General features: G+C 37.7%; 5 protein-coding genes and 1 long non-coding RNA gene across 12 annotated transcripts in view; 2 read left to right on the top strand and 4 right to left on the bottom strand.

The window, feature by feature from the left end:
- LOC129370880 (DNA-binding protein SATB1) overlaps nt 1-70,142 on the bottom strand; it is a 79,736-nt gene extending 9,594 nt beyond the window's left edge. Inside the window, exons 1-11 of one of the 4 annotated variants that reach the window (XM_055047131.1) lie at nt 69,809-70,142; nt 52,713-52,954; nt 47,343-47,519; nt 45,625-45,751; nt 39,867-39,990; nt 30,514-30,625; nt 28,044-28,121; nt 23,527-24,020; nt 22,077-22,289; nt 17,557-17,679; nt 16,506-16,661 (exon numbers count right to left, since the gene is read on the bottom strand). In XM_055047131.1, coding sequence (XP_054903106.1) covers nt 16,506-16,661; nt 17,557-17,679; nt 22,077-22,289; nt 23,527-24,020; nt 28,044-28,121; nt 30,514-30,625; nt 39,867-39,990; nt 45,625-45,751; nt 47,343-47,519; nt 52,713-52,929 — 1,821 coding nt within the window. In that variant the 5' untranslated portion in view covers nt 52,930-52,954; nt 69,809-70,142. Of the gene's footprint in view, nt 1-16,505; nt 16,662-17,556; nt 17,680-22,076; nt 22,290-23,526; nt 24,021-28,043; nt 28,122-30,513; nt 30,626-39,866; nt 39,991-45,624; nt 45,752-47,342; nt 47,520-52,712; nt 52,955-54,334; nt 55,277-69,808 lie in introns of those variants that run through there. The other 3 variants (XM_055047133.1, XM_055047135.1, XM_055047132.1) reach the window with 3 other exon arrangements.
- Nucleotides 70,143-106,521: 36,379 nt separating this feature from the next.
- si:dkey-82o10.4 (uncharacterized protein LOC797793 homolog) lies at nt 106,522-112,869 on the top strand. Its single transcript, XM_055047346.1, has 5 exons — nt 106,522-106,994; nt 108,128-108,199; nt 108,323-108,449; nt 109,341-109,485; nt 111,155-112,869. The coding sequence occupies exons 1-5, from the start codon at nt 106,608-106,610 to the stop codon at nt 111,237-111,239; spliced, it is 816 nt and encodes a 271-aa protein (XP_054903321.1). The 5' UTR covers nt 106,522-106,607; the 3' UTR covers nt 111,240-112,869.
- A 3,019-nt stretch (nt 112,870-115,888) lies between these two features.
- efhb (EF-hand domain family, member B) lies at nt 115,889-125,586 on the bottom strand. The gene is made up of 13 exons (XM_055047345.1): nt 125,424-125,586; nt 124,402-124,467; nt 122,814-122,957; nt 121,770-121,947; nt 120,714-120,773; nt 120,476-120,602; nt 120,309-120,389; nt 120,153-120,229; nt 119,910-120,064; nt 118,902-119,082; nt 118,571-118,777; nt 117,652-117,833; nt 115,889-117,523 (listed from the first exon to the last, which is right to left on the bottom strand). Exons 1-13 carry the CDS (start codon nt 125,490-125,492, stop codon nt 117,377-117,379), a joined length of 1,674 nt encoding a protein of 557 aa, XP_054903320.1. The 5' UTR covers nt 125,493-125,586; the 3' UTR covers nt 115,889-117,376.
- Nucleotides 125,587-125,672: 86 nt separating this feature from the next.
- Nucleotides 125,673-138,040, top strand: rab5ab (RAB5A, member RAS oncogene family, b). 2 transcript variants are annotated; one of them, XM_055047339.1, is made up of 6 exons: nt 125,673-126,074; nt 129,184-129,410; nt 131,464-131,615; nt 132,759-132,881; nt 133,032-133,125; nt 136,549-138,040. In XM_055047339.1, exons 2-6 carry the CDS (start codon nt 129,245-129,247, stop codon nt 136,662-136,664), a joined length of 651 nt encoding a protein of 216 aa, XP_054903314.1. In that variant the 5' UTR covers nt 125,673-126,074; nt 129,184-129,244; the 3' UTR covers nt 136,665-138,040. The 2 variants fall into 2 exon arrangements, with proteins under 2 accessions (XP_054903314.1, XP_054903315.1); XM_055047340.1 differs by lacking the exon at nt 125,673-126,074 and adding an exon at nt 126,120-126,394.
- A 5,433-nt stretch (nt 138,041-143,473) lies between these two features.
- On the bottom strand, nt 143,474-243,571 carry znf385d (zinc finger protein 385D). 3 transcript variants are annotated; one of them, XM_055047310.1, is made up of 9 exons: nt 243,369-243,571; nt 227,053-227,195; nt 196,368-196,475; nt 186,229-186,415; nt 170,260-170,580; nt 167,414-167,595; nt 163,895-163,996; nt 145,431-145,493; nt 143,474-143,776 (listed from the first exon to the last, which is right to left on the bottom strand). In XM_055047310.1, the coding sequence occupies exons 1-8, from the start codon at nt 243,388-243,390 to the stop codon at nt 145,440-145,442; spliced, it is 1,119 nt and encodes a 372-aa protein (XP_054903285.1). In that variant the 5' UTR covers nt 243,391-243,571; the 3' UTR covers nt 143,474-143,776; nt 145,431-145,439. The 3 variants fall into 3 exon arrangements, with proteins under 3 accessions (XP_054903285.1, XP_054903283.1, XP_054903284.1); XM_055047308.1 differs by lacking the exons at nt 143,474-143,776; nt 145,431-145,493 and adding an exon at nt 159,818-161,601; XM_055047309.1 differs by lacking the exons at nt 143,474-143,776; nt 145,431-145,493; nt 227,053-227,195; nt 243,369-243,571 and adding exons at nt 159,818-161,601; nt 218,666-218,938.
- A 42,719-nt stretch (nt 243,572-286,290) lies between these two features.
- On the bottom strand, nt 286,291-287,178 carry LOC129371001 (uncharacterized). Its single transcript, XR_008607116.1, has 3 exons — nt 287,091-287,178; nt 286,572-286,947; nt 286,291-286,372 (listed from the first exon to the last, which is right to left on the bottom strand). It is a non-coding gene; the product is annotated as an uncharacterized LOC129371001 (long non-coding RNA).
- Between the last annotated feature and the right edge of the window lie 1,180 nt (nt 287,179-288,358).

Genomic DNA, 288,358 nt, shown 5'->3' with positions numbered 1-288,358 from the left:
TGATCGCATTTGGTCGTTTCTCCTTTTGAACTAGAAAAAGTCTAAAGACTCCCTAAAAGTCTAAAAAGTTTGTTTCCATGGAAAAGTTTTATGGAGTCATTTTTTAAAAAACTCTGCATCTAAATATTATTTTGGTTATCATGTAATCTCTCCTTTATTCTGACGACTAATCATTTAATCAGATAAGAAAAAAAATTGGCCCCTTCTGCCTGAACAATAAAATGAACATTTTATTTAGCTTATTTAATGAACACTTGATCACTTGCAGCAAAAGATGCATCTGCATTGAAAAAACTATGTCTAACATGTGAAAAGCTCAGCCTTTTCTGCTTGACTTAACATTAATACGGCATGGAGCGATTTTGTTGATTATTTTTTGGATTAACAGATTAATAACTGTACAGCGAAAGGGGCTTAATAAAAGACATTTTTATAGATTTTGAACCAGATGAAGCTAAAACTAGGCCACTTTAGGAGTTCTGGGTGAAACATTTTTAAAAAGAGTTTGTTTTTTTATATGTTAAATGCAAACAGCTTAAATTCTTTGTATGGGTTTGGCTTCGTTACTGAAATTGCTGGGTTTTTTTTTTGTCAATATACTCCATGATTAATCCATTTATCATTTATCATTCAATTTATCATTTTCGCCTTAGCCAATACCTTTCCAAGGTCAGAAAAAAAAACAAAACACCCAAACTGCCTCGTTCATATGAAAGAAAACTGGTCAGGAGCAAACCATGACTCAAATCTGCAGGACCTGGAAAAAGACGGTCCTGACCCAGAAAGAAGGCCCTGTTTGCATAAATTGGATGAAATAATAAAAAAGAGGACATCTTCCAATTCTTCAACTTTACCTCAAATCAAAAGCTAGATGGTTAAAACTTGGACACAAATGGGGTGGGATGTTCCCAAAGATGCAATGAAATTGGATTTAAAGAGGAAAAAGCAGCAGACCCACGCTGAGAATTATCCAAAGCCTCATTATCAAACTTAATGAAAATATGTGGATAATGCCTAAAGACCCAACAAATTCCAGGAAATCAACTAATTAAATTAACTCTACAAATTCTGGCGAAAGGAGAGAAACCAAGCATCCAACCAGAATTACTCATCTACAGATCAGTGCTATAATCAACAGAAGGTGTTCCTTATTGATAACATTATTTGAGTTTTATCATTTTTAATCAGCCCGTCATAAAAAGCACGAGGGTCATGCTCATTGTAAGTGAATGGAAACCACTGGAATATATGTATATTTTAATAAACTTCAAAGCATCAACATGATTCTATACTTAACATTCCTGCACTCTTGTGATATTACCGCCCTGTTGCAAATCTGTTTTCCCCCCTTATTGTTTAATGTAATTTGCCGAGCCTCTCCACTGCAGCTGACAAGCACCGACTGCTCTTGATTGGATCACAGAACTTGCTGCCCCTGCCGCTAAAGTGTTGCAATATGTTCCAGAAAACAAAAATCTAGGGCTCTTCAATGCAGTGTACTCTGGGTTTTGTTGTAGATCATTAAGGGCTCTCTATAAATAAATAGAACAAGTAGTTCAGAACAGGCTCGGTTGTCGACTAACAGGGACATTTATGCATCACTCAGATTTTCCCATGTTACAGTTTAACCATTCTGGTTGAAAGAACAGCACAGAGACAGGAACTAGAAGACTTGGGGAACTTGCTGTGACTGATGAGAAGAAATACTTTCATTTACCTGCATTTGTATGAGAAGCAGAAGTAAGATGGTTACTTTTAGTAAGCAGGCTGTGAAGCTTCATACCGCACATCAAGCCACGCTATAGTAAACCACACACTTGTGTGACTGAATTCAGAGAACAATGTCTGAGAGGAAGCAAAAACCAAGAGCTAAATTATTAGTGAGGTCAAAATGTCAAAGGTGTCTAACGTCCAATTTTTCTTTAATATGCATAAGGTTCATTTCATCCACCGTTTGCAGCTGTTTGTGTAAAATGCGACGCGGTATTGTACTGGGATCAGTCGGACGTGTTCGTCTTGAGAGCTCCAGGAATGTGCTGCGTAATCAGATGTTTAGTAAAATACTCTGTAGGTGAGCGCAGCTACGCCACACCCAGCCGGGCATTCGCAAGGAGGAAAGGGCGTGGCCGGCGAACCTCCCATCAAACTCTGATGACCTCATCACTGGGAGCGCAGCTTCTGGCAGGTGGCTCCACTGCTTCTGGGCAAGTCAAGTAATCAAGTCGAAATTTAAAAGTGGCCTGTATTTGAAACTGATTTGGTGCTCATGCAAACCTCTGATAAGTACGACAATAATTTGACTGACGAGAAGTGGGCGTGTTACGTAAAGAGCAATGCATTGGGTTCAATGGGGGACGCATTTTAGGTTTGGATAAGTTTGAGACGTGACTCAAGAAATCACCTTGCCACAACATGACCAGGAGCCATTGAGTACATGGTACCTTAAAAACACGCCTCATCCTCTTGGACATGCCCATGCCAGAGAAATGAAAGATGCAAACCCACAATACAACTCCTACCAAACTCTGCTAAGCAGTGCTGACACCATCCAAAGCGTCAGTTAAACATCCTTTGAGAATCCAGCTCTTCAATTACCAACGGTTTAGACTGTTGGTTGCGATGGTAACGACAGGTAAACACAATTCAGACCGTCGTGATTGCCCCAATGTGGCCTTGAACTGCCTGTTGTAGGTCTGTCAGCTCCTCTGTAATTTACTTATTTATACTCATCACTGATCTACACTTAGACCAAATTATGTTCGTCAGGTCAGACTTCTCTCTGCTTAACACTTTCAAAGGGTAATTAAAAATATTAATAGCACTTAAGTGCAACCTAAGTCTTTTTCTAGGAAAATTTGAGCTCTTAAAGCCACAATATTTAAACCAATGTCATGCTCCAATTCCTCAAGTTTCAAAAAGTCGGCCTGTCGTTTCTGGTCTTAGTCTTACAGGTGGTGACATGGAAGACAAAGAAAAATTTGGTGTTATTGTTTTATAAGGACTTTCAGACAGTATCTGTGTCAGTTTCTGTGTCTAAATCATTGATTATCCATTTGTGGACAATAAGAGCTACAATTTCTGTCAAAGTTTGGCTTGTGACCTTTGCAGTCCATTACAATTCAATCATTAACTACTTTTAAGACCTCTTGAGAAAAATGTGATACTCTGAACCATGACATTGCACTATCACGATCCAGTACTCTTCTTTTTTCTCCCGTACCAAAAGGAGAAGCCGGTAACCAACATCATCCAGTTTTCTTATTTAAAAAACACCAAGGTTTTCTTGGATATTTTACTTATTGTTTCTGTTTTGAATATGTCTGCTTCTGTTTTGTTTTTTTAAGCACTTTTACATTTAAAGAGAGGAAAGTTCTGAATATCATTCAGGGGAAAATCCATTTACTTTTTGAAAAACTGACTGATTTTAAATTATTTAAATCCACTAACCAAGTAGTGTGATGTAAACTTAGAAGCTGCAACAGATGAAGATTCAATGAACTAAAGAAGAAAATCTTTTAGTCCGAACAGAGATAGCAACCGTCGTGTTCGGGTGAAAACATTTTCCTAGGTACACAATAGCTGAATTCATCCACAAGATTTCCCCCAACGATGCAATGAAGTGCATCGTGTAAGTGAGTGCAGGAGTCACAAGCTGCCAATGAGAGCTCTGTCAGAAAAACCCACCCACCGAGCCATTCACCACAAAACCTCTGCTGCAAAAATCCCCAACATAAAAAAAAAACCTTCTAAAAAAAGCAGGCTTTGCTGTCAAAAAACAGGGATGCTACAGAAAAGGACAGACAGAGTGGTCTGTCACACTGCCTGCACCAACACCTTCCCCTTAATCTCATTTGCTCCTTATCAGCCCCATCAAGCTGACCTCGGCCACAGCGAAAATAACTAAAATAAGCCAACAGATGTCCATCAATTTGCCATTGGAGGCTTATCCCCCTCCCTGTCGTCGTAACAACTGAAGCCTCATTTTTAACCTCATGGAGACAGCAAAGGCTGAATTTGGAAGCAAAAAAGGCCAAGATGATGCATCAGAAATTAAAACAGAGGAGAAAAAGAAGAGAAGTAATGATTGTGGCCATTGTTGTCACTGGCTGGTTGGAGGAGAGGATGGTTACCGGGGCAGCCAGACAAATCTCTCCTGTATCTCAAGCTGGGGGTGACTTAAAGTACGGGAGGAAGACAATGCATTACTGTCTTTTTTCCTCCTCCTTGAACTTGGCAAAAGTCCAGCGCTGGCAGACAACACAGTGCAGATAAATGCAGCCGATAACACGGTGTGTTCAAACCTGTTTGTCCTCTCTGTGTGTGCCAAACCAGTAACTGCACATGCACATTCGACCTACAAAGCTGGGGTGTGCTGTGCTGTAAATGCATTACGCCACGGTGGACGCCCATCTGCTGACGACAGCACACTACTGAGATATTCCTGATGCTCAGGCATATGTGAATCTAACGCAACAATAAGCAGTAACCAGCAGCTCGTCTCAAGACCAGAGAAAGGCTTTGTGTGCAAACAGAAAATGATCATATGAAACGTGTTTGGTTTACTATAGGGCAGGAACGGAAAGGAAAACAGGAGAACTAGTGTTTTTATTGTGCTTTGCAAGAAAAAGGAAAGTTACTTCAAGGATAGGTGAAGAATCGATGAGTATTCCACATATGGATAGAGCAAAAGAAATCTCAAAGCTTTTGCACGTTTTAAAAGTGGCACTTCTAATGTGCAACGACAAATTGTTGCACAGGGGTTTATTCACATTAAGGAGATTTACACCTGAAATAGCTGATAATTTAATGCAGACTTATTTTTCTAACATTTTAGTTGAAATGAAGGAAATTGTGAAAATGTGGCGACATGTTTTTAAGTAGGTTAGAGGGATAATTGCAGTGGGTTTTAGTGCACAAACATGCAAACAAAGATATAGGTCAAATATGGATAAAAAAATGAAGTCCTGATTACTTTATATTCAGGTCTTAATTGATTTACTGGAACTATATTTGGGGTTCAATGCTCAGTTTTCTTTTTTCTCTGGATTTGAACATTTTCCTTGTGAAAATGTTTTTTCTTCTAGGTTCTCTGGTTTCCTCCCGTAATCTAAGCATGAATCAAAGAATAATGGGAGATTTTAAACTGTGCGCTTGGCTGTCTGGTTTTGCTTTAGTACTACAAGGGAGTGAGTGAAAGACAAAAATAGGATTGAAAATGATAAAATAATAATTACAATTACCAATACCTATAATTGATTGCATAAAATACTCTAATAATAATCACAATAGTGCTTTCAGCATTTACGCATTTTTAGTGAATGCAAACTTTAGCTTTTTTGTGTGTTTTTGAAAAGCTGGAACTCATTTAAATAAACATTGTTTTTGCTGAACTGACAAATCTGTTAACAATACTGGACCCTCTTTCAACATGTTACTGAAGCTTCAACAGATGCCACAAGTTTTGTTTTTTTTATTTTTTGAAGAGGCTTTTGCGACGAAGTCTTTGTTAAAGGTCACCACAGGAGCTTCAACTTTTGCTCAAAAGAATTGACACTGAATATGTTTGGTTGTCATGGAGGCAAAGAAAAAAAAGTCAAAATGGAGTTAAAAAAATATGCCATTTTCTAAAGCAGACTGAGTAATCAAAGAGTTTTATTATTCGCTGCATAATTTCTCATAACCATCATCTGATTACAGTTCTGTTCAGCAAACTTGAGAACAAACTAATAAAGCTGACAAATAATAACCTTGCTAAATGATGGCTTGGCCTTCAGGAGGGATGGATTTACAGCTATCCGAATCATTCCAATTTCTCCCCTTTGAAAATATTTCCCATCATAAAATGACCTAAACATAACTGATATCTGTTTCCAGAGCTGGCGTTCCAGATTGCGGTTGCCAGATTGTGCCACCATCCTTTTCTGTTCTTTCTGTGAATGTCGGTCTGAATCCTTCATGCCAAACACTAAATCTCTGTTGGTGCTGCGACACGGAGAGGTCTTAGCCAGACAGTGAGCGTTTTCTGAAAGAGGTCGCAACCTCCGAGGATACAATAAGGCGACTTGTCAGCGTTAACAGATTGACGGCTAACGCGACGCGCATTGTGCGGAGGGGAGCGAGACGTGACCGTGCAGGAAACCGGGCCCCCTCTGTGTCAGAGCTAGCACCCAGAAACAATGTAGACCGGCTCTGTGTGGCCGTTTACGTCATAGCTGCCGACTCAGTTGGGTGTTTGGGGAATTTTTGAGCAGGCAAATAGAGGCAGATGGAGCAAAGAAAGTATAACCAAAGGCAAATGACCATTCCATCTAAAACGGAGCGCATTAAACATCTGTGTGGTATGCAAACAGATTTATTTATTTATTTCTTCCTCCACAGCTGCACATCATGCTGTAACAATACCAAAACTTGGGAGTTCCCCAGAGTGTATTTGTGTTACAGGACTAATATGAAACTAAACACTAGTGGCTAGCAGAAAAAATACATCCACTGGAGGATTTTTTTTCAAAGTTCAGGTCTGGGGAGGAACATTTTTAAAAAGTTTTACCTTTAATATCAGTCTGTATAAAATCAGTGAAGGTTTTTCTGTCCCAACGCAGCACTCCAGATGGATCATGTACACAAAATGGCTGAAAAATGAGTCACGAATAGAGCTTCAGCACACGTGCCTCTTTGTTTCAGATACTAATATTGTTGAAATTGCACCATAATCCAGTTTAGCCTGGTGGTGGGCTGATATTTGGGTACGAGCACTGCCTGCGCAGCCAGTGTTTGAGTGTTCAAACACGGCTCTCCCACTGCAAATTTACCTCTTGTTTATCATCTTTTCTATTCAATACTGATGAGGCAGATGGAGGCTGAACGCGCACGCACCAGATAACAAACAAGGCGAGGATGAACAGCAGACAAACAGAAACCACAGCTCCCATCCCAAACACACACACACACATGCAATCACGTAGAGCACCTATGTAGAGTCTGATTCCATCAATTATAAGAGCTTGATTGAGATTTAATTCAAAGCTGGGGTTTAATTGCTAATATCAAAGGATAATTAAGCTGATAAATCATGACTGATCTTATTGAATTAGAGATTGAAATAGCAGAGAACTTGCAAATTGTCTCTGTCAGTTGAATAAGTCATTTAATTGGTCTACAAGTTTGCCTCTGATACTAAATATTCAGCCTAAAAAAAGAGTTAAAATAAGTTTGTCAGTTCGATGCAATTACTAACCATCATTGAAGTAATTTACCTTGTGTTTAGAATATGTTCTTTTCACTATGATTCAATAATATTCAGATTTTGCGGAATATTTTACACTCCAATGTGTTTATTAAGATTCTTATGCTGCAAAATTGTAAGTAGGAAAGAAAAACATATTAGTAAATGGAGTCCACCTGTTTGTATTTCAATCTCAGTTGTGTGAATGAAAACCAAGGAACAGAGCAGAAATGTCTGAGTTGAAGATATGGAGAAGTTTAAAGTAGGATTTGTTTCTAGAACAACAGGCTAAGCTTTGGATGTCTCACAGAAATCCTATTCATCCATAAACATAAAATACAAAGACACAAATGCTCATGGTAACTCTGGAGGAGCTGCAGAGATCAACAGCTCAGGAGGGAGACTGTTCACTCCACAAATCAGGCTTTTGTGGAGAGACAAGAAACATAATGTTGAAAGAAGTGAATGCAAGATACAAGGAGTGGCAGAAAATGAACCCTGGTGATGCAATCTCCATGGTATAACATGGTGGTGGACGCATCACGCTGCGCTCAGAAGAAACAGGGGAAAGATTGAGAAAAAAAATACTGAAAATGAGGCTGCAAATGTTTTACACTGCAAAAAAAAAAAAAACACAAAATATTAAGAATTATTTTTGACTAGTTTCCAGTGCAGATATCTTAGTACACTTGAAATCAGGAAAAAAATAACTTAAGTAACTTTTCAGCTACATATAAAAGATTGTTTTAGGTCAATAATTTTTTAATATTGATTTTTAAACTGGCATAACACTGGCAAATTATTTCACTTCTAACAATATTGTTAGAATTTCTTGCTGAAAAGTTACTCATAAGATAGTTTTGCCTTAAGTGAAATAAGATATTTGAACTAGAAACTAGATTGGTAAGGCGTTTGTCAGTTTGATGTCCATTTTGCAGTGTAGAGAATATCCTAGTGAGTGTTGGATTATGACGAAAAGTCCCGACATAATACAGGTAAAGTAGAGATGAGTGCAAAGCAGAAACAGTGATGTGGAGATCATGAAATACATCAGGAGAAAAAATAATGCGAGTGAACCAAGTGCACATAAGCAGGATGAGGACTTGGATAGATCCTAATATCTCCCCATGCGATTTCACTGCACTCTATCTCACACACACACACACGCATACACACACACACACACACACACACACACACACTCTCTCTCTCTCTCGCTCAGACTGCATCTGCCGGAGCTGGTGGCTGTAGTTAAATTGAAATATTTCCCGGCGTGTGTCAGAAGCATGCAGAATGGTAATTATGACAGATCTGATTAGGCGGGCCGAGTCGGGCGGCTCCGGGCTGCAGGTGCGACCTTGTGCATTCCTGCGTGTGTAAATAAAATTAATTACAAGCGTAGGGGGCGCGCGGCGCGTGACATCGGCGCGCACAGGGGGGACTCCCACGGGGGGCACCCTAATGGAATATTTTCCCCGAGTCTAATAATACAGTTGGTATTGACTTGAGGTAATTAGGGGGATCATTAAAGCGCTTTTCCCGGCGTATTTGCCTGCCTGATCAGATTAGTGAGAATGGGCCTCAGAACAAGCCCTGTGTGGTCTGTCAGGAGAAAGAAGTGGAGACAGTGGGAGTGGGTTAGATAGCTCGCATTTGCAGGGAAGACAAAACGAGAAAAACGCCACACCTGGCACAGGAGCGGGAGCAGATTCGGTCAGAACCAGTCACGGCTCGAGGAATTAGTCCTGAACTAAAGCGGTTAAAAGCTGGAGAACGTTCATTAAAGACGTAAAAGGTGATGACGAAGCGTCCCGACAGATTCCCGGCTTAGACTGGAGGGTAGGAGGTAAGCGAGGAACCGTGAGGGAGCTGTAGCGGTTGGGAGACAGATGGGGTGAGAGGTGGCATGTAAGGCGTAAGTGAGAGAGATGGAAAGAGAGACACAAAGTGCTCTGAGCATGCTCAGTGCGGCCCGGTGCTAAACAGTCAGATAAAGGCTGCTGGGAATTCCTCTGTCCATTAAACAATAAGAGAAAGACTCATTTCAGGGGGGCGACTCACCGTTTGTGAGATAACTCATGAGCTAAATTAATTATTCAGACAGCTGGGTCTCCAGATCAAGAAATTTGTGTCCTTAATAATAGAGGCGATCTGGCCTTGCCTGTTTCCCATGGCAACCTAATAACCAAGCAGGCACGGGAGATAAATAAATAAATCAATTAATAAACAGTCACGGGCCTTTTCGACCCCTGGGGCTCCGGAGCGCCGGCTCTGATCTGCCTAATTTGAGAGACGTGCGATGTGCGGAGGAGCCACACAGGCGGGGAAGCTAAACGCATCTTTTCAGGCAACTTTAAAGCTTGTTTGCTCTCGTTTTACACAGAAAGCTTCAAACAAGGCTAAAAATTTATCGTAGGGCTGCACAAAATCTGAACAATATACATCTGAGATATTATTGTTCAATATGGCAATGAAGATATTTATTGCATTTCGCCAGTTTTTCTTTTCCATTTCCCCCAAAAAGTTTGCATCCTGGTCACTAGATCAGCAGAGAAAATCCTTGCAACTGGACAAATATAACATACTAACATTTAGAGATGTGATAAAATTAAAACTCTATGTACAAACACATCTTCTTAAGATGATCCGGATAAGAATTCAGAAAAAATGAGATTTTTCTCAAAAAACTAATGTGAAAGATGGCCGACGGATGCACAATATATCGGCACTGACCCTGGTATCAGACATTTTTATACATATCGTGTCGGTCTGGTAAATAAAACAAGACTTCTCATAACAACCAATATTTGTTTTCATCTTGTTGTCTTTTTCTGAACATGTTTAATTTTATTCAAAGCTGTTGAAACAGTCAAGAAATATATATAATATCCAATATTGACAATATTTGATATCAGATTAATATTGGGTCTCAACTTTTGACCCAAATTTCATTTTGGTGCATCTCTACTCCACATACATCAGAGAAGAATTGGGTTGCGAGATAAATCACAAACGTTTCCTTGCAACATCCTTATGTGGAATATTTATTTTCTAAAGAACTGCCTGTGTTGCCTTAGATAATTATATAAACACCATGCTACTCAGTAACAGGGGTATATAATTGCGAAAAAAACAAACACAAACAGACATTAACTGCAGACTTAAGCATTTCTTTATTTATTGCGAACCATCACAAACAATAGCGCATGTTTTTCGGATTTCGTGCATCTCCGATGGTGGTAGCAAGGAAAGCCCAGACAAACCTGCTTCACGCACGCGACCTCTGCATGACTGAAACATTATGGCAAATTTCCTGGACCACTGATTGTACGGGATTCCAGCGACGCTAAAATTTTTGTTGTTGTGCAACAAAATGCCCTTGAATGTAGAGCACCTCATGATGTCTTCTCTTAACTAACCATTAGTGGCTTCACCTTCAAGAAAAACTGACAAGCTCTTCCCAAACCCCATCTCTGCATCTTGAAAGCATGCTCACTGTCTTCATCATTTGCTTTTTCATTAATATTTGGGTGAATTGCTATACTAAGCTGTAAATCATTGTGACGTGCCGTGAGTGTTTAGGGTTAAGGCTGATGAATTGTTTTAATTTCTTTCATCTTCAATAAAGTTTTCAGCTGTCTCTTTAGATGAAATAAATGTAAATTCAGACTTTCTACTTCCCCGTATATTTTGATTTTGCATTGATGATTGCATTTCAGTGTATTTTCCATGATTTAAAGTGGCTTCTCAGTAACAGACTAACATCTGAGCAGCCAGTCTAGAAACAGACACTGAGAAAGGTCAGCCATCTGCCTCGCTTGTTAAGCCGGCACTGAATGCAGCGGAGTGATGCATGCAATGTGTGCATGCATGTGTGTGTCCATGCATAGGTTGTGCTGTGGTTAAAAAAAAAAAAAAAATTAAAATGAGGAACATCGTTTAGGGAAAAATTCCAAAACGATGACGACAACGCCGCAGACTCTTCCCGTAACTTCTGACAAGCCTTCACAGTTTTTCTGTCCAATTCTCTTCCTCCTCTTATCAGTGTCACCACCTGCCCCCCCCTCCACCCTCTGCCACCCACCCACCTCCGCGTCTCAAGACCAAGATGGCACTCACTCACCCCCTCTGCCATCACCCAAACCCCCCTCCGTCGTCCACGACTCCAGGGACTGCCGTGCCAGGCGGGTGCAGGGTGACAGATGGCACACACCAACCTCCCTCCCCTCGCGCTCTTCTCTCTCTCTCCTCTCGCCCACCACCCCGCCCCCCCACTGCATCAGCCCCCCTGCTCGGCCCACCTCCCTCCTCCGGTGGCGCAGCGGCGGACCAGATCAGTGCCATTCTGTCTCATTAGAGCCTGGCTAATTAGCGTAGCCTCTTCCAGGGGAGAGTGAGTGAGGGAGAGAGACGGCGAGAGGATGATGATGATGGGAAAAGGAGGGCGTTGGTGGCGTTGACGACGATCTGGGCTCTTCTGGTCATTGAGTCGGCGGAGGGCTTTGAGCCCTGTGGTGCGCCGGGCTCCCAGGATGCTTGTTTTGTGACAGCGGGGATTCTGATTCCACCCACCGCATGATTCCTCTCAGGAAGTGTTGGGAATGTTTCGACACGAAAGTCAAGTCAAAGGAATGCCACCCCTTCATCCCCACCCCCATCTGCTCCACACCGCCCTGCAGCTAACCTCCCATCGCTTAGCTAAACATTAGCTGCCAGGCTAACCGGTTCCCTGTTAGCATACTGAAACGCTCTTTCAGCTTTTCTGCATTTAAAATAAACAAAAAACAGTTCAGAGACCAAATTACAGCTAGCATCCTTACAGGCTTACTATGCTTCCCTGAACAGGTTAAAATCCTTTAAGTCCAAATAACTCGCTGCTGGCCACGCCCCCCAACTCAATGTTTACAATGGCATGTGAAAATGGCTGAAAACAGATGCTCAAATATGCAACTATACATTTTTGAAAAGCAGAAGTAGAGCTTCCTGCACAACCAACAGGAAGGCGTTAAGTGGTTTCTAGATAGTAAATTGACCATAAAACACTTGTCTTTTCCAACAGCCATTGTACAACGACTAAACATGCACAACTCAGATGGGGTTGCTAGTTAGTGGTCAGAGCTTCACTGGGGTTGCTAGGTAATGTTACATTCCGAAGGTTTTTGAAATGGTTCATTTTCCAGACACCAAAACCCATTAGCTTGTTACCAAAAAACGACTGGATGTTCTTTTAAACGGTTGGGTTGTTTTTAGAAGCAGGACAAACCAAAATGGAAGCACAAATACATGGAAAATGTAAATTTTGCATAACGTCTTTTTTTAAGTGAAATGTGCCGTTGTGGGATTTCTGTGTATGTCATCACTGGATCGTTTTCTCCGATTCGGACGACTCGCGGAGCTCAACAAAAATGGATTAATTCAGATTCTGATTTTCTATCAACTATGTCTCTCCTCGTTTTCCCAGATTGACTAGATGCAAGTCGCAACCTTTAATCAGATAAAGTAACACGGCTCAGGTTAGATTCACAGCTCTATAGTTGCGTCTGAATATGTGGCAGTAAAAGAGTGATTGAAATGCAACACTGAATACGTGAGAGAGGAGGAGGAGGAGGGTCTGGCAGAGGCCTGCTGTGGTTACGAGCCCTAAGAGAGAACAGAATGGCTGTGTTCCAGATACCTCCCAAACACACTCATACAACACACACATTCAATCTGCCTGCACAGAAACCTATATCTGATGCAGGAGAAGCACACACAGATCTATGCACACACTCAGTGGAGCAGAGCGTGCACCAATCAGGTAAATGTTTACTACTCCTCCAGCTTCAGAGCCACAGGATGAAAAAACGGACCGTGTTTCGTTCTGGTTTCTATCAAATACTTGTCTGTGAATAAATCAAGCGTTTCTTCGAAACGTCCCGCTGCTGGGAAACGCCCACCCAGCACACATGGGACTGACGTGCTGGTCAGCTGATTTTCTGTTCTGAAACACCCCCACCCTCCCAAAGCTGAGCCTGAACTGACAGGACGGTGCCAGCTTCGGTGATGAGGCCTCTCCGTCACCCTCCCCCAACGATTATTTCCCTGGACCCCATATGGGCACCCTGCCAGTCGAGCCCATCCTCCATCTTCATCACCAACCCCGATGCTCGCTGCTAGCAGGAGCCTTTCATTCGGGTTATATTTTCCCTGCAAACATCTCTTGACCTCAGCTAAATGTAAATGAAGACAACTTGCTTCTTATGAATCAAAAAAAGGCAATGAAGATGGCGTCGTTGATATCGCACATAATGGGGGGAGAAACAAAATCCTCCAATCAGAAGGAGCGATGATTTCACCACTAACACCTCTTTTCAAGTGAGCAAGGAGAGATGAGTTGGCAGCAGTGTGTAGCAGGGTTAAACAGACACGGAGTCGGTGCTAATTACTTACTTGTTTTGCCTTCCCTGATATGAGTTCTTGAGAAAATCATGTTTTTTGTGCATGAATGGAAGGTGGATTCTGTTCTACCTCTTGTATAACGAAACATTTTTATTTCAGACACCGTTAACTCTGCAGCACACTGTAAAAACACAAGCAAGCATTTTTAGATCTAGTTTCTAGTGCGAGCATCTTAGAAGACTTGAAATAAGACAAAACTAACTTACAGCTAACTTTTCAGCACAGTGTAAGAGCTTGTTTAAAGTCAATAATTCTTCACAATGAATGAAAAAGTAGTGGTTCCACTGGAAAATTATTTCACTTATAACAAGCCATTTTTCCTATGTTATAAGTGAAATAATTAAATTTGTTTAATCAATATGTAGTAATTACTTAAAACAAGCTCCCATATCTCAGAAATTTTACTTGTAAGTTTCATCTTATTTCAAGTGTGCTAAGAGATTGTCACTAAAAAAATGTTATCAAAAATCCTTAGTTAAATGTTACAATAATAATTTAACCAATAACTGAAAATTATGTACGACCTAATGGTGTTAAGACCATTATTATTATTATTATTATTATTATTATTATTATTATTATTATTATTATTATTATTATTATTATTATTATTATTATTATTATTATTATTATTATTATATATGTATATTTTATTTATTGTTGTTGTTTCTGGGGATTTTTTATTTCTTTTTCTGCAGGTTTGGAGGCAGACTTGTGTTCTCTCTATGACTCTTTCTTTCCTCTACTCCTCTCTCATTTCCTTTAAGAAGTTTTTCCAACCTTTTTCCTTCTCTTTTCACCTTTCTTTTTCATCTCTGTGTCCATTATATTTGAAATAAATCAGGAGAAATTCCTAATAAAGTTTTAAATACGTATGAAGTGTGGCATCGTGGTGAAAGCAGTAATCCTCTGCTTGTGAAAGTAAATCTGTTGGGCCTCACTTTGACACTCAGACAATAATTCTCAGTGCCACACTGCCAGACAGGAAACGTTTAAAAAAAAAAAAGAGTTGAAAATTAAATAACATTCGAAATAAAAATCTATGGAAATAAATTAACCAATCGTAAATAGAAGTTCCAGCATAAAAATTTTCCTTGAGTGTTTTATTTTTTGACATTTAAAATCTGAATCGGCAAGTCAGGACTTTAAAAAATTAGAAATCTGGATCGACGAGGAAAATCTTGATCAGTGCATCTCCAACATAACAAGACATGGCTTGAGGTGGATTAAAACAACTAAAAAATGTGGGGTCTATTAGGAATTTGCACTGGAAACTCTGCTTAAGCTTTGGGAGCAGGTTTGTGGTTGGAGCAGCGACTGGTCTGAAGGTTGCTGGGAGCTGTGGTGGCTGCTGAGGTAAGGGGGGAGACCAGCTGCCCGGGAAGCGCCCATTACGAGATGGAGCCAGAGATAAGTGCTCTCACAGGCCCTTTTCAGAGGCATAATTAGCACACTTCTTATCTGCAGCTCAATTCACATTCACACCCGCCTGCCATGAATGGAACGTGAAAAAGAGGCAGAAATCGGAGGGAACGGCGGAGGCAGAGGGGCAAAACGGAGAGACGGGAGGGGAGACGGGGAGGGCACGGTGGAAATCGGTTCCCAGACAAGCCGTCAATTTGGGGAGAAGGAGACAGGAGCGAGTTAATACTGCGACTGCCTTTTCTCTTTCTCCATCCTTCCAAGGAGTCTTTGAACTCTTTAACAAAAACAGTGGTTTGTGCATCAAACTGCAATTTGGTAAAACAAAGCTATCTGGGGCTATAATCATCCTAATCAGCAAGAAAAAAAAAATAAAGCCTTTGCAGATATTCTGAGATTATTCCGCCCTTGGTGATCTATTTCCCCACCCGTCCTCCTCATCAGGCACAATTGTGGAAATCTCTCCAGCTCTGCCTGCGACACACACATTACCGCTAAGTCCTGGGTGCCGCAGCTTTAATTGCTTTTAATAAAGAGTTAAACTACTGGTGTGTTTTCTCCTCGTCTGTTTCTCTGTTTCCAGCACACACAGGCTCGTATTGTTCGAGCTTTGTGAGAAGCTGACAGGGGCCCCTCATCATCATCTTACTGCGCCGAGCTAATATAAACAGGTTTGTTTGGTGTTGAAACAACGTCAACCGCTGAACTCCAAACCCACAATAAAGAAGACATGATGATGATGATATCTCACTGCTGCTGTGTTCTGGAGTCAAACACATTTCACCTAAAACGTTTAGCCAACTTCATGTGGCACATTTCAATACCCGAACAAGTTTTTATCATGGTTGTTTTATAAAGAAATGTTTGCAGATAGATAAATTGCTACTTGTTCTGATACATAAAGGTTATTCAGTTTGAAACTCATCTGCTGTGTGCCAGGTTGCGACCTCGTTAACACACTTTGGCGAAAAAGTTAAATAAGTGTCTGTGTTTCCGTTGCCCATATATTACCGCAAATTGGAGTTATGAAAATAAATTCACTTAATGTAAGCACGCCCATTCTTTAGGCTTTTTCGGCTGTATCAAAATGTGTGTATTTGGCAAAAGTGCAACAGAAACACTTTTTTCAAGTGCTCAACAAACTAAAGCTATTTCTGGTGAAAATGGCAAAGCAAATGCCAGGAAGTAGGGTGACTTACGTGAAAAAATGTATTCACGTATCTTATTTAATGGAAACACAAGAACTGCAAAACTGTTTTTTTTTTCAGCATTAGGGGAATATCAACAAAGTTCTGCACACATCTGTAATAGAATGGCAGCTACTGAAACATAACAAAACAAAACGTTATGCTATAACTGCTTTGAACATGATTAACACCTATAATAAAACGGTGAACACGACAGTTCCCGTGTGTTTGGGTACCTGGCTCTTGGACGCAGCCACCTTGGCGAACAGGGCCTGGGACACTTTGGCCCGCTTCATCTCCTGCTGGATCTCGTCGTAGATGGTGGAGGTGATGTTCAAGATGCAGTTCTCAGTCTTGCCGTTCCACTCGCTCGGCAGAGGCGATGGTTTTACCTGAACAAGAAATGTAAAACAAACCTGTTGTTTTAAAAATATTTAAATGGAAACTTTAATTTGTTGTGATAAATATAAATATATGGGGCTAAAAGCTCTATTTGACAAGACTGAGAGCTCTTTCCAATCCAATATGCTGACCAATAATATCTTACAAGTAGCGCCTCTTGAACTTAGATTTTATGTTATAAACCAACACAAAGCAGTGGTGATGTTGCTTATTTTCCTCCAGCATCATCACTTTGCATATGGTCCAAAAAGTGACATCTTTATCAGATCTTCTTCTACTGCATGTTTGCTGGTTAGGAATTACAGCAAACCTTATGCTTTATTTTTCCTGGTTTTATCTTAACAATGCATCTCACCATATCACTGCTCCATACATACAATGACCTTTTCAGTATAGTCTAACTTTTTTCAGGATTTAAATACTTCTAAATATTAACATTAAAGTAATTTGGTCCTAAACACTTTGATAAAATAATACATGAACACAGTGTAATCATAAAGTTCATTAAGTCTAGAGGGCCACAGAAATGGTTATGATGGGCTGGATTTGGCCTGCTAGCCTAGAGTTTGAACTGTGCGCTTACTCTATCACATAAAATCCCAATAAAATACAAAAAAGTTTATATTTGGAGCATGAAAAAATGCAAAGCAAAAGTTTAAGGGACAGGAAACTGTATTCGATTTGATTTTACATGTGTAGAGCAGCGCATGACGTCCAGCAGATGCTCTCTAGTGAGGGATGCACTGCAAAAACAAAAACTTAACAGTGTCTTTAGTCCAGCTTCTAATGCAAATATCTTTCTAAATAACTTTGCTCAGAAACTGTTGTGTGAGTGCATGTGTGTGTGTGTGTGTGCTTTGACCGTGGGTGTAATTGCGTGTTCACATTTTGCAGTGTTGCAGTTGTCAGGCTGAGTGGGTGAAGCTGTGTGCTCACAGGTGAAATTCCCACTGGGATCCGGGGATTCCAGTCCTCCGGCCTCACGCTGTTGCAGTCTTCTCTCCGAGGCTGAAAACGTCGAGAGCAAAACAAGAAAGACACGGCCATGTTTGTTCAGGCTCACATGTGGAATAATAAAAAGAAATCTGTCTGCACCAACTCACACACACACACACACACACACACACACACACACACACACACACACACACACACACACACACACACACACACACACACATTGGAGTGTAGATTACACCCACTAAGAGCTGGATTGTTGCTTTGCTTAAAACCACTCTGATGTGTTGTATGAAATGTTAGTATTCTTATGTGGAGCTGGTGATTAAAAAGCAAATGCAAGTCAAGTGAAATCAAATCATTTTTAATCAGCGGCTTGTTGCATCTTGACAAAAATCCTTTGACAAGGTAACAAGCATCCTAATAAAAGCATTACCCAAGAATCATTAGCATATGAATCATTCCATACGAGGCTTTTGAAAGGAGACATGCACAGGGCTGGGTATGAGTGCAAGTGAATGGCATTCAAATAAATTATAATAACACCAACAGCGAACAACTCCTACCAAATAAGAGGCTGGGATCAAAAACATATATATTCAAGTATTTGTCTAGCTGCCTAATACGAGCCTGATGTGTTAACAACAATACCAGAATCCTGAAATTTGTGGTTGAGATGGAATGTCTGGGCATCCCTGCATCTTTCATCTTCTTTTACGACAGCTCGACGCGGAGCTCGTCAGTCTGAGCGGGACGATACCGTGTCAAACAAATTGTCGAGGCCTGGACGTGCAGCGACTGGCTGTGGGGGAGCCGAGCCGAGGCGTCAGCACACATGAGAGAAACATACCTCTGCATCTGTTTTTATGAGGCCAATAAAAAGCCTCCTCTGTCTCTGGCTCAATTGCCACCTTGGCTGATTTATGTGCGTGAATTCACACCGCATTGCTCCACCGGAGAGAGGCTGGCAGATGGCCAGGGTGCGCGGAGCGAGCGAACCTGCGTCTGCGGCCATGCGTGAGAACTGCCTCGCGCAGGAGCGGCTCTGTATGATGAATGTCTGCGCGCTGAAGTCACGTGGGGGAAGTATACAACCCCTGGAGCGATCGGGCTGATGTGTCAACAGTATTCTGAGAGCTGTTTGAATAAGAATCGCAAACCAGATGCTTTGAACTTTTTTTTTTTATTATTATTTTTAATTCATTGTCCTGACTGTTAACACTGCAGATTTACAGCCAAGTAGCTGTTTGAGAGTTAATTGTTGCACTGGTCGTGTTTTCGTTGAGTTTCTGGTTGGATGCGAATTGGTTTGGTTTGAACTCTGAACTTGTTTTGGTCTTTGTCTTTTCTCTTACTGCAGATCTACCTTTGCTTTTGCAAACTATGCCTGGGAGATACGGCTTAAAATTAAAATCTCCAATTTCTTCACACCAGATTCAATTTTGTTCTTTTTTTTCTCAACTTGCTTTCATCTTTGCTTTGAACAGCACTTTTTCCCATTGTTTAATTAGTTAAAAAATAGTCATAATATTAGCAGCATAAAAACTCAATTTTACCCAAAGCACATCTTAAAATAAAAAAAGTCACTTTAATGAGGCAAAAAGCTTTTATAGTTCATGCATTTAGTGTTCACAGGATCATTTTAAAGTCCTGCTACTGATAACAATTTGATGCAGTTGTGTTAAAATTTGAATTATTTCCTTATTTACAGATTATTTATAGACTTAAATCAAAGTATAGGTTCTCAATTTTTTTTGTTATTTTTTGTGTTGAAGTTACTGCTTCATTTTCCTAACATTGCCACTTTATTATTGTAATTTTACTACTTTTTTCTTAAACTTTAAAAAATAAAAAATTGTCCTGTTTGTAAATGTAACTTGAAGTCAGTGTGCATTGGCGAACAAAAAAAGCTGGATTTTTCAAAAACCAAAAATTTGATTAATCAATAAAATCGATTTATCGACCAACCAGTTGCAACTGAACTGATATGTGCAGAAAAGGCTTTCAAACGAGTCACGCTAACAGGAAATTAGAATCTGAAGTTATGAATGATCAGACCTAAATGTTGCTTCGCCTGAGTCATTCAAATACCTTTTTTTGTAGGTTCTGAGTTGATTTCGACCTAATTAGCTGGACCGAATTAGTTCAAAGTTTCAAAGTGTCTGTCTCAACTGTTAAGTCTGCAGAGCTACTTCTGGGTTTTAGAAACTGGTTTCAATTGCTTAGATCTGTATCAGATGTGAATAGTCGCAGTTTCAAATCTCAACCTGCGCTTCAGGTGCAATCATATGAACACTTTACAGCAGACTTTGTTTTTTCCATTTTCACTTCAATAAACTGTGCAAAGATTCATTATTTGGCTCTGATGCACTGCTCTGAATTCAGACAGCTGCTCAGTGTATTAATGTGAACTGCTTGAGTGCTTTTGCTCTAAAGTCCTACTAGCAGGCAGAGCACTTAAAAGGAGAGGGGGCTTGATTTTGGAGATGGAAGGGCCTTTGTCCTTCTTACTTTCCCCCCCTTTCACCTGAATAAAAGCCAAATATTCTTTGCAGACAGGACAGAGGACGCCTTTGTCTGCCCCCGCCACCTCCCAGATGCAGCTGACCGCGCATCAAATGCTCTTAAGTGGTAGAAAGTTGCCTCATACGTCTCTCATAAAGGACACTGAGTCTAAGAGAGGGTACAGAGTTGTGCTGTGGTATGCAGGGATTTGGAGAAAGGCACCGACTAAACGATGTTTGATCTTTCATGGAGCTTGTCATCACTGAGGAAAACCAATTTTTTTTTCTTAGCAAGCACTGTCTAATGCACGGTAAAAGGTCAAAATTAGCACAGATTTTTTTTTTTTACTTCCTCCATCATTTGTGCATGATTTTCACCTGAGTGGTGAGGGCGGGGATGGTGCGGAGCTGATTTGCATGCAGAAAGAAGGTAAAGAAAAGTGAATCATCTGAAGTTTCAGTCAAGTACTCGATGTTAGGGGTTTAAAAAAACATCTCTTGGTGGAAACTGGATGCGTACTTGCAAGAAAAACTGAGAGTGCTAATAAGCACAAGAGTAGTCCGTGTTTGTACAATAAAAATGTGCAGCCTAATGGATAACCACTTAATGCACCAGTATTTATGGGGAACGTTCATCGTACATGTCTGGATTTGGTTTATGATAATAAAGCAAGCGGCCCCCCCACAACGCCGCATAACTTTCCTCATCACTGACTGCAAGAAGACGCCTACATTAAACAGTAATAATATATCAAAACAGACAGCTTAAAGGTTTAAATAATGGGTGGAGCGTGGGGGAGGGGGTGGAAGCAGTGGTAGACCATCTACTCTGAACCTGGACTAAAACGTCTGCAGTTTTACAGCCAGGTTGGCTCAACTTAAACCAACACTGTCATCAACTATCAGTTAAAGTTAGATTTAAAAAAATAGGACAGATAATAGATTCTTAATGCTTTTCATATCATTGTATGAAGTGACTAACAAAACAAAAAAAAAAAGAAAACATTCCACACATTGGAAGAAATACAAAAATTCTCAACTTAATGTTACTACTATTATACTTGTTGCTCCACAGCTTTATCAATCACAGTAATTTTCTTATATTCTGAGATAAAATAACTCCTCCCTGACTTGGATTTGGCTGAAGGAGGTTTTACTGCTCATCCGAGCGCTGATAGTTGATGTGATAGTTACTGCTTCCCTCCAGGCCAACATCTGGCCTTTGTTTTACATGCTGGCCTTTTTCTGGCAGCTTCCTCTGCTCACATCTCCACAGCTAAAAACATCGGCTGACAAAGCCGCTGAAGCATTGATAAAAAAGGATTCCCAAGGATTTTTCATGTCAATTCGTTTCTTTTTCTACCACCTTTTAATGTGTAATTAGAAAAAACACTGTGAATGTATGGTTGGACATTATGGGTGGGCATTGATCGTATTGTTTATTGTGATAAATTCCTGAATTCCTAATTTCCAGACTCTGAAGGAACCCTATGTTTACAACTTCCTGTCCAGACACAACAGTCACCGGCAAAGTTTCTGTATTTGGTAAAAAAGTCGACTCAAGTACTGAGGAAATGATAAAATAATCAATCATTAATCTTTCTAAATTACATCATCAGATAGATTAAAGTATCAATTTAGGTGAAAATTCTGGTATTGTAAGGACGAAAATGAAAATAAATCATTTAAGTGACAAAAAAATAACAAAATCAGGCTAAATAAAATATTTCCAAATCAGTTTCTTTCAATAAAGAACTTATGAAACTTTAACAAAAACAGCAGGTATGTGTCGTGTCTGGTGGATTTAACTCGAGTAAAAGTATTTGAGTAAATGTAACTAGTTACTATTCAACTCTGGTCGTGATTTTTATTAGAAAACACAAGTGTGATGATTCAAGAAGCACTGAGTGACAGCGGGGAAGCCAGCAGGAAAGAGTTCGGTACCTGAACGGGCCGACTGGTCGGCGTGCTGATGAGGGGAGTGGAGCCCATCGCGGACGCTGCGGTGAGGCTCCGCTCCCTCTCCTCCTGATAGATGCGGTCGCGCTCGGCCTCCGGAAGCTGCAGGAAGTTCTGCATGGCGCGCAGGTTGACCAGCAGCGACTGGGACGCCGTCTTGGGGTCTTCTTCCTTACGCAGAATTTCAGACAGCAAGCCCTGAAAAAAGAAACCAAAGTCGGTTGAAAATGTATGATTTTTATTCTTAAGAGAAACAGCTTTTTTTCTGAAGACACCAGTTTTTATTCATATCAAAGAAAACCTCAATTCCTTTTCAGCTTCCTCTGTCCACAAAAACACTTCACTGGAACTCGTGTGCATAATACGTGTAATTTTGCACGTTTTTTTTTCCAGGTTGCCTTTGATAAGAGCTCAGCTATTCGCCTTGTTCAGCGGGCAATCAGTGTATCCTCTGTTTACTTTTCAATAGTGCTCAATTTCATCATTATGAGACAGCGATGACTCCATTATCGGTGATGTGTGATTGGGCCTTTTCATCAGCTCCTGGCCACACACTGTGCAAACCGGCGCTGTGCTTCTCTCACCATCAATAGGTGTGATTTGGTAATAAAACAAGGTGATGGGGAAACATACTCGTTTTTTTTTTAGCATTTAAGTCCTTTTGGATTAACCAGAGATGTCTAACAGCTAAATAAATAAATTAAAAAAACAGACGAGACACGCCTCAAGTTTTCAATATGTCAGTGTGAATGCATTGATCCAGACTAGCCAATCGGTTTCCTTTCTATTACAAAACCCTCTGTAGTCTGATGCAACACAACGTACAACCTCCCCCTATCTGGCTAATTCCTCATATCAGAGACAGATAAGACTGAGAGGAAGCTTCCTGAACTGTACAAAAACACCACTGTCTTACTCTCCCATGTGACTTTTTAAAGAGAGCACCGTACGTTCAGCTTGATCTTTATCAGCCGACTTAATGCTCCCTATTATATGCAACACCTTCAAAGCAAAGACAAATTGAAGGAATCGTTTGGATGATGTATTATCAACACCAGATTATTGCCAAGAGGAGAAACTGAGCACAAGTCAAGGCAAGATGGATGATCATTTTCTAAAGTTATCATTAAATTTAGTCACAAATGTCAGGAGACTGAAGTTGTTGAACTGTGTTTATGAAGTTGAAATCATTTGATGGTTCTGCTTCTGTGTTTTAGAGATTTTACTCCAAATAACAATTGAGTACTAAATTAGTTGATGGTTATTTCGATAACTGATCAAACACGATTAATCAAATTAATCATTTCAACCCTAATGGAAACAAAAGCAAAACTGTAAAGTTTAACCTAAATTCCTCACAAAAGTAACTTACAGGATGCCGAGAAAACAGACTAACTCACGTGATAATTGAATAAATTCTGTGTTTTGGCCTCACCTGGGTTCTGTTGAAGGCCACCCGGGCAAAGACGGCCTGCGAGATGCCGGCCCGCTTCAGCTCATCCCTCACCCACTGGTAGATCTCAGAGGAAACCTCCGTGTTGGAGCCCACCTGAGGCTCCAGCGGCTTGGTGTGGGAGTTGCGGTTCACAGGTGGGTGGTTGAGGTACTGCTGCGACAAGGACTGTTGCGCCAGCAGCCGGTTCACCGCGTACTGCTGGTTGAGGATCTGCGCCATCACGAGCTGCTGGTTCACCAGCTGGGGGCTGATGGGCGTGGACACCAACCCCGGATGGTGCAGGCCGGGGAGCTGCGGCTGCCGGCCGCCCGTTTGGCCGCCGTGCGGCGGAGCGTGCGGCAGTGGCGGCACTGGTGAAGATGGAGTCTGCTCTGCGGTGCTGCCAGGGATGGGTTGCTGCTGGGAGAAACCCAGGTGGTTGTGGTTGTGGTTGGAGCCAGGAGGGGAGAGATCCGACAGGCTGTCAATCTCAGCTGGAGGTAGAAGGGAAATAGAAAACACAAGCCAAACTAAGGATTATTTTAGTTATTAATTGATTATTCTGATGATTAGTCGATTATTCTGGCGACTGATTGATTAATCGGATAAAAACCCAGAACACCATACATAAATATGAACTATGTTCATATTTATATTTCAAGCTTACAAAGTTATGCATAGTGATTAATCATGATTAATCATAGCGCCAGTGTGTGATTGATTTTATTAAATCTCTTGATCAATTAACAGCACTACTTATAGCTAGCATAACTTTTTAATGTTTTTTTTCAATATTAATAAATTACGGACTGAAAACAAGCACCTATATTTTGCAGAAAAGTTAACTTGTCAGTTTTGTCTTATTCTATGTAGGGTTGCAACAAACTATTAGATCAGTATATGATTATTTTATCAAACTGGCACATTCTGTTGATTTTGCATTTAATCATTAAGTCTTTCTTTTATATTAGAAATACATTGAAAATATGCAAATAAACAAATTAATTCCTTTCTCAAGTAAGAATTTAAATATTTTATTGCCTGACATTCAGCAATATTTCATTCCTGTAGTGAAGGTTTGATCATTTGGTGCAAAAGAGCGAAAATAATTATCTTAATATCAACACGTAAGAAGCTCAGCCCTGATAAATTTGATTTATCAATGCAGTGTAGATGTAGTTTGTTGATTATTCTTTAGATTAACCAATTAATAACTGGATGTGCAAAGGGGAACATCCAGTTAATGGGAGATTTTTTTTGTTTTTACAGAATTTGAAGTTTTGGTTAGAACATATTTACAAAAGTTTTGGGTTTTTTTGTCATAATTGCAAAACGTATAGAGTTTTGCTTTGAACCAGCTGTTCTTTCAGCAAAAGCCCTTTTTTAGAGTGCATATCCCATTTAACAAATAATCAATTATTAAATTAGTGGACGATTATTTAAAAAATAAATTCAAATCGATTCATCTAATTATTTGATTTATGTGGTTTAATTGGTTCATTTGTGTTCATTATTTGTAGGCATGACAGAAAAAAAAAAGCTGAAACCAAACTAGTTTTATGTTTTTTAAGATAATTGTTTTTGTTTAAAAAAAAAAAAAAGCAAAAATCTGTATCAGTCTGTAAAATCCGGATTATTACATCTCTAACCATAACCTCAGATTCTAATCCGGGGAAACAAACCAGACCTGGTCTGCACCGGATCAAATTATTGCCTGGGTCGAAGCTTGCCTGATCGTTAACATTCTTGTTTTTGCTCATTATGGGGAGGCAATACAGTCAGGTGCTTTGAAAAGGACATTTTTTAAAACCAAAATACCAACAAAAAGATACTGTCTGTGTTTTCAGGTTTTTTTTCTTCAAAGGGCTCTTCATCGACGAGTGGATATGCCACAGCTGGTTATCTGGCTTATAAAGAAAAAGATGTAACCGCTGATAAAAGAGCCTCATTGTGTTTGACCTGTGTGTCTCATGCCTTCAGAATTAAGTTCAGAATGTGTTTGGCCTCGTGGAAAAAAAAAAAAAGAGAGAGAGAGGTCGCACACAGACAGTGGTGCATGTGTGTGTCTGGCTGAGATTTATGTTGGTGTGTAAATGCATGCTTAATTCTAAAATAAGGAACACACGCTGGCCAATGTGACAATTTTAGGGATGGATGGTGTAAATATAAATGTGAAAAACACAGACAGAATAAACATCAGTGCATGTAGAAACCACCTCGTTTTAATGTTTTTCACCTTCCAGAGTTTAAGTGAACCGAAATTAAATGTTTTCGTTGTCATTTGAAGGCATTTTCAGAGATTTCTGTGGTGTCTCTTCTTTCGGGAATCTTTAAGTCCATAATGGCTGCTGGGGAATATTTTAAGACTTGTTTAAATGATGTGCTAAGCGGATGAAAACAATGATTTAACATTCAAAGTGCTACCCACAGAGAAGTGAATAAGCAGCTGGAATAGTTTTTAGGTTGCAGAGGATTTTTTTCTCATCTTCTGTGCTGAACGATGAGGGGGAAGCATTCAAGGATTCATCCGCGTGGCGATGCTAACTCCTCGGAAGTGGGCTGCGGCCTCCACATCGTATGGGATTAATGCTAAAGATTTGGATTTTTTCCCCCCCCATTTGATAGAGCAAAATGCTTCAGCCGATGGAAGATTATCTGAATGGATGTTTTCCAAAATAATATTGATAATCATGTCTATGAGGTGCTCGCTCTATAATTGTCAGGATGCAGAAAACCACCATCCAAGACAGGTCTATTGAGCATTTTTTTAACGAATGACGTGGAGTGGAGGGTTGACGAGGATAAAACACGAACAAAACGACAAAAAAATGTTGGTAATAATCACATATTTTCTCATAATCCCTGGCATTCCTTGGCTCTGATGGTATAACATGCCTATTCACTCCTATATGAATGTGTGTGTGTGCATATGCTTGCACATGCAGACTGCTGGGGGGCATGCTCACAACACACAAACACAGAGGCACATGGAGGTATTTCCATGCAAATTGAAAAGAGAAGGGGTGACAGAAGAGCATGGCAGGCCCTGGGAGAAAAAAAAAAAAAAACGGCTGCCACAGAAGCGGGAGTCCTCATGTGGAATCCTGCCACAAAAGAGCCCCGGATTAAACACACAATGGGAATGGGATGTGAGCTGAGGGAGAGAGCAAGCGTGTGCGTGTGTGTGTGTTTGACAGAGTGAATGAAAAAGGGATTGACCCAACTCTCACTTTTACGTTGGCTTCCCTATGGATCGGGAACTTTATTCAATAACCAAAGTATAGATAAATAACTTTATTTCTCAATTTAGCTGCGTTTTTCCAGGAGATTTCTCTCCCCGTGTTGCTATATACCAACCCAATTAGATGGACTCTGCCACAACCCTGAGGTGGACAACTAACATATATGTGCTGGGTTTTTAATCTGAAGTTTGGTTAACATGACATGTTAGTGCTAAAGTTTGTGTTTGGCTGCACGTCTGGGGATGTTATCACTGCAAATGTGCACCAGTGTGGTTGGTTTTCTTATCACAACGTGAAGTTCCAGACTGAATGATTTTATACATGACCGTTTTTATGAGTTGTCACGACTACACAGAGTTTAGATGACTATCTGAGTGGAAAAGTTACTTTATGTTAAGGGTTTGCCCTAAAAATCATGTAGCTTGTGAGTTTTTTATGAGAAGATTTGAGTTTTCTGCTTCAAAGGTTTGGGCTTTTTAAGAAACAATAAATTCATATAGAAACAAACACACTCCATTAATAACTGGAACAGCTGATTCTTTTAAGCTTTTTCTTTCCCTGTGGCAAATCTACATGACATCTTTGAGATCGAAGCTTTAGCAAACAAATCTTCTAAAACAAGCAGTACACTGTACTTTTCAGTTTCCTTGAAAAAACATTGAAATCAATTCTGTTTTCTTTCACATCACAAATTGTTTGTCGTTTTTACCAACTTGTCAAATAATTCCAGAGGCGCAAATACTTTTGTGTGTCGACAATAACATTTGTTGAGCTGTGATCTATGATGGCCTCCAGATCAAATTCCCAAAAATATCACTGTCTCTCTGAACTCAACTCAAAATAAAATCAAGCATTTGAAATAGTACATTGTGAAATTTCTTTTCTAAGTTGAGCTAGAATGTTTAAGTCTCAGCTTTCAGGGAGAGAATGAGTTCTCAAAGTGAATCACTTTAAATTTTTGCATGACTTTAAATTAGCATGAATTGCTTTTTAGAATCAGAAATAAGATTTTAATTAAAATTCTAGTTAGGAAAGTCAGAAGGTAACTATTTTAGTTTATGCATTTAGGAATAAAATGCTGCTTCTCAAATATTGAGTGGGTGACTGCATCTTCTATTAAAGTTTGAAATGGAGATTTACAGTTAACGTTGGGAAAACAAGAGTTAACCTTGAAGGTATTGTGGTTGGGTTAAAGTAAAGCTGCTGGTTAATGTGTGTGTTTCAAGAGTGCTTGTGTGTGTGCGTGTGTGTGTGTGTGCCCATGCTGTAACCTACCAAGCGCATTGGCACGCGGGCTCTCACGGAGGACACACGTCCCCAGGTATCCCTCCAGCTGGGAGGGTTGGCGCATGCCTGCACATGCGAATACACACAGACACACACACACACACCACGCCATGCAGGCGTGAGGAGAGAAACACAGGGGTTAAGGCTTTCTACAGATTGTCTCTCCCACTTCCAGCTACGCAGGAATAAAAAGCATCAGCATCACTACAAAAAGGCCAGACTGGCAGCTGCAGCAGCTCCCCGTCTGAGGAACATAAAACCGGATAGAAAACAAGTGTGACAGAAAACGTGTGGGAGTGAAGCAAGAGAATACACAAGAACAGCAGCTCTGAAGTAAATAATGTACCCAGTGTACGTTGTCACTTTAAAAGGATCAGATAAAATATGATCGCAGCACACCGTTTGCATACAGGATGTGAAAACATTTTTGATAAAGAATCTCGCCTGTCATCAGTGTGAGGAATAGCGTCCTGGTACAAAAAATAAATAAATAAATAAAAGATTCAGCTCAACAGATTACTAAAACTAATATCTCACCATTGCCTGCTGCCCTACAGGTTCCCCAGCACAGAGTTGCTCCGCTTAATAAAACTACAGAAACATATATTTGATAACTATCTCCATCTTTGGTGGAACTGGCATTATATGACCCCCATTTCTTGGGAGGTCAAAGGGTATTTTTTAGATTACTTAAAGTAATGCAGTGGAAGGAAGGTAGATAAGAAATCTAATTTAATTCTGGATGAGGTAGTGGACAGTTAAAGTCATTGCTGCCTTTTATTCACAGAGTTATACAAAACATAAAAAGAAAATATTCAGAAATGTTTGTTGGTTGTGGTAATAATAGCTCATTTTGAGATGCAGTAATTGAGAAAATCATAACATATCAATATGAATTAATATGTAATGCATCAGTCCAAAAATAAAAACATGTATAAGTCGCAGAACCAGCCAAATTATGAATATAAGTGTGACTTTTATTCCAGAAAATATGGTAATTAAAAATGCAATCGACATAAAGTTTACAAAATGCTGTTATTAACTTCACAAAATACGAGGAGCAAAATGGAAAAGCTGATTGTGGAAAAAATCTAGTAGTTACCTGTGTGCCGTTAACAAGCTCACTCCTCCACATTTCACTTAGTTAAGGTTAGCAAAATTTAGTTAAGGTCATTTTGATCAACATGACGGTTCTGCATTACATTGGTTCAACAGATGGCTTCTCATTTGAATATAAAATATTTTGGTATATTGTGGTTCATGGCCAACTCCATCATTTCAAGATGTCTAAGGTTCGAATGCTGTGCAGATGTAAGCGAACTTGAGATGGCAGGGCATTCTGGGTAAATACAATCAAAGAAACTTGCAAGTTTAGTGCTAATGGGAAAAATAGCTCTTGATCTTTTACCAAAGACGAAAGAGAAATCCGATAACCGCTACATTTACATTTTGTGAAGAAGCAAGTTGTGCTCTGTGTTTTCTTCAGAGGTTTTCATGTCGTTTCCCTCAGTAGTTCTTGGTCCAGCGCCCCCATAGGCGAGGGGGTGAGCAGGTTTTTCAATTAGATTAAATCATTTTACACAAAGCAGTGTGAAAGTGAATTGCATCAGCTGAAAATGTAATAAATGTTGCAACTTTGGTCCTCAATCGAACCGAGTCTATCGGACTATCGGTGTGAAAACAGAACCTGAAGCAGCTTATAAATGCAGATGTATTGTTGTATTAATGTAACTGTCCTGACATGAACATTAACATTCACCATGCTAACTGAGGCCTGAAGAGTTTGGGATGAAGCTGTTGGTATTTTTTATTTTTTTAGCATTTTTCAGAAGGTGAGGTTGAGTTTTTCTGGGAAAAGCTTTCCCATGAAGATTAGCAAACGTCTTAAACGTTTTGCACTAATGGATGTAGAATCATAGACTTGGAATTGTTTATGAACAGTTTCATAAGCCTTCCAGGATTGATGGGAAGCTTCTCTAAAGCTATTCTTCCTAACTTGGCGTTGTGGTAACACACATCCAGACCAGCAAACAATAAACACTCCTGCTTTTATAGAGGTCACGGTCCAAAAGGGTACACTTAGATTTTCCACAAACAAATTTTCCATTTCTTGCTTAATAATACCAACAACAAAGGTTATATTTACATGCTTTTTGACCTTGCAGAGGCCCGATCATTTTTACTATCCTAATAAACAAAACCATGGAGCTGAGAAAAGATGTACTTTCTTATTCCAATGGTTGAAAGTCAATTTGACCTTGAAATATTAGATAACAAGATAAAATGTATCTGTGCAGCGTTCAACAGCAGGAAGACAAAGAGCCGTGTGGATAGGGGACATATTGTGATGATGACTGGTGCGAGTGTGTGTTAAAGACTGCGTGTGTGCGTGCATGTGTGTGTGTGCAAAGAGACAAAAGTGTGAGCGCCATACTTTGCGCCCCTCCGTTTTGCTTACCCATCATATCTTTTGTCTTCTTGAAATGTTTATACCAGCGCCCAAATTCCTGACACTTTGCCGCCGACACATTTGCATAGTAAGTGCTGTTCACAATGGAGGAAATCATACTCTGAAAGAGAGAGATTGATTGAGAGAGCGGGAGAGACTTTTAGATTCTCACTGTGGAAAATACAGACATAATATTGGAGCTGGTGGAACATGCAGCAACACTGTCGCTTGTCAAAGCAAATAAAATACAGGGGAGGATAAAAGTGTAAGACATGCAGATGTGTAAGATTCTTTCCTTCCAAACGAATAAGAAATTACATCAAACAAGGTTTAATCTGTTGCTTTTAATTTTTTTTATCAAATGCCACAGAGTTTGTCTTTTGCAGTTCGGGTATTACTCATCAAGAACAAGAAAATATTTACTTTCAAAAGGAACATAGTAACGTATTAAGCATCAACAGCTGTGGAGGTGTTTCATGTAAGCGAATACAAATCTTTTTAATTTTATTTGTGCAATCTGTTGGAGACAAAAAACTTCAAGAGCGTTGGGGTCCGCAGTGAGCATGTCGCTCTGTGACGTTGACTCTCCCTATACAGTTGACTCTCTGCTCTTTCAACATTTACCTCCAACCTGAGACAAACAAAAAAAAACAACATTTATTAAATCCCCATGCAGTTTCATTAAAGCGAGCGTTTTAACACCTCGCCAGCCTCCGGGTGAATGCAGAAAAAAATGTTTTTGATTGTTATAAATATTCAAAAGAACCGAACCATCTGTTTTCAAATTATAGGTATGCCATCTTTATCGTTTTCTATAATATATGCGCTCGGAGGTTTTGTGCGGGGAACCTTCTGGCAGAACGAGCACAAATGAACTGTTTCAGCATAATTCTGCTTTTCTGGCTTCAGCTTCTCTGCGCAGAACGGGGAGGAAAAAGCCAACAGCTGTGCCATCAAAAAGGTCAGAGCAGCTCTGAACTCCTGACCTTTTGTATTAAAGGGATACTTCAGATTATTTCATGTAAGGTTCTGTTAAGAGGTTTGGACTGGTAAGTCTCTGCAGAAACAGTTAGAGCAAAGTGAAGACAAAAGCTTTCTATCATGTTAATAGACCTTCAGATCTAATTATATTTTATAAACTATCTGAACAAGTATTTATGACTTTTTATATCCAGCTGGAAAAACAAACTGTATTTTCTTGCTACAAAAGTAAATAAAGCACAATATGCTTAATTTGTCTGACACGTTTCACATGGGAAAAAGCCCACAGCAGCTCAGATCCACCACCATACTTAACAGTGTGGATGAGGTTGAGGTTTTGTTTCAAGTCAGACTCAGCTGGACTGTTTGTTGCTCAGGGAAAAATGTAAAGTCTGACCAAAACACATGATTTAGTTGAGGTTTTCTGCTGCATTTTAACTCAAACTTCTGCCAGACCGTGGTTCATGCCTTCAAAACAACTTGCTTATAGTGTGTGAATAAGAAGCAACTGAGATAAGAACCAGTTCTTGTGACCACTTTCGGCACCTTCCTTAACCAGCAGGTTCTCCATTCTTTCCCCTTTTGAAGGCTTGTTTGGAAGGTCAGTGTTAATTGTGGAGAAACGCCAAATTTGGCATAAATCACCATGAACGTCTACATAAATCACGAGGACTTTTTAAAGGTATAAACTTTATTTTGCAGTTGATATTTCATTTTGTCCCATCTACTGCAGGTAAAATATTAATCAGCCTACATCTCAACAGAACTCGACTTTAAAAGGATCTGAGCTCTCCCATTAAGTTATAGATAAAACAATAATGGTTTCTTAAATGATATAAACTTTGCCCCTAACTTCAAATTAATACAAACAGTCTGCCAAAGGTCTTTAATAACATGCTTTAGTTTTATCTTGCTCATGGTTAATCTAGTTTGTCAGGAAATTGTTGTTGAACTATGTAAGACATAAGATGGTATCAAAAATGCAGTCTGAAACTTAAAATTGTCTCAAGGAAAACGTAAGACAGCAGAAAAAGCGCCAGTTGTTCTCTCCATCATCTCCTTCACTGTAAAGACACTGCTAGCTTCTTTCTCCCAAAAGGTTGTTCTGTTACAGTTTTCACATTCCAGAGACATTCTCTGCAACTTCCCACAATGAATCACAAGGATCTAACCATGAATACTGAGAACTGCAACACTTAATTTCCTTTGAATTCAATTCAGTTTATGTACAAGGAACCAATACACCACAAATATTAACTCAAGTCACTTTTCAGGACAAACAATTCAAATTTATATCCAGAAATATATATTTAAACCAGTTTAAAACAGATTCCTGTTTGATCTTACTTATGCAATGCAATTAAAGTGTCATTACTGTCAATACTATCTGACTGCTGAATTTTATGCTGCATTCCAGTTTTACCTAGAACTGGGAAATTCTGACTTCCCGGACATAAAAATCTATCCAAAGTCAGATTTCTTTTTGGAAACTGTGAAAAACTCCAACTACCCTCTGTAAAGCCAACATCGCATTTCTAAATGGCCGCTTCTCACGCTCAACAGTAGTAAGCTGAGGTCGAAATAGGTTTACTTATTATACTTATTCTAATGTTCAAATTAAATAGGATATCTCTGTTGCAGGTAGGATATTGATTACTGATGGTGTTTTAATAGAAGCCCACTTGAAAGTTAATTAATTTTATAAAGCTGGAACGACACAACAAAAACTTCAGAAGAAGCTCAGAAAGTCACCAGAGGAAATAATTGAAATGCTGAGAAAATGGTTGACAATACAGTGAAAATAAAAACATAACTAATCTATAGTTCAAAATGCCTGTGTACAACGGATGGTGCGCACACTTTCAGAAGCTGATTTTATCTTAATATTTTTTGGGAAAAATGAAGACAGCTGAGCAGAGTCACATTGGCGACTGCAGCTGGGTGTGAATCTGTGCCAAGCATGTTGTGGTGCATCATCCCGCCATGATGAAAAACAAGAGGGGAGGAGGCGGGGGGGGCCAAAGAGGTCTGCAGTCGGACTTCAACAGTATAACAAAGCGGTCCTTTATAGATTTATTGAAAAGGCTTCATTCAATAAAACAACCCTGATGGAGTTCAGGTTGGGGTTAGGAAGTCAGAATTAGCTTTTTAATGGGTCATACATTTATGTATGAAGCACTTCCTTCTTTAGAGTTTATGTAATATTGTTATTAGCAAAGAATAAATAGTAGTTCAACGTTTTGTGGTCGATTCCTTCGGATGCGGTGAAGCCGGCCTGGTTTCCTGCCGTGTGTTTTAGCTCGAGGGGGTAGAAATGGGAATATTCTGGATGATAAATGGCGTACCTGGCAGTGAACCATACAATCCAGTTTAACCTGGTTCTAGCAGCCCAAAGATCCACCTGAAAAGGCTAAATTTAAAGTGAATACAGTTCTCCTTTTAGTTCGGGGGGGGATTGGGATAATGAACTCCTCTCCTCTAGCCTGCCATATTTTATTTACAGTATATCTGGGCTAAGGCGGCTCCAGGCAACAAATAAGAGGCCTGCAGATCTCTCTCTCTCTTTCTCTTGCTCCCTTTTCCTCCGCCATCTTTGACACAGATGTTCTAATAAACGCTCCTCATTAATCAGCCCTCTCCCTCAATACATCACTCTACCTCTCACAGGGGGCCCAGCCTGTATGTGAGGAGAAACAACACACACATACACATACACACATACCTATTCTGCGTCCCCCCACTGCTCTGTCACACACACATGCAGACGCACTAAGTGAAATCAAGCAGATAACCAGCGCCTCTGCTTCCACTGTGGAGCCAGCGGGAGGGCTGAGCTTCGGTGTGTCAACAGGTAGTAACTCTGCCTCTGTGCCTGCATGTGTGTGTGTGGACCCTTTAAATGATAGCCATCTGCAGCACAGAGCGCTTATCGGCAAGACCAGGAAGTGGCACTGGGCTACTATCGGTCCCCAACATCTACTCCACTCCACGACATAGGAGACAGGAAGAGAGAGAGAAGTGTGTGTGTGTAAGGGGATCGCAGTGCAGCAACCAAGTACTGTACACAAACACACACACACACGACTGCGCAGGTTGCCTGAATTGGTTGGGAAAAAACGAATCCTTTTTGTGACACTGCGCCTCGCCGCTCGCCAACATCTAACAGAGCTCAATTATGGCACATAGTCATCTCAACTGGGATGACTCCTCCCCTCAGCCACCGCCACAGACACACAGAGACGCCACGCACTGGCAGCCAGGTTGCGCCTGTGGCAGCCGAGGTGGCGAAGGCCTCGCAAAGATGGCATTTTGATGACTTCGCTGCTACACGACGCAGCAGCTGGTGCATCAGGGGCAGCTTAGTGAGAGGGTGGATGGGGGGAAATTCTCTTTGTTGCCATAGTTTCTGCAAACCAAGAGAGGGTATGGGGTTTCTAAGCTTGGAGCATCTAGGGCTGAAACGATTAGTCAGATTAATCATGAGTTTTTAAATAATTGTCAACCAATTTGGTAATCAATTAATCGTTAACTGTAGCATAGTCTCAAAAAGTAGCAAGTAAGCCATGAACTGTACATGTATATTCTGCATTTAAGATGAGAAATGAATGGTAGTTCTTGAAGACCAGATTTTGCCAAATCTGCTTTAAAACATCAGTTTGTCATTAATGAAGAGTACGACTGAAACGATTAATTGTTTTGAATCAAATATTGAAATAATCGTCAACTAATTTTGTAATTGATTTATTGTAAACTGGAGTATACAAAGTCAAAAAACAACACACTCAAAGCATGAATTGAGCCAAAAATGTAGTAAAAAAATATAACAATTATTTGCCTGTTCTACCCAAAATCCTTCACGCGGTATAGTTTTAACATCACCTGATTCAAATTCTGTTAAAAAATCTCTTATTAAGCAACTTTTACGGCCCAGTTATTAATCAGTTAGTCCAAAAAATAATCAATATATGGGTCCTATACTGTACTGGTGTTAAGTCAGGCGTTTTTCACGTTTTATTGTTATTTTAGCTGCAGATGCGTCCTTTGCTACAAATGATCACTAAAGAGATTAAATGTTTGAAATGCTTGATTTAATATTTAACAAAGGAATTGAATTGTTTGGTTTTAACATGACTTTAATATTTCACAAAAAAGGCTTGAATTAAAAAATCTGTAGAGTGTCAATTATTGTTATCCGATTAATCGATTAATTGTCGGAATTAACTAAAATAATAATTAATTGCCGTCCTAAATGCTGATTAGTCAATGAGAAGTTTAATTTTGCAGAAGCTTCATCGAGTCATTACCCGTTAATGTTTAAGAGCCGCTGTGGGTCGGAGTCAGTGAAAGTCACATCCAAACACACAAAGAGTGAAATTAAAGATTTGACATCGAAGAACACGAAAGAAGAATTTCACGCAACAACAACAATAATAAAGCGTTTTCTTCTCCTCCGTCTCCTCTGAGAGCTGTTCAGAGGTGGCCTTGCTCACTCACTCGCAGCCATCCTGTCATCTGTTAACCTCGCCTTTTGCCTTGGGATTACACAGCAGAATATCAGGGAAACACTAATCCTAAAAAAGGTCCCGGTCTTCCGTTCACTCCCACTACGCCCCTTTCTCCTCCCACAGCTTTCGCTCGCTTTGGTTGAAACCTTGCAGGGAGGGGCTTGGGAGCCGGGGAGAGTGTTTATCGTGGAGCAAACGGCTGGGTGGGGGTTGCAGGACACATGCGGCCCCCACAGAGTAACAGATGTCAAACGCCGTCATAGCAGCCGTCTCTTAGATACAATTGGATCATCAGGATATGTTCTAACAAACTGAAGCCAGAAATTTCAAATTGATAGAGTGGTTTGCAAAATAAATTTCCAGAAAGTATTGTTGCCTCAATAAAATCAACCAACTTCCATCAAACGCCACTGAATTAGCAAACAGAATCCAAACATATTATAAATACAACCAATCAAAGGTCTAAGGCAGGGCTGTGAAACTCCAGTCCTCGAGGGCCACTGTCCTGCAGTTTTTCGATGTGCCCAGGTACAAAACACAGGAATGAAATGGCTTAATTACCTCCTCCTTGTGTAGATCAGTTCTCCAGAGCCTTGCTAATGACCTAATCATTCTATTCAGGTGAGGTGCAGCAGAGGCACATCTAAAAGTTGCAGGACAACGGCCCTCGAGGACTGGATGTTGACATCCCGGTCTAAAGGGTTTCTTGGACACCATTAGTTGATGTCTTTTGAGGTGGTTTTTGACTCTGCGGTGGCATCAGCCATCTTCTGTGGTCTGGTATGTTGGCGCTGCAGCTTATCTACAGCTAAGAGGAAGCAGTTAGATAAGCTCCACATTAAACGAAGGGTATCATGTATTTTCCATTTTATTGCACAACTGAGAAACTTGCTATAAAAACACTGTATGTTTCAAAAACAACTTAATAGATATTTTACTGTGCATATAGCCCAATCTGATGCCTTGAAATAGCCCTCTGTCTCTTTAAGAAGCTCCTACCTTTTCTCGCACTCCCCCTTCAGCACATAGTAAAAACAATCCTTCTCCTTTATGCTGTTCTTAGCAGCATTGGACTGAGAAATAATTCCTATCATGAGCTTAGCAGACGCACAGTTCTACCAGGTGTTTTCTAATTACTGCTGCTGCTGCCACTAGTCTGGAGGAGCGAAGGGGGAGAGGAGAAGGGTAGAGGTGCTCCAAGGTGGAGTTTTGAGCAAATGTTAAGACACCCAAATGGCTACAAAGAGAGATTCAAGGACTTCGCAAACATGCATGAATTTCAGAGGAGGGAATGGCATCATAACAGGATATAAAGCCCCAAAAAGTCCATGTTTCATCATAACACCACCTATGTTGTAGGATGCCCTCTCAGCCCAGTGCAGCTGACAATGTCTCCCATCCCATGCATGAAGCTGCTGCTGAACCGGAAACTTCTACAGTGACATATTGCTGCATCCTCGATGTACAAAGGTGCATAACAGAACATCCTTAACCATCAATGCTCCCAAAAAACTGAATATGTGTTTCAATCTTTGCTGGTATTTGCACAGTTTTCTATTTGCTGTAAATACTTAGTTTTTTTGTGCACAAATATGCATGAATGTTTTGCACATTTTTTAAAAAAAAATTCTACTTAGTTGTACATTTTTTAAAATCTGAATATACTTCAAATCTGCCTGTCACTTTGCTGATGGTAAACTTGAATTTACCTTATTTTATTCTATTCTATTCTATCAGCATCATGATGACTGACGGACACAGGGTGTGTTATTAAACAATAATCTAAACTTTGAACATCTCCCATGGCTTTGCTCAACACATCATCTGAAAATGGAAAGAACTAAGCCTCCAACCTACCCAAAACTTTGCTGTCTAAGTGAAAAACAGGATAAGGAAGGCAATTAATAGAAGAAGAGGTTAAGAAACCCATGGCAAGAAACTGGAGAGCCACAAATATGAATCTGTTGACGGGATAACTTTTTGTCAAAGACGTCCTGTTTGAAGTTTGTGAAAAGTCATGAGCCAGAGGAACAGCAAACAAAAGGAAAAGAGAGAAAAATTTAAATGATCGGCTTCTTTACAAGATGCTATGTTTGGTAAAGTTGGCCTTTACATTAGTATAAACACATATTTCCACCATAAGGCTCAGTATTATGTGGTAAAGATGCTTTCTTTCAGTTGGGAAAGGTCAAATTTGAAGGGGAATTTGAACAAAAGAGGCAGCAAATGCAGGCTCACCTTCCAAAGGACGGTTTGGGCAGAGCTATGTCTGAGTTAAAAAGAGGCCAGTCAAAATCCAGACCTAAATCTAATTGACAATGACTGTGTCAAGATTTGTAAATTGCTGTTTACAGACGCTTGAGGTATCTGGCGAAGTAGAACGAATGTAAATTTAAGCTTCTAGATGGACAGAGCTGGCAGAGAAATGGAGGAAAAAACCTGCAGCTCAAGAGAGTCCAGAAATAAATCATGTTCCTTCACTAGGATGCTCTTCTGTCACATTAAAATCCCAATAAAACTCCTAGAATTGTGTTTCTGTAGCAAAATGTAGAAAAATCTACAGGATAAGCTTGTGTAAGCTCATTGCTGTTGTGTATATATATCTGATGGCTTCGGTTTTACATAACAGAGCATTTAGGGCTGATTTATAGCATTTAAACTGGTAAGTGGGAAAGAAAGACATTGGCTTGAAAGAAGAAAAAAAAAAGCGATCTGATAATTTAATCTGAAACTTGTGTGTGTGTCAGTCTTGCAAATTTGTGTCTGAGACAGACTGCATGTGCTTTGTGTGTTAAATCCTCGGAGCTAGTGTGCGCTCTCCTCTGAGCCGTCTTCACATATGGACCGTAAACAGGGTGATTACCAGACCGGGCTGGGCTCCGCCTGAACGCCACCCAGGGACTCTTTACATCATCATGCCCAGCTAAACACACACACACACCCACGCACACGCACACATCCACCGAAAGCAGCTTCTTGCGCATAAGCATGGCACAAACACGGGTCTCCAGGTGACCATCCGGTGGACTGGGAGGAGAGCTGACTGCTCGCTAAAAACCTCAAAGAACGCAGATATAGTCTGAATATTTCACCAACAAATCCAGGAAAACACACACAAGCCCAGCTGAACAGTAGCTAACACACACACACACACACACACACACACACACGCAGACTCTGAGATATGCAGCCTTTTCTTTCCATTCACTGCCTCCATGATATACCGACTGTATTGCCTTTTAATACAATATCAGTGCAAGCGGCTGTATTGAACCTCTCGGCACGCAGCGTAACACCTAACATGTGAATGTGTAATTCTCCAGCCAGTGCAGCGATACGAAATGAACTAAAAAGACTAAATTAAAAAAAGAGCAAAAACGAAAAAAAAAACAATCCGAATCGTTCTGGGATTGGTCCAGTGTTTATCTAACAATAACCATATGTTCAATAACACCTCTGGTTTTTTGGCTGCCGCTGCACGCACGTCTCTTTGTGTGTGTGTGTGTGTGTGTGTGTGTGTGTGTGTGTGTGTGTGTGTGTGTGTGTGTGTGTGTGTGTGTGTGTGTGTGTGTGTGTGTGTGTGTGTGTGTGTGTGTGTTTAGTAGGCGGCAAAAATGGGAGAAAAAATATTCAGACGACAATGGCCATTGATTTGGATTTTCTATGCCAATTCTCTTTCCCAGTGGATCAAACTCAGGGCATTTGATAAGTGAAAGATAAGAGACGGAGGTGATGGAGATAGGGGTGTTTGTTTTGTTGTGTGGTATGGTAGCGGAAGGAGGGGAGGTGGGTGAGGCTGAGATATTTTTCTGCTTTCTTTTGCTCTTTTTTTGGAGGGTGGGGGGAATTTTGAATAAGCGGATTGGGCTTCAGCACCTGTGATAAAGGGCATTCTTTAGCCAGAGAGCTCTGATTCATGTCTTTGAGTAACTCCTTGAGGGCGTTTCTTACTGTAGAGTGGCTCCATTGCTCGGGCGGCAGGTCCTCCAGCTTAGGACAACTGTTAAGAAACAAAAAACACACAGGAGACGGAGGGTGTAGGGAGAGGAGAGGGGAGGAGAAAGGGATGGAGAAGGACAAGGGGTAGAGAAAGAGGATAATGAAAAAAAGCTTTAAAAAATCCCTGAAAAATATTAATTTATTTGCAGATTTAGTCCCTGAGAAGCTCAAATCAGTTGAAAAAAGCTGAATTTACTTAGTTTGCACTTTAAATCGCTTAAATTTTCCAAAATTTTGATTATTAGGGAAACAAAACTGTAGTACAAGTTTAAAATGTCAAATAAATAATAATTTTGACTTGGTTTTACAATAGTAAAACAAAGAATGCAGATAATGCTTTAAAGTGACTGCTCAGTCATACACACAGTGTGATGCCAGTTCTCTTTCTAATATTAACAACTATTGGTGCTTAGGATGGAAAAAGTAGAAAACAATATGTTGAATTTTGATTATTAATACTGACTATTAGGAAAACACAATTGTAGACTTTGAGCAGAGCACCAAGGTGGGAGACATCATCAACAAAAGAGCCCCTGATGAAAAAAAAATTATAAAACCTAAACTGTGATTTCATAAAAATGCTCGTTTAGTTTTTGAATGGACTTTGTAGCGGAAGGTAAGAAGAAGCAGTTTACTTTTTAAGATCAAAGTTTTCAAAGATTTTTACATTAAAAAAACAAACAAACTATTTTTCAGTTGTATTATGGTTTTTATATTTAAATAATTGTTGTTGCACTGCAGGTCAAAAATCAGACTAATTAATTAATTGAGACTGCATTCTTTTCAGAAGCAAAATACGGGACTATTTGGGTTTTAATAGAAATGTGAAATCAGTGAGAAAAAATTTCAGAATAAACATCTGAGGTATTAAACATCTGAGGTTTCTAGATTATAAACCAGATCAATACTGGATAACATGAAAGAAAAGAAACATAATTTATAATACACTGTCAAACAATTATTAAAGATCTGCTCAATTATTTCCATTATACAACAGACTGCTTGAAATGCAAGACTTGATCGATTATTACGATCCTGAAAGATGCTGCTTGCTGTTCTGACATCAACTGATCTACGTCCTGTAAAGATGTGAGTTTCCATTAGTAAAGTAAAGCAACTGGATAGGAATGATGCAGGCCTGACACGTCGTATTGCTGAATTTGGTTGGAAAGAATTTAGGTGTTTAATTGTTAAATATGGATCTAACAATTGGATCATTACTATAACTAGACGATTGATCAGCTGCTCCAAAATGTTCAAATCCAATATTATTCAGATCAGTAAGTACATCTTAAAGCACAGAATAACCCTCTGCAGTGTGGACACTGTTACTGACGGAAGAAGAGTGAATTAACTACTTTCAGTATTAGTAAAATGCTTAAAAATGAAATCTGATGTACCAAAGAAATGCAAGTGGCTTCATTGAGTCTACAAAAGAGCAGAAAAAATTGAGACTTAAAACAGATAACAGGAAGGTTTAACATAACACATTGTTCTTCTCAGCTTTTGCTCATAATCTGTCATAAAATGTACTGGATTTGGAAATGTTTGCAGTCTGTTCTCAGAATTAAGAATATTCTCTAGGGAATACAAACACAGCTGTTCTGGTAACTCTAACCTCAGTAAGGCTAAACACAGTTTAAAATGTTAAACCAATAATAATTTTTGAAATAGTAAAACTCTGTGTTAAAGCAGCTGCTCCTTCATACACACAGTGTGACATCACCTCTGCTCGTAATATGAATGAATAATGGTGCTTAGGACAAGAAGACGAGAAAAATATACGTTTAATTCTTACAATTGGATAAGGAGAAATCAAATTTGGTATCTGTAGTACAAATTCTAGGACTGAAAAATCCAGTCACAAACATTAAATAATTTCCCCAGAAAACAAATACGTGAAATCTGTTTCAGTTAGTCCAATCCCGTTTGAAGTCCATGTGCTGTTCAACTGAAGACACATCAGAAAGGCAGAGCTGAGAGGAAACCAGAGAGAAGAGAGAGCCGAACACACGGGCCTCTGCTCGTTTTTCCTGCTGCAAGCGTCCCTCCAAGACAGACAGATTTCATTTGGCGCATCAAGCAGATGCATCTGGAGATTGCTCTGTCTCTTTCTCTCTCTCTTTCTCTCTGCCTTTCTCCTCTCTCTTTCATATTCTCCCTCTCTCCCTCTTTCTCTCTCTCCTGATTGTTCTGATTAGTTAATTACTTTATACAACACATCTGCTGGATTGATGCATGAATTATACATCAGCTGCATGTGGCGACTATTATTCTGTGTTACTCGTACCTTCCTGGCTTGTTGTATTCACAGAGACAATTTAAGGTCTAACTGGGTAGATTTCTGCAGTCTGAACGCAATATTACTGAAAATATTCAGCACAACAATATGGTTATAGGAATAACAGACTGATGTTGAATTTAGTTGGAAGAGTCATCAGCTGCAGACATTCATCTCTACCTGGAAAAACACTGCTGGGTTTTAAAGATGAGAAACATATTTAGATGGAGGGTGTGGGCAACTGATCTGGGCTCCAGTGGTTTCACCAAGTCTGGATGTGCAAGATGTATGTTTGACACTAAAATTAGCAAAAAAAAAAAAAAAAAGATGTGATAAATCCACAAAAATAGGAGAGAATATTTGGAGGAAACTCAGTCATTTAGACTGTTGGAAATGTTCTGGAGAATGAAAAAGACAAGGATGCGTGCAGCAGCCGAGGCCAACATCTGCTGGAGAGAAAACACAGTGTTGCACGTGCACGCACTCCATCAAGCCGACAATGGATTTTCCAGAACACCTTAGACTGCTCTAGCAGCTAGAGAGCCTCTGGGGAGATGGAAGTGAACAAGAGGAGGGAAAGAGTGAGCAAAGCGGGAGGTGGGAGCAGGGAAAGACAGCTATCCATGCATTCAGAGGCTGGCAGGCCGGAAATAAACACAACCTTCTGTATTCTGGCTGGTGGACGTGCTCGCATCAGTCAGTGCATGTGTGAGTGCTCGGCTGGAGAAGGTGGGAGGCGGCGGAGGGCGGGTGAGGCGGGGGAGACAGAAGGGGAAGAGGCAGAGCAGGAACAGCTCTCCAGAGAGTTGCAGAACACTAGGTTAGCGTGCAGCTGGCACGAGCCTCCACATCAGCGCCAGCTGACTGTTTGCGCGCGCACACCATTGTGTCCACGAGCACAAGCGAGCCCGTTTAGGTCCAAAAATATAAACGTGTGTGTGCTTGCTGTGTAATAATACAACAAAGGCTCTCACACCTACAGAGGAGAATTTAGCATCCAATCTGATGAGAAGACAGTTAACAGCGTTCAAGCTAAGGCTTGAGCTGATTGTTTTTTCTTCTTCTCTACAGCATTGTTTAGGTTTCAGGTTTTATGTTCTGGTTCTAACTGGTCCCTCAAGTTGGCTGGACTACAACCTCAGATGTATAAAACTTAATTTTGTTCAACCGATATTTGAAAAAGTTTGTAGAATAACCACATGGTGCAAAAATGTTCAGTAATTATCTTCTGGATATTTGTATCTCTGCTTTACATTACTGTTTATGAAATCTGCAACATCTCCGTATGACCTTATTTTAGGGTGTATTCACACCAGCTCTGTTAATCCACTTTAATCAAACTTTAGTTCATTTGCCTAGAAAGTCCAGTTTGTTTGGGGAAATGTGAGCGCGCAATCGAACTCTGAAACGGACCAAAAAGGTGAACCAAGACTTCATAACCGAAGCCTTGGTTCGATTACAGTGACGAATACGAATGAAAATGGATCAGGAATCGATCTAAAAGAAGGAAGTGAACTATAATGCAGAATTCTGGGTAAATACAATCTAATCAAATCTGAGAGCCTAACGCTAGTGGAGGAAATGGCTTATGATCTTTTGCCAAAGACAAAACATAAATCATACAACTGTTAAAATCTGACTCCAATTCATTTTTGTTTACATTTTGAGAAGAAGGAAGTTGCGCTCAGTGTCTTTTTCTGAGGTTTTTGTGTTCTCGGTATAGCGCCACCACAGGCGAGGAGGGGAGCAGGTTTTTCAAAAGTTTTGGATCGTTTGACAGTGCACAGTGAAAGTAAACCAAACCAACCGAAAATGCAAAAAATGCTGTAATTTTGGTCCCTAATCGAACCAAGTCTATCTGGTGTAAAAACACCCTCAATTTATTCATTTAATTGGTTCTCGCAAACCACAGAATTTCAGTCATGATGTCTAAACTTTGACTGGGCCAATACAACTGGATCACTATCCTGTTGACGTCCCAGTTTGGACCGTCTGGCAGACAGATGGCTTCACATTTGACACAGAATAATTTGGTACACCAAGAAGTTCATGGTCAACTTAAAGAGTGCAAAGTGACCAGATATCCATTTTTAGGCTTTCCAGATTAATTTTGTTTAGTTTTCTCCAGAAATTGTGCTGTGCCTTAAGAGGAAACATCTCTACATTTTTGCAATTTTCTATTTATTTTTTTTTTTCAGGATTTCAGGATCTGACCTTGGGATGCTTTTCTTGTCCACTCTCCCCAATGTTTTCCTATCTTTTATTTCTATAAAATGACCCAGTAAAACTTTTCAGATTGATGAGAAAGAGGAATTGGTTCTGTGAGGTTCTTGCTGTTGTTTTTCTTTCTTGGCACTGTTAACACATGCTGTATGTAAACTGCCAAAATTCCTGATTGCACATAAACAATGCATTTGATTGGCAGAACCTGGATGTCACTATTAAGGAAGTAGCATAAAATAACTTATTCTATGAATATTTTCTTATTTTTTAATAAATACTTCCTTATCTTAAGTATTTTTTGGATGCATACTTTTTCATACTTTACAGGTGTGTGAATGTTTGAGCATTTGTCAGTGTGAACGGAAGATTGTAACCAAAAGCAACAATAGGGAGTTAAAAGTGTTATATTCCCGATCTAGGGTTGAAATTTCAATCTTCAAAGTACATAATAGATGACTTCATGCATAAAACCTTAAAATCAAATAAATGTTTGTGGTCTGAATTCAAAAGAAACATTTAACATTTGGGGATTTTTGTAGCTATTTCTGGTTCAAAAAAGAAACAAACATAAAAACGTTTGGATTAATCTGCTGGAATCTCCTTTTATTTGAAGCGCTTGATTCAATACTTGCAGCTTTATCATTATATTATATTTTATCTTCCTTCACCCATTTACAAAACGCTAATCAGTTAACAGCACGTATCAGTTAAATTTAGATCAGCCAGTGGCGCTCAATCCACTCGATCGCTTTAAGCTAAACTGTGAACAGAGTCTTGGATGATGCATTCGCTCTCTTGTGTTTCCGTCTCTTACCAGAGACTAAGTGACTAACTATAAAAAAGTGTGTGTTTTTGGCACCCACAAGGTGTGGAGGTTTTCCTCTGATATCTGTTCCTGTTTCCTGGGAGAGGTCAGGCGGCTGTTCCTGTGACTAATAATGCTATTCTGGGTAAGAAACCAACAGATTGGCACCTGCCAAGGAGAAAATGCTACGTGCTCATTGTGTTAACGCTGCAATCAGGGATTAATGCGACTCTACGATAAACCCTCACATGAGATTAATGTATTCTGCAGGTGTCGGTGAGGATGTGTGAAGATAATAATAATAATAAGCAGAGCCAGGATCTTACCTGTGCAGCTGGATCTTAAGCGTGACCACGTGGTAGACGTCCTGCAGCATGTCGGCCACTGTGGCGTCCGGCGCGTCTGTCACGTACGACAGCGGGACGGGGTTCCACTTCCCCACCTGAATCATACCTGAGTGGATCACAGACACACCAACGTGGGTGAACAACAGATGTGGACAAGAGAGCGAGCGCATCTAAGCATCTGAGCTAATTTAAAAAACAGTAACACGTGTGAAAAGTGCGAATAGCACCATGTGTAGGAACCCAAGAAGCAGCTTGGTGCCATAATCACTCTCAACTCCTCTTTTTTTATGAGTGAAATCACAACAAGCATGTGCGAATTTCTCTTGACGCCGTCTTCAAACCTGCAGCAGCCCACACAGCAGGACGCGAAGAGGAGGAAGGCGCGCGGGAGAGCTGGATAAGGATGTGTGTGAGTGTGTGTGTGAGATGGACAGGCTATAATAAAAGAGCATGCAAAGAGGCACCTTGAAGCAGCCAGCCTCGGCCTGCATGTGCTCCAGTGCAATTAGTGGACCCTTTCCTCCACCTGCCTTCACCACCTACACTCGCTGTTTGTGTGTATAAATATACGCACTGCATGCAGAGCAAGCATGTATGTAAAAACAGGTAGTGCGCCTGACCCATGCAGACTTTAGCATCTCCTATCTGGAATCAAGATGAGCAAAACCGCAAAAACACAAAATCTCCCCAAATGCTTATGTCTAGTTCCTAGTGCCAATATATTAATACATTTGAAACGGGACAAATCTAACTTACAAGTAACTTAGAAGATTGTTTTAAGTCATTAATTCCTAAATATTCATGAAAAAGTATAAGTTCCACTGATGGATAATTTTACTTATAACTAATATTTTCATCAATATTAAAAGAAACGCATGTATCTTGATTAAAAGTCACTTGTAAGTTAGTGTTGTTTTATTACAGGTAAGGCTCCTACTAACAATTACATTAGAAATTGAGTCTTATATCAATTATTTGACAATTAATAGCTTAATCAGATAAAAATGGGAAATTTTGCTAACTTTTTATTTAACCACTTAAGCCTTTTTTACACAATATTTGAAAAACATTAAAAACAACTAATTCAATTACTTTTTTCAATAAGAAAACAAACTTTTTATTATCTAAAATGCAGAAAAATAGCATTAAATAATGAATTTGACCATTTGTAGCCAAGGATGCATCTACGGCAAAATAAATATTTCTCATATCAACATGTGGACAGCCCTTTTTGTTTGACTTTACATCAATACAGATAATCTCTTGTTTATTTTTCAGATTCGTAAATGTACAGCAAAAGGCGCTTTATAGGTTTCTTACAGAATTTGTAGCAGGTGAAGCTAAAATTGCCACTTGAGTTCTGGGTAGAACATATTTACAGACAAGGTTGATTTTTAATCTTAAATGCAAAGTATGTGTATTTGTACAGTTTTGTCTTAATTACTGCCCTCAATAGGTTGTTCTTTCAGCAAATAGCCATTTTTAATGATTAATAAATTACTAAATCAGTTGACGATTATTTCATTAATCAATTAGTCACGATTAAGTGTTTGCACTAGAAACCAGATTTTGTGAGATTTAGCATTTTTTGCAGCATTTCAGCTTCACATTTGCTGCAGCTAGGTTGTAATGGCCACACAGTGTGTGTGAGCGTACAGTAGAGCATGTCAGGGTGACGGAGTGACCTCGGCGGTTACCTTTGGCCTGAGCTGCGGAGCTGTGAGAGTAGCCCAGCGACAGCAGGGCCATCTCGATGAGCTGGTTGAAGAGCATGTCCTTGCGCACCAGGACGAACTCGGCATGTTCCTCCTTGCTGTCGAAGTCCATGGGGTTCTCGTAGTGCTCGACCACGCAGAACACGGGCAGCATGTTGCCTGTTGACACACAGGCACAGGCGAGAAACTGAGTGGGTTCCACGTTTCTCCACATGCAAACGCTGACCTTCAGCGTTCCGTCGGCAGGCTGAAATTCAGCGCCGATGATTAAGTTACAGTAAGTGTCGAGGGACTCGGCGGGAATGACTCGGCTGCCGCAGAACAGAAACGAACATAAAGATGAAGGAATCGCTCATGTTTGAGGGAACAGCTTCTAATCAGAGGCACACACTTTTACCCTTTATTTCCTTCTGGTAATATAGATATTGTTAACCTTTACAAGTGCATGAGTTGTAAATGTAAATCTGGAACCGTTTCAAGTAGCTGCCATCATCTGTACTTCTGCAGCCTCTCCTGTTATTTTTAAAATCTCCCCTCTAGGGTGGGGTGTTGTTTTTGTGCGTTTTTGTGGTTTTCACAAACAGTTGCTCTCAAAAGTGTACACTCCCCTATAAAATACCAGGGATTGTGTTTTAAAAAGCTCTGACCAAGATAAGTCTCTTAGTTTTTCCACACAGTAAGGTGTATGCTACATAATTCAACCAAAAATACTTATTATAGTTAGAAAGAATTAAAAAAAAACATTTTTAAACTAATACTTTAGATTTATTCAGTCTACAATTAATATCACTTACAGTGAATCCGATTATAGTTTAGTTAAAGCTATATATTACTCATATGCAAAGGTATCAATCAGGAGAAGGTTACAGAGAAATTTCACAGCTTTATAAGGACACCATGGCACAGTCAAGGCTGACATCAACAATTATGGAACAAGACAGAAGTCACAAAAGGGAAATGTTGCCTCAAAATAAAAATAAAAAATGACAAAAACACCAAATATTTCAAGGCAACAATGACTTCACCTTAAGAAAATTTAAGATTAGTTTGTTTTTCAATTGAAATTCTCAGAAAAATGTAAAATCTTATAAAATGATCCATGCTATTTTATCGCTTTCTTCTGTTCCATATCAAACCAAAATAACTCTGAAAATAACTTTCTGACGGCGCATATTATTTAGAGAAGTCATACTGGTTGTCAGAGTGCACAAAATGACTGTATGGAGACCATGAATTCATCCACAGACAGTTTAGAAATGGATGAAACTGAACAGAAAAAGAGCACAATGTTTGTTGATGCATTTAGAAACAAGAAACAGTTTGATCTTTTCAGTTTTGTCAAGTTGATGAGTTGGCAATCTAGAGGAGAATCACCAGTTCTGAGACTTTTATTTCCTTCTGGATTAACCCTCTCCAGGCAGGTGTTGCAGATTTGCAATAACTTAGCCAGTCTTTTCAAGTAATTTGAGCCTGAGGGTTAAATCTATCAAATAACTTGCAACATTCTCTTCGAGAGAGGCGGAACAGAAATCATCTTCTAAACAGAATTGGTTGATTTACAGCTTAGCTAGCTAAAATTATCTGAGCTGTTTCCAAGGGAACGCAACTCAAAAGTTAGCGATTTGAGATATTTGAAAAATAAATGGTAGGAAGCACAACATTTGTATGAATTTAATAAGAAATTCTGAACATATGTTGTTATTCAAAAAGTATCTTGAATGAAAGCAACTTTTGCTCTTAAAATTGGCACAAAAGATTAGTGCCTCTCTTTTTTATTAAAGCCAACGTTTATATATTTCACCAATGAACTACAGCAAATTTTAAACAGATGAATTTATATATATTATGGCCTGTAAAAATGAAATCAGAACCAGCAGGTTGGACCTCAGAGTAAACCAGAAATCTGGATTGGCCATTAAAGCCCAAACTGTGCATCACAACATAAAACATCCGTTAAAAATCGTCCTTTCCTCTCTCTCCTTTTAGGCACAATATCCTCCTTTTTCACTGTCAAGGTACTGTGATTACATTTGCCTTTCTACTCTTTTGCTTGCCAACCCAAAATCATCTTCCCATGATGCAGCGCTTCAAATCCCGAGCTACCTCCGCGCCCCGAGGTTCACTCTTCTGTGTCAACAGTGGCTCTGCTGTTTTAAGCAATGAGCAATTCTTGTCCAAAGACTGAATTCTCAAATGTGCAAATATCACCTGATGTGGCGTTTCTGTTAAAATAACATCCCCCTTAAATTGAAGAGCTGGAAAAGGGTAAATTTGGCCTTTTAAAATTGAAGAAGAGGAGGAAAAACAGAACATGTCGAAGCATTCTTGAAGCAGAGCATGTTTATGAGCCGCTCCGTTGCTCCACTCAGCTGTCGTGCAGAAACATTTCTGTATGTTTATTGTCACTGCAGACAAAAATGATTCAGTTTCTAATATTTTCCAATCCCAGGCATTCCAGAAGATGTGCACAGCTCTGGCAAAACAATCAATAAGCCGACAAAATGCAACGGAATGTGCTGAAAGAGCTGCTTTTCTCCTCCCCTGATTTTAATAGATAAAGATCTAACAATAAAGACTGCTGTGTAGGTTCATTTGGGGGATCAATACTGGCTTTGTTTCCAGGGAGCCCAGAGAGGGCGGCGGTAAATATTGTTTCGGGCTCGGACACAATGCCCACTGTGGGCTCTCTGCGAAGCCTCGGAGAATCATCCGCCTCCACTGGCCACTTCACCCAACCAAAAAGAAAAAAAAAAGAAAAAGAGGAAGAACTGATGAGTGGGAAGAGGAGGAGGAGCGGAGAGGAGGCTCGGAGGAGCAAGGAGCGGCGATGATGAAGGTGACAAATTAAACTCTCTCTCAGCCGGAGCGCAAACACGTACATAAAAAGCAGCGAATGAGAGCAAACGGCCCATACGAGGACGCTCGCACGGCCGCTTTCCAATTCTTCCTGCATCCCTGTTGGCTGGCGAAAAACTAAAGCAGCCAAACAAACAGTTTGGGAGCCAAGAGCAATCACGGCCGAGACACTGCAAGTTTTTTAAATAAAAAAAATAAATAAATAAATTATGACACTGCTTTGCAAAAGCATCCTTAAAATTCTGCCATAAACATATTGTAGTGAGGGTTTTTCAATAAGTGAAGAAATACCAATGGATAATAACGAAAGAAATGGAATATTATGCACGTTTTATTCTTTTGTTTCACGAATAAAAATATGAAAAGTCCTTCTTAAGTCTTTTACCCTCAAAAAAAGCGCAATAACCAATTGGAAATAGCAGATAGAGTGATTTAATATCAATATAAATCTGTTAGAAAACGCAAAAAAAAAACATAATCCCCACTAAGAAACAAAGTAGTGGTACCATCATGCTGTGGAGATGCTTTTCTTCAAGATGGTAAGAGATGACGGAAAGATGGATGGCTTTAAAAACAGAGCAACCAGAAAACATGAGACTTACCCTAAAAATACCAGCTCCAACAGAATGACTTGGATTAAATTAATCTATCAGAATATTCCAGTTAAATCTAGACCTAAATCTGAAGTTTTGAGGGTGATGAGGCACAACTCATCCATCCACGCCATCCTTGAGCTGTTCCATAAAGATTGAGCCCAAATTTCAGTCTGTAAGCTGGCAGAGATGCCCCACAAGGTTTACAGTCATGAAATCCATACCACTGTTTCCCATTATTATTATTATTTCTCAAACTTTTAAAAATCATGAATTATTTCACGTCCTTGCTACTTTGTGTTGGTGTACTGCATAATAAATACCAACAAAATACATTCGAATCTTTGGGTGTAATTTGACAAAATGTGAATAAAGTTCTCACTACTTTTCAAAGTCGGATAGCTTTTTCAATTATTTTCTTCTGAAAACATAAAAATCTATATTTAAGAATCTGAATTTTCAAACTGAAACTTCTCAGTAAATAAATCTAAGAGTCACAGTTGTAGTGCTGTGCAGAAATATTTCTCACACTGCTCCACCAGTGGCTTTTGTTTGAGCAAATAGTTGATGTGTGACATATGAATGAGTGAGTGTGGAATCCTAACAGAAGAGTGTTTTGTTTTCTTTATTCTAAAATAAAGTTTAGCACAAGTGAGTGGAAGAGTATATCCACTCAAGTGAGTATTAAGATTGAGTTTAACTTCATTAATATAAATTTTAATAATTCCTAAAAAATCTAATTTTGACTGTATCTCTAAGTTTAGGCATTTATTGTATCATTTGTCTCTTATCAAGGTAAGACTTTGATTTATCGTTGTCACAATAAATGTCAATGAATGTTGTTTAAAAACCCCTAAAACTTTTATTTGTACTATTTTTTTATCGCTGTTTCTTCAACAAAGGTGTAAAATGTTTATTTTGATTGCATTGCTTTCCAGCCGTGGGCATTTATTGTATCGTTTATCATTTTTCATGATAAATTTCTTAACCCGATAAGATTTTCATTTATCATTGTAATGATAAATTCCAATTAATGTTGTTCAAAAATCCCTAAAACAGTCCCTATTGTCAGGATTGTAATTTGTAACCACTGTTTGTCCAATAAAAGTGTGTCAATAAATATCAACAAATGTGAAAATAGGACTAAATGCAGTTAGTGTTTGTGTTTTAGTGCTACAGATTGCATGTCTTTATGTGATTTTTGTCCAAAAGAAGCATATCACAAATTGTTTTACAAGATAAATATCTGTGCTTGTTGGAGCATATTTACAAAAATTCTTCTTATTGTCACTTTTATCGCCATCAAAATAATACCGCAAAGTAATGTGATTAAACTTTACACTTATATAACAACATCTGACATATTTTTTATAATAACAAATAAATTGTCCCAGAAATTACTATGAGAAATGATAATATTGTCATTTTGAGACCATTTTCAACTAATGTATGAATAATAATGACATAATAATGAAAGCAGATCATCTCTAATATTAAAAAAACTTTCATTTCTAAACATTTCACACTGTAACTGGAAAACATTTAGTTATACAAAATAAGTAAACAAATCAACAATAATTAAAGTAGATTATGAAGTCTTTGTAACTAAAATTGTTTAAAAAATATCAATCTTTCATATTTGACAGGGAAAACAAGCAAAAATGTAGTGCAAAATGACTACTTTGTATTAGGTGTCAAATGTTTGCAATATTTTTCAAAATGTCAACTTCTCCACAATATTAACGATTATTATTCATCTCATATCAATTTATCAAGGGATTGATTGTTGCATTGCTTATTGTGACAGGTTTAGTCACAATAATTTGTTGACTGATTTTAAAAATGACCGAGGAAAACTTGAATAAAAAGTTAACCGTTTGGCTGCAGCTGCATGCTCTCCTACCTCTCTTGTGGCAGGCTTTCAGCAGGTGGCCAGCGGGTTTGTACGGGACCCCGGCGAGCTTGGCCCCGGCGCTGCCTAGCCGGGCCCGGCCCAGGGGGCTGCCGTTCTGCTCCAGCCGGGGCAGCTTGGCCGGCGGGGCCTTGGCTTCGGCCAGGCCGCCTACCACCAGCTCCGAGTTCTCCTTGCCCAGACACGACTCGCTGAGATGGTCCATCATCCTCAGCACCTCAGCTCACTATCACCTGGGGAGGGATAAGCAGAAGAGAAAAAAAAATACATCAGCGGCTAATTTTTTGGGTCATTTATGAAGATAATCTAATAAAGCTGCTGGAATGTTCATATTTTTTAATGATGTGACGTTTACGGCTGTCCCGCCGGACAGTCATGAGGGGAAAAAAAGGGCTAACGAAGGTAGAATTTCTTGTGCAAACACTTGACATTGTTCTTAGTTGCATGCAGTGAAAACACACAAGGTTCTGCAGAGCGTTGCAGGAAACTAACTCAATTCGGTGTGAGTCACTGCTTCTTGTGGCTTCATGCTGCAGCTCGGAGAGCGAAGGGACGCGAGAGGCCGCAGCGTCGCTCTGGTGCGACTGACATGTCGGCTGCTCAACAGGTGTGAACTTCATTTCTTGGTTTTGCAACAAAAGCATTATTTTTTTTAAAAACAACAGTAACATTTACGAGCCCGGGACAGAGGGGGGGGAAAACCAAAAAAACATTTTTTTAAAACGTGGCTCAAGGAAAGTTCAGAACAGGCAACCGCTGACTCATAATCAGTCATCAAAATTTTGAACGTGGGGACGCCGCATCACCCACAGGTGCTTCAAGAGCTCGGATGCAACTCAGCGGAATTGCGGTGAAAATTCAATCAGCCGTTTGTTGAGGTGGAAACGTAATGGTGCGTACAGGTTAACGGGAGCTGATGGACGTGAGATGGAATGCTCAAAGAGTGAAAAGGGCAAAATCATCCACCCCCATGCAAAAAAAGATCATGAACTCCCCCATTCATAGCATGCAATGAGGCAAACTAATTTGAGGAGGAAGGGGAGGAGGGCAGAGTGGAATCCGAACCCGGATGCCGTCCAGATCCAGGTCAGGATTTTTAAATGACCTTAAAACACAAAACAGGAGCAAAAGTTCAAATTACATTCTAAGAAAGTGGATTTATACAGAAATGGAGTGGAGTGCATTGGAAACTGCATGCTGAGTAAAAAGAAATACAACAATAAATAAAATAGTGCAATAACTCAATCCTGACTTATGCAGCTCAGGTTTTCAGGGAGTTGGTTGAAACTGCCCTTTTTCACCTGACAAGTGACTAATAAGCACTATGACAGGTTAAAACATTTTAAAACATTTTTCCACAGTGTGATTCACTTTTCTGGTCTACAAGCAGCAGCATTTTTTTGGAGAAGCTGCGACTGGCTCATTGACTTTTATTGACACCTGTAAGGACAGGAAAATAAAAGGCATAGGACAGCTGATTCTTCCTCTCTCTTTTGCCAATGTTTGGACACAAATCTGTTTTATTTTGTTGGGGTTTTTCAAACATAAATAAAGAGATAATTCACCTCTCTATCAGTGCCCTATGCTGGGTCATATTGAGATAACACACCAACCTGAATCTTAGAACTTCAGCACTGGAGAGCATAAAAAACCACCTCCTTCAAGTTTAGCCAGGGTAGAAAAATATTTCTTTTTCAAAACAAGAAAAATTAAAAGCAAACGCAACAACTCCCGGGTCGCCCTCCTCCTCAGTTGGACCCGCTCTCCGTGTGACTGACAGCGGGGAGCTTGTGCTCGACGAGAATCAGTGTCGAACCAGCCGCCTTCTCCGGCTCTTCGGCAACAAACAGCCCGGCGTCTGCGAGCCACTGCGAGGGACGGCGAGGTCGAGCCGGACCGCGGCGGGCGAACATCGGTGAGCGGTTCTGTCTTCTGGGTGAGAGCCGGAGCCCCTGAAACGTTAGCTAATCCCGTCCAGCTGGAGGAAACAAACGGCGAAAAACGCGGAGAGCGGCGAAACCGGCGACATTTAGCTTCGCGAAGTGGAGCGGGTTCAGCCGCCTCCAACCGCCGCAACGGTTACAAGTCAAGTTCGGCTCCAGTTCCGCTCCGCGACGTCCAACGCCGCCGCCGAGCAGTCCGGATAGCAGCCGATAACAAACCCGGGAGGAGGACGGATAGGAGAGCAAACCCCGGCGGTGGTAGGAGGCGTCCTGTCTGCTGGATGGGGGATCCGGACGGAGCTCCTCTTCTGTTTCTCTTTCTTTCTTTCTTTCTGTCTCTGCCCCTCTCACTCCGTCTCTCCCTCTCTGTCCCCATTAAATTATTAGTTGTATTGACTCATCACTCCCCCCCCTCGCTGCTCTCCTCGCTGCTGCGCTTTCCTCTTTCTCCTCCTCGCTTCCAGCAGCGTGGCGGAGGAGGGGGACATTTATGTCTATATCTTTATTTGGGGGGGTGAGAAACATTATTAAAGCATCAAGCAGAGCCGGGTATTAGCGAACTACGCGACCGCTTCGTGACCCTCAGAGGCCAGAGGGGGGCGCCCAAGAGCACTTCCAAATTCTTCCAAAAATATATTTTATTACACACCGTATTTTCCGGACTATAAGTCGCAGTTATTTTCATAGTTTGGCGACTTATTCTCCGGGGGGACTTATGTGTGGAAATTAACACATTATTATGTCATATCACATGTTATGTTCACACTAAACCGCAAGAGGGCGCTCTAGGAATGTGTCATTCTACCTTCGGAGTTAGCAGAGTTGTTTAAAAGCGATATTGAGGATGAAGATTTGATTGCGTTTAATGATTAACATGCTAAACTTGTTAGCATGTTATTTATGCTGTAGTTATCTGAATAACTCTTAATATGTCATGTTAACATACCAGGTACGTTCTCAGTTTGTTGTTTGTCATGTAACGTTAGCATACCATACAATTATTCAATCTATTGTTGCCTCTATTCTATTTTTATTGCCTTTCAAGATGACATGTCTGTTCTTGGTGTTGAATTTCATCAAATAAAATTCCCTCAAAAATGCGACTTATACTCCGGTGCAACCTATATAGGCCTATTTTTCTTCTTTATTATGCGTTTTATGGCTGGTGCGACTTATACTCCGGAGAGACTTATAGTCCGGAAAACACGGTATTTGTTGAAACTGTCACTCTGTTGTGACCGTATGGTATGAGACTTAGCTCCTCTGTCTTCAGTGCTATTGATAAATAACCAATCAGAGCCAGGAGGAGGGTCTTAGTGTTGTCAATCACCCTTAATGCTGAGCCTCAGGCTAATTAGCATGGCCAGCTATGAGAGTGGTAAGTTGTTTCTCCGCCATTAGCACATTGAGCAGTAAGTAAATGAGATTGATTGACAGCACAGGCCAGATTTTCATTTAGGGCTCCACAAACCAACATGTCAACACCAGATGCTTTATCATTGCTAAACTATTCAATGTGTGTAGCATGCCTACAGTCATGAGCATCATTAATATTTACCCTACATCACCAGTGTTATTATGACTGTTGATCTTAACCTTACATGAGTAACAAACTAAAAAATATTTGTATTTTGAAATGGAGTGTGGTGTTTAAGTGTGTCGAATTATTTTAACAATTAAACAGTAATGTCACCTGATACAAGCTAAATTTACAGTGAAGGAGTTAAGCTAAGTCATTCATAAGTCTGTTAAACAGCAAGATTATGAAACCAAAAAAAAGAAAGTCCACTGCCAGAGAAGTAAGCTAGCAATATTTGAAAAAAAATGGAGATTGAGAGACATTAATTTAGAGTAATAAATTAGTGTTTCTTATGAAAACATGGGATATAGTCTTGTACAATACAACATTTAATCAATCGAATAAAAGATGTTACTGTTCTTAAAATAAACGTTTTTTTTTATTCATGATCAGTCCACAAGGGGGCGCATTGACGCAAATCCATAAATCCTTTCTACTGAAACATAATCTTCAAACTAAACTATTATTCGGTAAGAAAATTATAACGTTCTCTTATTGTGTTCTCTTCTAGTGTTTTAAATAATATAGATAAATATGATACACTTTGTTGATGTGAATTTTAAGAATGATCCAGAAATATAACTTTTAGCGCTTTCTGGACGGAAATATTTGTTTGCCGCCATTTTTGCATGAACTCATAAATGCAGCATAGTGTGGATGCGATCAGCACGTAGCAAAGCTAAGGTCTTAAAGAATCCCGCCCAGGTCGAGTTAATGGCGCCCTTCACCTCTTCTGCATTGTTAGGTCTGCAATCTCTCATTTTTCTCTTTATGATACTCCATAGTTTCTCTCTGAGGTTTATGAGGTCAGTGAGCTGGCCAGTTAATGCGACGGTCATTAAAGCAGCTAGTGGTGCTTTTGGCAGTCCTGCTGGAAAATAAAATCAGCATCTCCATAAAGTCAGTGGAGGGAAAGTACGAAATGCAATACATAATTCCAGAGACTCCTCTGAACTGAAGATACGATGAAAACACAATGGAGGAACACCAGTGTGTTGCTCCACCAATCAACACTGAAACTGGAAAATTTCACACTGGATCTAAGCAACTTGGGTCCGGTGACTCGCCACTATTTCTCCAGTCTCTGGGAACTCAAAATGAAATGCAGCGTTTTACTTTCAGTTCAGTCCTTTTTCCTAAATACATCAGAGTGGTTTGGCGCACCAAGCATTGAAGCTGCAGTCCACAATTTGTGAATCTCAAATTCTTTAATGGCCAGTGCTTCATAATCCTCTACCACAGTTTTTTCTTCCAGTGAACTTTCCACCACTGTGCTTGTATGACTTTTTGTGGTTTACCATTATGCCAGATGATGTTTTTTCTGTAAGCCACAATGTAACAGAGTTCAGTTTTTTATTGGTACTATGCTATATTTAATTTCTGAATTTAGGGTTGTCTTTAACTCTAAGCTATAATCTTTAAAATTAAACAAAATAAATAGCTAAAATCACACTGTATGAGTTTACATAATTTACTTTATGAATTCAGGCTGACACAAATTAAAGTTATTTTTCTGATATGCTAATTTACACACCTTTATATATTATAGTAATTTTCTCACAAGATTCTGTTAAAAGTTTATGAGCTGTTATTATCTTACCTGCAGTAGATAATTCTCTTTTTTTCTTTTCTTTTTTTGAGTATATATCTGGCCTATATTTAGATTCATCTACCTGACCGAAAGACAAAGTGTGCATTCTACATTCTGGAAACAACTAAAATCACAAAAATTTCCTTTTTCATTAATCTTTCAACTGTTGTCACATTCCCAAAGTAACTGATGATAATTTAGACATGAATTTTAGCGAGGAGGCAGCCTGTCTGGAATAATCTTCCTATTTGAAACAAATACTCAGAATGTGAGACTTTCCAGTTAAAGTCTGATATGAAAGTAAACAGAGAAAATGTTTTTACTAAAAGCTAATTTATTAATTTTCAAACTGCCTTACTTTTCTTTAGGTATGTTTTTTCTGATTGGTGATTATTTGTTCCGTTCTCAGTTCATGTTTTACACAAGACGAATATTGGCGGTGCACCACCTCCAACCTCCATTTCCTGTATTCATAGTTACTGGTTTCGCACACTTGACATAGTTTAATGGTTATTGACATAGTTTTCAAATAAACTACTGACACATTTTTGAGATTAAAAGTTGTTTGTCACAGTAAAAGTTACCTTTGGTTTATGCACTTTCCAGATTAGCACTTTATTCTTTATTTATCTAAATAATTAGGCATAGGAAGCTATACACTGCAGATAACATATTCACTGCTTTTATGAGAACCCCACTGAAAAATATTGAACTATATTTGGATTTTATAATTTAATAATAACCCTGTCTTTTGATTAGCTCATAATTTTGAGTTAAATATATTTAACATTTTAAACAGTTTTAAAATGTTAAATATTTTTTAAAGCATGATGACCTAAAATTACTAAGGTTTTATATTTGCTCAAGTATTGAAACTGAAATGTAGTCTATAATCTAACTGATTTTATTTAAATCAAGCAATATTTATTCGTACTGTTGCTAAAGTAATGAAACATCGATTAATGCAGCTTTAACAATGTTATCATTCACATTTCTACACAGTATTATACAAAAATATAGAACAAACAGCCACCAAATTTAGTAAACAATTTAAAGTTTTTAATGTGGAAACTTAAAGTTTCTAATAAGCTAGTATTCTCTGTTTACTTAATCAGGCTATCTGCAGAGGTAGCCAGGTCAGTGCTTATCTGGCATGTTGCTACTAAAAGGAGTAATGTTGATATTTTCTGACTGGACAACATTACACACATTTGTTTTCCTGCACAAGACAAAACTTTCTTTTAATAAATTGCTGAGATGCAGTGTGCAGCTAGCAGAGGCAGGCAATATGACAAAAACATTTTGCAACATTTTTACAGTATAATTTATGTCTACGTGTTTTTTGTTTGTTTGTTTGTTTTTCAGAAAAGGAATCTGACAGTGATAATTGTGAACAACTTCAATGCAAATACATTTACATTACACCAAAAGGCTAGTTTTAATTTTTTTAAAAGCTGAATTAATTTAGTTTAATGTGATATACAGACGATATTACGATCTTTGCTTTGGAAGATTATCAACTTTTACAAAAGCAACACAATCAGATATCGACTCCCAGTGGTAAATATTAAATAAAAGTGAGTATAGCCTCACTAAGCTCTGACGTTTTGCAACATGTGAACCATCGCTGAAGGAATTTTAATTATGGCGGCTACTTATAGCCTGCTATAACTCAACATCCTGATCACACATTCTCCACAATTGTTATTATGATGACTTTTTATGACTTATTACCTTATTATGACTTTTCTGCGATGTCAGTGCCAGAGGAAAAAAATCAAAATAACGCTAAAAACATAAACTGCCTTATTTCAAATGCCACTCTGCTAAGGTTGGCTAGCCTGCGTTGGTATTGCATGGACATCAGCTGGATGGACAATTTTAGTTGTTAATGTGTTTCCCTCTTTTCGCAATAGAGATTTTAATAATATTTTATGAAGTTCTTCACTTCTGAACAAAGAAAGCGCTATTATATTCCTTACTTTGCTTTAATTATGTAAAATTTCAGTTACATTAAGCTGCCTTAACAATCAACCATCACAAGGTGGATTCTTACACAAATTATACAATAAACACTCTCCATAGTTTTGCAATTATGTTTACATAACCGTACTAATCTAATAGTTTATATTAAAAAAAATCTTAATTAGTAATTTATTTGTTACTTGTAGCTGAAAACTTCAAGTTAAAGCTGGAATTCACTGCTAGCTAACAAATTAACTATGAAACAATTAGTATGGAAACAATTCATGACATAAAAGTTGCTTGACTTTGTATTTTTGTGATGTAAAACACTTTGAAATGCCTTGTTGCTAAAATGTGCTATACAAATACAATTTTATTGATCTGATTGAAAAGAACAATTCACAACCAGTTAAGGTGGCACTATGGTGGCCGATTCAATGGTTCCCTCGCCCCCCATATAACCTTTGTCCGCCCCTGGAAGAAAGTGAACGTGTATGTGAGGGAAAGAGACCAACAAACTGCCATTTGTTTGGACATATTTCTCAAAAAGTCGAGTTAGAAAGACAACACATTTCACTCACACATACATAAACAACTATAAAACCCTACACACACGCACACACACCTTCGGTGTGATTTCAGACTGTGCACACAGGAATTTTTAATCAGCTTGATTAGAGTGAGGCGGTCCTGCATTTATTAGTGGGCAGCAGCACACAGATGCTCTTACACACACACAGAATCCAAATACCTCAATCTGTTAAGCCTGTGTGTTATTTTCATGCTTATGTTTCATTCAAACTTTTTTCTATTTCTATTTCATCTGCATTTATTGTGCAAAAGTGGCCCAAGAATAGATTAATGTGAGCCAAACATCGAGAAAAATGAACCATCTTAAGGCTACGATACATTCTTTATATTTTGCATGTATGCGACCTTATGCTTGCGCGTTATCGCATTAAAAGTAAGTAAGTTAAACTTCCTTTCATGCAAAAATAACACCTTATAAACTTTAACCTGCGCTCTCCATTATGTCAAAGTAGATTATCCCAAAATATAAGGCAGGATAATCTCTGTTGATGTTGTCAACAAAAGTCTGAACTGTCAAACAGAAGGACAAAATGTTCAGAGAGCAGCTGGACGTCGATGTTGTTACTCGTGTAATTATTTCAGAAGCCTCAAAAAAGTTAATCTGTTGAAACAGACAACAGAAGCACTGATATGCTGTTTGTATATTAAACGATGGGTTTATAATAACAGTTTACTGTGGGATTATTAATGCTGAAGATGTGCATGCACAGGTGAGAAAAATAATCTAAAATGTTTATGTGTTCTTATGATGTCATGCAAATCTGTAACCCATGTAAGACGAGTGCGCTTTCCTCCCTTAATTGCTGCAACAACTCAGAGGTGAGAAGCCGCGTCTGTCCAGGTCGCGTAAGAACAAAAACAGGAAACCAGCAGAACAGGAAGCCTGCGCACCTATCACCGCGTCAGAACCAGAGGCTCTGAGGCGACCTCGCAGGTCAGGCAGCTACGAGCCGCTTCACACATGTCAATAAATCTTTGCAGGGCACAAAACGAGACCTGGGGGCGGGGGGCGTATAAATCAACTCAGAACGAGGAGGAAGCGCTTGAGTCAGCGAAGAAAGAAATGCGACATGACGACTTTTGAGAAAGGCGGTCAGTTCTGGAGTTGAGACGCAATTAAACTAAATTTGAAAGAGGAACAGGTACAGCAACAAGATGCAGATAAAGTAATACTGAGCTATATCATCAGCCACATGTGAAACCAAATCGTTGTTCCAGCCACCTCTACTGTGAGGTCAAAAGTTTGTTCATCTGCAAATACGTTTGTAAAAGGCAGAAAAAGGCCGGGACCTTTAAACGGAAAAACTACAATGTGAAACTCACCTTTCGGACCCGCGATGGAACAATGGCGTGGTTGACACCTGGTTCAGTGTGAAGTTTTGAGGGGGCGTCCAAATTTAAAACATACGATTGTGGCTTTCTTTGAAAGGAAATGGAAGGAAGACTTTTTTTAGACCCCCTCCCGACCAAAATGTCTACAGTGAGGAACTGAGGCCGCCACACAAATTCACCTATCAATTCTTATCTCAACCATGCTCAGGGTTTCAGAAAACTGCCAACACTGTCAGCTCAGCACAGCTGTGGTGTGCAGTGTGGTTACAGGGCTTTGCTGTGTGCCGTCGCAGACCAGAATCGGCTCGTTTTCAGCATCAGCCGAGGCAATTCAATCAGAAAAACTAGCTATTTCAAACCTAAAATCTAAACAAGGTTGAAGTTCTTTCAGGATAAAACATCTACATATAGCTCTGAAAAAATACAGAATAACAGCAAATGTTTAGTTTCTCTGATTTGTTGCATTTTTAGGCATTTAAGTAACAAAAACAGGCAACAATTCTTCCAAATTTCACATAAATGTGTTGATATTTTTTGCAGATTGTGACAAATAGACACTCGACTGAACTAAGTGGTGGACTTAAAGGTTCATCACGATATTTTGTGGCAATTTCTTACTCCTTTTTTGAGTCTGACTGCATCTCAGCATTCAAAACTCCACAAACACAAATTCTGCTCTTGAAAAAAATTGTAATGTGCTTCTTTGTGTCACTAAACTGCTCACAATTATTAATATTGAATAAAGAAATAAATAGTGGAGAAAATAGTCCAACCAAAACCACAGATACTTTTGGGGGTTCTTGAATATTCGCTGGAAAGTTTTGTCACAATGATAACTCAAAATTCTCATCATAATAAGAAATTGATCATGATAAATGACAAACGAAACGATAAATTCCCACTTCTTTCTCAAACAAAAAACAAACATCACAACAACAGTTACTTAACTTTGCTTTAAAGCAGCTTTTATTGCATATCTGCTCCTGTTCACCTTGACATGCTGCGCCGTCACGCTCTCTGCAACTCCTGCTTTGCGGCACCTCGACTTTCACAGCACTGCTGCAAAAAACATTGTGCATCTTCACATGTTTTCCCACGTTTGACGTCTTCTGCAGGTTTTTCTCCCCCCATCTGTCTCCCTTCCCTCCCGGCCACTCTCGGTAACCGAGCGATGGTGAAAAGCGACCCATTGTCGACAAATGCTCTTTTTCTCTCTGGCATGATGCAAACCGCCGCAGTCATTTTCCACAGCGATTGTCGGGCGCCATCAGAGAGAGCGCCGATAACCCCTGCCAGGCCTTGGCACCAGCCAACAGGTGCCGCCACTGCCAGGCGAGGCTTTGGCACCGAGCGCGGCTCGCGGAAACCCTCTGACATCCAGAAGGGCACAGATTTGCACTGAATGCACCACTGAATCAACACTGCTGATTATCAATTAACATATAGCGGTTTTTGTGTCTCGCAGAAAAGAGGAGCAAAAAAATGGGCTTTGAAGCAGAGAAAGCTGGTTTTAAAACATACTAGTGTTGTTTTAATCATGCTCTGAATGCAGATTTAGCTCTGTTCAGGGAGGCTTTCTGCAGGCCTCTGGACTGCGTGGCGGGATCTTTTTTTTTCCCTTTTTTTTATGCCTGATGGCCATATTTGTAAAGACATCATGAGAAATGACAGAATATCTGCACCACCTGCAGAGTGTGCATTATCAAAGGTAACGCTTATCTGTGTATCACATTTGGCCTGCTGGGTAAAAGCCTCACGTTTACGTCTCATTAAGCCCATTTCTTTAAAGAAGAAACCAACAATCAGAACACAAAGGGGGGAGAACATGACTAAGAAAACACATCACAGTTGGCTCGGCGTCGAGGAGCATCTTTATTTAGCGCGTCACGCGAAGCCGCGCCGCCGCTCGCAGCACGTAGGTGTCTGTGATGTCTTCATGCTCGCCACTTGTGATGCCTCTAATGGGCATTAATACGATTATTTGCCTCCTAATACAAATTAGTCTGAGCGGCAAACACAAACAGCATGGGGGCTAAGCTCCGCCACCGGTTTCGACTCTGAAGCGTCTCCCACAATAACGCAAACATAATGGTGTTATTTATTAGAGGCTGCGGAGGATTTTAATAAATCTGTCGAGGAATGCGTCAAGAAGACGCCTCTGAGTGGGTGCGCAGACGAGCCTCAGACAGACTCTGAAAGTGGAAATAATGTCAAATAAAACTGAACAAATTGGGGGTTTTTTTGTCTTTTTGAGAAAATTTGATCTAGAAAAGTAAAAGAGATCCCATAAAATTCAGAATTATGAAAACAGTAATCCAGTTTGTTCTTGTTGAGATAGTGGCATGCACTGCACTGCAAAATCACAAAGTCTTACAAAGTATTTTTCCTACTTTCTACTGCAAATATATTGTTTACTTGAAGAAAGACAAAACTGACTTAAAAGTAACTTTTCAGTAAGGTATATGAGTTTGAATTAAGCAAATAATTCCTTACAATTGATGAAAAAATACAAGTTTCATTGGCAGATTATTTCACTTATAACCTGGGAAAAATACTGTGAAATAATCTGCCAGTGAAACCATCATTATTAAGGAATTGTTGACTTTAAAAAGCTCCAATATGTTGCAGAAAAGTGACTTTTAAGTTAGTTTTGCCTTATTTCAAGTGTACTAAGATATTTGCAGTGGAAATTAGACCAAGAATACTTGGTAAGATTTAGTGTTTTAGCAGTGTGTCTTCTCAGAGAGGTCTATAAAACTCCCCCAAAATTATAAAACACATTTATCACAACTTCCTTAATAAAACTCTACATATTGTGGATGCAGATAAGCAACTACAACCATCTGAAAAGACGGTGATTTTGATAATCTATGTCCATGTTGTGGTGTTGGAGGATGCATAAAAGAGGAAAGGGGGGCATGTTGAACTGAGAGTCGTCTCCTGAGTCTTTAATTGTTTTATAATCACATGAAGAAGACAGAAATAGCAGCGGAGCAAGTGGTCTCCTCCTCGGGTCAGCTGACATCAAGGCCTGACGCCGCTCGGCCTCCTCCTGCCGCGCCGCGCCGACAAAACACCAAAACCGTTGGCGCTGGAAGACGAATAGACAACAACATCGTTCTCACACCGCAAACACTGCTTCTCAACAGTCACCCCCATTTAAAGTGCGCGGCGTGCACTGTACACGCTGCAACTCCCACGCATGTGCACGAACATCCGCTCGGCTCCGGCTTGCAGGCTGCGCCTCGCCTCGTCTCTCCGAATGTCTCAAAACTCCCCACGACTCCTCTGAGATCAACCTGTGTCCGAACCGGCCCGCTCTCGGCTCTCGCTTTATTAGATTACAGAACCAATTAGCCGCCAGACAATCAACAGGCATCAGAGGCGGAGCAGTTTCTTTAACAGAAAATGACTTTTCTGCCACTGCAGCCCGGACTGGTCGGCCTTTCACATGACCGAATAATCAAACTCTAATTTTTGCCTCGTGGATCGCAACAAATAAACAATTAATACAGCCAGACAGGCGGTGAAGGGAGGGGAGTGTTTGTGTGCGTGAGACGGAGGATGAGGAGCTGGCTTTGTGAGCGAGGGGTGAGAAAGGTCAACATGTCCTGCTGGGGTTTTATTTTAACAGAGCAATCCCAGGGGAAAGAGCTGCAGGTGAACCAGGAAGTGACGGTAGATAGAAACCGAGGCAAACTGCTCCTAATAAGAGCCGCTTTCTGAAAGATGCGCCTCTTTATCTGTGTTTTTTTCTGTGCAGATTTAATCCCTCGTCACAGGATAAATCATCCATCCCCTGACGAACAAAACAGTTGTTAAGGCAAAGTGTGTGTGTCAGGCGGAGAGAATACAGTGTGTTGAAATTGTTTCATTGGGATACGTGGGTGGGTATTAACAACCTGATCTTAGCGGGATGCGCTTTCCTCCAAATCGCTCCTTTTTTTTTTCTTCCCCCAAACAAAGGATTCTGGAAAAAACCTACACAGATTGGATAAAGACAAGCAGCACAACAAAAGACAATGTGGTTTAAAAAAAAAAAAAAAAAGAAGGGAAAATATATACGGTGGGACGTGTAATGTGATTTGAATCGTGAAAAACTTGCATGCACACATCCTTTAATTGTAGAAAATAAGAAGCTGAGAGAAAAGAAGGCGAGCAGGAGGAATGTCACTTTGGAGGAGCGTGACGAAACCGAGATGACGGACTCAGAGCGCGACTCGCCGAGCCCATTCTGAGGACGCCGAGACAATGCGAGGCTTTTATCAGCAAGCCAAGGAATCTGGATCAACAGTATGCAAAACATACACCAAAATAAATGCAACCAAACATGTTGCAACAGCATAACCTCGCTCGTTTTTTATGCTCCCTATAAAAAAAAGTTTCACATAATGACAAAATGAGCTGCAGCTCCTGATGCAGTCAGGGTGGCATGTCTGTATCTGACAGCAGAGCTGCTGCTGGTGTTGGGGGGGGCTGTTGGTATCTTTCATTATTTCCAGTCCAGGAATGTAGCAATCACTATTAACTCGCCGAGCGCCAAGCTTTTTTTTTCCTTCTCCACAAACTAGCTGCAACATGCCGTAGATGAGGTCTGTGTGAAGAAAATCATTGTTATCTTTCTCCTCTATTAGCAGTCTGACAGAGTGGTTTTACACTGAGGAGCATGCACGCACCGAATCCCCGAAGAGCCACGCATTTAACACAGAAAAAAAAAAAAGAAGAAGAAGAAGCGAGACAGGCCTCTTATTTACTGGCGACAGTCTAATAAATACACTTGCTGGCGGCTAAAACAGGTATTTACTCCACTCCCTACCGCAGGTATAATTTCACTGTTTGCTGAGCTGTTATTTTGCCACAGCGATAATTATCGAGGTGACAGAGAAGGACGATTAATGGTTTTAGACGAGATATCAGCCTCAGCTCTAAAATCTCTGCAAACACCAGAGAGATGAAGGGGAACATGGAAGAATTTCAGGAGACGTCTCAACTCAGAGAGGAAGATGGAGGCGGAAATTTAACATTTTTTGTTGAAGCTTTTTCTTCTTTTTTTTTTTTAGCTTGATTGAGATGCACCAACCATTTGAAGTGGGATCAGAATCAGCTTTTAAAATACTGAACAATCAGTTTTTAAAAAAGGAGCAAATCACAACCAGCAGCATGAATGCTGACGCAGGTTTTTACTTGTAGAAAAATCAAATATGATTTGCTGCATAAATCTAGATGATCTATTATCTTCATTACTTCTAATAAACAGCATGCAGCTAATTTTTTTTCTCCCTTTAACCCGTCAAAATCCTTAGAGGAGAAAAAACCCTGATCCACAAGTCAAATACATATTTTTAAAAATCTTATTTTCCTTTTGTTTATCCTTTAATTGCATAAGAAATCTAAGTTTTCTGTCTGTGAGCGCATCAACTGACAGCATGCACTTCAAGTTAGACTAAAACCACGTGAAACTATGAAATGTAAGACAAGTTTTAATTATTTAATTGAGAAATTGTTTCATTTTTCTGATGGATTCTGAACTCTGGCATCTATTAGTAAACCTGCAGCACATTGTCTGACTTTTATATGTCAGAAAACTCAGAAAAAAATAGGACTTAGAAGAAAATTGGAAATTTTACACCTAATTTTTAGGAACTGCAACACATCAAGCATAAAAGGAAAACATATACTACAGTTTATTTTTTTAAAATAAATGAAAGGATTACACTTGTGATAGATCGATTACAGTTTCCCTCATTCAAAACCAGAATAGCAAATGAAAACAGGAGTCAGTTTTGGCCTGGAAAACCCAGATTGGTGCATCTCTACTTCAAGGTGTGAGTTTGGGAACAAACAAAATAGAATAGAAAACAACCAAATGCTGGGTTTTAAATTTTTTGTTTTGCTTTGCGTTCACTAATTGGTCCCTCGTGATCACGGGGACAGGCTTCACCGTCTCCTCTGGAGCTCAGCAACCATCAGATGATCCCCAAAGAACGCGGTCCGAACCGATCCCAAACACTGGCTGGGATCACGGCTGCACAAACGCCTCTGCGCACATCACGAGCCGACTTCCTGCTCGTACACTACTACGCTACAGTAAATGCAACCTGCTCTGGTTTCGATTAGTCGTAATGAAAACAAAACCAAGCCGGTGAAGAACAAAGGTTGTACCTGCAAGTTAAAAGAAGAAAGAAAGAAAGGTGGAAACCCCGCAATTGTTTTCTGAGATCAGTCCACTGACTGTAAATCACAGAGGGGTTATTGTAAGAAGAGAAACGGGATTTCATCACACGGTTAATAAGTTGTGACAGATGTTTTACTCGCCGCACCGTTGTGACCTGGCAGTCATGTTCAGCCATCCTCAAGTTGTGATTCTTATCATTCCTGCCAAGCAAGTTTACAGATTTCGCCAAGCATGTTGACGTGTCCGCCTAGGGACACGTCTATCCGTGTGTGTGTGTGTGTGAGAAAGACATGCATCTTTGTGCCACTTTCCCGACCACAAACTGATAAAAAGTGGTTGAAGAGGAGCTCTCTCTCAACGCCGAGGAGTAATACTGAGAAGTTGTTCTTCTCTAGGTTTTTCGCCTTTTCAGAAGACTATGTTACAAGAAGTGACACATGGCAAGCCTGAGACAGGAAAGGGGCTGTTTACGTTGCTGTGTGTGTGTGTGTGTTTGAATCGCTGTTCTCAACGGTACTGACCAGATAAGCCGCAGCACCTTGAGCTGCCAGAGAACTGCAAAGATAAAAGGTGAAAAATCACCAGTTCTTCGCCACGATCCGTTTTCTCACATGCAAAAGAAAGATCTCACGCTTTATCTCACCGGTGCACGTTCGCTCGCACAATTATTCATGAAAATCCCCGACTAATAACCCAATCTGACACATCTGCTCGGGCCTCTGAGTCATCGGGTCAAACCTGCATTTCTGCTGACGTCTATTTATGAGCGATCTTGATTAAGCCAGTGGCCAAGCCGCTGCCTGTGTGAAATGTCAGCTCTTTTTTTTTTCTTTTCTCTAAAGGAGCGGAGAGTGAAACCTTTAAAAGGCTGCAGACCACAGAGCAGCGATGCCCACGCACAACATAAGACGGCAACACACAATCCTATCTGTCTGTCAAATAAACACACACAACCTGCACAGCGTTCTGGTTGTTAATTCATCCGCACAGCCAGGAAGAAGCAGCATCTCTGCATCTGACTGGACTCACTGACACAAAGTCAGACTGGAAAACTTTTACTGCTGTGACATTGAATTAAAAAAAGTTTGACTCAGGCAGCGAAGAGAAAGCGTGAGCAGAGGAGAGGCGATGAGGTGAGTCCAGGATGCATAAAACTTAGGTTGTAAATACAAACATTCACTATCTTTCCACATAGACACTGGTGTCAGTTTTCTCTTTGCATATGCAAAGACAAAAATATCAAAATATCCTTCACTTGTTTGATCTTTTTCCCCCAAAAAAACTCCATATTAGTTTTACAACTGACCTGATTCAATAAAGTCTCTTTTGAAAATGTAAACATCAAAATCCCTCCTCTCTTTTTTACAAACAGCAGCATCACTTCTTCATCATAAAACTCAAAATTTGACTCATTTTTTCGCCGAACAGACTATTGAGATCAAACAGCGTCTGAAAGATTTCACGGTTTTTCAGTGGGAAGGAAATCAAAATATGAAGAGAAATTATTTTAGGTTTGTTTTAAAGCGAGGCGGAAACATGAGGTGGCAGGTGTGCAACATTCACCTGACTTTACTCAACTTTTACCAAGTTTTCTGGCTTTTACAACTTTTTGAAACAGAAATGCAATCATCTTATCTAGTTTTTATTTTATTCTTTATATTGAACATAATTTCATGAATGTGCAGATATGTCGTTTCAAAACATTCACCTGCCTAAATAAGTGAATTTCAGTGAATACATTTTAGATTTTGTACAAAAATGCGCAAAGGTTGATGATCATCCTCATTTAAAGGAGACGCACCGTATATGTTTTGTTTGGGGTTTTTCTTTTTTTTTTTTTTCCTGATCATGAGACTTTAAATGACCCCCAATCAGCTGAGGGCGGCCATGCGCGGCTGAGTGGCTCCATACCTTTAAAGTCAGCAGCCGCTCGACCTCCTGTTTTCCATCAAAAGTTGAACAGCCTCCCCGTTTCAGCGCTCCACCGGCGAGAGATCCAAAAATAGGCGACTGCTCTGTGGGAGGAAAAGCTGCTCTGAAAAGTCAAAAGTCCGACGGATGAGGAGGAGAAAAGGGAGGAGGAGGAGGAGGAGGAGGAAGAGGTGGAGGAGGGGGGTGGTCTTGTGGAGACCGCACAGGCGGGGAGAGGTTGAAGTTGAAGGAGCGCACACGGAGCGCAGAAAACGCGAACAACCGTGCGCTGCGGGCAGCGTGGGTGAAGTGGAGGAGAGGAGAGGAGAGGAGAGAAGAGTGGCGGCATGTGAGGAAGGAGGGCTGCTTTGAGATGAAGGGGTGGCAGGTAAACGGAGCGCCCCTCCCCGTTCGCATGATGCTCAAATCGATGATTTGCCAGCTGCGGCGCGGCTCGTCTCATTGCCCCACTTTGGTATCCGGGGACGCGCTGAGGGGAGAGAGAGCGGCGCACTCACTCACTCACTCACTCACTCACTCACTCACTCACTCACTCATTCACGTTCATTCTCACATTTACACACCACATGTCTGCATGTCAAGGAGAGGAGGAAGGTTGAATCAACAACAACAACAAAAAGAGAATAAAAATAAATCCTGATAAGCAGCGGATTACGCGCAGATTTTGCGCACACCTGAGCGGAACCTTCACCCCTCTCCGGTGCAAGAAAGAGCGCAAAAGTGCGTGGAAATAACTTTTTAGTTATAAGTAATAATAATATTAATATATATTTTTTAAAAAGCACAAATGTTTGCGGCTGCGTGTTTTTATCTCATTAATTTCGCCAGTTTGAACAAAGCTTTTAGTGGGGAAAATATCCCGATTAATATTCTGTTTATTCTGCAGGAAACATTTCAGATGCGTCGTTCCTGAATTCATCAGCTGTTGCCTTTTTCCCCTCAAACCTGCGGGGCCGAGCAGCAGAAAATAAAACATCTAAAACATTATTACAGACATGCTTTCAATGTATATATTTGTATGTTTATTTGTATTAAATTTTTTAAGAACTGTTTTTAACAAAACGGGTCAGAGAACAGGTGAGATAAATATGTTTGTTATTATTATTTGAACAGATTCCCAGAACTATAAATGGACCGATTTCGGGAAGTAAAAGAAATTCAAAGAGTTGAGCTCCTGTAATTAGTGGGGAAATTCTCAACTTTCAGAGATGTAAATTAAATTGTCTCCATCGGGAACATTTTAACTTCATTAAGATTAATCTAATTTTTCTTTTCCTAATTTTCATTTGTATTTTTTCCACAGTAATCCTCTTTACATAAGACTTTTTTTGTTTCGGTAAAATCCTGAATGAATTTCTTCATTACATATTATTTAGTTTTATTTGTTAAATTTGTGCCACGCTTTGGAACTTTTGCGCGTATTTCCGCGCGTGTCTGCGTGCGCGTGGATTCTTTTTCTTTTCTTTTTTTTTTGCGTGGAAATGATTGACAGTTTGCATCTGTGCACAGGCCAACTGCTCCGCAGTAGCAGGTGTGCAGGAGCCCACAGGTAACGCAGCTGTTTACCTCCAATACAAGCGCGTTTTTTTTTTTTTTTTTTTTTTTTTTAGCACAAAACACACGGATCCGTTTCTGCATTTACACTTAATTTACACTTGGCGTTAAATATAGAATTGGGGTTTTGGTTTGGACAATATTTAGATTTATTTCATTTATTTATGCTGAGATTATTTATCAGAGGAGACTCTGGAGTCCTTATCGTAACTGGTGTGTGCAAATAGTTCTCAGAAAAGTTCATTTGTTGTGGTTTTGGGACTCCACAAAAGTTTCACTATGAAGTATGTGAGATCTGCATTAAAAGAGGCGAAAACAAGAAAAAAAAGAGAGTCTTATCTCCCTCACACACACTGGATCTCTGTGAATGATTCACACCAGCTTCCCTCTCCTGGGAGAGTCGAAATGGGAATTGAAAAGTTCCAGTAAAGAGATTCAGATTTGCTTTCTCCGTAATTATAAATTCATGGTAAGTTGGGGATGTTTTCATCACGGATGACAACAGCTGGTGATTTTCAATGCAGCCTCTGATTAATGCAACAATTCAATGTGGGTGTGAGACCGAATGTCACCACCAGGGGGCCCAGTGAGCCTCATTTCAGCAGCGTGAAAAGCGGAGGGCAGCTAATGGTGACCCCTCTAGAGTCTCTTTTAGACTCTATTGAGACTCCAGTTTTGCGTTCAGGTTTACTGCGCCAACACTTTTCACTTAAACCCAACAAACCCTGACCTCTGCCCTCCAAACACAGTCGGCTTTATTAGACGAGTGAGAGCTTTCCAAATTCAGATTGTTAATGCACATTTATGTTTCTGAAGCATAAAGACGGCTCGATAAAGCACTAAAACAAACATGTGTGCAGTGTAAACAAATCAAAGCAGACCTTGAGCTGAGATTTTTAGTCATCTGCACTTTTTTTTTGTTCCCACTGTGAAAACAATAAACAGCACTTGGAAAATTGCAAGGGTTATACACCCCAGAATTAATCTTTCCAACCCATAACTAAATAGAAAGACACGGCTCTCTCTCTCCTTCAAGTGGGTATATTTTAATTACAGGCTATTGACTACAGAAAGTAATTTGTCTCAGAAAGATGCCCAAGAGCTACAAGACAGACGTCTCGTCTAAATGTGGAATGCTCCGTCGCTGTTTAGTTGATCTGGTTTTGTGGTTTGCCTCTGCAACTTTCTTCTACAGCTCTTTTGTAATTATTTTGCCTTTAAAGCTCAGCGAGGATTCCTGGGAAGACTGGGACTTGTCTGCAGGTTTTAATCTGGATCAGCACCAGATTTCCACCTGCCTTTTTCTTCTTCCAGGACTTGTTGAAATTTTGGGATTTGTCAATTACAGGAGCGACTCTTCAAATTGGAATATCATGGAGAAATATGTTTAATTTGAAAAGTGAAATTCAAAAAGTGGAAATCAGATGTCGTACAGATTTATTACACATTCATCTGCAGCTAACAAAAGCCCAAAAGTTCATTTCTTAGACTTTTCAGATGGCAAAAGATGAATGAAAAATGTTTTATAAATGTAGAAATTCACACCCAAGGAAAAGTATTTTCATAAACTGTAACTTTGCACTAGATTTTAATTAATAACTCAACTAAATTTAGTACTTTTTTTAACCAAACTGAAGAAACCTCTCTGCCTCGTCACTCTTGTTTCAGATTTTGGGACTTTAATTTCCAAATTAAATGCAAAATGTACTTTTATCTGAAAACTTTGGACCGATGAATCACAGCCCAACTCATATTGTCTCAAGTAGAGCTTGTCACTTATTGCATTATCATTTTTTGAGATAAATTCCTATCATGATAAGAATTTTGATTTATTTTTGACATAAATTTCATTTAAGAATATTTTAGAAACACAAAACTGTCCATATCTCAAGTGTTTTTGATGAGAGAATTAATAAATGTTAAAATATTATTAAATGCAGTTATTGTACAGTTTAGTGATAAAAGTCATACTTTTTTATGCGCCTGGTGTCCAAATAGGAATGCTTTTCTGCAGCAGTATTTGTGTTTTTGGGTCATTTGTTACTAGTTTGTTCAACTTAATTTAGTTACGACTTAATAAACTTAATATATTTATTTGGGTAAACTTAATTTGATTACATGTAAATCAGTTTTTTTAAGTTGGATCAACAGTTTTCTTTTTTCAGTGTTAATAAGACACTTTGTAGATACAAATTGATATTAAAATCTTAGTTTTTCTGTATTATTGTGTTATATCTAGGAATGAAAGGGAAAGTATGCAATTTAATTTGAATTTCTCTGTTACAGGTGTCAAACTCGAGGGCCGTGGGCCAAATCTGGCCCGCTATGACTACTTATGTGGCCCTCTACACCCCAGAGACAAAGAAAAATATAAACACAGAAATCACAACAATAATAATGGCAGGTTAGTTGTCCTGTTGGTCACTTTCCACTGTCGCCACATACTTGCTCAGAATGATGGATTTTAGCAAAGTTAACGACTTTTTCTTACAAATTGGCATTAAAAGCTGAGTTTGGCAGAATTATTTCATGATAAGTAGAAATGAAAGGGAAAGTAAAGGATTTCATTTGAATCTGTCTTCATCACGGGTGTGAAACTCAAGGTCCGTGGGCCAAATCCGGCCTGCTATAACTATTCAAGGTCACCTGAATTCAGCTTTAAGATAAGTTATTATCTTAAAGTTATAAACCAATAAATCACATTGGTTTTCATTTGTATAGGAAAAAATTACTTCAATGTGAAAAGACACTTAAAAAAACAAACTGATTATCATGAAATGTTAAACGTTTTATCAAAACATTTTGATTTATATGAATGGAGTGATCAGAGTTTATGTTTTGAACCAATCCTGGATAAATAAAGTGAACTGAACCCGAATTAAAACGTTTGAGTTTTCAAAGTTACCTCTCAGTGAATCAGCCGTTGTGTTTATCCCAGCATGTCTGCACTAAGGTTCCTCAATGCCACTACTGTCGCCACATCCAGCCAAGCGCTGTGATTTGCTGCCACCGCTTCATTAAAGCACCAACACCTGGCTGGATGTGGAAATCCTCAAAAAGCTTCATATAATGTCGAGCCGCCGGGAAGACGTTGCCAATATGCTGCTCAGACTTTCCTGTTCTGGCTGATAATCTAAACCTTAGTGGAGTCTTAATCCTGTTTTGATTCATCATAAAAAGATATTAGCTACTATAATAAACCACAACTTACACAACCTGAATATGTTCCCGCTCTTCGCAGGCTGCGTCTTTTAAGTGTGAATTTACAACATTTTATACATCCTGAACATATTAGATGACTTTAATCTGCCTGTCAGGGGAGCAACTAGACAGCAGGTGTAAAAACTTCTGTGAAAGGTTCATTAAGCTTAATGAACCTAAATGTGGATATATGTGTGTGTTAATACCACCACACTGCAAAACCGCAAAATCTCACTGAGTGTTTTTAGTTTATTTCTAGTGCAATTATCTTTTTTCAGTCCAAATATCTTAGTGTTTGACATAAAACTGAACTAGATTTTTCAGTGAGATATAAAAGCATGTTTTGAGTCAAGAATTTCTTAATTTCTGGAGGATTATTTCACTTATAAAAAGACTATTTTTCCATGCCATAAATCAAATAATCTGCCAGGGGAACTAGATATGAATGTTGGATTAATTTGGAGTTGATTATGATTTCATGTCTGTTTTTCAGGGTGAAATAATTACACTACAAACAACTTTGAAAAACAAACTGGGGAAAAAATTATGAGCCATAATCAAACTTTGGGAATCACTGAAAATATCTGACCACTGTTCTCTGAAGAATCAGTAAAAGCTCATTTAATTGAATAATTTCCTGAAACAGATCTGATCTTTAAGTAAACTCCAGAAATCGATTGGGCTCCAGATTTGTCTTTTCCAATCATAAAACTTTTCTCCAGAAGGTTTTTGGCTTGTGCACAGCTGCAAGTTTCAGTCGAGCTTGAACGTTTTGGAGCAGAACAGCGTCTCAGTCGATATTGATGAAAACTGGGCTCACTCTGGATTGGAGCTTAAATGAGTAATCGTGATTATTTGTGATTAATCGTTTACAGAAATAACCGTCAACTAATTTAAAATGCCATCTGCATTGCTCAGACTGTCATAAAAAGAAGAGACACAGGACGAATAAAGCCCCAAACAATTGTTACAAATCTGATTTGGGTCACTTCAGGCAGCAGTGTGAACGTAGTTTTGTGTTTTTGCGTCTGCTTTCTGTCAGGAGAAAAGTTAAATCCACTCCACTGACGTCCTTCCCTTCAGGATGTCGCCTGTAGCTTGTCAATATGGCCGTATGTTCAGTTTCGTCCTGCAACGCGGCGCAACTGGAGCCTGTGTTTGACATGCATCTCAACGCAGCGGCGCCGTCGCAGCAAGACGCTCCGACTCCTGGAGAGTCTATTAGCTGTGCTTAATTAAACAAACGTGATTAGACTGATCCAAACTCACACAACTGAGTCCTCAGTACGGAGAAGCAGGCAGGAACTGCAGTCACGCATGGCTCAGCTTCATTATTAGCTCTTGTTACGCGTAACACCACTGCGAGCTGCAGAGTCGACGCCGCAGTAATGCAGACGTTTCAAATCCACTTCGGAAATTTGCCAATCACAGTTTATCGCCGACTGCTGACAAGAGACAGAACTCGGAGAGTCGGGATAACTAATAACAGATTGATTGCTGGTAATTTGGTGCAAACATGTGGGTGGGATTTAGCAACGGCTGTCTGCTGCAACCAGGTGGAAGGCAACAGGGAAATTTTCACTCACTTGTAAAACATGAATCACTGACAGACACGAAGAGATGAGAGAGAAACCAAAGCGTCTGCATGTGCTGATATTTCAGGGGGAATTTAACTGTGAGTCATTTCAATTCACCATCAAGTGTAAATTGTTTCTGTCAGGAAATATTATTCAACTTATAGCAGCAGTTCTATAAGTTGGGAAAGAGGGACGCAGACTTTGAAAAACTCAGTTAAAGTTTGAACTCTCCCTGCCCTCTGCGTCTCCTGAGTTAGATTGTGCGCTCATTATTCAGTCACACACAACCCAGACATCCAGAGCGGTTACGTCTGTCCAAGGCTCACTGATGGGTTCTGATGAGCGGCTTCAAGTAATATGTTATTAGTTCAGAGCAGATTCAGACTAACAGGGTCGCCATCGTTATCCCAACTTTGGTAACTTTGATTCAAACCAAAGAAAACAGCCTGGCCTGATTCTGTTTAAAGGTACATATTTTTCCAGACACACACACAATCATGTCACTGTGTTACCTCCAATTGTTATAAACATGCAGAATGTACCAAACATGACTTATAAGAAACTTTTCGCAGTTTAACGCCTTCAAATTGGGCCTCTGTCTCTTTGAGAAGCTCCTGCTTTTTCCGACGCTCCGCCTTCAGTACGTCATCACATTTCTCCGCTAAGTCGTTTATATTTTACTAAATAGTAGTTTGTATAACAAATGTTCAGTTCTACCAGGTGTTTTCTATTGCTGCTGCCACTAGTCTGAAGGAGCTGCATAGAAAAGGCATTGCTTTCTCAAACATACATGACAGAATCAAAGCAACACTCCAGGAATATTTTTGATGAGGGAACATCATAATACCCAAAAAGTCAATTTTACACAATATAGTCCCTTCAAGTCTTTCAAAACTTTTTTGTGCATTAATTAAAGCTAGAGTGTTTTTGTGCCATGAAAAAGGACAGATAAAAATGGAATGGATTTTTAAAAGTGTCCTATTATGCTTCCTTGAACAGATTAGGATAAATTTATGAACTAAGCAAAACATGTTTGTTGTTGTTTTTTTTACACAAAATCATTTTTGGATGATGAGATTTTATTTTGGTCACTTCAAATTACTTTGAGCTTCATTCAGAATGATCTGTTTCAGGTCCTCTTGTGACTTTAAATGAAAAAAGCTGCTGCTGGCCACGCCGCCAAGTCAACATTTACCGGTGCACAAAAAATGGCTGCGAACAGATGCATAATTATACAACCATACATCTTAGAAAAGCAGCAGTGGAGCCTCCTGCACAACCAACAACTTTTTGCAAGAAGAATGCAAAAAGTGGGAAGCGGATGGTAAGTCAACAACAAAACACTTTTCTTTTCCAGCAGCCATTGTACAGCATACAGTGGTAAAACCAGCTGACTAAAGCGCTGTAGCTCCCCTTTGGGCCCCTTGTGATTTAACAATCGAGATGTTTTTGAAACAACTCATTTTCCAGACACCAAAAACATGAACTTGTTGCCAAAATAAAAGTCTGGGTGTTTTTTTTTTTTTTTTTTTTTCAGAAGCAGCTGAGACCCACATGGAAGTACAGAAACATGCAAATTTTGAATTTTGCATAATAGATCCCCTCTCAAGGTCTTCATTCCCCTAACTCATCATCATAGTGATACCACTGCTTATACGCTTTGATGCGGTTCTACTTGCAACAGCTCATTAGAAATCCAATTCTTCACGTTCTTTAACAGTTTGGTTAAACTCCACCACCAAGCCATCTTTTGTTCTCGTTGCAAAAGCCCCTGCTGGGAGTCTTTGACGTAAACGGTGTCAAGTTTTAATGGACCGGGCTCCTGCCACAAAACAACATCACACACGAGGTCAACTGGGGATTTCAGATTAACTCAGGGTTAATCTGAAAGTCCAATAAATGAGTGACGAATGAGCAGAAGGAAAAGGTCAACTGGGAGATTCTGAATTGATCAAATCAAACTATTTTCTATCCAACAAATGCTTAAGTACTGACATTTTAACTTTGTGTGAAAAACTATTAGCTGCTCCTACGCCTTACATTTCTTTATTAGGGAGGAAATAAATCACCAACATGGCTAAAAAACTTAAACACCAAGGCATGTTTTTTTTAAAAAAAAAACAATCTCTTATTTGAAAGTTGTTGCTCTGCTGCTGAAAATGTCATTTCCCAGTAAAGTAGATCAGAATGCGATGCAGGAAGGAGACAAAAGTGGTGTTTCAATAGTCTTTGTGCAAAAACCACGTCATGGAATCTCATAATTATATAGGGCAAGTAGGCATGATGTAGCTATGGTAACATACGTGTCGATGCTAAACGGAGATATAAATATGAGAGTGTCTGTCTGCGTGTGCTTGCAGGAGTGCGAGGCCTCAGCCACTCTGCAAGTACAGCTGAAGTTTAAGCATTAATGGAGACAATTAATTAACCTTTTGTCCTTGTTATTCTAACGCGTTGATCTACATGGTGAAGAATCTCTTATGGCTGATGGTTGTTTACAAGTACTTATTTAAATCATAAACAATTAAAGCAGAATGAATAAATAATTATGGAGACTACTTAGCTTTAGCTGCATAACAATATTTATAAAGAAAGTGACTATTACAGAAAGTGTTTAATGTACTTCTGTGGGGTTTTTTCTTCTGATTTTATATGCATCTATTGGATTATTCTCAAACTTTTCTTTAATTTAGTCTGAACACAGAGGCAGATTTTGTCTGTACAGGTTCATTAATCCAAATTTGGCAAACATTTCTGAGCTACATTCGTCACAACTGAACACCAAACTCTTCGTGATACACTACAAACAAGAAAGCACAGATTCTCTACCTTGATTGGATGGTTCGGGCCAAATGTTGCACCTTCGTGCTTCTTACCTGCAGCCAACACGTTCTTCATGTCCAGAAATATCTAAATAGCTGCAAAATTTTGTTTTAAGGCAAAACAAATTTTCTTAAATCGTTGAGAAGTTCCTGTATATAGTTGCATCTGTGCAGGAGTGGGAAACCCTTTATAACACATTGTTATGAAACTGCTCAATTTCAGTTTCATCAGGCAGAAAGAAAGAAACTCGATGATACAGAGTTTCACTCAATGTTATCGGAAAATATGAGACAAATCCTAAAAGTGAGCATAGCCCCGGTTTCTACTGCAGGGAGAGGAACTTTGAGCACAACACACGTTTCTGCATCCCTGGTAAAGGGCTTTAATTTGAATAAATTCACTCAGATTGGAAAATGAATAGAAATAATGTATTTGTTTTAATAAATCACGAGTTCAATAAATACTGCACATTAAAAATGTCCTGATTTGAGTAGGACTACCGTAATCATACTACTGGGTATAAATGGAACATGACACAAAGTCCAGCTTGCAAAATGGAAAAGTAAAACTGAAGTTTATCTTCTTTTCAGATGCTTCAGTCTGAATTTTTTTTAACTGCATAATCCAAACGTCGAGTCCACTCAGATTTCTACGTATTGAGCGTTTGCAATGGTTGAACAGAGTGGCAATTTGACCTTGCCTCTCTAACCAGGTGGCCTGTCTGATCTCACATCAAACAGGCATTTTTATCCACACACCTGTTGCACAAAGTCTATTTTCTCCTTTTGGACCATTTTTGTAAACCTGAGAGATCCCACTAGACCAGCAGTTTATTAAATAATCAGAAACTGCTGAAACGGTTATTCAATGGTACAACAACCATTAAAAATGTCCCTTGTTTTACTCGTGACGCATCGTGATGCATCGTTTGAATATCAGCAAATCTTACTACATCTTGCAGCCTAAATGCACCAAAAAAGTTGCCATTTGAGCAGCTTATTTACTATTTACGTTAACAAGCAACTGAAAGCCTGTAAATTCACAGGTTTTCAGTTTTAACCAAATAAGATACGTTCATCTTTTTCTCTCTACAACAGGTCACTGAAGGAAGTATGGTACATATAAAAACCTAGATAATTGTGACAAATTGCGCCACTCATGAATATTTTTTCTAATTTTAGATAACATGACCGTGACCTCGTTATCAGGTGTAAATTTGCACACCCATTATTCCAGTTTCTAGCTGTGTTTCCATTACAGATGTGCACGAATTTTGTCTATATTCTGCTAACGTTGAAAAAAACAGAATTTTGCAATTACAGTGTTTCCATTAAATAAGAAATTAAATTAAAATGACACATGAATAAACTTGTCTACACAACAGGTAATTGTGTGGACAAACAGCAGTGACAGATGGTAACAGCTACATGAGATTATATTCATAATTCAGCTGGCATCACGGGAGACGTCGACGTTTTATTCAGGCCTTGCGTAGTCACTCGTAACCAAGTGGAGCGCCTATGTATGCAGGGTTTTGATTAAGGCGTAGTCTGTAATTTTTACAGAAGAGATTAAACACTTGAATTACACACATTTTATGAACTATGCAACACTGTAAGACTTATGGTGGAGCCAGTTGCACCTTGTTAAAAAAAAAATAAACTATTATCCTCAACTATCTTCGCCTGCAGCGACAGCTGGCTACTGGTCACATGACTCGTGTGATGTGAAAAAAGTGTTTTTATACAGCTGGAAAACAGCCTGCAAAAAAAAGTTTTAGTGAGTTTTTCCAAAATTGACGTGTTTTCATTAATCAAATTTATTTGTGTAATTTCACTTTGTGCAATTATACAGTTCATAGAAAAGCAGCTATTGAAGACACAGTGAAAGAAAGATAAGTGGTGCATTTCATTGTAATGTATTTAAAATGTTTTATTCATTTTAGTTTAATTTTGACAGTAAAGTGCAGCAAGTTGATGGCTTCACTGTTTTTAAACAAGCAGCTTTGGTCAAATTTCACACGAGAAAAACATTTAAAAGTTTCTCCGGAATCCTGAAAATTTTTTCTTTAAAATAAAAATTTTTAAAATAACTACTAAAGCAGTGGGGGATATTTTTTTCTGACTGCACATGGAAGCGATACTCCATTTTGAAGTGAATGCGAAAGTGTCACCGGATCATCCATCAATCCACAGACGTCTCCATACGCCGCAATGCTTCACTTCACTTCCAACAATCACTCACACAGTAAACCTCTAATCCAGCTCGCTCTCTCCAGTTGACTCTGACAGCAGCTTAGCCACCCCGCCATCCAGCGTAACGCAGCGGGAGCACAGAAACCCTCAGGGGTGAGATATCCTACGCCACCCCCTCCGCCTTGGTGGTTGCCCCCAGTGACAGTGACAGAAGTCTGTAATTGCCACCTCGTCAGACGGCTTCATTAAGCTTTGTCTGCGCAGCTGAATGGCAACGGATGGGGAAGAGAAGAGCTGGAGCCGAGGAGAGGGGAGAGCCCACAATGCAATTACTGCGTGGCTGTGACAGGTGGGGCGTCCAATCCTCGGCATCAATGGGGCCCTGATGCATGTTGGGGAGCCACTGCATCATTTTTCACCCCCTTCTGTCATTAGTTGGTAATGATTGGATTATTTTGCAGATGAATCGCTGTATATGTCTTGCTCACAAACATTTCCTGGCCATATTAATCATAACCATCAAAGGCTGGGGAGTCAGAGCGAATTAAAAAAACAACATGTCTGCATTAAAAATTACTGCAATCCTTCATCAGGGTGCTTTTACCCCATTGATTAGAGGACTGTCATCTTTAATGAATGTCTGACATGGTGACAAAAAAAATACTAATCATGTTTAATATTCTAATAACACTGTAGGAGTAGAAGTATTAATATAACAAAAAGGCTAAAACAGCATTTTTTAAGCTCTGTATTGTTTTAGCATTTATTAATATTGACTGCTCTATCTAGTACCAAAGTAAAGAAGAATGTTTAGTGCTGTCATATTTTCAAGTACAATACTTTGGAAAGTATTAACAAGCACTGAATATTTCCATAGTTTATCAGCCACTAATTTAAAGGATTTTATTTGTATTTTACATGATAAACCAGCACAAAAAAGGAGCATTTTGATGGATACATATCAATCATTAAATACAATCTCTAGTGTTTGTATTTAGCCCCTAAATAAAGTCAAAGTCTTCTTTGTGTTAATAGGTAACTTCACATCGGAGTTGACAAAGATCACAAATGGGGGTTTCCCAAGGTTCCATTTTCGTCCCTCTCTAATTTAATATTTACATCCTCCTGCTCAGGTTATGATCAGTAACAACAAAAGCAGCCATAATTATGTAGAAGATACACACCAGGTGACAACAAACCCATTCAACCCCAGAGGGAAACAATCAATGTGTGGAGATGTGCCATAACTTCCTCCGGTTGAATAAAAACAAAAGTAATGTCATTATTTTCTGACATAAAGAGAAACAATCAAGTGTCAGCACACAGATTCAGTTATTAGAGCAATGTCGCTGCAAAGTGCCGCTTCATCATCCTGTAAACCTACATTGCCTGTTCTGTATCAAAACACTTGTCTTGATAAGATAAGCTTACATCACACAGCAATGGTAAAGATATTCTCTTTGATTTTAATCAAAGTTGAGTTATTATCTACACTCTGACATCGTGGTAAAGCATGAAAACAGCAGCTGCATTTACTCCCATCCAACCCACCTCCAGAAAAGCACATTCCTTTCATCCATCGAAATTTCACATGACTGGGATTGCCCTTGGTGGAAACATATCTTAGCCATCCACAGCTCTTGGAAGGCTCCCGTTGGGTGGTTCCACCCATGCCAAGCGCCTGGGTTGGCCGAGAGCCTCCAGGGAGGCCGGGGCCTGCGTCTCCATGGCCCAGTAAGCCTAGAGGCCTCTTAGCCCAGAGAAATGTAGCGAATCAGAGAAACGGTGCCCCACCTCCCCTTAGCCTTAGGACAGTCAAAGCTAAAAGAAGGCTAATGGTGGCCAACTGTGCAGCGAGTGGGTCTGGGGTGTTGAGGAACCGTGTCTGTAGGTTTCATCTGCATTGGCGTCGATAAGGATGTGTACAGTTCGTCCTTTGCCTATCACTTCCCTGCACAGGGTGGGAGCTGAGTGTGATGTGTGTGTGTGTGTGTGTGTAGCTGTGGCACAATGATGAGGGACTGGCAGGCCATCTCCAGAATGCCAGCAGTGACTGATGCCACACCAGACATTCCTTTTAGAGACAGTGGCAGCGTGGTCAGCTCTCTGCCAGCTTTCACGGACCCCCAGGACTCCAAGCCTCCCCCCAACATCCTCAAAGCAAAGACCATGGCCGAGATGGCACGACTTTCCAGCAAATTAAAGACAAACAAACCGAGAAAAAGATGTGCCCGTTTTCAACTTTTTGTTTTCCTTTTGTTTATCATGTCGTCGGGGCCGGATTTAGGAAGATGTGAGCCTCTGGGCTCGACCCAGTTTTGGTGCTGTACCCACACGTTTCTTTTAAGCATACAAATGAAATGCATTGATAGTGAAGAGAGCATCAACTTCAAAGTCTGTCTACATAAAAACAACATTTAAGAAACAACTTCACATTTGTCTTTTGTCCGTCATTGTTGCAAATACTCTCATTCCTGCAAAAATATCTAAAATATGAATGTAAGTCTGTATTAAAGTCACGAGTTGGACTCAAGTCATTAATATTATGATTTTAGACTTGATTTGTACAAATGTTCAAAGTCGTACTCAGAAAAACAAAATGCAACAGGCAACACATGCATGAAGAGAAAGACAACAGATGGAGATGGATCAACTTCCAACCTTACTTTGATTCATCGGTAAGTTTTGTTTTGCTACGATGAGATAGATGATGAAATATCAACTCCAGTTGACGGAAGTCTGTCTTTGCTTGAGACTTGAGGTTGAAAACATTGACTTCTAGCATGTGGTGACGTAGCTTTCATTACAATACACCAAGCTCTTGATGTTATGCCCAGTGTGGTTGGAAAGTAGAGGTTGGCTGATGGCACCATCGTAGTTTGAAAAACGAAGCCTGAACTGGTTCACCAGTAAACCAATCTATTCAATAATCTAGTCATTCTTTGACCCTGACATTCATAATTTAATCTGTCCACTGATGCATCTATCTATCCTTTATCATCTTATCTATGAATCAGTCCATCCAACCGTACACCAGTTCATCCATCCATCCATTTATTCATTCACCTTTCACTCCATGCACTCCTGATTCATTCTTCTGTCCATCCCTTAAGCAATTGATCCTCCCAACTGATCCATTTCTGCATTCATTACTTCCATCAGTCAATACGTCCATCTGCTCATCCTCAACACAGTAATGCCAATCAATAGAAAATGTATCTTTATTTGTTTCATAAATGTGAAAATGGGAGTCTGGAAAAGTTTTACATTTAAAAACAAAAAAATATATATAAACTGTGTTATTGGGGGTCATCGATTAAAAAGTGATATTTACTTCACAAATGCAAAAAAAGAAAAAAAAAATTCAGAGTTGTTTTTACTGCACGACTAATTTTAGATCGCTCCAGTGTGGAAAATGTGTCTTTTACATTTTTTTTCTCCCTCCAGAAACTAAAAAGATCCAAACTGAAACCCAGAGAGCCAAAGCCATTCATAGCCACCTTGCTCTCTTTCTGTCAGACAAGCCTCTCCATCTCGTCTCAGAAATTACTGCAGAGGTTAGAGGGGTATTCAATAGCCGTAGCCCCTCATGCTCCTCCAGGGCTTAAGTGATGACACAGAATGATTATAGCACCGTTAAATACCCGGTTTAATGAGCCAATTAGCCCTATTGACACCCATAGCCGTCTCGGAGGTGGGGAAAGTATCAGGTACATGCTCCTTAATCAGAACCAATAACACCATTTAGCCTTCAAACACTAATCCTGACTCGCAGGCTCTCTCTGGAATCCACTGTGATTTGTCTGTACTCACGCTGAGAAACTTCACGCCTGATTCATTTTCAGTTCCACTCCTCCTGCACAGTTGTAAGTTCTCTGTGGTTTTGCTACCATTATGACTGATGAGTTTTGGTATGATTTTAATGCTCGCTCAGGATGTTTTCTTATTCAGTATATATTTTTAAGTAGTTACAGCAGAGCTCAAACCATGCCTAACACATGATCAACCTCTTTTTTTACTATTAGAAATTAAGAAAGGCGTGCAAGCAGACAGTGGAAAACCCTTCTTTCCTCTTTGAGGATTTTCGTTTGATGGCCTACAAAAAACGAAACTGAGAAAGTGTTACAAAGTGCTTCAGGTAAATTTGGAGCATTTCATTAAAATACTTACCACAACAAAGACAGTGAGACTTGTAGCCTTAGGCCTGGGCACTTGTTGAGTCATAATAGAGCGAATGTTTTGCTATTATTCAAGTTACTGTAAATTTTATCCATCAGCCTCACCAAACCGTGAGAATATCTCAGAATGCACATATGAAACTGTTTTCTGTTCTCAGTGTCGCAATGTTGCCCAAAAGGGAAGGAAAAAAGTGTGAAATGAAAATCCGTTTGACCATAGACTAAAAGACAAAAATCCTGCACCGCATTCCAGGTACTCAGATGTTACCTACACAGATTTAAATGTCATATTCGAGGAAACTGCTTCGACATCGAGCGCATACAGGATGCAAAACTGTAGTTTGATATGGCATAAAGAGCCGTTTCTACTGCGTCTTTTTGTGGTTTCGCTGAAGTATGAACAGAGCTGAAAGCGTGGCATGTCTGTTGTTTTTTTTTATTTTTTTTTATTTCTGCGTAACAAACATCAAGGTCAACAACTCTAACAAAAGCAATGTACCAACATACACACAAATATACAGTCCACAGCTGAAACTGGTGCACTTCCTTTGCTACATGTGGTGCATACTTGCACTACAACACCAAGTCCACAAATGGTGCCGCAACTTTGTCGCACAAACCTACAAGCTCTTCACACCTTCATGGGCGCGAGCCAGGTTTACAACACAAACAACCTTTAAATCATCCCACTCGTTTCTCTTTTACAGTCATACTTTTACGGTCCGCCGTGCCTCAATGTATGTAGGCATCAGTACATTAGAATATCATCTGAAAATGTATTTCAGCAATTCAATTTACGATGCAAGACCTCGAATGACATACTAGAAAGCTACGTACTGTAGTTGGTTGGGGCTCCTTTTGCATTACTTACTACCTCAATGCAACGTAACGTGAATGCCTTCAATCAATTTAATATCATTTGCATTTAATTTGACATTATTTAGACCGAAGGCTGATGTGGTCAAGTTTTCTTTCTAATAATTATGATTTTCCATTAAAAGTTGATAAAAAATGACATTTAAGGTTGGAATATGGCATTATATTAATAAATTAAAAACATGTTTCATATAGAAATGCAGACCATCAGCAGGTTTGTACTTCAAAATAAAATCTTATAGTTAGTGTTGGGGTATCCTAATCTTACAAAGTATTTTTGTTGTAGTTTCTATGGCAAATATGTTAGTACACTTTAAATAAGACGAAACTAACTTACAAGTTTTCAGCAAGATATAGAAGCTTGATTTGAGGAAATAATTCCTTAATTTTGATGAAAAAGTATTAGTTCCACTGGAAGATTATTTCACGTGTTAGATGGGAAAATGCTTTGTTTTAAGTGAAATAAGTACTTTTTCATCAATGTGAAGGAATTATTAATTTGAAGCTCCTGCATTGAAAAGTATCTAATGAGTCAGTTTTGCATTATTTCAATTGTACTGAGATATTTGCATAAGAAATAATTAAGAGTGATCTTAAATACATTTTAAGAGACAATCTCGTGATGGATTTGCAGATGCTGAAATTAATTTTGCAGTCCATGTTCTGGAGAAATCCGTGTCTTCTTTAGGCTGCAGTTAGCCCTATCCCTTGCACACTTTTCTATGTTTTTTCCTTCCACTCAACTTTCTATTTGCATTCTTGTATGCAGAACTCAGAACAACAAGCTTCTTTAGCAGAGAGTTTGTGTTTTCCATCCTATTGTAACATTTTTTACTTTAATGATTTGTAGTTATGCTGTAAGTTTTACTTTAGAAAATAAAACGCTCCTTTCTTTTCCAATCATTAAAGATTCCTGCAAAAAATATTTTCAGTATGGGAAGATGTTGATTTAAGTTCAATAATCTCCCAGTGGAAGTGTCACTTTTCGTTAGGGATGGACCGATATTGAAAACCAATGTTAATATTATCAATATTTTCTGATATTGTATATATTTCACCACCGTTTCGACACCTTTGGAGAAAAAAAATACAGAAACAGAATAAAAAACAAGATAAAACATAAATATTGGCCTGGTTTTATTTATTGGACCAATATGTTAAAAAAATGACAATTATCAGCTGATACTGATGTCAGTGGCGATATATCATGCGTCTCTACTTTTCATCAATATTAAGGAACTATTATTAATTTATCATGCGATTAATTAATTGCTTTTTGTGACTAGCTTAGTTATGATTGAATGCATGATTTTACCCAAAAAGGACTTGCAGATGCTCTGAATAGTGAACGGATTTACAGGTTAACTTTTATCTTTTTGCTGCAAAAGATTTTGATTGAAATTCAAATTAAACATCTGCACTTTTTATAATATTTTGAAATTCTCAAGCAGCCAAACCTCCGGTTCAGAACTGGATCCTTGCAACTGCAGGGGGAAAAAAATAACTTTCTCGAAAGTGTGTTGTTAGCGTCTCCTTGGTCTTGATCTGTTTTGGGGTAAATCTGGACTCCAGATGGCGAAGCAGGGAAACATAAGACTGACTTCCCTGAAGAAGCGATCCAGAGCCACGCGGTAGTGGTGAATCTCTTATCTGGTGTTGTCCCTGTGGACCAGCAAACGTGTCTACTGTGCCACGTCTGTCTGCTTTCCCAAGTGGCCACAGGGGAGGCCCAATTAGCTATTCCCATGGAGAGGCACTGAGGCCCTAATAAGAGACGGAAGGAGAAGGAGAATCAATTAAACCTGCGCTGACCCCTGGAAACAACATGGAGGAATTTGTCTTTGAATAACCTTAAAAATGAAACAGCAAGATAACGGTGGGAATCGTTTTTCATTTCACTGCAGTGGCCTGAATCCAGCATGAATATGTGAAACTAGACCTGAAGTAGGTCAAAAAGAGACCATAGATGCTTATTTTTGTTTTATGTTTCTAATACAACTACCTAATATGACACTTAAGTGTTGTAATTATGCATTTATAAATTAATATGCTTTTTTTCTAATATTAAGTGTGTGTAAAAGTTTTTGTAATAAATGTTTTGTGCTATGAAGTCAATCAATGGCCTCTAGGGATCCACTTAACAAACTAACTTTTTTAATTGTTTAGGAAACTGTCTTGAGTGAGACCCTTTCAACCTGAAGGCAGGAGCGCAAGATCCCACCCCCATCTCCCTGCTGGAGGCCAAAAAGCTGCCTGCTAACAACGATTAGCATTGGTTTTAGCTATCAACTTATCAATATAACGCACTAAGTCTTAAATGTACGCCTGATATATGAAAGAAAAAGGGAGGCAGTGCTTTGTTAACACTATGACAACTAGATAATAAGGTCAGGAAACTTTTAATTAAGAAAAAAATGGAGAGGGAATTAGTTCAGTTATGCTAGCTTGACTTTGACAAACTTAACATGTAGACATGCTGTGGAATTTGGTGTGTTTTGATTCAGCTAAAAAATAAAAAAAGGCAACTCACACAACTCTGACAGATCATCACTAGAGCAGGTGTTTAAATTAGCTAATCAACCACACCTTGGTAGGTCAGCTAATAGCAGCGGTAGCTAATCTACCGCAGCTAAACATCAAGACTAAAGACATTAAACTGTAATGGACTGAATGTTCTGTTCTTTGTGTGGGAAATATTTGCGTGTTTTTTGGTGTTGAATCCTGAAACATAAAGTGGCATTGTTGTCAGTTCCTACGGCAACAAGTCTGCATGTAATGTAGCCCGTCTGTATCTTATTTTGAAGGGATATGTAAATGTTACCGCAGCGACCAGAGTCATAGAGCGTTAGGGCAATGGTCCAGACGAGATGAGAGGAGTGGAGCTTGTGAGTTTTAGGTTTTAGGTTTTAGGTTTGGTTCACACAACACGATTTAAGAGTTGTCTGACGTGACCACAGAGCCGATAAAAGGTTCGATCGGTTCGTTCGATCGGTTTGATTGGTTCGATCGGTCCGTGTGTCCAGACAGACGGCAGGAGCAACACCACAAGAGCTGATTCCAGTCAGGAACATCTCGATTCCAGAAGAAAATCCAGGAAAACCCCAACATACCATACGTAATTTAAAATAATCAAACACAGATAACGATGTAAACAGTAGTGATAGTTTGTGGATCATTTTAAGTGACAACTTTGTAAAAGAAGTCAAATTGTGAGACTAAAAATAATTATGGTGTCTGTGTATAAAAGAGTTGGTTTAGATGTCGCGTCTCGCTGTTAGCTTGACTCACCTGATGATCTAATTTGACTTCACATTGACTGTAGATGTAGACTGTAGACTATTCATAGTAACATGACACATTTCATCATTTAGTAGTCAGCAGTTTTTGTCTTTTCAAGTCTAACACTTTGGAAAGTTGCCACTTTCCAAAGTCAGGATTCAAAGTAAATTCTCTACTAATTTACTTATGTTCTCTCTGTCTTTATGTCCTTTTTTATGCTTCCCCTGAATAAATTTAAATATCGAACATTAACATGCTTTATGTAAGAGGTCATCAGGTTACCAGGGTCACTGATTGTTCCCAAAAAGAGGGATTATTTCCACTATTTTAGAGATATTATAGCTACTTATCCTGTATCTATTTTCTTCTTTTTATTTGCAATCTGTTAATTTAGTAATTATAAGTTCATTTAATTTTAAACTAATGATGTCAGTCGATTAAAAAAATATATCAAATTAATCACACCAGCGCTGTGATTAATCACAATTAATCACTGAGCCTAACTTTATAAGCTTGAAATATAAATTTGCATGCAGTGGTGATTCTTGAAGGAATGTGGCCCATTAAGAGATGTTATTTTTGGGAGCAGAAAGCAGGTAATGTATTCTCCCCGTACTAAACAGCAACTAAGGGAAACTTACTCCATCACACATGCATTCAAACAGAATCAAACTTGTTCAGGACCCAACTGACAGATTAAATGCATTTTATTTTCTGGTTCTTGTGCGTCCCTCCCGTTTACTGATACCATCCTGGGCAAGTGCCCACATCAAAAATCGTCTCTGTCTGGACGATTTCATAAAATGTTTAAAAAAATGTTTTATTGTCTCAAACCAAACATGTCTGAGAAGTCTGAGGTTTTTATATTTAGGAATATTAGAAGGAAATAAAGACGTTAAAGCTATCAGATTAGTCGCATGCATTGACAACACTATTTTAAACATATTTTATCACTTCAGTCAAATAAATACATGCTGAATTGGACCCATTACTTAGTCTAAAACCCAGTCAACTGAGGCAAATTGAAACGAGTAAAAATGAAAAATAACTATGCCGTAAATTATAAGTATTGTTGCTAATTTGTGTTACCAGCAAACGGTGTGTAGCAAAATCATGGAGAGACCTCAGGAGGCAGAACATGATAATGAAAAGTTTGATTATGCAAGTTGCACTCTGTTTTCAACAGAAATTAAATTCTGCATACAGTTCTCCTAATTTGACTTTAATTAAACAATACTCTATCAATGGTACTTTCAATGACCAAATGTTCCCTGGTAGTCCAGCGAAGGTTCCCAGGCGTCAAGCCTGATATGAAGTTGGTCTCCGGGGAGCTCAAGCAGAGTCTGACGAGCAGAAATGACAGCTGATGCCTTCAAGAAGTTAATTAACTTTTCAATTAGGATGAGTCTGACGTTGCTCTTGTGTCTGCTTTGAAACAACAACACTGCTGTTCGGTGAGCAAAACACACTTGTGGAGAAAGTGAAGCATTTCAGAGGCTTCAAACACTTGAGTTAAGGATTGTAACGTGAGCCTGTGCAACCGAAATACTGTGTTTTTATTGTTACACATTTTGTACTATTAATTTTTTTAAGATGAGATTTTTCTCTGCTGAAATCTGAAAATGAATCTAAAATGAAGACAATAATCTGGGAAACTCCTGCCTCTTTAGACAGAAAAACAGCAGGTCAATGCGACCCAAAACCAGATTTTATTTTTCATCTGAACTGCCCCATTCCCCCAAAAAAAATTATTTTGGGGGGAATACATATTTTTGTTTTATGCATTAGAAACATAAAACAAAAATAAGCATCTATGGTCTCTTTTTGACCTACGATTTCGGTAATAATATGGATACGTATCAGATCGTTTTGAGTCTGAACAATCTCATTTTATCTGACTTTTACGTCATTAATGCTAGATATTCATCATTTCTGCTGCAGAAGAAGCCATACATGGTAAATCAAAACGTAAATAATTACTTAAAATTATCATAAACTTATAAAATAACTCACACTGACTACGCATTCAAACAGACTTATGTACAGAAGTTGCAGTCAATGCTCCACAAAAAGACACTGCTACTAGCTAAGCTTTCTTTCTTCTTTTTTTACGCTTTCGTCATCATGATGCATGCGGGTCGCTTTGGGGACATGAACCGTTCGTGCCAAAGTGTTATCGTGGTATGAACAACCACGTAAAAAAAACGCAAAAGTCTAAGAATCTAAATTTAGCTGTATTTACTGATACCCAGAAAAGACAAACTAACAAAAAAAAACCCCAGCATAAGTATGAAACAGATACCAACTGTGCAGCTGAAGATAGATAGATTAAAAAATAATAATAAAAATCAGTTTGCAAATAATCATACCTTCCTATATTTGTTCAAGGTGAGAGGATGTTTTGATGCATTCAGTGACGTATAGCGAAGCCTTCTGAGATTTTAAATATCAAATTTATGAACTACATGTACAGGGTGGTCTGCTGGGGTTGCTGGGTGACGGGGTGGAATTCCGGGGTTGCTAGGTAACGTGCTGAGCTTCACTGGGGTTGCTAGGTGACAGGGTGGAATTCTGGGGTTGCTAGGCAACGTGCCAGGTTCACTGGAGGGCCAATGCATGCCGAGGCTCGACGTTTCATTTCCCGAAGTTTTTGAAACATTTCATCTTCCAGGCACCAAAATAAAAAAATAAAATAAAATTTAAAAAAAGCATTCACTCATTGCCAAAAACAATCTGGCTGGTGTTTTTGAGCTCAAACCAGCCTAGTAATGGAAGAATAAGAATGTACAAAAAGGGAATTTTGCACAATAGGTGAAACTTCAAGAAGGTGTTAAAAGTTGTTCATGTTCTTCCAAACAAATGTTTCACTTTTTGTTGTCTTTTGAAATCAATTTAGGAAAGCAAGTTAACCTAACAGTTGTGTTTTTGGCTTTCCTCTCATTATGTGTATAAGAGGAAACCAGAGTACCCAGAGAGAACTGGAACCAACTTTACAGGAAAACAATCCAAGAAAATCTCATGCTCATCTCCTTACAGCCGTAACTTTGTTCAACGCTACACTTTTCATTAATGCGTTTTCCCTCCATTTTCAGGTTAATATCAGGGTGCGCGGCAGAAGTGCTCATGTTCACTGATGTGAAGACAATGTGCCGTCGCGGAGCCACTCATTAGCCCGAGTCTGCCTTACACCTGGGGTTCATCCAGAGCACAGGTCAGGGGGCTCGGGATTTGTGCGATAATTATCGACAAGCAGATGTTATAAAATCATTTATGATAATGCAATCATAATAAATGGGCTTTGTGCAGCCGGCCAGATGAGTGGAGGAGAAGGAGGAGGAGGAAGTTTACACGAGAGAGAGAAAGGGAGAGAAATTTTACACCACGCTGCTTTGAGTGCATAAAAAAATAAAAACGTATGGATGAAGAGCAGCTGCTTGCAGCATAAGCACAGATAAAAATATCTTCATATCAGTGAGGATAAAGCTGCTTTAATTTGCTTTGTTTTCTGTAAGTTCATCAAAATCACTGCACATTCAGCACAGATATTTGGATCTAAATTAGGCAGTGAGCGTGATGTTTTCTCAGCAGCGTTTTCCCAAAGTCCCACATTAGTTGTGCTTTTTTAGGTATTTCCATGTGTTGCTGCTTTTGATCACAATGCTGCCATTTAAATATAAAAATAACCTTCATCTCCGATGCAATGAGGCTCCTCACAAATAAAATATTAGGAACTAAAAGAGGAGGATGGGGGGAGTTAGGTGTCTTTACATATATTGTCATTTGCTATAAGACACCCTATCTGTCTCTCGAAATGTGTCAGGAATTACCACCAATTCCAAAAACATGCATTAGCCCCCACCTTAGGTGCAATACTTCCTTTTACAGCGGGCAAATATCGCAGCGAAACACGGCTGTGCGCGGCAGCTAACCTGGCAGCTGGCGGAGAATAACCCTGCGCAGGAAGAAAGCAACCATGTTATCATGCACACACATGTGGTCTGGGTAAAGATTAAGCCGTATTCATCCCTGGCTGCTTCGCTCTCTCCTGCCTCAGTCCATCACAAGATATGGCAGCCGTTCAGCCAGGAAGCCAGGAGAGGTGCCACGGATTTCACGGCGTTCCCAAATCAGGCCGTCTGGAGACTCGGGCGAGGTGCTCTGCATTCGCGCTTTGGCTTTCCCACAGATCACACAGCTCTGGGTTTGGGATTTTTTGCTGCTAGAAGCTCCCCTTCACCCACTCCAACACACACACACACACATACACACACATTTAGCCTGAATACAATCCCCTGTTGTGTGTATGGAATTGGGAATCATCTGCTGATTCATCCTTTCTGAGGACTATTGTCTAACAGCATGTTAATATTTTCAGGGAGTTTTTGTTGTGCTTTCATTTTTTTCAGGGAAGTGGATTTACGTGAATGAAAACCAGAATGCAAGAATGAAAATGATTATTTAGCATGGAGAAGTGAGGGATCACAGCATGTCCCTGCTGAGGTGTACATTATGTTTGAAAAGGAGGTTGGGAGTGATGTTGGCCTTGACTTGGGAGGGAGGCTTACACCCCGAGAGCTACTTAGAGGCCTCTCGATGCTAAGCTGCTAATAATTCCTGCGGTTTCCTTAAAAAACACGGAACAAAAAGGGGAAACAAAGTGATGAATGTACTGGGAAGGCCGTCATATTTCTTGCAAATGGGTGGGAAAAGAGGAGGATGAAAGGTCAAGCGCAGGGGAATATTGCGTCAGTATTCTTATTATCCGATTCTGCAGCTGCGGAGGGTTAGAAAATACTCAACTGTGATCATTTCTGACAGATATAAATTCACCCAAGAAGTGAAATATTCCACTTTCAGAAGAATAAAAGCTGAAACTTCCCTAAAATGAAAACAGGAATTAATTTAATCTTCTTATTTAATGTGTGATAAAAGACAGGAAACAAAAAGTACTGAGCCTCCCCAAAGTGCCAACAGTGGTGTAAATGTGGCTGAAAATTTGATCATTTGCACCAGCTGTTGCGTGGTAAAAATCACCTTCTCCTCGTTGTCGGTGTTTGTCAGAAAAACTGCAGACTGGTTTGCACTTTGCACGCGAACCGCAGGTTGTTGGAGCAGAAGAAATAACATTTATTGGGATGGTTAAGTCTCGTTGTGCGCTCTGAAACTTTTTAATGGAGGTGAATAAAGACAAAAGGTAATCTGCGTCGCCTTCAGGGAGCTCAGAAGTGAAGCCAGGTAATGACAACAGCGTATCCAGGCAGAAACAATTAGCTTACGCATCTGAATATTCAAGGTGATGCCCGCGCCATTTGTGTTGGGGTTCCTACATCCTCGCTTCAGCAAACACAGACGAAGGAGGGGGCGCAAATCCAAAGTGCTTACCCTATGTCAGTGTTTTTTTTTTCTCCTTCTCAAAAAGCCACTGGTGCAGTATATTAGTCATAATTTATGTTTATCATCTCTTGTACCCTGACTGACTTCAACAAACCGTTTAACGCTCAGAGTGTACGTGCATATGGCTGCTTTAATAGTTATTCTGCATGGAGGAGCACTTTAAAGACTCTAAATCACTTCTTTGTACAAACACTAATGAATTATGTCACCACAAGTGCAACTCAAAAGTGCAGGCAAACCGCCGGTAATCATTGGGAGTCTCTGGGATTTTAATTATCAGGAGTGGGCTCCTTCAAAGTGTAACTAAGAGGCTTCAGAGGGAAGGCAGCAGCGGCAGGAAGAATCGGCTCTTCTGGAGATAAAGGACTCTGGACCTGCTTTAAATGGACATAAACCTCAACACCCCTTATGGATGAGTCACTATGTGTCTAAAAACTAATAAACAGTAAATTATCAAAAGATGTGTTTTTATATTACAATTCTAAAGAGGTGTGAATAAGACTGGGATGATATTGTCATAAACATTAAAGAGTTTTTAATGTCATGAAGTGTGATTTGGTAAAAAAATGACGTTTTTAATGCAAAGTTACTTTAAAACAGTCAACTTTGCATGTAAAGTGCGCTGATTTCATTTTGTATGCTGTAAAATGTGTGCAACAAACGACTTGATTGAGCATTTAAAACAAGAAAAGGGTGCGCAAACTTAAATGACCATTGGATTTTGCTTTACACCAACCAAGATTAAGTGTTCAAACTCTAACATATAAACACACACCCACAGTAATGAGTGGGTTTATGATTTTCACCTCTAACACGTCTTTTTGTAGTCAAACAGAAACTTTCGGTGTATTGCCGGTTAGATCTTTATTCTCAGAAAAGGTCTTGATGCCCATTTCAATTCATTTGTTTCCTGAAACTGGGCCATTTTAAACCAACTTAGTCTTAATCAGCAGAACTGCAGTAAATGTTAGCTGAAGTTTTTAGTCCTGATGAACATTTTGAATCGTTGCATTGTGAAAAACAGCCAGTTACCACCAGGTTTCAGACATCAACTTTCTTTGACTTGCATGCACACTCATCTTGCCAGATAACTTAATCATTGTCTTCTCCATGCATCTGTTATCGTCCACTTATGGTGCATTCACACCAGTTTAGTCTGCTTAAATCGAATTTGCCTAGAAAGTCAGATTTGTTTTTGTGCAGATGTGAACCAAAGAAGTAAACTCTGGTTCACCTACAAACCTCGGTCTCAGGTCGATTCAGGTGAACTCTGGTGCATATGTGAACGACAGAAGCAGGAAGTGGACCAAAGCGCAGGGCATTCTGGGTAAAAACTAAGCAAACACAAGAGTTCAATACTAGCAGGAGAAATGGCTCGTAGTCTTTTACCGAAGACAAAAGAGAAATCCTACAACCACTAAAATCTGACGCCGCTCCAGTTTTTGCTTGCAGGTTGTGAAGGAGGAAGTTGCGCTCATGTCTTCTTCTGAGGTTTGTCAGTAATTTCCATCAGTAGTTCCTGGTGCAGCGCCACCCCAAGTGAGGATGGGAACAGATTTTTCAAAGAGTTGGTTTATTTGACAGTGCGGTGTGAACGCAAACCACAGCAGCTGAAAATGTAACAGATGTTGCAATTTCCGTCCCCCAATCAAATCCCAAACGCCCTGCAGCCCCTCCACTAGTGGCAGGACCTCGACTGTTGTCTTTTCTGACTGTAAAACTTTGGTTTGTCCTCATAAACATTTTAGTCAGGTTTTATGAAGTTGGGTTTGTTTTGTCCTTGGTGATGTAAAACTGACAGAGAAACTGGTGATCTCCAAAAGTTAATAGTTTCTGGTTTGTTTTTTTAATTTGCAGGTGTTGCTTCAAGTCAGATGGTTAAATATTGAACAACTGGACATTGAGCTCAAATATACATAAAAATAGGTTTTATATGCAAAACAATTTGTTAGTGGAATTAGTACTTTTATTTTAATCAAAATGAAGGAATTGTTCACTTAAAACAAGATTGTATATCATGCTGAAAAATTACTTGTAAGTTAGTTTTGTCTTATTTCAAGTGCAACAAAATATTTGTACTGGAACAAAACCAAAAAAGAAGGTAATATTTTGTGTTTTTGCAGTATTGATCGATCTTCTGGTTATTATCTGACTCGGCAGCTGCAGAAATTGTAAGTTAGTTTTGTCTTATTTAAAGTTGATTAAGATATTTGGACTATAAACTAAACAAAAATACTTGGTAAGATATTTAGTCTTTACATAAAAGCTTAAAATTACACTCGTTCATGCTTATGAGTGTAAACTTCTTAACACATCTTCACTTTCTGTACATTTTTGTTTATGAATTGTGAGAAGTTTCTGGTTTTAAAGGTGAGAAAAATTAAGGTTTCCGCAGATGTTTTGCTGGGAGCAGGTTTTTTTAAACACATTAAAGCTGATTTTAAACGCCTTCTCTTTGTTGTCTTGAAACGGTAACTTGTCTGTCAAAAGCAGCTTAATGCATTCGATTCTGGCATCGTTTTATATGCCAAAATTTTTGGAATATTTACTGACATTTTATGGAGTTTCTGCTTGAAGCCAGAGGGGGGATCTTAAAGCCCCTCTCAAGAGTATTTACGTCTGAATAGGCAAGAAGGGCCATTTTCAAGTCTCCTAGAATCAGATTTATTTCTGTGACACACAAAAAAAATCATTTTCAAATCATTAAAATGTCAAAACGCTCCATATTTCCTCTTAGACACACATTAGAAAATAGCTGAAATATTTCTTGTGAGGAATGTGCAAGGTGGCCATCTTACAGAAGGTGTAGAGGTGGGATAAATTTAATTACGGCTTCAAATATTCATTTGGCAAATGTATCAAGGTTGGAAACACGGGCCCAGAAATGCCAAGCCAGCCTGGCAGGCGCTTACAATAGTGGATGGCAAATGACGGTAATCCATGAAAAGAGACCAGACATTTATAGAATTTATAGCGAAGGACTCGCCATTCCACACCTCTGATGTTTGAGGGAATTGGCAAGATAAATTTGGGGAAAATACATAAAATAACCCAAAGCGGTTTTCTTTCCTTCACTTTGGTGGCTAAATGTCCAAATTCATTTGGGTTTAGAGACATGTGTGAACAAAATTCAAACAAATCTCTTTTTTTAGGGAATCAAATGTGGGTTATTTGGATTAACGAGATGCATGAAGAGCATTTTTTTTTTTCTCTGTTTCTGCTCGTCTTTTGTTCTCAGGCCTCAGACGGTCGGTCACTCAACTCGCCGACAGACGCAGGAAGACGCGCGTACGTCTGCTCTGTGATCTAACGCGCCCGCCGTCTCGTCTCCAGCTGTGCAACGTGTTGTAGCAGCGTTGCCAGCGAGGCACCGAGCACAGGTGAAGGCACACCAGGGCACTTCCTCTTCCTGTGACAGCGAGCGAAAGCGGCCTACTTTGTCTGCGCTATCTCGCTTTTGCCCCGTGTAGGTTTGATTTAATCAGCAGGTTAGGGGAAGAGAAGGATGGGAGGGGGGCGAGCTTGCTTTACTTTCCCAAAGAACGGAGCCGAAGGAGAAGACGAGGGCGGAGAGAGGAATCCACATTCACATGAACCCCCCGCAAGCAGCAACGGGGTCGACCTTTGACCTCCATCTTTACCGATCCGCTGGGCAAACATCGGGGATGAGTTTTGCTGGAGCTGCACAGAAAATAAACGAGTGCTCAACAGTTTAAACTATCATGGAAACTTGTTGGTGACCTACATTAGCGAAGCCACAAGCCATCTTCAGTTCACTTATACACCACATGCGATGAAGTATAATCAAATTAAAGCCGCAAGGAGTTTGCAAATGCAAGATTAGCGTTGTGAGGTCAGACAAAAATTAACTGATAAGTGGTTCCAGAGTTTGCTGCTTTGTCGCCCCGTGCAAAGAGTCGGAGCAGCACCTTGCATATTTAAGTTCACACTGAAAAAAAAAACTCCTCTAGTGGCTAAACAGGATCAAACGAGGAAGTTGGGTGATTTTCAGAGTAATAACATCACTCGCTGACATGTTTCGAACCAACAGCTCGGGGTTCCTGTAAACCTTTCCGGCTTTCTTGTAAAACCAGAAGCTAATAGGATGGCGCCGATGAGCCTAATCTGCTTTGATTAGTCAGCTCTGATGGCCTGAGTGTCTGCAAGCCTGCTACTCTGCATCAGCTCTGCACCATTCAGGATGTGCCTTAACGTGCGACACCACAAAAGGTTGCTGAGCGTCGCCTCAAAAACAGCATAAAATACAAAGTCAGCATACTTTTTCACCCATTGTTGCTTTGACAAACAATAAAATTACAGCTATTACACTTCAGAGCACTCGCCTGTCTAAATATGACAGCTTATGGCTTCAAATCGATTAAAGTTGATCAGATTACTCAGCTGAGGTTTTACACAAAAAAGAAAAAAACGGGGATATCCCAAAAGGTACATCGGTCGATAAATACAAAGAAAACATTTTACAGGGTAAGAAAGCTTAAAAAAAAACAGTTTCAACCCAAAAGGTGGAAATCCCAACCTCTCTTTGATGATTAAAAATGTCTGAATAGCGATTCTTTAATTTTTGTTAAACTCTAAAACAAAGTTTTGATTCCGTCGGGCAGAATATATATCTTATTTATCTTAGCTGATAACTTTTGAGATGTAGAAGAGAAACATGTCGAACTCCAAGAAGAAAAAATTAATAAGCCTTTTATTTTGGGGCACAATTTTTAAATAGCTATTTTCCAACTAACCAACAATTTGAGATACACTAAACACTTTACAAAACAACTTACCAAACTGTAGTCATTTCCTCTTGGATTTTAACTTCCACAGTTCATAAAACCAGTTCAACTTTTACTTTCATAAATACATAAATACATTAAAAAAAAAGAAACTTAACATCTTAAAATTAATTATTGTTCAACTTAAAGAAATCAGGTTTCAAAGTTTTGGATAAAATGTAGAAGGACCAGAAATATGAAATCTTTATAGGCATTTTTTTTAAAGCTCAACAGATTAAAGTATAGTGAAGAACCTTTCCAACAGCAAACATCCATCAGAGTAAAGTCAGATTTTAATATTTAATATTTACTAAACTGAACAAAGTTTGTATTGCCACATGATCTACTAATATATTTTCTTGCTGAAGAAATATTCTTTGACAAAAAGTCATATAATTGTACTGTATGAGTTTTACTGTGACTTTTGGTGAAGACCAGGAAAGGACAAATCAAGTCAGGACAGCTAACGAGGAAAAAGTTGCAAACTTTAGCCCGATCTTTAAAGATAATTAAACAGGCGGTATTTTGTATTTTCAAGGCACATAGTGCAAATAAGTAACTACTACATTCAGTTTTTTACAAAAATGTTGCACATATCAAGCATAACTTCAAAGTAATTTGACTTTGCAATTTTATGTCTTGAAATTGGTTCTCTGTCTCTTTAAGAAGCTCCTACTCTTGGCAAGCTTCACATTATGCCATTTACAACCATTTTATCAGGTGTTTGCTAACTGCTGCTGCCACTAGTCTGTAGGAGCTGCTAAAAGATGAACACTGAAATTTGTTTCAGGTGAAAACTGAAAGTAAAGAACATTATCAGAACACCCAGTGTAAACAAGAGCAGATTTTATTGTCCTCTGAATTTGAAAAATTAACTTCACCAAAAAAAAAAAAAAATCAACAAGCTCCAAACAAGCAAACCAAAATGTTAAAATTATCCATCCATTCGTCTGCATCTGTCCTTATAGTTTCGATGGGAGGATGATGTGTGATGAAGACTCTGGACAGGCTCTCTGCTTTCTAAATGAACATATTCACTTTTAGAAATTATACATTTTTACGTGTGAAAGTTTGCACTCAGTTTAATTAGATACAAACTGTCAGACGGGCAAATAAACTGTTAATTTTCGGAAAGTAAAAATAGAAAACAGCATCTTTCAACTCAAAGTGCTGGAAAAGAACATTTATTTTCTCTGTTTTGTCTTCATGAAGAAAACACAACAACATCCCTCCTGTTACTTACTGCTTCACCTTTTTTCTGGGAGACTTCAGCTCATGTCACATCTGCCTCTTGATTTGTGTCTGACAATATCGGTGGAAATATTCCTCTTGCGTTACTTCTGATTTGAAATTATTCACAATTTGAGACAAAATTGGAAAAGCTTCCCCATCAACACTGCAAGTTCCACGAATCAGTGACCCAATTTGGCTTAATTGACTCACCTCAGGATGACAGATGCTTGAAATTGAAAGTAAATTTACTATTTGTGGGCATTTAAAGAGAGTGCATTGCCAGGCTCTAAGAAAAATAAATAATACAAGGGAAAACTAATGATGGAGTGATCCCAAAACATATTTTTGATATGGGTAGTCGCCCAGAGCGGCACTGCTACAGGCTGATGAGAGGAATTGCACCAGATTAAAAAGAAGTCAATTTATCTGAGTTGGATTTTGAAAGAAAACTTTGTTTGGTGTAGGTGACACGGACTTACTAATTGTGATATTTTGTGGTGGTATTGTGGTAATCATAATAAAGATTATGATAAAAATGTATATATGTTGCTTCTTTTTTAGGTAACTGTATCTGACTTTGCCAAAAACACGTATATTGTTCTTAAAATCCACTTCCACAGGATGACACTGACTTAATGAAATGTGGTTCATGTCACTAATCTGCACACAGTAACTGCATTTAATAACATTTTTGAGTTTATTGATATTTATTGATGCTCTTGTGGAAAAAACAATTTTAAAAATAGCAAAAATATCATTTTTGATCACACTTGTTTTTATTTTAAATTTATCAAGAAAGCAATAAATCAGAATTATCATAAGAAATTTTTCACAATAAAAGAAACTATAAACAATATTGAGTTTAGTGTTATGACTTTTATGACAAGTCAAAGAAGCACTGCCCTGCATCATGCATTTACAGCATTAATTTAATTAAAATAAAACATTTTGTCTTCAATTTTGAAGTATTACTGGGAAAAAATAAAATTACAAGATTAAAGTCTGAATGTTACAAGAAGTCCCAATAAAATGAGAATAGTTATAATATTTTGAGATTAAAGCAATAATTTTATGACGATAAAGTCGTAGTATTGCGACTTTATCCTCATAATTTTACCACTTTGTTCTTGTACAGCTTTATTTATAATAGTATGACTTTATCCATGTGTTATTTTGATTTTATTCTGATGCACTTTATCCTCATATTACTTCAACTTTAATTTCTTACAATTATATTCACAATAGTATAATTTTATTCTTGTAAGAGTTTAGTATAATCTCATTCTGGAAATATGCCTATTCTCACAATATTTGGACTTCATTTTTGTATTACTTGACATTATTCAAATGCAACTTTATTCTCATAGTACGAATTTATTCTTTATACTACCATTGTAGTAACAGTGTGACGTTATTCTCATATTATTTTGATTATATTCTCGTAACCCTACTATTATTTTCATAACATTATGACTTTATTCTCTTATTTTGTTCATTTTACTTTATTGTGGCTTTAATTCTCCTCCATATTAAAGTATTTAGACTCACGTTTAACTCAGCGACGATGACTTTTTGTTTCTAAACAAGAGACTCTCATCACTCTTAGTCACTGTGTGGAGGAATGAGAGACGATGGGACGTTTACAGCAGAGGCAGGAGGAGAGTCTGAACCAGGATGGACGGACGGACGGATGGATCCTGATACAGCCTGATCTGAGCCTTGGGGCATTTATGGCTGTTGGGGAGGCAGTTTGAGGCGGGGGGACGGGTGGGAGGAGGCATTGTGTGCTGTGTCCGTGCGTTTATAGGATTGAGCTCAAGTTTCCTTTGTGTTTCCATTTTGTTGAGGGATTATGTTCTTTGAGAGAGTTGTGCATGCAGGCAGACACAGAGTGGAGGCGGAGAGGACGGGTGAGGCGGCTGGCGGGGGGCGAGGAGGGAGACGAGGAGGGAGGGAGGATGTCTTTGTTCAGAGCATTGATCATAACAAGACAGATAGCAGAGTGTGTGTGTGTGTGTGTGTGTGTGTGTGTGTGTGTGTGTGTGTGTGTGTGTGTGTGTGTGTGTGTGGGTGTGTGTGTGTGTGTGTGTGTGTGTGTGTGTGTGTGTGGTGGAGAGAAAAGCAAGATGTCAGGACATGTAAACCAGCCCTGTAACAATTTAAAATCAATTTGCCTCCCAAGTAGGATTTTTTTTTGTTGTTTTTCCTCTGAGCGTTTTCCCAGGACTTCGTCCGATCTGAACAGATATCAGTTACATAATCAGGTTTCGTCTCTCTGCCCCTGGAAAGTTTGTCACGGCGTAATTACCCGACACGTTTTCCTGCTCGCCGCTGACATTTGCAGCATCACTGATCAAACACTCATAATGAAGACACAGCAGAAGAGCCGAGGTTGAGGCAGCGCAGTGAACTGAAGCAACAGTTTAACTCCGAGTCTCCTCCAACCCTCCCAAAAAACACAAACCAAGCCCAGCTTCCTCTCACTAATCGATTGGGGATAGATGAAAGTCTGCGTCGTGGTGATAATCCGGGCACTTCAAAGTTTTCCACCGTGTCTCATTTAAAATATACATCCTGGTGTGTTTGCCTGGCTCCAAACCCGCTGGGTAGCCATTGTGCTTTCCTCAACTTGTTAAAACACCACATGGTGCATTTGCATAGGATAACCAACATATAGCAAATCATTTGCATGCCTGAAAGTGCACTTGAGTAACCGTAATTACACGTGACACCAATTACTCTGTTACTTTGTATTAAATTATAATGGAAAATTCCACCAGAGAATTGGAGCCTAATTGCATCTTAATTTGCATAATTTTGCATATTAATCACATCTCAGATGAATAATAATTTTTTTTTTTTATGCATGGTTTAGAAAAATTAAAAAACAGGTTATAAGATAATTTGTAGGCAGAAACTATTACTAAGAACATTTTGGAGTTAATTTCCTCTTGTTAATCATTGCTTAAGTTTAACTATTAACACTCACTTTGAGTGAAAAAAAACCAAAGAAAATATGATTTTCCTCCAAACTTGGTGATTCAATTTAAATATAGAAATGCCAGTTTCATTCAAAAACCACAATTTAAATCTTATTTGTCTCTTTCTTTCTTTCTTTTTATCCTGATCAACACCTGTGCCTGCTATTTGGTGAGGCTCCCTGCCAGCTCCCACAAAAACCAATACCTGTAGCCCAGAATAAATTTGAATTTACAAAAACAACATATTTTCAGATTAAAAAATGCAATCCTCACCGGCACAAAGTTCTTCTAAAAACCCCTCACACTGACAACTTAAATGTACTTTTTAAGGTCTTCCATGAAAGAGGTAAGAAACATTTTAAATCAGCACTTGTTGTCAGAAATAGAGGTTTGGATCTTAATATTTTTGTGAAAGCAAAGCTGCACCGATTTACTTTTTGTTGGAATTTTAATCCCTAGTAACAAAAAGGCATATTTTAAACGGAGCGACAATTTTATAAGTCTCTTTTTAGTGTGTTCTCCGTCTAGACTTTTTAAATTATTCAACCAATTTGATATGATGTAAAACAAGTCGGTGCGGATGTGTGGGAGCCTTCAGACAAATCCCACTGCGACCAAAAATATACAAATAAATTCAGGCGTGTTTAAATTTGCGACTGCTTGCACAGGATTACTGAACAAACCCCAGGCCCCGTGTTCAAACGGACCTGCATCGCACACACTGGAGGTTTTCCTCTCAATATCTTCAACCCTGTTGTCACCCAGAGGCTCTTAATGTGGACAACAGCGCCACTCAGCGGCAGTGGAAAGGAAAAACATGCAGACACAGAACGTCCTGCAGGAAAAGATCACAGCGTAAAATAAGTGGGAGAATATTAAGTTATTGTTTTACACAAAACAAATTTTAGAAACAAACACGGTTGGAGGATTTTTATTTGTTTATTTATTTATTTTTTTAAACTTCTAATAGGTACTTAATGCATGATGGGACACATAGAGCTTTTCCCTTGGCTACTCTTCAAAATGGGAAAGACTACATTTGTATTTCAGGAAGAGCAATAATGACAGAGTTTAACACTGAAACTCTGCCATAAGGATCATTCGATCAATCACACATTTCAGCAACAAGGCGGTTTCAAATTGTGTTACATCATAAAAAAAACAAGAATAACAACCCTTAAAAACAACACAAAGTCAACATTTCAGAAACCAGATGATATTTTGAGGAGTGCCATTATCAAAATTATCGAATCTGTGGGTCGATGTTGAATTTATTGTGGTTCAGAAGCAGTTCTAAGCATTTAAAGGAACTCAGTGCTTCAGCTGTTTTGCAGTTTTCTGAAGGTTTGCTCCAGATGTGTGCTGCATCTGAACACTGCTTCTCCATGTTTGGATTAAAGTTTGGATGGGGTAATAAAATGTGGAAAGCTCATTTTTAGAAACTTGCTGCAAATCTTTAGCAGACGTGCTAACAAAAATGGAGAACATGGCTTTAAGAACTTCGCAATCAGCTTAAATTAAGTTGATGATTTTTAGAAAACTGTCATGAATCTATAATGGATTAGTAAATTAAAGCACTAGAGAGTCAAAGAAATATGACGTGAATCTTATATACTTACTCTAATACTGCAGTCTGAACCGCAGACATCATCAATTCATTGATCAGTTGATCAATCGTGTGTTTTGGCATGTGAGTCAGATTGTGCGCGCGCACAGATGACACGACGTCACTCTGATCAGGTTTTATATTTAAATGACCTCCGACAGCCTTTAAGAAAACAAAACCAAGAGGCCAGAAACGGCTGGTGCAACTGGTCGTTTTCTACTGGTTTTATTGGATGTGACCGACATAAAAAATGAGTTCGCTGCTTTTCACAAACTTTCAAAATGCAGATCCAGTGAAGCCCAATAAATTAGTATTTGTCTCCCCCTGCTGGACACTTTTGGTGAAACACTCTTGCTGCCTTCAATTTGAACAAATTATTTATTTCAAATGCTTCAACTACAAAGTTAAAGATTTTAACATATTTGTGTCGTTCCAAAGTTGTAAAGGACATGTTCATTTACTTAACAAAATAAATATAATTTTACTGAGCAGGAGTTTAAAGTTTGATAACAAATTCGTGAGCTCGTTATAGTAAAAACAAAAAGTCTAAAAAGATTTAGAAGCACGATAGCGCTGCAAATAAATAGGCTAAATTATTACCCAAATTAATAATGTTTGGGATTATAAAGTCTGGGTTTCTTTTCCATAGAAATATAGAAACTCTAAAGGGTTTTATTTTGTCAACAAGATCATTCCTCTAGATTCATGAGATAAAAGTGAAAAGCACCAGACTTTACTATAGAAAGCAAGTAGAAAACATTGAATATTTAATCTAAAATATTTAATCTAATCAAAGAAAAAATGCATTTTGTGCTTCAGCTTTAATTTGTTTACATGCAGACTGAAGTGCATTGATGTTTTCTTATATAACTTGAATTTCTCCGTATTGTTCAAAGTTATCTTTTCTAAAAGTTCCCATGTGGTTGCAGTGGTAGAGTTTCCTACAGCCCCTGAATGCAGCAGCAGTGACAGTCCGCGTCATGTTGACTGAAGCATTGTGGGTAAACCATGGGGTGAATTGCGTAAGGTTACCATCGGCCGGAGAACCAGCGGATGCGGGGAACGGTGAGCCGATTCTTGGCCCAGTCGCCACCGCGATGCAGCGGATCGCCGGCCTCGCTGCACGCCGGGACCTCCGCAGCCTCGCAGCCGGGGCGCAGGCCTGGAGCAGCGGCTCCATCTGCAGCAGGGAGCCGGCGTTCCGGTGCCAACAGCGGGGGAGATTGTGTTCGGGTCCTGGGCGTCCTTTAGGCTCCGGACCCGGGCAGAGATGCTTTGTGTTTGCCGGGGGTGGATGCAGACTGTTCAGCTCCCGGCCAGGAGCCGAGGAGCCGCCGGGGAGCCCCGAATCCCGGCCCCACATCTCTGTGGTGGGCATCCCGGACCCGCTCACCTGGATCCGCTGTAGGATCATTACGCTCCTGATTGAGCTTTACTTTGAGGTGGACATCAACTCTGCAGAGTTTCACAGAGGAGTGAAGCAGGTAAACTACAAGAAATACCTAAAAAAAAAAAAAAAAACTTAAGTTAAACTGCAACAAACTGCATGAAAACTTAAGTTTAACTGCAACAAACTGCATGAAAACTTAAGTTTAACTGCATAAAAGTCTTACTAAGGTCGATGTAGAGTTACATAAATGTGTTTACAATTTGACAATTCATTTCTAAACTCCGGTATAAGAATTTTTTCCAGATCAGTTTCTTTCAATAAAAACCTTGTGAATCTTTTAAGAAAAACTGCCGGTGTGTCTGTGTCTGATGCATTTTGGTGAAAACATGTTTGTTTTTCATTCACTGGATAGAGAATCAAGAAATTTTAGTCAAGTAAAAGTGAAAAGTACAGTGTAGTAAAAATACTCCTAAAAGTCATTTTTTTACTCAAGTAAATGCAATTGAGTAAATGTAAGTAGTTACTATCCAACTCTGACCAAAATAAATTTAGCTAGACGATAAATTGTCCCAGTAATCATTGCAATAAACAATAATATTATTGTTTTGTTTTTTAATACAGTTTTGAAGTAATGTATTGGTAATGGCATAGCGTTCCAAGTTCAGTTTCTCGAAGACGGTAAATGCCACAGATAATGTTTTTTTCACACAAGAGTGGACAAAGGAAGACAAATTTGTTTTTATTTCAACCAGAATCCTAATATTGAGCAATAATGTTGCTACATAAGATTTTTGTAAAATCTCTTATGCAGAGATTCTTCAGCAAGATTTTATTGTGGCTTGTGGAGACATTAGTAAAATAAATGTACTTTTGAATATTTTATTTTATTCAATGTGTTTTCTTTAGGATTTAGATAAGTCGGTGTCGATAACTATTGGTTATCTACTGATATTAATTATGTGTCGATTGTGATATATATTGTTATTGATTAGGCAATAGGTTTCTTTTTTCTCAATAGGTTTCTTTTTTCTGGCTTTGTTTTGGAAAATTCTCCAAAACAAAGCCAGAAATCCGTTAAAATCTTTGGTTTTATTGCCACGAATCTATCTGTGATACAATTCAAATAAAATCATAAGCATTATGAAAAAGATTAGCAAAAAAATTATTATGCCAAAGTCTGATTAAAAAACAAAATTTTAAAAAGTATTTTCTCGTTTTCCATCCCAGGCTTTGGTGCATGTTTCCAGCAAGATGTCCAGAGGGAGATACCACGAGCTGAAAGGGGTCGTGACCGACGAGGTACCACATCTAAGTGACCCAAAATTTACCCACAAAACATTTCCTGATTAGTGGGTTCTAGTCAACAATTTGCAGTAACATCTTATTAAAAACAAAACCTAGAAATCCATTTTGTTTCTGAAGATGAGGGAATATCTGGAGGAGAAGTGCAAACCTCTCACGAAGGTGCAGAGGAGGCAGATCGCCGTCAAAATGGAGGACATCATATTTGTGCTACCGGAGGACATCTCGGTTGTCTTCGATGAATACGGTGAGTTCTCCTGATGTGAAACACTGAATTTTAAAAATTCACTCTAATTCTAAGGCATTCATTTTTGAAAATGTATTTTTTTTTCAATTCACTCTGTATTTCAGAGTGATTTCATTACGCCCAAGGCTGCCATCTTGTTTTAAAACTTCTGTTTATTTGGACTATGGATTCAGGTCAACTCTACAACAAAATATGTAGTGCAGGCTACAATTTATTTTCTTTTAATTATGAGAATAAAGTTCTAATGTTACAAGAATACTCTTCAATGACATTATGATTAAAACAAAACATATATACAAACATTAAGACACAAGAACATGGGCTCATAATACTTTATTTTTGTTTCTTTAACGTAGAAAACAAACATTTAAATCCTGTCTGGAAAACAAACATTTTTTTGGTTTTTCCAGTTCAGGTTAAAGGTCACACTTTCTTCTCTATGGCATCCTATAAGGTCCAAAAATAAACAAAACAAAAAAGAGTAATTGAAGACTACAGATACTATTAAATCAAAACTAAAACATTTATAAACAACCCTTATAGTGCACATCTAAACAAACAGACATCTATGAACAATCCACAGGTGAAAATGTAATTTGAAATAATTTATGGTCCAGTTCAACAAAAATAAAGAGATTATATTAGGAGAATAAAGTTTTATGAGCACTCCATCATAAAAAAAATTCAAATGAGGAATGTTGACGTTATATTTTGCTATGATAGAAATAGTTGCTATTTTTGTTAAGTACAGAAATAGAAAGTTTCTATCATTTCTATATGCACATATGAAAATATTTTCCGTTATTTGTAGTTTCTTTTTTAGGGAAAACTAAAAGGAAAACTGGTCTGAAAAAAATGAGAACATACATTTTAAAACCACTCTCCCTGCAGGTAGGAAGTTCTGCTTCGTTGTCATGAGGCTTTGGTTCCTGTCGTCACACGAGGGTCCAGATGACCCAGAGGGCACCAAAATCTTCAAGGTGGCCTCTGGAGAAGACGGGAGCCCTCAGAAGAAACTGGCAACCGCAGTTTATGAGTGAGTTCACAACTCAAACTGTGAAAAATGTGGAGCAACGCTTAGGAAATATTAGACCTGCGCAACAAGTTTTGCACTCAAAGACCAATGAACTTTAAGTTTGCAAAGAACACTTAACACTAGAACTGAAAATGAAACTCAACAACCAATAAAATTACCCTTCAAACCAGAATTGAAATTATCAAACTGATTTTAATTGATGATGTGTTTAATTGATTAACTGCTTATTGCAACAGGCTTAAATGTAAGTTAGATTAATGACAAATACATACATTCTTCTGCAGAAACAGAAAAATTTTATTAAATTCTCCTAGAGAGTAAAAAAGCCTCTTCACTTCCTCCATGTCCAGGCTCTAATACAGGCGTTCAGAAAGAGCAGAATTCGGTTCAGTTTATGTGAAACTGCTGCTTAAACAAAACGGAGGAAATCGGTTCTCAGACAAAGCCTCTTTCTACTCTTCCCCAGTAATCCAGTTAGTTGTTGGGCCGCGGTGTGTGGCGGTTCTGTCTAATACCGCCGATCTGGTTGGGCAGATTGTTGTCCCTGAGGGTTCAGGTCTGAGAAAGCCTGTTACCTTCTGGCATTATCCTAAAGGCGAGCCGACCGACTGCTAAGCTGGATAAGAAACCTTCTTTCACAATCTTACTGCAGAGAATCGCAGATATATTCACACTCTGAAACTTTTTCACAGTTTACTGTTACAACCAATGACTTCAGGGATTCTGTTGTTGAGTTTTACGTGATAAACCAACACAGTAATTGTGGAAATAAATCAGTTTTTTTATAAGTATAAATCTGAAAAGAATAGGAAGGATTTGTATTCAGCAGGGTTGCTATTAACGATTATTTTAATAATCAAATATTCTGATAATTAATCGATTAATCATAAAAAAATTAGCATATTCTGCAGATTTTTTATTTAACCACATGAGTGGTTAAATAAGGCTTTTTATATAACATTTTTCAGACAATTTCAAATTGAAAATGAATCAGCCTGGATTTTGAAGTCCCTTAGATTTATGTTTTTATGTAGATCTGTTTGCTTTAATGTGTATAGAAATATCTATGAGTAACAATTGTTGTAATGAATAAGATTATTCAAAGCTGGAAATAAATTTACATAGTAAATAATGTATGGATGAAATCAGTGTTTATATACAGTGGCATATCCTTTAATTTATACTCAAATATATCACAACATATATTTATACAGTCTAAATTTCTTGCTATTATTTTGTGTAACTTCTAGGTATGTTAATATTTTTTCATTTTGATATCTAATAATGAAGGTCCATCTGAAAATATAGTACGAATTTATGCAGATCATAGGTTTTTCTTCCTATTTCTCTTTGAACATGTTAAGATTGGTTACAAACGTTATGTGTCTCTCATATTTCCTGCTATGTATGTTTGTTACTTTATACTGCGAACAGTTTTGAAGTAAATAGTAGATTCACATTAAAAGGTGCAAATACATTTACTTCACAATATTTTTTTTTCTTTTTTTTTACAGAATTTGAATCAGGTGAAGCTAAAGTTTTGTTAGGTTCTGAACTGTAACTGAAAAAATAACTTTTTTCCTGTTTTTTCTGGAATTTCAATAAACAAATGAATATAAATCAGTTTTTGCTCCTTTTTAAAAAAACATGTCTGTCTCTATCTCCACAGATTCCACGGAGAGCTAAAACGAGGGACTTCTCCTGATTGGATGGTGACAACCGTCTGGCACTGGCACTGGAAAATGGACGAGTAAATTCACTTTGCAACAACGTCAGGATCAAACCGGAGAACTGACTGCTGAATTGAAATCGTTTGAAACAACGCACATGAAGCAGATTTCACTCATGGGAGAAAAGACTCGGCAGTTGTGGAAAAATATGTCAGGTTTTACATATCAGGACATAAAAACATCTTCAAATTGTTTTAAAATTTGGGTAAATACAACCTCAGGTGAACAATTTTAGGTGTATTGCATCATTTTTACTAAATGTTGGAAAAACATAATTAATCACAGATAATAGAATGGAAAATCATTTACTGTTAAAAAGTGTTGGAAAATTCAGGTGTAACAACAAATATGCTTGTAAATGGAAGCATTAATATTGAAACTACGCGAAGAAATATAAAACCTGAACATATAGATATTAGAAATAAAACTGGAAAAGGTTCTAAAAGGTCTCAAATCACTTAATTGATTTTAGTTTTCAACAAAAGAATTTAAAAAATCTTTAAATGAGTGCTATTATGTACTTTTGTAAAGCTTTATGTCATGTTATAATGTTACTGAGTGCAACTCTGACTCATTCATTGCACAGTTGAGAAATCCTTGAATTTTAAGGTATGACTATGATGCAAAGTCAAATTTCCTTTGAGTTGTTTTTGAAACATAAAGCATCTTCATAGAACTGGAAAAAACATACAGTAGTTACTTGACTGTGCTGTAAAATGGCACAATATGAGTTTCTCTTTTGGTATTTAGCCAAGTTTATTAAATTAATTAAAAGCAGATTTGGGTGAAGCAAAGTTCACTTTTGAGTAAAAGTCTGGTTCTTGAAAAGAATGCAGAAAGCGAATCCTTTGTACTGTATCCAATATTTTACTTGTTTGTGATGATTTTATCCTAATTAACGAAAGAAAGTCTCCATTTATATCAAATACCGTATTTATGTGACTTATACTCTGGTGCGACTTAGATATGTCTTTTTTTGCTTTATTCTGCATCTCATGGCTGGTATGACTTGAACTCCGGAGCGACTTAAAGTCTGGAAAATACAGTACTTGCACTGGGGGCCAAATATGTGTGTTTCAGGAGGCCACAAATGGCCCGGGGCCGCACTTTGGACACCCCTGATTTAGCTGGTCTAAGGGTAAAAATGACTCAAAGGAAACAACCTGCTGGTGTGACGGGACAGACACTGCATCTGCAAAAATTGATCTGAAAATGAAAATTTTGTTCATCTGTTGTTGCTTTTACCTTATTTTAAAAAAGACTGCGTACTTTTACGTTCTCATATGCAAAGCTAAGCATTGGACATGGGTGAGCCTGCTGTAAGCAAACCCATATCCCACTTGAATTATTCCCTTGATGCCTTCAACGCTCCAGAACTAAATGTTGCCACAAACAGCTTTACCTCCACTCTTTTTAGTTAGTTGTTCTTTTTTTATGACTTTACCAACAGAAACCCATTTGACATTTCATCAGATAATTAAGTATGTAATCCCCAAAACAACCTGTAGAGCCATAAACTGAAAAAAAATCAACTGTCTCTTTTTTACTCCATTCTGAATGATTTGGTTCAAACTATTTCACAAAGTCTAGAATGTGACTCAGGACAACTGAGTTTTATTATTTTGAATAAATAAAATGCTTGATCTAAACTGAATATACCACTCCTGTGCTTTATTTTTACACTTCTACTACAAAACATCTTAGTATGCTTGAAAAAGACAAACCAAGTACAAGTTCCATTGGTAGATTATTTAACTCATAATTTGCATTTTTCCATTAAAGCTGCTTGTAAGGTAGTTTTTTTCTTATTTCAAGTATACTAAAATATTTGCACTAGAAATTACACCAAAAATACTTAGCAAAATAAATGTCCAGTGTCCCTTTGATGCGTTCCCCTTTTGAACAGTTTGATATATCTGAATTCAAATGAGGGAAATTTACAATGTCCTGCTGCGTTATGACCAGGTACCTTAACTTCCTGATTTATTTATTTTTTCTTAAATAATTATGATCAGCTGACCATGTGGGAAGCAAATTTAAACTACAAGTGTGCAACTAATTATTAGTTAAAGTAATCAGATAGAGAATGTTAGTTTAAGCTAACATTAAAAATCACAAATTTCATCCAAATGTAACATTACATTTGGATGAAATTTGTGATTTTATTTAAAATGGGAGGTTTTTTTTCCCTCTGAAGGAATTTACCATAAATCTTATAACACATGTAGCAGAATGTTTCTGCCATTTAAAATATATAAAGCATATTTTGAGGCAGAATTTGCACTTTCCTCGATTAGACAGTTGGATTAATTTGTAACACATCTTAATTGTTGTCTTTCAAGGAAGAGAAGTTGGTGTTGTTGATTTTCGGACCAGATTTATGTTTAAGAACACTTCTGTTGAATGGTGTTAGAATGTGTGTTCTTTCCCAAAATGTTAGCTAAAAAGTGTCAAAATAAGAGGATTTAGCATTTATTGGTGTTGCTGGTTGCCCACTTGGGGGCACTGGAGACCTGCAAACATCATCTGCACAGTTTTTCCTCTCATGAAGTGAAAGCTTGAACTTTCAGCATCTCTTTTCCCATTCATTTTTTCCTTTCCTTTTGTCTACAGGTTTTTAAACTCCCTCCTTGTGACACAGACCTCAATATAACTACTACTATAACTCAATATAACAAAACTGGAACTTCAGCTATATATCAGGAAAAATAATTTCAGTCATTTAATCTAAAAGTGAGTGATGTAATTAAAGTTTTTAGAGGGAAAAGTTTGACTTTCTTATCTTTACATTATATTTTAATGTTATTCCGTCATCAAAAACAAAGTATTGCTTTGATTCGTTCAATTTCTGCTGGGAAATTAAATCTGCATACTTTTTAGTCTCAACTTCCTCCAGATTTTCAAAAATAAAAAACTAAATTTCTTCTGCTCTGATCTTCAAAATGTTCATAACTAGCTTCTTTCAAAAGGTCAGTCTTTTAAAAATACGGCATCTTTTCCTGGGTTTCTGGAAATGGATGTTTGATCAATTATTTAAATTGATTGATTTCTCTGATTCATATTTGTGGGTTAGCCATTAAATACCTTACCACCCAATAAATGCATCTTTTTTAACATCTATAATGTTTTTTTATGATGCTACTGTGCTGTAAAATGTAAAAATTTTCTTCTTTTTTTTTTTTGCAAGAGAGAAAATTTGGGCTTAAGAAAATATTCCCATCACTATTTCACCTGATGGTTGATGAACAACAAATTCTCCTCATTGGCTGTTAAATTATATTAGAAATGTGTCACCTGTTTCTGAATACTGTGTCTCATTGCATTCTTCAAACTGGCTCCTGCATTGTTGATAAAAACAAAAACCTGCTGTCATTAACAGCTCCTTCATTCATTTGTAGCGGCAGACATGGAGGATTAGTCTAATTTTTCTGTGTCTGGAAGTTTGCGTGGGTTTTTTATTTTTTTGGTTCCAGCTGAATCTCTCGTGGAGTCGTAACAAGATTAAATGAGTGTTGCTGGCCTGGCTCACGTCAAGACTCGGAAAAAATTTAGCACGCCTGTGAGTCAGTGAAGCACACAAAAGCTGACGTTTTCTCGTAGTTTCTAACTGTTAAATGTTTATTTTGTTTAGATTAGTCGCTGCTGGGTGCCAGCCAGCGTCATTAATTTAATTAATCCAACCCTTCTAATGGGATTAATCTGTCTCACTCAGTTCAATGTTGGTTAATATAATGTCAAAATGTGTTCTCCATAAATCTTTAAGGAATAACATACAAAATATTTAATACAAAATTCTATTTTTGTTGGTCTATATTATACACTGAAAAAAAACGAGTGATCCAACTTTGAAAAAAATTATACACGTGATCAAGTTGTCATCTTAAACAAACGTAAATAGATCTGATCCGACTGCATGCAACAAATTAAATTATCTTTTTGTTTAAGTTGGGGCTACGTTCTCTTTTTTCAGTGTACTTTTATGAGAACTTTACTTTGGGGTTCTCAGAACCTGTGTCATAATCATCAAAAATACAAACACAAAACACATCACTGTGTGTAATGAGATGAGTTGCACTTTTAGTTTAAAATTTCTGAAATGCAGTTATTTAAAAATAAGTAAAAGACAACAAAAGGTGACAGTTTCAATCCTAAAAACATAATATCATTTGTCAAGCAAAGTGGTGCATCATGTTTAGATGTTTTTTCTTTTTTCGGCACAAATTAATGTTATATTTTTCTTATCTCAACAGTTAATAGAAATTGTATTGTATCATTTTCAAAACAGAATAAACGCAAAATATTGGGAGTGCTACACATTCAGATAAAATAATCTTAAATTATCACTTTAGTTTTAATTTTTTTATGCATAATTTTTTACTTGTATTGAAATGCTTACTGATTGTTTAAAATCGGAAGTGATATTTGAGGACCTGAGTGAATGAAAATAGGATTTATCTGGAGATCTGATTTTCTGAAATGGATGTAAAATCATATTATAGTAAATGAAATAACCTTTTGTCACTTTTCAAGGTTTTTTCCTACAAATCAAATTACTCAGTTTTATTAGTTCAGATACTATAATGTGGCTCCGATTGAAGAAAACATTTAAATTCAGGAATTATTTGTGTTCTTTTCTTTTTATTTAAAAAATAGCAACATGTAATTAAAGCCGCAAGCGGCGTTGAGCGGCCCTCGCAGCTCAGCGCTGCTCCAGCCTCCTGCCGACCGTGGGAGCTCTGACGCCGCCGCCCTCCATCCACCGCAGCTGCTCTCGCACAGCTCCTACATCCGTTCACCAGGTGATACGCATTGATGCGATCAGCAGCGCTCCCTGACGACGCACAAAAAATCTGGTGCAGATCGGCCGATGCGGTGAGGAGATATAGCTGATGGATTAACCAAGGGGGCGCAATGGAGTCAAATCACAATGTGATGTTATTGGGCTCTGTAGAGATTCACAAAAGTCAATCATAATGCTGTATGATTCAGAGATGATCGTACGCAAACGGTGAGGTATTTGGCCATGGTTCAGCCAGCAATCAGCATTGACAGAATTCATCATCATGTCATTGTATGTGACAGATTTAAAGCTAAATGAATCAACGAGTAAAAGTAAGGCATCCAGTAGAAAAAAAAGGCGACTTCCTGTTGGAAATGGGGCAGGGCTCATGTCATCAGTTGATCATGTGAATGTGATCAGGGATGGCTTATAATGAGACATAGAAAGTGTGATGCAGCTGTGACCTTATGTGTGGAAGTTATTGCACCTTGATATTTCATGGCGAATAGTCAAAGTTTGACACTTACCCACGCCCACATGCTTTGATGTACAATCCTGTGATAACTTTCAACTTTCAATGTCTCAAGACTCTCCTGAGTGATTTTGAAGTCTGTTTCTCAAAAACTGTCCGACAAATTTGATCAGATACATCTATAAAAAAGAAGAATTAGCAGCTTTGACCCAAAATGGCCGACTTCCTGTTGGGTTTGGACCATGGCTCTAAGAGACCTTTTTGTAGGTCCTGACAAGAAATACATGTGTACCATGTTTCAAAATTCTGGATTAAAGCATTGCTTGAGGCTGTCACGTAAAAACTTCTAGGGAGTGCTGTTGAGAAATTAGGCCACGCCCACTAACGAATGTTATGGATTCCTGTTGGGGTGTGGATAAGGATCAATCCTAGTGAGTGTGGTGCAGTTCGGCTTGGAACTGTGGAATTTAGAGCCAAAAGTATGGCAACGACGTTACAGACATGACACTTCCTGTTCTCAGGGGGTGTGGCATTGTAGGCACCCGATGATGGTCAAACGCTGAAAGAATGGTGCCTGTGTGAGTTTTTTGTGTTGGAGATATAAGTTTTGTGTTTCGTGGCGAGCAGGCTCTACAAGTGTACCAAAATTCATGTCTCTATGATGAAGCAAGGTCATTCTGAAGGGTGTTTTGAAAGTTGCTAGGTGGCGCTGTAGAGCCGTTTCTTATGCAATTTTTGCAGCGATCTTAAAATACGTACATTTTTTGCAGACGACGCATATTCCAAGTTTGGTGAGTTTTTGAATATAATAAAGCCTCCAGAAACCCACCACTTTAGAGTGACAGAATCATAAAAATAAACAGTCCTTTGCAGCACTTTGCTGCTTGGGCCTAATTATGAATAATTTTTTTAAATAGCATTTAGTTCCTTTAGTGTCTGACGGAAAAGCTCGACAGAAACTTCTCCGTTGGGTTTCTTCATGGACGCCAGCTTCCACGCCTCCTCAAACATCTCGTCAGAAATGCTCACACCGATATTTCTGAAAATCTCCTCAATCTGTGATGGAGAGATTAAAAAGAGTTAAAAAGTACAGCAAGATGGAGTAAGTGTAATTGAGCAAATGTAAATAGTTATACCCGACTCTGAATATAAAAGCAAAAAACGACTTTATGTTTGCGACTCACCTCCTGTTTGGTTCGAGGACTGAAGAAATGCTTTGCGTCAACTCCATAGAGATCATGCATTGATGGCTGCAGGAGCTCTGGAAGTGTGGCTAAATCCCCGTAGTCCGTTCTGTCGTTGATTCGTCTCATGAGTGGAGGTAGAAGGTCATAGCGTATGGATGGGATCCCGTAGGTGCGACCACCTGAAAAGGAAATAGTTCAAATAAGGAAACTGATCAGTTATGGTAGCCGTAAATAGAATTGAAATTAGGTCAACATAAACTTGGTTTGATTAATTTAACCTTTGTCTCATTCAGTGATAAACAAATAGTGTGATGGCTGTTTTTTGTGTTAGTTGGGAGTGTAAAATACAATTAATTCTCTCTTACTTCATTTTAGGGTTTCATGATATTATTGATGATTAATCATTTTTTTTGTTTTAAATATCTGAAATGCTGACAAACTGGCAATGTGGCCTCCACAGTTTTCACTCCGCTGTTTCTTATTTTTAAGCAGTTTGGAGGCATGGTGGTGGAACCTGAAACTGCTGCTGCGCAAGTTAACTCAACAGGTTGTTGCTAGGCAACCAAAGAGTGAGTAAGTGGTTGCTAGGTAACCAAAGAGTGAGTGGAGTTTCTTGCTTGTCAGCTAACTGTGAGAGGTTGAGCGGCTGAGGCCTTTTCCTCTGCCTACGTCCCCCAGAATGCTGTGCGGTTCTGAATAAATTCAGTGATATTCTAGAAAATTCTGTCAAACTTTATTATCCATTTGTATTATGTCTCTATAGCAAGATATATTCTTATTGATTTATTGCTTAGCCCTATCTACTACTATTAAAGCTTTGGTTAAATCAATGACTAATGATTATATTAGCACTTTGTAGATAATTTATGGTAAATACACAGTATCAGTCAAACCAAAAGCCCTGCTCTGGACTTACTAAGTGTGGGCAGCTCATCACTGGTGGAGGATACAAAGTCTAAATCTGGTCTGGGTCTCCTGATGGTCCTGATAACATTCTTTGAGCTGCCTGGCTCCAATGGCACCAAGTCGTCAGGCCCGTACAAGGACAGTGAGGGAACAAATTTCGATAAATCCGATGATATCTTCTCGTTCATACTGATTGGAGGTAATCCGTAATGAGTCTCTGCAGGAGAAAAGAAACAACACCAGAAACTTAAAACTGAATCAGAGATGAAAAAAATAATTTTTAACTCTGTGTAAGGGACATTATGTGGTGTAAAGCTGAGCTTAAGTCTTCTTTCACTGACCACGGAGGGGCATCATGTCCTTAAATGTTAGAAAATTAGCAAATTCTATGAAGTTGAGGAATCCATCTTTGTCTACATCGCAAAACTCCATCACGCCATCCAGAAGTTTGCCATTCAGGGTCAGGTTGAACTCACGACAAACTACCCACAGATCTTCTTTATCGATCAGGCCCCTTCCTTTCTGAAAAGCAAAGAGAAATACCACAAACTTTTTCTACTAAGATATTTTTACCTAACAATAACCAATAACTCTACAATGCTTCCAAATGTGTGGACTAAATGTGTTATAGCAGGTTGGAATAAAGTCAATATGATGGCTTTCATATTTGGGTTTAATAGTGATACATACATATTGCAGCACATTTTAAAGCAAACAACACTTTATGTGACTTTCTTGAATCCTGAAATTATTGTTTAAAAGTTTGTGGAATAATGGAGCCAAAATTACAGCAGAAAACAATTGGATATTGTCCACCATGAGCAGAACTGCATCGTAACTTTACTGTTAGCTTCTTTCAACATAAAACTTATGAAATTTTAACAAAAACTGCAGGTTTTGTGTCTGTTTCAGGTGAATTTTTGGTGAAAATAAGCAAAATCTTCAGAAAGTGAAATTACGGTGGGTTGAGTAACCAGAAATTTTACTCCAGTAAGAGTAACAAAACTTCATAATAAGATTACCCAAGTAAAAGTAAAAATTACACCATAAGAATACTCCTGAAAGTTTTTTTTTTTTCAAAAAAGTTACTCAAGTAAATGTAGTGTAATAAATATAATTAGTTACTACCCCCAAAGAATCAAAACCAACAATGTATCTTTGTCTACAACAAAGATGGCTGATATAAAAACACATTAAAGAGGGTAAATCACCGATTAAGAAATCTATAGTTTATATTGACTAAAGCTGTGATAGTGAGATTATTTTGGACCACCTTTCCTCTACTGTATATGTGAGATGAAAATAAGACAGAAAACTTAAATACTTGCCTGTATTAGTCTCATCCATACCTTGTCATAATATTGGAAAGCCTTCAGCAGACTGGGAAAGTTGTTATAGTTGACCCTCTTGAGGAATTGTCTTGCTACACCAATCGCGGTTCGCTGCCAATCTGGACCTCGAACAAACGTCCCCGGCTCAGCGTTGTGGAGAAGATCTCCAGCTCCTGCAGAGGAAAGAAAAGAGCCAATCTCTGCTTCCCACTCAGAAGTTTTTCAGTTTGTGTTTTTACACTTGGAAAGGCTTTTTTTTACCCCATGGATCCACTGGAGGGGTATATCCAAATGTGTGGTCAGGTGGAACGGGAAGAGGAATTTTCCTCCTACCACGACTGGTGGATGGATAAAGTCAAACACCAGGTACTTTTGTTGAACATGAGGGAAATTAACCAAAGAACAACAAAAGCCTACATGCAGCTGGGGTTGCCAGTTTCCAATGCCAACTTTTCCTTGTTTCCAGATCTCTTCCAAGGAGGATGTGGATTGTGAAACCTGAAACAATATATTAATGGAGAAAAACATTTGAAGCTAAAAAGTTACTTGTCACACTTGTGGCTAAGGTTTGGTACAGAACTTACTTGTGTGATTCTCCTAACCAGTGCATAGTTTTGGCAGTATAACTGCCATTGTTGCAGTGGGGTGTGGGATCCCCAAACGTCTTGCCTTTATGGACGTCACTAAAATCAAACCCTCCAATGTTCATGGCTGAGAGTAAGCCAAATAGACATTATTTAAAAGTTTCACTTTGGAATATGCACAATTTTTCAACAAAATCAGAATAGTGACTCAAGATTGGAGCTTTCTGTCCCTCTTCACCTTGTAACTCCAACTCCTCTGCTGTTTTTGGAGGGAACAAGACTTCACCCATCTCATATTCTGGATGAAAGAGATGAGGGGCAAAATTAGAAACTTCACCAATAGCTATGATTCTTGCTATTAAGAGAGCTAACGCAACATTTTGGAGAGACTAAATACATAGAATACCTCTGTGGTTTGGCATTTTAAATTTTCTACATTTAAGGAGACAGATTGAGAATGAAAGGTTTCTTTCACACATATAAATTAGAAATAGACTGAAAATTAATTCAATTTTGCTTACATGAAAACATTTTTTTAATCAATCTTTGTAATTATGCTTTTTTTAAACACTTCTTTGAAACACAACATCCTTTATACGTTTGCATTTGTAGGCTTTAGCTAACGAACCACCCAATTGGAGAAACTTAGCTAAATTTTAAGTTAATGGAGTGTTTTCTAGACATGTTGTGCCATTTTATAGAACAATCAAGTAACTGAGTTAACTATAATTGTTACAAAAACGCAAGACCAAATATGATTTTACAGAAATTTGGCCTTCATTTGGGGCTTCTTCTCTTTTAGAAGAGCCTATTAGCCCTTTAATTTTATTTTATTTTTTAACCACCATTTCACTGAAAAGTAATTCCTATTTGTTTGCTAATTACTGCTGGCTAATCTGAAGGAACTGAGAGGGAGATTCTTTGAGATTTTGTGAGGTGGAAGCTGGGAAACTGCAGCTATAAGGAGGAGCTGCATCTTGGAGGCGGAGCTAAGTCCACCCAGTGTTTTGTACAGCAACAACGGTTGCCATGGAGATTAAAGGATTTCCACGAAAGAATCAACGCAACCCTTTAGGTATGTTTTTCATGAGGGAACAGAATTACAACATAATGTAGAGCTCAAACAAATTGATTTTACATGATCCTGCCCCTTTAATCGGACTCATTTAATTGATGTTAGGTGTGAACGGAAAAGGTCTAAGCAGTGAAACTGAACCAGAATATGCTTTGTCAAGTGTTACTACCCGCTCTCTGGTATTTGGAGCAAAAAGTATCATTAGGGAACATCAATTACCTCTAACTACTTTATCTCCAAATGTAGTTCCTTCGTTGACCCAGTCAGGAAACTCAGAAAACGGGGCCGGTGTTCGGCCCAGCAGAACTTTACTCGAAGCATAAACAGACTCTTTAAGTTCATTTATCTTGTGCTGGAAGATTGACTTGTCGGGAGGAAACAGCAAGTCGTTGCCCAGCTGGAAAAATCACACAAACATCCTGATCGCAACGCAGCTCAGAAAGACCAAGTTTTATTGTATTAATTATTTTTGCAGTGCCAGTTAGAAGCATCTTACTAAATTTCTCTGTGCTACTATCATGTAACAGACGCTAACAAACCTTACTATCAGTAAATGAAAGACATTCAGTGTGATCTCAAACTGGCAGCATATTTTTCGGAAAAGCAAAGGGATTAAATATAAATAAAGTCATAAAGTAACCAGTTTTCACAGATTAATATGATCTGAAAGAGGCCTAATCAAAAGAAATTTAGAAATCCCCCAAGAAAATGATTCCTGCACATTTTTCTTGACCTAAAATTTTGTTTCCATGCTTTTCTAAACTGTGAAGGAGTCCTGTGAGGAATTGTACCTAATAATTGTGTAAATTATGATGTACACATGGTGCAAATTAACCCAGGAAACCACCACTACACTGCAAAAACACACAATCTTACCAAGTAATTTTTGTCTTCTTTACAGTGAAAATATCTTAGAACACTTCAAATAAAATAAAACTGACTTGCAAGTAACTTTTCAGCAAGAAATATGAGTTTGTTTTAAGTCAATAATTCCTTAACATTGATGAAAAAGTACTAGAATATTTAACTTATAACAAGACATTCTCCCCTTGTTATAAGAGAAATAATCTACCAGGAACTAGTACTTTTTCATCAATGTTAAGGAATTAATGACTTAAAACAAACTCATGTTTCTCTTGTAAAAGTTATATATACACTATTCAAGTGGGCTAAGATATATGAAGAAGAAACTACACAAGAAAAAAATACTTGGTAAGATTTTGTGTTTTTCCAGTGGAAGGTTTTGTGATGTGCTTTTCTCACAGAGTCGGTTGCGTTGGTTCTGATGCCATGAACCATGGAGTTGATAAGCTCTGGGTCTACCACCCTCCATAAAGGCCGTTTGACGGGTCTTGGTCCTGCCCGTAAGGTGCTGCGGAAGTGCTTCACAAGTGGCGGCGTCGGGGGCTGATTGTTGAAAAAGTATAATGTGAGACATAAAAAAAAAACATGAATAAGTGTGTCTCAGATTATGAACCTCTGTCTTAGTATATTGTATGTAAACTTGGTGCAAACGTCTGCACAGTTTTGGTAAGTTATGCAGTTAATAATGACAAAAGAACAAATAAGATAACGACACGCAACACAGAAGGAGACAGGCAGGAGCGTAGCAGACAAGCTAAGGATTTTAAAGGGCCAAATGTGCCAGAATGTTTTGTATTGTATTAAACTATTAATAGTGTTTGTGACACTAATTTGCTGTGGTTTTTTTTAGAACTTTTTATTACTCGCTGTACAGATCATGGACTATCATCAGGCATCAACTAAAGCTGAGGCCGCTGTTTAGTGCAAGTAAGAACGTTTTTGACAATTTTTGAGAAAAATCTGCTATAAACTCCCAATTATGTACTCGTGCAGAAAGTGCAAGGATTTGTTGATTTTCAGTGAATTTTTATGATAATTTGCAAGAAACTGGAGGGACTGATTGATATAGTTTGGCAGTAGTCAGATAAAAACTGCATTGATTTGATTGATAACATAACATTTGGTGTTTAGTTGAGAATCTAGAGGGCCGCATAAAAACCTATGGCAGGCCGGATTTGGCCTTGAGTTTGACACGTGATCTAAAGCTATTTCAATGTTTCAGCAGTTTTGCAGCTTTCTGGAAGTTTATTCCAGATTAGAGAAGCATAAAAACTGCATGTTGTTTCTCCATGTTCGGTTCTGACTCTGAGTGATCTGAAAAGTTGATACGTCAACAGCAGATCTTTCATGTATTTTGGTGCTAAGCCGTTCAGTGACTTATAAACAAGCGAATGTATTTTACAATCTATTCTCTGACACAGAGTAAGTTCTTTCCCTACTTTCTGAGTTTTAGTGAGCGTTCTGGATAAGTTGCAGTTGTCTTACTGAATTTTTAGGTTGGGACATTGGTCCTTTAATTAATGTTCTTCAGGTGACAGAAGGCTGACTTTACAACCGTCTTTTTTTTAAGGTTCAGGTCTGAGTCCATCACTACACCCAGATGTTGGCACTGATCAGTAGTTTCTAGCTAAATATAAAATTGGAGCTAAATACGTGCAATGACTTTTGACTCTTTAGGTCCAAAGATAATTACTTTAGTTTGGTTTCTGTTCAGCTGAAGAAAGTTATGACACATTAATTTGTTGAATATTTGAATGGGTTCAGACTCACTTGGCGGCATTACAATGTCGAGTTGCATATCATCTGCATAGTTATGGCAGATAATGTCATTATTTGTTAAAATTTGAACTTGTGGGAGCCTGTAGATAAAATTGCAGGAAATTGAAGTTAAATTAAGCTGAAATTAAACTAAAGAAACACACACACACAGGCACACAAACTGACTCACACTGCTTGATCTCAGTATTAAAAAAATATCCAAACTTACATATGAAATCTCTTGTAGACAGCCCTTTACGGTGTGTTCAATGGGTCTTAGTTTCCTAGGTGGATACTAAAACAAATGAAATAAAGAAATACAAGTGCATCTCAGTAAATTAGAATCTTATCACTTAATTTATTTCAGTAATTCAGTTTAAAAAATTAAACACATAATACGATATGAATTTCTTACACACAGAGTCCTATATTTAAAAGGTTTCTTGCTGTTCATTATAAATAGTTGGCTTAAAACCCAAACTGTAGTTTGTCTGAAAATTTGAATATTCTATAAAGTAAACAAAAATGTATTTTAAATACAGATAATTTACGTCATGAGAATGTTATGTTCAGCAAATTGTTCTCAGAACTTATAAAGAGAATCAATAGAGTACAGACAAAAATAAGCCAAGAAATACAACAGCCCACAACATAAACAAATAAATGAAATGATAAAGTGTCCCCTTTTCAACAATAGAGGCTTCAGCAGATGTCCTGTAATACTGACTGCTACTGGAGATCCCTCCTGTCCACAGCCTTCAGCTTGTACAACAACTCTTGGAAGAAACTTGGGTAATATGAGTTAGTCGGCCATTCATGATAGCAAATTTTGCTGGACAATAAGTCATTTAAAGATGTTATTGTGATAAATGATAATATTGTGGGTTCTGATATTGTTTTCAAGTAAAATGGCATAATAATGCAAGACCACATTCTCAGAGATAAATAAACATTAAATTCTAATAAAAATTTAACATGATACTGCTTCCCCAAAAAAGAAAGCAACAGAAAAAACAAATAAAATGAATAATAGAGAATCTATAAACAAATGGAAATTATTGAGTTTGTTTTTAGTTTATCATTCGATTAATTGATTTATTTGTAATTGCCTCGTGACAATAATTAATTTCCCTTTGGGATAAATAAAGATTTGTTTAAAAAATGTAATTAAATAAACCCCAACAGTGCCACAGATTAGTATGACCATCCTGTAGGAAAGCTCATTTAAATAATTCATCAAGTTTGGCTTACCCTTGATGTGTTTTGGTGGATCAAATCTTGCATTAGCTGGTCTGAGGTTTTTTCTTCCGCTACATCCATCTTGCATTAGGAAAGCAACCCGGTTTGTTAATAGTCGCGTCTCCGGTTCAGCTAAAGCGAAACGTTTTGAATCGAGAATTTATCCGCCAACGGTTTTAAGTTCTGTTGCCTAGCAACGTCAGTTTCCATGTAAACTGAAGTCGCCACAAAATGTTTCCCCCTCCAAAAAAAAATGTTCCACTTGAACTACCTGTAGTTGTTATTTGTTTTTATTAACTCTCTCATTTTTTTATTTTTATTTTTTTATTTATTTATTTTTTTATTTTTTGTGGTTGTTGTTGCTGGAATGAATCTTTTTATTTAAAATGTGGATAAATGTGAACACTTGATTGGTCCGGGCCGCTGACACGCAGGCGGATTGTCAGTTGTAGTCATACGATCTGTCATCATCCTTCGTACAATGCGAAAAGGGAAGTTGAAAGAAGTGGGAGAGGGACGCCGCGGAGCCATACGAAATCTACCGATTCAGTACTCGTCCGGATCGTCGGCCCACTGTGAAGAGACTCTGAAGCGCTGCGTATAAATCGGCCCGGAGACAACACCCCCCTCCCCATTATCCAGGCTGTCCTTCTTTTCTTTTTGGTGAGTGGCTAATATTAGCGACCTAAATGCTAACACTGGAGGGCTCCTCCCGAAGCGGACGCAGCTAAACAACATTCACCCAGCTAGCCAACACTTGGTAGGGCCGTGCTGGTTAGCAGTGTAAATAAAGCTGCTCACTCGGGTGGATCAACACTAGCATCGTTGTTCACTTTTAATACAACAGAAATGCAGATTGAAATCACTGACTGATGAAGACGTTTGGCTACTTTTACCCTTTTTCGGACAACGTTAGCCAGCTTCCATTAGCTGTACACACCCAAACCTGCATCATCATCTGAGTTCTGACATTCAAACGTTACGTAAGTGTGTAAACCTGTAATACGCAACACTAACTGCGATTTAATATGTTTTTCACTGACTCAATCAGGTGTCACTGCTAGTTGATCGGGAGCTTGACAGAATCAACATATGAGTTAGCTGTGTTGCTAACGCTAGCTGTTTGCTAATTGAAGCTAATAACAGGTTATATGTGGTTATCCCCGATGTCGTAACGCGATTTCGGAGAAGTTGTTGGTAATTAGAGAGGGAAGGAGAGCTCTGTGATTGTCAAGAGGTAGTTTGTTGTTGTTACATTTTAGAGGGGTTAAAAATGTTAGCCTCAGCCATAACAACTTTTCCTAACTATGTTAGCATATTTGTCAAATATTTAAAAGGCCAATAGCTTTGAGAACTTGAGTCAATAATCAAGAAAGAGAAAGTAAACATTTAATTAAAATTGAAAACTCTAGACATTTGTTTTTAATCATTTAACCACTGTGGGTAACAGCAAATACAATAAAAATCAGTAATACACAACAAACATTGAATAAATCCTTGAAACAGAAAAATGTCTACTGAAAGAATATGATCAGTATATGCGTTGAAGACTTGCCCAGGGCTCCTTTTGCATGAATTACTGCATTAATGCCAGTAATTCATTAATGCTTTCTTATCTTTTTCTTGATCAGGGAGTTTGCTAACCAACCAAACAGGTATTGGAACATTTAGCAGTGTGAACAGGTGCCAAGTCCTCATGGAAAATGAAATTCAGCAAAATAAAACAGGATGTGCTCTAAAGTTCCTTGGTGTACTGATGTGCTGACTTTGATTTTGATAAAAACGTGTTGGACTAACATTAGCGCATTATACTGCTTCCCAAATGATTACAGATTGTGAAAACTTTTTACATTTAGTGTCTCCCCACTCTTCCTCCAGGCTCTGGCTCTTTTTGTTTCCATATAAAATGCTACATCTTTTTTCATCTGAAAAGTGACTGAGATTGAGCAACATTTTATGTATTCTCCTTCTTAACCCAGCTTAGGTGATTTTGAAAGTTGAGGAATCGCTATAAGCATCAAATCTGACAGTTGTATGAATTGTTCTGGATTCGTAGAACAACTTCCACAGAACTTTCCACGGAGTAGCCAGGTTTTTCAACAATTACCTTTTCATGAATTTCACTTGTGCAACTATCCAGCCAGGAGTCTTTCTAATGATAACATTTAATGTCTGTATCCAGAAATTTATTTTTGATATTAAGTAAGATTTTAATTTTCCCAGAATCAGAAGCTATTTTTGTATTCTGTTTTATCATCAACATCTTTCCAGTAAGACTTCATTTGTTTGGTACGATTATGATTTCTGTCCAGAGCATAGACTGGAAATACAATAAATATTTCACCCTCACAAGTCTTTGCTGTAATAATATTGCAGTTATTTTTATTTAATTTGGTCCTACTTTAATTTAATTGCTGAATCTCATTTAAATTGGTCATCTTCTTTACAAAAAGATACCTGGTTAAGATAGCACTGCTACTGTATGAATACATGTAATACACAATAAAACAGAATATTATTGTCATGATAGCTGTAATTCCATGTGCTGTGGTTTTGGTCCAGAATTTATTTAACTGAGAAAATGTCCCTGCCAGGTTGCAAAATCACAAACCCACTGAAAAAAGCCATGACTGCAGCCCATAGTATCAAACCTTGTCTTACCTAACCTAAGGAGGTTTTTCCTAATGTGTTGTCCAAACTTGTCCGATAATCTCCTTTACTCATAACTTAAATCCTGTCACAGGCATTGCTGGAGTTTTCACAGCTGCAGGATTTGGGGCCAACATAATGTTGCTGTTGGTGTTGTTGCTTCTGCAGAAATTCAATCAGTGCTGTTTGTATGTCACTGAAATACAGAAAAATTCAGTTCATTCATTTAACGACAGCTCACAATGAACACATTGTGGCAAAAAACAAAAGGACAAAAAGAAGTTTGGTTTTAATGAAAAAGACTAAATGAATTTTAAGCAGGTTTTGAAAGTATCAAATGTTGGTAATATAATATCAAAGGGAACAAGCATCTACAGTGAAATACAGGTGCAACTGCAGGAACAACAATGCCTCTTTTATTTAACTAAGAGTGAGTTCCTTTTATGTTATGGACAGGTATAAAAATGTTTAATTAAAAAATAAACAACAGGAATCCAGTGAATGGACCATTGAGGCACTGTGTTGCAATTTTAGAAGTGAAGCTGCCTGGCCTGTCGTAATAAGTCAATAAATCACATGGTAAATTAAAATTATTTGTCGTTTTTCTCTTTTCTCTCTTTCTGCCAAAAACTGCATGAAAAGTCTTCAGTCTAGTTAAGTGGTATCGACAAAAAATTTTTTAAGGAGCAATTTTGTGTACAGACTTCATAATTCATTTTATTTGTTGTTTCTGTTGTTTTGTTTGTTTATTTTTGATAATTAAACTGTCTTCTAGTGTTAAATGTTCTTTAGATTTTAAAGTTTATTGATTTTTGAGAATGTGTTCTTGCATTAGTATGCAATTTTTACCATTACGCTTCTTGAAAATGGTCTCAAAACAACAATAGTATCATTTATCACACTAACTTGTGGGACAATTTATCGTCTAGCAAAATTTGTGATTGTGACAAGGCTGAAAGCTGCTGCAGTTTTCAAGTTGAAAACAAGAAAACAGAGACTGAGATATTCTAAATCCGAACATTTGAGAAACAATGTGACATCATGAAGGAGCCGAGGTAGAAGAAAATGTTTTTTACAACTTGATTTATCAGTTTTTGTCTTTCTTCCTCTCTCTGTTTTGTAGGTGTTATTAAAGGTTTTTACCACCACATCAGCGCTCAGAACAAGAGACCACACAGAGTGACATGGCAAGTAGAGGTGGAGCCACGCGACCCAATGGACCTAACGCCGGCAACAAGATCTGCCAGTTCAAACTCGTGCTTCTAGGGGAGTCAGCGGTGGGAAAGTCAAGTCTCGTACTTCGATTTGTCAAGGGTCAGTTTCACGAATTCCAAGAGAGCACAATTGGAGGTACGTATGATGACGACTTCACTGCTTTTCACATGGGAATCAGTGATGTGGTGGATATTAAATAAGATTAATAACAAACAGCTGTCACAAGAGGCTCAGTTCCCAGTTATAAATCACAATCTGACCATTTATCTGACATTTATTGAGGAACAATATTACACGTTAAAGGAGTAGAAATATCTTTTTATTAAACCTTCTAAATATAGCTTACACACATAAATATTCACAGCATAATTCTTCATTTTTCCAAGTTTTTCTTTTCGGTTTTATTCACATTTGTTGCTCATGATAGTTAGATTCATCTATGTAAAAGCGAGCATAAGGCAGTAAAACTTGGGTGAAAAAAAGGTGATGTTACATTTGAAACATTCAAATTGAACATTATTGAACAACACAATGTGCATTCAAGTCAAAAGTTAAGATGGCAAAGTCTCCAAAAAGAAAGGAAGAAGCCAAGAAGAGGACAGTAGCTTGAAAACCAAACAAACCAGCACCTGGTGGAGAGATTTAAAAGTGCATGGTTGCTGCATATAATTTACCACAATGGAAAATGTGATACTAAAATTCTGGTAACATTCATGTATATTGTTGATGTATTTTCTTCTTTCACTCTTACTGGAACCGTTACTCTGATCAGCACAGATAGAAGGAGGTGACAGAAACTTGCTCACATAGAGTCACATTGCAGCTGTACTCAGACACTGGTCCAGACGCTCAAGCTAATTATCAGTTATCAAGTTTTCTTTTTAATTTATAAAAAAATGTTCTGACAGAGGATACATGAAAAGTAAAAAGGAAACAATTTCTTACCCACTACATTTTATGCTCACAAACAACATCCCCAGTTTCCTTCAGCTTACATGACTTGCTGTGTCATAAAGTGTTTCTAATCATAAAAGCCAACGTTTTTATGGTTCGCCTAACTGGCTTTACTTCTAAGAAGCTAACAAACATTTCTTACATTGATGATCTTTGTTGTAAAATGATTTGCTCATTCCTTGATTTGTCACTAATAAACATTTTCACATCCATTAAAAAGTATTTTATGAAGAAAATTATGTGATCTTCTGAAGAAATGGTAGCAGCTTTATTCTCAAATGTTCTCAAATGATTTATCCCTTCTCAAAATGGAAATACCAAAAATGATAGAGGTACACTTTGAATATTTTTAGATTTCCTGGTTCTGAAACATAAAGATGTTTGTTCTTAAAGTTTGACTCGTGTTTAGAAATCTGTGAGGAACCAAGAACCACAGAAATGCTGAGGTGAATTCTTAGACGTTTGCTCATAGTTTCAGGTATCGTTTTGTCAGGTGAAAGCTGTGTGTTGTCTATTGAAACGTAAACTTCAACCTCTTCCTGGAATTTGTGGGATGCAATTGAAAATTCTTCTTGAGTCCAGGTATAAAGGGTTTCAGGAGTAAATAGCTCCGAATCTCACTGCATCAAAATACAAAACAAGCCGACTGATTTATCTGAGCTGCTTTTCTTAATTTGGGGAAATCAGTGATCAGCCAAATCAGCACTGCAAAACACAAAATCTTACCAAGTAATTTTAATTTTTTCACTTATAACGTGAGAATATGTCTTGTTATACGTGGAATAATCTGCAAGTTAGTTTTCAAGTTTACAAAGCAAGAAACGGGACCAAAATTACTTGGAAGGTTTTGTTTTTGCAGTGTGTCCTCTTCTGCTCTGCAGAGGTTTGACTGGCAGACCTGCCCTTCAAGTCATATCTGCATGTTTGGCGTCAACAATAGTCACCCCACTGCTACAAACACACTATCTTGCTATAGTTAGCGACATTTCAGGCTAAAATAATTGACATCATCCAAAATGAGAATCAGCAATCGGTCAGAAAAATGCAATTGTTGCATCCCTAAAAAGCCACAACCTTAGTGTCAGGAAATCCTTTCACAGAAGTTAGTTTATCAAATCCTGGAGCTTCCATCTGGGTGTAAACACGGGGAGGCAAACAGCGCTGGCTCGCGTTACTTTGGCTCGCGTTACCTCTCTGCGACTCAGGGTGCCTTATCTGCTTTGTTTTTCTGCAGCTGCCTTCCTGACTCAGACAGTATGTTTGGACGACACAACAGTCAAATTTGAAATCTGGGACACAGCTGGTCAGGAGCGCTACCACAGTCTGGCTCCTATGTACTACAGAGGCGCCCAGGCAGCCATTGTGGTTTATGATATCACAAATGAGGTAAACCAGGCTTTTCTCTGTCGTCGTTTTGGTGTTGCTGCTGCTGCTACCTGTTGCTAATCTTTGCTTGCTTGCAAAGAAATGTTGTGGCATATGAGGAAATAGGCCTGGTGGGGTTTTTTTTTTCATTATCTATGTTTTTTTTAGCAGCATTCAGAAACTTATTTTTAAGCACTGAGAGATGAGTCACCATTGAGCATCACAGTGTTTATAGACTTTGTACACTTGACTTATTGATATCTGAAAGACTCATGTCTGGATGTTCAATAGCGTGACTTTCTTCACTGAAGGAGACTTTGAAAACACTCCATGTAGTTTAATCATTCAAAGTGAACACCTCACTCTCAGTGTGATTTGTTTTACACTGCAAAAACACAAACTATTTTTGGTCTGGTTTGTAGTGAAAATATCTTAGTAAACTTGACATAAGATGAAAATAACTTACAAGAAATAGACACATATCATATAGGACATTGGAGCTTGTTTTATCTGTTTTATTATTATTGCTTTATCAATAATAATACCTTATTATTGATGAAAAAGTAGTTGTTCAAGTGGCAGATAATTTCATTTATAACACGGGAAAATGTTTTGTTATAAGTGAAATAACCTACAAGTAGAACTAGTATTATTTTATCAATATTAAATAATTATTTACATAAAACAAGCTCATATCTTGCTGAAAAGTTACTTATAAGTTAGTGTTTATTCTTATTTCAGAGTAGTAAGATATTTGCAATAGAAACTAGACTAAAAATAGTTGGTTAGATTTTATGTTTTTGATAAGTCTTGTTTGTTTGCATAGCACATTTCAGCATCAAGCGTTCAAATGATAAAAACAAAACACAATAAAAAAAGAAGCATTGTATTACAGCAGCAGAATAAAGAGAAGTAATGAAATCCAGATCAGTTTTTTTAAACTCAGTGTTTCAGCATTTTTGCTGTTTTCTGGAAGTTTGCTCCAGATTTGAGAACTGAATTCTGCCTCTCCATCTTTCACCAAAACTTTCTGTCTCTTGAGATGTTTCTGTTTGTAGGATCAGTTTAATGAATTGTTCTTCTGGCCCTGTTTGCCATCATTTGGGCTTGCTTGTTATTTTTCTAAGTGAGGCGACCCTTACCCCTCTGTGCTCTGTTTTTCAGGAGTCATTTGTACGAGCGAAGAACTGGGTCAAAGAGCTCCAGAGACAAGCCAGTCCAAACATTGTAATAGCCCTGGCTGGGAACAAGGCCGACCTTGCTAGCAAGAGAGCTCTGGACTACCAGGTTGGTCCTCTTCCAACTTTAATTACTTCATTTGTGCTTTCTAGAAGATAAAACCATCAGTGGCACAGCTTCCTGCCATTTTAACATGTCTTTTTAAACAGTTTATTTAGAGTATTGTGGTTTTCTGTAATTGGTCATGATCTTTGGCAGGATGCACAGTCATACGCAGATGACAACAGTTTGCTCTTCATGGAAACTTCAGCAAAAACCTCCATGAACGTGAACGAGATTTTTATGGCCATCGGTAAGAAACTCCTCCTCACTTTCTTGTCATGTTGTGGCAAAGATTTTTAATGTATCGCATTTATGTTGAAGAAAACTGATTCAAATGTTATTTTTACTATTTTCTCCACTGTTTTTTTTTTTCTCACAAGGGAGTCAATAAATATCAGTGAATTTGAAAATATGATTAAATGAAGTCTCTCTGTGAAGTTTAGTTAAATAAATCAAACTTCTCTCAGTATATGACGTCTTAAGTTCAGACAGGAACTTTTATTTTTATGTGTTGTACAATTATCCAAAAAAGTAGTAACATATATTTTTCATCATCATTTTTATTATCATCACAATGATACTACAAAATATTGTGATAAATTGCATCATAACTGGATATTTTAGATCCTCAAGTCTTTAAATTAACACACTCTTCAAACTAAAAAGAAATTGTCAAGGGAGGATTCTTCACTATGATTCTCGAGGCCACAACATAACATTTCAAAAATAAATGTTTATTGAACTTTTGTAGTCTTGAGTCTAAAAGAACATTTTTCCCACATTGGGTTTTAATCCGCTGCAAGCCATGATCATAAAAAAATAAATAAATGCACTTAGTGTAATAAATCTGTATAATAAATTACATTTGGTTTTGTTTTGTTTTCTGTCAGACTTGTTAGTGTTTTTGCATTTAATGCTTTGTGGATTTCTGCTGCGATATAAGTCTTAAATTTCATTCATGAATGTCTTAAAAAGTCTTAGAGTTGATAAAACCGTGTTTGTAAAATAATGAATTCAGGACATTCCTGTAAATTAATCAATATAGTTTTTGTATTTATTATTAATCAAAACGTAAGCTTTGGGTCATTTTTGGGCAACGATTTGTTGATATCATTCGTGTAGAAACAGCTAAAGCCTAATCTTTATTTTTCTGAACTTGAGGGATTTTTTTTAATTCATACAATTTGAACGATTGTAATAAAAGAAAAATCTGATTCAGAGGAAAAGAGTAAATGCTCCCAACTTTGCTAATTATTTAAAGCTATTCAAGAGTTTATTCTTTGACGGGTTTCAGTGATTTATTATTTGATCCTTTTTTTTTTATTTCAATTCCCTGTGAACACATGTTAATTGTCAAGAGAAAATATCTGAGATGTTGGGAAGTGAATCCCAGGAAAAGCTACAATTTATTCCTTAAACTGTAGACAGTGAGTTTAATTTACGTTGTGGCCACGAGATGACGCTGTTGAGCTTGTAATGTCTTTTTTTTGTCTGCAATGTCACAAATGATGAAAAAAATGAATCTGAAACGAGTTCAGTATCTTCATATTCATTTATTTATCAAAATTATCAACATTTATAAAGCTGTTTCACCAGTTTTGCTTGTTTTTTTCCAATCTTATATAGTTTTATTGTTGTTTGAGCAAGAAAAGCGACTATTTTAACTGATCAAGGAGAATATTTACCAGAATATTTTTATTATGTCATAATATAAATGTAGGATTTGGAATTAAATTTTGGTTTTAGATTTGTTCTACCCTTTATGCTGCAATTCTGATAATGTTTTTTATGTTTTCGTGTATTTTTGACATGTGGAATAATCTGAATAATATTCTGATAAAAGCAGTTCAGAGTTCATTCAACTTTAAATAATATTTAAACTGGTTAAATTTTTTCCTCTGTGGATTATTTTAGCTCTATTGAAAGCAATCAATCAATGAATCAAGTTTATTTGTATATCACAAAGTGCTTGACAGTATAAAACTCAAAACTACACAGTCATAAAATACACCATACACCACTGCAAGTGTTTATCAAGAAAAATAGTTTGCTGTTTTATTGTCTTTGCTTGTCATTCAAGCTGGACTTTGACTAGGCCACTGCAATTTTAATTATCAGCCATTCTGCTGTTAATTACCACCATAATCCCCACTTTATGAACTTTAACACTTAATAAAGGACTCTTTATTTCTTTAAGTTAAGTGGGAATTTTGGTATTTTAGGGACCAAAATGACAACAAAAAAATCAATCGAGCAAAATAATTTTTTTTCATATCAGTTTCTTTCAATTAAAAAGAAAGAAACCTGCAGATTTCGTGAAACTTTAACAAAATCTGCAGGTGTGTGTCTGTTTCCAGTGAATTTTTAGTTAAAATTCAATCTGTGCGTAAAAAATCCACAAGTAAGAGTAGAAATGCTTCATAATAAAATTACTCAAGTGAAAATAAAAAGTACAAAGTAGTAAAAATACGCTGAAAATTTCAAAAAAGTTACTCAAGTAAAAGTAATTGAATAAATGTAAGTAGTTTATATCCAAATCTGCCATTGTTCTAAATGTTCAAACATCTTTTTGTTAAGATCCACTTGTTTTTTTAAATTAACAACTCTTGGGGGGGTTTTTAATAGAATTGCGCAGAATGATGATGATCAATCAATCATGTGCAACTGATGATTGATCGATCATTGACGCAGCAAAGGGTGTACTTACTTTATCCTCATGGCTGTGCTCAGCTTTCTCACAGATTTTAAACACATCCCTTTAAAAGCAAACCGAGTAACTTTTGTTTGTCCAGCTTTACGGACTTGGCCGAGGCTCGGCGTCATAAAGCCGCTTTACAAGCTCAGTTATAAAAACTGTGAAATCGCTCCGGAGCGAATGTCGTCTCACACTGTGGCGTTTTATGGCAGCGCTCAGCTTCTATGCACCACAAATCTGGAACAACCTTCCAGAAAACAGCTGAAATGCTGAGCTCCTTGAAATCTAGACTAGAAACCCACCTGGTAGAGTTGAAACATAATCAATGAAACTTTTTGATGTGTAACGCCACTTGACAAAATCTGTCCTCTGTGTGTGACTTTATACTGGTAACATGTACAAAATAAAATTAATTATTTTTATTGCTTTCTTCATAACTGATAACTTTGAGATGTAAAACACTTCAGAGTGTCTTTGTTTTTTGCTCAGATGTGCATTACAAATAAAAAAGGCAACAACAATTTTTGTCCTTACAATATAAACAATTTCCACTTACCTTTATATCTGTCAAAAGTATAGATTGACAAAAAAGAAATAGAGTCGCGTGTTAAAGTTTATAACAGGACATTTAAAAAAAATAGACAAATGTAAGCTTGACGTAAAAATTACAGCTGATGATGAATAAAACTGAAGTGTATTACAGTGGCCTAGTCAAAGTTTAATGTGTGATGTTTTAGTGCTTTTTTAAATTTTGTAGTTTTTATTACTTATTAATTTTTTTATTTTATTATTTATTTTGTGATTTAATTTTTACTTTATATTAATTACAATATTTTCATTTATTTTTATTTTTGATGTGTGTGTTTTTTACTTTGTATTTTTGTGTTGTATGACGTAAAGCACTTTAAACTGCCTTGTTTATTTGTATTTGTGCCTTTCAGAAAAACTTGATTTATTCATTTGTTTATTTCTCCACAGCCAAGAAACTTCCGAAGAACGAGCCGCAGGCCGCCGGAACCAGCAGCGGACGGAACCGGGGCGTGGACCTGACGGAGTCGGCTCAGCCCAGCAGCCGCCCCTGCTGCAGTAACTAACCCGGGTCCTCCTCTTCGTCCTTCTCCTCCTCCTCCTCTTCCTCCCGGCTCCACCCAACAGCATCTGGAACGTCCGACCCGTTTGGTTTCCAGATGTGCGACCCGCTCTTCACCCTCACCTTCCTGAATTAGCTAAAAGACTCTGTATAGCTGCATTTCTAATACCTTTTGTTTTGTTTTTTGTTGATGTTCTTTTTTTTTTTGTTTGTTTTTTAACTTTTTTTAAGAAGTGTATATCAGTATAACGGATGCATGTATCACTACAACTCCTAAAGAAAAAAACAAAACACATTTTTATCTTTTATTCAGTTTAAAGACTAACTTCCCTTTTCAGAAAGACGAGAAAGCGAGATACCTGTGAATGTGTGTGAGAGGGTTAGTTTCACTATAGTAGTCTGTTTTTTTTTTTTGTTTTTTTTTGTTTTGTTTTTTTTTTTTTTTTGAATATCCTAGAAAAATCAAATTGTTCCCATGTTGCTCCACTCCACTGACTGTTTGTTTGGAGCAGCAGTTGAGTTGCCAGGAAAGGATCCAGCAGCTCTTCCCAGGAACAAATCTTCATCCGAGATCCAAGTCTTCTTCTGGGAGATCCGGGGTAAAGCGCTGTCCAACTTTAACACAAAGTTTAAAAGAATAAAAAACATAAATCGGGAAACTTCACTTTGTTGCTCATATTAATGACAGAAAAAAAATTTAAGTGTTAAATCTACTCTGAGGCCAGTAGTCAACCTCCATCAATCTAAGTCTGTGTTAAAAATAAATAAAAAAATGGAAAAAAACAAAAGAAAACTGATATACTCTAATGTTTCATAGGGTGCAATGTCGTCTTCTTCCTTTATTTCAGCTCGTCTGGAAGTTTATTTAGAGACTCCGAACAATTGTACAGTTGAATATTTTGCCAATCCCTCTCTTATGTTTCCTCTTCAAGCTCCATGTTTTTACAGAAGCTGGTCAGATGTTAGGCAGTGATGGTCTCTTTAGATATATGTAGTGTTATTAACAAAATCTCTCTGGTGTCTTGTCACTTTCTCTTTTTTTTTTCCTATTATTATTATTATTTTAAATAATTTTTTTTTCTTTCTTTTCCAAAAAAGAAAAACAAAGAGAGAAAAGGTCCATGGTGGTGTTTGAAAGGAACTTCTTTTATTGCATTGCACAGTGTTGATCATGTTTTAATTATTGATAACTGCCCTTGGGTTTTTATATGATGGACTGTATTGGATTTGCTAACCTTTCGACTGCGGGCGGGGAGCGTATTTAATCTTAACTGGTGGTCTCTCTTGCAGCTCAATGAATTTAATGATGTAAAAACAGCATTACTAGTGATGGGCTGATCCGTTTTGAGTGTCTGAATCTTAATAAATCCAATAAAATGGTCTCTTGTATGATTCTTTGTCTGGAGATCAGTGGCTCTACTGGAGATTCTTTTGCTGTTTTTGTTCCAATTAAATTATTTTTGATATCGAAAAACAATTAAATATAGAGCAAAGCAATCTGAATACGTAAAAGTATTTTTTTCTAGAAAATAAATATAAATCACATACACCAGTTTTACTCCATGTGGAAATGTAATCATATCTCAGATCCCCACACCACCAGGGGGCCCCCAAGAGCAAAACACAGTTATATGTATTGCTGAAATAACACTTAAACACTACTCTGCATTTCAAAATATATTTTTTTAGTTTGCTACTCCTGTAAAGTTAAAAATTAAGAGCCATAATAACACTGGTGTGATGTAAGCTAAATATTAATCGTGCTAATAATTAGTCCTGTCATGATAACAGATTTTGGTGGACAACAAATTGTCCCTGAAGTTAATATTGTTGTTTTGACATAATTTTCAACTAATATAGTGGTAATATGGCATAATAATGTGAGAATAAGATGTAAGTTCTAATAAACATTTAACACAGGAACTGGAAGACATTTTAAATATCCCAAATAAATAAACAAAACAACAACAAAAAAGAATTATAAAAATAAATCTGTAAAAAAAAAAATGGCTATAGTTTAAACCAAAACACCAGACTGAAGATTTTTATTATCCAGTTTTTGGTAGAAAGAGAGAAAATGGAAATTACTAATACATTTTAATTTATTACTCACTGCAACAGGCGTACTAATGTCATTCCTAGTCTAGAGTAGCCTAGGAATAATAAAGCGTCTCGTGTTGACATTTTGGGATGAGAAGGCCCCAAATGAAAATCATTTTAGGGCCCCAAAAAGGTTTGGACTGGCCCTGGACAACAGCCAAACAAACAGAACGGAAGAGAGAAACTACTAAATGAGCCTCCAAGTCAAAAATATAAGCAAAATAAAAGTGAGTCAATACTTTTTCAGCACTGTAAAACATAATTTAACTCTAATTTGCACACACAAAAAATTTTTTTATTTAAACATCACATTTTGTAGTTCAAAGAGCTTCTTTCAAATGAAAATTACATTGAAAATAAACCTGAGCACTATTTATTGCCACCACTGGTAAAGTTTTGTATATATATAAAAAATTAAACTAATTAAATCTTTTAGTCAAATTAGCTCTAATGTAGAAAAATATAACTTTTAATTTGAGTTCTTTAAGTGGATCATAGTGTTTTCTTTATTTAATAATCAGTGACTTTCTGTTTTGTTGTGGATTAATATTGATGTCAGGAATATTTTCTCTTTGCTGATCTTCAAAATGGAAAAGACATGAAAACATACCTTGAAAGAAGCATGTAGATAACAAACTACTTTTCTGCCCTGCCATTACAAACATAAACATGCAAATTTTGTTAAGCTGTACTGGTATTTTAGCTAAAAACCATGTGTTTTGGTCACATGTTGGATATGTTGAAAACATAGAAAACTCAATTATGGTGAAGAATATGTAATAAAACAGGCCTGTTTCTTTTCTGAAAGTTTCAGGGAATCTTGTTGGAGTCCATAACAAACTCTGAAATATTACATTTGACATAGAAATTTGGTCGACTGGTACGATATGCCAAGGACAGAATTACATTACAACATTTAAAGCTTACTTCAAAGCAGTTGGAAATCCAATCATTTCACCCAGAGACGGATAATTCAGAGCTGGAAAACACTAAAGATAACTATCAACCCTCCCACGAGTTTATTGCATTTAATTGGAATAACTATCTGTAAGAAAAACACACTTAAAAACCTCTTTTGACGTCAGTGTGTCAGTCCTTATGCACACATTTTCCAGCGTCTTGCTGGTTCTCGTTTCTCTCCACTGCTTGTTTCCATCTTCTTGCCTCTTGACACATTTCCCATCCTCAGAGGCCACATCAGACGAATCATCTTCTCAGCTCCGAATCAGCCAAATCGCATGATAGCCAAGAGTCAAAACACTCTTTCCACAGCGTAGTAAACAGACCACACACATACACACACAACACCGAGCTCTTTACAGCACAGCTCATCTCTAATGTGGATAAAACCTCTTATAGCTTTGATTATGTTCAACTAGACAGAGCAGCGATGCACGGCTGATTGAATAACATTACCCCACAGTCGCTGCATTACGTTATTTGCGGGTTTGCCATCTCATTAGGTGGAGTTATTACTTTGGGGGATTGCAGATTGAGCAGCTGATGCCGTTTATTTCTACAAACTTACACAGTGAAGTTGGATTTGATTTGTTTTTTAAGCCTGGACTGCAAAACACAAAATCTTACCAAGTATTTTTGGTCTAATTTCTAGTGTAAATGTATTTGAAACTTGAAATTAGACAAAATTAAATTACAAGTAACTTTTCGGCTTATTTTAAGTACATAATTCCTTCATTTTGATGAAAAAGTGCTTGTTTCATTGGTCATGTCTTTACTCTCTTGCATTAACTTTTCACTTATTCTTGTGTTCTAAATTTTTGTTTATTTTCTGGAGTTAGTTTTGTTCTCTGTGTTTTCTGGATTAATTAGTCTCCTCTACTTTGCACAAAATTATTCTTATGTATTGAGATTTGTACTCTGTCCAGTTCTACCTATTTAGTGTTGCTTTAAATCCAAATAATCTGTTGCTGGCCACGCCCCCCAACACAACGTTTACACTTGCATGTGAAAATAGCTGCGGCAGATGCTCAATTATACAACTGTAATCGTTTCTTTTAAACTGTCTTTTAAAAGCATTAGTGGAGCCTCCTGCACAACCAACAAGAACGCAGGATGATAAGTTTATTTATCACACAAATGTAAAATGTGGAAAACAAGAAACACTTCGGTTTTATTAAAACTGAAGTGTTTCAGTTCAGTTTGGTGTCAGACTCACTTGGTGCTAGAAGAAGTTTTTTTTTGTTGTTTTTTTCTGCCAGCTGACCAACCTTTTCTTGAGCGGACTGCACTCCTCTTATAGATTGGCTTTTGATCGGCAGATAGCCACATGCCTGGCTGTGCAGCGGTCTGTAATTTTATCTCTAGAGGAGAAAAATCAGAGTGCATCTCCTCTGAAGATATCGCAGCCTGTAAAAGTGAGTTTAGCCGTTGACCTTTCCCTGGTTTCTGTGGTAACGGAACCGTTTTCCCGTTTCTTTCATCTGCACAGGATGCGCCATTCCTCTGACCTCTGCAAACTGTTAAAATTAGAGGTAAATATTGTGAGAATAAATACAAGTTTTGATAGAGAATTGCAAATCTATGGGTCGCTGAAGAGCTTTTTCTGTTTTTTTTATTTTTTCTTCATTGCCAGAAACTTTCAAACTATCAGTTCAGTTCATTCCTGTAGCTTCAAATTATTCACGTCATCTCAATGCACTTCACACAAAAAATTGTTCACTTAGCTTTAATTCAGTTTTTAATTAATCTAATGAGTAGCACGTAATTGTAAAATTGACTAAATAAATTGTGATTTTTTAACCATTCTGTAACAATATATTTCTATTATTGTAATTGAGTGATAAAATCCAACAGTTTGATAAACAGCCCACTTTTGTGACTTCAATCTGTTTGGGAACATTAATGAACAAACAGTATGGTGAAAACAGTGAGAGTTAAGTCTTAAATTTGTACATTAGTAGTTGTGATGAGACAAAATGTGACTTTAAGTGGTATTAATGTTTTTGTTGAACTGTGCCTGTGTCTGTCACAGCCAGAACTACAGAATACTGGCTCCTTTAAGAAGCTTTTGTCTGAATTCCTGAGGTGGAAACTATTTACGATTCATTCAAATGTAGAAATTTGACCAAATGTAAGACATAGTGAATACATTTCATTGTGGGAGTAAGCCTTTCCTTCAGCAGAGCAATAAATTATGTCAGCACTGAGTCTTAGAAACATCAAACAGCGCATTTCTGGTTTTAATTTGTCATCTTGCCTTTCAAATGGAAAGCAGCAAGTGGGATTTTCTGTATGGAGTCTTATGCAAATTTATGCAGTGCATTAAAAACAAGGTTTTATATTTCCAAAACTGTGCTTGGCTTTGGATTTAATTTATTTTACTTTTGTTTCAGAACCTCTGACAGTAAATATATCACATATACTTTGATCGAAATTTCACCAGTTCAATTTATCATTCACCAGGAACAGTATTTGTTAAACATGTTTTCAGAACATGTCAAATATTCCACAGTTTATGTTTCTGGCTCATTCTGTTATTTTTTCCACCTAATACATCCATTTAACATGAACCTCTGTGCCAAAGTTCAACTCGGGTGTTTATAAATGTATTAAGACTGAAAAATAAATGTTATATAAATATTCAAATCCTTCACTCATTACTTTTCTTAATTATTGCAAGCTTGAAAGGACCTTTTCTTTTGACGTTTTGTTATTCTTCTTGGCAGAAAACTAAACCAAGTTGGTTTGGGAACGTCGTGGCTCCAGCTGTGACTCATTCAAGTCAGTCCATGAGTTTTTTCCTGATGTTGACACTGAGATGAACGAAGTACATGCTGGCATATAAACAAAGGCAATGTTTTTCAAAGTGAGGGCCGCAAGGGGGCGCTACGGGGCAGTGAGACAGAAGATGAGAAGAAGAAAATGCGAAAATAAGGAAATAAAATTAATAAATGGTTAAATTATGTTTTTTTTTAAATCACATTTGTTTTTAATTGGTTAAAATTAGTTATGAAAATATTATTTACCACGCTAATCTCTCTGATTGGCTGCCGGTTAAATTTATCCAGATGCTTTGCTCCTTCGGCTAGCTAGCATAGCTAGCACGCGTTAACATAGCTAGCAACGGCTTGGCCGGTTCTTAGAAAGCTTTCAGAGGAAAATTCTTTCGAAATAGTTTTTATTATGTGGCAGAAAAGCACAAAACGTTTAATAAAATGCCGTATTATTGTGTATTTATTTTGAAATCTCTAGAATCTGTCGAACGTGACATCATCAGTGATTAGCCATTGGTTAGCCAAGTGTCACTATGACGTCATGTGAAACAGGAAAAAAGGACAGAAGCAAGGAGAAGCACTGAATCTAAGAACTTTAGAGAAAATAATATGTAATTTGACAAATATAAAATATTTGGTTTTCCTACAGTAAAAAAGGTATTTTGGTGGACAACTTTTTTATATTTTACTCCACTAAGGTTGCCCTTTTTTCATTGATTCAATATCTTTGAGTGACTTGTGAAGTGCTTTATTAATGTTTTTTTTTTGTTTTGTTTTTTAATCTGGTAGTGTTTTATGACAAACATCAGAATAATAATAATTTCCTAATAATAAAATTGTCAACTCATGGCCAGGTAAATAGGAAGCATTGTTTATGATAAACAAATGTGATAACTATTGAATAGTGAATAAAAGTGAGACATGGTAATGTTGATATTTCTTTACGTATTTTGTAACATCAATCCCAGCCAGAAGCCAATGAGTTTTGGGGGTCCATGTCATGGTCAAGATTTATTGAAAGAGACAGATTCCAAACAATGTTTATGTGCCGAGACACGGTCAGGAATCGGTTTCCTCGGTCCAGGCTGAGGGGAGCGTAAAGACGTCGTCTTCAGCATATGAAGGCAAGTCAGGTTTAGCAAAGAACACCTGGAAGTCTTCGAGGTTTAAGCAATTCTGTCAGGGTGGATTAAGCTGCAAGATGGTAGAAAGTAGATGCAGGAGGTCTTTGTTTTTAGGACGATGAGTGGCCAGAAACAACCTCCTTTAATCAAGCAGAGAACTGGGAACAGATGGAAAGAGAAAGAAATGACCCCAGTCACATCACAATTCATAACTGTGAATTGTTTAAATCAAACACCTGATTAACTATAACCATTCCTGTTGATTCAAATAAGATGTTTTATATGTCTACAGTGTAGAACAGATTCTTAATTTCATTAAATGAGTTTTAACCCACATTCCAGGTGAGGGCAGCAGTGGACCATAAATAAACCATTATTTCTTGTGGTATATAAGCCCCTGTTTCTAAATGACACATCTTTAGTTTAAGTCATTTTGGAAATATTAAGTCAAATACCTATGGACCATCATTTAGTTTTGAAATTTTACTGTGGTGCTGTGAAAAAAGACTTTATCCAAGGCTGTAACAATTAATCAGCTTAATTGTGATTAAGCGATTACTAAAATAATAATTTAATTTTGTAATTTATTAGTCAATAACTGGAAACTACAGATTCAAAAAAGGCAATTTATTGAAAGAACACCACACTTACAGTAGAGAAGCCAAAAATAAACATTTTATATTCAATTTTAGATAAAAGTATCTTTGCATGTAAATATATTTGACCTAAAAATCATCTAGTGGTAATTTTAGCTGCACCTTATTCAAATTCACTAAATTAATGCAACATTAATGGTTTTTAGGTATAAAAATGTTTATTTTCTTATCTAAAAATGGAACTGAATTGCTTATTTTCATTGCTTATTTTTTTACTATTGCATATAAAAGGCTTAAATTATTAAATGAAAAATCTGTACAATCCAGCAAATTCTTTTGTCAGATTAATCTATTAGTAACCAGAATAATAACAAAATAATTCCATTACATAATTAAAAATGAAATATTTCCAGTCATTAAATTAATATCAGATAAAGATAACCTGACCAAATATAATAAAGTGGGTTTAAAGTTATCATCCAAACCACCTTAAAAAAATAAATCATTACACTCCACAAATCACGGATTAAAGTTGCAGTGTGTAACTTTTATAAAAAATATTTTTTACATATTTGTTGAAACTGTCTCTATATTGTTATTGTATGGTGTGAGACAGAGAATCTGTTTAGAAAAAAGTTTAGCTCATCCCCTTTTCACCTTCCGCTCTTATGATATAGAAGGTGTCATGAATTCTCAGGCTAATTAGCACAAATTCTGATGACAGATAAACAGTTTTCATGACACGATATGTTTTTTCTCCACGATTAGAATATTTAGCAGCAAGTACGTGAGCTTGATTGACAGCGCAAACAGCCTCCTCCTGGCTCAGATTGGTTGTTATTGTTCAGGAGCGGTGAATTTGTTCATACAGCGATAGTGGCTCAGACAGGAGGTGGAGGAAATTGATCTTTTCACAGATTATCTGTCTCATATTATACTGTCACAACATGGAAACATATTTTAAAAAATATGTAGAAAACATTTTTTTAAATAAAAGTTGCATACTGCACCTATAAATGTTTAAATTAAACAATTCTATTAGTCATTTATATTTTCTGCTTGACCTGCTAAAAATCTTGCATTCTGAAATGTACAGTAAAATATATGAGAACCTTCAGCGTCGACTCTCCTGGAAATATAACAGCTGTACAACCTGAGTGGGCAACATAGAGGAGCTCTGTGGATTTCAATAGGCATCACACACACTCAGACAAACCTTATGAACTCATGAAGTGATGCGGCTGCGGTTCGTCGCTGTGGCAACTGCTTCCTCTTTAGCCTGCAGGAAGATGTGGATGAAGCAAAAAAGGAAAAAAAAAATCATCCAGCCTGAAGATGAGGAGTTGAAGCGCTGCTGCAGGTTGCCCCGGTCATCACCGGAACGCTGCACATCATAACACCATGGCGGACGCAACGGATATATTCTCAGTTATCTGTGATGAGGCTGTCATCACAGCAAGGTCCCAGGGTTACCTGTGACAGCCACGACAGGTGACGCACGCCACCGGCTGCGGAGATTAGAGCGGCCGTGACTTTCAGGAGGTCCAACCTTGTGCTCTACGTCAACACATCAAACGCAGGCAGCAGGACGTGGCTTTGATATGACCCGTCTTATGACATTTCTGTCTATTAATGGATAACTGTGACGAGGCCGACTGCTTTTCTCCTTTCTGTCATGGCTGCTGTGAGGAACAATGAGTCAGAGCAGGACTTTCACATGGGTGCAGTGGTGCACAGCTGTAATTAAAGTCCTGGCAGCATCATTAGCATCGTGTTTGAGCTAAGTGATACCTGATAACCACAGTGTTAACACACCACAGCAATGACTACATTAAATCAAAGCTTTATGAAAACACGGGAAGTTACTGCTTACAGAAGTTACTGCTTACAGAAACTTGCAATGTTGGGAATGTTACAAATATGTATGACTGCTCTGTGGTTTTCTGTATTATAATGGGAACATAGTCTAATGATGTTTTATCAGAGGATTCAACACATGTTGATGCACAATGGGGCCACAGAAACTGAATCTATTGTTTGATTCTCGATCTGTTTACACTTTCCCTCTATCTATGGGACAGTGGAGTAAATCTAAATAATTTATTTAGCTTAGTCATATTGTGAGTCATTCGAAGGTGAACTAGCTGGTCTGCTGATGGTTAACTTTAAACACCTAAAGGAACTGAACTGGTGCCGCCCATCCTTATAATGTTGCTCCTAGTTTCTACAACAGTGTATATATTCAATTTATAATAAAATCATTCTCAAGGCTCAGATCCAAAAGACAGAGATCCAATTTATTGTAATAAAATATTATCGACAGATTAAAATTTGGTTATTCTAGTCATTAAAACAGTGCTGTCAAAATGTACTTATAACACTCAGTGGCAAGAAATACATAAAATTATACAAATAGATACAATAAATGAAAACAAAAAAATTCAAACTGTGGAATGCTGGGCTTTTTTTAAAGTGCTTGGGCTTTTTTTTAGAAGCAGTTGAAACTGGCATAAAATGCACTTTTGTACATTATCACCAAAAAATGGGTTTATTTTTTGTCAATGTTGAACCATATCTTTGGGTGTACCATAAATACCTTGATATTTATTCTTAAAATATTATTCTTTGTTGTTGACTTGAGGTTGAAAATCTCCAAAATGGAGGAAAGCAGAAGAAACAAACCAGGAGCCACCGAGATCATGATCAATACAGACTATTTCGCTTGACTTGGAGCTGCGTGTTTTTATTACCAAACACACGGCTTCATATCAATCAGTGTTGCATAGTGGCCACAGACTTGTTTTAGGTGCTGTGACAATAAATAATTGCACCATTTACTGGAATGGATTCTTAAAACCAGAATACTGAGATACAACTTCTGGCTTTCTAAGAGGAAAAAAGGTTTTCGCTCTCATCTCAAGTGTGGATATAAACTGTTTTGATAAGCTGAAGTTCCCAGGAGATAAATGGTGGCAGGAAGAAGTATTTTAAAACCAAGGTCTTATCTTTGTCCAAACATTTTCCTATGATTGCTTTTTACAGACGGACCTGCTTAATAAATGGAGTGGTGTGAAAAGGATTGCTCTGGTGTTGTCGTTTAAATCGCTGATAAAAGCTTTCTTGACTCGATGGTGAACTTAATGGGTCAATGTCAGACTTGATTTTGACATTTCTGGTCTGGTAATTGGAGGTGAAATGATAAAAAATGAAATATAAAAATGAAAGCTCAGTGTAGTTTTACATGTTGACACATCTGCACTGCAAAAACACAAGACCTTACAAAGTTTCTAGTGCAAATACGTTAATGCGTTGGAAATAAGGCAAAACTAACTTACAAGTTAATTTTCAGCAAGATGTATGAGCCTGTTTGAAGTCAATAATTCCTTAATATCAATGACAAAAATCCTAGTTTTATTGGCAGATTATTTAACGAGATTGTTCCCATGTTATAAATGAAATAATCTGCCACTAAAACTTGTACTTTTCCATAAATATTAGTGGATTATTTGTGCAGCAAAAATTTTCATTTGCGCTGTTTTGGCTTTGAAGATATTAATGAAAGGTTGAAGGTCAAAAGGTCAACCAGCCCCCCCACTTTTATGAAACCAGACAAACTCGGTGTCAAACGTTTTCATCTCAGCTCATAGTAATTGGCTCCTATAGTTCAGCACATTAATGTGAGCATCATACAGAATTACAGAAAAAAAAAATTACATGACGTTTAACTGACCTGCAGCTAATATACCAAACAGATAAGCTGCGTTTGCACATGTAACACTAATACTGAACAACGATTGGTTCAGTAATCTCACGAGAATCGCTGACATAATCTTAAAACCATCGCAAGATTTGAGATATTTGGGGGAAAAACCGGAGAATGAGGGAATGGAAGTTAAAATTTACACCCAGGTTACGTACACAAAAGTGTTTCACTGTAAATGGTTGTAGTGTGTTTATAGTGTGTTTTGTTGCAACTTGAAGTGTGAAATAAACTTCAGTGGAGTTTGAAACAATACATTTATAGGTTTATGTCTGGTTGAACGATGTGTGGGCTCAGTGGTTCTTGACTTTTTTGGGGCGGATTTCATTGTTATCGACAGGGGGCCCAGAAGAAAAACTCTGGGAACCATTGGTCAATATGTTGTGACAGTATAACAATAGAGATAATCTGCCTTTTCCCAGTCCAAACTAAAAACAACCAATCAGAGCCAAGAGGCGGGGCTTAGCACTGTCAATCATGCTTTTCAGTTCTGTTCGAGGGATATCGTAATGAGGCTGATGAACTTAAAGTTTTCAGATCTTTTTCACTCATGAAAAGGTTTTTTTATATATATATTTAATCAAATTATACAATCTAATGAAATCAGCATTTTGTGTTTGTTCAAAATCTTTTTGACGTTCATCTTTAAGGGAAAAATTATTTCTTCACAACACTGTATATCAAAAGGAAAAAATACTGAAGCTTCTTTCTGTCTCAGACTATAGATTATATTTTCTGTCCACCTTACGTAACAGTTGGACACTTGATAGCCGCAGAGCAAATAAAACCCAGAACTTTAGGAACGGCTCTCTGCAAGTCGAAGAGCATGAAATAATGTTTAATAAACCTGATCCGAAACTTTTCGCTCTGCAGGGCTCCACAAAGGTTATAATAAAAAATTGCGACGTAGCAGTAGTCATTCAGTCACTTCTCCCGGCTCCTTTACTCACATCTTCCCACCATATGGCCCAAATTAAAAGTGCTAATGTCTCCTAGCGGGGTGCTTTGTGCTTTCTTGAGCTGAATTGCAGCAGGATGAGTGCGTATACTATCTGAAATATGTAGCAGTCATTGTCAGGGAAGCTCTGCTTCTACCTGGCTTCCCTGTCCTCAAAATTTATAACCTCCTCTTGCGTTCAGACACAAGCGCCCATGGCCAGACTCAATCTGCGTGTGTTTATAGCTTTGTGTTTTCCATCAGGGTCAAAGTGTCCGTCTCACTTGACTGACATCTGTTCCGGCGGATAATTAATGGCTCAATAATTGATGTGCTTGTCATAAAGGTGATTGCAGGGGACAGGAGAGGATCGAGCGCTGCATGCTAATAAGAGGTGACCTAGCGAGTCCCTGCAGCACTGCAAAAACACAAAAGTGTTTTTATTCTATTCTGGTGGAAATATTTGAAATAAAACATAAGTAACATTTCAGCAAGATATATGAGCTTGTTCTAAGTCAGTAATTTCTTAAGATTAATAAAATAGTACTATTTCAAGAATATTTCATTTTTAACAAGATTATTTTCCAGCATTTCAAGTGAAATAATCTGCCACTTAAACTAAAACGTTTTCATCAATATTAAGGTCTATTGACTTAATACAAGCTCCTATGGAGTGCTGAAAAATTTACTTGGGAGTTAGTTCTTTCTTATTTCAAGTGAACAAAGATATTTGCATAAACTCAGTCATCACAGCAAAAACACAAAATCTTACCAAGTATTTCAGGTCTATTTTTTAATGCAAATATCTTATTACACTTGAAATAAAACAAAACTAACTTGAAGTAATTTTAGGTGCATTGTATTGTTATTATGTGTAATGAATACCAAGCAGAAGATATATGTTGTAGCTATAATTTTGCACAATATAGTTCTAGTTAGTTCATTTTTTTTTCTGGATTACCATTTTTATTAATTTTAGTTAACATAAATGTTTTCTCAATTTTAGTTCTTATTGCTCACGTCACAAAGAAAGAAAAGATTTTTCATACATTTCTAACACAATGGATAGAACAGAAAGCGTTTGAATTATTTAAAAGTCTTTTTGTTTTCCAGGTGGAGAGAAAGGTTTCAGTGAGACAAAGGTGCATTTTTATGATCTGATTTTTTCTTCTTTGTTTTGAGAATAATACATTTTTCATGAAAGTGTCCTTCTATCACTTTGACTTATGAGCCTCATTTTATTCGGAAGAGTTTATTCAGTAAAGGAGCCAATAGCATCAATTGTGCAGCCAGATGGAGCAAAACAACAACTGTAATCTGATCAATTCAATAGTTAAAACCTAAACATATTATATATGTATTTAGAGACCTAAGCCTTTATGTTTCTTCACTGTCTGACATCAAATCGCTAAAACTTTTCAGGATTATTAAAATAATCCTGTTTCTATCTTTAGATTTCTTTGGTACACTAGTGCATATCCACGGTTCCACATTCCTCTTAATTGATTTGTTTTTCGTTTTAATCCTTCATCTTGTTACCACTATTATTATTCTCTTTACTTAATTACAATTAATTATGCCTAATTATTATTACATAAATTAAAATATGCTGCTGCTGGCCACACCCCCAACTCAACGTTTATAATTACACAACCATAGATCACTGAAAAGCAGAAGTAGAGCCTCCTGCACAAACAACAAGAATCCAGTGGTTTCTGGATTCAACAACAAAACTCTTGTCTTTTCCAGCAGCCATTGTACAGCAAATAAAGCAGTAAAAGCAGCTGACCAACAAGACCTCGTTCACACGACAACAATTTCTGGTGAAAATGGAAGAGTTTTGTTGTGTTGTACTGTACATTTTATTCAACACATGCACACTTAGTTTCAAAGAACATAACACCAACTAGTGGCGTAGCGAGGGCATTGCAACTTTTAGATGTGTACTAAAATGCTGCGTAAACGGAGATTGCAATTAGAACGTTTTCATGTAAATTTGTTAATAGAAATGGGGGGAAAAAGTTGCATTTTTGTTGGACTTTTGTCATGTAAACAAGGCCCAAATGTGCTGAAACTCTGCTGGAGTTGCTTGGTAATGAGCTGGGCTTGGCTGGGGTTTGTTGACAAAGTGGAGACTCAAAAGGAAGTCCAGAAACGTGCAAAATGTGAATTTCATCACTATTGTTACACATAGAAGAGAATCTTGGACAGGAACAACCAAACGATTAATGAAATCATAATAATAGTTTGGTCAGGAGTTCATCTTGTTGGAACAGTAATCCATCAGTGATCCAGAGTTAATTTATTTTCTTTTTAGCTTTTTTTAATTGCTAATGATCTCGGCTGCTGATCAGAACGTGTTTTCACTTCTCTGATTGTGTTCAGTAAGCCACCCTGAACCTCACCTCCTCGTTTTCGTGTCTCACTTCATCATTGGTCCTACAGTCAAACAGATAAATGTTCTCAATTAGATAATATCATGACTGTATTTTTGTTGGACTTTAACTAAGCGGCTTAAATTACTTTTAACTTCATTTTGACCATTTTTTAAATGGTGCTAATTTACAATGATTTTCATCTCCAGGCGATTTTCAAATTTAATGTATATTTAATCAGGAAAACATTTGCCTGTTTTCCCTGACTCTATTCAGAAAAATTACATTAATTTTTTCCATACTTGTTTGGGGTTTGGACCTCCGTTCACACCTAAGGGCAGATTGGAGTTTCCGATTGGCCAATTAATCTCACTTACGTGCTTTATGGACCGGAGAGAAGCCGCAAATGTTCAGGAAGAACATAAAAACTTCACATTGTATATCATGTGTTTCAGAAATATTTGACACTGAAGCTTTTTGCTCGGATTCAGTATTGATAAGCTACTCACTAAACATTATTTTAGATTGTTTTCCTGTTTCAGCAAATCTGAATGTTTTTGATCTTTAAAAGTGAAATTTTGTTCAAAAAAATCAGAAATTTTGAGAATGATCTCAGAAAATTTCTAGAAAACCTTCAAAATATTTGGAAAAACTGAATATTTGCTCAAATAAACTCAGAAATTATAAGATTGTCAAAACTTTAAAAACTTTGAAAATAATCTCAGAAATATTGTAGAAACTTCTAGAACACAAACATCTTTTAGTTTGATAAGTTAAAATTGCTTTTCGTAAATTTTTAGATCAATCTCATAAATTTTCTTAATAAAAGTTTCAAAAGTCAAAAATGTTGAACTTTCGTAAACGTATGTGATTTTTTTCAGCTCCTGTGATCAATCTGGCCTCTGATTGATGCTCATTCACAAAGAGAACAACAGAGTGTGACTCGAATGTGACTGAATAACAAGCAGCTCTGACTGCCTGACCAATAAAAATAATAATACTAGAAAGTTTTTATGAGCGTTGATCCCAGTTACAACCACACAGTAACATTTACGAGCATTTTGTTGCCTGTTTTTGAGGCATTAGGCAGCAGATAGTTTCTACATGACCTGGGGGGATGCTGAACTTTTGCACAGAGAGACACGTTAAACAGATCTACAGCGATGGGATAAATGGATGTGAACTTTAAAAAAAAAAAACATTCAGTGTTACTGGAATCAATAAATAGATGATTTCATCTTTCGAACTTCATGTGGTCTTCATTTCTCCAAGCTCTGAGTTCATTTGAGTCTGCAATGCCTTGATTTATGACCTGGCTACCTGCTTGGCACAGCTGGATGTCGATCCCTGGCCAAATTCCTCTGTCAAATCCATCACTTTGTGTTTTTCTGTCACTGTAACAGGAAAGACGTGCATTACTTTCCATTAGTTATCTCGAGTTGCTTTTCGTCTGTCATTTAAATCCAAAGGCCGCTGCTTTCAGGCTGGATGTTGAAACTCTTTGCTGCACCGACCGACCAGCATAGCTGCAGGGAGTCCTGGCAGCGCCGGGCGGGTCGGGGCAGCCGGCTTCACGCGCATGGAAAGGCTTTGATTCAACACCATGACAAATGCCTCAATTAACATTCCAGCCCATTAAGCCGGTGACATACAGTGTTTCCTTCATCTGGACGCGTGTAGATTTAACAACGCTGCAAGCCAGAGAGCTGTCCAGGAGTCTGATGGACCGCCAGCATTCAAAGAGCTTTTATCAAGTCCTGTATGTTTTCAGCAGAGCAACAAAACCAAGATTTAAGCTGAGTGGAGCTACAAAGTCGTGTCTCTAAAAGATTTGAAAGTACTTAATGCAGTCCAAAATGTTTTTAGAATATGCAAACAATACGATGGCGTTTTAGGAAGTAAAAAATTCGAGATTTTAGACTTTTGAAAGTCTAATTGAATTAGACAATTAGACTTTCCAAAGTCCAAGTTTTTTCTGGAAAGTTCTTGAGAATAATGTAAGAATTTCAGTGCTTTTTCTAGCAACTCTTCAACTTAAAAAAAAAAAAAATTCTAACAGTTTTTCTACTTTTAAAACTCAGAAAATGTCCAAAATAAGTAACATAATTTCAGTTTTTTTTTTCAACAAATTTTCCACTTTTAAAAATCTGAAATTTCCAAATGTTTTCTGGAAAGTATCTGAGATTAATCCAGAAATTTCTGAATTTTTTCTAGCAAATACTCCACTTTTCAAAGTCAGAAAATTCTAAAATTATTCCCAAAAATATCTAAGATTAATCAAAAACTTTTTGAGGATTTTGTAGCAAAATTTGGACTTTGAAAACTTCAAATGTCCACAGTTTTTCCAGAGCATTTCTGAGATTAATTTATACATTTATAGGATTTTCAAGCACATTTTAAACTTTTCAAATTTAAAAATGTCCAAGTTTTTTAACATTTTTGAGATTAATTAAAAAATCTCTGAGTTCTTAGCAGCAATTTCCTGCTCTGCTTCTTCCTACAATGGCCCTAATACGCCTATCTGTTGCCTACAAAATGCTGACAAAATGCTCGTAAATTTTATGATGTGGTTTTAACTGGGATTAACGCTCATGAAAACTTTCTCCTATTATTATTTTATGAGTTCGGCAGGCAGAGTCGGTTGTTATTCAGTCTCAGTCGAGCAGATATGTCACGCTTTGGCTCTATTGTTCTCTTTGTGAATGAGGAAATGCCATGAGCATCAAACAGAGGCCTGTTTTGATCACAGGAGCTGAAAATGTCACATCATTATGACTTGATATCTGTGACTACAGAGCAGCTGGAAGAGAATTCCTGTTTTTATATATTGGGGTCATAATGAGCCCTCTGTTGTTTTGCTTGAAGCTTCGTCAGGCCGGATTGCTTTCATCATTACAAATTAATAAAAACAAACAAAACAGTCTCTGCTTCACCTATTTTTTTAAAAATCCTCTCATGTTTTTAAATAATAAATGTTGTTGCTTTTACTTTCTATTTATTTTAAATTAAATTTTGTTACATTTTCTGCTTCAGTAATTTTAAGATTCTCTATTTTTAATGAGTGCCTTTTTCTCTCTTTTCAGGGTTTCTTGCTTCTTTTTGTTTTGTTTTGTTTTGATTTCTTTTTGCGCCAGCATTCTTCTGGCTCGAGACGAGAAAGCCATTATGTTCCCACTCCTAATCCTGCAAACAAAGCTCCGTTTGACTCGGCTGTTTTTCCAGCAAAACAACAGACTTTTCTCCAATCTCAGTAAATTTTACAGCTCTGGGCAGCCATCATAATTGTAGAGAAATGAGCAAATCACAATTCCTTTGCACGTTTATTGAATTTTATTGTGGGGATAGAGGATGGAGGTGCTAACATTATTCTTTCACTTAGGAATTATTTAGTTCATACTAACTGACCAAAAATAGACAAGAATTTGTTTTATTTAATGTCAGACGTAAGGAAATACCTGGTTTCACCTGTAATATATTTAGATCTCACTTAGTGAGATTGAAGATTCAACAGAGTAAATTATTTTTTGGGTTCATATTGTGAAAGAAAACAAGCAAAAGGGAATTTATCAATCAATCAATAAAAGATAAGAACTCCATGTTTGCCTGGTTGTTAGCTCTGTTGCCTCACAACAATTTGTTCTCAGGTTTTTGCAGACTTTACACAAAATACAAGTTTAAATCACTGCATGTTTATATAAGAACACTACGGTATCTTTTGACGTTTATTGGGGGAAAGTTTCCCTTGTAGAGGTCACTGTTGTTGTCACACCAAGGCACTAGAGGGCGCTGTGATTTTAGCATGTCATCAAGATGTGCATGCGGCTTTGACCCCTAGCTTTCGCCTCATTTATGTATCAAAATCCATTAATAATAATAGGTTTGTGCATCAGTAACTTAAATAACCAGTATTAGGTTAACTTAACTGCCAGGCTTTTCTTAAATAAAGTCAAATAATTATTGTGGTTGAGTGGATGTGTCTGCAAAATAGGAGCAAAAAAATACAACTCATTTTAAACCAAATCATAATTCCCTGCACTATAAATTATGATTCTCAATTTTTTCAGCACCTCTACTTCAGCTCCTTCTTTGGATTTAGTCCTGTATTAAAATTATTGATTTTACTGGCTTATTTACCAAGATATTTTCCCTTTAACTGTCTGTATTTTAAGGTTTTTGCTCCAAAAAAAAAACTTGGCATCTTTTATTTGTCATTATTTATATTCCTGAAACATGCAGAAGTTAAGGTCCACTTGATTCCACTAATAGCCTAATTATCTGACATTTTCCCCCTTCATGACTCATTCTGGCCTAATCTCCATTCCAGCACTCGCTTGGTTGAACTTCCAGCTGTCCACAGCAGTTTCCCTGCTGACATCGGAGGATTCTCGCTCTGTCTCAGCCGATGGCTCCTTTAAACAGCAGAACGGAGCTGCCCCACATCCCACTTACAGATATTTGTAATCCTTTCTCCAGCGACTTTCACTGGAACTGAAATGGTGGCCAGAGAGCGGCAGGCGACTGGTTGTGTATTGGTTTTGGCGTGTTGAGGAGGGGTTTGGTGGGAAAAACACCCTTCATCTTGGTGGAAAGCCAACTGTAATGCATCAGGAAGAGTGGGAGTGTGTTGGCTAGAGGTGCAACAAACAAAGAGTAGATGAATGAGGCTGGGGTTCATGGAAAAGTTCACCGGTTTAAAGATGTACTGTCTGAGTTATGTTGTCGGCGGGGATTATAGTCTCTCCAACATGCTGAAATACATTGACCTGCTTTACTCTGTGATGTTTTATTTTTCTAAATGGATTGAAGCAATGTTGGATTTCAGATGTCAGACTTAATCAGTGTATTCATGGTGAGTCTGCAGGCATGCGCCGTAGATTTTGTGTATCTGACACACCCCTGCTAAAATGTCAGATTTTTGTGCCTTGAAAAAAGGAGGCCAGGAGAAATGGAGCCTTCCTGCTTGAGGTTTTTAAAAATGTATCATATTACAACAAACGTAAAAGGGTTTCACCGAGCATAGATCACCACAAAATAGTTCATATTTCAAATTCAAAACAAAAATGCTAATAAAATGCTAGGTAGTACACTATGTTCAATATGCAAAACCGCTAAAATGAGCTAAAATAGTAAATGACAGCATGTAGGCTATCGATAGCATGTTGACCTACAGTAACATGTTTTTTTATGTTGTTTATTAGGCTTTTGTATGCCATTTGCTGAACCTTATAGTTAAAGTTAAAGTTAAACTAGATATAGTTTTAAACTTTAACTTTATAGTTAAATTGTATTTTTTTTAAAACCAATTCACACAACAATAACGTCTTGCGTTATTTCAGAAGATTTCAGAATACTTTTCTAAAATCTGGAAAAGTATTTTAGGAAAATATGTTAACTATTACTTCAGTTTCAGCCTTTAGTTTGCATCTGCCATGAATTATAGATAATCCGATTCATAATTTGCTCATTTCCATTAAGCTTTGAGATTATGAAGGATCAATTGGAACTGATTGGGCAAATGTATTGGTTAGTGGAAGGGAAATACATCCACAATAAAAAAAAAAAATGTACATATACCACAGCATAGTGAAGGCATGCGTCAAGCAGGAGAGGAAATGGGATGAGAGGGACATTACGGAAACTGGACATTTCTCCAAAACTGTAGAAAAGTCCAGATGGAAACTGGTTTGAGACGCTGCCAAGGCCCTGACAGCAACAAGAAGGAGCTGCAGAAATTTCTGGAAGGTACTTTTAGTGTGCTACATGCAGATCTATCTCTGTATGTCTGAACCGAGGAGTAAAGCTGGAGAGAAAATATGAAGATAAACTAAACTCCTGCTTCACAATTTCAAATGTGTTTGACACAAAACAGACAGGAGACAATAACCACAGAAAAACATGGTGGTGGCGGCACCATCCTGTGGGATTAATGTTTATTTACTTTTTATTGTTTTATGTGGATGATCAGTTTCAGATTTGACATTTTGACTTTAACTTTGTCAAACACTGCCGTTTTATTTTTATGTTTTAACATATTAAATATTTACATACATCCCATTGAAGGTGTGAACAGATTTGAATCATTTTATTTTTAAAAATGGACTATTTTACAATTTTTTTTGTAGTTAATGTCCTTTTTCAATTAAATTTAGTTTGCTTTGATGCCAATTTATAATAAATGTTATCTTGAGGCACTTTACAGATAAAAAAATAATTTTAATCACATAGATTTCAATTGATCCCAGTAATAAAACAGTACATTAAGCTCAGTTAATTACCCAAATAAGATCAAGAATTTCTTTATCTAAATTAACCCAGCAGATTGGATTTTTATATACTGATTAAAGCACTGATATTTTTGCTCAAACGATATTTAATTGAGAAGAAAAAACAAATCACTTGGGGTGTGAATGAAAACAGGCTGCACTTCCTCCTGTTTCCCTCCTTATTAAAGAATGTTTTAATCCTCAAACAAACACAGAAATGTCTAAAACTGGGAGCAAATAAGCTCATGTTCTACAGGAAAACTAAAAATGAACACAGTGGTAATTCTCACTGGGTGACGAATTACCATAAACACACACACACACACACACACACACACACTGGTTTATTTAGACTCAGCACAGCTACTGAAAACACTTAGGACTCAAAATGTGTAATTATTCACAGCTGAAAATAGAGCGAGTTCACTCTGCTAATGTTTGCTTAAAACCGCAGAGCAAATGCTAAATTATGTATTTGGGTCTGACTGGCTGCAGTAAACAGAACCTCAGTCAGATTTATTAAGATCAGGAGTGAACAGAAAACATCTGAACATCCAGTTCAAACCTTATAAATGCAGAAAAAAACTCAGTCGGTTCAATAAAGACGTCTGTATTTTCATAGTTAATTCATTTATTTACCAGCTTACAGTTTTGTTTAAGGCATATTAGTGTAAAATGTTTTAATTGACACTAATAAACAGAATTTTATCTGTTAATTACTAAAACAGGATGTATAAAAAAATCATGAATTGGTTATAAAAATTATAAAATTGTTAATTATATTAAAATAAGTTCATAAGAAATTTAGCAGGACATAAAAAGGAGTAATATTTATTCCACAAATTGTTTTTGTTTGCATTTTTTTGCTTTTATCTTATTTTCTAGAAGCAGATCTTATTGTTACTATTGTGTTTCGGTTTTGATTTGCGTTTATTAATTATGTAAAGTTTGTGTTTAATGCTCTGTTTCAGACTCAGACATGCTAACATGTAAATCTGAAGGAAAAAAAAGTTTAAATTATTCTGACATTTAGCAAATCGAAATAATGTGGTAAACTTAACCTACATAAAACTGGAAGCATTTAATCTGGATTAATGCCACACGTAAAAAAATTTTTTTTTAAATGAGTCTCTCTTTTAAAATACAAAATATGAAAATATCTGGATGATTAACCGGATCAGTAAAGGACTGCAGAGAGCATTTCTCTACATCAAAAAGCAGAGCTGAATTTAATCTACATGAAACAGCAGCATGCATGTTTCATGTAGATGTTCAAAAGGCCGCCGAAGTTCCCAGATCTGGACTCATAAAATGATCAAACACAGAAACTTTCCCTCTACTTAGTGAAAAGTCTCTCACTGTTTTCCTTTTCAATCAATCCATTCAGGCTTTGAATTATAACGTCATTTAAAAACGCCTCATGTTCCCAATGAAGCTAAAAGTCACCAAATCCTGGTTAACAGCTGATTATCTCTGGTTTTATTCTCGTTTTCTGTGGGTTTTAATGTTTTTGGAGCTCACAGATAAACCGAAGATAAATAATGAAATGACTGAAAACCAATTGATAGAAAATAAAATTAAAATTTAGTTTGAAGAAAATAAAAAATGACTTTTTTAAGTAATCGCTTTAATAGAACCTTTATGACACCATAAAATAGACTGAACAATCTAAAAAAAACAAACTATGATTCCTTTAAGCAAATAAATCCAAAAACAGATAAGAAAACACGATCAATGCTATTGATCAGAAATGGCACAAATAGAGAAAACATGGCAGTCAGTTCTTGACCCAAAAGAGAAGAGCACTTTGGTTATTCAGCTGAACAATAATCCATAAACATATATGGAAATCCAGCTCACAATCCAGATTTTTATTGGAGTGGCCTAGTCAAAGTTTGGATCTAGAATTTTGTAGCATGACGTTAAAAAAGGTCATGCTCAAATTTCTCCACATTTCCAGTTATAACACGTAGATGGCATGTTTATGGAACAAATGTGTGTTTCAGATTCCTGTTAGAAATTTAATCATTATTTAAAAACTGATTTTATATTCATCCAGGGTTTTTATCCATTATTGAAATCAATTTGCTGATTTGAAACACTGAAATGTTTCCATTCGGCCGTTATCTGTTATTAAAACCCGTAAAAGTAAATCATCATCATCATCACACAAAAATGAGGAAGAAACATAGAAACAACCGAAAGCAGATAGAATTTCCATAACTGCTGATTTTCCCGTATTGATAATGATTACAGGGACACAATCAATAACAAATTAGGATTCTTTTATTTGAAATTGTTCATCTTTTACACAACATTTAACACAACAAGCTTCTGTGGTCCCTCTGGCCAGAGCACTGCAAAAACACAAAGTCTAAAAAAGTATTTTGATTCCAGTTTCTACTGCAAACGTCTTAAAACAAATAAAATAAAACAGAACAAATTTATAAGGAACTTCTCAGGGAAATATAGGAGCTTGTTTTAAGTCAATAATTCCTTAAAGAACCAGTATAATGAAAAGAAACAACTTTTTTGAGCTTTGCATCATGTTATAATGTCAAATGGAGAGTTGCTTTGATTCTTTCATGCATGTTCCAGCTGTTCAAAACACCAGGGCGGACGTAGCTCCGCCTTCGAGGCGCAGCTCCCCCTCTGAGCTGCGGTTTCCAAGCTGCCGCCTCACAAAGCAGCCCTCTCCTGCTCCTTCAGACTAGTCAGCAGCAATTAGCAAACACCGAGTGTAACAGCTCACCTGCTGAGCTCATTGTAGAAGCTACTATTCATTGAAACTCTGGTAAAAACGTTGTTAAAGGGTTAATAGAGCAGCCATATTGTGATGACTTCCTGAAGGCGGAGCTTCCGAAAGAGCAGGAGTTCTTAAAGAGACAGAGGCGTTAAATTACAAAGTTAAACTTCTTTCGAGCCTTATTTGGCATAGCGTTTTTATAACAACTAAAGCTAACATAGCCACTTGATTGTGCTATAAAATGGCACTATAAAACTGTACTGATGAAAAAGTTATTAGAAAAAACGTTTACTTGAAATAAGTTGTATTAAGTAATTATTTACTAAAACAAGCTCTCATATTCTGCTTCAAAGTTACTTCTAAGTTGATTTGGTTTTTTCTTCGTATATTAAGATATTTCGACTATAACTAGTCCAAAAATACTTGGTGTAATTTAGTGTTTTTGCAGTGAGACAGCAGGCGACGATGGATGCTGGGTAACAACTGGAATGGTTTACGATGGATAGAAATATCTCTCACACTCGCATACATGGAGCCCAACATTCCCCAACACACACACACACACACACACACAGATATGCAGAGACAAATGCAAAAAGGAAAAACACACACACACTTTACAAGACACAGTAACCACCTAACACGGTCTAACCATCTACTGTAGACATCAGAGAAAGAGCTTAAAGTGCATACAGGAACAGAGGAGGGCTTCTCCAGCGCTCGGTACCAGTAACAACCTGTTTAACTTATGTCCGCAAAGATCCAAGATCCACGCACCAGATCCCAGTCAGGACGCAACAACACTGCATAGCTCACAGGGTCAGTCTTATACATTATTGCGGTACGATGTCGTGTAGGTCCCGGTCGGTCCAGGACGGGTTAGCCATGGCACTGAAAGCTCGTTCGGTCAGGATCGGAGGAATAAATCCAGCGCAAGAAGCTCCGGTTGCTTTGAATGAACCACCCGAATGAGGAGCTGGAGGTTCCAACATGGCGGCTTGAAGATGTCCAGTAATCTGATGCATAGTAGGAGGCTGCAGTGACTCTCTGAGGCGGACGAGGCTCAGTAAGGGGCAAAGAGGACTTGTGGATGAGAGGTCCTGACAGGCCCGGGCGCCGGGCGGAGCAGTGCGGCGGGGAGCGCCTGAGTCTGGAAAAGGGCGGGGTTCGGCGTTGGGCTGGCGCCGTGGTTTGTGCGGTGCGTGAAGGAGCCTCCGATGGCGGCGGCCACCGCTGCCAAGTGAGCGGGAAGGATCTGAGCCGCCAGAGGCCGACACTGAGCCTCCTTTCCTAAGATCAGCTTAATCTGGGAGTAAAAGACACGACAAGCATTTCAGATCGATGAAGGAATAACTGGAATCCACAGACACTGGTCAGTTTTTACGGCAAAATATCAAAAAAGAAACATCTTTGTGGCCATGCAGCCCATCAGTTTGTGAAAAACTGCTCAGGTACAAAGAAAGTTACAGCAAAAACACCAAATATAACCAAGTATTTTCACTCCAGTTTCTAAATGCAAACATCTCACTACAATTGAAATAAGACAAAACTAACTGACAAGTAACTTTTCAGGAAGATACAGGATCTTCAGTCAATAATTATAAATAAGAAGTTCCAGTTCCACTTATCTTAAATGTACTAAGATATTTGCACTAGAAACAGGTGTTTTGCAGTGACACTGTTTTTTGAAGAAAGCAGTTAAATTGTCCAAAAACTGTATATTTTCTATCTTTCTTATTTTACCTTAATTACAGACCATTTTGATTGCAGATAACAAGATAGCTAGCTGTAGCTAGGTTTATCTATAGCCATGTATGTCTATGTCTGGGCATAGCTCTGGTTAGATTTTGTGTTTTTTTATAAAAACATCTTTTTGGTCTGGCCATCAGACGTAGAGTAGTTTCCTTCCACAGCTCTGTTGCCTGACAGTCTAAAGACAAATAGCTCATGTGACAAATCATCCAAGCAAGACAATAAATTGGTCTATCCAAGAAAACCCTCCCAAGTTTCTAATCTTAAAGTAACAGCCAGTTTTTGTGTTTTTTGTCATGTAGTTTTATCTGAAAAGCAGAAAAATGAAAATCCTCGTGGCGTGGAAATGCCACCGCAGTTATCAGGCTTAATCTTGTGTATCGGTGATGAAAAGGCTGCGTCCTCCCAGCGTAGCAGCCGCCGTCACAGGTTATCAATAAGCGGCCGGTGCGGCGCAGCCCAGCGGGAAGCGCTCTGTACTCGGCGCCCATCAGAGGAGCTCCTCTCCGTTAACTCAGTCAATGATGGGTTTCAGAAAAAGCCATTTCCCCCTCACTGATATCCCTGCTGCCTGGTCTCTGCAAACAGTGGGTGTGATGAACGACGTCGTCTTGGGCTTTTTTGTAAGATTAACAGCTCCCCACATTAAACCCACATGGTTCTTTTCATATCTATCTTATGTGACAATCAAAAACTGGAGCCAGAAAACAGCAACGATTGGCTGCCAGGTTCCAGAAAGTTCAACAACGACCTCAGGTAAATAAAAAGTTATTTCTCTTTTGTTCTGGGGTTTATCAACCTGCGCCGCTTTGATCTGTCAGACCACAATCCTCAGAATAAGTTAAATCTGACATTTACAATCACGTTTAAACAGTAATCGACCCAAGCCTGCATTCCTCCTGCAGCATGCTGGACCAGACACGCTATTCCTGTCAATAAAATATCAATATTATGACGCAGCGTTCCTTAATAAAAGGTGCTGGCAGGTGGTCCTCGTATAAAGGCTGACATTTTACCGACCGAACGTGACTATCGAGGCTCGCTTCATGGAGAAGTCCTAAAACTGCTCACTGATTTGTCCAATTTTCCCTCCAGCAAAATCCTCCGACCACAAAGTTAAAAGATGAAACTGCTGCTGCGCATGAGCTGACAAATCCACAACGGCGAATCCGGGATGTTGTAGGCAGAAAAAATAGAAAAAAAGAGTAACTTTTAGTCCAGAAATGTTTTGAATAGTCTCAGAAATTTTCTAAATAAAACAAGAACATGTTTGAGCTCCAAAAGTCAAACATTTGTTTAGAAATAAACTTGGTAACTTTTAAAATTTAGATGAATCTCAGGCGGTTTCCAGAGAAACATGGAAATCTCTGAACTCCAAAAGTTAAACATTTTGTCGGCAAAAATTTGGAGAATTCTTGGAAAATATTATATTTCTATAGAAAAAAAAATCAGAAATTTTGACATTAATCTAAAAAAAAGGAAAATATCTGAACTCAAAAAGTTAACTTTTTCTTTTTTTTAAAAAGTCAAAAGTTTGAAAAAAACCTGAAATTTCCCTGAAGTTTTCTAGTAAAACCTGGAGATTTCTGAGTTTCAAAAGTAATTTTTTCCTCTTTTGAAACTCAAAGTTTTTCTATAAATTTTCTGGGACTAATCTTAAACTTCAAATTTTGTTTTAGCAAATGTTCAACTTTTCATATTCGGAAATTAAATATTTTTTCCAGAAAATTTCTGAGATGAATCCAAGAATGTTGGTGTGTTTTGGTGGAAATTTGCTCCATTTTTCCCGTGCATGTTTGGTCGTGATGGTTGGTTTGGACATGGACTTTCTGTCTGCAGAGACTCACCGGCTGTTTGGTCTGGCCTTTCTGCGGTTTGCTATACGGACTGTATTTGGGCTTCGCCGGTTTTCCTGCTGCTCGATCTTTATGACGCCGACTGCTGATGTGCTAAAGAAGAAAAGAAATAAGGGAGAACAAATTTCAATGACATGTAAAAATGAACCAATTCATTTAGTTAACTTTGAGATTTTATGCTACTGTGAAAAATAACAACATGAAAGATACTTTAATTTATTTTTTTTTTTTACCATTAATAAATTATTGGGGCTGGACGGAGCAGCTATTAATAGTCAGCATCTGTTTTCCAGTAACAGCTCTGAGATTCATGCACAAAAAAACAACAGTCGTATAAGAATAAAATCAAAGTATTACCAGAGTAAGTTGTAGTTTTACAAAAATAGCAAAAAATATGTGAGAATAAGTTCAAAATAATGAGAATAAAATCACATTTCAACAACAAAGTTGTAGTATTACGAGAATAAAGTCATAATATTATGAAAATAAAGGCATAATGACCATTTTCCCGATACGACTATTTTTATTTTATTTTGTAAAACTTTATTATCATAATGATATGACTTTATTTTTTGACTTTTATTTTGTTTTGGCCCTTATTAGAAAACATTTAAGGTTCAGATAACAGATTTTCACTCAACAGCTCAACATACATGTGATTATTTTCTCAGCCATCATTAAAATTTGAAACAAAATTACTTCTTTTAAACCTCCTGAGTATGAAAATCTGGAGGAATCTTCAGACATGTGATATAAAACAATAAAAAATATCTTATTCAAAACGTGCATATCCACATTTCAAGAGTGATTAATCTGTCTGATCAATTAACAGCGGTCGTTAAAAGTGACTGTAAATGAGATTAAAGCGTTAGACTGAAGGAAACGTGCAGCAGTAAGAATAAATCCAGCTGAAGAATAAAAGCTACTTTCCACATTTTCACGGCCGGCTGTGTAGCCAAGGCAACGGAGTAAAAAACACGAGGCAGAAGTCATTGTTGATATCGTTTAAGCAGCAGGCGACCACCGAGTGTGCGAGAAAAAAAAAGAGAGAAAACCTTAGTTGTTTTTTCTACGTGAATCTGAAATTTATCAGTAATGGCAACAGATTAAAACAAAAAGGCAAAATCTGAGATTCAGAGAAATAAACATAAATAATCTGTAGAGAAGAAATGAGAGAAAACACTGGTCAGATTTCACCAAAATAACTTTTACAATATGCAAATGTGGCAAAAACTGTACTGACAATCATCCTCCTGTATGCAATGCTCACTAGTGTTTACAGGAGCTAACTAGCCGTGCTAATTAGCCTAAGGCAGATAAATGGTTTTTCTGAAAGGAAAGTTGGCCATTAGCATATTTAGCAGCGTGTACACGAGGATGACTGACAATGCTAAAACCCACCTCCTGGCTCTGATTGGCTGTTTTTGGCCATTCAAAACCATAGTGACAACTTTAATCAATATTTTTTAAAAATCATTAGATACTGCAACTTCAAAATTATATTCAAGTAAAAGTAAAAAGTAGAAGAGTAAAAATCTATTTAATAAAAAGTTTACTGAAGTAACTGATCAAATTATCAATCATTTCGTAGTTAATAATTACATCATCAGATGGACCAAAATATAAACTTTGGTGTTTTAAGGACCAAAATGGCAATAATAACAAAACATAACAAAATCGGGCAAAATAATATTTTTCTAAATCAGTTTCTTTCAATGAAAAAAAACTGATGAAACTTTTAGAAAAACTGCAGGTGTTTGTTTGTGTCTGGTGGCTTTTTGTTGAAACATGTTTGTTTTTCATTCAGTGGATAAAAAATCCAGAAATTTTACTCAAGATTATAAATACTTAATCATAAAATTACTCAAGTAAAAGTAAAAAGTACAGTGTGGTAAGAGTAAGTTTTTTCAAAACAGTCACTCAAGGAATATTTGGTGATTTCTTACTGTAATGTGACGCCAGGTTTGAAATTTTGAGGTGGATAAAAACTTTTCAGAGGCTCTTTGAACTGAATTATACCTGATTAAAACATCCAAACTTTTCATTTGAGAACTTTTTCCTTCCCAGACAGTTTTGATGTCAAATAAAAGCAAAAATCTTGAAAATATGAAAAAGTTTAGATAAATTGACAGGTTTGTCCCTGTTCAAACAATAAAACACCGAACATCCTGGCTGGTTAGTGAGAACTATTTTATTGAGCCTCCCATGGTTTGATTTATCAGCATGGAGCTAAATAGCGAGGCGAATGTGGCTTTCCTCCTGCTGAAATATGACAAACAGCTGTGTGGTCAGTGTGGGTACATCCTGTAACCAAAAAACCTGATTTATGTCCCGGATTAAATTTCTCCAATCCTTGCAGAGGGGCGTAGATTCACGCTTTTGTTTTGGCGAGGAGCAGCTTCATAAATTTCCTACGTCTGCCGTTCGCGTCCTGTTTGTGGGGAATCTCTGCTCTTCAGACGTGAAAATGTAAAGAAAACCTGTTTGGTTTTCAGAGAGAGACATCTGATAACGCCGGGCCGATTTCTGACGAAAAACAAATCAAACGAAGGTTTGGCACCAAACCGCACTGATCGAGAAATGAAGATTTAACCTCCATTTTATTTACACTTACTAATCATTCATGTTTAATGACTTATCTACACTTTTCTGTTTCCAGGGTGCAATGATTAAACAACGTCCAGCTGCAAAGATAAAAAAGTAAAATTTTTATGCACAAGTTTGAATTTATTTTGGATTTTCTGTCCATAAAAATATACATACAACCAAAAATCAAAAATCCCTGGCCAATCAAGTGTTTTTTTAAGTCCTAGGCTGATTTTACGGAAACACTTAAAAAGTAAATTTTGCATAAAATGACCCCTTTAAATAAAGACAATGACCCCTTTAAATAAAGACAATGACCCCTTTAAATAAAGACAAAGCAAAACTCAGTAAAACTGGCAATGACTCACATTTTACTTGAAGAGATGTTGAACAAGTTGTAAGGATTTGTGGTGAGTTGGAGGGGAAATATGGAGAAATGAAGAGTAGTTAAAGATTCTTGCTCTGTACTTTATGTCATAAATCTGACCTTTTACCCCAACATGACTCGTCTGCATACGATCCCTGATAATACATGGACGGATCAGCCAGCGGAGCTGCATTTCAGCAGGCTGTGTATCAGTTTCTGTGTTCAAAGACGTCATTTGCATAAAGTAGGGGGTTGATTTATTGTTTCCTTCCTTATCCTCCTTCAGCTGATGCAACAGCACACATGAGGGAGGCGTGTTGGCTTCCCGCAGCCCTCAGAAACGCCACGTCGAGCCGTTCCATCAAACATTCTGACATGTTATGCAAATGTGAATAATTTATTGTGTTAAACAATTTCTCTGGCCCAAATCTGTGAATTTCAAGTTGTGTGAGAGAGAATTTGGTAAAATAAAAAAGAACAAGAAGAAATAATTAAATTATAATTTTTTGAAAATGATGTCTCAATTTAAAACCCAGTTTCCAGTCTGTGAATCTCACCTGCTTTAGCTGAGTCTCTGAATTGACATGCACGTCACACGTCTCACAGTAAAAGGTTTTGTTCTGCAGGCCAGTCGATGATTTGGAGGATGAAGCCAATTTGCTTTTGACTCCCGGTCGAGGGAAAGACTTGATGGAGCCCACGCCGCTGCGGGCCTCCAGCATCGTCTTGTGCTTCGTACCTGCGGGTCAGAACGGGAAACGAGACGTGTCACGTCATGACTGTCACCTCTGGGGAAACGGCCGGAGGGAGACAGGGAGGCAAAGAAGTTCAAATATGGGGCTTGCCGCTCGGGTGATTTCTGAAATACGAGGATCAGAGTTGAAGGGTCAGCTTGTAATTTATCCTAAAACATCCCCCATCAAAGACTCACCAGTTTAAAAGCTACATATTCGACCTTTGAGCTGCGTTTGACTCAGGAGAGACAATTACTAACCCACAAAGAAACGGGGTTAAAGTCTAAAGTTTTTTAAAGTTTTTATTGGAGACATGCAGCTCTGAAGCTCTTTAGCCTCTTGAACTGAGCAGCATGAAAGTCAGTAAGGCTCATATTTATGACAGAAAAGAAACACATAGCCTGCTTTACTAACAGGGTTTGTTCACACTAATTGGAAGTGAACAGAGTTTGACATTCTGTATTTTTATTACCGTGAAATAGAAATTCCTCTTTACAGAGAAAAAAAACAAAACCCACGTTACTAAAAATCTTTACCAAGGCATAAAGCAACTGAAGCTGTTTGTGACACAGTTACCAAAAATAGTTAAAAAGAAGAAAAAGAGAAAATTTGTAACACGATCAATTATTACTTGAAAACAAGCCATATTGAGGTCATATTGGCTCTAATGAAAAAAGGTTTACATAAAACGTGCAAAAACAAAACAAAAATACGACTAATAAAAGAAAAGGACTTGTTTTGTACCTAAAATGTTCTGTTTTAGGTTTGTAACTGAAAATCTAATACAAGGACAAACACAAAAAGTCTCCATCGGCATAAGTTTTATTTGCTGTAATACCATTAAAACTATTCTCAAACTGTGACAAGGGCCAAACAAAACTACTCCTGGGTCCACAAATGGCCCCTGGGCCGCACTTTGGACACCCCTGTTGATTTAAACTCCAGATTTAACAAGCCGCTAAATCAGGGACTCTCCAACATCATCTGCTTTCGGACAAACTCCGAACTTGCAAATCTTCACTGAACCTTAAACTTCCCTTCTCCAGCTCACTCTGGAATGGAGTTCCTCAGGGTTGTGTACGGAGCCCCTTGCTCAACCATAACTGTACCAGATCCCACCAAAAGCAAAACATTGATCATTTCTGTGCCTATAGTCTGGTTGAATAAATCATTTATTGTAGCAAATTTCTTATTAAGATAAGATTTCAGATTTATAGTTGTTTCCATAAATTCATTTAATAAAGTTAGAAAAAAAACAGAACTGACAGTGTCATCAGAAATGGTATTTTTAATATTTTTCTCCACTGTTTGTTCCATTAGAGGATCAATAAATATCAGTAAATCTGACAATATGATTAAATGTGAAGTTTCAGTTATGCTTTTAAAGAGCAGTGTTTGTATTTGTGGTCAGATTAATGCTGCTAAAAGTAGTCATAGCCATACAGTTAAAACATAGTTTTTTAATCATAATTTTTATCATTCTGACAACAGTACCACAAAATATTGAGATATTTCATCCTTGCAGTGATTGTTGCAACATGTTCAGTAATGTTGTAAAACCTCAGGGGAAGAGAAATATAGTTCACATTTCAATATATGTTTTAAAATATATTTTTGCATTCATACTGCCAACATATGAGGCCACTTGCAAAAGGAGTTCAATCTCCAAACTGTCGGAAGTATCAGCCTTTTAATAAATGGTAGAATTTCTGTCTGAATGTTACAAAGACTAAAAAATGACTGACAGAACAAAAGATGTCAGAGAAAACCCCAGCTGTTTGGTAATGAAAGGAACTTGTTCTCTCTTCTGAATCAGAGCTGCGTTCTGCACAAGGTGGTGTGACTATTAATCTGTCTGTGCTCAGCTGAGAGTTTTATTGTGTAGGAGTTTCTGTGACAGTCATGCTGGGAATCCTGCAGATAAATATTAAAATGTTCCAAGATTTTTCTTTTTATATAAATCAACTGGTGGTTGCGAAAAGCAACAGACTCCTTCTGCTGTCAGAGGCAGAGGGATTTTATTTTTATGCAGAACTGCTGAAAATGTGCATCATTATTTATCAATAGATACACTACAAAAACATAAATATTACCAAATACTTTTGTTTAGTGTCTAGTGCAGATATCTTACTACACTTGAAATAAGACAAAACTAACTTACAAGTGGTTTTTCAGCAAATTGCAAGAGCTCAAGTCAATAAGTCCTTAAAATTAATGAAAAAGTTCCTGTTGGCAGATCGTTTCACTGCAAACAAGGGAAAATGTCTTGTTATAAGTGGCTTATAAGCACTTTTTCATCAATATCAAGGAATTATTTACTTAAACAAGGTCGTACACATTGCTGAAAAGTTACTTGCAAGTTACTTTTTTCTCATTTCAAGTGTAATAAGATAAGACACCAGAAACTAGACAAAATAACTTGGTGATATTTTGAGTTTTTGCAGTGTAATTGTTGTTTTGTTTTTTGTATGAAGTTCTGCCAAGCTGGTGATTTTACCTTCTGTTTTTATCCAGTTTTCACTGTACATTGTTCTTTATGTTTGTTTGTTTTCAAACAGTCAAAAGGGACTGAGGCCAAACTTTAAACTGCTGCAGTGCAAGTTTCTCCACAGGGTGTTAAGCCTAAATCTTATTTATGAAATTAGAAATAACTTTATTTCTCTCCTTACCGGTGTTGTGAGCGTCCAGCTGCGACGCAGAGTTGACCGCCACTTTGCAGAGCGAGCAGTAAAGGAGGCGCCGGGCTTTCTCCTCCTCTGTCTCCGTTTCGGTCTCCGTCTCAGCTTCGGCCTGGTTGTCCGCCTCCGTCTCTGAGGGTGAGCTTGTTTTCGGCAGCGTCTCCTCTCCGTGAGAAGCCAAGGTAGCGTCGGAGGCGGCCGCGTCACCTGGAGCTTTCAGAGAGCTTAACGGCTCAGGCGAGGACGCAGCTGGGGTCGCCGTGGGGTTCGCTGGTCTGATCAGGGGGGAAGCCGTTGACCCAGAGGTGACATCTGTGGAAAAATAAGTGGAAATTGTGTTTAGTTTAGGGCTGAAACTACAATTATTTTAGTTACCGATCATTACATTTGCATGATTAATCAAATGATTGGATAAACAATCTGAACACTGCAGATTTGTTATTTAAATATTAGGAATGCATTTAAAAAATTCCACCAAAGTGAAATATAAAGTGATAGAAAGGGAATGTCTCAGACACAAACTCTCCTGTCTGGAGAGAACTTGGACCAACCTGCTCGTCAGCTGCAATGCGGTTTGTCCCAAGATTTCACCCAGCAGAAGAGTTTGTGCAGTGAGAGTCTGTTGAGTGAAGAAAATCAAACGTTTTTCCCTTCCAGGTCAAATAAACCTGCTTCACCAGACGTGCATCAGTGTGTAAAGAAACAGATTTGATCCCATTGCAACGGTTTTCGAAAGATTTTGAGCAAATAAACAGATAACCACAAATCTAATTGGACATTATTACAATTAAAGCAACAACAGTACAACATCAGGCTCAGTTTCACCTCATTTATGAATTTATTTAATAGAGTGAAACCTGAAGCAACCCTCAAAAGTAATGAGCAATAATGCATTCATAAATTATGAGATATTTGTATTCTTTCCATTTTGTTTCCATATTGTTTTTGTAATTATTACTGATGACACTAATAAGGCGCAATAATGAAATTAATTCCCCAAAGCAACAATCTGTGAAAAAACACGGCTAATTTTATTCAACATAATGTGGAGGAAATAAAATTGCTGCTGCTTCCTAAACCACAGAAAAATTTAGCTGTGAACTTCAAATAGACCAATTTCTGTAATTTTTGCCAGCATCCTTCAGATGCAGCTTTTTAAATTTAAACCTTCGGGGCTTTTTGATCAAGACAAAACCAAAAACTTTGATCCAAACAAAGGTTTCAGTTCAGGGTTTCATTTCAATCTTATGTGTTGGTCCATTTTTTAAAAATATTCTGCTGTTACTTTAATTAGCGTTTCAATCCAAATGTGATAGAAGTTGTTTTGTTTTCAAGTAGATCGATTTTTTTTTATGAAGAACAGCTTTGTTTCTAGAGGCTTTATTATTCATTTTATTTGTTGTTCTGTTTATTTATTTTGGATATTTAAAATATCTTTCAGTTCCAGTGTTACATGTTCATTAGAATTTGAAGTTCAATGATATTTCAGAATGTACTTTTCCACTATTACCATTATATTACTTGAAAATGGTCTCAAAATATCAATATTTTCATTTACCACAATAATTTCTGGAACAATTTATCATCCATTAAAATTTGTTATTGCGAACGACTTACAAGTCACAAAACACATTATCTTTCCAAATGGCTTCTAGTGCAAATATCCTTTTATGCTTGAAATAATAATTATTTGCAAACTGCTTCCTGTTTGCACTGCAAAAACACTAAATATCACCAAGTATTTTTGTCTAGTTTCCAATACAAATATCCTGAAAACACCTGAAATGAAAGAAACTTACAACTTGTCATCAAGACATAGGAGCTAAATAATTCCTTAACAAAGATGAAGAATTTCTCGTTCAATTTCACTTATAATATTGGAAAAATGTCTTGATAAAAGAGAAATAATCTGCCAATATAACTAGTAATTTCTCTTCAATATGAATATTTACCTGTTTTGTGCTGAAAAGTTTCTCTAACTTCAAGTATACTAAGAAATTAGACGAAAATACTCGTTTTTGCAGTTTACAAAGAAATGCTGTAAACCGATGGTTTGTCTCTCATGTCTAAAGTTAATCTTGATACTGTATATTTATGGTAGCTGTGAATCTGCACCGTGTTCAACACCTTGAGCTGCTTCACCCTGGCACAAATGTTTGTATATCATTTTCCAAGAACAAAGACAGCAGCGGATCGATATATTGGACTCATAAAAACAACACCACGCGTCCCGGCGTTGAATACAGAAGGACCGTGACGGGCTGCAACTTTTCCAAAAAATTAAAATCCTCCTCGCCGGCGCCGGCTGATCGATGCCGACGCCTCCGACTTCTCCGCACTGCAGAAGTCGGAGGCGCCGCCGAATGAAGATCTGTGAGCCCGGAGAGCAAATCAATAGTGAATTATGTCACGCTGGTTTTGTGGACCATTAGATATACGGTCGTTATTTATCCCAGCACAGTTGGTGCCACAAACACCTTGTGAAGCCAACAGTTTAACAAAGATCACCACAGTCAAAGGAAATCAGAAACGCAAGCAGGAGATTGTAAATTAGGCTTCTGAAAGTATCAGAAATGATCTAAATAAAGCAGTAAAATTTGTGATGGTACCGCTCTCACGCTGAATGATAATAAACGTATGGAAACGCACACACTGTGATATTTACTTTTACTATCTGAGTGTTTGCGAGCATCCAATCCATTAACCTCTTGAAATGGCTCTCAGGCACATTTTTACCCATAATGCTCTCCTTTTACACCTGACTGACTCCAGCTATAAAATTTGCAGCTCCATCATAAAACCTGCTGCAGCTTTTGAATGCAGATCTTCGCAGGAGTCAGCGGAGGATGAATATACAAGGACTGCTTCAAAATGCAATGAGGCTGTGCTTTATGATGGTAGAAATATGCTGTAAAGTCAGAACATATTTCAAGAAACACCCCATTTTACCCCCCAGAGTGAAAGACTTTAGGCTGGAGTACAACAGCAAAGTTAGGAAACTGTAGTTTGGGAATTTCATGAGGCACTGAGAACCATTCCTCTCCATTAATAAAATTTAACAAGGATGAACATCTTATGAATCTACCTCCTACATACTTTAACACACAAAAAAAATACTTATTTGTTTTTTTAAATACTTTGCAGAACCATTTAACTCCCATTTTCAAGTCAAAGTTTGAAGTGGTGATGTAATTCCTCTGCAGTCGAGACAAGTCTGCAACTTGAGTAAATTATATTCTGTTTAGAAAAGTATAAAAAACTAAAAAGAATGTTGAAAAACATTTGTATTCCCCAGATTTTTAAAAAACTATTTATACTACACTATCTGATGATTTTCACCTTCAGAGAGATTCTTTCTCTTTCCCATATTGCTCGAAACCTGTGGCTTGCTTAATAATGTGGAACATCCTTCTGAAGCAGATTTCCTTTAGCTCACCAGACAAACTAATCAACTCAGCTCTGTGAAATTAATTATAGTGATTCAAAGAGCCCTGACACACAATACCATCTATACATTTAGTACCACAACAAAAAATTGCATCTTTATGACACTTAAATCCAATTTGCATAATAATTTGGAACATGGTGTCAAATGTCTGACTTCAAAGTGTAAACGCGTCCGAGTTGGACGCGTTGGTTGTGAACGCAGCACGAGCTTCTGGTTTGTGTATTGTTGTAATAGCAACTGCCAGTCCAGTCGACCCCAGGTATCAGTTTGCTCAACAGAAACTATTTTAAATAATCTCTATTTAAGGAAAAGCAGCAGCTGAATTTTCTTAGAAACAACTCAAACTTCTCATTTAACTAATTTTGGCAAGGAAGCCGTTTTTCCCTGTGCCCTGCTGCTCTCCTTTTGTGCCGTTTAACAAAGCGCTCCTGACAGGATCTGTCCATCTCCTGACCTCAAACAAGGGCACCTTTTGATTACCGTTGCCAGCACATGATTGAGCGCTGGCGGAGCGGCGCGGAGCACCTGTGGTCGTTGACCTCCGGGTGTCCGCATGTGTTCCCGCCGACGCTGCAGATGTCTGCAGACAGATTTAAGAAAGGCCATTATTTACAGCTGTTACGTCCAGTATCATGAGAGGAATATTTGAAGGGGATTTAATTATTATTTTTACCTCTCGGACTTTATTTATTTCATTTAAACATTGTAAACTGAATAATTAATGCCTAAGCCTAGTTTTAGACAAATGCAACTTTACATTAAAGCTGCAGTATGTAACTTTTATTGACACTGAAGACATTTTAAATATCTAAAATAAATAAACAAAATATGAGTCAACAAATAAAATGGATTATGAAGTTTCTGTAAACAAAATTGTCCTTCAAAACAGGCTAGCTGAGACCAAAACAGTGGACCGAAAACTTTTATCATCTAGTTTTTGGTAGAAAAAGAAAGAAAATAGAAAAATTATATATCCAGCAAATGGAAATTATTGAACTAAATCAAATTTATCTTCCAATTAACAGATTATCGTCTACTTCTAGTTTGTAACACCCAATTTTCTCAACCTCCTTCCTGAACTGCTGTTGCTGTTTTAAGAAATGCATCACTCCCACCCAAAAGCAACCAATCAGAGACAGAGGCAGGGTCTCAGCGCTGTCAATCACCCTCTCATGTACTCGCTGCTCAATGTGTTAATATCGGAGAAATAACTTTCAGTTACAGGAAAAGCATTTTCCCACCATCATAGACGGCTAAGCTAACCAGCATTATCAAACTTCTGTTATGTTGAACTAATGCTAGCGTCACTAATGTGTTGACTAGCATGATATTATAACTAGCTAGTCATAACGAATAAGTAGCATAACTCATGTTACGCTGGTTACATGTCAATGGTAGCTGCAGCGCCACACGGAGGGTGATTGGCAGCGCTAAGATCCACTTCCTGGCTCTGATTGGTTGTTTCTAGTTAGCCCTGGAAGAAGGCAGAGGAGCTCAATCTTTTCAAACAGTGATAGCTTCAATATCAAAACATACATTGTTTTAATAAAACTCACATACTTTTTTGCTTTAGCTCCCTTGAATTCTAGTAAAGTGGTTATTTGACCCCGCTAACCTTGGCTGATGTTTACACGTTTAGCAGGCTGCCAACGACCTCCTCGCTCCTACAATTAACAGCCGTCGACTCCCAGGCGGCCGCGCCGAGCCGAGCATCAAAACAGCCTGAAATCACAGCGATTAACTCAGTCAGGCTTGCTGTCCCCATCCGGCTGCCATCACACCTGCTTCTCTGCCGCTACGTTGCCAGGTTTGAGTGCAATTCCCAGGAAAAGGTTTGGGGTCGGTTTGAGCCAGACAGGTTTTTGTGCCTGTGGGCTACGGCTGAACTTTTTCTGAGTCAATCTGGGAGCAAAGAGAGGACGACTTCCAGCCAGGCTTCAGGGATTCACATACTTTTTACCCCAAATGGATCAACAGCTGGAGAAAAAAAAAGCATCTAAATCAACGTGGGAGTTTTTCTTGAGCTTTCCAAATCCAGTCATCGGGGGCTCAGTGTCCTGCATGTTTTATATGTGTTCCTGCCCCGTAGTAACTGGCTGCAGTGGTAGAATTACCTCCTCAACATGTCAGCAGGTTCTGAAAAGCCTGGCAATAACTCACTGGTTTCAGCCTAGTAAGCTGGAGAGAAAACATGAGTTTTCAGTTTATTTAACACATTCTTTTAAAACAGTTTTAAAACTTTTCAGATATAAGTTTTAAAAAAGAAAATTGTATCGTGGAGAAATTTTGTGCTTTTTATTATCTAAATTTGCAACCTAACTTTGTAGATATTATTATTCTCTTTTTTTGATAGAAGCACATTTGAAGCAAGTTTAAAAAAAAGAAGACTTGGCTGTTATAGACGCAGATTCAGTATCTGACTGCCAAAAGTGACGGCCGCATGTAAAGCTGCATGAAATTAACAACATTCTTTATCAATAAAACACAAACTTAAAAATCAGCTACTACAATTTATTTTCTTTCTTTCCATCAAAAAAGCCACACATTGATCTGTGCTTCTGCAGCTCAACAGGAAGTAAGCCGTTCAAAATAAAAAATTAATTTCACAATAAACTGAACTTAAACTGATATAAACTTTACTTCAGTATAAAAGGTACTGAACAAAATATATGATGGCCATAGTGCTGTACAGTGAAGCTGTACATCTGTTTGTCTCTGAAAAGCAGAAGTGGAGCCTCCTGAACAACCAACAACAATACAGCAAGTGGTTTCTGGATGATAAATCAATAACAAAATAGTTGTCTTTTCCAGCAGCCATTGTACAGCAGTAAAACCAGCTGACCAAACGTGCTGGAACTCAACTTGGGTTACTAGGTAACGGGCTGTACCTGCCCGTACCTGGTTTGTGATGTTACATTTTAAAACGGCTCATTTTCCAGAGACCAAAAAACATTAACTTTTATCCGAAAGCCGGCTTGAAGTTTTTTTTTTTTAAGCTCTTGGTCTGTTTTTATAAGCAGTTGAAACTGAAATAGAAGAAAATATTAATCTCGAATGACAGGTCCCTTTTCTGGTTTCACATCTTTATAACAGACGCCAATAAATGCGAAGAATGCCATTTCTGTACTTTTCATTCATCTTATGTTATAATAAAACAATAAACCGTCCCAATAAACGATTATATTGTTGTTTTGAGACAATAATGTAATGTATTGATAATAGCATAACAATGCAAGCTCACAGAACAATGAACTTAAATTTTCAATAGATTGCTCCACACTTTGATTTGATAGATTTTCAAAATAAAACACTGTAACCAAAAACATCTTACAAATCAAAATGTACAAACAACCACAAATAATGAGTAAGACAGATTGTGAAGACTCTGTAAGCAAAATGCCAGTCAAAAAATATGAGTCATTATAACGAATCCCAGTTTAATTAATCATAATTCATTTTTTATTTATATTTTAATTTCTGAGAAATTTTGCAGGAATAAACTGTTCACTCTGATGCTTATATTGTATCTAATGTAAAAACATACCAGTTTCACTCTACAAACAGAACTTTTCCTCTGGTTTCAGTGTTTTTATGTCTGATAAATGGTGAACTTAATTGTTTTTTATTCACATTTCTTCCAAATGATAACAACACATAGCTCACATTATCCCCCAGTTCATTCATATTTAATCTGCACATAAAAGCCGTGCAAGATGAAAGGAAAATGAGTAGTAATGAGAAACGGGCCGCTGTTGTCCTGATCCATCTACTTCGTCCAGAACCGGGTCGGTGTGAGTGTTTGCCCTTGTGTCGGGGGGGTGAACCCATCCACCACAGCGTCATTAAAGAGCCATTTGATGTTGGAGGGGCAGGTGATTAAACTGTACTTTGGCTGGCCTTGGACGGCCCGCGTTCTGGGGATCTTCCAGTAATCCATATCCCCAGTCAGTGTGACCTAACGGGCTCGGCAAGGCCCAGTTAAGAACTCAATCCCCTCTCATTAATGGAGGTAATGACTGTGATCAATCTAAAGATGGTGAGGGCGAGCACAGCGCCAACAGCGGGGTTGGAGGTAGCGGGATAAAGACGTAGGAGATGGAAACCAGGTGAAAGAAAGGAAAACAGATAAGAGGATTGATTCTGGAGGCGGAGAGGTAAATGGAACCGGGAAAGTACGAAAACTTTGAGCCCAAACAAACAAATCTGAAGGAGAAAAAAAAAAAGAGTGAGGATGAGAGAGATAAGATTGAAGGCGAGTAATCAAAGACGGGACGCAGCTAAAGGTGGAGGGATTGAGACGGAGGGAATGCCGAAGGGGAGAATTTCAAATCTGGACAGACCCGGTCCAGAGGGGACACGCCTCCCCTGACGGCTCCTTCACTGCCAAATCACTAAATATCACCAAGAATTTTTATCTGATGATAGTAACACAGAAGAACGGAACAGGGCCGGACAGAGACTTTTTGGGGACCTGAGCACATTTTCCTTTAGGGCCCCCCCAATATCAGCAAGTCAACACCAGAGGCTTCATCGTCCCTAATCTACTGCATGTGTGTAACATGCTAACTAACTACCATTAGCATCTGTAATTAGCTCACATCATGTAATATATATAAATATACCGTGGTTTCATCAGACCATAGCACATTTTCACATGTGTTTGGGGGATTTTAGATGTCTTTTTACAAAATTAAGCCGGGCTTTGATGCATTTCTTTGCCTCCTCCTTAAGACCAGACATATGAAGAACACAGGAGATTGTTGCCACGTGCAGCCAGTACTTGCCAGAACTTCTTGCTGTCGGCCTCTTGGCAGCTTCCCCGACTCGAGTCCTTCCTGTCTTCTCATCAATTTTGGACGGATATCCTGTTACTGTTGTGCCATGTTTCTAAACTTGATGATGACAGTCTTCACAATGTTCCATGGTATGGTTTATAAATTGGAAATTCTTTTGTAGCCTTCACCTGACTGATATCTTTGAATAAATGAACACCACTGTATATATTGGCGCTCTTCCGGGCCCCCTGCTGGTGTGGTGGACCTAAGCAGCTGCTTAACTCGCACATGTCTTGGGCCGGCTCTGCAGTGGAATTAGTACTTTTTTACCAATATTAAGGAGGAGCTAAAATAAGCTTCCATATTTTACTGAAAACTTACTTGTGAGTTAATTTGTCTCATTTCAAGTGTATTAAGATATTTCTGCTAAAACGTAGGGCAAAAATACTTGGTAAGATTTTGTGTTTTTTTTTCAGTTTTTAGCATCAGAGGAGGGGGGGAAATCCTTCCACTCTGCTTAAACCTTCAGTCAATCACTAAACTCCCCCTGGGTTTGATTACCTTCTCTATTCAAGTCTCTTTAATTAAAATGATGAAGCTTTATTATAACCTGTCACCTCTTAAAGGACAGGAACTCCTCAAACCCCCAGAGTCCTGTCAAGTTTCATCCAACCTCCTGGACTCTTTTATTATTCTATTTTTTGCTCATTATGTCAGTTTCTGAAGTTGAAATGTTTGCATTTATCTCCCAGATCTTCTGTTAAGGAGAAATTGTTCAACAATCGTCTTAAAGATTTCAAAGCTGTTTGAAATCTTTCTCATTTGGAGTTAAAATGTGAATAAATCACAGAAGATTCAGAACTTTTAGAAGACATATTAAATATAACACATTATTTATTATTCGATAATTATTACATTAGCTTAGCATAAATGCTGCCTCATACTTTCTGATTTTAATTGGGAATCAGTTCTGTTACCAGGTAATATATTGAGACCTTATTAGTCTGATGTTGAATATTTTACCAGATGAAAATTGGTCCCTTTCTTTAATAAATACAATTTTAATAAGAGTAATTTTATCAAGAAGTATTTCTGCTCTTGAGTGAAATTTCTGTATTTTCTTTCCACTGAATGAAATGCAAACATGTTTTAACGAAAAATCCATCAGACACAGAGACGCACCCGCAGTAGTTGTTAAAGTTTCATCAGTTTTTCATTGGAAGAAACTGATTTGGAAAAGGTTTAATTTGTTATTTTTTTATTTATATGAATTATTGTAATTTTGGTCCTTAAAATACCAAAATTTCCACTTAACTTTATATCTTGGTTCCTCTGATGATGTAATTTTTAAATATTAAATGATTGATAATTTAAGTTCTTGAGTTTTACCAAATACTTTTTCACTTTCACTTCAGTAAAAACATGTTGAAGTGGTTCTGCTCAACATTTTTCGGTTCTCTACTCACCACTGGATAAATGACAGACTGACATCTATTTTCTTGATGTCATGCGCTCTACCTCCACGACCGTGCGTTATTAGTGAATCAATTGGAACTAATTTCGACGTAATAAACTATTAATTGACATTTAATGGTAGGCCAGTTAATTGTTTGCGTCGCTCCGGGGACCATCAGGACGGACCTGCAGCTCCTGCCTCGCTGCTGCACAGCTGCGTCGGCGCTGCTGGCGCTGCTCCCCTGACAATCTGCTCTTTAATAGCTAATATCAGGGTACATTTCCTCAGGCGCTGGGGTGGAACTGAGAGATGGAGGGATGTGCTGTGGACATTTCTTTCAACCTCTACTCTCTGCGGTGCTGCTGTAAGGACACAAACCTAACAGGCAGCTGCTGAGTCATCCGCGTAATTCAGCCCAACGCTTTCTGAGAGCTCAGACAACATGCATGTTCAGTGATGAAGGATCTGAGTGCTAAACGGCTGGCTGGACATGTTTTTATAAGCTTTAGACCACAAACCAATGAAGTGGCACCACTGAAAACTACTTCTAAGCTTTGACAATGTCATCATTTTAAACTTGTCTGAGAAGAATGAATTTAAAAACCAGCAGCAAAGGAACAGATGTAAGGAGAGAAGCAGGTAATGGAGACGGTAAATCTGCAAAACACAAAACACTACCAAGTATTCTTGGTCTCGTTTCTAGTGCAAATATGTTAGTAGACTGGAAATAAGGCAAAACTAACTTACAAGGAACTTTTCAGTAAGACACACAAGCTTGTTTCAAGTATATAATTCCTTACTACTGATGAAAAAGTACTTATATAGAGAGACATATAAAATAACATTGAATAATACAAACTAAATGCTATTATGCATGTGTACTTGTATCGAGTTTGTCACTTGATGTTATTTTCAAATAATTAAAATAATATGGCCCACTTAAATCCCACTTTGTATTTCAAAATAAGAGTTTTTTTGTTTCTTTGCTAAAATAAATGATATAAGCTAATTTAAAATTATGTCAATGATAGTATGTTACTCTTAGAGCAGCTTAGGAACGATGGATCATCTGGTGTCAGTTTGGGGGCTCCAAATAAAAACCTGTTTCGGGCCCCAGAAAGGTTTGGACCGGCCCTGGCATCATTCCTTCATGTTTGAGTGGCTCAAAACGCTCTATTTGTTTCAGAAACGTTTTTAAATTCTTTGAAAACCAACAGAAATGCCATCTTTGGCGTTTTTAGTTTTATTTTTTGGCTCTGAAATATGTTTTTTTTATTGCTTTGGTGATTTTCATCCAACAAAATGCTTTAAGAGGGAAAGTAAGTCAAAACAAAAGCATAAAAGATACATTTTTTCCATGTTTTTACAGCTTTTTAGGTGTTTTCAGAAGTTTTCTTTCTCTAAAGCAGGAGCATTTGAAAAATATTCGACAATCGTAGAGAGTCTAAATTCATAGGATTTATTTAATAAGAATAAAACTATTGGCTTTTGCTTATTGTGCGACAGACATTTTTATTTCCAGCAAATAAAAACAAAAAAGATTGTTTCCCAACACACTGAGCTGTGGTGAAAATGAATTATCCATGAGTAATTCAGTCAGTTTATCAGTTTTCTATTGCCCTATTTTCCCTTTAATTTAATTTTTTTGCAACTGGAAGGAGTCTGTCAAAGAATAAAAGTTGTAACTGATTCCAAACACATTGTGAGGAGCAGAAGGAGAAGCAGTGCTTAGCGTCTTGACAAATATGGCAGTGTTTCACCATAATGACTTGCACTGTGTAGCCGACTGCCAAAATAATCTTAATTTGACAGCTCTGATGGCTCTGTGCGATCTGGACAACTTAAAGTTTTTCCCCTCCTGTAATTCAAGGGGAAAACCTACAGCCTTACTTGTATTTGACTCCATTTGTCAAGTTCCTTTGCTTAAAAACACAGACTTCAAGTATTATTTGCATGGCACAATCACACGTATTTTTAAAAGCAGAAATGAGCAACCAGCTGGCATTTAGGAGCAAAAACAAGCCATTTTAAATCCTTCTTCAATAAAAGCCGGCAGAGCTCTGCCTCCCCGTTGTTTCCACCGACTCTCGCTGCGGCCATTACTCCACCACCAAACTGAGACTTTCATTAGAGCCCGTGAAACACTTCAGCCGTTCAGTTAATGCAGCATTTATCCGCCTTGACTGTTAATTCTTGTGACGTGTGAGCACATTAATATTCATTACCCTGAACTGCTTGCGATAAACCAACACCTCCAGATCTCAGGTCTGCTACAGAATCATGCAGGTGATACTTTTCAGGGAAATGAACTGATTAATGTTTGTTGACATCTTATTATGGCTCTTTTTTTATCTGTTTATTATGTTTCCGGCTGCTTTAGGTGATCCAGGACTAGATTTACATGTTGTCATTTTAATGTAAACTAAAAAATAGCTGTTTGTGATTTGATAAAACTTATAATTACTTCAGAAATGTTAATCTTTTTTGTTTTATTTCTCACCGATGGGTTGGTGACGCGTTTTGGTTCATTATGTACTGGAGTCTACAGAGTAAACACAGCAAGGCTAACTATATCTGGGTCGTTGTTTATCATGTTGCGTTTGACTGGTGTAATTTTAGATAATGACACGCCGTGTCTCTGTTGAGTGAGGTGAAGCTGGATCGCTTCCCACACGGAAAAAAAGAAGAGCGCAGCGACAGAGAGTGGAATACAACTTCAGAAGGACGTACATTTTTGCTCTCAACATTTCTCTCCAGAAGACTTTGAGTCATTTGTACGAGCAAAACTGGTTCTAACAGGTTATTGTTTCCTTAACGAGCTAAAGACCATTTCTCCCACTAGAGCTAAACTATCAAGTCTGTTTTGGTTGTATTTACCCAGAATGCCCTGCACTGTAGTCCACATCATGCTTTTGGAGACGTTAACTCCAACCAAACTGAGTTTTTAGCCAGAGTTCCCTGCTTTGATCCACATCAGAGTTCAGTTATATGTTCACACTTCCCCAAAACGAACTGGACTTTCCAGACAAACAGACTGGATCTCGATTCGCTGGTGGACTCGTGCTGGTCTGGAAACTGACTGACAATAACCTAACAGCAATGGTGAAACATGGAGGTGGGAGTGTCATGATCTGGGATGCTCTGTTGTAATCCAGCCCACTACAATAGAATCCACCGCTAGATTTACTGTGCATTTGATGGTCTAAGGAAAAAGTGACATCTGCAAAAAAAAAAAAAAGAATAAATAAAGCTGTAGCTGAACTGGACCTTGCAACATGACAGGGACTCAAAACACACCTATAAATCCACAGAGAACTGGCTGAGGATTAAGGAATAGAACGTTCTGTACCGAGTCAGAACCCAGGCCCATTGTATTTCAAAAGCAGAGACACTCTCATTAATAACATACATGTAAATCTACATCACTTCAGCTCTGTTCTGCAGTTGTAAATTTCTGTTACAATGAGAAATGGTTTTAGAGACCAGAAATGGAAAATGTAGTTTTCAATTTTTAATAAAAAACCCCCCATAATCTTATAATTGAGTAACAGTGCAGCCTACGTGGGAGTACAAGGTTCTAATCCAGAAAGCACAAATTAGCTTTGACATTTTTATTGGAGGGATGTAAATCTCTAAAATATTCTCTCTAAAATGGAATAAAACAACTCATATTGTGTATTAAATGCAGACAGTAGTCATCTTTATACAGTCGTGATATAGGACAAGCTGGAGAAAACTGATGGAGGCCTGGAGCCGAAACAGCTCAATGTTTCTGCTTCTTCTCTAAATTTCCAAAGTCAAAGTGCCAGCTTTTATAATTCCAGCAGACTAAGAGAAGATTATATTATCCTTCACATATGTTTGTTCAGGAGACAGAAAATGACTTATCAGCAGTGCAATTTGTTGCCAACTCAGAGCAACGAATAATCAGCATCTGGTTCCCATCAGCTGGTGGAAGATGATTTTTTTTGCAAACCATTTAATGCGTGTTTTGTACCAGGACATAACCATGAAGCAAACACCTGGCCAAAATCACAGGATTTACACCACTGCTTGCACACAGCAGCACAAATACACACGTTTAGCAACAATGTGTTCCTGCCAAAGTTTTAATTAGAAAAATGGCCCATTGGATGAAAACACAGAAAAGAATAACTTTTGTTATTTTCTGTTATGGGAGTTGAAATAAAGTGCAACATTAAGCCTTCATAGGTTTTTATTTCATTAAAAGAGTAAAAGATGTTTCTCTTTTGATAATTTATTCTTTATTTTCTTCAATTTTGCCTCATTCTTTTGTGTATTAGTTCTTGGTTTATTCTTATTTTTAGTGCTTTTTCATTCCGTCTTTTCCTTTCTGTTGGTTATTATTAGCTTCTGGAATTCATTGTTGACTTTGGTCCAAGAAATATTGTTCTACAAATACTGTGCTGCTTTGGGAAGCAACTTTACAAATCCAACTTGTAGCAGATTTGTACTACAAATCCCTTTAATTTTCTTGGCAAACCTTCCAAACAAACCATCGCAACACATGTTGGCTTTTCCTTAATCACACTTTATAGGTTGAGCTACTTTTAATTTGTTTATTAGAATATAAAGTTATTAAAACGCAACACAATCTGGGAATCTTGCCAAAGTCAGTATGTGGATATGTTGCCGTCCAGGACCATAAATCTATGTTTTCCCATGAACACAAGCAAAAACAAATAGAGTTTTCATATGGATGAGAGACCGAAACTTTTTTCATTTTCCCAGATATCCAGCGTTGTGTGAACTGAGCAGCTTCGTATTCCTTTTTTTCTCAGTTTCAATAGAGTAACTGTGAGTTTTTTACATATTTTTCTGAACTGACAGAGAAAGGACTGGGTGTCCTGAAACAGCCGTAAAAAGTATGACAATGAGCATCGAGAGTTTGGAAGGTAAAAGCCGGTTTCCGAAAATATGTGTCTATAGAGAAACTGAAAATCACTCCTGTTCTCTCAAACTTAAAAATCTGATATTTTCTCTCTAACCTGGCAGGTTGCTGTGATCACATCAACCTGTATGCAGTTAGTTATGATCCAGAGAGTTTGCTTGCTGACGATGACCAGCATTGGTTTTAGCTGTGAAGTTGTCAACATAAAGTACTAAATCTTAAATGTACGTCTGATATATAAAAGAAAAAGGGCTGCAGTGGTTTGCTACTAATAGTCAACACTCTGACACGCAGGAAAAGGTTTAAAAAAGAAAACATAACAAGGGAAAGAGAAGTAGGTCAATTATGCTAGCTTGACTGACAATCTTAACATGTCAATGTGATGTGGAATTTGGTATGTTTTGGTCCAGTTTAAAAAAAGTAGCCCTAAACACCAGCTCTGACAGATCATCAGTGGAGCAGAATTAGCTTAAATCAGCTAATCAACCGCTGCTCCGTTCGATTAGCTAACAGCAGCCGCTGCTCCGTTCGATTAGCTAACAGCAGCCGCTGCTCCGTTCGATTAGCTAACAGCAGCCGCTGCTCCTTTTGATTAGCTAACAGCAGCCGCTGCTCCATTCGATTAGCTAACAGCAGCGGTAGCTAATCACAAAATAAACATCAAGCCTGAAAACTTCAGACTGTAACAGGCTGAAAGTTCTGTTCTTTGTGTCTGAAATGTTTGCCTCTTTTATGGAGCTGATTCCTGATACATTAGCGCCGTTGTTAGTCGGCTGCTATGGAAACCAGTCTGTGAGAACGAGAGAAAAGAATAAAACGAGGGTTTTCTGCGTTGTTCCTCCCTTTGCTGTGCCGCACTGCACTAAATGAATACTACCTACATCTCCAGGTTTCATTTTGTGAACAGAAACTGTTCTACCACGTCAGCGCCGCTTTGGACGACCTGCAAAGGAAAAATCGTCTTTCTGGATGTAAACAGTGACGTGCAACGTGTCAATACAAAACATGTTCATTAATTTCAAAATGGCCTTCAAAAGCCGTCGTACAGCACACATAGAGTAAAACTAGCTGCCCAAATGTGCTGGAACTCAGCTTGGGTTGCGAGGTGACGTCTGACTTTCAGGACCACAGAAAACATGAAGTTATTGTCGAAAACGGGTTGAGCTTGGACTGTTTTTAGAAGCAGCAGAAACCCAAATGGAAGTACAAAATAAAACCCTGTGAATTTTTCACCCAGTTTAAGAACCTGTGTCACTGACGGCAGGAGGAAAACGTGCATTTTAAGGTTTTATGTTGCTGAGGTGCAGCAGCTGCATGAAGCCAGGGGAGCGTGTGTCGGGAAATGTGTAGAGGGCAGGAAAACACAGACCTTTCCTGTCTGTGCCGTTGGGGACATGCAAGGTGTTGATGCCCTGCAAGGTGTTGATGCCCTTGGCGGTCTCCTGGTTGGCCGCTTCCTTGGTGACCGCTGAGCCTTTGAGTTTACTCTTCGGGGTTTCCAGGGCTTTTAGCTTCTTGGCATGTTTGGTGCCCTTGTAGTGGGCCAAGGCCTGGCTCTGCGAGAGGACCAAACAAAGATATATTTAGCAGGCGAAAGCAGCTGAATGTAGACGTAATGTGAAAAATAAAGAATAATACGTCTATACAACAAGCTAAACAGGATTAGCAGAGCAATGGAATGGAAATTTTTAATTAGCAAGCATTTATACTGCTTTTTGTTTCTGCACCGGTTAAATAAATTACAGAAGAAAATCAATCATACAAGACATGTTTCCATTTTTTTTTTTGTAATTCTCTTTTCTAGAATTTCTCAAATATCCATCATATAATACAAGACGATCACAGAGCAGAGAAACGCAGTCAGCAGGATTTAGGGCCAGTGAAAAAAGCCAAAATCAAAAGAGAGGCCTAATTTGGAGAAAGCTGCTTGGAGCCCACTCTGAAACATCTTTGGAAAACCACTGGACTGGTCCTAATCCTTCCATCTTTAGGCATTTTGTATCCAATCAGTTCGGTGGAGGAATGACATGAACGTGAACACACAACGAATAGCAGAGAAAAAAATCCAACTTCACAAAAATGAGAAGGTGAAGCAGCTAAAACACATTGTATAAATCAACTAAAGAGACACAAACCGGTGGGAAAATCACTACATGACTGCAGAAAACAGACTTTTGTTTCATTATTTCATTATTAAATGATGCATAAAACCTGAAAACTGACAATCCTGGAGATCAAAGATTTTTCTTTTCACCTGTACAAACTTTAAACCCCTCAAAACTTTATATTTTCCTTTTTTTTGTTTCTTAAAACCACCATATCTTCTGTTATTATTCTGGTAAAAGTTAATTTTCAGAATCTCACAATGAAAGATTTATAAATATTTGACCTTTATTTATGTAATTGATACACATGTAGAAACCCCACTGGCACATCTGACATAACATTACACTGCAAAACAATATTTTGGTCTAGTTCCTAACTTAAATAACTGCAAAACTAACTTTTCAACAAGATGAAGAAGCTTGTTTTAAGTCAATTACTCCTTAATATTGACTAACAAATGCTTGTTTTACTGGTAGATTACATAATATTGCTTATGAAAAGACTTTTTTTTTCATAAGTGAAATAATCTGCCTGTAACCTTTTTAATCCACATTAAGGAATTATTGTCTTAAACCAAGCTCATATTTTGCTGAAAGGTTACTTATAAGTTAGTTTTGTCTCATTTCAATGTACTAAGATATTTTGATTCGAAACTAAACTAAAAATACTTGAGAATATTTTGTGTTTTTGCAGTGCAAAAGTTTTGAAACATGTATTTTTTCCTTTTTAAGATGATAAGATTGTCTCAGAACTTTTCAATGTGTAATTTATGTCTTCTTTTTATATGTGCTATAAATAGGATGTGATGCAGAGCTTTACTTATCTAATAGATTCATAAAAATGGGAAAGAGAGGACATAGTATAAAATTAACATTTTTTAACTTTCTGAAATTATAGGTTAGATTTTCTAAATATTTCACTCTCAGATTCCCAATAAAACAACAAAAGACTTATTTATTTTGAGATATTTTACTCATCTTTACCAGGTGAACCAATAGTTGTAAGAAGTCTTCAAGTTTCCTTAAAATTTCCGCCTTTCTTTTCTCGATTGAGAGCAGAATTATGACAATTAATTTTTTTATATAGCTAAAACTATTGTGAATGAAGCATTGTTTGATTTTACTGTCTGATTTCACCTTCAAAACAACAAATTCATCCAAACACACAGTCAGGAGACTCAGACTCTGAGCTGTCCTTGTTTACCGCTGAGGATTTCCCAGCGTACTTTGCCTGTGGCAGGAAGGAAGCCATGATGGAGGGATGAAACTGCCTCCTGGAATAAACACGTCATCCAGTTTCAGGAAAGCATGGGTTTCATTTATGGCTCACAGCTAAACAAACACAGCATCGCCTGTTTGTTTTCAGGCTTTAGCTCAGTCCGCCGGCTCCCCCTGGTGGTCAACGAGGTAAACGACGCTGCAGCTAGCTCAGCAACGGATTGCGCTTAAAGATAATATGATGGATTATCATATTATTAAACCGGGTCAAACAACGCCAGGATTAATTACATGATTCGTGTCTTCATTAGGCGTGAACGAGTCTCTGTTCGCAGGAACTGTTCTGTTTGTCATGTGCTGCTCTGCTATTGTTACTTTTATCTGTTATTTTTATTTACTTAAAAATTATTAAATTGAATTAAATAAATAGCTAAAAGGAATGTTTTAGCTATATTTACTGACACAGAACATGATTTCTGTTTCTGCCAACTCAACTCTCTTTGTCTTTCATTGTGCTTCTAAATTACAAATATGTTATTAACTCACAAAACACTTTGTAAAAGAACAAATTATTTTTTATTTCCACGTGTTTGACATCACTGGAAGCTTAAAGAATCAGTAAATATCTCAAAACGTCCTTGAGTTGTACGGTTTCATCGTGGCCAAGAAAACGAATATTTTATTTTCTGGTTGTATATTATAAGATGTGTTATTGCAGGGAAATTTTAAGTTAGTTGGATTAAATGATCCTCAGCTTGAAAGCTAAAAAACACTGCTTTAGATGCTTCATTTTTCTAAAAATAATTGTGAGCTTTCATTGTTTTTGTCTTTTGGGATGATTTTCTGTAAGCAGCATCACTTTTTCAAACTAACTGCACGTCTTGTCCTGGCATGTAACTATCAATTTGACCCCACATTCATCTCCCTGCAGGCACCAAAGGCCTGGCTAACAGTTTGTCATGAGTCTGCTGTGATATGGATGGCTGTTTAATGCAGCCTTAGCCATATTTCATCTTTTATCAGCGCAGTGAAATGGAACGCCCGGATTCCACGTCTGGCGCACGTTTTATTAAATCCAGGAGTGAAATGATTTGTTTCCCTCTTTGAAAAAGACAAGACGTGGAGAGAAAGAAAAAAGAACGATGCTGTAATTCCTGAAGAGGTCAAATTCAGAGCCGGAGAAATTATCACAGAAATATTTGAAAGAAAGGAGCGTTTTAAGTTTTCGCTTTGGTTTAGTTTCTAGTGCAAATATTTTAGTACACTTAAAATACAGTAAAACTAACTTAGCTGTAACTTTTCAGCAAGATGTAGGATCTTATTTTAGATAAATAATTCCTTGATATGAATTACAAAGTACTAGTTCCATTGGAAGATTATCTCACTTGTATCATGGGAAAATGTCTTGTTATAGGTGAAATAACTAGTGTTTCTTAATTAGCATAAAGGAAATAAGCATCTTTATCTTGCTGAAAAGTTATTTCAAATATAGATATTTGAATCAGAAGCTAAACCAAAAGTTCTTGGTCGCATTTTGTGTTTTTACAGTGTATTTTCATGGGAGGTTTCCACTTGAAAACTTTTTGAATCGATATTTAAAAAAAAGATGAATTAAAATGCTACTATATGTCGCTGAAAAGTTGCTTGTAAGTCAGTTTCGTCTTATTTGACATGTAGTATAATATTTACAATAAAAAGTAGGTCAGAAATGCATGTTTCTGCAGTGATTAATCATTAATAATTCCCTTTCGCATTTATGACAAAACTGTTATATTTTCTTCCTATTTTAAGTTTTATGCACGTGACTCATTGTCATACACTGCAAAAACACAAAATCTAACCAAGTATTTTTGTCTTGAAATAAAACTAACTTACAAGAAACGTTTAAGCAAAATATAACAGATTGTCTTGAGTACTTTTTTAAAATCAACACTAAGGAATTATTTGCGTTGCTGAAAAGTTAGTTTTGTTTTATTTTAAGTGTTTTGAGCTATTCGGACCAAAAGGCAGACAGAAAATACTTGTCATGGTTTTGTATTTTTGCAGTGCAGTTTTGGGTTTCTGCATTTTGCTTCCCTTTGTTCTCATTGTGTCAACATATTTTATGACTCTCTTTCTTTTTGCCACTTTTACTTTAAGGCCACATTTGTTGTCAAAAATCAGTCGAACATTTTGACTGATTTTAGTTTGAAACTTCCCCTTTCAGCTGATTATAATAGTAATCTGTGAGATGCTCAAAGCTTGGTCTAATTTTCATTATAAACCTTGTTTTGAAACTCTCCTATCTCCTGCTGAGGTCTGCACAGAAAGCTGTTTTTACATGGAGTATCGGAGGGACACGTTTAACATTTTTAATCAAGTTAATTGTTGGGTTCCTAATTAATTAAGCGGAATTAATCACATTTCAATCCAAAGCTATAATAGAGAAAATAATCAGCATTTTCAATTCAAAAACATTTTTTGCTGATAATATATTGAATAAATAGACATGTATGACCGAGTATTGGAGCCATACGAGTAAAAAATAAATGAGAATAAAATCATACATGAAGAAAGTCAAAACAACAAAAATAAAGTTGTAATAAAACATAATGCCACGATATTATGAGAATAAATGTGTCATTTTACTAGAATGAAGTCAGAATATTATTATTTTATTTTTGTTTGAGTTTATTCTCATAAATTTATTTTGTGGTTTTCTAATCTACAATTGTTTATATGAACTAAATATATTTGTTTTTAATCTGCCATCCAGGTCATTGAACCATCAAATTGATGCAAAGTGGTGGTATTTTATTTTACTTTAGTTTAAGTAAAAGGCTAACTCCTTTTCTTTTTCTTGGTCGTACCAGAAACACAAAATGTGGAACCTTTAAAAAAGATTCAAAATTATCTACTTGTTAAGATCTATTTAGTTCATTAAAACTGACATGTTATTATGCACAATTAATTTCACAGGTTTTTATTTAGTGGTAAACGAGTGAAGGAAAAAATGGAAAAAGTAGAAATCCTGTTTTATTTGGACAGTTATTCACTTCTATGTGTTGGTACCATAATATCCCCAATAAAATACAATGAAATTCTAGTTTTAAGGTTTCCATTTCAAGCCACCATGACTTCTCTATTAAAGCGAAAATTGTTGTAGAACCAAGCTAAAAACTATTATTTCTCCAAAACAATAAAAAGCCATTAAAATCCCAAAACCACAGAAATACCCAACAAAAGCCTTTTCCCAACATGGCTTGTTCCAAACCTTAGCGATTAATGTTATGAAACATAAAGCAATGAGCAGAAAATCAAGCCATAACATGTCACACTCCATAAACCACAATGATGTACTACACTAAAAAGTACAAATAAAATGCAACAATTTCCTGTTCCTGAAGGATATGCTAATTAATCTGTCCAATTAAATTAAATATTTTAATTTAGTGCTTATGTTAGGACAGGGAAACCTGTTTAAGGAGTTAGATGCATCTTTTATCTATCGATCTAAAGCTTTTTGCTTCCTTTTTGTGGTATTTTTTCATTTGTTCTTTTTTTTTTTGGAGTCATCCTCCTCTCTTATTTGTAATTCTGAGTTTATCCACTATTCTTAGCCAGTCATAAATCTTTATGACCCAGATATAAACACTCTCCTGGAGTCTATGGAGTCTTGGGTGCAAGAGAAATCTATAGCAGCTCTTTTTCTTGCATTAATGAGATATGGAGGTCATTTGGATTGTTCCCAGTTTACTGCTGCTGCAATGCACACGCCTGTGGATGAGATAAAACCCCACAAAATGACTCCAACTCGCAACAAATAAACACAGGTAGCCATTTCTGGAAGTTATAACTATGAGACATAAATATGGCGCTTCAGAGGGTGCAAGTCTGAAACGCCGGGAGACTGAGAGAAGGCGAGAATGATTCGTGAAACAAATAAAAATAAACACATTCCTAAAATACAAGTTTCTTCTTCTCCAAGCAAGCAGCCAGAACATGCTCCCTGCTGAGCATTATTTATAGATTTGGATAAATCTAATTATTCCTGCATGTTGCTGTTGGGTTGTATCAGAAATGTTCTAACGCTCAAGAGCAAAATTTGTGTTTATGTAGGATAAATCTTTCATGGAAAAAAGGCATATTGATGTTATTTTGCACCAGACTAATACAGTGATGTAACAAAATAAAAAAAACTATTTGCCTACCTAATATATATTTTTGCTCTTTTTCATCCTGAATTAGAGCAAACACTTTGGATCTGGCTAGTGGAACTGTCAAAAATAATCAGGTTATTTCTGAATAACTTTCTAAACTGATGTTATTTGGTAACCAGTCTATTCAAGTACTGAGTAACTGATTAATCATTTAATATTTAAAAATTACACCATCAGATGGACCAAATTATAGAGTTAGGTGGAAACCTCTGTGTTTTAACAACCAAAATGACAATAATTCATATAAATCAGGCAAATAAAATGTTTCCCAATCAATTTCTTTCAATAAAAAACTTCTGAAGCTTTAACAAAAACTGCAGCTGTCTTGGGTTAAAACATGTTTGTTTTTCATTCAGTGAGTAGAAAATCCAGACATTTTACACAAGAGGAAAAATACTTCATAATAAAATTACTCAAGAAAAAGTAAGAAGTAAAGTACATTTAAAAAATAAAAGTTACTCAAGTAAATAAGTAAATGTAACTAATTACTTCCCAACTCAGGTCTTAGTTGCCCCAAATCTGGGCCTGAACCTTCAGAGCCACATAAACACAGTTACAAAGTCGGCCTTTTGTCACCTGAACAACATTTCTGGGATTAAATCACTAATGTCTCATCAACATCTAGAGAAATTCATCTTCAGTTGCACCGATTAGTGCAACTGTCTAAAGACATCAGTCCTCCAGCTGCAGCTGATCCAGAACACTGATGCTGGAGACCCGACTAAAACCAGAACCTGGAGCCCATCACCCAGCTCTAACGTTTCTACACTGGCTCCCTGTAGCTCAGAGGATAAACTGTAAAATACTGCTGCTAGTTTATAAACCACTGAGCGGCTTAGCACCACAATACATCAAAGATCTGCTGGTTCTGGGAATGCAGACCCAAAGCAGAACCAGAACCAAACACAGAGCAGCAGCATTCAGCACCTAAGCACCACAAATCTGGAACAAACTTCCAGAAAACTGCAAAACAGCCGAAACACTGAGGTCCTTTAAATCCAGACAAAAAACCCACCTGATTACGTTTTAACCATAAAAAGTATTATCTGATGTGTATTAATGATGGCATCAGACAAAACTTGATTACTTTTCCAAACAGGTGGTTCGTTTTCATAGCTTCTTCTTCTACTAAAATAATACAGAAATATATTGTTAGCCTGCAGAAATCTCACCACACTGTCTCTTTATACTGCATAAAAACATCAAACTAAAAAATTAAGTATTCTTTTTAGCTGTAGAACGCAAAATAAACAAATAAAAGTAAAAATATAATATTTTGAAGCTGCAATGTGATAAAATAAAGGAATTTGGACACTATAATAGCAGGAAATCATTTCATAAAAACGTTAAGCCTTCTGTTTGCCACAGCAGTGGGGAAACAGTCCCGCTCTGTGCAACTGATGGCTTCATTTAAACTTAACTCTGCCATTAAACCCTTCAGTACCATTACGGACACGTTTAGTTAAGACTATTTAATCAGGCCACATTCTGTGTGTGGGATAGTAAGAAAATAAACACTAACTGAACTGGCTGCTGTTTTGGTGAGTTAGTACTCAAAGCACATTTTATCTAAATGATTTTACGAGCTTATTTGAATCTACAGCAGCTTTAATGAGCTTACGTACATTCATTGGTATAAATTTAATTTATTTAAGGCTTTCAATGCAGTGAAACGGTAAAAAATGGAACTTCAGTCAAGCTTCAGAGCAAGAATTTGATTTACTGCTAATTTCAAATTGTTACATTTTTCTCAACAAATTTAGCACCTTTTATCTATTTTGATAACTGAAATATCTAAAAACAAAAAGAGAAATGAGGAGCAAATGTAACTAATGATTGGCGTTCACTTCCATTAATACACTTATATTGGTGGTAGTTTAATTACAGAGTGATGCTGACCATCAAGGATTAACAGTTTGTGTGTTTTTATAGTTTAAAGTGGGGTGGTGAGTTTTGATGGACGTTAAACCCTCAGATTTCTTTACATCTAAAAGTGTTGATGATGCAAACATAAATAATTATAAAAATCAAGTGAAAGCCAGACAAGAACTGAAATACTGATAGTAAATCAATGGACAAATTGTTAAAATCTAGTAAAATACACTCCAGCTGTTCAGAAGTAAAAATCTAAAAACAACCGAGTTCAGTTTCCTACATCAAGAAAAAAACTGTTATTTATTAAAAACTGATACTATTAAGACTGAAGCAGAAAAAAGCTGTTGTTTTTTTTTCTCTTTCCAACTTTTACTTCTTACACAAGTGCTCATGAACAGGAACATCACGCTATGTCCAATTCGTTTCTCTGGCAAATTTAATTATCTAATCCATCTGGCAGTGAATAAGTTTTTTTAAAAAATTACCGGCGAGTATCTGAGGGCGTCCACTCGTACGGCTGACAGCCTTTTTCTTCAACGAAGGCCTAAAATGAGCAGCTGATGAACAGTCAGTAAGTTCTTAGATATGATTTCCTCTGTAAAACATAATAATGCCGTCCTGAGTAATCACCTGCCCATTCAGCGATGAAAATGGATTGATTACTGCTTAATGAAAGGTGCCGCGACACTGCCAGTTAGGGATGCTTCTGATTTAACAACATGCACCACCACTGATTTTCTTTTTAAATCTTTTTTGATTACTTCCAAAGTGGTATGGAAATTAGGTGCAGGAGAAAATCGAAACCCATCTGCTTGGTTAGGCGCTCGAACGTTGGTTAGATTTAGCGAGTTAATGCGAACGCCGAGCGTTTGATTAAAATACTCGAGCATGTAGAAGATACTGAATATGGAAATATGCTAATGAACTCTACCTGCTGTGGTGTTCTGGGAAAACATGAAGAAATGGCAACAAACAGAAAGAAGAAGTCCTTCAACTTCCAACCAAACTGTGATTTTAATTAATGATGATAAATTATTTTTATAAAAATCCCTCTCTTATATATAAAGAAGAAAAAAGTTTTGAATACTGGTAATTAATAAAAGTACACTGCAAAAAAACAAAACATTACCAAGTATTTTTGTCTGAAAACACACTTAAAATACCACATAGGTACAATATTTTGTTTTAAGTCAGTAATTCCTTAATATTTATGAAAAACTTATTTGTTATAAGTGAAATAATCTGCCAGTGAAACAAAACATTTTGGGAAAAATATCTTGATTAATAATAACTACTAAGTTTATCAATTAAAATGAAATTATGCATTTTGCTGAAAATGTGCTTGTTAGTTTTGCCTTACTTCATAATTTCTTACTATTAATGAAAAAGAATAATTTAAAAAGCGGATTATAGCAGGAGCTCATCTCGGGTTGCTAGGTGACGGGCGGAGTTCCAGTTGGGTTGCTAGGTGACGGGCGGAGTTCCAGTTGGGTTGCTAGGTGACGGGCAGAGTTCCAGTTGGGTTGCTAGGTGACGAGCAGAGTTCCACTTGGGTTGCTAGGTGGAAGTTAGCATCTGCTAATTTGTAACGCTACATTTGGGAGGTTTTTTTCAAACGCCGTATTTTCCAGACACCAGAAAGAAAAAATTAACGTCTTGCTAAAAACCAGCTGAGTGTTTTTTTATTTTTTTAGCGTTGGTCTGTTTTTAGAAGCAGTGGAAACCCAACGTGAAGTACAAAAACGTACAAAATTACAAGACAACACAAACCATCTAGTGAGGATTAGTTTGTGTGTCGGCAGAAAAGTTTTATTTCTTTGAAGTCGTCTAAAAAAAAATCTTTATTCACTTCTGATCCTCATGCAATTTCAGCAACAGAGTAATTTACTACTTCATAAAAACATGAAAGTGCTCCCAGTTGCGTTTCATAAACTTCATAAAGTGCCTGGCTGTCAGGTTTTTTTTGTCTGCTGCTCAGTCAGCATCATCGCCTACAGAGCACCGAACACTCGATCTGCATCTCAATGCAGCTGCGATTCGGGCCGAGCGGCCCGCAAATTAAGCCTTAGTGGAATCTGATTCTGCAGAGGATTTATATTCGAGTCGCTCACCTGTGAGTTGAACCTCAGCTGGCAGACGCTGCAGGACACATGCTTCCTCTTGGCTGTGGGAGGGATGCCGAGGGTGTGATGGAGGACGGCTTTCTGCACCGGGTCCATCTGGAGGACGGACACAGACAGACAGACGGGCCGGCTAATTAAAACGGTGCTAAAGCTGACTTGTAAATCCACCTGACTATGCAGACGCTCGCCAGGCTGTGGAGAGAAAACAAGTTGCCTGCAGCGATCTGGAAAGCTGTGTGTCAATCTTTCACCTCGGTGGCTGAATTCAGGGTTTTTCACTGGACTAAGTGCTTCTTCAGAGAGTTTTTACTGACCGTAGGGTAATGGCTGCTGGAAAACTCCTAAAGGGGATCATTCAAATGATTCTCCCTTATCGCCTGTGTTTTTCACTGCAATAGTGCAAATAGAAAAGAAAAAATGTTTTAGCTATTTCTATTCTCACATTATTACATTTTTCAACCTGTTTCCTCCTAGATAGAGGTTTTAAAGTCTTTCAAGAAGAGTTTCCTCCCTGATTTAATGAGGATGATGGAAAAAACCTGCCGACACTGAAAGCAACGCAACTGTGGCATAGATGTATGGAAACGAGAGATGAAGAGTTGGAGATTAAAGTCAGAATCCTGAGAAAAATGCCAGTTCTGAGAAAAAAAGTGTCATAGCTCTGGGATTAAAATCTGAATTCTGAGAAAAAGTCCTAATTCAGAGGGGGAAAAATCTATTCTATGCTTAAAGTCAGAATAGTGAGAATAATTTTTTAAAAAGTCCTAATTGTTTCTCTTCTTTCCGTAGTTTTCTTCACTTTCGTAGGAAACATGAGTCATAATGTTTTAATAAACAAAGGTCATGCCACATAATAGAACCGTTTACCCAGCATTGTTCAGTGATAAACACGCGTTAGAGTTGTATGTTCGAACACCTCTGCTCGAGGGAAGAAAGAAAGCTCCTTGACAAAAACAAACTTTGCTCATTTATCTTCTCGCCGCTGCTGGCGGCGTGGCGACTAGCAGGCGGCGTGTCGCACCTCGGGTCCAGCCTAACCTCATATCTCACTTTTCCACTCTCCGCTCATTAATCCACCAAAGCAGAGCCCGAACACTCGGCAGATGTTTTATTTTGAAGTGCAGCTCCACGATATGAAGCAGAAGTGATACCAAGCTGTTGCTGCACAGATAATAAGCAGGATGGACTCATTGTTCACTGACAAAAGAAGAAGAAAAATGTCCGTCGGCAGAACACGCGACACACAAAAGAGCCGCTGCAGCGCAGACATTACATGCATTTTGAGCTTCCTGCGTCTGTGAAACTCTAATTTGTCTGTTTTCTTTTCGCTTTCTGAAAGGACAAACAGGTCCGTCTGACTCGGGGAAACCCTCACAGTGGCCTCAGGGCGGGAGAAAGTGGAGAGGCGTTGGCACAGCGTGGGAAGATTAATCAGTCTTGACAATTGTTCAGCAGAGTCTGATGATGTTGGCTAGTTTGAAGAAACAGCTCAGACTTTACACTGAACTGAAACCCAAAAAGAACCAGAAGGTAAACTTCGCCAGAAGACGTTATTTGGAGGCGTTTGCACAGAGCTGGCAGGAACTAGTTACAGTTACTCAATTGCATTTACTTTCTTTCTCAGACATTAAGTCCTTTAATCCTGGAAAAGTTCTTCAGGTGATAGAAGGCCGACTTCGTAATTGTCTTTATGTGACTGAAAGTTCAGACCCATATTGACTCAAAACATTCGTTGTGGCATTTTTAAACGAGAGGACAAAAAAAATGTGAATAAAAATTTGCTGGAAGAAGAAAATTGGAGCAGAGAATGTTATAATTTTAAATGATTAGATGAAATGTCACAAAAATAGTTGTTGATTGAGTACAAACGCCCAGAAAAGCAAGTTTCTTTTTTCATTTATAATATTTTCCGACCTAAAAAAGAACAAAACTTTGACAAAATAAGCTAAGAAAAAATGACTTCTTTCAAAATACAAGCACTTGCTCTCATTTTAAAGAATAATCTGTTGTGAGTTAATCTTTTTTATGACTTCATTTATAAAACTCAAGGTTTTTTCTTGTGTGATATTGTTACTGAACCCAAACTCTGCCTTTCTGCTGTAATAAATATTCCTGGCTTTGTAATTCAAATCTTTAAAAATTAAAAAGTTGCACTGAATTCCTGACAATGCCTACAGAAAGCACAGTCTTAATACAGTCGTTAATAATATGATTAATAACATAATAAGAGTCATATTAAGATTATGATCCTCTGTAGTAAACATAAGCAAGAGATATTATCTAATTACATCTCAACAGTAGATAATGCTGATTAACTCCCAAGTCAGCCAGTGCACACAGGTGATTTTGTGGAGTTATTGTCACCATTAAGGGAATCAAATTACACCTTTTTGATGACGATCAGAAATAAAAGGCGATGCAGCAAAATGGAGAAGTTTTAAATAGTTTCTTGCGCCTCCATATCTGGGCCCAGCAATTAGCAGAAGCTTCCCGTCCCTCAGAAATGCAACATAATTGATGCCAATAAAGCAGACAGAAAGCAATAAGAAGATAGCGAAGCATTTTCAGGTAACCATTTCCTCAGTTCGTTTTGTAATTAAGGAACGTGAGTTATCTGGAAGTGCTGAGGTCAAACTGAGGGCTTCGACACGGAAAAACTTTCTGACGTGTGAGGGGCAAACAAAATTCTATTTCTTTCATATTCAAATTAAATAATACTTTATTGATCCAACTTAAATAAAGACTTCCACTCCAACAGGTGGCAGATGTATTTTGTGTGTATTTACCCAGAATGCATTGTGCTACAGTCCACTTCCCGCTTTTGGAGCTGAATCTGGTCTGGTTTCCATTCATATATGCATCCGAACCGCAGCTCAGTTCACTTCAGCTGAACTGAGACGGACCAGAATCCAACTGGATTCACACATCCATAAATGAACTGGACTTCATAGCAAAACGGAGCAGTTTGATGAAACAAACCTGGTCTGAATGCATCCTAAGAGACGGACTAAAGCTGCTACTGCAGAGATGCTCCAATCTGTAGATGCACTGCACAAACACAACATTTTACAAAGTATTTTTAGTCTAGTTTGTAGTGCAAATATCTCAATACACTTGAAATAAGACAAAAGTAAAGTTTTAAGTAAATGACTCTTTAATATTGACAAAAAGTTCTAGTTTCACTGGCAGATTAATTACAGCAAGTGAGAAATGTCAAGAAAGTGAAATAATCCGTCAAAAGATACTTTTTGTCAATATTAAGTAATTATTATTTAAAACAAGCTCCTCTATCTTATTGAAACATGACTTCTAAGTTAGTTCTGTTTTATTTCAAATGCATATTTGGACTAGAATCAAGCCAAAATACTTGGAAAGATTTTGCATTTTTGCAGTGAAGGTGTCAATATGCAAAAGGAAAAGTGCCTTTAAATCACATAAATTTTACATTTAGGCAGCTTAATGCAGAAAATACATCCTCCATAAAGAATCAGCTAATGGGCAAAAGTGAACAGGAAAATAGCGAGACCAAAGAGTCTAAAAACCCAAAAAAGCCTTTGAAGGACTTCAGAAACCAGTGGAAAAGATTACAGTCAGGACAAATTAGCACAGATTGACATAATTTGCAAACTCCAAGTTGAGAAGATTCAAACTACTAAATATTTTAGTGAGTTGCATTACCAGAAAAAGCAGCTTAAAATCCAAATTTGTCTTGCAAAAGTTAAAGCGAGCCACTTCAAACCTTTCACTTGGTTTGCACAAAAACTCTGAAATCTCTGCATCTTATTAACACAGCAAGAGGCTCTGATTTGCTCTGACACACTTTGTTGCTGAAGCGCAAAGAAAAAACAAACAGAAAACCTGAAGCTGTTGCGCAACAGGCTTCTTATGTGGCGTGAATCTCACCAAAGGAAGAAGATGACACACGATGTTGGCCGGCATCGCTGGCCGTGAAAACAATTTCTTTTTTCTCTGCAGCTCGTTGGAAACCTGAGCTAACGCGAGCTGAAAACATCTGGGCGACCAGAGATCAGTGACCTCTTACTAGAAACATGCACTGGGATAGAAATATGTTATTCCTCCTTTCTTCCCAGAGCAGAGGCTGTGAAATAACTCCAGATTGATGAGCCTGCAAGTAAAGGCGAAATCCAGAAAAAACATCAGATTTTTTTATTGCCTATCTGTGGAGAATTATCAATAATTTCCAATAAAGCTGTAATGTTTTTTTTCCAGCTCTGCTGTAGCTCAGAAGCTCCATTCACACACGTACATTGTTCCATAGGTTTCGAAACAAGGAGTCTGCAGGAAACGGCTGCAATTCTCAGAAGAACGAGGAACGTGTTGCATCCAAACCTGCTGCATCTTTTCTTCTGTCTTTATGTGTCTGGGGACACAAAGTACTCTGAAGCCAATTATCAATTATCCTTAGGCAAAAAGGATAATCAAAGTAAAATACAGCAGACACACAAACCCACTTTTCATAAAAATCATGAGCATCGAAATTTCTAGATTTGAATAAATTCAAATAACATAATCTAAGTAAAATCCCTGGTTGGTGTTGTGGACTCGTGACTTGGGTCTAACGTTTTGGGTTTCCCCCCACAAGCTTCTCACAATACTTTGCAAGACTTTGGCCCCTTCTGTCTTCAAATAAAAAAATAAACATGAAAATTTGTGAACTGCAAAATTAAAAAATTTGCAAGACAAAACAATTCTGAAATTTTTATATTAATCTCAGAATTTGAGAAATTTTGAGCTTGAAAAGTTTAAAATTTGAGAGAAAAAAAAACTAAATTTGGAGATTAATCTCAGAAAGTTTTGACTTTTGAAACTCATTACCAAAATTAATGTCAAAATTTCAGTTTGTTTTTCACAATTTTTTGACGTGGAGCTCAGAAGCTTCCTTTTTTTTTGAGAAAAATTCAGAAATTAATCTCAAACTTTCTCTTGTTATTTTTTTCTATCTACATCGACACTTTTACTCTGTCATCCTTTTCCAGAAAAATACAGCAGCTGAAATGACGGATCCATATGTTTCTTTGAACATGTCTCTAAATCTACGAACGTTTGTAAAAGCATTTTTTTTTTTGTTTTAGTTTATTGAAATAAAGAAAGATTCTTCCCGGAAGTTCCACACTCATCAGCCACCCACTGAGCCTCGCATGGCAGACGCTGAAGCGCTGAGGGCGCATATCTACTCCACACACATCAGTCCAAAACACACACACACACACATCAAGCGAATGCCCACACTGAAAGCCTGCAGCGGTGCACAGCGCTCGTTCTCATTATATGCCTTAAATTCAGTGTCATCTTTCAAATCACTTCCTAGAGCTCTAATATGCAATTTTTCCCCCAGCAGGTCAAGCTGCAGCGCAAAGGCTTGTCAGTCATCCTGATGAGCTGTCTGCCTTGAAACAGCCTGTGGCCCGAAGCGGCAGCGGGAGAGCCACTGCCGCCGATCAGAGAGGGGGAAAGAGGACTCGGTAATCTGCTGTCTGAGAAAAGGCAACATTTGAGCGGGTTCTTCACTCACGTAAACATCTTTACATCATCAGAAAGAGGCAGTTCAGAGCCTCCGACACGCTGCAGCTCAGAAAAAGTCGTCTGACCCTGATGTGAGTGGGGGGGAAAAAAAGAACAAGAAAGTAATCGACCTCATCAAAATGCCAACATGAGCTCTGCGGAAAGAGAGAAAAATGCCTCGAATAGAAAGTCCAGTGAGATTTTGTACTTTTATTTGATCAAAACTTTACATTTGTTTTTGTTTATGACCAATGAAAGGCGTTTTTAAACGCAAAATATCAATAACAATTAGAACAATGTTGCAGTAGACACTCAACCTCTCGGCCAGTTTATCTGCGTTGGTGGAATCAACTAACTCTCGCTCTTTGGTTACCTAGCAACTAACTCTCGCTTGTTGGTTACCTAGAAACTAACTCTCGCTTGTTGGTTACCTAGCAACTAACCCTCGCTTGTTGGTTACCTAGCAACAATTGGTTGCGTAACTGGCGCAGCAGCAGTGCATGTGGCTCAAGGTATAAATATTAACGTATCCAGCTTCTGAATACGCTGTTCAAACGTGGATTTTTTAAAAATCTTTAGTTAGTTGATTCCACCAACTTGCATTTGAGTCTAAAAGTTCAAGCCGTTTGCGTCTGGAAAACAACCCGTTTCAAAGATATAAAAACGTCACAGATCAGCAGGCGGGAGGATTTGGTTTTAGCCTCCTACCTAGCAACCCCAGCCAAGCCCAAGCCAGTTACCTAGCAACCCGAGCATAGCTCCAGCACGTTTGGTCAGCAGGTTTTGCTACAGTATTCTCTGTACAATGGCTGCTGCAAAGTGTTTTTCTGGTTCACTTATCATTCAGAAACCACTTGCTGCATTATCGTTGGTTGTGCAGGAGGCTCCACTAATGCTTTTCAAAGATGTACAGTTGTGTAATTGCGCAACTGTTGGCAGCTATTTTCCCGTGCGAGTGTAAAATCTCATGATTTAAGAATGATTTTATGTTAACTACGTCATGGAACGTGTTTCGTCTAACATTTAAAGTGTTTGCTAATGAAACTGTTTGTCCAGCGAAGGTAAGCTGCGTTTTAGCCCGTGCGCTTGCAGAGCTGCATGCTGTCCAGTTCTATTTTGGAGGAAGCCTAACCAAACTCAAGGTATCTGATCGATGTGAATAAATGCATCTCTCCTCTCCCCCAGCTCGCTGCCTGTGAGTGTCTGCTTTCATTCGCCCGCTCCTCTTTGATTTCCTCTGATGTGTTTCTGTCAGCGGCCGAGTGTCGACAGCGCTTGGAGAATAAGCAGGTCATTTGCTGGATGCTATCTGACAGGCCGCAGAAGGCCTGTCCATCTCAAAGTTCAGCACGGCTGCCGCTGCCCGCTCCACGCTGCCAGATAATGTGACAGAACAAGACAGCGATGAGCTGAGATGGCGGTTGAGACACGCCGACTTTTACCGCAGACGCCTGACAGACGGGTCAAAAACAAACGCGGCTCTTTCTTTTGCTTCTTGCACAAGGTTTGGTTTGTCATTTCTCTGGATAAAGCTGCACAACTGTGTGATTTATGGCAAAACAAAAGGGCTAAAATGAAAATATTAAAGCCTTTACTTTTTTATTTTGGAATGAAATTTCTATAAAACAAGAAAAGGTTACAATTTTACACAATATTGCAGAAAATTCCCCAACAATAAGACAATAATTCCTTTATATAAGATTCACTCATCTAGTCTTTAAAAACTACAACGCCTCTGATGTTACTTTCCTGTTCTGCACAGATTTACTCCAGTTCATGTTGCTGCTGTAAATTATTAACACTAAACCACTAAATCTGGAGCATATTTTGCTTTACAATCTATAAAACCAAACACAAAATGCTGTTTAACTGCTGCGCAATTCAAACCTCTTCATTATGCATGTAAATATGCACGCATAGCTTAAAGATTTATACTTGTGGAGGTGAAAATCAGCTGCTAATGCATAAAGCACAGTCTGTGATTTCAGCTCTCCAACTTGAAAAGCCCATACTATTTGAAAAATCCTTGTATAATCATATGTAAACCTTCATAGCTGTAGAGACTTCGCTTCTTCTTAAACATTCCTGCGTTTGCAAAAATGTGGAGCTGGTTAGTTTCAGGCATGGATATAGTTGGGGAGTTCATGCTGAACCATTACATTTAGAAAAGCAGAGATAAATCAGCACTTATGTATGAACTGAATGCAGTATAGAGACTATGGAAAGACAACACTCTTCAGTGTAGAAGTTGTGGCTAAATCAGACTAATATCAGTTAGCATATCCACCGATGATGGTCAATAAACGGTTTTCCTGGAAGAAGTTGTTTCTCCACCATTTGCACGTTTAGCAGTGAGAACATGAGGGTGATTGACAGCACCAAGCTCCTCCTCTTGGTTCTGATTGGCTGTTTTAGACCAGGAGTGGTGAATTTCTTCAAACGACATTAACAGCTTGAGATGGAGGTTTACAGCAGCTGTCTCTAAATCTACGAAGGATTAGCTTGCTCTTTTCACAGGCTACCTGTCTCATAACAAACTGTCACGACATGGCCACAGTTTTAACAAACATGTAAAGAAAATATATATATTTTTAAAATAAAAGTCACATATTGCAGCTTTAAAAGCGTTAAAACGCAGTTGGATACAATTCCAATATGGTGATGTCCAAATAACCATTGTTAAAGTCCCTCTTTAATAATTTAAGAGTAATTTTCACTATGTAAAGATATATTTTAATTTGTGCAGTTTAGAGTTGCATATAAATTTACAATGTATCTATTAAAATAAATATTTTCACATTTCAGCTAACTATTGTTGATGCGAAGGGCGGCCATATTGGATCTAAAATTGTCCAACTTTCCAATGGGAGGGAATCCAGTTTAATTTTCCAGCTTAGAAGTCGGTCTTCCGAGTTCTGACTACAAACTGAACGCACCATAACGTTATCAGACAAAACATACGAGAACTTACATTGTTAAGTCTTTGCAATTACACAGTATGAGTTTTTTACTTTTTCAAGGATCAACAATAATCACAGTGATTCAAAAAATGTCCTTAGCTGTAGTAAATAAAGACCTTTCAAACTGCAAACTGTGCACCAGAGAGATTGTAAAGACATTATGTAGCTGGATGTACTTTTTCTTTCCAAATCTGCCAAAGTTCTGAAGTTGGAGCAAAAACGTCCCCGTGGCAAAGCGATGTTAATTTTGACTTATCGCAGTCTTTCTGGTCATAAATTGAAACATCTTCTTTTCATTTATCACCATCTGCAGCACATTATATGGATGAAATAAAACAGGTATTCAAAAAATTGGACAGACATTAACATTAGCCCTTTTCTTCATGAAGGTATGTTTTAAACTCGTCTTTGTCAGGGGTTTTTTTCCTCAAAAAACTGCTGCTGCTGCAGTTTAAAATATCTGTAGTTTGTGCCATATGTTTTATTTCTGGATCATTAACCAACAAGAAATCTGGCTTTTCAATCACATTTGGGATTAATCAGCCACAAGATTAGCAGTTTTTCTTCACTGACAGCAAACTGGAGGATTTCTTTCTTCGGCAAGCCGTTTTAAGGCATCTTTAACAAAGTTTATAAACTCAATCTTATTTCTATCAGATGTATAAATAAACACATGAGAGGATTTGGAAGCTTTCTGAAATTAAAATGTAGATTTTTTTTCTCACACTTTTATAATAATCCTGAGCATTAAACTCATATTTGAAGTGCATGTGTAGCAGAAGGTTTTGTGTTTATATTTGGTTTTCTTTTCACATTTTTTATAGTTTTTTATGACATTATACTCTAAACATACATTTCAATCTGCCAAGCAGAAAAAGAGACGGCGTGTTTGGCTCTCTGCATGAGGTCTACATGCTGTACTCACAGTGACCAGACTCGCTTACTATTAAGCAAATGGGAATGAATGGTCTGTCAACTGCAATCCTCCTCTCTATACGTCTCCCAATTACCTGCCCCGCCTGACCCGGTCCGGCGCATCGACACACAGCCTGGCCAGAAAGGGCTTCAGAAATTAGCAAGTGAAATCTGATAGGGGGGGATTTTCCACCTCACACGCGTTTTTGCCCACAGCGAGCGCGAACGGACTCCAACTGTTAATGAAATAAGACAGGAGGAGCGTTACAGATGGAGGGCGGCGTGTCAACCAAAATATTACAACTGGGAAGTTTTCAGGTGGAAACACCAGACTAAAAAGCCTCCCAACATAAAATGTTATAAAACTCATCACAGATTCCAATACAATCTTGCCCGATGTGAAACCACTGCTGCTGGCCACGCCCCCCAACTCAGCATTTACTGTTATAGATGAATATGGCTGCAATTATACAATCGTACAATTATCTTTTCCAGCAGTCATTGTACAGCACATACAAAACCAGCTGACCAAATGTGTTGCAGTCGGTAGGTGCCGGAGTGGGCTTGGCTGGGGTTTTGAAACTCCTCGTCATCCTGACACCAAAACAAAATTAACTTACTGCCAAAAACACAAAGTGGAGCAACAGCTTTCAAAACATAATTTACAATCTGAATGTCATAAGAAACGCAGGTAAGAAACACAGTCAGTCTGGAAAAAAGGGAAACACATCTATTATTCTGTATTATACAAAACAATTAAACACATTAGAATATTGTTTAAAATCCCACTTATTTCAGAAACTTCATCACTGATATTATGTAGATTAATTTCACATGTGAACTCTGGGCTAAATCAATCAGTTTAATACCTGCTTAAACACTGTTATTTTCAAAAGGACCTAATAGAAATTGATATTCTAACTTATTGAATAATATTGTATTGTGAAAGTTTTAGTGTTTATGCCTTTATTTATGCCTTTATTCCCAATGCGTTGCATTGGGAATAAAGAATTGTGTTGACAAGAACGAAACGCTCACTGGGACATAATTAAATCTGGGCTCAGACCAAAAATTTAATCAGCTTGGCCGCCCTCTGAATGTGGCTCTGGTTTTGTTTTTATACCAAATTCCTGGCCACAACATATTAACATAGATGTTGACTGCAGCTTTGCAATGTCTGATGAATAAAACAGCAAAGTAAAGCCAAGAGGAAATGCCAAAAGAAATCTGGGGGTGAGTTTTTGCCTCCAGGAGACATGTTAGGATATCTTTGTGGTTTGTTGACTGAATATGGCAGAATGTAACAGAAACGCTTCATCAGGTCTTTAGCTACTGTTAATGAGGTCATTGTTTGGTTTTATTAGCTCGCCTATCTTTATTCTGTCTCATCGTGACATCCATCGTGACCAGAAGAACAACAACGAGCCAACAAGTGGGTAGATGTTATCTTTTTTTAATGTTAGAGATAAGGAAAGGAGGCAAGTCTTTGAAAAATAGCCACTGCTTCTTATTCCATCTAAATCAGTCAGCTGAGCTGGTTCATGAATCTGCTTCGGACTCTTTCTGATCAGCTCCACTTCAGTGCATTTAAAATGTCTCAACTGTGAAAATGCCAAGAAAGGTTGTTCTTTTTGTTTTGTCATTTTCACAGAGTAAAAATTTACTACCGGTACAACAAATATGATGTTGGGAAAAGTTTAGTCAATGAAAATAATTCAGGATATGAGAAGAAGGATGGAGGAACAGACGAAGCACCTTATGAGATGCCATGAAATACCATGAAATAGTTACTTGTTTCACGATTAATGGTAATATATTGTTATCCATCTATATAGTGATCTATTTTGCTTCCTAGAACAGGTTAGGTTAGTTCTTTGGGCTACACAAAGCATTTCTGTTCTTAGATAATATAATTTTATCCTGGTCAGTTCTCCATACTTTAATCTCTTTTCATCTGTTTTGGGGCATCTTGTCACTTTAAATCCAAATGATCTGCTGATGGCCACTCCCCACAATTCACCGTTTACTCTCGCATGTGAAAATGGCTACAAACAGATGCGCAATTATGCAAGCCTTTATTTTTGAAAAGCAGAAGTAGCGCCTCCTGCACAGCCAACAAAAATTCAGCATGTGGTTTCTAGTTGATAAGTCCACAACAAAACATTTGTCTTTTATGGCAGCTTATTGCATAAATAGCTGCCAGCGCACACAGCAATAGAAAACCGGCTGACCAAAAGTGCTGGAACTCTGCTTCGGTTGCTAAGCAATGCCAGTGCCTGTTTACTTGTGACGTTACATTCCGAATGTTATTGAAACGGATCGTTTTTCAGACACCAAAAGACATTAACTTATTGCCGAAAACACCTTTGTGTTTTCTTAAAAGCAGCAGAAACCCGAATGGAAGCGCAAAATCGTGCAAACTGTGAACTTAGAATGACTTTCAAGAGTTAAAAATGACCAAAAGAATTTGGGTTAACATTAACAGCATTATTATCAGAGTGTAAGGTTTGGCAGTTATTTATTTTCTTCCACTTCCAGAGCCACTCTTTAAATCTGTATTTTGGGAGCAAGCGCTTGTGAAATGCAGTGTTAAAGACGTTGTGGCCCTGTCACTTGTTTTTGGATAACCAGGTCTGCCGCACAGTGAAAGATCTCTCTCCTGAGCCCAATTTGCTTGCCTCACCAACCTCTGATGCCTCTGTGATACAATCTGGCGCCGGCGATAGGTAGTCTGTCAGCCCAAACCCGAATGACTGATGAAGATAGGGGACTTACTGCACAGTCGCTCAACTCCCACTGACAGGCTGTCATATGGTTATGACTTGGTGTTGATAGATTTAGACAGAGCCACCTCGGTGTTTTTTTGAAGAAGCGCTTCTTCGGGCTTTTTGCAACAGCAGCGTCCTCAGTTTAACAGAAACACCAGAGCAAGAATTAAAAATATCAAGAAAACTTTTCTGCCAAGGTTGTTGGGAAAAACCCAGACAATAAAAATCTACCAAAAAGTGGCAGAAGTGGTTTGATAGTACAATGGTCACAAAGTTCAAGAAGGAGTGGAGAAAGTTTCTCCTTCCTCTATAATGAGATTATTGAATAGAACCGAAAGTCCCCAGCCTCATAGTCTAGCTTAATTATTCTCAATGGAAACACCATCATAAATTTAAACTGGTCCCAGGGTGTTTGACTTTACCTAACTAAACTGGGATTTTGATATCCACAGGTTTCAGGACTGTAAAATGTTCAGCTTGGTGATGTTTCTGTGATATTTGGGCTCTCTTTGTTTAAGTTGAATCTCTCCAAAACACTAGTTTTGGAGAGGTGGCTGAGTAGTTCATCAATAGTGGCTGAACCACTCAGCCACTATTGCAGATATCAATTTATCCCCAATATAAGATATTGGGGATAATATAATCTGGTTAAAAAGTGGTTCTTCCACCAGAGACAGTTTCTGAGTCTGTTGGCTGTTTCCATTCTTTCCAAGCATATTTCCATATTGAAACATGCATGTTAAATACTTGATTTCTACTTTGCATAGCGACCTTAAAATTAGATGTAGAACTTGTGAAACATCAACTCTTATGTTTTTGAAGAATATGTGTCACTTTTGCATGCATTAGAATCAAAAGTGTCGGATTCACTGCATTCAACTCCATTAGATTGTCTGTGGCATTTTTCCTACAACATAATCTTCTTATTCTTTTTTACTGTTTTTGTCATTAGTTTTGACACACAGTAAATATGACCTGAATAAATACATAATACTAATTTTATTGGATTATATCATTTGGTTGAGAGTGAAAAATACATCCATTCTTAGCGCTGTAAATCATTTTTGTGTATCTACTGCTCACACCTTCCACCTTTCTGTCAACTGAGCTACAGCTGGTTCAATGCTAAGGCTCGTTAGCACGATGAGCCGTTTTTCTGTAACTGTCAGTTTCTCCACCATTTGCACATTCACAGCGAGTGCATGAGCTTGTTTGACAGCGCTAGGACCCGCCCCTGGATCCGATTGGTCACTTTTGGACATAGCAGTGGAGGAAATTGATATTACATATCTGTCACATACATATAATATCTGTGATAGATATTATATATGACCGTTTTAACAAATATATAAAAAGAAAATTATTTTCTAAAATAAAAGTTACATTTTGTACCTTTAAGATTGTTTAATTTTGTCTGCTAACCAGTTCTGCAACTTGCCGTCTGCCAGTGTTACTGCTGCTACATGTTACATTTGTCAGGGTATTGCATTCTCAAGTGTGCAATTATGTGCAGTATAATGGCTTTAATAACTCAGCAGAAAGCTCTGCACCCAGAGAAGGCCAGACTGGCACTCTATGTAGATAATAGTAAAAAGAGCTTATTATTGTAGTCTGCAGTGAGCAGAAAAAAAAAATAGAGTTCTTTGAAATTCATGAAATTTGCATTTACTCTCCAAACACCTCCAATGGTTTAAATAGGCTGCTGACGAGCTATTTTACTGATTACACTGTGAGTTTCTGAGAATAAGCTTTACTCTCTACCTGATGATTATCTTTGTTTACTTGATTTTGACTTTGCATAGCGACCTTTCTGACCAGAAAAGCTCTTATCATCTGACTGCTTTGATACAATTTAAATTCTGCATGATTCCTCCACTCAAATTAGTCACTACAAACAAAAAAAGATGCGTCATATGTGTCAATAGCAGTGAATTCGGTAAATTGAATGTGAATGGGTACATGTTATTGAGCTTTGTTGTTTTCTCCGCTGCATCCTTTGAATTACTTTCCTCATTTTAGCCTGAACTCTTTCTCTCTGCACTACTTGTCATCATCTTCCTATTTCCCATAGACATCATGTTCGCCTCATGTTAGTCTATTCTTTCTCCTCTCTCCCATCGCTCTTTAGCGCTGACCCCTCCAACATCGTCGGGCCCCGTCAGGATGAAATATTGAACTGGGAGAGTTCCCTGAAGGCATCTGGCTGCCCCCGCGCTCAGTCCGCAGCTCAGCCGAGATAAAAGATATAAATGTAACTCCGTATCCAACTCTCACACTCCATGCAGCGCTATCAGAGTATCTGTCAGCTCAAATGGCTGTTTGAAGTAATTACCTTTGGATCAGATCTAATTAAAGCCCTATTGGTCTTTCTTCTGTGGCTATTTGAAGTGAACCAAAGTGCCAGACCTGCATGTAAATTTCACCAAAGCTTCAAAACGTCTTCACAAAAATTTTTAATCTTTTTTAATTAAACCGTTGCACCTCGTTTAAACGTCAAAAACATAATAATCATCTCTGTGTGTGTTTAAAGGCAGAACTTTTTATGTAAAAACTATTTCATTAACATTTCACAATTAAATTTTGTTTGAGTTAAGCTAAATTTAAATGAACTGAATCAGATAGTTCTCATGTGATGTCACACTTCCTGGAAGCTGACGGCCATCTTGGCATCTGGAACGAACTGCCGCGTCAGTTGCTATGGAGTGAAGAAGCCACAAGCCTAAAACTCACTTTGTTCCCATCTTGCTTGTAAACAACATAAGTACGTTAGCAATTAGCTAACTTTGCTAATTGCTGCCAAATTAGCATAGTTAACTTTGCTGATGTAGCGTTTAGCTGCTAGCCTATGCGTACGTAAGTACATGTAATAAAATGGAACAAATTAGAACTGAACTGAATCAAATTGAATGGAATAAACTGAACCAAACTGAACAAGAGCAAAAAGAACTGTAGTTGAAATTAATTGAACTGAATCAATCACATGAATTAAATTGAAAAAAAAAGAATAAATAAATAAATCAAACTTAAGAATCTAAGTTGGAAAAAAAGAGGAAATAAATTGACCTGAGCTGAACTGAAATGAAAATATTACAAGAGTCGAATGAAAACGAACAAAATTGAATCAATTTCATCAATTAAAATGCATAAGAATTGAACCGAACCAATCAAATTAATAAGTGAAATTTAGTGGAATCAAAAAGAATCTAATGGCATGTGGCAGCGTTTAAGTTGGACCTGTTTGCTTTTCGAAGTGGCACATTGGAGCTTTTAATGTCTTTAAATTGGTTCTTTATGAAGAATCCAAACTGGTTTTAGTTTGCTGCAGGGAAAATATTGTCTTCTCACCAAACTGCACACATGAACATTCAGTCTCGTTTTAGATTTATAAAGATGCAAAGACGCTTAGCTTGCCTGCAACCATTCCTTCACATCTGATAAAAAGAAAAGCATAAGAAAAACATTTTCATGCCGTTAAGGAGACAAAGTGAAGAAGCCACAAGCCTAAAACTCACTTTGTTCCCATCTTGCTTGTAAACAACATAAGTACGTTAGCAATTAGCTAACTTTGCTAATTGCTGCCAAATTAGCAAAGTTAACTTTGCTGATGTAGCGTTTAGCTGCTAGCCTATGCGTACGTAAGTACATGTAATAAAATGGAACAAATTAGAACTGAACTGAATCAAATTGAATGGAATAAACTGAACCAAACTGAACAAGAGCAAAAAGAACTGTAGTTGAAATTAATTGAACTGAATCAATCACATGAATTAAATTGAAAAAAAAACGAATAAATAAATAAATCAAACTTAAGAATCTAAGTTGGAAAAAAAGAGGAAATAAATTGACCTGAGCTGAACTGAAATGAAAATATTACAAGAGTCGAATGAAAACGAACAAATTGAATCAATTTCATCAATTAAAATGCATAAGAATTGAACCGAACCAATCAAATTAATAAGTGAAATTTAGTGGAATCAAAAAGAATCTAATTGTAAGTATTGAAAGAGATATATTGAGCTTTCTTTGCTGATTAATTTGAGCTAAGCAGTTTTCTTATTTAATATATTTCCAGTAGGACCAATAAAGCTACAATTGATCACGGTTGATCAGACTTAGCCATCTGTACTGGTATGACGGTTTCTGAGTGGTGAAGCTGATCAACTAATCAGATTCCAAGATGCTGAAACTTGGGGGAAATTTCAGTTGGCAGCTTCAAACTTAAATCAAAGGTTGTTTTTATTATTCCTTAATGCCTTGGAAATAAACTGTCAAGTCATTTATGTGCTGGATGCCATTTCTACTGGTTTTGTCTTTGAACTCTCACATAAAGCAAATTTGTGTGACATGTGGCAGCGTTTAAGTTGGACCTGTTTGCTTTTCGAAGTGGCACATTGGAGCTTTTAATGTCTTTAAATTGGTTCTTTATGAAGAATCCAAACTGGTTTTAGTTTGCTGCAGGGAAAATATTGTCTTCTCACCAAACTGCACACATGAACATTCAGTCTCGTTTTAGATTTATAAAGATGCAAAGACGCTTAGCTTGCCTGCAACCATTCCTTCACATCTGATAAAAAGAAAAGCATAAGAAAAACATTTTCATGCCGTTAAGGAGACAAAGCACCAACCTACGCTGAGAATTGTGTGTGTTTAGGTTGAAGTCAGGACCTTAAACTTTGAAAAATTGCAGTGTCAGTAAATTGACAGTCTTTTTACATGCAAATGACCCATCTGAAACTGCTGATTCACAACAAAGAGTAATTTCTAATCTGTCATTTTGTCCACAGATTGGAGGGAAGGGTCTGACTCTGGACAGGATTCAATGAAAAGTTTTAGATTAAACGATTTATATTCTCATAATACTTCACCATGAATATCAATGAAGGCTGATTCTGTGGTAATGAGAGAGAAGCGTGGCCGTCTATTGGATTTCCAAAATCAATGCATGAGCCACGTGGAAACTGTAAATTCACTGGGATGTTCCTAAGAGTTGAAGCTTTTTAATTTATTTAAAATAACTTTGCTGACTGAGCATCAATTATCTTTGCCCCTCATTCGCTCAGTGGTAAATATTTACACATTTTATCTATTTATAAATAGAAACTGAGACAATAAATTTTAGAAGCCTACACATGCCTGTTAAATTCAAGGCTTTAGCGACAGAAAATATATGATGCATCAAGTTGTTTTTACCTTTATTTTGACTTTTCCATGAAAACAAAAACCAAAAGTAACTTGTAATGGGTTAAAACAATTTAGAAGAGCCTCAAGCAATCAGATTAATCATGTTGAATTAATTTAGTAATTAGCTAATCCTTAACTGGGTACACAGAGTAAAAAAGGCTTCTGAAAAGCGATCCCCTCACAGGAGTAATTAAGGCTATATAAATATATATATGTTGCATTTAAAATAAATAAAAGAACATTATGTGTAAATATGTTCAACAGTTTTAGATTCAGCTGTTCAAATTCAGTAGAAAATCTCCTTCTGCTCTCCAGTTATTAAAATACTGACAGATCCTAATGACCCCTTTCAACTGAATATTAAAACATCTCAAGTTGTTTTAAAGAATTTAAAGGTGCTATGCACACTTATGCAACCAAGTGAAATAAGCCATTAGACGCATTAAAGGGGAACTATTATGAAAATGTCACTTTTAGCACATTTTTGTACTTTCATTTTGGTCTCTATGGCTTCTAAAAACAGTCCCAGTGCTTTAAAAAGTGCTGTTTTATTTTTTTTTTTAGCAATAACTTGTGGTTTTTTTGGTGTCTGGAAACTGAGTCGTTTCAAAAGCTTCACAATTGTTGAGTCACAATGCCCCATTACCTAGCAACCCAGGCAGAGCTCCACCGTGTTTGGTCAGCTAATTTCACCGCTGTATGCACTGTACAATGACTGCTGGAAAAGACAAATGTTTTGTTCTAGACTTACAACTAAGAAACCACTTGCTGCATGTTTGTTGGTTGTGCAGGACGCTCCACTTCTGCTTTTCAAAGAAGCACGATTATGTAATTGTACATCTGTTTTCAGGCATGTTTACATGCGAGTGTAAACCTAAAACCAGGCAGAACTGACGAGACTTAAACATGTTTTTAGACCAATCCTAATCTGTGTTAGGTCTTCTGCATCTAAAAGCAGAAGACTTGTAATAATTTATCATGATATAATTTCTTTATGTGACAGAAAAACTTGCATTAGTCTTGGGGAACATATAGTTTCTATCTCCCATGTAAATACAGGCACACACTTGTCTGTTTTGGAGTTTATGTTCTCAAAATACCAAACCAATGACCGATTCTTGCATCATCTCCATGCATAATTTCCTAGGCCGTTTAAGAATTCAAACCACCGACTTTCAGCCTCATTTCCTTAACTCCAATTCTACTTCCACCCTCACAAGGGGCCTCTGTAGCGTAAATGATTTATGGGTGACCCTTGTTCGAGTTCTCTCTGCACACAGGGGACATATTTATGTAAGCTCGGGAAATATCACTGCAGAGAAACTGGGCGGACGCGAAGACCTCGCGCCACTGGCATTAGAGAGTGCAAGTCCCAGACGGCCTCATCCAGATAATGATTTAGTCCTGGTTGTTCGTCCCTTGTAAATCCAGGCGTCGACCTCGACTCCGTGCAGGAAGACAGTGTTAATATTCCACCCCTGGGTGCAGTGTGCGTTTCGTTGGGGAAACATTAGGGAAACAACGGTGCTGCAGGTGCAAGAAGATTCATGGACCCCCAGATGGCTCTGCTTGGTACGCAGCACCAAGTAAACTCTGACACAAACTAAGAAAATTCCTGCGGGATCGAAGTCAGGCGCTGGGAATGCATGGGGAAACACCAAAACATCTGCGTTGAGTGTGAGTTCTCTCTATGACACAACAAACATGTTGACTGCAAAACCTCAAATACTTTTGCTCTAGTTTCAAGTGCAAATAACTAAGAAATAAGACAAAAGTTACTAAAAATTGGGAGATTATTTTAACATTCATGAAAACGTTGTAGTTCAACTGGCAGATTATTTCACTTACAACATGGGAAAAACATTTTATAGGATTACCGAGATTATTTGGAAATGTCAAACAATACCTCTGAGGGTCTGAAACCACCCAACCGCAAAAGGCGTAAAAGTAAATAATTTTCATACTTTGGGTTTAAAACTCCTCAAGCAGTGATGAGTCGACCTGATTGTGTAATTAATTCCTACTTTGACAGATGGTTTGTTTCTCAGAACCATCTATGAAGAGGACAGACATCTTGATTTGTAATGGTGTCAATATTTACAGCTCCTGAAAGCTGGAAAAAAAAAAAACAATTAACAGAAACCAAGCAGGTGAAAGCCGGGTAGAGGCTCCAGTTTCATGTCTGAGATTAAAAGTTAGATTTGAGACTAAATATAATCTAATGAGTTTTGTAAATGTTCTTTTATCAAATGGATCAATCTTGTAGCACTTGAGCCATTTGTTGAGAGAGAAATCGATCTAGTGAACTAGATCGATTTTAAGACCATGACTTGCATCAAAATATTTATTTCAAGGTATAAAAACGGGCCAGACCTGAACTAATTTTTAAATATTGTAATTGTGTTTGATTAATACTTTTAAATACGTTGATTTATATCTCATTTTGATTGTTTTATTGTATTTCCTGTTAATCTTAACTCTTAAAACATTTCAAATAGCTGTTAAAGCTGCAGTATGCAACTTTCATAAAAATTATTTTTTACATATTTGATATAACTATCACCATCTTGTGACAGTATAGTAGGAGACAATCACTGAAAAACAAATTGTGCTCTTCTGTCTTCTCCAAGTGCTAATCAGAAACAACCAATCAGATTCAGGAGGCAGGTCTTAGCGCTGTCAATCATTCTGAGCTCCCACTTTTGTCGTAAATGCCAATTAGTTAGTTGGCCACAGATGATGTCAGACTAAGTGGTTTTATTAGCACACTGAAAAGAGAATACATGAGCATGATTGACAGCGCTAAGAACCTCCCCTTGGCTCTGAATGGTTGTATCCGGATGGGATCGGTGTATTTCTTCAGACGCAATATTAGCTCAGGGAGGAGGAAGAAGAAATCAATCTTTCCACAGATTATCTGTGTTATAATATACGGTGACATTTTTAACAAATATGTAAAAAGATAATAGTTTATAAAAGTTACATTTTGCAAGTTTAAAGGTGGTTGTTGTGATTTAGCTGCGGCTGTAAACGTAGTGATGCAAACATTAGATTATCTTGATCTATGTTTCTTGCTCTGTGTCTATCCAATAAGTAAATAAATAAACAAATAATGTATTAAAGGAATCCTCCTTTGTTTTACTACGACCAATGCGCGACAGGCTTTGACTCTTCTCTTTACTGGCCACAAACATTTACCCGGCTCCCTTTCATGTTAGGAACTTCCTCCTCAGTCGTGCATGTCACCATAGGGGTTTAATTTAGGTGGATTTAAAAAAAAAAACATCTGCTATTTTACTGCCTGACCTCATGCAGGCCTCACAGCATTTTTATATGCATTTTACATCTTGAAATAATGAAAATATTAGAAACATGCAGATGAATTCAGATTGAAACGTAGTAAAAAGTCTGATTTAATGGTTTTTCAGTTTGTTGTCCCTGTTTTTAAGACCTGACTGTAAAGTACAGCGTAATGTTTTTAGGTTAATTCAATTTAATCGAGAGTCTAATGGTCTCCTTAGGATTAGAGGGAGTCTACAAACCGCACTAATGTGCAGCAAAGTGCCTCAGCCCCGAGGATCTTTGCCTCAGCCAGGCTGCGTCAGCATTATTATGATCATCAGCTCAACATTTGTGCTCATGCGTCCTCTGAAAACTTCTGCCAGAGTTTTGTAGCCGTCTGCAGTTTGTTCAGGTGACTTTTCCCCACATATTTGTCGAACCAAGAGGTGACAAATTCAATTAACCTCAAATCTCAAACACATCATAAAGGCTCAATCCGTTCCCCGTTGAAATCCTGATTTTTATCCTTATTTATTTTTATTTCTCCTTTCCAAACCAAGTCAAAGTCTAAAACACGCCCTGCTGTTTTTAACTGCAACATTCTGTCTTGAATTCCCAAATTGAGTAGTAATTCCTCTTTTAAGTTGAGCACATGGGCAGTTAAAGTTGAAATATTTTGTTGTCGCCTCAAAGAACCTGAAGCACATGGCAGCAGCGTCAAATCAGAAACAGATTGCAAGCGTCTAATGTTTCTCTGTCCCATCTTAAAAAAAAAAAAAACAGACCTCCACAAACGATCGCACTGAGGTGGATATTTCACAGAATTTAAACACTAAGATGAGCGCTGGGATTCGGCGGATTGCGTCTCCTTTTTCCAGTTCAGAGGGTTAAAAAGCCCTGCAGCCTAAAGTGAATTATCAGCGGCGGCCGCGCAGTCATGTTGAACAGAAATGCAGTCGGGTCCAGCAGGTGTGACCCGCTGGAAGGTAATCTGCTGGCGCTGTGGTGGTCTCCAGCTTTGATCGTCCCCCGTCGCTCTGTCAGCTCACACGCTTCCCCTCAGGAACACAATTTACAGTCTATTACTGAAGATGTTTACGGCACACGGGTAAATCTGGAAACCAGACCCGAGCAGCCGCAATTATTTATCGTCTGAAAGTCAGCAGAAAAAAGTAGGAACAGTATTGACCGTCGGTAACAATGTTACGTAATCATTCCAGGCGCCATGATGGACGTCAGAAGTGAGGGACGGGAGTTTTGAACAGAGCGACTGAACGTTGTTTCTGCCAGTTTAATCATGGCTTCCGCTTGTTGGAGTCGAGCTCATTTATCTGTGAAGGTAACACACCTGGTCGGGGCTCATCGACGGAGGTAGCTCTAGCTTAGCTTTTTTAGCTTAGCAACCGACCCAAACCTCCTCCCTCCTAAATTACAGACTCTGCCTGTAATCGCACCACATGATTTACAGTCATAAAAACTGTTTCTCTTTACACCGGAGCAGCGTTAGACGTACAAAAGATGCTAACCAGGCTACATGACGGTGCGGCACCGTCTCCATGATTACTAAAAGTTACGCCCGTACCCTTTCCATACTGCGATGTTTGATAGCTTTCTAAAAATATTTACTTATAAAGTTTATGAACGTTAATCTTCTTACCGTCATAAAACGTGTTCAATGCAAATCTGTGAGGAATGACCGTCATTATGACTGACTGCTGTCCATCGCCGCTGCATCTTTCTTCATCAAAAGTCACAAAATAACATAAGTTTGGTTTGCATCTTTGTTTGCGCAGTCGACCTCGCAACACCATATGACCATTTTCAAAGTGGAATCAAATAAATGAAGGTGACATTAGGCTACAGATGTCTGTCTTTACGTTAGCTTTAAAGGGGCGCTTGATTGTTTTGACGTCTGTCATGGCGGAGTGGGCGGAGCTCTGGAGAGCGTGACGTCACTCACAGTTGGTGGAATCAAGGGTCAATTAGTAACATACTAAGACAAAAAAATAAATAAATAAACAAATAAAAGTACTTGAATGAGGTCAGAATATTACAAAACATAAAATCATAGTATTACGAGGATAAAGTCGTCTTATGACGACGCAAGGCATTCTGGGTAAATACAACCAAAACAAATGCTAATGCTATAGTTTTCACTCCACAACTTTGTTTTTTTATTTTATTTTAAAGAAGTTATGAATGACCTTGAACTGCTGCTGCGCCAGTTACTCGACAGGCTGTTGCTAGGTAACTGGAGAGTGAGTTAGTTGCTAGGTAACCGGAGAGTGAGTGGTTGCTAGGTAACCGGAGAGTGAGTGAGTTGCTAGGTAACCGGAGAGTGAGTGAGTTGCTAGGTAACTGGAGAGTGAGTTAGTAGATTCCACCAACTGTGTTTATTGCTTATGGGCTCTTTGCAGCTGCCTCGCTGTCGTCACAACCACATGCGCAAATGCGGCTCTCGCACTGTTTCTTTGCAAACAGTGCGTAGCATTGTTTGCAAAGAAAACAATGCTACGCACTTTGTTGCCTTTCTAATATGATGGGTTTTTAAGTTTTCATGGATTTCCAAGCGGTCCTGAATTAATTTGACAGTGGTTTGTAAATATTTGTCGCTACCGGTTAAAGCTAACGCCGCACAGCAGTTTGCAGCCTTCACTTCACTCCGGACCGACTTCTTCGGCCTAAAGAAGAAGGCAGAGGAGCCGTTTTGTGTTATTTCTATGGACTCGCTTGTGTATTCAGTTTGAAAGAGCGAAGGTTTGGGAGCGAGAGAGCAGAGCAGAGCCAGACAGCCGAGCAACTAATCCACCTGTACACACTGCTGTAAACACCGTCCTGCTTCACAAGAAGCATGCAAAACGAATAAAATGAAATAACGCGGAGACCTTAAGGAACACGGCCATATTTTTCTAAAAGTAACTCCTCTGAACCTGCAGTCAGCTGCACTAGAACTCCGACACCAGAGCTTGTTAATCTACGGGCTTGTTGTGCTTCATCAGGCTTCAGAAGCAAAAAGCCTGAACCTGAAGTTCCCCATTAGTTGGTCTCTGACATTAACAACAATAAACACACATAATATACTTGAACATAAGGTAAAAAAGTTTAGATACTTAAATAGCAGATTTTCACAAGAAAAATGTCTGGGAATATTATTGCCCACTAGTACAAGCTGAAGTTGATGTTAGCTCCAAAGATTAAAGAAAGTAAAACTCACCTTTGTATCTGTGAATGTATAGCGAGGGGTACATCTTAAAACCAGCTTCCTTGTTGGGGCTTCGGATCGATGTGCATCATTAACTGTTACCTTGGACAATCCTAACCCTAACACCCAGCGTAAAATACCATTTTCAATAGATCGGAAACAATCGAGCCGCTTTTCCCCGAACGCGGAAGCTGACGTGCAAAGAGCCCGTTGTCCAGCGAGACAAAATTTTGCTCCAAGTAGCTTTTAAGCAGCAGAAAGAAGCTTGTTTTAAAATAGCATCTGGTAGATTATTTAACTTACAAACATTCATCAATATTAAGAAATTGTTTACAAACTCCAGTATCTTGCTGAAATGTTCCTGGTACGTTTTGTCGTATTTCACGCGTATTAAGATGTTTGCACTAAATAATAGACCAAAAAAACTCACTCTTCTGTCTCTTTCTTGTTGCCGAATCCTGAATCCTACAGTAAATCATAAATCAGACCGCTGGAGGTCACCGGATAAATGCCAACTTTCAGAGTCACGTTGAAGGCTCAATTTGCCTTCCTGCATCACTAAACCAATCTAAGTACAGTGACTCAGAGGTGAATGTTAAATAACCAACACTGTTCATACTCAAAAAACACATTAAAGCTTTTCTCAAACGGACAAAAGAGCCATTTGACTTGCCGTGTTATGCGCTTTGTCAAGGAGCACATTTCCATTAAAGCCAGTGACAGTAACACTGACGGCGCTGCGAAGGAGTCGGCGGTGCAGGAGAGGCCGGCGTGTCGCAGGACTACAAAGCAATTTCCCACCGTGCAGATCTGAGCAGAGAATCGATGAATCACATTCCTGATTACTCTGCGGGGGGAAATGGAGTTTGTATTGTTTCTCTGAGACAAATGTAGGTTCCATGTGGGATTGATCTTATTTTCAGGACCAAAGAAAGACAACCGAAAACACACGCACACACACACACAGATCGCATCCGTCTAACACCCGGCTCTTTTAAGCTGAAACCACTTTTCCTCCTTTCACTTTTCTCTTTCATTACACTCTCAAACTCTCCTGTTCCTGGTCCTCTCTCTTCCCCCCGGTTTCCTCTCATTCTCCTCTTCGCTGTGCTTCAATTCTTTCGAGGTGGCAATTTCAATAAATGTTCTGCGACTGAATCAATTGAAAGTTGCAGAGCAATTCTAAAAGTTCTTCAAAGTCCACTCTCCTATTTTTCCCCTTTTCTGCAAAACGGGCCACTGTTAATACGCCAGACACAAAACCTTACCAAGTATTTTTAATCTTGTTTCAAATATCTTAGAAAAGACAAAGCGAACTCAAATGTGGCTTGTTTTAACTGAATATTTCCTTAATATTGATTTCCATCGGCAGATTATTTCACCCAAAACAAGACATGTTTTCATCAATAATAGTATCATCAATATTAATAAGAAGTTATTTACTTAAAACAAGCTCCAATATGTTGCTGAAATGTTCCTTACAAGTTGGAATAAGGCAAAACTTAAGATACTTGCATTTAAAAATTAGGCCAAAAATACTCGTTTTAAAGCGACGACACAAATTAAAAACGCAAATTGCACATTTATTTATGATGGTTGTTTTGTTGGGCATTTCTTCCAGATGCCCAACATTTGTCATGTTGTCACCTTCACTGCAAAAACACAAAATCTTACCAAGCATTTTTAGTCAAGTTTCTAGTGCAAATATCAAAATTATGTGAAAAGTAACTTTTGCACCATGTATTGGAGTTTTTTAAGTCAATAATTCCTTAATATTGATCAAAAGTAGCAGGTCCACTAACATTTTATTTCACTTATAACAAGACATTTTTCCGAAAAGTGAAATAAATGCCAGAGCAAGAACGTTTTCGTTAACACTAAGCCACTTAAAACGAGCTTCTGTCTTGCTGAAAAATTATTTGCAAGCTAGTTTTGCTCCAAGTAGCTTTTAAGCAGCAGAATGCATCGATTGGATGCATAAACTAGACCAAAAATGGTCATATTTTGTGTTTTCACATTGAATATCTTATACATATTATATTAAAAAAATAATAATAATAAAATAAATGGAAATTCCAGCTGCATTAGATTTGTTTTGATTAACTGTCTAGATTTAGATGTTCTTTAAGATTCAGACGCTCTGAATTGAATACTCTGCTCTGTCACCTGAAGATCCAGACTCTTGATTCGTGTCGCTGCAGGGCCAGAAACTTGGGATGAATTTGAAGGGAATATGCTTTGATAAAACTGCAAGACGTAGAAACGTGAGCCCAGAATCTGTCAGATAGATGAGAACAAACGATCTGGGTCCATAAATGAGCAAACGCTGCGCAAAAGTCAACAGAGAAAATGGTAATGTCATGGGCAATCTAATCTAAAGTAGGTGATTTCAGGAAGATTTTGGATGAGGATATCGGTGGATATATTTAGTTTCTCTGAAAAAAACTACATGTCACTTCTTTATCAGGACTCCAATATGTCAGACAAAACCCTGCAGACAATTTTTAATATGCAGATACTATATTTAAAACAAAACACACTTAAGTGAGACTAAAAAAGCCACTTTTTTATTGGTGCACACTCAAAAAAATACCAAAAACTGAACACAGTTTCCATCATGATGGCATGACGCTATCTGACCGATTTTAAAACACAACTGCAGGTGATAAGAATGAAAACTGTTCAGGAATAATCTCAATCCATTTAGGATAAAAAAAAAGTAGCATCAGGGAGTAAAAGGTCAAAACTGGACCTGACCTGCAGGAGCTGAACCACATTTTTCTACTTAAATGAGCTGCAGGATTTAACTGCCTACCATCCAACCAACGTAACGTTATTTTATGAAAGAAGGAAAAACAAGCATAAACACTTTGCACTTTACTACACTTTGCACAATAACTCAATAATCGCAGGAAATAAAACAAATTCAATAATTTCCTTTTGCATTATTTATTGTTTTTCTCTTTCTGCCAAAAACTAGATGACTAAAGTCTTCATTCTGGTGCTTTGGTCTCAACTATCCTTTTTTTTTTTTCTGTTCACAGAGGTTTCAAAATTCATTTTACTTGTTGTTTTGTTTATTTATTTTGGATATTTAAAACATCTTCCAGTTCCAGTGTTAAATGTTTGCTATTATTTAAAGTTTATTGATATTTGAGGATATGTTCTTGGCATCATTACCATTAACTAAGATGAAAATGGTCTTACAACGTAACTTCTGGGACAATTTATTGTCCAGATCAATTTGTTACCATGTCAGGCCTCAACAACTCAAATGAACTTGAACTTATAACTACCTACCTGTTTTTCTGGATGAAATGTGTTATTTTTTTAAAGACGCTCATAAAACAATCTTACATCTGGGCCCACAAGTGCCACAATTACATGAACAAATAGGTAACTATTTAAATATGTGCTCATTTAAATAAAAAAAAACAAACTGGAGTGCTGGCAGTGGAGTTTGCAGGAAAACCCAAACCAGCTGCTCTCGCCTTGCCTTTGTGCTTGTTCTTCTCAAACCCAAAACTCCTCGTAAAGAAGCTTTCCACCTCATTGCTCTCTTTACACATGCACTTACATGCTCCAAGTCTTCTTCTGTGGCTTGCAGTCATATTTACTGCAGTATTTTATTGTGTTGCGGTGCCCCAGCGGGGCAAAGGGAGAAGAGAGAGCGAGAACAAACATCCATTCTTCGCCTCTGGCCATGGACTCCCTTATTTTTGTCTGTCACTCATCCCCGAACAAGACTGTGCAGCGCCTCGACAAGAGACTTTGGTATTATTGTCATTTTACGCAGGTGTGGACACGCTTCCACCATTTCCTCTGCTTTTTCCCTTTTCTCTTCCCAACACATGAAAAATGAATTTAATGGCATGTATCTTGCCATGATTGAGTATATTCTCTCTACTGCTGTGCGTTAATGGAAGAACTGTCATCATCAGGATAGTATCATGTGTTTTTTCTTTTATTTTTCAAAAAGAAACAGGGGAACATAAATGTTTATTGAGCCCTGGAGGCACGTAAGCAAATGTGACCTCATCTGAGCCGATGTAAAGCGTCTGCTTTCAGAGGGGAGTGCAGATGGAAAGATCTGTAAATCACAGAACCCGCTCCGCTCGGTCAAACAGCTGCGTGGTTTCTGTGCACGATTACGGCACAATCACAAATCTCCAGCATCTAATGCGCTGCTTGGGCCTCACAAACGCACAATGATTTGCTTCATGTGTTTTACGGTTTTCAATCCGCGGCTCCTAAGTACGACGGCACATTTGGGCCATGTGAGATGGAAGAGAAAAAGTAAGTAAGGAGTACATTTCTGCCAAAAATCTCCAATTTGCAGCAAAAAAATAATCTCAGAAATTTTCTGTAAAAAAAAAAAAAAAAAAAAAAAAACCTTGGAAATATTGTGTTTAAAAGTAAAAAATTGGCAAAAAAAAAAAAACCAAACAAAATTTTGTTTTTTTCTATAATTGATCTTTTTCTAGCAAACTTTTGACTCTTCAATTTTATAATATTTCTTCTTTTGTGGAAAAAACAAGATTTGGACATTTTTCTTGTTCTTTACAAGATCAATTCTGAGATTAATCTAAAACTATTAGTTTTTTTCTACCACATTTTTGACTTATCAACCTCTGAAATCTTTTTTGAAGAAAAAACTACTTGATTAATTACTTATTATTTTATTTCAGCCTTTCCCATTTTAATCAGCTGCTCCCTGTTGTAAAACACCCTGTTGCTATGGTTATGCATCATCACACTTCCAGGAGCTTTGCAGCCGACAGCCATCTTGGTAGGTGTCCATAACTAAGTGTAAGGATAGCTGATATGGAGTTGCCTTGACGACAGTAAGCAAGCCACATTCTCTGCCTCCTATTGGTCGATTCCAACAGCAGTGATTTTGTTGATACATAATTTGGTCTCGAGTGTCGACATACTTTCTGTTGGTTTCGAATCCACGATTCCTTTACGGTTTGCACTGCGCTTGCCTACCAAGATGGCGGCTCACCAAGATGGTGAGCCGCCATCTTGGAAATGACGGCGCGGATCCCTTCTGACTCAGACTTGTGGGAATAATGTATGGTGAAAAATCCGTCCAATTATACGCAGTATCCAAAACAAGAAGAAATGGTTGTCCAAAAGAGCTATTTTCATCCCATAAAGGCAGGAATGAAAGTTTGGAAAAGAAAAAAATCTCAATGACACTATATATGGTCTTTTTCCTCCACCTTGATGGTTCCTATATGACCTGATTCAGTTTCTTCAGCTTTTGATTTCTTTTTTCCACAGCTTGTTATCCCCACGTCTGCGCGACACATCAGTCCCCGGTTTAAGACTCGTGTCAGAGGCGCGGAGAATGAGCTGCTTTCGGAAATCTGGAACAGTGAGGACAGTTTGGAAAGCAAGAAAAAAAGAAAAGAAAAGCTGGATAAAACAGAAACTATGAACGATACAAAGCGATGTGTTCAAGTGTCTGAAACCCAGAGGTGATTTCTTTAATCCTGCACCATTTAGAAGGTTTGCAGTGTTTTACTCATTATCTGGAGAGATGTCTGTTAAATACAGATTAGGGATTAGGGATCCTGAACTTTCCCATGGAACAGAAACAATCTGTCTTCTCCTGGGTTATCGGGCTCCTTCTCTGTGACGTCCCCACTCCCACTCTTTCATCTCTGCATCCCTTCCACTTCCAACCAGCTGTGCTCCATATTTCACCCTCGCTTTCCAACAGATTTTTAAATCAATCCCTTAAATTTAAGCAGAAACTTTCAGCCTTTTATCTACGATTCCTTCCCTTCCTCCAGCAGCCATCTTTCTTTTGATGACCTCGCTAATTTAAGCTGTCGCATATTTTCCTCCTGATAACGTTTGACTTTCAAAACGAGACAGAAATGGATTCAAACATTCCGAATCCAGCGAGGTTCAGCCTCATCTTACGTCTGTGTTTTAGGAAGTTTCCATAGTTAGAATATCAACAACAACAAAAACTAATCACGAACGATCATCAATAGAAGAAGGAGAAATCTTGGTATGATTTGGCACCACATAATAAACCAAATTTGAAATAAAAGACTGATTAAATTCAAAATTTCACATCGGAGCAAACTTTAGAGCACTAAAGCTCATTTAATCAGACCTTAAAGGAGATAAATCTCCTTTAAATTCACATGTTGCACATTTTTATAATTCCATTTTGGTCTCTGCTGCTTCCAAAAACAGCCCTTAAAAATAAACATCCAGCTCTTTTTTGGCAACAAGTCAACGTTTTTGGTGTCTGGAAAATAAGTTGTTTAAAACAAAAAACCTGCTTGTTGCTGCACCGTTACTCAAGCAACCCAAGCAGAAAAACAGCTCAAGACAAGAGTTTCAAACACTTATTATCCAAATAATAAGCGTCTTACAGATCCTGTATTAATCATATGTGATCTGTAATATATAGGTTTTATATATATATATATAAAAAAAACTGTTTATAAATATGTTTTATCCAAAACTCCCCAAGTGGTGGTTTTAGCTTCACCCAGTTCAAATGTGTTATAAAATGTTTATTTTCTTATTATTATTGAGTTAATTTATTTCTCATATGGTATAAAAAGGCTTATGTGGTTAAATGAAAATCTGTATAAGCTGGGATTTTTTTAATGTGATTAATCATCAGATTAATTTATAGCTAACGTTGCAAATTAACAGATCTGATAAAAACACAGAAGCAGAAACAAAGATGTCAGCCGTGTACTGATATGATGATAAATGTATAAGGTTTGAATGCCTGCAGATGACATGATATATTTTCAAGGTCAGGAGTAGAAAGTGGAAACCTGCCATCGGATAAATCCCTCACTCACCCCGTTGAATCCTGGGAAAAGGCTGACGGCCGAGGCGGTGTCCAGCGGGATCGGGAAGAACGGCTTCATGCCCAGTGAGGTTTGGACGGCCGGCAGGGTGGGACGCACCAGCGAAGGCATGAGGCCATTTTGACATGTGTTACCTGCAGGAGGTCGGAGGAAAAGGCAACATGTTGAGCAGCTGAGCCAAAATCTGTTTACCTCACATCCCATGAAGCCCTCTTCCTATTAGTGTCATCTGTGTCATCGATATCTCCGTCCCTTTGCGTCACATTTGCTGCTTTTCCAGCTATTTAGCACCTGTGCTGCTGCGGCTGCCAAGTCAAGTCATCACAAACTGGTTTAACTGGAGCTGAAGCCAGAAATGAGCACTTTTCCAGTTAAAAGTTTAAAGCACTTGTGATTTTATTAAATTTTGGGACTTGGTCACAAATTCTGGAATATTTTGATCAGATTGAGGCAGAGCACCCAAACGTTCTACACAAGTGAGCAAAGACCTACAATAAAACAATATATGTTTTACTAAAGTAAAAGTAAAAAAGTATTTACTGAGTAAGTGATCAAAATATTTAATAATTAGGAATTACATCATCAGACTGCAGAAAATCCAGAGATTTTACTTAAGAGTAAAAATACTTCATAATGAAATTGATCAAAAAGAAATAATAAATACAGCTCAGTAAAAATACTCCTGAAAGTATTTTTTTTAACAAATACTTCCTCAAGTAAATATAACTAGACCACATCATACTGCCACCACTGTACTTCACAGTTGGGATGTTTTCAACCTTATAATCTTCCCCCTTTTAACTCCACTCGTAACATTTCTCAGTATTGTTTCCTGTGTTTTTCAAAGCTGATTTTACATCAACCCTACTGGTTTTAAAACCTTTAGATGGTGAGAACCTTCAGAGCCACATAAATACAGTTACAAAGTCAGCCTTCTCTCACCTGAAGAACATTTCTAGGATTAAATCACTAATGTCTCAGCAAGATCTAGAGAAACTCATCCATTTATTCATCTTCAGTCGTGTCGATTACGGCAACAGTTTCTAGAAACATCAATCCTCTTGCAGCAGCAGATCCAGAACGCTGCTGCTGCAGTTCTGACTCCAATCAGGAACAAACTTTCAGAAAACTGCCAAACAGCCAAAAAACTGAGTTCCTTTAAATCCAGATTAAAAATCCAACCTGCTTTTGATTAGCAGTAAATTGAACACTGATCAACATATTTCATATTTATTTCCTGTATGAGGTATTTGACAAAATATAATGCTTATTGCTGGTTTCAAAATCGGTTATTGTATCATGTTTTTAAAGCAGTTTGCCTTGTGGTGGGAATGGGCTATGACTTGTCAAAGAACAACTTAACGAAAGACGTCCTCAAAATAAGAGAAATAAAAAGCGCGGCTCTGCAGTGACGATCTCTTTCACGACCATCGCAGCTTGTAAACACGTTTAGCCGTCCGATCATTTATCACTTTATGCTTTTGGATTTACTCTCAGACATCCTGCAGAAAAAGACTTTTGGCTTAGTTGTGTTGTTTTGTCTTCTTTCAGACATTTGAGAGATCCGCTGATTTAATGAAGACCACTTTCAGACAGAGGAGTTAGAGAAACCTTTTGATTCCAAAAGCTTTATGTTTCATTTCTAGCTGTACAACAGCCTGAAAAGAAAATAAAGGCACAATTAAAACTTTTACTGCACAGAAAAAGAAAATTTGCTTCCTTTTTCTTTCACTGAAGTTGATTTTCTCAGCTGTGATCTCAGGAACAGAACTTATTTTCTTTTAATTGACTTTCTCTTTTAGATTTTGTGTAGGTGTGGCCAAATCTTCTCACTTTCAATGGATTCCTGTTTCATGCCAGCCACTAATTGCAACACAACCGAGCAAAATTCAACTCTATAGAGACCAAAATATAGTTTATACTCAGAGAAATTAATTTTTGCTGTCCTGCCAGCTGCATTTATAAATTGGCATAGAATCCTCGAATTAATGATCCATAAATATTATTCAGTGCTTCTAGAAATGCTTGACTTTCAGTTCTTGAACTTTTTCTGAAGGGCATTTAAGGTCGAGAGGTCTGCAAATGTTGAGTCTGCAGGTCTTGACCTTTGGAAACTTTGCACCCCTTGACTCTAAAGTGGGTTTAGTGCAGCGGTGGAACGTATTATGGTACCGTGCTGGAGTTTTAATGGTAGAAGCATCTGAATTTAAAGGGAAAATATCATGTAAAAATTTACTTTTTTGAGCTTTATATCATGTTATAGTGTTTCTTCCTCATTAAAAACATTCCTGGCGTGTTGCTCTGATTCCTTTAGGTTGCAACATTTGTTACATTTCCAGCTGCTGTGGTTTGTTTTCACACTGCACTGAGTCAAACGTAACAAAATTAAAAACCAGTTCCCCTCCTCGCCTGTGGTGGCGCTGCAGCAGAAGGAAACAGAGGAAAACGACATGAAAATCTTCCTTCTTCACAAAATTTTTCGTCCAGTGGGTAGAGAATCCAGAACGTAAGTGTAGTGATACTTCATAATAAAATTACTCAAGTAGAAATAATAAGTACAGCTCAGTAAAAGTACTCCTAAAAGTATTTTTTTCCATTAATCCTATTGGTTTCAAACCTTTACATAGTGAGAACTGAACATCAAGAGCCACAAAAAGACATACAAAGTCAGTCTTTTATCACCTGACGAACAACTAGTTCTATTGGCAGATTATTTCACTTATAATATGGGGAAATGTCTTATGAGTTAATTTATCTGTCAATGAAACAAGAACTTTTTCATCAATATTAAGGTGTCATAATAAAGAGTTGCCAATGTTTCCATATTAGTTTCTTTCAATAGAAAATGTATAAAACTTTAGCAAAAATGCCAGGTGTGCATCTGCGTCTGGTTAATCTTTGGTTAAAACATATTTGTTTTTCATTTTACTCAAGTAAGAGCAGCGATACTTTAAAATAAGTACATGTAACCCAACTCTGACGCTAAGTTTCATTCTGGGGTAATTTTATCTCTTCATAAATGACTTGAAGGTGAATTCAGGTTGAAAATATTTAAACTTCTTCCTAACAGCAGGTTGGGTTAGCAGGTGAAAAGTGCATTTATTATTTGTTTTTTTTCTCTGAAATCAGATGCTTGCTGAGGTGGAGCGGCCCCACAGCGAGTCTTATGAGATGATTCAACAGTAAGAGAGGCCCGGGCCACACATCTCTAGGAAAAACAAAAGTAAATACTCCAGTTTTATTGTCATGTGAGAGCGCCACGCCAGCAGAGAGCTTTCCTAACCACGAGCTGGAAACAGGACAGGGCTGATTTCAGCATGTCAGGGTTGAAAAGAAAATGGCAGAAAAAAAAGAGAAAGAAATTGCCGCTGCGTTCCAAAACATTAGGAGTTAAAGAAGCCATTTCACAAAGCTATAATGAGAACCAGAGTGATTTTTTTTTTCATTTTTATCACTGCATCACAACAGTGAAAACCTGAGCCAGCAGGCTCAAAAGCGCTGGCATCAAACCAGTGTCATGAGACAAATGAAAACAATGTTTGCCACGTTCCAGTCCCCAGGCTGTGGTTAGGGGTAAATAAAAAGCAAAAGTCATAAAAACAAGCAGAGAATTGGGAGAAGCCACAAACTGCAGGGCCTGCTTTTTTTTTTTTTTTTCCTTCTTTCCTGCTCCATCTTTTGCTGCTTCCTCCAGTCGCCAGAGCGCTGCCATCTGTTGGAAAAAGCGCACATGCAGCCTTTCATGTGGAGGCATGTTCCGGTACCAACTTTAACAAAGCATGTCCGTCTGCAGGGATCAACCGTCGCTCGACACGCCGGCCTGACGTCACTGCTCAGGATCGCCTCACCTTGCTAACAGCCAAATGAGCCGTCCGTCAGGGCGAGGCGCGCAGCCAAAAGCGGATCATCCAAACACAGCCGTGCTGGTGTGAGAAGTTCATCTGCAGCGCTCTGACGTGTGGATTTGTTTGGCGGGGTCGTGTTTAGAGTGCGCACTGACAGATGGGATCTGACGGGCCACAATGGCTCAGGTTTGGGGATTTTTACTTTTTCCCCTTGACCTGCAACATCATCACATGAAGCTGATTCGTTCCACCGGAGAACCACAAGAAGTCAAAGTGAAGTTTAGCTTTTTTTTTTTTCCTCTGACACACTCAGGAGTGGAGTTACACTGTAAAACAAAATTATCTAATTTACAGTAAAATATCAGCAGTTGCCCGAATTGTATTCTCCATATCCAGTAAAATCTACACTGTAAATATACTACATACATATACCACATTTATACATTATATTGGCAAACGGTAATGTATAAATGTGGTATATGTAAAAAGTAAGATAGCTGGACGCTACCAGGTTGTTCAGACTTGCATGTAACTGTTTGAACAGATTAGCATGGCGGCTTCAGACATCTGGGAATTGTCCCCAAAGACGAACCAGACTTGTGGAAGTTCACCATCGCCATCATCGCCAGAGCTTACCCAGTCATAACATGTTTGTATTGATCAGATGTGTCTGGTTTGGGGGCAGCGAATGTAAAAACAGGAAGCAGATGCTTTGTTCTGAACAAGCAGAAAACCTGGAGAATGAACACTGAAAAAACACAAACAGGTATTTATGCTCTACTTTTTACTGAAAATATTTTAGTACAATTTAAATAACTAACTCACAAGTAATATTTCTAATATATATGAGCTTGTCCCATGTAAATATTTACTTAATATTGATTTAAAAACAGATTATTTAACAAAACATTTTCTGCACGTTATAAATGAAATAATGTGCTGGTGCAACAAGACATTTTTCATCAGAATTAAATATTCACTTAAAACAAGCTTCTTACTGAAAACTTACTTATAAGTTAATTTGTCTTATTCCTAGTGGACTAAGATATTTGAACTAAAAAGTGGACAAAAATACTTGGTCAGATTTTGTGTTTGTACAGTACTGTACCACGTCGATATGATACATATTAAAAAAACAACTCAAAGAAGGTGATTGAATCAAGTTCACATTATACCTGGTAGCTGTGTTGCATCGAGATTCAATTAAAATTCACACCATAAACCAATCGCTCTGCAGTTCACTTTGAATCGTACCAAGAGTCCAAAATGCTTCATACAATATTTTTAGTCCACACTCTGATGCGACTGCTGTGCTCGCATCTTCACAAACAACCCTCTATTTAAAACTGTCTGTTTTAAATAAACTGAACACCTCAGGTGTGAAAACACCCTAAACTGATACACGCTCTGTGTCATTCTCCATCTGGAAGCCCAATTTGTGACGAAGATTTAGCTTCAGTCTTAAGATGTTTCTTCAATGTTTCCATTTAATCTTCTTCCCTCATGATGCCAACAGTTTCTTTTCTGCATCGACGTATAACTTTCTTCCCTTTCTTAACAATCTAATGGTGGTCCTTTAGGTCAAACACTTCAATTTTAGCTTTATTGGACCACCTCTAAAAATCGTATAATTGTAAAGAACATCTCGAGACTTGTTTCGTTGTGAAAAATGACACTTTTATCAGCTTCAACTACAATATTCACAACAACTTTACTTTTGTTGTCTCTGTGAATCCAACCAACAAAGATGCAGCAAGTGGTTTTTCTGATCGGTAAGTCAACAAACAACCAAACCGTAAAACCAGCTGTTGGAGCTCAGCGTGGGTAACGTTACATTCCAAAGATTTTTAAAACGGCTCATTTTTGACTTTCTGTCAAAAAAAAAAAATGGCTGGATGTTTTTGCTGAAGTACTTGGACTGTTTTTTTAGAAGCAATAGAAACCAAAATGGAAGAATAAAAGCACGGCTCTCCTTTAATATCGGAGACATCACACCATCCTTAGTGAACAGAATGTTTATACTTGCATACAACGGTTTGAACATTGCAGTCTTTGACATCTGGAAATTGTACCCAAACAAACAAAGCTTACCAGTTATAATAATGTTAGTATGGATGAACGTATGAATAAAAAACACAGTTTTGACTCTTCAAGTCTTCCAGACACTACACATCTTAATGCAAAAGATTTGATAAAGTATAGCTATTTTTTGCAAAACAGACTGAAGCTGAAAGCTTGTTTTCTTTGATACCACACAGGAGTTTGTTGGTCTGAAAAGGACCAACAAAATGATTAAAATCAAATCTCTAGAGGGAATGCATTTTAAGCCTAAATGTCACACCAATACATTCCATAACTGCTGACATGTTTCATTATGGCTTCCAACCGAGCCGTGGTCCTTCTGTGTCTAAAAATCTGAGCCACTGGTAAGTATAGATGTCAGATCAGCGTAGCGTAAAAAGTACATTTCCCAGTGGAAAGTAGTGGTGTTAAATTTTACTGTGGTGCAGAAAATCACATGGTTAGCTTGAAACAAACCTCAAATTTGTCCCGTTTGACCAAAACAGGAAGAAAAGTTGCTGCCACACAGTTTCTGTTCTTGCCACAAACTTGTATGTCGTTGGATTGAAAAACAAATCGTATTTCCCAGGCCATAAGTCACACTTTATTCATAGTCTGGCTGGTTCCGTGACTTATACGTGTTTTTTTCCTCTAAATGACGCATTTATTGACTGTTGCATTAAATGTTAACTCATACTGACGGACATGAACCAAGCGTTAAACATTACCATCTGCAGCCGCAAAGGACAGCTAATCAAAAAGAAAGATGGCTGGAGGAACGAGTCCACAGTTGGCTGCATAGGGAGGCTCATTAGCAGAGGCGGGTAGAAAACCCAAAATGTATACTGACGGTACAACTACTTCAACATAGTTTTACTAAAGTAAAAGAAAAAAGTAGCCGTCCACAAAATTACCAAATTTAAAGTTAAGTGGAAATTCTGGTATTTTAGGGACAAAAATTGCAATAATTCATGCAGTTAAGAGAAAAAAGAAGAAGAAAGATGGCTGGCATCAATATGGTTAATGGTATAGCATTAGGGTGAACAAACTCCTGCCTAAGATCAGTAGCTGTTAGCGATCAGTAGCTGTTAGCGATCAGTAGCTGTTAGCGATCAGTAGCTGTTAGCGATCAGTAGCTGTTAGCGATCAGTAGCACACTGCTAATGGATGTTTGGAATATCACGGAGCAGAAAACTGACGTGGTTGTTTCTTCCTCCATCTAGCGGGCGGCGCAGGTTGCTACAATCGATAGTAGCCACACAGGCACACCCGCTAGAAGGAAACAAACGCACGCGGTACAACACTTTCGTGTCACGACCTCTCACCTCTGCTGGCTGACAGGTTGCCAGGAAACAGTGCTTTTCTGTTCCAAGTGCGAGCAGAAAACGGAGAGGTTTGCAAGTGGAGATTTGCTCCGAGCAGAGACCAGGTTTGAGTGCGAGGAGAAAGGTTTGTGAATATTTGAAAGAGACGAAAAGTTTTGAGAACAGAAGACTGAAAATTGCCCCACACATGCAAAATGAATGAAGTTTTAGCAGATACAACACTTGCATTGTGTAGCCTGAGATTTTATAGAGTTATTCCTTGGGTGACTGGGTCAGACTCGGAGTGCCAGTTGTGTTAATGGTTCAGTCATGGTGCACATGTGCCTCATACATTCAGTTTGACAGGTCTGGTGCCTGTTCGGTGGAGGCTTTCAACATGTTTAAGAAATTAGTGTCCGTGTTTATGTCTCTATTATGTTTGTTTTCTTTGTCTTCTAGTAGGACAGGCAACACAACTCTCATAATCTAGCCAACATGATTAAACACATGAGCACATTCCTGCAAGTCTGCAGGCCTAAACATCTGTCACTACTAAAAAAAAAAGGGGACTAAAAAAATAAGCCAGAAAAGGAAGATGAGTGACTGGGTTTTAACTAAACTTTAACCCTGAAACCTAAGCTCACGTCGAACTACTCCAACTTCCAAAAAAGAAAAAAAAAAACTACTTGATTAACGGACTGCCACTCAGTCAAGAACTGTCACGCTTCTGAGAAAGAGTTTGGACATAAATTTTAATAATGGCTGCTTGTGGACTGCAGTCCCGTTGGTTTAAAGTGGGCTCCGCAGCAGAAGCTGTCATCTACTTTACATCGAGGGTCTGTAAGTAGAGTCAGTTTGTTCTGAGAGGTCTGCAGGTCACAGTCATTAAAATGCCTCTCACAAGTGTTTCTGGAGCTGTTCGCGTGTTCTGTCTGCAGCTTTGTTATGTGGCCTATTTTCCTGTCATGAGCACTTATTCCGACTTGATGAAAACAAAAGTAATTGAGGTGAGACAAAGCAAAACAAATAGAACGCTAAAGGTCAATTGAAGAAGAGGTCTCTGGGTAGATGTCAGTATTACCCACCAAACGATTAATTGCACAGTGAGCGCTGTCTCTCGCTGTCAGCCTCCCATGCAGGCACCAAAAATTCAACCAATAAATGTGACATTCATGGGGAAGAGGAATTTAAATGTTTGTCTATGCAAATTTTAAAACCAAGTATTTTCGGTCTAGTTTCTAAAGGTGAAGGTAAATTTTATTTACATAGCACATTTCCAGCAAAGATGCAATACAAAGTGGTTTATAGGATTTAACAGGAAATGCAAACAAAATAACAAACCAAAAGAAAGAGCAAAAGAAGAAAAGGCTCATAATGTTGATCCAAAGTTAATAAACTAGATACTCCTATTTGGAGTTGGTAGATAAGCACAAGTATCTTCTGATCTAATTCCTTTTCTGGAAGAATAAGAGTCTGAAAAGTAGCTGCTAAGGTCGTTTTTCTAGTGCAAATATCTTAGTACACTTGAAATAAGACAAAGCTAACTTTAAAATAACTTTACAGTTAGAAACAAGACTTTGTTTCTTACTTCTATTATTCCTTATTTGATTAAATAATACTAGTTCCACTGGCAGAATATTTCACTTATAATCTGGGAACATTTTCTGGGAATAATCTACCAGTGAATGAAGTAGGACTATTTTATAAATATTAAGAAATTATTGACTTAAACCAAGCTAATATATATTACTGAAAAGTTAACTGAAAGTAAATTTCTGTATTAAATGTACTAAGATATGGGCACTAGAAAATAAACCAAAAATACTTGGTAAAATTTTTGTTTTTGCAGTGCACATATTTTACGCACATTTTCCTTTCAGATGAAAAGAAAAACTCTGAAACATATTTAGAAATCCTGGAAACAACAAAACAAGACAAATTTAAACGATTATAACTTAATCTTACAATGGATTATAAGAAAGCCACGCTCTTTGGAAGGGCAACATAAATAAATTACAGGTAGTTTGCAACCCTTTCACAGTTCTGCAGACAGAAACTCTCATCATTTATTAAAGTAAAAGCTATCACAAAGCTCCACTAATTACCAGTGTAAATAAACGGGGAGAGTAATTATTGGTACCGGTGTCGCATACATTTTAATACCGTTCAGCACACAGTTTCAGTCGAACTCCCAAAACGGTATTTTCATTCTCAACGTGCCGCTAAAATAAACCTGATAATCCCTCAGTAAGCCATCCCCATAAAGCGAACTGTAATTATGTATAAATAACAGCTAAACAGTCATATCCCCCCAGGAATTGCTGAATTATAAAAAATGACATCAGAGGACAGGAAGTGGTGCATTTGCCATCAATCATTTGATGGCAAATGCCGTGACGCTGGACATGCAACACTTTCACTTCATGTCAGCTGATATCCGGCTGCAGGGCTTTAAATTAATAAAAGCAACTCCGACGAATCAAATTAAACACAAACCAATGGGTGTACTTTTTAGTTTTTAACCTCAGGCTCTTGGAGACGCTTGCGAAGCCCCAAAATGTTCAGCTGCAGAACTCAGATGAGATCTGACAATTCGACACATTTGAATGAGATTGAAACTGATTAAAGTTTTTTTTCCCCTCCACTAGCCTTTGGTTATTTATTCTTTTTGAGACTGTGCTAAATGATGCATCACATACAGTGTTGTTCAATGTTTAGCAGTCGACTATCAATGCACTGCAAAAATAATAAGTATTTTTGGTCTAGTATTTTAGTACTGCTGAAATAAGACAAACCTAACTTACTTTTTAGAAAGATAAAACAGCTTGTTTTAAGTAAAAAATTCCTTAATATTCATAAAAAAATAATAGTTTCATCATTCACTGAGATCATGGGAAAATGTCTTGTTATGGGAATTTTTACCCTCATCTGAAAAGTGAAAACAATTCGAAACACTGCAATACTTCCTTAATTTTGTAATAATCCACTGGTGGATTTTTATAAATTATAGGTGATATAATCTGTCAATGGAACTAGTACTTTTTCATCAATTTTAAAGAAATATTTACTTAAAACAAGCTCACATATCTTGCTGAAAAGTTCCTTCTAAGTTTGTTTTGTCTTATTCCAAGTATCTGAGATATTTGCTCTATAAACTGGACAAAATACTTGGTAAGATTTGGGGTTTTATTGGGTAATTTTCTGTATTTTAGGGATATTATCTCAGAAGTACACAGATTAGATTTTGCTACAACATCTTGAATGTCTTAAGTGAAATAATCTGCCAGTGGAACAAGTACTTTTTCATTAATCTTAAGGATTTACTCTAAACGACCTCCTGTTGTTAACAGTGAACAACAGGAGGTTCATTAAAATGGCACACCACCATCGATGTGTTGAAGAAGCCAAGTAGCTTTTCCTGCTACTTAGAGGTAGCGGGAAAAGCTACTGCTAAGTTAGTTTTGTCTCATTTCAAGCGTACTTAGATGTATGTGACAGACACTAGACCAAAATCACTTGGTAACGTTGTGTTTTTGCAGTGTGCGCCTCCAACTGGAGCCGTCCTCTGCGCTGCCCTTCCTGACGGATCCCCATATCTGGGCTGCAGTGGGGGGTTTTTTCCTCCTGCGGCGGGGCTTCGAGAGAGCAGGAAAGTGAAAACGATGTCTGGAAGACGCTGACTGGCATTAATAATTAATCATCGGCGCTGGCTGCCTCCCCTCCGGCTCCTCTTGTTGTCCTGAACCTGCCGGCTGCCCGGATAAGATCTGTCTGGAGAGGCTGAGAGTCCACACTGGGAAAGCGACTCATAATAAAAAGAATGCTTTGGCGCGGCACGTCCATTTCCCTCAGCAAATACAAATCCAATTATTAGATAAATCTGAATTTCACTGAAGCTCATTCGCATGCCGACCACGTTCCTGATGTGATTAATGCTTTTTGTGTTTTTATGCAGCTTGCTGATTGTATTCGTTGACCCTTAACATGCTGTGAGATCAGTGCTTCCCTTCAAGCAGGGGGGATAAAATCATTTCACCCCTATTAAAACGAACAAAGGGTGGATTTAAAACATTCTGAGAGCTACACTTTCACAAATTTTCCAATTAACCTTTACAAGATAAATTTGGCTTTTTAAAAAATTTTCACTCTTATGGCTCCATTCGTGTCTTGTTAACTTACGGTAGCTCTCTCTGCCATCATGAACGAAGCTTACTAACAAACACAGATGTCTTTAAATCGGCTCCAACAATCACTGTTTCCTGCAGAAACTAAACGAAAGTGTTGGGCTGATTTCCTTTGGGGTTTCGACTCAAACTCGACAGCCTACACAACTCCAGAACCTGATTAACATTTGTCGACCCTACGAAGCCAAACACATCAGTTTTGAAACACGTTTTTCAGATCCCACTTCAAAATAAGCACTTTCCTCAAAAACCTACAGTGGTGGAGAACATAGTTAAACACTACTTAAGACAAAAAAATACAAATAAACAGACAAAAATATTCTCCCTGACTCCTCAGTAACATTTTTATTTGAATTAAAGTAAATACTTTCTTTTATAAATACATAAAGGAGGTCTATTGGGCTTCCGTGAACAGAATAGGATATTTTTATGGGCCATACACAACATGTTCATGACATTGTTTTCATTAATAAAAGGCATTTTACAACACATAGAAACGGTGAAAGTTCCGGAACTCAGCTGGGGTTGCTAAGTGACGGGGCGGGGCTTATCTGGGGTTGCTAGGTAACGGGCTGGGCTTTCCAGGCGTTGCTAGGTGTAAGTGCGGCGCCTGCTGATTTGTGATGTTACATCCTGAAGGTTTTGTTTGGACTCTTTTTAGAAGCAGCAGAAACACAAATGGAAAATACTTTGAAGTATCAAAATTAAAAATAATGCCAAAGTCTAGAATGCCATGAAGTGTGAATACATATGAATGTTTTCTTCAACACGTCGATGGTGGTGTGCCATTTTAATGAACAATGCTGCAGATAATGCATGTTTTTATTGCATTTACACTCTGTGACACAGTTTGCACTTGTGATTCTGTGCAACAGATTTTCAGGGATGACCTACAGAGTAGGTAATTTTAACTGCAGTAAATAAATTCAGGTAAAAGTTGTGTCTGAAAAAATATGTTTTAGAGAATGTTTCTCCAAAACAAGGCAACCACGCTAGCCTAAAATCTCTAAAAGTTTATTTAGGCAAAAAAAAAAATTCACAGAGCTAGAATTTTTGTCAAAGTGAATAAAATTATGAATACTTCTTACTGCCAGTAGGTTTCACTCAAAAGCCTTCAGGTATTTGCTAAAATTCTAAAGGTAACTGTATATTTTTGGCATCACTGTGATTCCGTACATAGAGGCCAACAAAAGAATAGCTCATCAAATGAAAATGTGACTGCGGATAAGAGATTCCCTCACAATCTGTGTAACTTCTGCAAGTGGAAGTGTACAGAAATGTTTATGAAACAGTTCTAATTTTAAAACTTTATGCAATTTTCTGACTCCTATTTGCTGTATCAACGTTTTGAGGGCTCGTCTGCTCACTCACAGTTTATTTATGGCAACGTTTTGTTGTGTGAAATGAAAAAAAGTCTTTCTTTGATCTGTTTTCCATTTTCTCCAAGTTCTTGGGCTCTTGTTTCAAAGAGTTCAGGGGGTCAGGTATAAATCACTCCAACAGAAAGCTTTTAAACAGGAGCAATGCAGAGCTGGTGAACAAACAGAGTTATTAATCTTTTAGGGGATCACATCTATTTTCTCCCTGCAGCGCACTCAGAAGTGCATTCATAAATGCTGAAACGGTGCACACATCCAGGCGCTGACCTTTCCCATCCTTTTGTTGTGTTTTACACCGAGCAGTAAAGATAAAATGACAGAAACGCGCATAAAACGAGCTTCTCCAGCTACAAAAACCCATCCGAAGTGCTCTTTTAGTTGAGAGCCGGGGAGTTTTCCCACTTTCCCTTTCCATCTTAAGGGATTAGAAGCAGCCAAACAGAACAGCAATACCTTCACTTTCCTTTCCTCCACTTCCAGCAGTTTCACACCTGAGCAACGTCAGCAGTGGATCTCAAAGAGCCCAAGTTGTCTCCTCACCTGACGGCTCATTCGTTCATAAGCTTCCAGGCTCGTCTTTCCTCCCTCACCCGATTCTGCTCATCCTCTGTGTCGAGCATAACAACAGAAAATCCTTCTCCCTCTTACAAGCCACGGTCTATAAGTTTGGATCACTTTAATCCCTGAAGAAAAAAAAAATCTTTCATTTAACAAATCACCCCCTCCCTTAGAAATCCGGATCCCTGTGTAATTATTCCTCCGATGTGAGCCAGCCGAGAGAAGAGTACTTGACTGGAAGCTGCATTAAGTCTCAAAGCCTCCTCCAGTGTCCTTCCTATCAACTAATGGAAGAGGCCTTTCGCTACAGGGAATTTCAACAGCCTCCTGCTGCCAGTAACTCTCATCTAGGGTCATTGAGCAAAACCAGTTGGCTAAAGGAGATGCATGTTATTATTGGTACATCATCAATATACTTTCACCTCTAATATAGCTTGCTAGTATCAAGATGGCACTGCTTTTAAGGTTATTTTCACACCTGATAGTTCGGTAGCTCTTGGTTCGATTTGGGACCAAAATTGCAGCATTGTTGCATTTTCAGCTGGTCTGGTTCACATTCACAGTGCACTCAATGAGTCGAGCCAAACTCTTTGAGAATCCTGTTCACCTCCTTGCCTGTGGGGGCGCTGCACCGAGAACCACTGGAGGAAATGCTGAACTTCTTGTTTCATAAAATGTGAACAAATGTGGAGTCTCTGGTAAAATATTAGGGCGTTACTAAGAACAAATAAAATTACAAGAACAAATCATAAAATTACAAGAATAAAGTTGAAATAGTTTGACTTTATTCCTTTGATTTACATTTTTCATTTACTTAGCATAGCCCTAGTAATTTGTCGCGTGTTAGCGTTGGGCTCTCATGTTTGTTTTGGTTCCGTTTACCCAGAATGCCCTGCGTTTTAGTTCATTTCCGACTTTTGGAGTGGATTTCAGTCCCATTTGCATCCACACTGGCATTCAAATCACACTTCACTTCAATCGAACAGAGGCAGACCAGAGTTCACATATTAGGTTTGCATCAGAGCTGAACAAACTGGACTTTCTGAAAAACGGACTAGAGTTCGATTAAAGTGGACCAAACAGGGCTGGTGTGCACTCACTACCAGACTCCATTCAATATTGGTGAGAAGTAAAATGATGGATGTTTTCTTTTGTGTTAGTGCCAAGACTGTTTCCACTGTGCATTCTGATGAATATTAGGGAAAATCTGGTGTTTTAACTATTAAGATAAGCAGTTCTAAGTGTTTTTAGAGGGGAATTTAAGATATTTAAGGGTCTCAGGTATTCGCAAAAGGTTTGGTGGCAGAGAGAGGACTGACACCAAACCCGCAGAACGGCGCCATGTTTGTTATTCTTGAAAGTGAGGCTCATTCTAGGTAAAGACAGAGGTGGAGCTTCAAGGTCATCGTTTAAAAAATGACTCAAAATCGAATGGCGACACGGAAACATGAACGTTCAGAAATGAATCCTGTCTGGAACCCAAGCTTAAAGATTATTGTTTCTGAACTGCCAAGACTCTGAATCTGTACGTATGCGCTGCTTAAACGACAAAAACTGTTGAGCAGAAATGCGCTGCCACACGTGTTAAGAAGGTTCACAGAAAATGTTAAAGCTTGACGATGTAATTAGGGGTTTTCGGAAGAGTTAACCACCTCCTTAAAAAAGACAAACCCAATAAAATATACGCTATGTAATTCTGCTCACGTGTAAGACATAAAAAGTAAAGAAATATTACATTTTTCTGTGCATTTTCCTAAATCTGAATATTTTACTTAGTAACATCTGCTGCTTGATAACAGTATTTTTTTTAGCTGGTTGTGAATGGTTGTTATAATTGAACTATTTACAAGGAGAACTCTGATTGGATGAAAACGATTTGTCTGTTTGGTTTGGTTTACAAAGACTTTGTGTGAACAGTCTTTTCTTTTTTAATGCACAAATCCACATTTTGTAAGGTTTTAAAATTATTCCTCTCAACTGCACATTCCTTTGGATCAGAGTATTTTTATTTTAATACCTGCAAATTATTTGATGTTGTAGAGGACGGTGATTCAATGCATCAATTATAATCCTAACTTAACCCGTCTTTGCTATCAAAGTAAAAAAAGTATTTAAAATGATAAATAAATAAATGAAATTTAGCCTGGTGGGGGGATTAAAGCCTGGTGGGCTGCCAGGCTTACAATACACTGGAGGGAAATCTGGATTACACCAAAAAAGTGAGTGAAAACGCAAAGGTTTTGTAATTTTTGAGGACTCAAACACATGCAGGAGGTAGGCAGGATTACTTTTAGGCGATCAGAAGGAGTAAACCGTATCATCGCTTTCTGAAAAGCAGAGCTGAAATACTACAAGCAGTGTCTCCTGGAGTGAGCCGGTGAGTGTGAACTAAATGCTCTGCAGCTGCGAGAGGAGCACTGCTGGATCAGCAGAGGAAAAATGACTAATTGTTACGGAATGGATAAACAAGAGCGAGGGCAATAGATCAAAATAACAAAACATAATGAAAACAAAGGAATCCACTCAAACTGGAAACTCAAATTTCTGTGAATCCTGACACAATGCAAACATTCTGGTTCATACTAGACGTCCAAATGCACTGATTGGTTAATCCTGAATGATAAATCCTCCTAATTCCACCACAGGAAATAATAATACCAGCAGTTATTTCTGAAAGGATTCATCCAGGGAGTTAATTCAGCATTTCTTTTCTTTTTTGAAGCCCTAATGGAGTAATGTGATCTACTCTGCAACATCTGCTCAGATCCATCTTCAGCTTCCAGAACAAGTACAGCAGCTCAGCTGGATCACGTTTGCATGTCAGAGTGGAGACTCCGCTCACACAGGGAGCTTAAAACAAAAAGAGGTTGCCTAGGTGAGCAACTTCATGGTGATTTCCTCTAATGGAAACCAGTGTTCCCAGTCCACGGCCAGCTGAAAGGAAGGAGTTTGTGTTGAAACACACAGCAGACTCACCAAAGAACATGCTGCTCTCCATGTCTCCTCAGGCTCTGGGGTTCGCTGTATTTCCTGCCAGTGTGTGTGTTTCCATGGGCAGCAGCGTGTGCATGCCTCACACACTCCTCAGAGGTGTGTGTGTCCGTGCATGTGGGTGTGTGTGTGAGAGAGTGTGTGTGTCAGTGACCAGCCTGCATTCTGCGCTCTGTCTGCTGCGTCTCTGTCTCTCCTCACTCTGGTACTCCCTTCGTTCCTCCCCTCCTCTTTAGCTCGTCCTCCTCCCTCTCTCTCTCTCTCTCTCTCTGATTCCTTTGCTTTTTCTCTTTTCGCTCTCCAGGGTGTCTCTCTACATTTTCCAGCAAGTCTCTCTTTCTGCTTGTCTCGTCCTTGTTTTATGTCACCCAAAACACTTCTTATCTTCGGCTTTTTTCCCCTCAGGATTCTGAATTTTTTTCTCATAAATTGCTGCTTTTTTAGATAGTTATCACTGGTGTTTTATGCTGATATACTGAGAATATATACATCCTTCAATTATATTTTTAAAAAAGTAGGGATGCACGATATTGGATTTTTGGTCAATATCCAATATGCCGATATACTAAAACTCATTTAGCCAATAACCAAAACCGATATTCTTTTCTTATACCTACTTACTGAAACTACATGTTTTTTTTTTACTGTGGAGTCAAAGTAATGCATTATTTTGATCAGTTTAGCCTGATAAAAGGAGGCTGAAAACGATGCAGCGACTTCACCTGGCATTATGTTCAATGTTAAACTTATTCATGACATCTGGTCTCTCTGAGACGATGACAACACTCACAGTGCAGATTTATAAATCTTCATAAAACTGAACTCAACCTGTTCACAAGCAACAAGTGAGAAGCACAGCAGTCGTAAATTAATACTTAACAGTTTCTGATGACGTTGTGCTGCAGGCATCATTGTCACTGGTTTGTCATATAAAAACGCCTTTTATAACCTGAGTTATTCTGACGGAATGGCTGATGTCCGATATATACTTTTACGGCTGATATTTTACAGCAGTGGATTAAAAAAAAAATGCTTTTTTTTCTCAGAATTTTTTTTGAATCCTGATTTTTTTTTCTCAGAATTCAGATTTTTTCTCAGAACTCTGATTTTTTTTCCCCCTCAGAATTCTGAGTTTCTGTTTCTTTTTTTTTTTTGCCACTCTAACTCTAACACTGGTGTGCCATGTCTTTATACGATGAATATAAAAACATATTCTTAAATAATGTTTATATAAAAATCTTTTTTCTCAAAATGTTGACTTTGTTCTCAGAATTCTGAAGTTTTTGTAAAAAATTTGGCTCTTTAGATTGTTCACATTAGTTTCATATTGTCATAATATGAATATTCAGATTTTTAAATAAATTATGTGTAAAAAATGCTTCTCAAAATTTTGAGGTTTTTTTCAGAATCCTGTGGGGATTTTTTTTTTCTTTCTTAGATAGCAATGTTTATAAAAACTATTTGTTTTTTTTCTCATAATTCGGACTTTTGTCTATTTCTGTCAATCTACGTCAAAATCCAAGTAAATACCCAAACTGGTTGATCCATTCTTAGGTGTATGTCAATTACTGAGTGAGTATATGAAAACGATCACATAATTATTTCTTCCTTTCTGGCTTCTTTTTTTTTTTTTTTTTTTTTAGAAAAAACTGAGATTAATCTCAAAATTTCTGAGAATTTACAGAAAATTTACTCCTTTTTTCTTCTGTCAACAATGGACCCAATACATCATCAAACAATTATACAATTGTCATTTATTGACAATTATGTTGTCACTAAGTGTAAGTGATCACATCAACATGTGCTTTTTGTAATAGGATTTGTAAACCTGCACTTCAGTAGATTTGAGTTTTCAAACTGATGGCACAGAAATAATTGGATCAATTCTGATTCTGAGAAAAAAATCAGAAATCTGATAAATTATAAGTTCAAATGTTTTGTTCCTCTGGTAGATTATTTTGCGATGTTATTTTGCGATGTTGTGATATTGATTTAAGTTTGAATAATCGTGGTTTTTAATAAAGAAGTTGGTAATTAAGGAGAATGTTGGGAACAGAATTGGAAAATCGAACTACTAGTGACTGAACTGGGAAGTTTATACACTGGAGAGGTGATTAAATAATCCCTGTGCCTCAGTTTCCTACTGAAGGAAACTGAGGCACAGGGGGACAAAAACTGTAAAATATGTAAAAAAAAAAAAAAACAACTAAAACAAACAAAAAAACAAATAGAGAACAAACTCAAACTAAACTCAATGTTTTAGAAAACTAATAAATACTAGTGCATGTATTTGAGCCTCTATGTATAATTGTGATCATGTGTGGAATAGAAAAAATCTCAAATTTAAATAAAAATAAACAAACCAAATAAAAATAAAACACTTTAAATGCAACCATGGACTCCAAGTTAAAGGCATGTTTTCACAATAACAAACATCAATATTATATTTACAACCAACCATTCCTCTCCTCCTCTGCGGGGCGATTTTGGCATCTTTTTGGGTTTTGCAGCTGCAGATTTACAATGTTGGCTCAATTTCACCATTATTCTTGCTTATAAAGCCTCTAACGCAACAATGGGAGCAAAATGAAAAATATGCTGCTGTATTTTGAATTACTGGTTGTGCAACAGAAATTTTATAATGTCGTTTAAAGACTAATAATTCACTTTTTTGTTTGTTTCACTTCTCGGGGTTAAACAGAAATCTGACCTAGATTAAAACATCAGTCTCCCCACATGTTTGTTTTAATGTTTGACTTAAACTTGATTTTGACTAAATATCTAAAACTTTACTTTTGGTCTGATTTTCTTGCATTGTTTGAGGTCTGAAAGCTCTGCATCATTTTCATTATTTTGATCATAAACACATTTTTGCGTGGAAATTCAGAGACATGTTGAATTTGTGCTGCTAGCTCTGCTAGCTAACCGTCTCTACAGAAATCTCCCAGCATGCCCGCCTATGTGAAGCGGGCATAACTTTTAAAAATAAACGACTTTCAAGTCGCCTCACTTTGTGTTTGCTCAAGTCTTACTCAGCATCGGCGCTCGGCTTTTTTCAGTGGAGCAAATTACTGCTTTGCGTAACGATCTTTCCTTTTTCTGGCTCCTGTTCGGTTGTCACAATGACACAGCTGTCCGAAGGGAACGCAGTTGAGAATTTAATTACAGATACCAGCTTGATTATTAGCTTGATGTTAGAGAAAACTGATTATAGTATTAGAGTGACAGTAACACAGTAAGTGCACTGATTTAATCAGCCTTTTTGTCTTCTGTCACCCCTTGTGGATGACACACTTTTATTTTCTCTTGAACGCTCACCCTCTCTGTCCCAGAATGCCTTTTGTTGTTGGATTTCACTCCCATCTGTCTTGTTTTTCTTTCACTTTGTCACTCTCTTTTCATAATTTTTGCTTTTCCCCCACCTTTTGCCTGGCTGTAATCAAACTCAACAGGCACAAATATCAGACTGCAGCTATGAGACACGGCTGCTCGCTTTTATCTCGAGTCTTCACAAACACACAAAGGCTCGCAGCATCTTTAGTCACAAAACAAGCCTTGTGCGTCAACTACACACGCTCGTATCTGCAGAGAAAAAGCTCCAGAGACACCTACAGCAGACTGCTCTGAGAAACACAAACACGCGCAGATACAAACACAGATGACATGTTCATCGAAACAAATTTATACAACAAACATGCGGGAAAATTCATGCCGACAGAAAGATGCTTATGTAACAGAGAGATACATATAAATAACAATGTTAACATCAGTCAAACTGCGAAGGTTTCGAAGAAATTCTGGTGGAGCGCTCAAACCGTTAAAGGTTAAAGAAAACACAAACATTCTGTCAAACATCCATTTTATACCAAAACGTCTACACCCATAAATTCAGATTACCACACTGCAAAAACATAAAGCTATATGGTAAAAGTAAAATAAGATAATACAACTGTACATCTTTGAAAAACATTAGTAGGGCCTTCTGTACAACTAACAAGAACATAGCAAGTGTTTTCTGGATGGTAGGTCAACCACCAAACGTTTTCTCAGCTTCGGCTACAATAAGATTTTACAATTTAGAAGTGGATTTATTGACCCGATCTTTGCACTGTAAAAACATAAAATCCTACCTCGTAATTTAGGTTTATTTTATAGGCCAAATGTCGTTAATGCTTACTACACTTGAAATAATACGAAACTAATTTAAAAGTACATTTTCAGCAAGTTACAAGAGGTTTTTATAAGGCAATGCTTCCTTAATGTACAAAGCTTTTTGTTTTGTTGGCAGATTATTTCACTTTTAAATGGGAAACATGTTTTGTAAGAAGTGAAATAATCTGACAATGAAGCAGAGTTCAAGCACAAACTTAACAAAACTCCAGGCAGTCAGATTTAAACAATATTTGAAAATGTTCTGGACTTTTGTTAAGGCAGTTTTTCTCAGTTCGTTCTTTTTGTTAGCTGCAGTAAAAAAGAAAAGACTTTTGTACGGCGCCCCCTACAGGACATTGACTTTTTTTTCTTTTCTTTTACCTGGCAATAAATTAGCAAACACACCTGATGTATGTTGCATACAGTCACAAATGTCAATTTAAAATTAAATCAGTGAAAACGTGTTTACATATTTTTTACTTTTTGGTGAAAAAACTGATTAAAAAATTAATTTATTTTCCATATTTTTGTCTGTTTGTGTAAGGATGAGTTGGACCTCCATTAACTTTACAGACTACACTAACGAGACACAATCAAACTGTCATATGACTTTATTACCCTGTAATAATAACTCAGAAATAGTCCAAATGCTTTGGATGTATTTTTTTCTTTCTTGCATAAAGTTTGTTCATATGTTGGAAGGAAAGAGATGGAAAGCCCCTGTTTTGCTTTTGCATTTTGCACATAGGTTTGTCGTGCATTTCTATCCCAAAGAAAAAGATATAAAACTTCAGACATCAAGCTATTAATATAGATGTAAAGTTTACAAAAGGCTTATTTTATAGCAAAAATTACAGCGGCCATCATAAGAAAGACTTTCAGTTTTGCCATGTGAACTGATCAGTACATTGTGTTATAAAAAAAAAAAAAAAAACATCCTCCATGTCCCTCAGGGGCCTCCGTACTTTTGTTTGTGTGTTTCGTTGCACCTGTTGCTGTTTTTGCCGCCGAACAGAAGAACGTCAGCATGTGTTTATGTCTGTCATTGAGACAAGTCTGTTTTGTGGTCCCGTATTCCCACACGTGCTTAACGTCTGTCTGTCTGGATGTTTTTCTCCACTCTCTCTTTCTCTCTCTCACACACACACACACACACACACACACACACACACACACACACACACACACACACACACACACACACACACACACACGCAGTCTGACTGTAACGCTGCTGCTGAAGGTCAGATGAAATTGACCGATCCCGAGCTTTGGCCGCCGGTATCGACTACAAATAAGATACCGTCTTAATCAAAGTGATGTGAGTCTGAGCTCCACACACATCTTTGTGTCAGTCATGCAGCAACACTGCCAGCTGCATGCATTTAGGTGAAATAAAAACATGCAAATAATGTCGACTAAAAGCTGTTTTTCACTCCTCTCTGATATCATCTCCTTTAGAGTCCTCTACTGCGACTACTTTGTATTTCAAAGATGTTTTCAATTAATCCTTCATTGCCATTCTTCCTGTCCGCCGCCCACCCTCTCTCCAGGCGCCCTCCCACTGCGCCCAGTGTTCAGAAAATAAGTTTACTGTGCATCAGAAAAGCCACCTGTCCTTGTCTCTGCTAGCTAACTTCCATCTTCCACCCTTCGTCCACGTTCCCTCATTCTGTCGAGGGGAATGTGTTTTTTAACCTTGACTCCAGGTGTTGGAGGCAGAATGGGGCATTATTTGTCACCATAAATAGCTGTTAGCCCACTACAGCAACTCTGCAGGAAAAACCCCGGTGCACCGCATGCAAGCGCAGCCCGAGATACTTCATTAATCTTGCTGTCACTTCAGTGACGCTTTTCATTAGTTATAGGGCTATCTGATCAACAGGGACACTCTTGACTTGTTTTTCACAAAACAAATAGAGGAAATGGAGAGAAGAGAAGCTGGAAAAAATGGAGGTGGGAGCTAAAAACTACAATCTACCAAAGACATCTGATTATCTTTCCCTTCAAATTTAAATAAAGATACTGACCCCCTGAAAACAAACAGGTTCTAACCAAGTTCAGTAAACATGCATAGATACGTCAGCTCCACTGACGTATCAAAAAACACGCAAACATTTCCCACACAAAGAACAGAACATTCAGCCCGCTACAGGATTTCGTTTTCAGGTTTGATGTTTATTTTTTGATTAACTGATTTAAAAAGCATAAATAAATCTAAATATCGGTCACTGATTTGAAGTTTCGTGGTTTGATTTATTGATTTATGTTGCTGTTCTACGCCAACATGGCGGCGTAAACCTGGCACGTCAACAGCAGCTGCTCTTTTTGCCAGTGTGAAGGCGAAAGTGTTGAAACGTTTATTTGTGGAACGTTCTCACGCTACAATGTTTTGGTCGGGTTTGCAAAAACTCCTTTCATCTTTAACAATTCAACTTTTCCTTCAGATGAAACATATATAGTGAATCTTACTGTAATCCTAGGAAAATATTACGTCCACAAGATGAAGTGGAATGAAAAAAATCCCTTCTTTTAATAATTTTGAAGAAACTGACGTAAAAATCTATAACTGAAGAAACAGAAGGATGAGGGCCTCATAAACAACAACTGGAGAAAGAGCGACAGACGCATTGAGCTGGAACGTAGCGGAAACGTAGAAGTTTTATCTCATTCACCACCACCTCCATCCCCTCAACCGACAGACAGAGTCTCGGTGGAGCAGCTTCTTGAAAGGGTTTTACCATCGCTTAGGAGATTTCTTCGAAGATTTACACTTCCAGCCAGCGGAGATGATTGTGCAGATGGAGGAGCCACTAAGTCCCAAGAAACTCACGGAAAACCTGCGACGCCTTGAACGGAATGTAATACCTGTGACTTGCTTCTTCAATAACTTATCTGCCTTGTTCAACATGTGGGATACGCCTTTTTCTTCATTTTTTACATGTACGTAGTGTGGCATGGCTGGACCGTCCCCATGTTCCTTTTCCTTTTAATTCTCTGCTTTTCCCTAAATTTTCACATTTCCAAAGGCTGGAGGATCCAGTGAACCATAATACCTGATGTGTCTGAGCCATTGGATCCTCCAAAAGAAGATCTATGTCTGAGAAGTTTCATTTATTTCTCGAGGTTGCTCAGAAGACTCAAAACCTTTCTGGAAAGCTGCTGACATCCTTGAGAAAGCAAAAAATCTGTTCACGAAGGTCCAGCCAGTCATCTATAAAGGTCTACATTACACTGTGGGTGGCCTTTACTGTACCAGATGCTGGGCTTCATCCTACGTCTTTCTGCCGGTTTCAAGATTTCCATTGTGGACTTTAACTGTTACCCCAAACTACGGCAGCACTATGACAACCTCCACATCATTTGGACTGGTTTACCCACCGACCCGCAGCTGGGCTGTGCCACGATTGAACCATTTCTGGCTTTTTTGATCTTTAAATCTGTCTGCAGCCAAGATGTTCTAGGGGTTAAATAGATATTATTAAGGCTTAGTTCATAAAATATCATCAAATTTGCTTATTTCATAACTTCATAACCAAAGACCTTTTCTCCTCTGGTCTGGTTAACAGCTGCAGTCTCGGATCAACTCCGCCCTCCAGGACAGTCAGCAGCAGAAACAGCAACTTTAAACCTGTTGGAGAAAATATACTACATTTGCTTTGCATTGTCCTGTCATGATGGCAATTATAAAATAGCATCCAGTTAAATTAATATGGGTTGTTGTACTGTGTTTTAAGACCTTGTTCAATGTGCCCTTTTTTTAACTTTGAGCCCTCGCCCCTCCAAAGGTCTCTGCACGGCGCTGCATGGAAACAAACTTGGTCACGTTGCGTCCAGAGCGCTATAGGAATAACAGTCAACTAATTTAGTCATCGATTACTCTTAATCATGCCATTTGCTGAAAGAACAACATACTCAGAGCAGTACTGAAGCCAAAATAAACATTTTGCATTTAACATAAATAAATAACTGATACAGGACATTTATACCTAAAATACCTAAACAGAGTGTACAATACTGCAAAAACAAAAAATATTTCCAAATAATTTTGATCTAGTTTCTTGTAGAAACATCTTAATACGCTTAAAATAAGGCAAAACCATCATAAGTAACTTTTCAGCAAGATATGGGAGCTTATTTAGAGTCAATAATTTCTTACTACTAGTGAAAAATTATTAGTTTCATTGACAGATTATTTCACTTATACCATGGGAAAATATCTTAATATAAATAAAATAATCTGCTAGTTTTGCAAGTGACTTTTTTATCAATATTAAGGAATAATTAACTTAAAATAAGCTTCTGTATCTTTCTAAGAAAGTTATTTGATTTTGTTATTTTTTACTTCAACTGAACTGAGATGTTGGCACTGGAAACTGGACCAAAATTACTTGCAAAGATTTTGTGGTTTTGCAGTGATTAAATTGTTCTTTTGGACATTTTGTTGTCAGTATTTACGCGCGTGGGGGATTTTCACATACTTTACCAGCATTGCCACCCTGCCAAGGCCTCTTGCCCCCACCCCTCTGTAAAAAAAACGTTTATAAATACACCAGTGCATAAAAGTAAGGCATCATTTAAAACTTGGACGTTAGAAACAAATGTAGACCAGATTAATTTCATTACGTTCTGGGACGGGAAACTCCAGAAATGAGTTTATTTTCTTGTTCCCATGATGGGAAGTAGCAGTTGTAGAGAAACACACAAATTTCTCCAGTTGTGTAATTGTTGGTCAACAATTACACAACTTGTACTGGATTGCTTTTTACGCATTAAAACGATCCAGAGATCCACAGCTACATTTTTAAAGGAAAACTCCTGCTCTTTTTGTAATTTATACCACTCTATTGAGTAAAGAACACCCACTAGTGATACTTCCTGATTTGGACATTTTTACGCCACTAGTGACGCTTTGTAAAATGTTACGTCCGTCTCGGCGCAGTGGGCGGGGTTCTGGGGCGCGTGACGTCACGCGGAAAGGGCGAACATCTTAGAGTTCAAATTCAGAAATATTTTATTAATCCTGAAAGGAAATGAAATGCTGTTGTAACTCAATAATTAGGAATCTTCAGAGTTATTGTAGGAAGTGATGGCTGGAAAGAGCTCCTGTAGCAGTCTGTACTGCACTAACTGACAAGCCTCTGACAGAAGATGCTCTACCTTCCAAAGGCAGACTTGAGATGAGGATGATCAGGGTTGTCCATAACTTTCTTTGCTTTGTTAAAAATTATTCTTTGCATAATAATCTCCAGAGAACAGAACCAGAACAGAACTATGTTTAACCCTTGAATTCAAACAGCCAGTCCAATGGACGTAAAAGACGTTTAGGCGAAGACTTCAGTTCAATCCGCTCAGCTTGTTGTGACTCCGATTTCTGTTTCCAATTACAAGATTTCACTGGGGGAAAAAAATAAGGATGGTTGGTGGTGGATGTTGCAATTGTTGCAGGAACACTTTGATCCCCTCTGCTGAGAAATTAAATGGTGGGAGAAAAAAAAAGTTATAAAGAGAGGAGAGTGGATCAACAGTTTTGAACCACAGCTGAGCGTGGAGCTGCAGCACATTCACCCAAATTACCTGAAATCCCATTTCTATTCCAATCTAACATCAACTCCAAATGATTCTCCTGCAGTTTTAGTTTATTCCTCCACTGCTACAGGCTTTCAGTCGCCTCAGCATGAGAAAAAAGGACGAGTCGATAGCTTTTGTCAACATCCTCCAAAATAAAACGCCTTTCAAATGTGTGTTCGAATGACTCATCATTGTAACTGGAAACAGTTATGTTCTTCACCTTAATTCCCCCTTTTTCTGAAAGTACTGCCTCTTGTTCTTGATGGTAGATCAGATTTCACAATAAAAGCCCCCCAAAATACCTCTTGTTCAGTCAGTCCTGTTCCCCGCAGGTATGAGCGGTTATCTGCCGCCCGTTTTGCTGCTCATTCAGTGATGCAAAACACGTGGAGAGGAAATGGTGGGAAACCAGACTCGATTCCAGAGGGCTTAGTGGGAGAAAAACAGGCCGCAATGCCTCCAGAGGACATGAAGGTGGGTTACACACAAGCCACATTTGACATTGTGCAGTTTTATGTAGCAACGCAGTTCATAAACGCTCCACATCAGTCAGCAGTGAAACTCTGTACTCTACAAGCCAACCAGAGTTCTGTCTTGTTTCCACTTTCTCCTCATGAATGACTCACGATGACTCTTAGAGCCCAAACAAATAAAAATGAAATATTTATTTATTAAATCCTGTTTTTTTATTTTTTTTCTGTTGTCATGTCGTTGCAGCTCCCTTGATAAGTGTGGCCCCAAAAAGATGTTTATGACATATTGCATTTCAGTTGCCCTGACAGGGCGGAGGAGTACATGGCACGAATAATTTATTAGCTCAGCTGCTTAAAAATAACTGAACCTGGACAAAGAAATATTCGAGTTAAACCCGATCCAGGCCTGAAAAGGGAAACACCGAAGCGGCCGTGTTCTTTCCTTTTATGGTTTCTTGTCATGTAAAATATTGCAGGTAGTTCCCCAAATATCAAGTAAAAACGGTTCATGTTCCTTTAATTTATAATGTTTGATTTAGCCACAGATGTGCTTTAAAAGTGACCTATGACGCTAACAGGAACAAGTTAGGATAAGTCCATGGCACTGTTTTATAAATACATATATACATGAAGGTGGGTTACACACAAGCCACTTTGTGGTGGTGTATATTTAAAAACACCGCAATAGCCCCTGATTTTTTTGTTTTATTTTGAAATGTTAACACGGATTCAGACACTCATCTCCAGTTATCGCTAATACAACGTCTTGAGTTTTTCACTGGTTGGTTTGAAAAGGCACGTTTTTGTGACAAATTAAATATTTACACTAAAGATTCTCTTTGCTTGAAATAAAGAGGTAACAAAAACATAGAAAAACTGAACAAATCTTGAACAGCAATGTGTCGTGCACGGACCGACAGCGAGCATTTGTTCGCTACATTCAAGCTGACCCAGAAGATAGCGGTACTCTGAGAAATCCTTGGTAAAAGCGTTTGGAGGCGGCCGGGCAAGAATTGATCTGTCCATCACCGTCATGAGCGAATCTCAACCCCTCAGACAAATGAAGCCCTCCACGTTGCTCTGAGTACGGGTTGAAATTGTTTTCAGAGGTAAATCTGGCTCTGCCTGACGGTATAAATGCAGATTGCCAAGAACATTTCTGTTTTGGTCACAAACTGATTTATTAGACACTTTGTTCGGTCGGCTTTGATTGATTGCGCGGCTCCTTCCACCAGAGTCTGTCCTGAAAAGGATCGTTCATTTCACGTTTTTTGGTTGGTTTTCCCGTCTGGAGTACTTTTGACCCTCTGAGCAATTTCTGTTTGGAGAATCACGGTGTAAAGGTGCCTTCAGTGTACCTCGGAAATCAGAACTTTTGTCTAGGAAAACATCACATCAGTTTTAATGTTTCTAGTCAGGAAAAATAAAGTTGGAAAATGAGGTTAATTTTTGTTAACCAGATTCCATATCACAGAATGTTACTAATAATGTTTTGCGATTATTAATAAATTATCGCTAATCTACCACATGTGCAAAAATTTCCAGATGTAAACAATAACACCCACAAAATTATACATAAATACGATCCAGCTAATCACTACCTGCTAAATACAAAAAGGATATTAAAATAAAATGTCCACTAAATGATTCTAACTCTTGGCTTTGCTTTGCTATAAACCGAAATGTCTGTCGGTTTATAATTAATAGTAGATATATAGATTTTGTTTTATGTTGTGATAATATTGCCCTTGTTTTTCACAATTATTAAATAAATTAAGAAAATAATTTTTTAAATTAATTTGTTTTTAATTGCTTCGTGATTTCACCACTTTCAGTTTCTCATTCTCAGTAGATGACACTAAAATTAATATTTTAGCGTTATCTAACTTCATTTTACGTGCATAATGTGGTAATAACCCTTGTCACGACTCTATAATTCTCTGCATACGTGCACATTGTTCTTTAATAAAACGTAAAAGCACAGCGTTTCTCTCTCAGTTGTTGCAGAGAGGGAGAAGCTGATGGCGGCTGATGGCCGCTGTGCCTTCGTCGTCTCCAACAACACGGAATAATAAGAGTCACTCGCTTTATCACTACTTGTTTTGAATAAAAAGAAACACGAGAGGAGTCTGAAAAATTGCTAAATATAGCGACAAAGTGGATAAGTTGTGTCGTGAACATGGACATGAATACGGTGTTAAGCATGTTCAGCCCCATGCTGTGAGTCTTTTGGCTCCGCCCACTTTGCAGGAACTTTCCAAAATTTGTGATTTTTAGCTTTCAGAGGTGGATTAGTTACACTTTAAACACCACTATTTTTCTTACAGTGAGTTATATTTTGATCAATATTGTTCATAGTTTTAAATGATAAATGTGTGGCATGTCGTGTTCCGCTCCAATTCAGCTGCAGAATATATTCAAATCTGTGCATTTTATTGAATTTAATTTGGATTTCAGAGGGGTCTAGCGTCTGTTGCAATAATAAAGGACTTAAAGTGAAATAGTTGGGACAAAAGCATTGAATATAGAAAATAACGAGGGCAGAAACCGAACCTTTCTTCATCGTTTCACTTGATTGCTTTTATTACAGACTGGGAACACGTGAATTACACCGAATGTCCTGTCAGTGAACTCCTCACTTCATGTCTGGTAACCTTGAACTGAGAAAAAAAAAAAAAATCACGCAGGCCAAGCAGCTAACATCATAAAAGTCATGCTCCAACAATAAAACCAATTCCAGATTTACTCTGCCACTTTGGCTGTTTTGATTCTCCCTCCAGCTTCCCCCCATGTCTCTTCAGTCTGTGTCTCGCTCGTTCTTTTACACTTTATCTGTCTGTACAGCTTGTAAAGGCACAGAGCCTAAGAGAGATGAGGCGAGGTATTGATCTTTGGGGGAGGATGCCTTGCTGCAGTCTAACAAACACAAATTGATGTCAAAAGCTCATCACTCGAGTAAAAGACAAGTCTGCTTCCTCTCAAAGAGATCCGACAGGAGACATTAACCAACATGCTTAGACAAAAACGGGCATTAAAGTTTAAAGACTCCTGTTTTTAAAGGAAAGAGCTTCTTATCTCAACAAAGCGGAGCTGCTTTTATCTGATTGTGACTCTCCCCCTTTATGTTTATACATAACAGCGACGGGCACCTAATGAAGAACGTGTTAAAAGCAAATTATTCGCAATGAAATCACTGTGAGACGAGAAACTGGAGTCAAAACAAGGGCTGAGCAATTTCCAGAAAGAACACAGGAAGTCTGACGGATGCAGGAATGATGTGATCTAAGACAACAGGCGTTTCAAATGAATTTTAGTTAACTTGCACTTCCACCGCCAGCGCTTGTCATTCCCTAAAGTTATTCACTCCCCACTCCCTGTTTGAGATGTCGGATCGAGGGGGAGACGTTTGGGACTTTTCCTCTGCCAAACTTTAAAAGTTCCAAGTTTTAACGGCGTCTAATTGAACACCGATGTGCTGCTGACTTCCCAGCGACCTCCGCCTTTCATCCAGCCTGTTTTAAAAAGCCATTGCCGGTTGTAAATCAGGAAGACGGCAGCGTGCGCAGGAGATGGCAACTATCTAAACAGGAAGAGTAAGCTGTGGTCCTTAAAGTGGGGTCTGCTGTTTTGTAACCAATGCAGCTGCAAACAGAAATGTATCCATTCAGACGTCGATGCATGAGGTTATATTAATTAAGATCAAATTAATAATAACTATAAAAGTAGGTGAGATATCTGTTCATTTAACTCACGATGTACAATCCGAATGAGAAGATTACCACTCCAGATGACGAGTGTCGTCATCTGGAGTCTAACTGCAAAGGATTGTCGATGACGCTGCTCTACATCCTGCTTAAGTTCTGACTGGTTTTGTTTTTGCTGCGTTTTGGACGACTTGAAACATAATTAAACCTGCCAGGAAAAGGGCTTTTCTGAGGGATTTAGTCAGAGCAGTGGGTGAAAACAAACCTTGAAGATGAAGCGGCCAGCCAAACTGTAAGGCGGGTAGGTCAGCGAGTATCTGGCGTTTACTGGAAAACCGACTGCTGAGTAAGACACGGCAAATGACAGCTGAGACAAAGTCTTAAATTAAAGGATTTTATGGGTTACCAGAAGGAGTTCAAGATAATCAATAAATCTAAAAGCTTTGTCTGAACGTGTCTCGTCAAAAGACAAATTATTCCATGTTATGTTTTCTTTTAAAAAGTTCTTCTCAAACACTTTAGGTTTAACAATTAATCCTGATTAATCGTTAGCTAATTAAGCAACCGATTGATCACTAACGGGAGTATTGACTCAAAAATGGCAGAAATTAACCCCAAACATAAACATACACATGTATTTGTCTAGAAATCTGTTCTACCCAGAAGTCCTCAAGTTGCACAGTTTTAGCTTCATCCTGCTCTAGAGGAGCTATGTTGTGAAGGCGTAGTTTCAGAAAGAGCAGCAAAACACATAATAATTTCGATTTCATAATTATTTTGAGAAGATTTTATTTAAAGTAAAAGTAGTAGTAGAAGTGACAGAGCTGAGGTCGGATGGACACTCCTCAGTCATAATGAATTAGGATCCAATTAGAGGTAACTAATTAGATGTTTAGACCCAATTTTCTAAACTGTGGAACAAAAACAGTGAACGTTTTCCTGTTGGGTGAATCAAATCCAAGACGCATTTTTTGAGTACGGGGAGTTTCGTTTTCATCAGGAATGCATTGCTCTGAGTAAGCGCTTCACAGTCTGTACAAGAATGTCATACATCCAGTTGCCATGCTTAAAATGCATCTGTGATGCGATCCAACATTTTCTTGGCCTCTCAACAAAGGCTGTCTTTGTAAACCATGTGAAAAACATAAAATGTTTGCTGCTTTTCCTCCAGTGACACTGGATTAGTGAGCCAAAAGGGGGAGAAGAGGAGCTGCTGAAAATGAATGCGGCGAAAGCAGATAAAGCGATAGTGAAGCTAGTGTTTAATAGCAAATCTTTTTGCAGCAGCCAGTGATTTGTGACAGATCTCTCCTCATTTTGCTATTGCCCTTTAATGGCAAAGCCCAAGATTTCCTTTTCATGTTAGAGTGACTGTTAATTGTGTAGTAATTGGCAAAAGCCATAAAACTGATTTATTTTTCTGTTAAAATATAAATGTCAGATTGAATGTTTTGCAGACACAAACAAATTGAGAACTACAATTTAGTTTAAGTGGGAAAATTACATTAGGCATTATTTTTATAGCTACACAGATAAGCTATTATTATAATAGGATAAACAGGGAACTCTGTTCACAATTTTCTATAAGAATAAATATTTACTAGTCATATTGTACTTTAAAAAACACAATGAAGTCACTATATTAACTTCAAGTACTATAAAAATACATTATATATAACAAATATAATTTTAAAAAAATTTGACTTTGTAGTTTGAGGGCTTAAAATTGGGCCTCTGTCTCTTTAAAAGCTCCTGCTCTTCCTGAAGCTCCGCCTTCAGTAAGTCAGAGGAGGAGCAGCACCGCGAAGGCGGAGCTAGGTCCACCCAGGCATTTAGCTCTGCTGAATGGAGATTGACAAATTTAATCTCCATGGCAAAGGCTAAAAGCAAAACTCCAGGTACAATTTTTTTTTATAAGGGAACAACTTTATAACATGATGTTAAGCTTAAAAAAGTTGATTTTACATAACATCGCCCCTTTAACTGCACCTGTTTTTTTTTTCTCAGTGCCTGAGCTAAATAGGCAAGAGTGTTTGACTGGATCAGATGAAATATTGGCATTTTAACTTTCTTTGCGTTCATCATGAGTGTAGCATTACCTTGATGCTCTTTTACAAAAAACAAATATAATATTGAAGTTCACCAGAGTAACCATGCTGGTCAGAACTGGAGCAGAAATTACAATATTTATCTTAATAACTCCTGTTAAATTTAATGCAATTTATTTTTCAAGTGACCATTTTGCAAGGTAGTAAATTACGTTCATGTTGGTTGCACTAAAGAATACTTTTAAATCCTTCTATAAGGTGCTGGTTTGTTTGGTTCCCATGCAACATTGGGTTAAATGGGAATGAGTCATTAAACTAAATCCATAACCTAATGTTGAGCAGTGAAGATTTTTGTACTTTGTCAGAAGATTATCACATTTGATCAAGCTTTGTCTGCGTTTTCAGAGTTCTTTTGCTCTCTTTTTTTATTCTGTATTTCACTTCAATCATATTTTTTATTTTGGTCACATTTTAATAGGTAATTAAAATGTAATTACCCTGAACACAGCATTTTTGTGACAATAGATGTCGTATAAGTAACAGTCTGAGTTGTTAATCAATAATATATCCATTGATAATCATAAAAGATCAAAGATACTTTGTTTTCCTGAGATGTGCTGTGCTCCACCTTTTATTTTTCCTGTCTGACTTTGTGGTTTTGACACAAAGTCAGACAGACTTTGTGTCAAAACAAAGTCTTGTTTTGATCTGCTGTATGAGAGGCAGACTTGCTTTTCCTCTCATAAAGCAAGTCTAATGCATTTCCTCCACTCCTATTCATGCTTCACTGGGATTTCTATGTGAACATTTCTTTATAATTCATTCCTCTGAGCCTTAATCATAAATTTAACTGGATGTATAACTCAATACGAGACATAACCTCGAGATTATTTACTGGAAGCCTCCAAATAGTATCATCTGGCCCTATAACACACAGAAAGAATGCGCACCTTGACACGGGATGATACCCAAAGCTCAATAAATCCCATTGCCGTCGCAGCTCTTGATGAATGGACGCCTCCTCCCTCCCTCTGCAGCGCCGCCCTGAACGTCCAGCGGCAGCCCCCATCAAGGTCACACAGGGCGTTGCACTTTGTGACGGATCAGGGCTCTTTATTTTTCATCATTACCTCCCTGAAGGCCACACAGTTTGAGCCTGTGGTTAAAAAATTACATTTAGGTGGCAACGAACTAAATTAACCAGCCTGTAGCAATCGCAAAATGCTCGTATTTACTCCACATTAATTATTCATGCTAGAGGTTAATAATATTAGAAACAGGTCTTTTTTTTTTGTTTCTTACACAGCCAAACCTCCGTGGTCATAGTCACAGTTTTTCCATCATTTCATTTTATTGTGAACAACTGTAAATATTTAAAATCCCAAAGGTGGTGGAAATAAATCAGCAAGCTTTCCTTCATTCATTTGTTTTTCATTCTTTCGTCACGCACAGTATAGCAGACAGAGATTGGAGCACAAACACAGCTGCACTGGGAGCAGAAATAATCACAGCGGCTGGTTAAACTGCAGCACGCAGAGTCAACAAACCCAAATCCCCAAAAATCTGAATGTCAACTGAATGTTGTATTACCTTTGGACCGACTGAAACAAAAGTTCAGCTTGACAGAAAGCAGACAGTAATGCAACACCATGGGGGCTTAAGTGTTGATCAAATTTTGCATATTTCTTTTTTTTTACGTTGTATGTTTTAATCTTTGATCAAATTCCAAATATCTGCACCGTTAGTAACAGTAAGAAACACAGATGCTGTAGTACCCAGAGTTATAATAGTGTTTAATTTTTCATTACAGTTTGTTTCAATGAGACTTTTTTTAAGCGTTTAACATTGTGTTTGCTAATTTATATTTGTTATTCATTAAATATTGTCTAGTCTTTATTATTTTTAGTGACAGTTTTATTTTGTTCAGACTTTGGTAAATTTTTAGGTGCTGAATTTATGAAGGTGGTTATGACCTGTGGATGTTGATTGGAAACAGAAGATACCATTTTCAAAAAAAATTATTCAATTATTGTTAAGCAATCAGCTGATTCTGCAGATTTCTCCCAACTTTCACTGTTGCCATTTTGCAGACTCATGTTGTGGCAACAGCAAAATAATCAAATAGATTCATAAACACAAAATATTTCCATGATTTGAATGTTTTAGTTAGTTTTATAAATGTACAGCATAGCTCCATTTAGCTATAGTTTTCTCCATTACTTACAGTTTTCAGTATGTATTTATTTTAGTGAACGAAACATTTTTAATTAACTGTAATAACCTCTGTAGTAGTTAGCTGGGCTCTATTTCTACCACAGCGACAATAAAACCAGTTTTAATTTCAGCCATTTTTGTTTTGTCCTTTTTTTTTACAACTGTTTTAAAACTAGCGCCTCCACATACTGCGATAAACGACAATACTGTTGTTTAAGACCATTTTCCAGTTATATAATGGTAATAACGTGATGATCCAAATGCACTTCAAATCTCAAAAAGATAATTTCATTTCTAACAAACATTTAGCTAACTGGAACCGGAAGACATTTTAAATAGCCAAATTAAGTCAGCAAAACAACTGAAACAACTAATTAAATGCATACCGAAGTCTCTGTAAACAAAATTGTCCTTCAACAAAGAAGCTAGTTGAGACCAACACTCCAAAAAGACATTTTATCTAATATTTTTGGTTTAGATTCTAGTGCAAATAACTCAGTATACTTGAAGTTTGAGACAAAACTAATTTACAAGTAACTTTTAGCAAGAAAAATTAAGTTGTTCAGAATCCATATTTTCTTAATATTGATGAAAAAATTGATAGTTCCACTGGGAGATTATTTCACTTTAACATTGGAAAAATGTTTGCCAGTGGAATAAGTAGTTTTTCACCTAAAACAATCTCCTAAAGTCAAAAATAAGTGGGAGGTTAATAGTACAGAAGACGGCTGTTCAAATTCAGCTGCTCAGAAACTTCACATCGTGTGAAAGTGCATGTAGGTAAAAGATCACACCAAGAAAGAACAAGCACAAACAGAGCTGACTCAATAATTTAAGGAGCCTGTGATGCCTGGATCTGATGGTTCCCTCCTCTGGTAGAAACATTTTCCATGTGTTTGCCCTGCAAGCACATTTCCAGACTGGTTATTCACCAGTGGAAAACCTGAGAGGACCACTGCCCACCTGACTCGTAACCCAAACAACCACCAACCTGACATTTATTTATTCTTTAATCATCTTTTTTGGCCACTTAAACACAACTTTATGTGCTGCATCCTACTTTTAAGAAATAAAGCTTAGAAATCTTGCAGAAACAAGAAGAAGGTTGCTGTAGTAAGTCTTTACATGGTGAAATAAGGATTAAATTACTAAATTTTACAACAGCAAAAATCTGGAGAAAGGGGAAAGAACTTCAATGAAGGCACATTGCATTTGAAATTTAAAACAATGTAACAGATAGACACCAGCACTTAGCAATCCTCTGAGGAGTAATTGGTGCATAAGTGGATATCAAGGCTGAGCCGCAAAAATACAAAGACAAAACTAATTTACAAGTATCTTTTAAACAAGATGTTTCAGTTTAAGTACATAATTCCTTAATATTGATTTTAAAAAGTACTCCAATGATATTTCAGTTACAACGTTCTGCCGCTGTTCTGCAGAAAGCTTGGGTTGCTAGGTAACGGGCTGGGCTTCGCTGGGGTTGCTAAGTAACGGGTTGAGCTCAGCCAATGGCAGTGCCTTCTGATTTCAGTGACATCACATTTTTTCCATGGTACGAGTGAATAATCTGCCAGTGGAATTAGTACTTTTAAACAATATTAAGATTTGTTTTAAACTTAAAACAAACTTCTATATCCTGCTGAAAAGTTACTTGTCAGTTACTCACGTCTTACTAGGTAATACTTTGGGTTTTTTGCTCTTTAAAGTTGCTTAACTTATGTTGATAACTCCAAAATGTCATTAAGTACCCTGCCAAAGTTTATGAATTCATGAATATGTAATGTTATTAGGGTTTTATTAAGTGTGAGTAACTGTTTTTTTTAAATAAATGTGTTTTTGTGGGCCCCAGGAGAAGCAGCCATTGTCATGCTAATAAAGATAAACAAGTTAGAATAATCAGAAATGTAATTTAAAAGACTTTTTCCAAAGTAATGTTTCTCTGAACGGAAGAACACGACTGTGAGCCAATAATTACAGAAAAAGTGATTTACAAGTAGAGAAGAACATCATGATGTTAGTGGGAATATTTTTCTCTTATTTTTTCATAATTTTGTCCTCAGCAATCATGAAAATAACCCCTAAAAGTACAATTACATCCTGGAGACAGACTAAAATGCATGTCATTCAGTGGTTCCATGCAGTGTTCAGAGGAAATGTGCGCTTCTTTTCCAGTTACATGGCCGTCTCTGTGGTCAAGCATTCAATGCTCGCTTTTTGACTACTGTGGTGATAATGTGCAAGTAAAAAAAGTGTCTGCACTTATCTAAAATTATTAGAAAAGTCTGACAGGTTGACCTCAAAATTCTGGCTGTTCAGACTTCCTCTCATTAAAGACGGTTGTGGCGATGAAACAGAAAGCAGAGGAGCTGGTTCTGCACAATCAAAGAAATAAGCAGAATGAAATATGATGCTGTTCGCCCCGGAAACAAGCTAATGATAATCGCGCTGCCGTGGCGGTCCTCAGGGAGGACAAGAGCTACGGTGTCTTTCATCAACAAAACATCAAATCTGTGCCAAATGACTGGTTTAAAGTGGATCCGTTCCTTGAACAGTTTGATCACTTCTGTCTATTTTGATCTCCTTTCAGAATTAGCTGTTCTATGGCCTCTTGTTATTTTAAATACAGATAAGCACACGAACATAGCTGCAAACACATGTGCAATTATGTAACAGTATATCTTTGAAAAGCAGAAATGGAGCCTCCTGCACGATCAACCAGAATGCAAAAAGGCGTTTCTGGATGGTAAGTTGACAACAAAACGCTTATCTTTTCCAGCAGCCATTGTACAGCAAATACAGCAGTAGAACTAGCTGATCAGGGTTGCTAGGTAATGGGCAGGGATTTGCTGGGGTTCCTAAGTGATTTATATCACTACATTCAGGAGACTCTTTTGGTGTCAGGAAAACAAGAGTTTTAACATGCTGCCAAAACTGGCAGTTATTTTTTCCTACTTTGTTTTTTTTAAAAGAAGTAAAAACCCAAAAGGAAGCATGAAAATGTGTAAAAAGTGAACTTTACATAATAGTTCCCCTTTAAAAAGCTTGGCTGAAAAATGGAGCCCTGCTTCTTCACTGTAAAATGTAATAGCATATCTTACTCTAAAAGAAAAGTGACCTTAACTCATTCTAGCTTACTCTGTTGACTATATTAACCTAAACTTAGCAAAGACAACTTTCTACTGAGGCAAGTAAACAAACTCATCAGCAGCAAGTAACCCGAACTTGGATTTATTGAGTGAGCAAGACGCATCTGCATAACCAGCAGAAAACTCGGCATCATAGGCAGCTCTCGTTGAACGCACATGCGCAGTTGGCCACTGACGAGTGACGTGTTTGAAAGAAGCGCCAAACTGTCAACAATATGGCGGTTTGTGCAGCAAAGTTTTGTCACGGTAAATTCCATTGGTTTTTTAGCAAACTTATATTCGTTATCTCGGCTGTATAATTCATCTGTAAGTCCAGGTTTTCAGGCTAACTTTATGTGTAATGATTTAGCAATGTCTGGGACTAACGCCAGTCGAAAATATCCCTGAATCACACGCCACAGATTGATGTGTGAAACAACGTGTTTTGTTTGAACTGGACTAATCTTTGCCGTCATAAAGATTTGGATCAATAAAATAAAGCTAAGCTTTTATTAACAAATACATCAAGACGACGAACAGCTACAGAATTAGCCAGAGTGAGAGAAATAGCAACAGGGTGACAAATCATCGCAAAGGAATATGTTTTGCAATTAACTGCTCATCATCGGGTCGTGTTTTCCAAGTGTAAAGCAGTGCATAAGTGTTCCAACAGAGGGTGCTGTTGTTTTCGGTAATTGCTGGCACTACCGCAATTCTGACATGTTTGTCCTGCCGGGGACACCGTAGTGCCGGGGATTTTTGCGCGTGAGCTGCTGTATTCCTTACGGTGTGTTTACCGCCTGTAAGGTAAGCAGCGGCTCTGCTAGCCCGGTGTGAGATATACATTACATCAATATACAGAGCTATTTCTGTTTGCCAGCTAAGTACAAATTACATTTGTGTCCTGGTGATGTTTGACTATTTTGTAAAAAGAAAACGATTGAATGCTGACGGTGTATTTACTGCCTGTAAGGTGGACGAAATAAACGGGCCAAAGTCTCCCCACAACGAATAGCCTTGTGTCCGATTCCTCTCCTGCACGGAACACAACAAACACAACGCAGAGTCCACTGATGAAACCTGCAGCTGGTGTCATCCACCAGCTGCAGGTTTAAAGATGTTAGATATGACTTTATACAGATAAAGTTTCTCACAATAAACGGAATCACTCAATGACAAGAAAACTGAACATGAATTGAAACTGATGAGGATGGAGAGATTATCTCTACTGTTGGTTTAGTCCAATTTATTAATTTATTTTTGCTCAAAAAATAAGTAAATGATTTTTAATGGTTAAGTATTAATAAATATGTAAACCATAACTGTCCCAGTTTCTTCATTTTATCTTGATAAATTTGCTTTTCCTTTATCCTATCACAGAGCGAGAAATGTCCAAAGATTCAGTCTTGGAAATCTGGTCACCTTTAAATCAAATGAACATTTTCTGTATGTCAAAATGAACTTCATTTCAGTCGTCAGATTATCCTACGGATGAAAAAGTGAAAGGTCCCGCATGCAAATGCCGTATGTAAATAGTACTGTGACGTCACCTCCATCTGATTGACTCATCTGATCACGTGATTCTGTTTCATATTCAAACCCCTATTCATACGTCACAGAATGACATCATCACCGTCTGAACCAGAGTCCTTGAATGTAGGCCCTCTGCCACCATTTGGTCACTAATTTCTTTTCTCTCTTGTGGGCTGTTTGTAAGAACGAACCAGCTAGAGGAAGGCGAGATTATCATCTCTGCCTTTACCTCCCTCTGCATCTGCCCCTCCATCTTTTTAGATGCGGGTGCTATCACAGACTGTAGAGAGGGTTCGTTGACAAGTCCAGCCACGTGAGACGAAAAAGAGAAGTATTAGTGCCTCGGCCCTTTTTTTAGAGACTTAGTCTTTAAAAAAAGACGTGGTTTGAGTTGCCACTCGAGGGGCCTCTTTTTTTGAAGACTACGTCTTTAAGAAAAGAGGCCTTGGCACTAATACTTTTCTTTTTCGTCTCATGTGGCTGGACTTGTCAACGAACCCTCTCTACAGTCTATGCTAGAACCTGCATCTACAAAGATAGATGTAGAAAGAGGTAAAGGCAGAAATGATAATCTAGCCAGCCTCTAACTGGTTAGTTCTTACACCCTGCAAAACAGGAAAGGGGTTAGTGTTAATTTTAACTCTTTAGTACCTTAGTTAGACATTTAACCCTGAGTAACACTAACTTTTATTAGACGTTCAGTAGAAACTTAGACTTTGTAAATGATGGCACTGAATATCAGGTTGGCCTGTTCTGTACTGTTATGTCCAGCAATCTGCATGTGTTAAAAATAAAATTTACTATTTCTTATTACATGAACTGCATGCAATACTTTTTCCACCTTGCACTTTGAATAATTCTACATACTGAAGAAAAATGTGTTAAACGTACTGTTATTTGTATTCTTATGTATGCCCAACCTTTTGATAAGCTATCTTTGAATGAAAGTGACATGTAAAACATGAAAGTACGTTATTCCACGTTGAAAAATGTTTTATAATTATGGGTCATGTTTCGAAATAAATGCATCTTATAAAATCATTGCCTCTTTATTAGATGTTTATTTTCCAGAGACTTTTTAAAAGTTCCAAATAATAATATGTCCACCTCTTTAGTAATAGATTAGATTAGTAATTATCTTACATAGAGCTCTTATGAAATTGAAAAAGTAGAATGGGAGAATTGATATTTAGAATCCAACACCGAGAATCGGTGTTAGTGACAGCACTCACTAACACAGATTCACATTCAGATACTGGATGTGAAGCAGTTTATCTGCAGTCAGGGAATACCATCATCAGATTTAACCGTACAAGAGGTTAAACTTCTTTTTTTTAAACAAGTTAATTGGGTTAACTGTAATTCACAACCCCACTGTGTATGCAGAGCTGTTAATTGATTCTTCTTTACCACAGGAGTGATGTGTGTTTGATATGATTTTTCAGAGTACAGATTTTACTGCGAAGCTAGTTAGCTTGTCTACTAGCTTGCCGTCCACTGCTTAATTGACATAACTCACAAATTGTAGTAGTCATAAGTCACATTTTAGAGTCAACCTTACTAATGATTTTGAGTTACCTATACTCAAGTTTACTGCCATTGCATGAGTTATCTGAATGAACACTTTACAGTTAACCCAATTAATGATTTTGAGTTAACGGCACTCAGGTTTACTGCCATTTCTTGAGTGGTCTAAACATAGTTATTTATGGCTATAACACCTTAAAATGAATTAGCTACTTGGAGATTTTGAGGCAATCGGTTTCCTAACTTTTTTTAAGTAAAGTGAACTTGTTTTACAGTTTGTGCAGAATGACGCAAACAACAATGTTAAAAAAATGAGAGGATTCAGAGAAGGTTAAACCTTATCACTCATAAAGCAACAGCACAAAACCATCTTGTTCTACCCTCCGGTGTGGTGATGAACGCGGCATTTCCCAGAAGCCTTTTCTGAAGGAGCACTGAGAAATGTTCAATATCTGCAAACATGTAACCAGAGAGACGTGACAGCACTTTCAGACCTGACTGAGTTCCCTCCATTATCACAAAAACACAGATAATGCTTTTAAACTCTGTTGCTTTTGCTCCAATTTCACTGGGTTCACACTTTCTCATCAACGGACTGATAAATTAGTTAAATTCTTGTTTCATTTGCTGGAGATGCAATGAAAAAGCGGATAAATTATTTCAGTTTTCAGAAGAATAAAGCAGAGACACACATATGTCAGGCTAACCTCTTCTCTCAAAAACAGGAGGTGGCAGCAGAAAGGTTTGCTTATCAATTACCCGGAAAAAACCCCAGAAAAAATCAAATCATTGCATGTAAATTATAAAGTGAATTTGCTCAACAAAGTCTGACTTGATGTTGCAGTCAGTGAGTTTTAAACCGCATTCAGTTTTTTTATTTCTTGCTACATTTTGGTGTTTCAAACATTTTAACATCAAAGATAACAAATAAATAGTGAATATATAAAAAATAAATATTCAAAACCTGCTTCCTTATAGTTTCATGTATTTACTTAAATAAGAGAAACAACAACGAAGGATGTGGAGGTCAAATCTAACAACCGGTTAAATTAAAAACATTTTATTTGTAAAAACTTCTTTTTTTTTTGATGATCCAAGACATTTAAGAGAGAAAAAAAAAACATAAACAGAAGAAAGCAAAAGAGGGTAAATACTTATTTTACAAACCAGAAGCCAACTTTCAAGCCTTAACAGACTTTTGAAATTAATCCAGGAGACTGGGCTTGTGTTGGACACGTCCTGCTCCAGAAGTTGTTTCTCATTCTCCTGAGAGGTGCAACGTAATCTCAGTGAACATCTCTCCGAATTTGTCTCAGGTGTTTATTTATCCAGGTCATGTCAGCTCGCTACAGCATCCTCATTTACCCACTGCTACTGTTTCCACAGCGCTGGCAAAATGTGGTTTACCACTGTTCACTGCACCGCTCTGATGGAGGTCGTGTAAGGGCACCACTTATTGAAAGAGTCTAGAACATTACTAATTTATTTTCTTTGAAACGCTTTTTATGTCGGTACATGAACTGGTGCCTCCTAAATCTAAATTCTGATGTAAGCTACACAAAACAAGCAGGAGGAAGGTGGAGAAATGCAAGATTTGGGCAGTAAACAGGATGGATCTCACAAGGATGGAAACTGTGGAGGACAAATACTGGGGAGGGTGATTACTGATGAAAAGCAGATGTATGGAGAACATTTCAACAAACAAAAATGCAGCAAGGTTCTCCTCCTTGAAAAACTGTGAGTTATGCTAACAAATGGCATTAGTGAACGAGATACGACTTAATGACCCAAATGCAAGTGAGTTTTTGAGTAGCTGCAGCCACAGGCGCCACCGATCCTTTGCCTGTGACGTCACGCTCTGCAGAACTCCGCCCACTCTGCCATGACGAACGTCAAAACTATCATAGAGCTCCTTTAAAGCCACTCTAAAAACAGACATCAGTAGCCTAAGAACACTATTGAGTTGATTTCTCTTTAAAAATGGTGAGATTGGCTGCACGAACAGACAAGGATGCAAAGCAAACTTCATTTTATGTTTATGCAATGACAATAAAGTTGAATTCAATTCTATTTTATTTCATAACTTTTAATGAGGAAAAATGTGGCAGCGATGGATAGAAGCTCTCAGTGCAATTACAGATTTGCAGCGAACACTTTTCACAAGGTAAGACCAATAAGGTTCATGTATTTTATAAGTGTTATTAGTGACCATGGAGACAAGGCCGCGCCGACATGTAGCCTAGTATGTATGGAAAAAACCGGTTATCATCTTGCCAATGTTGCTCCGATGTCAGGATCACCTGCTGTTTATGACATGGTGACTCCAACAAGTAGAAGTTCAGTCGCTCTGTCCAATACTCCGTCTCTCACTTCCATTGCCCATCATGTGACAAAGGGTCAGTACTACAAACTACAACCTCTGGCTGCTAGTTGTAAATAATTGTCTTAACCTAACTGTAAAAAGCTTAAATAGTTAGAATAATTTATTCTCGCTTGCTACATGCACAGTACATGGTGTCGACTGACAATCCCTCTTTACATACGTGGATGTTTTTATTTTTGGCTGCTTCCAACTTCTCCGCAGTTTCACTTGAGAAAAGAAAAAAATCCTTTGGTGAAAGATCCAGCTGGACAGAATCAACACTTCAGAGAAAAACGGAGGTAAAGTTTCTCCATATCGGAGCCCTGGAGCGCATGTGTTGTATTTTATGCCCAGAGTGTATGACAATGCCAGGTTGAGTTTACAGCATGCCAGAGACATGCTATAATGTGGACTCTGAAAAGAAAATATCAAGAGAAAAAAAGATCAGATAGCCATTACACGTCCTCTACAATTACATTTTCCTGCGATGCAGCAGCAGAGCCATGGGAAAACCAATACTCCAGTAGATGGAAACAATTTACCCATGTTGGGCTAATTCTCTCAGACAGACGGCAAAGGTGCAACTCTTTCTTTTCATAACATAAAAAGATCGCAGTTAGAAATTTTACAGCCTTTTTCAAGACAAATCACCGCCAACCAGAGGCTTGAACGTCTGGCAGTTTAACCCCGGAGCTGCTGGAGAGCGAGTCGTAACCTTTAGTCTTTCTGCTGCCGCCGCTGGATTCAGGACAACAAAGCAAAGCTGAACACATTTTGTTGAGCTTCACACGTATACAGTGGAGACGAGAAAATCAATTAGGAAACAGATGGTTCCTCTGGAGAATGACGGAGAGGCGTAACGTAAATTAAATAAATCATATGAGGGTTTTTTATTATTACTGAATTGTGTTGCAGCCGCTTTGGGAGAAGGTAGAGAGGGTAATATGGGAAATTTAAGACATGCGCTTTGTGTGTTCTTAATTTGCTGCTTTCTCCTAATTTGTTTCTTTCAAAGTATTTTGTAGGTGAAGAAAAGGTTACAGAAATAAAGAAATACTTTGTCGACAGCAGAACAGAAAACTTAAGTTACATAGTTTTATTTTAAAATAGAAAAACATCACGAAAACATCACACCAGCCGTTTCGTCCGCTTTAATCCAACTCTACTTCATTTGTCTATAAAGTTTGCTTAGTTTGTAGAGGTTCAAATGCCTATGTGGAGACCGTTGCAGAAGCAGGAAGTGGAATTACATTCCAGTGCATTCTGGGTAAATACAAACAAAACAAACGTGAAAGTTGAGTTAGCTTGCAAAATTACGTGTGATCTATTACCAAAATATAAGAAAAAATATATTTTAATTGGATCCAATCACCTTTGAGGGCAGTTAGTTTGACTTTTGATTTTATTTTGGGACATTTAAGTAAAGGACAGCTGAATATATGTGCATGTTCTGATTTCATGTTTTTATTTGTAAAAAAAAACAAACTCTTTGAAACATGGATATTTTCATTCCACTTCACAGTTAAATGATACTTATTGGATGTTTTGGTTTATTACCTGAAATCCCAATGAAATATGTTGTAGTATCTCAAAATAAGAGAATGTTTGCATTAAGGCTAAATTAGCAAGAGAAAATAAGACAAAAGAGATGATTAGTAATTTAATCCATGCATGTAGATAAACAGGGAGGAGTAAAACCAAACATGATAACGTTTCAGAGTCATCTGAATTTTGGAGATAACAGTGACCTCTACACTGTCAGCTTGTTTGTCTTCATTCTTATCTAAAAGTTGAAGATATGAAACTTGCAAAATTGCTTTTTTTCTTCTTGTCTCTGGGCTTTTCACTGTAAACTTGAAACTTTTATTGATTTTGGCTCTGCTTGCAAAGGTTTTCTTTTGTCTCTCTTGACGATTTTTAAAAAAGTTTAAAGTTGTTTTAAACTTTTACGGAAATTGCCAGTAACGGACAATTTCCATTACTGGCAACGGACAACTTCTGCTTTTCCTATAGCAACTTAATTAGTCAACCACACATACGCGTACACACTTAGAGCGACCAAATACCCTGACAAAGAATATTTTTGCAATGCAGAGGAAACTAGGATACTTGGCGAAAACCAATGCATTCATGGAGAGAACATTCAGAAAGGCCAGGAATTTCCTGCTGCAAGAGACGGAGTGTAATGCTAACAAAAACCCAGAAAAATGTGACCAAAACCCAAAACAAACAGCATAAACTGAGCAGTTGGTGGAAAACTCAGAGGAATAGTTAAATGGTTATAAACACGTACTAATAAGGTAGTTTAGGGAGTCAACCTTAGGTTGTGCTGCTGTTTCACACAATTTTTCACACATTTTGTACATCACTCACACTGTAAAAATGTAAACATGTCCTGTAAAAATGTAAACATACTCTGTATATCAGGTCCTCAAATTTATTCTACATTGTCTTATATAGATGTATATGTTACATGTAATGGTACTTTCTAGATGGTAAAGCTAACAGCTACATTTTCAAAAGAAAAATATTCTTTTTAGAGCTAGAAAATTTGATTTTTGAATGAAATAATAAAAAATATATCATAAAACAGAATGTTCGGGGATCAATATCTGGATGGTGGCATATAAGATTTTACCTCACGTTTGTGAGCAGAAAACCAATTATTTTGTTGACAAAAACGACATTCTTCAATGTAAATAAGTAAAATGGTTGTCTTGTTTATTGGAAACAACAAAAAAAAAAACAATTTTGTGTTGAGAAAATTTACCTCCAGCCTAATATTACAAAAATATTTGTTTCCGATTAGGGCTGTCATGACAACAAATATTTTTAGATGGTAAACTGTCCCAGATGTTATTGTGATAAATGATAATATTGTTTTATTGAGACCATTTTAGAGCAACATGATGCTTATCAAAGATCATGAAACTTAATACCAGAACTGCAAGACATTTCAAATATCCAAAATACATAAACAAAACAACAGAAATAACAAATAAAATGAATTAAGGGGTGTCTGTACACTAAATTGTCCTTCAAAAAAAGGCCAAGCTGAGACTAAAACATTAGACTGAAGACTTTTGTCATCCAGGTTTTGGTAGGAAGGGAGAAAGAAAACGATAAATCATGCAAAGGGAAATCATTGAGCTCATTTTAATTTAACATGCGATTTGTTTATTCATTGCTTCAAGGCCTGTGTCTAAGTGCAGTTTTTGTAACATGCATGACTGCTGTGAATAAAAACTCTCAGACTGAGCTCTTAAATTCCTAAGTAAGGTCTCGGTTTATTATGTCTCCACTCTCTTAGATAACAGTCCTCCTGACTGGACATCTGCCATATTAATCTTCACTTTATGAACTGAAGCCGAAGCTGCAGACTTTATCTTTGCTTTTCTCAGGCAGAAGCCCTTCCAAACACAACATGGCTGCTTTTACAGCTGCATGTTTTTCTTTCTTTCACATTTATTTTTTAAGAAAAAAGCAATTCCAGACACAAAAACTGAAACATCGATTCATTCAAACAGAACCTCATAAACATTCACATCGTCCTCACGTTTTTCATTAGGCAGTTAGTTACTTTAAGGCTGCGGCGATTTGTTAAAGAGACGAGTTTGCTGCCGGGTTAGTGGAAACGTTCTGGTCAGAGCAGAAATGGAGTGAGGGAGTTCGTCTGCACCACTAAAATATTATCGATTTTTGCACAGGATTGCTTTCACTCCCCTCTGCTGCACTTTTGGTTTTCTTAATAAAGTTTCCAGTTACACTCCTGTCATACGTTCTACCTGTTAAGTGTTTGATCAGGTCGGATCGTGCAGCTGCTCTTTTTATCGGGTGCGATCTCTCAAAGAGGGAATACAGTTAATTTTATTCTCTCCTGGCGCTTCATTCCTCGTACATATGGACACAAAGCTCTGCTGTTTCACTCCCAGTTGGAAAGATGAGAAACATCTAGGTTCAAGAATTTCTCCTTTTCTTTCGTTTTGGCAACCCGATCGGACAAGTTCAAGTCAGCAGTTTTCAATAAAAGGAGACAAAAATAAAACGGCGATCCCTCAAAGTGCTGCTCAGTCAGTTAAAGTATGTTGGCTGCTCGGTGTACGGAGTACAGCCTGCATTTGGTACAGTGCTAATGACGGCATGCAACAGTGACTTTCACAATATTACTGTTGGAGATAATGGAAATTTCATCAGTCTAGCAGCTTGTGCTCATCCTCACCATCTTGACCGACTTCTTGTTGTTTTGTTCTTGCACATTCAGCTCATTTACTTTGTTCTTTTCCACTCATCTCGTCTTGTCTATGCAGAACACGTTCCGTTACATTTAATGCACAAAATTATTCTTAGATTAGATCAGTTCTACCTATTTTGATCTCCTTTCAGTTATTTTAGGGCGTCTTGTCACTGTGAAAACAAAATAAGCTGCTATTGGCCACTCCCCCCAATTCAACGTTTACATTCGCACTTGAAAATGTCTGCAAACGAATGCATATGAGGCGTATTAGGACCTTTGTAGATAAAAAAAAATGAAGGGAGTAAATTTCTGCCAAAAAAAACTCAGAGGTTTTGAGACCAAACTGCAAAATTTCAAGTAAAACCACAGAAATTTCTGGATTTGAAAAGCTGAAAGTTTGCTCGGAAACACTCAGAAATTTTTAGATTAATTTGAAAAATTTTCAACAAAAAACCCAGAAAAATTCTTCCAACTTCAACTTTTGGAGTATTGGGCGAAGTGAGATGAACTAATTGTCAAAAAACATCTGGGTGGCTTTTTGGGGGGAGAGTTAGTGCTTGTAATGTTTATGGAAGCAGTGAAAACCCAAATGAAAGTACAAGAACTTGGAAAATGTGAATTTTACATAATAGATCCTCTTTAAAACATCTGCCTGCTTCTAAGCTTTTACTAACTTCAGATGAATTTGCAAAGGTCAGAAAGGTCAGCCATTTCTGCACCTTACACTTTACATTCCCATTAAACTCATGTCCTGTTTGAAATGTAATTTTGTGTATTTATTTTTTAACTCCATTCTCCAATACAGAGAATGTTTTCATATTCTTCTTATTCACGCTCATTTTTGAAGACTGTTCAGTAGATTAGAAATCTCTCCGCTGTTGATTCAGATCATTAAACTTTCCTATAACCTGAATTAATAAACAAGCAAACAGAAATCTCAAACGGCTGGTTATTTTTGGCAGCTATTTGTGTTTGGAACAATAGTTTGATCTGCCTTTTACGTGGCTGTGCAAATCAAATCTGAAGGCCTAGAATACAAAAAATGAAGTGATTTTGCACAATGTGATATGTTTTGTAAGTTTCTCTTCTTGATGAGCTTCAGCTCTCTAAAAAGATTTTGACGTCTTGATTACAGACAAAAGCTTCCAAACCAAATATTCCAGACATTTTTTGATCAATGTTGCAAATCCAGGAAAAATAAAGTACCATTAGCCACCCACTGGCTCTTGTTTGCTCCCCTCTGATTTCAGATTATGCAGGAAACTGTCCAGTTTACAAAATTTAAAACTTGGAAATTTCAAATGGAGCATAAATGTAGCGTTGACTTTTATATATATATATATATATATATATATATATATATATATATATATATATATATATATATATATATATATATATATATTATAAGTCATGTAAGTGTTGATTCAGAAAGTTCTCACTTCTCTTACCACATTTCTGTATCGTGAACAGCTTTTCTTACTGCTGGCTTCACAGCTTAAGATTAAAAAGTGCAACTCATTCATGCAAGTATCACTTCCCACCCAAGCTTTGCAGCAACGTTTACATTGTCCAATTTGTGCAAAGAAAAAAAAAAGAAAAACAAACCCCCTGCTGAAACGTACACACGCAAATTACCCACAAACTAAAAAAGGAAGTGTGTTTCACAACTGTATCCCCTGTTGGAACCTCACCACACGAAAAAAGAAGAAAAGTAATGAGTGCAATTTCCTGTCTGAGTCCTGGAGGCTGCATGACACACATTACGCATTCCTTCAAATGACATTTCAACTTACTCGCCAAATGGAGCAAAACAAGGTGGTGAACAAGACAAATATACGCTTTGTTGTTTTTCTCCACTTATTATTTTCCAATTTAGGCAGAAACTGTGTGGAATTTAATTTTCTTCTGTTTTAGCTTCTGAAAGAAACAATAAAACATCTCCATCTCTTTGCAGGGCTTGCCGCTTCATTTTCTGGTGTTAAATTGTTCTTTTTATCTCAGCTGCTCAGAGCTTTCCAAATCTTAGGTGTACATGCTGATTGAACAATGGCTTTAACAAAAAAATTGAGCAGAGTGACGGTCAGAAAATGTTTTTTTTTTTTTATATATTTTTTATGTTGTATTTGCTGAGATTTAGAAAACTGTAACGCTTTTATAGAAGACTCAGAAAAGGCCACAGCTAAAACCAAGTCTGCTTTGGAGAGATTAACCCATGGAGGATTGGAAAATCCTTCAATAGCCGTGGCAACCATCCAGCTGTGCAAAACGCCTGGTTGTACCTAGCCCCGCCTTCGAGGTGCAGCTCCTCTTCCAAGCTGCAGTTTCCAAGCTTCCACCTCACAGAGCAGTTCTCATTTGCTCCTTCAGACTAGCCAGCAGGAATTAGCAAACACCTGGTAGAACAGCACATCTGCTGGTCTACGGCTCAGTGAAACGTTGGTACAAACGTTGCTAAAGGGTAAACAAAGGCGCCATGATGTAAAGACTCACGAAAGGTGGAGTTTCAGAAAGAGCTGGAGTTCTTAAAGAGACAGAGTCCCAAATTCAAGCCGTTAAATTGTGAAGTCAAATTCATTTTAAGTCATGTTTGATACATACAAAATTTCTATAACTAAAGCTAACAGTTACTTGATTGTGATATAAAATGCCACTATGTGCCTGAAAAACATAGACTGCCCCTTTAATGTTCACAATGTACCAATTTTCTGAAGATTACTTCAAGAGGAATAAGCTGAAGCTGGTTTGAAACCAGACCTCCACCCAGAAGAGGAGATAACAGGGTGTGGAGTAACAGAAGGTTTGAATCATGGACAGTCTGCTGCAGCTGTATGATCAAATCATGTCAATATTGAAAAAAACCGTGAGAAATGTTTCCAACACTGTTGAATCTGTGCCACGAGGTAAAAATAAGGTCAAATCCAGTCAAGCATCTCTGTGAGTTTAGATCTGGGAATCTGGACACATAAATAAACACAGTTGTGGTTTTAAAGACCAGAGGGAGAATATAGGAGACACTATTTCCTGCATTTCCAACTAGCACTATTCGCCAAAGCCCCGAACTTGTCAAAGGTACAGTTCCACTGAGAACGCAAGGACACGACGAACTGAGGCGAATAATAACAAGAGACTCAAACAATAAACAATGGCCGTCACAGTCAGCAATGTAATTAACGTCCCACGGGAATGATAGGCCGAGCCACTTGAACGCATTTACTGCTGGGAATGCCGTAACTGAGAGGAATGTAAAGTGTTAATCTGATATAAATATGGACAGTTCAAGAGTTCAAATCAGTTATTTTTGTGTGGCTAAATTCATATGTTACATCAAACAGGAGACCCCAGGGGACATAAACTCATCAGAAAACTCGACATCCGTTTATTTGACCAGTATTTAGGTTATAAATATTTTCTCACCTCTCTCTTTTGGGACGAGTCGGATTCCAGCAGCCTCAAGGATCCAAGTCGTTTGTCAACCCTCATTTTTGATCCCCGTGCTTTCCCCATCGCCTGTCAGTAATTAATAACAGCTCTTCTAAGGGGAATTTTGCTCATTTGTTTTCTTTTGTTCTACATTTAGCATGCGGCTCCATCTACGCCGGTCCAACAGTACTCACTTCTTGGCCCTCGTAGACGGAGACCAGCAGGGAAATTGCACTGCAGCTCTGCAAAGGTACTAGGACAAACTGGTTGTTGTGTCTTTATGCCAGTTGGGAAATTGGACAACAGTTTTATTTTTGTTTTTTTTATCACCTTGAACCTCCAATGAGGTTGTTGTTATTAAAATAATTGTTCTTTATGAGAAGTGGTAGCATTTTAATATTCCCTTCATAGAAAAAATTTAAACTATTTTTTAAGATGCTTTTGGTATGTTGGAAACATTTACTGCGGGGATAAATACTCAATTATTCATTTAGCCTTTTTAGTTTTTTAATAGGAAGCAGGGATTTAATCAGGAAGGAGATAATAATCAGAAAAGGAAGAAAGAGCTCTACAAATGTGAGCGATAACAAAAAAAAAATCACCTGCAATGCTGAATCTTGTCTGGGAAGCACAGTTTGAGTAAACTGGAGCTGTGTGCAACATGTGGTGCTAAGCGGCGTCTTTAAGATGATTTACAAAAGCAGGAACCTGGACAATTGAACTAAATTGTTGCACACTTAAGTTAATCACTGAAACCTTCCTGCTGATGTTCGCGGGGTCACCGCAAACGGCTGGGAAGACAGTCAGTCCTGGCTGCTTCAAATGGTTCAACAAAGAAACTTTAATAATAAGAATGTTTTTGGGTTTTTGGCTTATTTGTAAGTAATCTTTATAAATTAAAAAAAAATCTTAGTTAATGAGATTTTCCTCTGGTAAGTTTCATGCGTTTTAATCTCCTTTCAACCGCTTTAGGGCGTCTTGTCACTTTAAAACCAAATAAAATGCTGCTGGCCACGCCCCCAACTCAAAGTTCACTCTCTGGTTGGGGCTTTGCTGATTAGGACTTTAAATTCCAGAGTTTTTGAGTTTATTGCTGAAAACAAGCTGGGTGTTTTTTTTAAGCACAAGGGTTGTTTTTAGAAGCAGTAAAAACACAAATATATGTAGAAAAATGTACAAGAATGTGAATTTTGTGTAATGAAACCTTTTTGTAAGCGGGTACATGTCACTGAATGACATTATGGCCAAAATTACACATTTAGTCATATGTTATCTGCAAAGTAAAAGAAGAACGTCAATGTTGGGAAGGCAAAAAGTGAGTAAAAATACTCTACAAAAGTTTTGAAGTACAAATAAACTTTATGAAGTAATTTAGTAATTTAGTCATTAGCAATAGGGCCATACCAAGAAGTAAAAAATAAAAAATTAAAATTAAAAGAATTAACTAATACAAGAATAAAGTCTATTTATTTTTATTGTTAAATTACATCAATCTGAATACAATTACACACTTTTCTTTTCAGATTTTCATTTGAGTGACTAATTACACTATTTAATGTTGGTCTATCTGAGAAAATACCAATAAAATCCTTTATTGATGATAATATTGATATAACTGATGCTTTTGATTGAACATCTGTAGCAATGTTCAGACTATTTGTTGGCCTTAACTCTTTCTACATGATTATTTTATTTTGGAAAAAAATCATTCAAGATTTCCTTTTGTAAAAGGATAAAATTCAGAAATTCATGTAATGCCTCGTTTTTATCAACTTTATTCCCATCTACACCAATTTGTCCACATTGCAAAACATTACATTTCCATCCAACAATCACAAAAATTCATGCAAAATAAAAATAAATCAAAGCATGCTGTTCCTTTTAAAATGCGAATAGACCATTATCACAGCATCTTCACTGCATTATTGATTCTCTTTGGTCTGATTCCAGGTCTGTCTTTGCAAATTAAGTTATAAGAGACGACGGCTGTGATTGGTTATATAAAACCCACTTTGTGTTTTTGATGTCCTTCCAGTCTCTTTATTCATTAGGCCTTTGGCTGCCACATTGTGAACATGACTAGGACTTTTTATAAAAGTGGCGACGTTCCCAGATCCTTTCTCCAAGCTGCTGGTGGGCCAACATTTACAAAACCCAATTTAGACCCGTCTCTTCTGAGGAGTTACAGGTCAACTTTGCAACTGCTTGTATTCTGAAAACATCTTTAGGAATCTGCATTTTTAATCAAATACAGTTATAGATACATTTCACTTATTTCAGAGAATGTTACTGGCAGTAGATGGCCATTTTGCGGATTTGCTTTAACTGGACAGGTCATGTTGTCTATAACTTTAAACCAAAGGATTGTGGGAGCTAGCTGTTTTTTTAAAAACAAAAGCATGTAGACGGACGTTGATCCATCTAATTGAATCGGGTCAAGTCAGAACTAGCAGTTTTGCTGAGCAACATTCCTCAAGGTCTCAGAAATCCTGGTGTCTTGATGATTACCAATATTTCTGGTCAATTTCCACCTCAAAATATCCCTATGGGGAAGTTCATGTTTAAGTTATATATAAAATGAAATTTTATCTATAATAAGCTCTGAAAAATGAAACATCATTGCTTTTTTCTGCTTTTTTGTCAAAGGTTATTAAATCCTCAGACTGTTTTTACTGCATGTTTTTTAGATTGTAATAATAACAAAGATATTAGCATCAGATGTCTTTATTTAGCTCTGTAACATCAGTTCAGCACTGAAATCGCTACCTTTTCCCTCTTTAACAATAAAAGGAGAAGTGTGTATGGGTCCATTTGAAAGTTGGTGTGAAACGCCTGGAGACAACGGTTCATGATGGATTTTTTAACTTGGGGTTAGCAGTGCACATTTTCCAGCAATCTCTCATCCCGCTGCTTTGGTCAAGGAAAGTTCAAGTTTTGACAACCGTCTCACCCCAGCAGCCCCAGCAAATAGATCTTTTTAATCACAGACACTTTGACTTGTCATAACAGGAAGAGTGCAGGCGTTCACACTTTGCTTGGTTCGGTTTCAATTTTCCTGCTAAGTTTGATCAGTCAGAAGGGACAATATACCTTAAACAAGTAAACATGAAAATGAGCTTGGCTTTAGATACCAATGGAGTCTGATTTTTTTTAAATAATTAGATTTTCTTTGAAGTAATCAAAACATTTCACATCTAAAAACTCAACAAGTGATTTCTTCAATTACAAATTCCAATCATTAGGAAACTAAAGCGAGGTCAAATTTGCTTCATGGAAACAGGCCAAAAGAAGTTTTTCACTAGATTGAGTTTGTGTTTTGTGAATGTCCTTCAAAACTTGCAAAGCTGCAATGCAAACACTTTTTTTTGTAATTGCTCCCGCTAGAGCTAAACTAGTGAGTTTTTTGGTTGTGTTTACCCAGAATGCCCTGCACTGTCGTACACTTTCTGCTTTAGGAGTGGTTTCTGGTCAGGTCGGCGTTCACATATGCATTTGAACCGCACCAGAGTTCACTTCAACTGAACTGAGACCGAGGTTTTTAGGCTGTTTTCACACCTAGCGGTCTGGTATTGCAACATTTGTTGCATTTTCAGTTGGTGTGGTTCGCTTTCACACAGCAATGTATCAAACAATTCAAATCCTTTAAAAAACAAAAAAACTGTTCCCCTCCTCATCTGTGGTGGCGCTGCACTTAGGGAAACGACACATAAAGCTCAGAGTAAGACACAGAGTGCAATTTCCTTTGTTACGAAAAGTAAACAACAATGGAGCAGCGCCAGATTTTAGCAAATGTAAGGTTTCTCTTTTGTCTTTGGTAAAATAACACGAGTCATTTTTCCCGCTAGAACCACAATTTTGCTTTTGTTTTGGTCGAATTTACCCAGAATGCCCTGCATTATAGCCAGTTTTCTGCTTTCAGTCCGCTTGGCATTTACATATAAATTCGAACCTCACCAGAGTTCACTTTAACCGATCCTAGAGTTTTAGGCGGACCACCATCAGAGTTTAATTGAGCATTCAGACCTCCACTCTAGAAACTCGACAAAGTCCACAAACAAACCGGACTTTGTACAGTTTGATTAAAGTGATTAAAGTGAACTAAACCATGGCTGGTGTGAATGCACCCTTACACTATAAATCACTCTCAAACCATTCTCCTTGAAGAAAATCCAATTTAATCCTGAAACAAAAGTACGTTAAAGGAAACGTTTGAAATGGGGGTGAAAGTTCAACTCCCAGCTGACCAACAACCCTAAATGTACAACCTGAGCTGCAATAATTTAAATAATATTCACACATTACAACGATAGAGTCAAAATTCTGATCTAAAACCGTTTCAAACCTGCAGCAGGACTTTAACTTTGATGTTCGCAGATGCTCTCCATTAAATCTGACTAGTTTTGAGCTGTTTTGCAAAGAATGTTGTGCAAAAAATTAAAGTCTCTAAAATAACGGCTATAACTTTTAACTACCGTGAAAGGTCGTAATACACAGCTCTGATGCAGGTGGGCTCAATACAAACACATGAACACAGCAGCTTAGATATATATTTGTAAAAACAAATCTTAAAAAAAAAACCTTAATAGCTTTCTTCCACTTCACAATTATGCACTTCTTTGTGGTAATTAAAATAAACTGCAGTTTGTTTTGCTCATGGCAAGGCACAGTATGTTCACTCTCTCCACTAAAACTAAAATGTGGTATTTCTAAACGGAGCGGAAAAGTTAAAAGATTCCTTTCAAAGAAACAAACTGAACTTCAGACGTCACCGAATGTCAAGAATGATGAATAGCAAAAGGAAATAAATAAGAAAACATTAGAAAAATTAAATGTTGAAACATTTCAATCATACATTAGTGTTATTTATACTAATGAAAATACTTCAGCAGAAAGTAATTATTATATTTCAGAATATATTTGTAAATATGGAGCAGGATTTGAGTTTTTGTGCTGCTTTGAATATTCTGTAGAAATTCAACATGCAGGCTTTCATTTCTTATAAAGAAATTAAAGTGCATAAAAACAGCATTTGACACAGGAGTTCAGCACAAACGCAGGGAGGAGAGACTGTTTATTATTAGATTTTATTGATTTTTGAAAGAGCAATGACACAAAAAGTGACCCCAAAAAAATCTATATTTATAAGACCTTAAAAATCCACAAACAATTTTTTTAACTGGTTTTGTGTCCTTTGAAGGGTAGCCGAATCTCCTTGGTCCGAGTGGAATCCTGTTTTTATGAGCTAAATCTGTGTTTTATTTTTTGGGAGTGAGCTTTAAAGTCTCTTCTCTCTTGCAATGTGTCACAGAACAGAGATATTTTTACCTGTTTCTCAGCAAAAAGACAAAAAGTAAGCATGCAGACTCACACGAAAGGTACAATATAATAACAATAAACATAATAAATGGCACACAGTTATTAAAAATAGTTCAGATTCAAATGCACAAATAATATTTGGATGCTGCTGTTAGTATTTGTATATCAGTGGCAACCAATAAGCTAAATCCATAACCAAGAGAGTGAAAACGTACTTAGAACAATTTGAAAAGTCACACTTTAAAAAATTTACTACAATAATCTTAGTTATTTAGCTTTTCATGGGATTAAAATAATGAGGTTCTTTTTTTAAGTCTTATTTTCATTAGTGTTTTATTTATAAATATTAAAGTTTCAAGCTAAATATTTAGATATGAGACTAAATGTTTAGCTTCAAAATAAGTATTATACTTGGATAATAAGCTTAAGTGGAGTACAAACTAAAAGCTGGACCTTGTGAGCTTTAACTAAACAAAATATTTACTATCTACTAACTAAATATTCAATTTGGAACCAAATATTTGCCTTCCTAGCTAAATATTTAATTCCAAACATTTGCTAGCGAAATATTTAGCAATGTTTGCTTTCTAAATATGTCTGGAGGGTGGTTTTTTTTCTTCTATTTTACCAATATTCCAAGTAGCAATTTTAATCCATTTAACTCTAGGGTGTCCAAAGTGTGGGTCGGGGGCCCTTTGTGGCCCTTAGACTGTTTTTGTGTGGCGCCAACTGCAATTCAATAATTATGAAAATTTGGCCAGCAGGGGTGGTTAATGCGGAGGGAAACTTTTTATTTGAATCAGGATAAAATTAGTACCCATATAGTTTCTTTATAACCATGTAGCATGTAGAACCATGTTTACTGTTCTTATAACTGATTTTCTTTTTATACACTAAATGTGCAAAACCCTTTTCAAACTTTGGATCTACAAGGAATAAGATCCATTTCATTCAATAAATAAAGATCTACTTTATTTGCTTTATTTTAGATTTTTTTTTTTTTTACATTTTCTTGACGCACAAATATTTTTGATTGAATAATTCTGACACAAAATTTGGACACTTATGCTTTTACTATAACAATTTCACCCAGTTTTTATCCTGATGAAGCATTTCTGCAGTGAAAAAGGCTGAAATAAGTCGATCTTTCTGTGAATTGCTAGTCGGATAAACCACGCGCTGAGGTCACAGCCGGCCTCTTTAACCATGAAACCCACTTAACATATAGATAGACCGAATGCTCCCCGTTTAAATTCAAAACCCCCATCTGCAGAATAACCGCTGCTCTCCATTTGCAAATTAAACTACAAACTTTTCACTTCCTGCCACCACTCAACCGTGATTGTTGCTCTAGCTTGCTCAGCGGATCTGTTCGAGTGTTGAGCTCCCACCTCGTTTACAAAAACCTGACGTAAAATCTCGCCCTGAAGTCAAACTACAAGCGACGGATCACATAAGTTCCAGCAGAATAACTGCTGATGATCGGTGTTTACTGGAAACATCGCAGCGAACACAAAATGTCAGCGGCTTCAAAAGAAAAAAAAAAATCAAAGAATGGCCTGCAGCTGATTTCTCAAATCAAACAACTAATCCGATCAGAGAAATCCCTGTTAGGGTTTGAGCGCTTCATTATGAGATTCAGAAACACAGACGGGAAAAACAAGCCTTCCCTCTGCTGTTCTGGAGATTAGTAGCATAAATAAAGGGAGTTACGTAAAATATTTGCTCTGGATTATTTAAATAAATGTTAAAACTAATTCAGTGAAACTACAGTCAAAAAAATGTCCATCATTTATTTAACACTTTTGACTAACAAAAGTTCTTCTTCAAACAATGACAGTTTGAAGAAGAAAATCACCACTAATAAACCAACAAGCAACCTCAATTTATTATTATTTAATGTATTATTTACCCATTTTCCCTAAACTTTTTTACAAAATAGCTCAAGTTCATTTAAATTCAACAGAAAAAATATGTTTTCTGTCACTCTCTCAAATAGTCTTGGGTTTGGATTTGAGTAGGCCATTGTCACACATTAATATGCTTTATTCTAAACGTTAAACTGAAGGAGAATCTCTGTCCATCATGTATTCTGGTTGATGTGCTGTGTTACACTGCAAAAACTGAACATATCAGCAAGGTTTTTTTGCTAATATACTCAGTTTCTAGTGTGAATACCTTAGTACACTTGAAATAAACTACAACTAAATATTTATCAAGACATAGGAGCTTGTTTTAACTAAATAATTCCTTAATATTGATTTTTTTTTAAAATAATAATTCCACTCTCAGATTATTTCACTTAAAAAAAAAAACTTTCATTTCCTCTGGAAACATTTCTTAATATCTTTAAAACGATAGCGGCACAAACGAAAACTTTTGCTACACAAACGTAGCACAACGTTTGAAAGTGGGGACCCACTTCACTCCTGTCCCCAACATAAAGTACTTTCTTTTAACAATGGGCCTTTTAATTAATGTTTTAATCTGTTAGTTTAGGAGGAAGGAAATGTTTTGTTTTGTTTCACTCTTTCAATTTTTAGACCGTTTGAACAGTCCTCCTTCAGATATTCACAGCTTGGAACATTGCTTCATTGCTTAGCCCTGCTCTAAACGTCTCCCCGGCTTTATTCGTGCTCTATTCCTCGGATTTTGTGATGCCGTTTGGTCACTAATGTTCTCTAACAAACCTCTGAGACCTTCCCAGAACAGCAGGATTCATGCTGGGATTAAATCACACACAGGTGGGCTCTATTTGCCCATTAGGTGAGGTTGTAATGTGGAAAAGGGGAAGGAATGGCTTTCTGAGGCACAGTGTTGCTTCCAAGGACCCAGACGGAGGTTAAACCTTAAGCAAAAAAGATCATAAGAAAGTCTGCCCACTTTCAACAAAACGGCAAAATGTTGGAAGATAAACGCTCACATCTGTCGCCTTACTTTATTTATTTAAAATGTACTTTTTTTTTTTTTTCAACTTTCATTTGGGTCTCAACAATTTCTAAAAACAGCAAAAGAGCTTAAAATAGACAAAACGAAAAACGCCTATCTGTTTTTTGGTGTCTGGAAAATGAGCCGCTTCAAAAGCCTCCCAGTTATTGAGTCACAATTGAAGGGCACAGCACAGTTACCAAGCAACTCCAGCTGAATTCAAGAGATGGTTTTATCGCTCTATGCACTGTGCAATGGCTGCTGGAAAAGACAAGGGTTAAGTTCTCAACTTACCATTCAGAAACTACTTGTTCTTGTTGACTGTACAAATCTGCAAATCTGCTTTTCAAAGATGTACAGTTGTGTAATTGGGCATCTGTTTGCAGAAGAGACGGGACATCTTGTCACTTTATTTGGTTTTAAAGTGACAAGTCACCCAAAACAGTTGAAAGGACCTCAAAATATGCAGAACTGACCAAACTAAATCCTCATTATCTAAGAATAATTTGCACAAAAAAATGTAAGGAACATATTTTATCCCATAGGCCTGTCCTAAATGGTTTAGGGAAACATACCTTTACGCTGTCCTTCATTCAACAGTGTATCCTGCTGATATGACCTCTCTGCATGATGATGCATGATGTACCTTTGCTCCATCACCCGTCTCAAACACACCAGCAAGGCAGACGTCTCTGTCAGAGGTTACAGATCCGTGGCGCCATGTGATAAGCACGGTCATTGCCATGATCTTCCCATTCCCTTCCGGAAAGTGATTGCAAGGCTGCTCAATTATTCACACTGTTGAATAATGTTGTCCTCTGTCTTTTATCCGAGCTGATCCTGACCTGCGATCCTTATCTGAAGGCTGAGTAATGGGGGAATCAATAGGAGGTGGCAGGATTTCAATTGTCCATTTCTGATGTTGTTTTTAGATGTGTAAGCTGAACAAAGCTGCAGTTTAGGGTCAGAGTAAAGACAGGGTAACAGATGTTAGTTAATCCATATTTGGGCCCGAATGATTAAAATGTGGTGGATTGAAATTATTTTGTTTTAGAATGGCTATGCAACAGGGATGCAACAATTTATGAACTTACAGTTATTTGGTTATTAGGGTAAACAGTCCAAGTTTTAAATCTGGTTGTGTTTTCTATTCAGGAGAACAGTGGGTAGACCATCTTTGATTTTGTCTGTTTGAGATATCACAAAGAATCAGCAGTTAACATTCCAAGGTCCAAAACACCCTCAGAAAATAAACCTCAAAATATATCTAAAAAATTGACAAGTCAAACAAATGACCAAGAAAAACTCGCCATAACTGCGTGAAATCCAGCTAAGGTAACTCAGTTATGAAACTGTAACACAGGAACGAGCATTAGCTTAATGTATATTTAAATAAAATCTAATTTCTGCTCATGTAGACCATATAACATACCGCGGTTAAACAAAAGATATATCCGTTAAACACAATTACAACTATATAACTTGTGAAATGTGAGTTAACCAAGAAAAACCTTTACATTTGGACGGATAATGTAGCACTTCTTACCTCCTGCTAGCCTAGCGCCTGATACGCAGTCAACGTGAATACGCTGCGTGAGGTGCGTTCAAGTGCAATTGGGAATTACTCATTGCTCATTTCAAACAGGTGAGCAGTGAGAAAATTAATTTAAAATAATTAACTAATTTACATAACAAATAATGACTTATTCGAAGCGTGACTTCAAGTGATATAATTAACCTGTTACATTAGACTAAATTAATTCTAGTCAATTAACTTTAAAAAATTACTGGTCATCCTGAAGCGGACAGTTGACACAGAAATTAAAGATGGCGTCGAGTCTAAACGGAGTCCGGGGTGAGATGGAAAATGCACTTTATCCGGTTCTGTTTTGAAATATAAACACTCCACATGCTCCTTAAGTTTCACTTAAATGGTGCTTCATTCAGCCGAGTGACATAATTGTGAGGGCTGTGGTGAGTTAATTCACTTTACGGAGAGACGTTTTAACTTCCTTTCTAGAGCAACTGCAGTGTCTCAGTACAAGGGGAATTAAGTGTCGGACATATTTTATGGTTTTCTTCTTCTATGTTTGTATTCAGCAACCTAAGAGACTCTATAAACATGTATCAGTTTATTAATGAGAGTTTTCTGTTGATTTGGTCAGCTGACGTTAAATAATGTCAGAAAAATGTAATCATATATATTTTTTAATTAAACATATTATAGCTAAAATAATCTCTATGTTATGGAAAGACAAATGCCCCTCAGAAAAACTGTTTTTTAAAGAGAAATATTGATCAGATAGCTCATCATAACTTGCACCTAATTGAGTTTTTCTTACTTTGTATTTTAACAAATATA

Source organism: Poeciliopsis prolifica, unplaced genomic scaffold (assembly GCF_027474105.1).
Source record: "Poeciliopsis prolifica strain line A6 unplaced genomic scaffold, Auburn_PproV2 SCAFFOLD025, whole genome shotgun sequence".
Classification (NCBI taxonomy): domain Eukaryota; kingdom Metazoa; phylum Chordata; class Actinopteri; order Cyprinodontiformes; family Poeciliidae; genus Poeciliopsis; species Poeciliopsis prolifica.
This window is presented reverse-complemented; position numbering and strand designations above follow the sequence as displayed.

Excerpts from the sequence above, each read along its gene's own strand:
- si:dkey-82o10.4 (XM_055047346.1), top strand. The coding sequence starts at position 106,608 with ATGCAGCGGATCGCCGGCCTCGCTGCACGCCGGGACCTCCGCAGCCTC. Across the intron at positions 106,995-108,127 it reads TTCACAGAGGAGTGAAGCAG|GCTTTGGTGCATGTTTCCAG; the intron begins GTAAACTACAAG and ends TTTCCATCCCAG. Across the intron at positions 108,450-109,340 it reads GGTTGTCTTCGATGAATACG|GTAGGAAGTTCTGCTTCGTT; the intron begins GTGAGTTCTCCT and ends CTCTCCCTGCAG.
- rab5ab (XM_055047339.1), top strand. The coding sequence starts at position 129,245 with ATGGCAAGTAGAGGTGGAGCCACGCGACCCAATGGACCTAACGCCGGC. Across the intron at positions 132,882-133,031 it reads AGAGAGCTCTGGACTACCAG|GATGCACAGTCATACGCAGA; the intron begins GTTGGTCCTCTT and ends GATCTTTGGCAG. Across the intron at positions 133,126-136,548 it reads CGAGATTTTTATGGCCATCG|CCAAGAAACTTCCGAAGAAC; the intron begins GTAAGAAACTCC and ends ATTTCTCCACAG.
- efhb (XM_055047345.1), bottom strand. The coding sequence starts at position 125,492 with ATGGATGTAGCGGAAGAAAAAACCTCAGACCAGCTAATGCAAGATTTG. Across the intron at positions 120,774-121,769 it reads TGGAGATAAAGTAGTTAGAG|AATATGAGATGGGTGAAGTC; the intron begins GTAATTGATGTT and ends TCTTTCATCCAG. Across the intron at positions 119,083-119,909 it reads CTTTCCAATATTATGACAAG|AAAGGAAGGGGCCTGATCGA; the intron begins GTATGGATGAGA and ends TTTGCTTTTCAG.
- znf385d (XM_055047308.1), bottom strand. The coding sequence starts at position 243,390 with ATGGAGAGCAGCATGTTCTTTG. Across the intron at positions 167,596-170,259 it reads GCTGGACGCTCACAACACCG|GTACGAAGCACAAGACGATG; the intron begins GTAAGGAGAGAA and ends TCTGACCCGCAG. Across the intron at positions 161,602-163,894 it reads AAGGCCAGACCAAACAGCCG|ATTAAGCTGATCTTAGGAAA; the intron begins GTGAGTCTCTGC and ends TTTTACTCCCAG.